General features: G+C 40.6%; 5 protein-coding genes across 14 annotated transcripts; all 5 read right to left on the reverse strand.

The window, feature by feature from the left end:
* Positions 1-9,560: 9,560 nt before the first annotated feature.
* samd12 (sterile alpha motif domain containing 12) lies at positions 9,561-130,565 on the reverse strand. Of its 6 annotated transcripts, XR_011693922.1 has the most exons (6): positions 129,465-129,916; positions 110,163-110,371; positions 101,226-101,355; positions 88,888-89,028; positions 30,734-33,632; positions 29,222-30,643 (listed from the first exon to the last, which is right to left on the reverse strand). XR_011693922.1 is itself a non-coding variant. In XM_071500533.1 (5 exons), the coding sequence occupies exons 1-5, from the start codon at positions 129,523-129,525 to the stop codon at positions 10,754-10,756; spliced, it is 564 nt and encodes a 187-aa protein (XP_071356634.1). In that variant the 5' UTR covers positions 129,526-129,917; the 3' UTR covers positions 9,561-10,753. The 6 variants fall into 6 exon arrangements, 5 of the variants coding, with proteins under 5 accessions (XP_071356634.1, XP_071356633.1, XP_071356632.1 ...); XM_071500533.1 differs by lacking the exons at positions 29,222-30,643; positions 30,734-33,632 and adding an exon at positions 9,561-10,776 and having other exon boundaries at positions 129,465-129,917; XM_071500532.1 differs by having other exon boundaries at positions 29,222-33,632.
* A 3,418-nt stretch (positions 130,566-133,983) lies between these two features.
* On the reverse strand, positions 133,984-135,838 carry LOC139634562 (zymogen granule membrane protein 16-like). Its single transcript, XM_071501092.1, has 5 exons — positions 135,714-135,838; positions 135,384-135,421; positions 135,222-135,274; positions 134,793-134,919; positions 133,984-134,571 (listed from the first exon to the last, which is right to left on the reverse strand). Exons 3-5 carry the CDS (start codon positions 135,271-135,273, stop codon positions 134,247-134,249), a joined length of 504 nt encoding a protein of 167 aa, XP_071357193.1. The 5' UTR covers position 135,274; positions 135,384-135,421; positions 135,714-135,838; the 3' UTR covers positions 133,984-134,246.
* Positions 135,839-137,275: 1,437 nt separating this feature from the next.
* LOC139634382 (zymogen granule membrane protein 16-like) lies at positions 137,276-139,575 on the reverse strand. The gene is made up of 5 exons (XM_071500799.1): positions 139,363-139,575; positions 139,136-139,173; positions 138,974-139,026; positions 138,548-138,674; positions 137,276-137,941 (listed from the first exon to the last, which is right to left on the reverse strand). Exons 3-5 carry the CDS (start codon positions 139,023-139,025, stop codon positions 137,617-137,619), a joined length of 504 nt encoding a protein of 167 aa, XP_071356900.1. The 5' UTR covers position 139,026; positions 139,136-139,173; positions 139,363-139,575; the 3' UTR covers positions 137,276-137,616.
* A 2,302-nt stretch (positions 139,576-141,877) lies between these two features.
* Positions 141,878-148,014, reverse strand: abrab (actin binding Rho activating protein b). 3 transcript variants are annotated; one of them, XR_011693956.1, is made up of 3 exons: positions 147,015-148,012; positions 145,319-145,901; positions 141,878-142,142 (listed from the first exon to the last, which is right to left on the reverse strand). XR_011693956.1 is itself a non-coding variant. In XM_071500798.1 (2 exons), the coding sequence occupies exons 1-2, from the start codon at positions 147,818-147,820 to the stop codon at positions 145,418-145,420; spliced, it is 1,290 nt and encodes a 429-aa protein (XP_071356899.1). In that variant the 5' UTR covers positions 147,821-148,014; the 3' UTR covers positions 141,878-145,417. The 3 variants fall into 3 exon arrangements, 1 of the variants encoding a protein (XP_071356899.1); XR_011693955.1 differs by having other exon boundaries at positions 141,878-144,183; XM_071500798.1 differs by having other exon boundaries at positions 141,878-145,901; positions 147,015-148,014.
* Positions 148,015-160,068: 12,054 nt separating this feature from the next.
* angpt1 (angiopoietin 1) lies at positions 160,069-238,402 on the reverse strand. 3 transcript variants are annotated; one of them, XM_071500001.1, is made up of 10 exons: positions 238,091-238,402; positions 236,371-236,475; positions 191,140-191,295; positions 190,389-190,510; positions 188,908-189,140; positions 182,246-182,370; positions 180,430-180,531; positions 177,382-177,548; positions 165,653-165,783; positions 160,069-162,142 (listed from the first exon to the last, which is right to left on the reverse strand). In XM_071500001.1, the coding sequence occupies exons 3-10, from the start codon at positions 191,269-191,271 to the stop codon at positions 161,979-161,981; spliced, it is 1,176 nt and encodes a 391-aa protein (XP_071356102.1). In that variant the 5' UTR covers positions 191,272-191,295; positions 236,371-236,475; positions 238,091-238,402; the 3' UTR covers positions 160,069-161,978. The 3 variants fall into 3 exon arrangements, with proteins under 3 accessions (XP_071356102.1, XP_071356100.1, XP_071356101.1); XM_071499999.1 differs by lacking the exons at positions 236,371-236,475; positions 238,091-238,402 and adding an exon at positions 210,945-211,883; XM_071500000.1 differs by lacking the exons at positions 236,371-236,475; positions 238,091-238,402 and adding an exon at positions 203,301-203,475.
* Positions 238,403-258,593: the final 20,191 nt, after the last annotated feature.

Below are 258,593 nucleotides of genomic sequence, written 5' to 3' on the forward strand. Positions count from 1 at the left end.
GCACAATCACACAGTGTTTGCTCTCATACTATCTGGATTAAACAGTCCACGCTTCAGTGGTGGAGAAAGTACTGAGATTTCCTTTACTTAAGTAAAAGTGCGACAGCGATGACATACTCTGTTGCAGGTATAAGTCCCGCATTCACCTCAGCCTTAAAGCAGGATTTCAGTGTGGTCAAAATAGACAGAATTTTATGTACAACTTTGCATATTGCTGAATAGTTCGATCTCTAACTGTGCACAATTCATAAACCGATTAACTGTTTTACATAGAAAATCTTAAATACTCAATCAAAGTACAAGTACCTGGCTTGTACATACAGCTGAGTAAGCTATAAGTACTTGACCAAATGTAGGCGACTTAGTTACATGCAAAATTTTCCCTCTTGACTCCTGACATGTTTCATAGTCACTTTTTATGTATTACACAAACCCACTTCTTTATTTATTTGTTTATTTTGATTTTTAATTTCTCTGTGAAGCACCTTGGTCATGATTTCTTTTTACAACCTGCTCTATTAATGGACTTGATCTGACTTTTTAGGTACATTGACTGTTCTTTTAACCTAAATGTTCTTTCTTTCTTTCTTTCTTTCTTTCTTTCTTTCTTTCTTTATACAAGATCTGAATAAATTATGTTAAACTCACAGGTTGCATAGTAGCACACAATATGTGTTTAAATACATTCAAATTTATGTTCTTTCTTTCTTTGACAATTTGAGAAAGTTTTAAACCCAGTTTTTTCCTTTTTTTTAATATCATATTTTTCCTGTTTCTGGCCTTTATTGAACAGCTGTAGAGGCAGACAGGAAATGAGGAGAGAGAGGAGGGGAGGTATGACATGCAACAAAGGTCCGCGGCTGGTATCAAAATCAAATCAAGGATGTCGCGGTCTCATGGTGTTTTGTTGTGTCTCAACCACCAGACCACAAGGTCGCCCCATCCAAGTGTTTTTTCTTTTCTCTTCTCCAAACATTGTCCCCCTCTAATTTGATCCAGGGTCTGTTGTTAAACAGGTTTTCATGGAAACCCAGATTCACTAACCCGCAGTCCTGACAGAGCAAAGACAATCAAAAGCCACTAAAGTAAGATAAGCCCCGTGTGATTTGCCTGTAACTTGCTGACATGTTTATATCGCCTACAGGATTCAGCATCTGTTCAAACGAATGATTTCATTGTCCATTTTGTACCAAAAATGAACACAGCGAAATAGTCAGGATATGAAAGCATTTAATGAGAATAAGTTGTTGGAGGTCAACCCCCAGTTAAAGCTTTCCTGTATCCACTAACAAACCAACGCGGCACAGGAGAGGCGATATGCACGACAAGGAAATTAATAGCAGAGGAGTGGTTCTCGCTGAGTGTCACCATGCCTCATAAGCCCGCATAATCCTCCCCACTGCCATTTGGTGGCACAACACTCAGGCTGGGTGAAGAGGCCATCCTAATTTTTTATCGGCCAATTAGCTCAGAAGAGGGGGACTAATTAGCAGGGCTGGCTGGGAGACCAGCCAGGATCCTGTGGTTGGCCAGCGCTCATCGTCGGAATATGCTGGTGATGAAGAGGCCTGGGTGCCGTTCCAGAGGGCTGATCCTGTCTTCGTGGTCGTCCTGCTTAATCCAATGTTAAGCAATCCATATAGGAGAGAGCTGTGGGCTGAGTAAAGCAACATGCAAATCCTGACTCATCTTTCTATGGCGGTGTTGTGGCATGTTGCACCGCCATAACAGGTTCTCATAGCCTTACATTTACACACAGAGCTTCTTCTAACACAAATCTAAACTCTGCACTCCTATACAAAAGTCACACAACTGGCACACTTAGCACCACTGCCTCTCTTTTGAGAGCCTTGCTTTTGTTTATGCCCGAGGGACTTTTCTCTTAATTGCTTGCAACTCTAACAGGAATAATGTCGGGTTCCTTAATGACACTTGAAACCATGATTGTGTTAACCAGAGAAGATGGTGTAATCTGAATAGACTTGTTCTCTTGAAAAGTGCTTGTGTCTCCTTAATGTATTGCAGGTTGTCCACATCATTAAACATGTCTCTTAATTGAAGGTGAGATGAAGAGACGCAGAAGCTTGAGCACAGGCTGCAAGTGTTCACTGCTGCACCATCAAAAGGCACCGTATACCCCAGGTTTATCCCCTGTATCCCAACTGTTTTGGAACATTTTGTAGCTGTGTGGTCTCCGCATCACAGTGGTGAGAACTGGGAGTCATTCCAGTGAGCTTTGCCTCACTCCCCTCCTTCATCCTTCCTTGTGTACACTTCTAAAGTTTCCAGCCCAGAAAAATTCCCCTCTTCAATCACACTTTGGTCTCTCTCCTTCACAGGGCTGTAGCAGGTCGGGGATATGAGAGGATGAGTAAACCTGGCTGGACTAAGGAAGATTGTAAAGTAAAACACCCCCTTTTTTTTAATAGATTCTCCCAATTTGCCCAAATGAAATCACGCTGTCAGAATGTAGGAGCAGGAGATTGCTCCACTAATGGTGGAAGAAAGATACAGGAAGTGGCAAATTCTACATACAGGGGAAAAAAACAGCAAGTGCTCTGTCGAAGAGCAACACTCACAAGTGTGAGATCATTAGTTTCCTTTGATATGAAGCGACACACTGGCTGGGATGGAGAACACCATGTTGGAGTTGAAAAATTTTTGAACAAATATCTCCCAGCGTCAGTTCGTAGAGAGTTAGCAAGTGGATCTAAATCAGTGTCTTACTTATTGCCTCACTCTGTGTATCTGAAGCATTAGCGTTGCATTTGTTGCAAAGTTGCAATGAAAATAAACTAAAATAAAACATTTTCTGAAACATTTGTTTCCAGTATTATGTTTTCATACAAAGTAACGCACTCATATTTATGGTTAAAGTCTTTTTTTGTGTGCAACCAATAAGAAACTTTGTCATCCATATGGTTGGAAGAGCTGTTAAAAGATCTTCTCCGTTTCTCAAAGATCACCAGGTATTTATTCTTTGGGAAATCTGATGCTGAGCTCTCTGCCTCGAATGTGGTGGTAATACATTTGAGGCACGATGCACATGTAATACAACCTTCTTACATTTTAATGTCTCACTTCTTTTTGTTTACATTTGTTTTTTGAATCAGATAATCTTTTTCGTCTCTGACCTTAATATGAACTCAAGTCAAACGTATTCCCTTTCTTTCATATTTTGTGCCCTGGTTTTCAATGAAGAACAGGCCTTGTTTTATGTTACTTATTATTGATGAAGCAGTTTTGGCAGGGAACCCAAAAAATAAAAAGATATTGCTGTGAGGCAGTGATCATGATATTCAAAGAGACATGTAATTGCAGTGTTTGCCAAATGAATTAAATAGGTTGAACTGGACAATAATTTTCCATATAGGTTAAAGTGATAGTGACACTTTTAAAAGATGCCCACCGAAACAATCCGGCATCCATTTAAATGTACGTTTTATTTAGAATATTTTCAGTGCTTTATTTATTTATAACTTTCTGATTCACTCAGCTGTACAGTATGCACTGTAGGTGTGCTTGTGTGTAGGAAAACGCAGGTTAAGTGGTTGAAAAACATGTAGCACCAAAGGAAAGTGCTGAAGATAAAGCACTGAAAATATTCTAAATGAAGTGTACATTTAAATGGATATAGGATTATTTCTGCTGCTTTTTTCTGCTGGCCCCTGTGCACAGCAGCACTGCTCTGCTAGTGTGCCAGTGCTCTTTGCTGCCTCTCCAAACTGGCAGCGCACTGATCTGAATCTACTGCAGGTAACACACTGACTATGCATGACTACCTCACACAACCCCATGCCAAATAACCCAAACTATCCCTTTTAATTACAAGAAAAGAACCAGTATCGCATAATGCAATGATTTTAACGTTCCTACGCCCTGACTGAATGAAGAGTCAGTTCATGCTGTGACTCTCCCGGCGCTGCGTGTAAAGCACTTGCCCTCAGTGACGGCAGGCAGCCATGATAAAGACTTGCAAATTCAGGCCGTGGTAAACAAATACCCACGGCTGGAAGGTAATCTGTGGGTTGAGGGAGTTTCAGGCAAGAGGAAGACAAAACAGCCTTTGAGAGTCTTCAGGCTGCTGCTGATCAGTCACTGATAAACTCCCCTCTGGATGATGTAACAAGCTGGGCTCCTGCAACGACAAAGGGCATGTGTGTGCACATGCACTTGTGCCCAAAAAATATTGTATCTCAGGGGTGCGGTGTGTGTGTTTGGATGTACCTGGCTTGTGTTTGCACTTGAGACTATATTTTGTTGTGTGTGTGTGTGTGTATGGGGTGTGAAAAACAAAGAGCAAATCCAGTTGAGTTTACTGTTTAAAGGTGCTCTAAAAAAGTGGCTCCTCAAACCTGAGAATAGCGTTCCACCGGTGTAGTGTGTAATCTTGTCGACATGGTCTCACAGGGAGTGTGCGCTTCTTTTCCAACAATACAGCTTTTATTTGGAAGATTCAGAAAATAACACAAAGGTTTTCAAGTATTCATGTCCAATCTTTTGTCTTGTCACCTGTGTTGCTATTTCCCTGGTGCTTATTCCTGCAAACTTAGGGAGGGTAAAAAGTTGAGCGAGATAGAAACATAAATATATTGTAATGAAAACTTGAGGCGAACAATTCATACCACATAGTTGTCTCCTCTCATTGCTGACAGCAGCAAACAGTGCAGTGACAAACAGGCCGGAAGTTTAGCTAAAAGAGCATTGTGACTGGTGTAGCCGTGGCAAGTGAGTGGGAGTCAATCTGGACTTGGACTTTCTGTTCTCAGACTGCCAGCCTCATGGATTGCTCCGGGCTACTGAATGCTAAATGGTGTAGCCTTGGCTATCCTTTCAAAGTGCTGCTCACTCCGTGTGTGGGATGCCTAGTGATCTCCCATTCTTTATTTATTTAAAGTGACCTTTCGACTCCCAAGCTGAGATTGCTTTGGGCAAACTGAGCTGGGTTTAAATGTTCGGGGGTGTGGGAGGGAGGCCATCATTTGTTGCCAAGGCCCTGAGCGAACTGAGCTGAAACTCTACAATTTTAACCCCGGAATTCTTCTGGGAAGTACCGGCTGGCAGGCAGCATCAAATGAAGCGTTTCAGGTTAGATGTGGTGATAGGCTTTTGTCCTCATTAAAACAGAAATCCCTGCCACTTCTTTCTCATTTGTATTCCACCGCAATTCATTCAGGGTGGATTTTGATTTGGGGGATTTGGATGGTATAAGGCCACTGAAGCCAGGAGAAAAAATGAATGCATCTTGTAGTTTCGTCTTACGCAAAGCCCTGAAAGAGCAACTTTACATATACACTACCACTTTGTCCTTACTTACTTTTCAACTTTTTTGGCTGAGGACAAAGCCTCCATCTTGGTTTAACAGAATTAAAGCATCCCTGCTTATGAAAAGGTCTAAAGCTCGTCCTATTAAACACCTCTTCTTAAGCACACTTGCGGCTGAATGTGCCAATCACTTGAAACATCGGCCCCACTTCAGGGAACTGAAACATAATGAGTGTCAGTATCATTAAATCTACCGTGCTGATATTAAATCAGTATCATTTTAAAGGAGCTCATTCTGATATCATTACTTCAGAAAGTGCTGATGCTGCTGTGGGACCTGCTGGCTACAGTACAGTCAGTTTTTGCATCCATTCAGAGGTTCTTTAATTCCCGCAGGGACTATACTGCACAGTAATCCACTTAATTTACAATTACCCATGCAGGCCACTCATATGGAATGATTAATGGACTCAAGTAATCCCACTGATGCTGATGAGTGTTGAAACCAGACCATATACACCATATATGGTCTGTTTTCTACGCTTCCGTCTTCATATGCTGACATACATATATGAACTGCTTTCAGTTGAGAAGCGCAAGCATGCACACACACATATGTGCACACACATATTTATAAATATATTCTGCACATACTCTATGCATCCCCTCTGTGCATACTGTATGAACCTCCTCCCTGTCTTTGAGGAGATGCAGGGGTGAAGCTGGCTGTGCAGGGTGAATGTTAATGTTTTAACTCCCCTGCCAAAGATCAGAGCAGTGTCTGCTCTCCTCAGCCCTTTGAACTCTAACCCAGATTTCGCTGTACCAACCTCTGTCTTCCACGTCTGTGCTGTTGGCTGCTGTTGGGTACTCTGGAGGAGTTACTGGCACAAGTGGTGTGAGGTAGTTGGACACTAGTGGTTCTGTACCTGTGACCTAGAGTCCACAGCTACAGATGCTAGAAGCTCCGCGAGGAAGTACATAGACATGGAAGTGCTTAGGGCTAAATGCTAACGTCAATGTGCGGATGTGTTCACAAGGAGAATGCTAACATGCTTTTGTTTTGCGGGTATGATTTGCTAATTAGCACCAAACACAAATGAGATAAAGGCTGATGGGTATATAACAAATTCTGCAGGTATTTGGTGATACATTTTTGACTAAGATAAAACATAGATAAGGAAATCTGGCTATGTTTAGTCCATCTGATTTTACTTCCTAAAACAGCCCCTCTCTGAATTAGGACCTCTGAGGACCACAATTGTCTGTAAAAAATTTCATTGTGATCCATCCGGTACCTTTTGAGATATTTCAGCCTTGACCAAAGCGTGGCAAAAAAAAAAAAAAAAAGGTTCTCTTTTTAATTTAGTCTTTGTGATTCCTTTTTTCCTCTCTTTCATACTTTGTTTTCCCATATTGCAGTTTTCAGTTTGAGGCAAATCAATCTTTCAATCTCATCCTCCATCCCTCTGTTTCTATATGGCTCCCGTCTCTGATTTGACTCTCTCGCTCTTACATTTTTCTCACTTTACTTTCCCTCACACATTTGATTAACCCTTTCTAGTCAAAGATAGGCAAATCAGTCTCCCTCTTTCACTTTTTAATCACTGTCTTTTGCTCTTTTTCTTGTTCCTTCTTTCTCTCTGACTTAGCCTCTCTGACCCTTTGACTCAGTCAATTGCACTCCCAATGCCTCGCCCCTTTCTCAGCTTTGATTCACACATTTTAATTGCTCATTTCCCCATCTCCGGAATTAATGAAATCTTTATTCATACAAGGATTTATTGAGGTTTAGAAAGGACAGAGAGGAATACGGTGAAGGAAGGAGAAAACAATGAAACAATATATTTTGGTTTTTGCTGAGAACAACAGATGCTGATAGCAATGATTACCCCGTAGCCAAATAGCTCAATCACTCCTTACTAACAGGGAATAAATCACAGAAATCACCCTCAACAAAAGCAAATGAGAAACACATTTTTCTCCCTCTGTTCTGAGTAACATTTGCTGTCCAAAGCCTGTGAGAGAGATGCTGAGAAGAAACACAACAGATCAAAGCCTTTTCCCTCGCCCTTTCTCACAGCAGTCCTTATGCAGAGAACGACAGATGTGGGTGATGAGTTGACGGCAGAGAAAGCGATGCAGGGAAAAAGGTTAGAATGACATGTAAGGACATGTTATGACTGCTGCCTTGACTTGACAGCGCAGGGTTAATTATGGATGGCCTCCTCTGTTGGCAAGGGCTCAACATTAAGTCGCAGAGACGACTGAGGCCTGGCTGCCTCCTGGCTATGTGCATTAGGTCCTCTTATGTTTTATTACTGCTGGAGGTTGCGTTGGGGTGCTGGAGTTCCACTTTGGATTTAAAACAAGCTTTCTGACATGGGAAGTTAACAACAGTTTCTGCTGATGTTTTATGGCTGACCCATTTTACTCATGGGTTATTAGTGAAACACACCATCTGAGGACCATGGAGCCGATGTTACAACTTAACCAACCAGACTGAACAGAGGAACCAGAGTCTGATGGAGAAAGACGACAGTTTCCTTCCTTCCCTCGTAGTACGACAGGAATCCGTTCATGTTCTTAAATAAGTTGCCTCTCATTTTGTGAAATATGATTATTTGCCTTGGTGAGATGAGAAGCTAAATATCAACATTGTCTCTGTGCATTAATGACAGAAATTGTGTTGAGCTTAGCTTAGCATAAAGACTGGAAACAGGGGGAACAGCTAGCCGAGCACCATCAAAAGTTCAAAAATAAGCCTACATACAAAATTTGATAAACTTGGACGTAGAAAAAGCTAATTTCCTTCCTGTGCTTTATCTTGTTTCTCTCCACAATTCATTTTGCTGCAGTATGTTCAATCAATCAAGGATGCCAAGCTGACATCGCTGGCACACAAACTGAGTTGCATTGATTTGTTAAAAGATGTCAGGCTTCTGCGGCTGGTAAATGTGCCCCTGAAGGATCTGTTGTGATCTCACATCGTCGCTGAGGCACTGCAGATTCATACACATTTGATTGCCCTGATGCCATAATTAGCTTGGTCAGGCAAACAAGCACTTTGAAGTGGTTCTACTCGAGTGTATCTTTTCAAGAGACCCCTTTTTCTTTTTTCTTTTGGAGAGGTATGGAGTGGAATAAAGTGATGTCAGCACGAAAGAAAAGCTTGAAACATTTAGTCGATTTACTGTCCTGACCTGGCAGGGAGACAGTTGCTTAAGCCAGAAAAGCACTAGATACATCTCTATTGTCTTCAGTGTGGGAAGTTATTTTCCTGCTGCATCTATGTTTGGGGAGATGGGGGGTAGTTTTTGCTTTGTCATGGGGAATGCGATGATTCATGCTAAAAGAAGCCAAACATCTGGCCTCATTAATCATTTCTTTTCAAGTCTGGGTTTTCAGGGAATACTTTTCCTTTTTCATCACATTCTCTCTCTCTCTCTCTCTCTCTCTTTCTCTCACTCCCCCCTTATTCCCCCCCCCCCATCTGTGCTGCTTGTCATCTGTTGACATTTTGGCATGCCTCATCACCCATATTACTCCTCCCTCCTCGTTTGCTCCCTAATTTGTTTAGATGGCAGTGGAAAGAGAGGGATGAGAAAGAAAGGGACCAAGGTGTGGAGGGAGAAAATGAGGGAGAGTGTGGGAAGGGAAAGAAGGACGGGAGAGTTGTAAATCAAGTTTGATGAAATCGGCTTGCATGCCGTTAAACAGTTAGGGAGTTCCTCATTACTCACTGAGCTCTGAGTGAATGCGGTGACACATCCACATTAATGCCACATCCTACTTTGCCTTGGGCTTAACCAACAAAATGATAAGAACAACATTTTCCATTCACTGTGATGTGATGATGCCCCCTCCCCACACACACAGACACCACCCGTCAAAAATTTACAGGGTTCGGAAAATTGTTGCTTCCCTACAAAGCTCCCATGACCGCTGTCATGTCAACTGATATGTTTGTTACTCTTTATTATACTTTATGGCTCAGCTGGTAATCCTACGGGACATGTTGTTCATCGTGCTGACAGAGAGAGATTTACTGAGTATAATATTAGCAATATTAAAAGATGAAACTGTGGATCACATTTAAGACATAAAGCAGGGTGAAGGAACAGATCAAAACATGCCCTGGATCAGATTGTGCCACAGGTTTTGGAATATTAAAGTTCAACTGTAAAGCTTATCCAGCTCTGGGCTACTTGTTTAACTGGAACTGTCCTCCCAGGAAAACAATGTCATCATTCAGCTTGAGCAATCGCCCCAAACTGACACGTTTACTTTCAAGTGATGAAGACCTGACGATGAAGGTCCCCTAACCTTAATGAGGCGGTCATCTTAACCCTACAGCACCATGTTTCCTTATTCCCTGTTGTAAAATCAAGGCACAGATGAATTATGTCGTCCTGCTGATAAGGGCATTAGATGAGAAAACACTGCTGTGTGTTGTTCTAGAGAGTGTAGACAAATGACTGTTTAGCTGTTTAATTTGGAGGATTTGTTGGTTTACTGAAACAAGAAAAAACAGTGACAGAACAACACATAAATAAGTGTTTTGAGCAATATGTGAAGGCTGATTTTTTTTACCTTGGAGACAGAAGTTTTACAAACAGTATGTCTATGATGAGAGCAAACAATGGCCTGGAGAAAAACACTGGTGAGCAGACCTTGAGTTACAGCATTTTAAAGTCAAATAGCCAAATTATGATTACAAAGTCACATCGCAGAGTTTGCTTAAGGTAAAAAAAAAAAAAGCTAGTTTGTTCTATCTTGTCCTTTTTGCAAGTTGCACAACAAAATGAAGCCAGTGAAACCAGTTCCAAAGAAGCAAATTGGCCTGTGCCAAATTTGCAACAAACCCAAAAAGTCCCAGTTTCTCAGTGTGGCATTATTTGGTAATTTTCTTCAGTGAAGGGGAACAGCAGCTGCAAGTAAGAACCTGTGAACATTTACCAAGACATATACGGCAAACACAGCAAAACCAGGGGCTCAGAGTGCCATCAGAGTAAAATCAACATGTCTGTGATGCAGTCTGAAATTACAAAGCAGGTCAATGTAACACAATTTAGAACATAGTTTCAACGCCCCATCCTGCATCAGGTTTATGTCTGGAAAAAGCCCTTAAACCAAAATCTTCTCTGAGATGTTTGCCAGATGGCAGCACGGTAGATCTGTAATAGCATCAGCATCCGTCCACAGGGAGCCACAGACCCGATGATCACTTTGTTTGCTTGCAGAGCAGCCAGAGAATATGCACAAGGTTATTTTAGAGAACCAGAGGCAGCAGAGGCAGTGCAAAGAATGACATGTTCGTGCTTTGTATTCGCTGTGGAAGGTAAGATGCACTATGATTTGATGCACCAATCTGTTAACTTATAAAACTGCTTCGCAATGTTTGAGAAAACATTATCCCTGCCACACCCAATAGCTGTTCTGGGGCTTTCAATCATATCACATGGTCTTCATCAACAGATGCATTTTTCTAGTTGTCACAGAACTTGTTGGCTAAAAAACAAAACAAAAACAAAGGTTAATTTTTGATGTGTGACCCATGTGACACAGTCAAAAGCTCAGGTCTCCATTCATTCATTTTCTTAGCCACTTTGTCTTGTGCATTGCCTTCAGACCTGATGTCAATAAATTGATTTCTATGGAGCAAACTTCAAAATATTAAATGTTATGTAATCCTCAAAAAGCTGAACTGCATCCTTTGTAAGTTGCAGTCTATTATTTGCCAGACAGCTCAAGACTTTGATTACAGCAATTCATACTGGCCTGTGAATGTTCAAAGGAAAAGGAAAAGTTGATTAGATACTTTACATTCGCATACTGTAAGATATTGCCATCATTTGTTTTCACATTTGACAAAGCCATATGTTTGAAAAAAAAAAACAAAAAACAAAAAAAAACTATCGAGAAGCTAAAGAAGAATGCATGGGTTATTCTCAGACACAATCACTGATGCATGTGAAGATGATACAGTCAGTCTGCTGTGTGATGTCGTGGAGGAGGAGGGGGGACTGTTTCTGTTTTCCATTGTGTGACAAATTCAGAAGTCTGCTTTAAAAAAAAACTGTCTATATTTTGTTTATTTGTTTTGGTTACATGAGTATGAAAGATTTCATAGGGGGGTAGATTCTACACTTTCAAAAAAATGGCCACAATACAGTAAAATTGATTCAAAGCAGAGAGGCAGGCACAAACATACAAACTCATATTCACACTTACAGGCACAAGCACAAGGATAAGGAGTCATCCAATTAATTGAATTTAATGCAATGTGCTGAACGGTGGTTTACATCACAGACAAAATGCACACGTTGAAACCATTAGCACTTATGTAACTGTGGCGCGTTTGCCAAATAGGCCAAGTTGAGACAAACCCTGTTTGATGCTGCAGTGCAGCGCATCAACTTCTATTCAAAGGAGTAACATGCCACATGTACATGACAATGAGAGATATCATCAAGCGCTCACACGCTAATGGCCTCTGCTCCTGAAATGATGAATTATGAGTTTGTACACTTAGATCTGTAGCTTGTCTCTTTGATCAAAACAGCAATGCAATTGAACATTCGTTTTAAAACTGTGTTGGAGTAGGTGCAGCAGTGTGACTGAAAACAAGCCTTCAAATCAAAGACGACTGGGCCTTGACATGTAACATAGCGTGTTGGAAGGATTGTAGACATGTTTGTTTCTAGTACAAATGACTGATTACCTGCTTGAAATGTGTAAAACCTCTCCTCTGAACAGCGTTTGACCAATCAGTGCTTAGCCAACCGTTACTGGGCACAGCAGAGCTATCAGGCTCTGGATTTCTCCACATGTTGGAGTTGTATGGATGGTGCTGTTGTAAGAGATAGATGGCATTTACAGAATTTGTAGGGTGGTGTCGTTCTCTTTTAGCTTTTTGAAAACCAAAAACACAAGAGCAAACATGTCAGGAGTGGATTAAAGGGGATTATTTGTAAGTTTTCTCTGCCACTGAATATGGTTTCCTGCTGGGAGCGAGTGGTGGTGATTGTTGCTTGACAAGAGCTTTGGCCATCATTGCATTCACAAGACAAGAGGTTATAAAACGCCCTCTGAGCAGCGCTACGTCTTCAGGTCAGACTGGAGGCTACAGTGAGTTGCTATTGAAAAGTGGCGAGACGCGCCGGGCCTAGCTGGTTAGCTGCTAACTTCAGTAGAGGAGAAGACATTATAGAGACAAGAGTTAACATTGTCATTGCTTTCCACTGCTGGAGACAGCTCTTGGCGAGTAAAGGAATGAAGTTTGATGCTGAACTCACAACATTTCTGCTAGACTGGTAAGTAAACAGCTGTTAATGGTAACACTGGCTATGTAGCAATAGGATAACTTACAAATAGCTACTTTAAACAGTATGTTTATCTATTCTAGCAAATCTGCAATCACTAGCATGTCTGGCTAACTAGCTTTCTCCCCTCACTGATAACCTGTAGTAACCTAGCATTACTTCCAAGGCCAAAGAGCACATAATTAACGCTTGCTTAGTAACTACATTTAGTATTTAGTTTTCATCAATAAAATAAAAGTCCAGTTTGTGCGTAACAGTATTTTCCACTGTGCAGGAACTGTGTGGATGTTGTATAAAGTTTAAAGCAATTTTAGCAGCTCCTTCCTGCTGTTTATTTCTGTTTCCTCTGTATGGATCATTAACTGCCTCAGGCAGATGCTGATGCTTCTGACCTGGGGCATGTATTAGCCTCATTGTTTTAGTATGATGTCATCATGTATGCAGCCATTCTCAAACATTAGAAAGTCAGCCAGAGGCCGCATTTTCAGCCAATGCATGGAGCTAATGTTAGCTGATAAAATCGGAAAAAAAGGAGGCAAAGAGCAGGGGCGAAAATGGAGCACGTGAAATAGGTGAAATCACACACTTTTCCTCTACCAATTCAACAGCTACTGATAAGAGATGACTTGGGTCAGTGGTGCTAGACACACTCACAAAAAGTACCCTCCAGAAGCACAAGAATGGCCGACTGCCTCCCAACATCTGACTGTTAGCTTGCTGTATCAGAGCCCAGAGAAACAGACACATAGATAAAAACCCTCTCACACCGATTTCCTGTGAATCTTTGTCCAATATCAGCACTGCTAAGACTAAACATCCTGATATTCAACCTCCAGCTGTTTCTTCTTCTGTGACAGAATAAAGGGAGGGGAAGAGTGTGCATGTGTGTGTGTGTGGGGGGGTCTTCCCACTGTAAATCACCCTGCCAAGGTCCACCATAAACCTCTGTAAAATTGGGACTCATCCCAACCTGAACTCTTGGTTGCTTTTTATCAAAATGCCAGATGAAAGTAGAGGGGAGAGGAGGGCGAGGGAGAAAAACCAACAGTGGGAGAAAGAGCAGCAGTTAAGTTGGAGAAAATGTATCTCCCACTGGCCCGGTCTGAACATCTGGGCTGAGATCGGTGTAGACAGAAGAACAGATGACACAGGCGAGAGAGAGACTCTAGCACAGGTTATCTGAGTGTGAGGTCATAGGAGGAGTAAACAACACTTGATTAATAGAGCTGAGTATCTTGTCAGTATACAGTATCTCTAACATATCTCTCACATATTCTGTGTGGTCTGGGGTGTGTTTGGTCTCTATACTCCAAAAACATCACATTGAGAGAAAAGTGTTCACAGTCAGGTCTGTGGATAACAGACCTGACTGATAATTATTTTTGTCTGAAAATAGATTATGCTTTGATTTTTATCGCATAACCTGGGCAAGTAAAACCCAACATGTCTACATATCTAGATACCACTGGTTGAGGAAAACAATATAAATTAGGTGAACTGACCCTTAAAAGTGCCAAGTAAATGATTAACATGAAGCACCAACGTCCCTTTACTGATCACCAGAGGGGAAGTTCGCTCTAGTCGTTCATGTTCAATGACAGGTCACAGCAGATGACACATGAAAGACAAGCTGCCACAACAGTAGTAACACTTACACACACACAAACATATATTTCAAGAAGACATTCGTGTTGCTCAGGAGCCCACCACGCCACTAAATAAAAAAAGGCATCAATTAATAAATGAAAGGCTGACTATAAATGATGCATCTGAAAGAAAGACCGATGAAACAAGCAGCAAGGAGTGAAACACAATAGGTTTACAACTGTAAAGACAATACACATGACATGAAACCTTACAAATTAAATGAAAAACTCAACCCGTATCTCAGGGAAAAAGTAGAACCATCACGTCATTTAAAAGCTGTGGGCAAGAACATCCGTTATGTGTGCAACCGCTGCTACTACCTCTACTATAACTAATACCACAGCTTTTACTAAAAAGACCAGTGAGGAGGTGGCCTTCAAACTGAAGTATGGTTTGAATTCTCCTCCTGCTTCTTTCCCACAAAACCTTTTCTAATGAGTCGGGAGTCGGAGCTATTACAGGGACCGGCCTTTTCAATAAACTTGTCATTCCTGTTCCTGTCATTGGCACTAATGCGTACAACAAAACAAGGCATTAAAACAAGTTGTGCAAACCGTTTATCGGAAAAGTACTCTTGCTATGAACAGGAGAGACATGTCCAAGCCAAGAAAACAAGATGTTAGGAGTCTTAAAATGATGTTAGGAGGAGAGATTTGGAGTTTATACGCAAGACGATTGGGTTTGGTTTTCAAATAGTGTGTAGAGAGCAGATTGTGTGGAAATAGAGGACTGAGTGGGTCAGTGTTTGCCTGTTTGACAGACAAGGAAGATGAGCAAAGGTGAGAGAAATAGAAGAGGTAGAGAGCATTTTGGGGACAGCTGGTTTGTGCTGGGTAAACTGGCAAATTATGAGAAAACCAAAGTGTAACAGCCTTTTCTTAGAAAGACGTGCATTCAATTCTCTCTCTCTCTCTCTCCCTCTCTGTGTCTCTGCTTATCTACCTTTATTATTAGACTTGTAACTTTGTCTGCAGTACATTTGCCAGTACAAGTCTGCAGTAATTTCTCCGTCTCTGTCTTTTTCTATTTCCTCTCACTGACCCCCACCTCCCCTTACTCGCCTCGCTCCGCTCTGAGTTCGAGCTTGCCTGAACAGCTTGGCAAGAATTGCTGTAATACATTCCATCTACCAACAGCCCTGAAAACTCACATTTCAAGGAAACGTCCAAATTGATTAATCCTTGACAAATTGTCAAATCTGAAGTAATGTGAAGAGGACATGGCTTTAACCCAAATCTTGTCAGTTCATGCAGCAGATTCAAATTAAGGTTATTGAGGCTGTTACACATCTTGTAGCACACACCCCAGTGTCAGGGAATTCCAGTGTGTGAAATTTGGGACAAATTCTTTCACCTCCACTGAAAGTAAATTGGAAAAAAAAGGTGTGTAAAGTATAGCATCTGCAGGTGAAAGAGGAGAAATCAGGGTTACTGGCTCCCATTGTAAAATCTTGCTTTTCACAACTGCGTGCAGGAACAGAAAGAACTAGAGAGGAATAGAAAGCAAAAGAGAGAGAAAGAAGGAGAAATGGATTATTGTTTGAAAGTTCATAGTGTGTGTGAGTATGTGCGCCTAAGGCAGGAGGGGGGATTCCACTGGGGGAAATGAATTTGAGACTGTGCTTGCACTAAATGAGGAAAAACAAACAAAAACATATTACAGCTGACTGACGGTGGACTAATAAAGTGCAGGGCTGCACTGAAAGGAACAGCTTACTGAGTATTTGTAGCAGTTTAACAACCCTTTACTCTAAATGACGCTCAGTGTCATCCACAGGAAAACAAACAAGAAGCCTATTAGGGTAAAATTGGGGAAATGAAATGTAAACTGAGCTAAAATTATCCAGTAATGGGGTCAATGTCCGGTATTATTAACAATATATTTTTTCTACCGGGGTTAAATAACATGGATTTCAGTTTAAAACAGCAGTGCAGCCATCATCATGCCATTATTTCTGCCAAAGCTAAATTCCACCTCACTGCTGGGACATTTAAAATCCAAAATAGAGTTGATAAGGCATTTTTGTGAAGCTAGTAATGTTTAAATATAAGATTATGGACTTTTTAACAGCCACATTTTTATAGAGATGCTTTATATCTGACATTGCTTATTCTCAACCTAAGTAACCCTAATAAAGACACAGTCTGTAATTTAAAGGCGTAAGAGCAGTTTCCAAAGACATCATGTCACAAAGTGAGGCTCATAACATTCATAGCCATGAATGTTAATGTGAACAGTAACACTAGGTGTCATTTTAATTGTCAACTGTTACAATTTTAAGCATGTTTACCATCTTATTTTAGCATGTTAGAATGGTAACATTTGTTAATTAGCACTAAAGTATACTAGAGGCTGACTGGGTGATGAGTTCTGCTGGTATTTGGTCATAAACCAAACTACTGGATAAATAAAGACTTTGACTTGATGGTGTTTGTTAGCAAAGTTATTACACTTCATACTCTGGGGAAGATGAATGTCTAGTGATTATCTTTCTAATAGTTGTAGATACATTATGATACATTACTCTCAATAGTACCTGTCTTGGGTTCACCAAAGTCAATAAGATTCATCTTTTGGAAACTATGAATGCTTCAACCAAAATTTGAGCCAATCAATTTTGTGGATGTTGAGAATTTTTTTTTTTACAGATTATAAGAAAACTACATGCTACATGAACAGTTCTGAAAATCATTAGGGTTCATTCTCTGGGTACCACGAATGTACCAAATTTCATGGCAGTTCACAGAGTAGTTGTTGGGATACTTCGCTAAATAAAACAAAAATCTCAACCGCAAGTTGGAAGTAGAACAAAGGTAAGGGAGTCACCAATATTAGTACACTTCATCCTCTGGGTAACACAAAAGTATGTACAAAACTAAAGTGTTGACTACCCAAGCGAAACTGCCAACCCCAGAGTGGCGCTGCTTGGATGGTTTAAACAGACTAAACTCTTACAGCAGCACTCATATCTTTTCAGTTAAAAGGAAAAAAATAAATAAATCACATATCTGCATTTCTGGAGCAAGTAAACATAATTGGACCTGGTCAGGCGCCAGCTGCAACATCACCCGGCTGCTTCTCGCAGTAAGTAAAGTAAAAGTAAACTTCTACATATTTTTGGGCACATCAAGGTTTTGCCACCTAATGGTTAAGCAGGTACAACCTGACCTACATGCAGTAAATAGAGCGGTTCTTTGTATGAGCAATTAATCAAAGTGAGTGCTAACAAAGTGCTGCTGTCCCAGGTAGGTAGATAAGGGAGGGAAAAAGCAGTTATGATAGTTGCTGTATGCATCATGGCAGCCTTATATTCCCACTGAGGATTACTGTGTCTGTGAAGGGTGGGAGGGCCCTCACCTTTCTCTGTGCATTACAGCTGAATGGAAAGGTAAAGAGGATGGTTGGTAAATAATGCTTCTTCTCTAACTGCCTGCCTATCTGTCTTCATATGGTATCTATAAGCTACTTTACTAATCTACTAATCTACTACACCCGTCTGTCAACCGGCTGACCCACCTGGCTCAGTCACGTTCTCCTAGCTCAGTTAAAACAGGATTTACTCTCTTCAGCAGTTCAAATAAATTCATTTCACCCATACTAGACTTATGTGGCTGTACGTTTACTCTGTTCCGGCCTGTTTGTTGTGTTATTGTTTCACTCTGCAATTTTTTTTTGTGAGGCTTGATATGCAATGGTGCATTTGCACAAGTGTTGTCACAATGTATGAGAGTTACTCAAAGAGAATGTGTGGGTGGGTGTGTGAAAAATGAATGCCATTTTGAATGCATGAATGCGTTGAGTGTGAGTATGTATCATCAAGAGGGGAAGGCCTGAAATGTTGATCTAACCTTGTGCCCCAGCTGTTTTCATTCCCTATTCAGAGGAGTTTAATATTGAGGGACTCTGAGCTGTCATAACATATCAGAGTGATAACGCACATTGTGCTACAATGTGCTTGGTTGCCTGGTGAGTCACATTTTTCTATGCTGAGAGACATGTTGGTGGTAATATCTCTCACGCTGGATGGATGGGGAGATGGAGCAGAGGTCCTTTTCTTATCTAACTGCACACATGGTCACTATTTGTTTCCTCCTCTCTTTTTTTGTTGATTTCCCTTCTTTTTCACTCAGTACAGAAACTGTGAGGCAAGCTACTTCATCGCTAAACTTTACAAAGTATGTTAACAATTTGGCATTGAGCATTGAGTATTCCCTATCAAAACCTGGTGACTACACGACCCACAATGCAATTTGACCATCACTAGTTGCTGATGTAGTGTCAAGCAGAGATGAGAAGCAGGGTACAGAGATCTAATGTGCTGATTTCCTTTTAACCCCATACCCCCCAATTTTTTTTTTGCCAAACTCAAGTTGGAAACTAGTTTTAGTCCCAACCAACATTGTTACTCAAATCACCTCTAGATAGATAGATAGATAGATAGACTTTTTATTTGTCATTCAGACTATACACCATACAGTGCCCACAGAATGAGATACCGTTGCAATGGCTCAAAATAATGCAACAAGTATGATACATTAAAAACAAATAAAACAGAGGAAATCACATAAATACATATGTATATATACAAAATATAAAAATGTATTAAAAAAAAAATATTGCACCTTTTCATGAGGAAAAAACAACAAACAAGCCCTAAATGTAAAGTCAACACAGTATGACTAATGAAAAATGGTAAAATAACAGTGGAGTAATAGATGGGAAAACTGTAAGAGATCCTGAGTTGGTTCTTTCTGTTTTGAACCGTTGCTTGGTAGCCAGCTGTTACAGAGTACACTGACAAATGAGGCGAGTCGGACAGTCAGCATAAAAAAAACTCAAAGGTTCCACCTCACCTCTGCTGTTCCCTGATTTACTCCCATTAACCTCCCTCCCTCCCTGAGCGGCTCGCGGCTGCCTTCGACCTCCATGACTTCAGCTTCCTGCTTTCCAAAAGCCATGTCCTCGTTTCTGGCTCCCTGATGTGTGGCACAGCAACCTGTGAAACTGGTGCTTAAAGGCCCTACTTTCCCTTTGTGAGTCTGTGACAATTACTTTGATCAGCAAAACTTTCACATTAAGAAAATAATGTGATTATAGAGTTTTGATTTTGAGAAAGCTATCATTTGGTGATAAATGAACTGAAAATGCAAAGCTTTGTAGCCATGAAATGCAAAAACATTACATTAAACATTAATCTCTGCCTTCCTCTTTAAGCATATTTAATAATGAATACTTTTTCCATGCCTCTAATAAGAAAATTGTCCTTTTACCAAAGCGAATTGCAGCATTAATTTCTCCTCTTATCTGTGTATTTATTCCACCACACACTGACAGAAACTCAACAGCTGGTCAAACTCTGGTATGAAAAATTAGGAATACCAGCTAATGAAAATTTTTAATAGACATGAAATGTCTGATAGTCATGTAAGAGAAGTGCAAACTGAAGAGCTCCAACTGATCCCACTTACAATACGGATCCAGTCATACACAATTTTTGGGTTTAATTTTTCTGTTAAAAAAATGTGTTAAAAACGTTTAAAAAATTCTCACTTTCTTCTATATCTGTGCACAAATACACAATGGTCACAGCAACAGATTTTTGTTGGCAGCAGAAAAAGCTTTTTTTGCATAGTTTCCTATTTAAACATTCAACAGGGACAGACAAACATAGACATTCATTTGTGGACTTTCTGATGAAAGTTTTAGCTCTTTAACTCCAGAGAAAAATATATGGCTAGCATGCTAACTTCATGCCTACAGAATTTAGCTAAGTGCTAGCTGTGTCTGTCTGCTGTTCGGTGTTGGGCAGGTAGCATACAATTTGTTGTTTGGGGCTTTATGTTCTGAGAGCTGTCTGCTGCGGCCGAAACAAATGCAATGGGAGCTGGGAGGGCGAACCAAAACAAAGAGCTTAAAAAAGCTGTAAATCTCTGTAGACCTGAGGGAAAATGTAGAGCTGGATGATCCCTACAAGTGCACTACAAGCACATTTCACATTTTTTGATCCATTATTGTTGTAGCTGCTTTACAATTAGGAAAATAAAACACATGTTTGTAATGTGGGTGAACTGGCCCTTTAAAAAGGCGCAGCTAAGCTACAGCTACTTCCTGCCTAATTTGACAATGCACACAACTACTCAGCTTCCACCCTGTGGCGGGTTCTCTGAAACTACATCCCATGTTTTGTCTTCCAATCCTGTGTGTCCTCCTGCTGTGTGCATGTGCTTGTGTGTGTGTGTGTGTGTGTGTATGCCGTGTGCTGTGTGTTTATGAGTTCTGTCTTGGTTGGCACCCAGGTCCCAGCTGTCGCAGCAGAGAGAATTTGTGCCAAACCGGATACCCACAGGGCACACTGGAGCCAGAGGCTGCCAGCTGGCCCAACAGTCTTTCCCCCCACCCCTCGATGAGACACACACTCACAGAGACACACACACAATCTCCCCTCTATCTCACACCCAAAAACTCCTCTATTGACCTCTCAAACTCGCTTGCCCCCTCCCCCCCTCCACCTCAGTACACACATTTAGACACTCAGGGTGGGCACACGCCCAAATCTTGGCATGTTGGAGCTGTAAAGGCGACAGGAGTGTCAACAGCATCACACTGCTGCTACATAATCCTCCTCAGCCCCCTGTGCAGCCCAGCGCAGACACACAGCACCAATCAATAAATCAGTCCCCTTGCTTGACACGTCTGAAGGAAGAAGAGGCAGGGTGGAGCGTTCAAGTAATTGCTGCTGGGACAGAAAGTGATGTCATCTTTAATTTTGGTGGACTATTTATTATGGTAATGCAAGATCATAATGGCTGAGATTAAGAGGCCGATTTGGAGATAAATGTGAGAGTGTAATGTTCGAGAGAGAATGTAGGCCAACGAGACAATCAAGACACTGAGCTGTGGCAGAGGGATAAGAGCTGAGAGTGACTTTTGTTCCTTGAATTGCTGTTTATTCGTTGTTTTGTTGCCATAGATCTTAAACTGCCCGTTCATATTGAAACGGTTATTGTTCAGCGTTATTTCAGCCCCCACATTATGCAAATCTCATCCAAGCCAATCAGCTGCAAATGCTCCACATTGCTGGTTCTTAGAAATAGAAGAATACTTGTCATCACGGGTTATTGTGCTGGATGGTGCTGAGAAAACTCGATGTGTCTCGCTGTGTTTGTTTGGTGCGAAGTTATCCTCAGAGGTGTGGACAGGATGTCATCTCCTTCGCTGCTTTGACTGTGAGGAACTGATGCCAGCTTGTGCCAGTGTATGACTGGAAGTGGTCACAGGATTATACTGACACACACGCGCGCACGCGCACGCACATGCACACACACACACACACACACACACACACACACGCGCACACAATCATGCACATCTAGTCCCTACCTGTTTCCACACACAATTTCAAGTATGCATACTTGATGGGAAGACAGATACTCCTACCTCACCTACAGACCTGCGTAAAAGCCACACAAGTGAACACACACACACACACACACACACACACACAAACACGGGCTGCAAAACACACCCAGTCAGTCCCTGCACCTCTGCTCCAGTTGAGCTCCAAAGTGACTCACATCCTGAGAGCAACATCAGATCACCAGCTGCAACAGTTATGCTGGGATTTACAGACTTCAGGATAACAAAAAAAAAAAACTCATAAAATATAGATTTAAATGATTGAATAAAAGCATTTGGTATAAACAATATTCTACAGTTTTGTCAATGCATAAAAAATTACTTGCACAGTAATATTTTCAGGGAAGTGTTCAATGTAGCTAAGACTTTCTTGTCAGTGCTTTTAAATGTTGAATTAAACTCAGTTGAGTTATGCTCTGATTTTACACATTTTTCTCATGAGCTGGAGGAAAACTGATTTGGAGAATATACAATTTTTAGTGTCAGCAGAAAATGCCACAGCGTTTTTGTTATCTCCAAAAAGTCTTCCAACCTAAACAACAAAATAGGTCATCTGTTACTGCTTTGGAAAACGGCCCATCTTGGTGGGGGACGTCTTCTGATCTGACAACCGGATCAGAGGGACGTCATCACTTATCAGTGCAAATTCTCCAAAAAAGAAGATGAAGAGTTTACAACCGTGCTAGTGACTCTGTGAGGCGGTACACAAGCAAAGCTAAATGCTAACATCAACATACTGTGCTCAATATGACCATGCTTATATGACGGTGTTAAAACGTATTTTAGCATGATAACATTTGCTAATTAGCACTAAACACAAAGTAGTAGAGCTGAGTGTGATGGAAATGCCATATGTTTTTCAGGTATTCGCTAAAAACCAAAATACAGGACAGATTCAAACTTAAGGAAGTCATTAAAACTAATTCTGTGGAGGACATGTTTATCTGTACCACATTTAATGTCATCCTTGCTGCAAGTTTAAATACCAAGTACTCAATGATACAGAAAGACTGTGATCATTTTAAAAGAATCCAGTGTTGACTGTTGGTAAAAGAGTTTTTTGTCAACACTCAAGCTCGATATGCTCGCAGAGAGATTTTAGTGCTATAACAATGTAATGCTACCTGCCCCTCTGTCTCTGAGAGACAGCAATTATTATTTGCGGGACCACAAGTGTTCACATGTCAGGAAAACGTAACCTTGGTTGTTTTACGTATTTGAACAAATGACCAACTCTGTAGATTTTCAGATGAGGACAGTCTTTCTACCAAAGTTCAAACAAAGTGCTTGGTGACACCAGTCAACATGAACTTGGCAAAAAGACAGAGCCTCCTCCAACTATGATTGGTTGACGTGCAACATGCAACCTACTTTGGATGGAAAAGTCACAGCAGGAGTTTAAGACACCACAATCACACAGATGCCTGACTCGTCAAAACAAACCCAAACTGAAACAACAGCCTGATGGGTAATCAGATTTTCATAATACCATGGACATGTTTGCCTAGAAACTGTGAGATTTTGATCAGATCTATGGTTAACCAGAACCCACATACAAAGTTGCACAACAAGGTAGGAGGAGAGTTTCTGTTTGTTCCAACCACCCATCCATTACCTGCAGCTGGCATGAATTTGGCATAAAGATATTTTGAAAGGGTCCAATTTTCTCTGAGAATAGCGAGCAATGGCAGAGCAGAGAATGGAGGGCACTGAAACTAAATGAAATGTCCGAGGGAGCGCATTAAAATTTTCCTCACGTACTGGTTTATATGGGTCGAGCCTGCTGACCATAAATGTTCCTTTTCTATCGATCATCAACCTGTAAGATAAATATGACCCTGACAAACAAACTGCTTCTGTCTCAATAACAATTCTAGTAAGGGAGCAATTTAGGACACTGATGTTAATCATTCACCGGTGGAAATACCCTGACATCAAATATCTCCTGTCCAGGTGGGGAAAACGGAGAATGAAAAGACTCTAAATGAATAGTGACTCATACACACAGTGGATGAAAGTGAGGAGGCCATCAAACACGGCTGTACTTTAAACCCCTTAGGATACTAGCACCACCACACGTTTCCCTGTCCCAGTTCTGTGCAACAGTGAAAACAAGAATAGACGATTTCTCACCAAAGGCGTCATGTTACATCATTTCTTTTTGTTCTGTGTTTTTGTTCTTTTTTGTTTTGTTTTTCTTTTTTTTCTACATAGTATAATTCCACAGTGAAGCCATGAAGCCAGTCACTCAAACTCGACAAAGGCCCAGCAGTGTGAAATGTGTCGGCCATTTTGGCTCTGAAAGAGCTGGTGGCACGTAGAGCAACTGCTCATTAGAAGGCAAGTGTGACAGAGCCTCTGTCCCCGCCACCAGACGGGTTCGGCTTCCTCACCCAAACAGGAGAGGGAGAGCGGTGAGAGAGAGAGAAAGAGAGAGAGAGGAGGAGAGAGGCAGATGGCGAGTGCAAAAGAGAGGGGAGGGAGGAAGGCCGCAGGGAGAGTGAAAGTGAAAAATAGGTGAGAGGTGGGAGTGAGGAAGAGATAGAGTGTGAGAGAGGTGGAGGGAGAGAGGGCAAGGGAGTGAGGGCTGGAGAGAGAGGGAACGTGCCGGCAGATATCATTAGGGTCGGGAGCAGGGCTTTTTAACGAGCAAGCTCACAGCACCCCTCCATCCTCAGTGGCGCCTGCTGGCTGGAGGCCCCCAGGTCCTGGCTCCCGAGCAGGGGCTCTGGCCTGTTCCATCACCGCTGAACATAGGGGGGAGCTGACGGGTGGAGATTCATTTTTTTTCCCTCCCTACCTGTGGAGCTCATTTACACAGACACACGCACAGGCTTTAAAAAAAAACCCAAGAAACATTAACTCAGGATCGCACTCGCACACACAAACACACACACACACAGCCTCGGGGAGTGAAGTTTTACCGTGTGCGCTCTCTGTTTTTTTCCCCTTCTTCTGTCAGAAGTATAATTGACTCTGCCTGACACATAAACATAGTGGTAATAACCCCGGCTTCCCCTTGATGTCGAACGATAGAGCGCACAGCTGTGCGAGGTGCTGGGAAAAGTCACCGGGCAGCGGGCGTCTGAGGGCTTGTAGCATCCCCGCCGCCGCCTGTTCAACCGTGTGACTGCACTGCCGCCATAGGAGGCTGACCAGAAAACATTTCCCTGCAGACTTCGAAGGAGAGCCATTTCTCATTTGAATACATCAGTTGAAGGAAGGGGAGAGAAATTGGAATCAGAAGGCTGAGAGGTTATGTGAGATAGAGGCTGAGGCAAAAAGCAGATGGAAGAGTAGAGAATTACAGACGGAATAATAGCTGTGAAGATGAATAAAACACCATGTTAGTGCCTCCTCTGGCTATGCACCACAGAAATACATCAAAGATATCAAGCTTTACACAATTGTGACACTTTCTTTAATCGATTGCTCTGATGTGAAAAACATTGCATATTATCATTTTACTAGTTATCAACAAATCACATGAAAAGACGCATTAAAAGATAAATTGATCCGACAGACAAGTTTTGCCTGAGTAACCAGAGCCTGATGTCTTTATTCCTCAGTGTCACAGACCTAAAAAGATTAATGATGAATGCGCCCCACTGTTTTTACATATTGCCTCTTTCTGATAAATATGGGCACATGTCTATATGAGTTGATATGGACAAAAAAGAAACAAACAGTTGCCTGATGACACAACAAGCAAATATGGAGCAACACTGTCCATCATTAGTTGTGCCTCTGGTCACCTTTAGTTCTGTTTTCTTCTCCACCAGCTTCTGAGAAAACCGTCTAGCTTCATAGGAGCTAAATGCTCCACCATGTTTACAAGCCAGTCGCTAACTTTCTCTGCTGTTTGGTACTGGGCAGACACTATGGATTTATCAGAGCTTCTTTGCTCTGAAAAAAAAAAAGAGCAAATACTGAACCAAAACAGCAAAGTTGCAGGTTATAAAACCAAAACAATGGACTAAAAGACACTAAAATGCTCCTTTGAGCTAAGGGAGACTACTGAGTTGGTTTGATGAGTGAATCTTTTCACATTACAAGTAGTCACTTAACCCTAGGCTAATATAAAAGAATAATTCATGCAGCTTTAAGGTACAAGTGCTACTTGGAGCTGCTGCTTGATTACTTCAGGAGGGAGCTGAACTCAATGTAAAGGTTTTCAAGTGGAACCTCCTATCTTTCTGACCAATTATTTCCCCCATCTCCATGTACTGTGGTCGTCCAGTCGGAATAGATTTTGCAGCCTTCTAGTTTGACCTGAAAAAGACCCCCTTAAACTGTGAAAGGTTGCCACAGTAAATCTGTGTAACGGAAGTGCGACTTAGCCTCCGCAGCGCTGACACTGGACGTGACAAAGCTGGCAAGATAAAACCCCATGAAAAGTGGCTGTTGGCGATGAGAGCATAGCCAGGCAGTGGAGAGCGAGGACCGGGGAGTTCACGACCGGATGGATGTCAGCTTGATCTATACTCAATCAACGCACAGCGAAGGTTGATAAGACGGCTTAACCTCCTCGGCCGGCGAGGACAATCTCATGATGCCCGCTTGCATGTGTACGAACACAACAGGCACACTGACGTTTTCCCTAACACATGCAGATGTGATGATAAACAGAGATCAGACGTTCCTCATCAAAATAAGCAACATCAATTGATTTTAAAGGTTTTTCATATTGACAGGTTGAGTGAGAACAGGGTGAGAGGTGGAGGGTTAGGGAGAGAGGGAGAGAAAGAGAGAGAGAGAGAGAGAGAGAGGGGGGGGGGTGGAAACAACAGAAGAACAAAAAGCAAATAGAAAAAGAAAGAAGAAAGAAGTTGAATAAAAGTTGAAAAATGTAAGCAAGTGAATAAAACAAGGATGGGTGGGTGGGGGGGGGGGGGGGGGGGGGGTGGGGGGGGGGTGGGGGGGGGGGGTGGGGGGGGGGTGGGGGGGTGCAAACCACTAGCTGAAAACAACTTGTACTGAGAAGTCAAACAAGATAAGAGGAAAGGGGAGAGGGGAGAGATAAGACACAGGGAGAGACAAGGAAAGCATGAGAAAGAGTGTGAGAAAAAACTTCTTTTTTTTTATGTTGTCAGAGTGGTAAAGCTTTAGTACATAAGAGGCCTTATTGCCCCCTCCTTCCCCCCCTGACAATACAACATGAAGGAAAACAGATGTGATAACCCTTGTTGCTCAGTGTGATACTGTGTCAAGTACCGAGTAACACGCACACAGACTCTGACAAACACTAACGGTGTGTGGCCAGAGCCCCCTATCTGACTACCAGTGCTCATCATGACACTCCAAAGGGGCTCAGCGTGCGCACTGTCTAAGATGTTTAATTCATACAGCCGCCTGCTTGTGCTCGACATGAAATGTGTGACGGAGGAAGATGGGAATGCAGAGCGTTCTGCGCAGGAGCCGGGCTGAGGATGATGCAGAGACACAGGAGAGGGAGACTACATAAATAGAGAGAGAGAGAGAGAGAGAGTGTGTATGCATGTAGAAGGAGAGAGAAATAAAGGAAAGTGATGTAGGAGTATCCACAGCGACATAGAAAACCAGGATATAGAAATAGACACAGCTGAAGTGTGAAGCAATACAATAATACCAGAGAGGGAGAGAAATGAATAGATGATAGAGCACGTGTTTGAGATAGATTCTCAGATTCACACAGAATGAGAAATGGATAGAATTAGAGCAGTGAAACTGAGAGAGAGAAGAGACGGACAGGGTAAAGGGAGAAAACGGGGGAAATTTCACACACACACACACACACACACACACACACACACACACACAAGGACAAAAACTGTGGAGATTTCATCCAGGCAGGTGGTGAGAGCCCAGAGCGCTCAGGGTGTGTGTTGCAGGTCTCGGGAGAGGCAGGCAGGGGACTGAGCGCTAGCGATTTTCTGTCATATCTCTCTTTCTCTTCATCCCTCACGCCTGTTATCTACCTCCTCCTCCTCCTCCCTCACCCCACCCTTGCCACTGCGGTATAGCCCCGCTTAAAAAGTACTACAGCATGTGTGTGTGCAGGGCATCAATTTCAATTCATCCAAAGACTGATACGTTGGTATAATTACATTCTCAAAAATTAAGACCATGTTTTGTATGTCACCTGCTCTTTCCCTTCCCTTCTCCTGTTGCAACTATTAAATCTGAAAGCTGTGGGTCTGTGTTGTGCTGGAAGAACTGTGTATCTTGTACACTCCAAAAATGTATACTTTTGAGTAAATCATTTATTAATGCACTATACATCTGCCATCAGCCATTAATAATATGTTTTTCACTGGCAACATGGGAAAAACACTTTTGAATAGTGTATAACTGCCTTTAGCATCTATAATGAATGGCTGGATTAGTCTGGATGTTCCTATTACTGATCTATAAAGTCCTTAAGTCATTCATTCTAATCTCACTTCACTCCTCACTGCCTTGCACAGCCATTGACAGACATTATGGAAAGCATCAACACATAAAACATATACTAGTAACTATCACGTTACCTACAAAATAACATTAAAAAAAATAAACCACAGACATAGAGGGAGATGATATTTTAAAAGAACTCATTTGCAAGTTTAGATATATGATTTTTTGTGCTTTTAACTATATAAATCTTCATGTAATTCTGAGAGTCTTACTTTGGTGGGTCATTTTGACCATCCAGAGTGCACTTTGAAAGATTGAATTATTAACCATTAGTAATTAATTAATCATCAATAATATTTAAGCTTTTAACCTTAAACCCTCTAAGATGAAAAAAAAATTAAAAATGATCTCTTCTTAGAAAGTGGTACATACAATGTGCTGTAATGTTGTGTTACTTAAAGCTCCTTAAAACATGGCTTCAGGGGGCGGCCCGGTAGTCGAGTGGCTAGGGCACGTACCATGTTGAGCGCAAGACGCTCTTAGCAGGGCAGTCACTGGTCCGACTCCCCTCTCTCTACCCCCTTTCCTGTCAGTCTCCACTAAGCTATAATAAAGGCATAAAAAGCCCAAAATAATAATAATAATAAAAAAACAAAAAAAAAAAAAAAAAAAAAACGTGGCTTCAGTGTTCAGTTTTTCTCAATAATACCAAATGTTATGTTTGTTTAAATATTAGTATTTTCTGTGTTGAGGGTAGAGGAAAATTGATTTGCTGTTGTTGCTGTCTCTCTGAGAAGTGGAAAATGAACAGTGTTTAAGTTTGTATAGATTATTCACACCATTGTGCATATATGTATTGTGCATTGTGCATTAGACGTGGCAGAATATAAAAACTGTGAGAGTACTCAGAGTCATTTGTCGTTGTGATCTACTGGATGCTGCCAGACCTGCCAATGTCAGACCGCTGCAGCCGCTGCAGCCGCTCCAGCCGCAACATCTGTCAGGAAATCTTTTTTGCAAACTCAGTCTACATCTGCTGCGTGTAAGTAGATGTACATACAAGCACAGAACTGAGCAGAGCAGATTTACAAAGATTTGTAACATCCCAATTGGCCAGTCACACCCCCCCCCCCCCCCCCCCACACACACACACACACACACACACACACAATAAACACAGAACACACTGTACATGAAGATTAATCTGTTTATTATATACTCATCGTGATATCAATATCATCATTAATATCCATCATTAGGCACCTTATATGTAGATAGATTGGGAGTAGAGACTTGCTCTGCATGCCTGTTGGTTACAAAAACTAAATTGAAACATGCTGTCAACATGGGGAAAAAAAAAAATCGTAGATTTGTTTGTCTTCCATTTAGTTTGTGTTTGAGGTGTTGCTTATATGTCTGCTTCTACATGTGTTTACGCATAACTTATGTGAAGTGTGTGAGCAGCCGTGACTGTTTACTGCTAATTTGTTGAGTATTCTGTGTGTGTTTAGTTCTTCTGGGTGTGTGTGCTTGTGTGTGTGTATTTTATACACAACCTCTGGGTTTGTGTGCATTTTACTTGCGTGCCAGCTTGTGAAAAAGTTCTTGTGCAATAATGTTGTGTGAGGTTTAGTCTGGCATTCTCTTGTGTAACAGTGCACTGTGTATCAGTGTCTATGAGTACGTGCCAAACCTCTTACAGGTACTGGGAGACTAAGGGCTGAGCCAGTTCAGGCAAGTCCTCGGACACCTTGGCATAGTTGCCAGATGTCAAGCTGGTTATACCTGGATATCTGTGCCAGAAACACTGTGGGAAGTTTCCCTCATGCCTCTGAAGGAAAATGTATTCCCCTGCTTCCCTCCCTGCAAGTATAGAACATACACTCTGGAGAGCAACAACAAAAGAATCAATATTTCTTTACACTCAGGGTTATTACAGTGCTGCAGCCGAGGATATGGATAACTAAACCACACTGCTACTGTACATTTGTTATGTAGTGGAAGAGCCTGCAAGCAACTTTATGTCTTGACCCAAAGTTTAGACTAAATTTGTCCAAATTAATTTCAGACACTTTGACGACAAATGAATGCATTTTGACACAAACACTTCCAATAATCCTTTACAGCCACATTGAAATCAAGAACTGAAAATGAGTTAGAATACAGAGTACTTTCTTTACAGGGCTACCATCAGAAATATGATGAAATTCAATGCAAGTGGTTCATATACTGTTATACTGACACAAGAAGGCAGCCTTGTGTTCTTTTCCCACAAGATTTTGGGAATGCATGGACCTTGGTTTTTGTCAGGCTCTTATGTGCACACTTTAATACTTCTGACTATATCCAAGCAAAATGCAGAATTTAACCTAAAATTCACCTTGGGAAATATTCTTTTTTTGTTTATTGCGGAGAGATAGATGAGAAAAATCAATACCACTCTCATGTGACTGCTAGACATGAAGCTACAGCAGCAGTCAGTTAGCTTAGCCTAGCATAAAAGCAAAGAACGGGGCAGGAGGGTACACAGGTAGTAAATGGCTAACTATTTCAGCCTTGTGGCATCTTTAAAGCTCGTTAATTATTAAGCTAAGCTAAGTGGCTCCTGCCTGAAGCTTCGCGCTTTTTGGACAGAAATGAGAGTGGTATCAATCTTATCATATATCTTTTGGCAAGAAAGCAAATTTAGTGCAGACAGTCTAAACTTTGTGTTTTTTTAAATTGGAACTTTTACTCAGATACAGTCAGACATATTTGAACATAAGAGCCTGGCAAATTCAAGGTAGTTCAAAAAAAAAAAAGAAAAAAAAAAGAAACAAGATTTCATGTGATATTTGGTGAACTTTAGAGGTGATGGTAGGAGGATTTTGTTGCCTTGGGACAGAGCCAGGCTAGCTGTTCCCCCTCAGTCTTTATGCTAAGCTAGGTAGCTGGCTGTAGAATCCATTTAGCAGGCAAATACTAGAGTGGTATCAATCGACTAATTCTTCACAATGAAGTTAATGTGTTTTTCATAATGTTGAGCTACTTGTTTAATGACAACACGCAGCTATATTGACTAAGTTGTTTGAACAATAACATACGTAATTTATTACATTGATGAAAATGGTTAGTCTATATTATGAAGTCCAAAACTCCTGCTCACAGTTGCTTGCACTAATTAAACTGGGCCTCACACTTGGCAGCCTTTTATCACTACAAACCATTTCTTCAAGTTTAGTTGTTGACATTTTCCAATCTGAAATTGAGGAGTGAAGAAATTCCAAACTTAGCAGAAGCTTCAGCCCTCCCCTTCCTCCTGTGGCCTTGACAGACATGGACACGGCATCTCCACCCGACCGTGAAATAGCCACTTGTGTTTTAGCCTGAACAACTCTATTCCTATGTGACTGTCTCACACACACACACACACGCAGACACACACATACACAGACACACACATACACACAGTGCTTGAGGCTTTTGTAATCTGGGAGGACTGACTGTATGTCCCAAAGAACTGATCAATACTATTCAATCTGCTTGCAGGTCCTTTGCCGCATTAGGCGACGGCCGCTATCCAAACAATGAATGGCTGGACACAGAGGGACCCGTGTACAAATGGAATCCCATTACAACGCAATGGCTCTCAGGGGCCGACGCTGACCCCCTTTTTTATTCCCTCTCCACCAACCGCAGCAGCTATTTTATGCTCCTCTGACTGACAGCTCCCTTCCAGGAAAGGAAAGATGTTGTTACCGTGACAACAGCTCATGCTACACCGACGTGGATACGAGCTTTTGATAAATATCACTCCAGTACATGGAAATCAGCAGGTGATATTTAGAGGTCATTATACTGGCTACAGGATTTTATAATGTATTTACACTCATAGACATAGTGTGGAAGATGACAGTGATCTAAGTAACAGCTGTTTTGTTTTATGACAGACACATGTGCTTTTAAGTGCAGCTAATATACCTATAATATCAACAGTGAGTGGCCATTATTCACATTGACAGCAGAGATTTGAGTTTCTCATCAGAGATAAATAGGATACTGTGGTGTCTTCCTAACAGACTGACATACAACACTTCCATGATAAGCTCTTGCACACAGCACATCTCCTTTCTACACATATATTGCATCTAAAAATAGTTTCAAGCAGTGAGATGGAAAGCAGACAAAGCAATAAAGAGTTGGAGATTCGGAGGTGAGGGAATGAAAAAGGCTCCTCTTTTGTTATCAGCGATGTCTTTTCTTCTTTTGCTCTGCTCATTAGCAGTAAAGAATTTCAAGTTATAGCATCTCTTGGTTCACTGAGCCCTTTTCCTTTCCCTTTCAGGCCACCCTCTTCTGGGTTGCCAAATCAGTTTACCTACTAGCACAGTGCTTTTAGGGACACAAAGGGAATTTCCTTCTCGCAGCTCATCCGCCTTTCTTTTCTCTCCAGGTTCTGCTTCATTGCCTTCAGATTGCTTTTCACAACAATGTTGTATATTTTCGGGGAGCCAACTTAACCGTCCCTAATGTGACGCCAGGTTCAAGTGTTTATTCCCCCTACTAACTGTTTTCACAGTGAAGTTCTCCCAGGCTTACTGACTACATCAGGAGAGCGATCCACAAGATGCAGAGGGTTCACCAGGCTTTGTCGAACACTGTTCACGGGATCTATGCACAGAATGGGAGAGAGAAAAAAGCACAAAAACACACACACACACGCATGGTTGTGTAAAATGTGTCACCCTCTTGCTGTTGTTGCAATATAGTCTGTGAGGAGATAAGGGGGAAGAGTGAGGGAAGGAGAGGTGTATAGGAGAAGTCTTGTAGACAGACTTTTTTTTTCTGCCATTACCAAAAGTCCTTAGTCGGGCAGAAGCAGGCTCAGCAGGGCACCACAAGGGTACTCATGGGAGAAAATACACATTAAAGTGCTACAATGAAGGAGCTAACATGCCACTAACAGACTGTGAATAATACTGTAGGTGTCACTCTTTACTGTAAGAGTAGGGGTAATGATTTGGGATCAATTCCCTAAAAGCAAAATAGCACACACATAAAAATATGGTCCCACCACAAGGCAATGGTATCACTGTGTTTAAATGCTTTCAGGAAACCCAGCCAAGCAAACATTGGATTCTGGGTAGATGGCGGTTTGAGGAGGGGGAGGGCTTGGCTATTGGGTGTTGCTCTTGAGGGAGAGGGATTAAAGGGATGTATGAGAGGAGTGTAGGAGTTATAGCGTTAGAAGTCTTGTGAAGGTTTAGCTGCAAAGGTCAGAAATGACTGGAGATGGGACGCCTGTAATGGAAACTATTGGTCAGACTCCAGGAAGCTGTGAGGAATTGTTTGGACTGCGAGGAAACAGCGAGTCAGAACTCGTGGGAGCTGCTTAGGAGTGGCTGGGAAGGAAGGAAGGCAGGGGTATTTTTCCAGATAAGTCTTCGGAGAAGGCGAGGACAGAAACCAAAAGGTGTGAAGCGGAGAGCTGTGATTGGTCCAGGGAGAAGTCTGAGGATCACGTACTGGGAGGATGTTGGCAAGGTGGTGGCCATCTGTGTCCTTTTGTGACTGGGTATCCTGCTCCGTCAGGCTATGGTGAAGATGGAGTGCACTCCAGAGAGGCTGCAAAAAGAAAAAGACAAGACAGAAAAGATTGGAAAAAGTTTGTGTGAAAGTTACAGAAAAGATGGTTGGGGTGTGAGACGGGGAGGAAAGTGGCCTCGTTGGAAAGAGGAAGAGGTTGAGAAAAATCACAAATGGCAAGAAAGAGAAAAATAAGACGAAAACAGAAGAACAAAAAGAGAAATGATGACGACTATCACAGGAAGAGTGGGGAATGGGGGGGGTGTAAAATGAAACCGAGAGGAAATTAAGAAGTTGAGATCAAACAGCAAAAAAAAGAGAAAGGGCCAAGATAACAAGCATGGGCACAGTGAGGCATAAAAATGGATCAGGGGGATGGAATTAGAAAAATAGACGAGAGAGGAGGGAGATAAGAGAGACAGGATAAAAGAGAGAAAGAGGCAGAGAGAGAGGGGGAAGACGAATAAAAAGAGAGGAGACATAATTATAAAATGGCGCAAGAAAATCAATGCAGTGGGCATCATTGTGCTTGCAGGCACCGTACAAAAGGAGGTGGAGAGCAGCAGTGTGTCCATCAAACGCACACGCACCAGCACATGTCAGTGTCACACACAAACACACAAACACACACACAGAAGCATTTCAAATGCAGAGTGAAGACAAGGAGGATGAGTCAGGCAGATGAAGCGGAGAGAGACAAGTGACATTTAGAGCTCAGTCAGAGCATGTGATGACAAGGCACAAAGATACATGCCAGCCCTGACTCTGACAACAGCTTGTGTGTGTGTGTGTGTGTGTGTGTGTGCACTGCAGAGCTCAGTGCAAGGAAACAGATTTGTGATTTTATACATTTTTCCTTTCACCTGTGGGAGCTGAAACTCGGTGCCAACACAGAGCTGAGAATACATGTTAACATTTTAAAACTTCAGGGTATAGTAAAAGAAGTGTAGTAGGAAAAGTCTGCAGATTCACTTCTCTAGTGGTGGAAGTCATATCCCTTGAACTTCAAACTGTTCTCTATATAAAACCATATGAGGCGCTTAAACAGGAAATTGGTGTAATTAATCTTACTTAATCTCTAATCTCTAACTGCTAACATCTCATAGACCTCCGAAATGTGACAAGGCTGCAACAAGTCACTACTTTTTTTTTATGGGGTCACGAGCAAAAAAGAGCAGGAGCCACTGATTTCATCAGTATTTTATAAACCCAAATTACTATCTCGCTAAGGTGAGCAGTTAGCTTCAGCTGTGAGATAAATGTAGTGGAGGTGTCTGTTAAGTATAAAGTAGCAAGAAATGAGAAAACTTCAATAAAGTACTTCAACATTGTACAGTAACTAACTAAGTGTACTGAGTTACATTGCACCCTGGCAGCACTATTATTATACACATACATGAACAGACATGCAAATTCAACCATGTAGTATTCATTATCATTATTGACAAACACTGCATGTAAACACTCTGTCAGCCCACACACACACACACACACACACACACACACACACACACACACACACACACACACACACACACACACACACTTGACGTACACACACACACACCCTCCTTGTTAACTGTATTAGTGCCAGAGCTTATCTGTGCTGTGGGACCACACACCACAAAAGGCTGAAATTCATTACAGTCGTAGGAGGGCCTTGACAAGCTGTCAGCATATTCGAAAGATTCTTCAAATCCTCCCTTCCTCGCCCTCCCCCACCCCCCCAGCCCTCAACCAACCTCTCCTCTCCCTCCTCCAGTCTACATCTTCATTTCAGGGATAGTTTGCATTGTCACATGCAGATGCAAACAGCCAACTTATTTACAAATCATACAAACATGGGAAACGTGCTCTGAATCTTAATTTTACAGGTTACATTGACACACCATTGCAAGCGCGCACACACACGCGCACACACACACATACATGTACACACATTATTCTGAGTTAGTGGAGAATGGGGAGCAGGTCCGGAGGTGCAGTTCAACGACATACTCCACATTTCCAATTTATGTTGGCGTCACTATGCTTCTCTTGGCTGCCAGTATACACACACAAGCCCTTTCTCGCTCTCTCTCTCTCTCTTTCTCTCTCTCACACACACACACACACACACAAACAAACATATAAACACACATAAAACACATCCTCTGCATTTTAATATATGGGATTTTCTGTTGTTCCGGCTGTGGTTACATCGATAGGAAAACATTTTCAGATGATCAAAAAGATTACTGTTGTCATAAAACCATGCAAAACAGTAAAACCCTGGATGTGAATATATTTTCCAATCTGGTTGAACAGTTAAATAGCAGTGTAAGAACAATAAAAAAGGCTAGAAAAGGCTAGTGTGATCCTTCAGCTACTGCTGTTTCAGTCTTCAAGGGCGGAAAAGGGCAAATTACTCTGGAAAATCTTTTCTTTAACATAATTACTATAATCTGCCAAACCTAAATTAAACAGAGCAGCATGTGAATGCCTCCCTGACATGAGTGTGGAGAGCGTGTGCTCCAGCATCTGACAGAGAGTTACAATTTCGACATGTTTCTGTGGTGTGAAATTGCATGTGTGTGTGTGTGTGTGTGTGAATGAGAGACAGAGAACACTCGGTTAGTTTCCAGTTATTAAACCGACCAATTACAAAGCCCACTCATCACGTTTACGTCCCAAACAAAGGGAGAGTTGATCTATTATTAATGTACTGCTCTGCGGTGTAATTCACACGCGGATTCGATCTCACACCCATACGTTCACACATGACTGCTTGCACGCACATCACACATGCACACAGAGAGATTCAGCTACTGCAGCCTGCAGTAGCTCCCTCGCTTGTGCCGCCAGTACAAATGATGAATGAGATATGCTAGTATTAACAGATGAGCAGCTTTTTCAGAGACAGGTAGTCAAATGTCTGGATCATCAAAATCTCTCTCTCTCTCTCCTGGCTTCTCTGTCTGTTTCGTTCTCTTTCCCTATGGCTCTCACCCATTCATTTGTAATGAGACCTGTCTCGCTTGTTTAATCAGAGCACACCTCACTGTGCAGCCTCTCTCTGCCGTGCGCCGCATCTCACACTGAAAACGTGAATGAGGACATATTTGCACTGATTCTGTCCATCTGGTTTTGAAGTATTTGTTCTGTAGGCTGGATCCAGGCTTTACCCGGCGGTGCCTCCCTGTTGTTGGGGAAACTTTGAGATGTGTTTTCAAAGGAAAGGCCGGTGATCTTCTATATTTTTCTTTATGTCAACAAAAGCCATTTAAAAAAAAAAACAACAAAAGAAAAAATACAGCAGTGAATTGATCCCACTAACAAGTCTGTGCAGTGCCACTGACTTATTGACTGACTTATTACCGCACCAATGTGTATTAATCCATGAAAATCAATTAAAATAGTCCAACAAAAGTCCTATTTACTAATTTTTGTAATAACTGTGAAAATATACCGTTGTTTTTTAAGTAATTACTGAGCCTTTTTTAAAAAAACCCTGGTAAAAACACTGAGCTTGGAGCTGAGAGATACAGACAGAGACAGAAAGAAATAATGGTCAAGACATCCTGATGCGATGAGTTATCTAATTAGTATGTGGCTGGAAAATAATGACTGTCTGAGTGTTAGTCCTTTATACAGTCCTACATTATGAAAGAAAAACCCTGTTAAGGATGGGTCTCAGATGGCAGTGCCAAAGCAAGATTTGATGAGCCTCACTACCATTAATCACCAACAACAAGTAAGAAATTTATTAAATAGATGATTAAAGGTTCTGTGAACGATTATCACTACTACAGCAGCTTGTAGGACTCGCCATCTGGGCAAAGCCAGACCAGTACTGGCTCCACGGCCGAACTGGGAAAGAAATTCATTCTTGGATTTATCCACTAGGGCCAGACACGCGAATGACACTGGTGGAGCCAGTAAAAAAGTTTATGGATGTTTTGTCAATCCACTCACTGACCGGGATTGGCGCCGGTAGTCCCCATGTCCGCCTGTGCTCTGGTCTTCACTTATTTTTTTGTTCGAAGCCGTTTTAGTCAAATAAGGTTTTGTCAGTGGAGGAAAATCTGGTAGGGCACTCTTACCTGTGTAGTACTGCGCTCTGCCATCTCACTTGTCAGTGGCCGGGGACGGTTTAACTCATTTCTAATGCAACTCGTTCACACTAACACACATGTGCAGTTGTCCCGGATACCAAAACAAGAAAAAAAGAGGCTTGGATTACATTCAGGGAGTGTGACATCGTTTTCTCAAGATGCCATTTCTCCACTACATCTTTACATAAAAAATAGCTGTTTACTGGTATATTAATGTTTAAAATCTTGTATACAGAACCTTTAAACAAAAAAAAACTCAGCCAACGCTCCTTTAGAGCAGTAGTCTGCAAACCTTTGGGCTTGTGACCCTGTAAAATGAAGCATGTCACCTCTTATCAAAGGTTATGGCCTCGGTGTGGACAGGAGCTGTGAGCAGTTCAAAGAAAGACAGATTTTTTTTACTTTTCAGATTGTTCCATCTGAGGGATTACAGAGGCCTGCAGAGATAAAAGCCATAAAATTTCACAAGACAAAAATGAAGAAAAAATATTATGGTTCATTCCCTTTGACATATTTAATATCCTTGAGGGTGTCACAGTTGTGTTTAACTTACTGCCAAACAAGAATGTTGGTATTGGATGATTCTGCAAAACAACAGACAATGTTCTGTGATGTTTTTTACATTCAATGCCAGGGTTTTAAAAATTCTTGCTTTCCGGTTGCAAAATCTGTGCAAGGCTACAACAGTCTTGTGATAGATCTTGGTTACCACAAATCACCATTTCTTTAAAGATACACTTAAGGGTTAGGGAACTGAAAGATCATGGTTGGTTAGGAATGACCCAATATGGACATCATTCCTAGGAGTACTGGATGTTCACATACAGTACAAAGACAGTCAAAGTCAACATTAGAAACAGCAATGAAATAAATTACAATAGAAAGACAAACCAAAACCTGTAACATTTATGACCTACAAGACACTTTCTGGGAGTCACTGGTTACTGATCAACTTGTCTGCTGAAGGTTAACTGGTAAAAGTCCGACACATCATCACATGTTCCTGCATGGTTCAATAATTCCTCTTCTGTAAACATCACACTCTGACAAAAGTACAGTAAACATAGCTGTGGTCTGGACTACGATGACCTTACCAATGTACCATAAGGAAGAGGGCCACCAGGCAAACTCTTTGCACCTATGGAAGAATGCTTGTTATTGATTTATATATTGATTTATGTTAAGTCTACTGTTTGTCTAACTCAAGGGCTTCCACCAGAAGGTGTAGTTGTTCATTGGTGTAGTTGGTCATTGAGTCCAGCTTCATCACATCTGCCAAAGGCTTAAGATGATGAATCCAAGTGAAAGTTTAGACAAGTGATGAAGAGCCATACAGCACATGCATATATATATTTATATATGTAGAGTTTTGAGCCTCTGTGGTGCTCAGATAAGGTTTAAAGAGCCTCGTCTCCCAGCGTGTGTTCAAAATAGGTCATCTTATTCTGTGACTCTCAGTGAGCATGCCTGCTTCTTTTCCTGCCCTGATTTCAACAACATAAACAACTGATGGGAAGTCCCCCCCACCCGCCTCCTTTCTCAATCTATCTCTTTAAAGTAGAGCTCCTCATCAGCAGAACCCAGTGAGGTTAAGTAAATAAGTCTATTTTATGCAGAGCAAGAGACAGAGGGATGGTAGTTCTCAAAGTGCTTGTATTTTGGCATTCTAACTTGTGTCAAGTTGGATTTGTTTGCCACTGTGCCTTTTCCAGTGCCACCTGCCAACACATACACTGACTCAAACACACACACACACACACACACACACACACACACACACACACACACACACACACACACACACACACACACACACACACACACACACACACACACACACACACACACACACAGATTTTGCCTGCATGCTTCAGCTTCCTTTAGTTGCTCAGCAGGGGACTGTCAAACTGAGCTCAGTCCCATTTCTTTACTGTGCTGCTCTATCATGCAGGATATCTCTGCTGACACAGAGCTGTCATGGCCTGCAGGGCTTAAAGATGGCGATGCTAAGGAGCAAAAAGTGGAACAGTAAAAACAAGCCCTTCGTTTATTTCAGTGCATGTATGCTGATGCTTGCGCCTATCTATATTTATAGATATTTACGTGTGTGAGCACATTTGTGTAGATATGAAACTTGGTGAAAGTTCAGGTATATTTTATTTCCCTTCTTTCTTCCATCTCTTCCCTTTCCCTGCTTCCCAGCTCAACTGAGGGCGGTCCCTCTTTCAGTTTAACCAATCAGACTTCGCTACAGCCTCTGTGACCCAATCATCTTGTTGCTGTCAGAATTCAAAACCGTTCCTCTCTCCGCTGCTGTCGGCTGTCAAGCCGAGATTGACGCAACCCTCCTCCTCCTCCACCACACATTCACCTCCACTTTTCCTCAGAATCAGCGTCCGTGGACCTCTCCACTGACCTCCTCAGAAGCCCCGCTGCACATCTATCACATCCATCCAGATCTTCCGCCATATCTCTTCACCACCAGCCACTGTCTAAACCCCACGGGGGATTTCCCTTTACAGCTCAGCTCCTCTCTCTGTTCATCTCTCTTGATTGATGAAATGCCTTCAGATGAATCATGGTGTTAAACAGGAAAGCACAATCCCTAAGTTCTGCTTTGATGACATTAGTGGTGTGATTAGCCCGAGGCTTACACAGCATCATGGGTGGTTACTGGTTTAAAAACATGACTGTGGTTAGAGTATTGCATCAGGATGAATAACAAGGAATAAATATGATACTGCACTTGATATTCCAGCTCCTGAAATTAGGAGTTTCTTGTGACTGAACGCAGCAGAACTGAACAGTCTGTTACCTGTCGGAGAAATAATAACTGAGATTTGAAAATTAAAGAAACAAGGAAATACGCTTATTTGCTTTTTTTGCTCAGAGCTCGATGAGAAGAAATATGTCACTGCGTCTAGCCAAGGAACTGTCGAGCATATTTTAAAAACCACAGCATGTCATGTTTACACCTCCGGCTTTGTGCTGATTAAGCAAACAAGATATAACATGTTAACAGTGATCTTTAGAGGTTCTGGTATTGGTGGATTGTTGTTCACTTTGGACAGTTTCAAGGCAGCTATGTCCCCCTGTTTCAATTGCAACTGACAATATATTTAGAGAGAAAAATAAGAGTATTTCAGAGATGTTGCCATACCTCCCATACTCTTCAATGTGTCTAGGTGCATTAGGCCATTGAAGGCAATACTGAATGATCAGGACTTCAATGGTTGATGGGATTGCTGCATCATTGTAATGAAACACCTTGATTTGTCAGGTATTTCACTCTAAAGCTTTCCCACCTGGTTATTTTGTAAACTGTGTCTCAGCTGTGGTTCATGGTTCGTTATTGACTTTGGAATAAGTAGTTTGAGAAAAAATAAAAAATCGCTTTCAGTCATATCTTGCTGCCCTCATTAATCTGTTCAATTCGTTACTTAAGTTGTGTGATGACAGCTGAAGCATCTCCTTGACAACTGAGCAAACTTTGCTGCTAAAGCCTATAAGATGTGTTCTTTCTCCGCTGTGTTTCCAGATCATTTACTACATCATAATAAGTATTGATAACGCTAGAGCTTAACCATTTAGTTCATTAATCGATAGGCCAAGTGACAGAAACATCATCAGCACTGATGTTGATGTAGATTAAACGTTTAAGTCACTTTTCTCTTGTTGCAGCTTCTCCAATGTGATTGGCTACTTTTCTGTTTTATGTAACTATTCACTAAATATATTTGAGGTATGTGCTTGTGTCAGACAAAACAAGACATCTTATACATCAAATAATCAATAATCGAGAATACCATCAGCAGATGAATTGTTGACAGAATTCAATGTTAGCTTCAGCCCTTCTATTAAATGGTAAATAGACTCTACTTACTGTATGTGGCACTTTTCTTGTCATATCATCCACTCAAAGTGCTTTCTACTACAAGTCACATTGACCTATTCACTCACACATGCATACAGCTCATTTTCCATGCATACTGTCCTTTTCTATCACACACCAGAGACACATAGGGCTCAATTCAGTATCTTGCCCAAGGACACTTAGACATACCAGGATTAAACCACTGACCTTCTGATTAGTGGACGACCTGCTCGACCTCCTGAGCCAAAGCTGCCCGTATATCATACAGAAGATAGAAGATTTTATCTATACTGCCCACCCCTAGGCCACACTTTTAAAGACCTGGTTTATTTGTCTTCTCATGTGTATTACATATTATACATCCTGTGAGCAAAGGAGTGAGAAAGGGGGGAGGGGTGCAGCAAGACCGAGGTGGAAAGAGGAGAAGGAGAAGAAAAGGTAAAGACGTGTGGACACGGCGAGAGAGAGAACTATGAACTGCCCACAGCTTTCAGGTTCTTGCTGACACTGATAAATACCTTAGGAGTGGGACACAGTTGAGAGCTTGGCTACGCCGTCATTAACCTTGTGAAACCTCAGCCTGTGCTGGTGATTAACGACACCCCATTATGTGCTATTAAACAGCAGCAGAGGAGGGTCTCTTTTCTTGTAGCAAAACAGCACAATGCTGCCAAGGAGCTATGGCTTCTTAGAGAAACTTTCCCTGAGCTTGACAACACTCTCCCGCAGGGACCCGAGTATAGAAAATTCAGGCTTTAACGTTACACATCGGCTAAGACAGATTTGTTTGCAGGTTGCAGAATGACCCACTGCGGCCTAATATCCTCTGACTGCCGCTTCTTTGCGTGCCACTTACATGTTTCCCCTCCCTGTCTTGTTCAAAGGTCTGTTATTGTTTATTACAATAGAACTCAGTGGAGTCCCATAGAGGGCTCAGTGATAAGCAAAATACTTTGACACAGAAAGGAGGCTTTTACCATATGAAAGGCAGGGGAAGAAAAGAAAGAGAGAAACGAAGAGAGAAACGGGAAACGGATAAAGCGAGAAAAGATAGAGGTGCTGGGATGGGGTGGGGATGTGGGGAGTGGAGGGTGTGTGTGTGTGTGTGTGAGAGAGAGAGAGAGAGACAGAGAGAGAGAGAGAGAAAGACAGAGAGAGGAGAGATAGCTGGACGAGCAGGAGGGGAAGATAAAGGCAGAGCTGTATTCCCTGATGTGGCTTCTGTGTGTTGGCTCTTCGCAGCTCCTGCTCCAAGGATTACTGCATTTACACTTCAGCTTAAAAATAGCCCCCGTGATAATTTATTTAGCTGGAGCACGCCATCCGGCATTGTGTTCCCGGAGAATAGTTTTTTTTTTTTTTTTTGAATGTGTCTCCCCCCCCCCCCCATGTCTTAGCTGTGATATTTTCTCCCTCTTCATATCTCTCTCTCGTAATCTCCTATTCCCTGAGAAACTCATGGTCTCTCACAAAAAAAATCACAAATAAACACAGTGTCACAAACCTTGCTACTGGTTATGTTCCTGTTATAATCTCATTTGTTCAGTTACATGAACCTCTGCTACCCTTTGACTCAGTGCTGTGAATTAATCAGTTGTCAAAGAAAAAAAAAGCAAAAATAGTCCAAAAGAAACCTCAGCATTTATAAAAGAAAATATGATCAGATCAGATACTTTGTTGTAAAGTCACTGATATTGATGTCAGTCCATAGTTTGTGAGTTTAAGTTGGGCCAGGCAGCAATTAAAAGCAACCTACAATTCTCTATAGGTTCACTTGTGCAGGCAGGTTGTTCCGAGCATCCTGGAGACTTGCCACAGTTCTTCTGTTGATTTAGGCTCAGTGTCGTCATGGTATCCTAGACTGACTCCATGATGTTGAGATCAGGGCCCTGTGGAGTCCAGACCATCTGTTGCAGGACTCCTTGTCCTTCTTAACACTGAAGATAGTTCTTCATGACGCTGTATGCTTGGGCTCACACTGCTGCAGAATGAGTGTGGGACCAATCACACTCTTTCCTGATGGTATCGCATGATGGATACACATGTGAACATCTCAAGTGTCTTAAACTTAAACTTTTGCATAGCACATAGTATGTACATGCTACGGTGGCCCTAAGAGTTCAAAGCACTACAACTTAAGAAAACAAATGCAAACAGACAAAACAGAAACAAATTCAGAAAACATCCTAATCACTTTGACAATGCCCATGTGTGACTTTTGAAGTTAAAAGCATTGAACAACAAATGCGTTCCAGTCGGGTTCAACACTTCTTTTTTTTTTTCCTTTTTTTAAGTTATTTTTTTGCCTTAATTCTGATAGCGACAGGGAAAGAGAGACAGGATCGCCAGGGAGAGAGAGAGAAAGAGAGAGAGAGAGAAAGAGAGGATAACATGCAGCAAAGGGCCACGGGTTGGACCCGGGCCGCTGCAGTTAGGAATACACCTTCATGGGACGCACTCTACTAGGTGAGCCACTGGGGCACCACCTCCGAGTACTTCCAGCATGATTGTGTATTTGGTTGTGTTGAGAGTATTTTCAGCACGTGTTGTCAAACTGATGATAATGTTTTCTGAATTTGCTTGTGTTTTGTCTATTTGCATGCGTTTTCTTAAGCTGCAGCCTGTTGAGCCCTCAGGGCCACCGTAACATGCACATCCATATGAAATGCACGGTGGAGGACACTGAAATGAATCGTAGATATTCAATAAGTGAATGACGTGTAGGAGTTTTTGTCTTTCAAACTCATCACTTTATTCTCCTACAGATCCTGTCTGAATACAGGTATGCAAAGATCACATTTTGTGTTGAACTCACTGCCACAGTCAGCCATGCGTACCAGTGGGACCATAATAATCTGTTTGCTTATCAATAACTCCTTCTGCTCCACCACTCTTTTAGCCTTGCCAATAAAAAGAAAGGCAGAGAAGAAGCACTGCCTGTATTATATTGGCAGATTCCTCAAACAGTGTCCGAGCGGTCATCATTAAATCGGCTGCGGCTATTTTAGCTCCTGTATTATCATCATTAACTTATCACATGTGCCTGTAAACCATCAGCTGTGATATCTCAGTCAGTATCAGACTTGATAATTGTTTCTTGAACTAAGCTGACTTTACATGTCTCTCAATCAAATACAAAAACACAAGTAAAAAAAAAAAAAAAAGATGCCTCCGATATTAACAAAAACAGAAGCACAATTGATTAAATAAATGTAATTAATTCAATTCAGAAATGCACCTTTAATTGGAATATCTTAGATTCCTGTGTAGACTGCAAAAGTACAACAATTCAGTGATATTTGCTAATATCCCAATATATACGCACATTTAAGTTATATTTTTAAATTATTCAATCCCCCTACGTTATATAAAACTCAGCTCACTGTAGAAATAGCCTGAAGTTTGGATGATGTGTGAGCATGTCTGTTTTTGAGCAAATTTAACGTTTATATGCGCGGCCCCTGGTTTCTCCGTGTAAGAGTGCACGCTTAACTCGCTTATTCCAACCTTGTTATCATATTTAGATATGTTGTTACTTGGAAATTCCCCATGGAAATATAACTGCGGGCAACTCGACATGAGTGAAATTGGCACGACCACAACACTCCCAACTCCAGGACAACCTCCTAAGCCAATGTCATACTGCTAAAGTGAAAAAAAAAGTCTATTACCACAGCACTATCCAATTCGCCCTTGGGATATGCCTGTTGAGTGTTCTTTAAGCGTACTCGAATCTCCCTCAAGTTGCTCAGCTGATACGGCAGCCTATCAAGACTCGAACAGGGCATGTTCAAAGTCAACAGCACTTAAACATAAGATATGAGAAGCCTTCAAAGAGTAGGGGGAGAAATGCTTGGTTGCTATTTTGGATCGGGAAAAGTGCTTCTGTAGCTGAGGTTAAAGGGGATCATCAGTCTTCGTGGCACAGCGAATCTTATTTTCCGCAGAAATGTGATGACTCAACAACAGGGAGGACAGCAGTGATGTAGACCGTGGGATCAGGGAAGTGGGGCTCACAGTTAGGAAAGGATCGCAATGTATTCCACTCAGTGTTTTTGCTTGCCTGTCTGACACTCTGTCTCCCCTCCTGCTACAGAAACCCTGAGAGCTGTAGGTGAATAGCGATGACCTCACATGGCGCCATGGCTCAGAAACACAATTCCCTTTGTTCATGTTGTTATGGCATCGTATTTCTCTCTATCAGATTTCTGCTCATCGGCCAACAGGGAAGTTCTGTGGTGAGAAGGTGGCACTACATGTTGTTCAAACTCTAAAATGATTCATCACAAAGTTTTTTCTGGTTTTGTTTTTGTTTTGTCAGGCCGTATACACATCTGTGATTTTAATATGTTTTAAATACACCGAGCAGATTTCCTTACTGTCGCTACAGATGTCAATGATAACGTGCAAAGATTTCACCACTTATTTTTTAAACAGTGGTTCCTTGATTTCAGACAGAGGGAGACAAAACAGGCTTCTCATTTCATGCAAGCACCTGTCAGTTTTTCCTGTTAAAATGACATCTGTCGCAGTCAAATTTATAAGCTAATTAAGCTAATGTTAGCTCTCTAAGATAGCTGAAAACATGCTCTGTGAGTGATTTTTTTTTCCTGTAGAAAGGGTCTAAAACTGCACTGTGTGGCTACATATATGATACCATGCTTATAATGCTGATAAACCTTGTAGAAGGTATGCACGGTTGAATAAAAGCATTGCTCTTGTACAACTATTTAGTCTTGACATTATCAATAGGATACTGTCAACCTTTTTTATCTTTAAACCCACAAACTGTTTAGAGCCGAAGTCAAACTGGAACATATGGGTTCTGTTCCAGTAAGAATAATAAACATAAATAAATAAATATCCAGTCTTGGAGGAGAGCCACACAGTGTGTCGTGTGGCTCGCTTCATGTGTTAAAATAAGGACAAGTAGTTTTTTTTTTTTTATGACGGGGCCTTTAACAAACACGATTTCCCATAATCCCTAGACATTCAAGAGCTAAATGTCACAGCTCAACTGAGGATGCGTCTCCAAGAGCGAGTTGTGGGTTCACGACCAGTTCAGACATGTCTGTAATGACAGCAGGACAAAGAAAACTGAACGGTGTACAAGCTCCAGACTGCAGAGATTCATTGAAAAGAAAAGACTTCAGCTGTGTTGGCAAATTTTTTGGATGTGAACGAAACCAAGTCATGATGACATATGTACCAGCACTGCTGTGCGCACAGTTTTTTTCATGGGAGTTGTAGTTTTTTCTCTTCTCACAAACTAATTTAACTTGGATACAATCTTGAAGGTTTCAATTTGTTATAGCAAGTGTTAGTGGCTGCTGTTTTGTCCCTCATGTTTTCAAAAAGCTCGATGAAAGAAATGCTAAGTGAGAGACCACACTGAGTGACAGAAGCTAGCTAGTTGCTCGTAGCCTGGATTTGATGTCATGTCTCTGTTGTTGTTAATGATATGTTCCTGGAAGTATCAATTGGTTACTACTGTAGGTGGATAGTTAGCTGAACAGGCGAACCATTGCAGCTTACATTTGAGAGGACAAACATAGTGTGCGTTCCTTACACCTTTGCTCTTCTGTTTCTGGTGTGAAACGCTAAAACGATCCAAACAACCCTCAAAAGTCTTTAGATACAGAATTTCTGTCTTGCTCTAGAGCCCCATGCACACTTTGGTGTGTGTAGAAAGGCAAAGCTTGACAGGGCAAAATAAGCTATTTTATTCATCACAGTGCAGCACACCCTGCCATGAGGTCCGGTCGGACCAGTTCTACAAACCTCAGAAGATCATAGTTTACTTTGAGCCTGAGGAAAATTTTGAGAAAAGTAAAAAATAAAAACGAGGGCGTTGCCTTCTCATAAGCTCTAAAAATAGACAATGGACTGTGGAGTGTGGAGCCGAAGCTGCTTGATTTCAGCTGGACAGGTATCAAAATGAATGGCTCTTTTTAAACCAATGAACCAAATATTTTTAATCACTACACTATTCTGGTAGGTGCTAGTAGAGTCTGCAAACAAACTCGGGTTATTTCGAGGCGAGGCCAAAGAGAAATGTCGAGAAAAACCAATGCCTCTTTAAAATGCATTTTGAAGTGTAATCATTTTTATTTAATGTGACCGCAAACATTTACAGTTGAAAGCATCGTGTCACTTTTATGAAACAATAAAATCACTTGTGTGGCGTTATCATAAGCAAAGCGCTGGAAAACAAAACCCAAGACAGTTTCTTTGTGTTTTTCTCAATTTCCATTTAATCTGACTCATGCACATCCACTCTGTCCCTGAAGGCACCATTGCCACTGATGGCATCATTATCCTCTTTCATACAGTGACAACTTAAAGAAGCAGCTTCCAGCATCTGGATGCTGTTACCAAAGGTACACTGTTAGAAATGTATATTCTCTTCTCAATCTAACCAGTGCAAGAGATGCTTTGAAGAAATGATCAAGCTCTCATAATTCTCTTCGGGAGGACGTTGTGTATACTCAGTAGATAAATCTGGGTGGAAGCAACACAGCCTCCCTCTCAGCGACATAACCAATCACCATGAAGAAAATTTCATTTTCTTCTTTACTACAAACTTTTGAAAACACTCTAATTCCCCTTGAGTGGCTCTTGGATTTCATGTTTAAACTAATTTGCTTGTCTGTTAATTAAATAAGAAATCAATTCTATAAACAATTAGTTCTGCCGGTGCATGCAAGCTAGCAGTGGCTGTTTAAGTGTTTGTGAGTGTGACTGTGTGGAAGTGTGGAAGAGCTCTTAGAGCACAGTATCTGCATGTGTTCAGGCACATTTCCGAGTGTGTTGGCTGCGTGGGCGTAGTGAGAAGGATCACTTTTTTTGAGATTGATTGCAAACTTTTTCTTTTCCTTTTCTGGAAATTTAGAAAGCAGAAAACGTAGGTGCACCCTCACACCACTCGTTGTGGTCCATGTTTATAGCCATCAAAAAGGCACAATTACAAGACATTTCTTACATTAAGAGGGAATAATGAAAGAACATGTGCAAATAATTACCTTAAGCTCCTGAACACCACTCAGTTTAGAAATTCACATAATTCATACTGCTGCTTTTTCCTGCTATGTGGGTACATTTGATAATTTGCCTTGGATAAACCCAATGTCTGTGATGCTCAGTGTTTTGTGTTGGTTATTTTACATCTCATTTATGTCTGCTCTGGCTTTTCCATAGATGTCCAACACTGCATCTGCACAACCCCCACAGAATAGGAGTGAACCTGTTCCAATACAGATAATGATAGCAACAGCATAGTAACTGCAATAGAGCGAGTATCTCCAGGCAAAAAAGGGGAGCATTATTTCCCTTACTCAATAGACATGATGTTTTGTGGCTGAACTGCTACAAGACACGTTGTCTGCTGCAGTGAGGAAACCAGTATCTTTGCTTTCTTGTAGAGCTCTCCCAGCACAAAATGTTGGGTCTACAAAATTGCTCTTAACTCTAAAGCTGCTCATATATTTTTTTAAAGAATATGGGTCATATATGCTATGTGTGGAGTAAAGGGGTTGCTTGCTCAAGGTGATGAACCCATTGACAATGGCACACTTGACTGTAGTTCTAAGGAGAGCTCCAGCATCTTTTGGCTTTACCACCCCTAACTTAACTGTTTCATTAAGAAGGCAGTGGGTTTCAGCAGAAAAGCTCTGAAAACTCACTGTACACCAACATTCAGAGTTAGCAACTAGCTGGTGAACACAGTGAAGCATGTAGCAGCCAAGCAGCTGTGTCCCACCATGTGGCCAAACAGGTGACCCTTAATGATTGCTCTAATGCCGCTGTGTCTGCTGGATGTGTAAACAGCCAGCTGTTTGCGGTCACATTAGCTTATCAACTTGACAAGGGGACAATATGTCAAAGTTGTCCTTTCAGTTTGTTGAACTGTCACCAATCATCCAAATAAGTCACTCAAAGAAAATAAAAATCAAAACTAAACAGAACAGCTGAACTAAACATGAGGTAGAAAAGTAGAAAAGTAGAAAAACAGTGGTAAACAATGACAAAACAGTTGTGTTCAGCAATTTTTTTCCTACAATGTCTGCTGAAAAACTCCTGCAAAATCGGATGCTAACTCTTAACACCTGACAGGTCTTCACTGTTAGCTTTCACATAGTGTAAGGCTGTGCACAGTCTTCATGTGCTGACACTGAAAATCTTCCCACCAGTCCCTCACACCTTCGCTGCTTCAAAGTAAATCACCAGAAGTGATCGTGTATTCTGTGCGTGCCGCCTGCCCCTGCTGACTCGGTAGCATTAAACGTGTATTTACCAGCTGGGGGTCTGAATACACGACGAGGCTCCTGGATTCCCAGCGGGACCGTACCTGCCACCGCTACACCACATCGCCCTTGAGCTAGACACCTTAACCTTAGCACAGCACACAGTCGAGTACGCATCGCATCGAGCCGACTGTGTGTAAATGGATTTAATGTTAGAGTCAGGGTGTGTAGGTCCCGGTGGAAACAGAGGGGGCATCTGCAGGCAATGGAGGAGCCATATGATGAATATTAATCATCATATGTGCGGCAGATCTGGGGAGAAACTGTGGTGAAGTATTACCTAGAGGGAATACACTATATACGTTCATTAGCCATCAATACTCTCATATCTGCTGCTGCTGCAACAGGGTGGCGTGTCCCAGCATGCCCTCCAGTCTCAGCAGTATGTGTGTGTGTGTGTGCATGTGTGTTCAAATTATACGCACATTACACCGTGTGTGACAATAACGCTCCTACTGTGAGGCAGGATAGCGCTGCTCTCTGGTGTACGTCTTTGCACGACACCCTCGTCTCCCAGTAACACACTCTCCAGTGCCTACCTGTAGGCTTATAATACGTCTGGGTCAACAGACATTGGGAACACAGAGGGAGGTTAATGTGAAGCAGATAGTGTATCTGCCTCACTGCTGGCAAGCACCGGCGTTGTTTGCCAGATGCATTAGACACACTGTCGCTGAATGTTGCAAGCTGAAAGAACTGCAGAAACGTATCCATTTGGAGGTTGTTTTCCGACATCTGACACACTTGAGATGTGATCTGTTTGGATTGCCTGATACTTGAAGAGCCTCAATATTGCCTCTTGTAATCAAGCACTCTTCTGTTTTTTTCAGATGGGAGTGCAGTTATTCCTGAATCTTAATTTATCATCCTGCTGCTTTGCTCAGGTTTCAGAGGCATGTGAAGCTGCACAGAGGAGGTGGGTCAGAGAGAAATGTTTTGGATGCTAAAGCACTTCAACATTCTGACTCCAAACCTTTGAATCGCTGCCCACTTTTTAGACCTGGTGCTGCACTCACTGACTGCTGTCGCCCAGTTTAGGAAAACAACCAACCAATCACAGCTTTTCAGTTAATATTGGGGATGTCATCTTTCTGTGCAAGGGCCAAGAAAATGGCAACAGAAAAACTGCAACAAAACACGGTGATAAGTGGATGAGATGACAACTCATATTTTGTCAGTACAGATATGGACTGATAGTGACTCGCTACTGATTTGTGAAAGGCAAAATAAGAGCCCCTCCCAAACAAAAAAAATACAAACATGAACACAAAGTCAAACTGAATAGTGAAATGAAACAAAGCTCTTTGTTTTTAACTATTTTGTGACAAGTTATTGAGCTCATCTCACCAAATAAAAAATGATTTTATTATCAATCAGTGGGTTGATTGTTTTGCCTATAAAATGTCAGAAAGTTGTGATGCCTATCACACTTTCTCAGAGCCCAAAGTGATATCTTCAAATGTCTTTGTCTGCTGCAGGAGCTGTTTAGTAGAGTAGGTTTTTTAGCTTTAGTGAAGAGCTGCGCATGTTCACATATGCTTCATGGTCTGTTGCCCTAAAAAACACATTTGACCTATTAAATGTCGAAAGATTCCCTTTTAAATGGGGTTAGTGGAAGTTGCTCTCTACAGGCGCAAGCAGGGCTCTAATAGGACGGATTACTGTGGTGAACAGTAAGTGTTGCATGAGGACACTACACAGAGACAGAACTGAAGTGCTCCGGCATTATTCTTGCTGCACTTACATTGAAGAACCAGCGAAACAGATTTTATATTCATCTGTCCTCCATGCGACAGGTAGGCTTTTTATGTAAATAGATAACTGCTGTCAAGTTGCATGGTGCAGTCTATTGGTGTGGGAGTGAAACTGACTGCGTTTGCCAAAGCACTTGAATGTAATGTGTGGCGACCGTTTTTATTTTAAACCAAGACCGGTCTCTTTGGGAAGTGAAAGTGAAGAGAGGGAACATTTGCACAAATGATGACTAATCGTCAATGCCTTCTTTGCAAACGCCCTGCAAATAAACGTGTCACCTGTTTTCACCGCCTACTTGACACTGAGCAATCACACAGTGAGGGACATCTGCCATGTTACTGGATGTCAGTGTTGCCTCCTACATGCATCTCAGCCAATTGGGAGGGAGAAGATGAGTGCCACAGGAAGTGCTGAGGGATTAGGACTGACCCCTTTAACACTGCGGGAAGCATCAGATGTTGCAGAAAGCTTTTTGTGCAAACAGTCGAACAAATGATGGAACTGTGTCTCAGCAGCTGATTCTTGAGATATCAGGGAACCATCTCTCTTCATTTCACTGCATTAAGAGGCAAAAGAAGCAACGTTATTACAAATAGTATTCCTTGTCTTGGCTGTGGTTGTTATTGTAGCAAAATGTCAGGTACAAGCCCTTGCAGTCATATAGGAGCTGACCTGCTATGGGCACAGATAATATGCCAACTGTTTGCGAAGTAGGAGGAGGAAGAAAGAGAGAGAGGGGGCTTTGGAGAGAAAAACAACATCAGCACAAAGAAACAGTGCAAAACAGTGCTACAGATGGGGGGTGGGGTGGGGATGTGAAAGAAAGTATGGATGGAACAAAGTATTAGAGGACTGAGGCAAAGTGGGAGGCATACAAAGCATTTAAGGCAAGGCAGCAGACTCAGTATAGCATTTGAAAATTAGTTGAGGAAATGTGTGTGCCAGATGGTTAGGGTAAGATTAAACAACAAACACAAAAAGTAAAGAAAAAAAGTATTGCCGTCTACTTTATGCATGTTTCTGAGTCTCGATGCAGTTAAATCAGCAACCATCTAGTACTCTATGTCAGTTAAAATAAACACTGAATAATTTACAGGTGCTATTTGACCCAGGGTTGCAGGAGAGTGAGCTATATCAATTGGATCGGATGAAATTCAGGTACGCTGGATATGAGCCAGTACTCTAATGAAGGGCTATTATATATCCTTCTGTTAACAGCCCTGGCTTTTCTGCTTCTCCAAGTGTAAGCGTGAGTCTGGGGAAAGCCGACTGAAGTACTGACAGAAATGCAAATCTGTTTTTTCTGAATCACCCAATATATGATTATCGCTCTCTCTGCAAGAGTTGAGATGGTTTCAGGGAACCTGAGGCTGCGTAATTGCTAAACCTGAGGAGATAAATAACTAAATTACAGCGGCCAAGAGTGTAAGAGTATGAAGAAATAGAAATGAAACAGGTTGCAGATGAATTGGTTATTTAATTTCATTAGCATGCACTTTAAATGAACTGATTTTTTGGCCTCTGAAACAAGATTTGTTTCTGGACATCTAAAAAATACTAAACAAGTATAGTGAATACAAATGTTCACTCTACCTTTAGCTCTGTTTTGCTCTCTATCAACTCCTGTGGGAAATATTTAGCTCTTTAGCTGCTAAATGCCTCACCATGTTCTCCGGTTAGTAACTATGTCACCTCTGTATTTCTGTGTGCTGTTTGGTGCTAGACCAGTAGTGTACAGCTTCTGAAAACCATTGCCTGCTGCTGGAAACAAGATTAATGAGAGCTTTGTGACTGGGGAACAACATGAAAGCTGTGTGCTGACCATGAGACCAAAACAATGACCTGAAAGACTCTAAAATACTTTGTAAAACTGACGCAAAAAGGAGAGTTGGTGATAATTCTGTGCAGCTTTATAACTACAAGCAAATTACACAGTTATTTGACTGACAATTAAAATAAAAATTTTGACCAGTGCACCTTTAATTTGTGTTTCTTTCTCTTTTGGGTATTATGTTAAGCTGGAAAAATTTAAATATTTAATACCTTGCTGCAGAGCTTTTCAATTCATGTATCTGAAAAAATGCAAAATTAAGTGAATAAACGTTACTGCCCTCTCAAAAAATTCCACTAGGATGAAGGCAGTGAGTAAACACAATGAGTTAAACAGAATTTTAATTGTTGGTTGAGGAATTATGATTTAATTCAAAAAGCATACATATAATTACACCTTGTGATTTGCAATGCTAATTACCAGGAACCATAAAATTGTGGCATTTTCGTTTAAGTAGGGGCCATATACATTCATACAGCTATCCATGTGCATGTGTGGGAGTTTGTATGTTTAGTGTGTTAACAGACCCTTGAAAACATAAGTGTTCATGTGTGTGTGACTGGGATCCATGAGGCAGTGTATCAAAGGCAGCAAGCTAACAACGTACGCTTGAATGCCTCTTTAAATGAATCATCTGTCTTACTGTGAGAGCACAAGGCACTTAAGCAAAATCTTCTTGACCTGCTCTAAGCACAGACAGAGGTAAAGACAATTGTGTGCTAAACCCGCTGCCGTTAAACAAAAGGATTTCATTCTTCATTACTGGCAGAAGAGAAAATGAGTTTGTCTTCATGGATCAGCGGTCGCGAGGCAAGCAGGTAGCGCACAAACCACCTTGCACCTCAGTCTCTCTGACAGCCAAATAACCAGAACAGAAATCAAACCAAATAACGTACAGATCCTACACGGCGCAAGGGCGTCGCTGGCAAGCTAACTGTGATTCAGTCCGTTAGTCAGTTAGAGGGAGTTGATGGACAAATAAGCATTATAGCCCTCGCCTCCTTATCTCCTTGTTCTGTTGAAGACTGCACTTGTGTGATTGATGGCTGAATGCAGGCCTTAATTTGTAGGAGGTGAAAAGATGGGAGTTACAATGCCTGACAGTGCCTAACAAAGGAAGAGGAGGTAAGACCAGATGGGAAAATGTAGATGTGAAGATCTATTGTTAATCCCCAGAAGAGATAGGCTGACATTTGTTGGTGCAGCAGACACTGACGTGTGGCTGAATACTACTGTACATATTTGGTGTTTGTACAGCTTGGTCAGTGCCAATGCAAAGTTACTCATTTTTTTCCCATTTTACGCTTTGTCAAGAGCAGCTGATATTTAAAATGAATGCAGCTTTACATTCAAAGCTGACTCAAATGCTCAGACGCTTTGAGGGTTCATTCGTTGCCATAGTAATCACTTCCTTTTGTTGTTCAAAATTGTGTCTGAACAGCTAGACATTTTGTCTAGAGTCAAGTATGCGGATATGTTGACCTGGTTTTGGCTGGTGAACAGGGAGCTGATATGGAAGTTCAGGACATGCGTGTGTGTATACACATAAATGGCAATGAAGAAGAATAGTTTGGTTTTGCAAGTTTTGTGTGTATTTTGTGTTCTTTGGGGGCATTTTAGGGCTTTTCCCTGCCATGAATTAAACAAGTGTAACTTCTCTGAGCGATAAAAGTCTTATAATGCTAAAAAAGGAGAAATAAACTTGTCAGGGGAGACTGCTGGTATGCCTTATAACTCCCCGTTCAGTGGCATCATTGCCATTGTCGCTCCTTGTCTACCTCCTCCTCCATCCCCTCTTAATTTCCCTAAATTTCTGTTTGTTCTTCCTCCTTTCCCCTTTCACTAAACACTCCAATTTTAAAAAAGAAATTTCTTCCAATTTCCCCCAGCTCTTGTTTTTACCCACACGCAAGCTGCTTTGTCATCATCTTATTTCCTTTCCCTGTCTCTCTCTGTTGCCTCTTGTTTCCTCCTCAAGCTTCCCCCCTCCTTCCCTGGGGTCCGCAGTGTGTTTAAGACAAGTATCTGGCAGGTAATTACTGTCACAGCTGAAAGATCTTAATCAAGGTGTAGATGTGATGGATTCACAAGCCTAGGTGACTGTTTAAGGATCATTTACAGCACACTTCTCACCACACCACTGCAGAAGTGACTGTCAACACTTTTAAAATAATGCATACACATTTGTGTGTGCTTTTTTTTTTTTTTTTACCTCTGCAGACAAGCACAGTCTTTAACAAACACACACGCAATTGTGCACCATGCTACAACCCGCAATTACTGAAGCAGCCACTTCAGGCACTTTGGAAACAGCCACGATAAACTAAGGTGTTTACATCATCAAAACGATGCTGCACTCGCAGGAGAAAAGAAGAAGAGAGGAAATTAGTGTCGTTCATCACATGTCAAGATTAGGAAGCGCTGACTTGAGTAAACTCTGTCTTTTCATGTGATACTGACGGGGCGCTTCTTCAGGTTTACAGCACTTGCAGCTCACTATCATGTGTAAACAAGTGAAATGGGGGAATATAGTAAGTGTGTGCTGAGAAAAAAGCAATGGGGGTTGACCAACTTCTTCTCTGTGCAGCAGTGTGCAAAAGTAGACCAGATAAACTGTGGATTATTCTAGGTTCAGCTTTACGTCACCTGAAACAACACTGTCACATATCAAGAATGTGCCATAAATCATTTTCTGCTGAATTGCAAAGTGTGAGGCAATTATGAGGCACTCGGCTTGATTGAACATTGCTTTGACTTTTCGTCTCGCGTTTCAGAAAACTGCATTGCTGTCACCACCGCTGTTTTATTTACAGCTGTAATCCCGTGTTTAACTGATAGCAAACTGATGAGCAGATGGCGTCCATGAAACTGCCAAGCGCTCTGAAGCTAAGCTCCTCAATATATATGAAAAGAAAAAAGAAAACTTGAACATCTATAATTGATACGAAAAATGAACAAATTCCATCCAGATATGAAGATGATACAAGATGATCAAAAGCTCAAGAACAGCTACTAAAATAACCCTAAGGTGAGACTGTATTTTAAAGTACGTTGATTTTTCTTCATTCATGCTCTGTAAGCGTTAAGCAATGACTGAGCTTTGGGCACTTGGGGGCAGTGGACACGAGCTGTGTTTCTGTCAAACAGATACGGAGCAACATTAGCTTTCATTTGGACTCGTGTTTCTGGCCACCTAACAAATGTAATTCCAATGTTTGTGCTCTTGTTTCAGCCTCCATTAAGTAGTCATTTCATCCATTATTATTGTAAAAATATTGATTATAGATGCTTTAATGTTAGGTGAAAAAACATGCCCTTTGACCTGCCATACTTGAATTATGGTAACAGTTGCTATAATCATAACATCTCTATTGCTAGTCAATACGAATTCGGACTCAGAAATATGTCTGTAAATTCTATTATTACGTCCATAAATCCTAACAATAACTGATGATTACTTTCCCGTTAAAGAAAACCCCGTAAACCTGGCTCCAAATTGCAGCCCACTGAGACTTATCCCACTTTTGTCTCCGTGCACAGCTGTAAACATTTAGATTTAGTTCATGACCTCAGGAGAGAAATAGACTCAGTGCTGCTGCCATGGAAGAGTCATACAAGCTCTCAGCCTAAGTACATTTATTCCCCGGGCGGTGCTGAGCTGATATTGCGCGACAGTGACATTCTGTACACTCTCTGAGGAATAAGCCCGTAAAAATGAGATGCCACGATGATTAATAACCATAAAAATATGTGCACACATTCGACTTGAGGTGGCAACAATATGGATGCCGTGAAGCGAACAATGACAAAGTTTATCAATTTCTGCTCCGAAGGTGCAGTCATGCACATTGTGTGGCAGCCATTTTCTATGAAATGTAATTTGAGCAGGAGCATGTATAGGTATATACCTAGAATTCCAGTAATCATGTGGACCCTCTTCCAAAATATGAGTGGGTTCAGAAATGTGTGCAAGTGAGTCAGTGTTTTTTGTGTGTGTGCATCTACTTGCAGGCCTATGAGTGTGTGTGTGTGTGTGTTTGTGTTTGTGTTCCAACAGGCTGTGTGCTGTCAGGCAGTGTTGTATAGCATGGAACCATTCGATCTGTCTCAGGGAATAGAGTGTGTGTCTGCAGCATGGCGTATGGCCACCACTCCTCTCCCAGGAGTCAGTTCACTTTAATTGATGCTCCACTGAAACACAAGCCCGGGCAGTACAGTAGCTCACACAACACCGCTATCTCCAGCATCTCTGTCTCCCATAGAAATAGAATTAGACTGACAGCCACATGCCTCTAGAGCTGCAGTATGACAAACACACACAAACACACACACTTATAAACAAATAAATACACACACAAAACAGCATATACACAGTAGCGGAGACAAGAGTGCTAGCAAATACACACACACACACACACACACACACACACAAATGCACACACAAAGACAGTGTGATAGAGTGACTGTGACTCTCCATCAACCAAGAAATCTCATATTGGTCTGCTCTATATTGGCCCGAGCAACTGCGAAGTAGAGAAAAAACAGGGAGGGAGGGAGAGAAGGAGACGATGGAAAATGGGAGGATCAATGGAAGCAGAGTGAGTGATGAGAATCAGAGCGGAGAGCAGAAGTGGAGGAGGAGGAAAAAAAAAACGTTTGGCAGAGGACAAGGAGAGGCACGTCGAGGAAGGTAGAGATGAAGAGAAAAGGAGCAGAGGGCGGGCGTGTGGACGGAAAATTAATAGTTACCCTTCTTTGTGGGTTTCACTCTACTTCCATGTTCAAACTGGGTTAAGGCTGAAGGTTAAGAGCTAATCATCGTTTGAATCTGTTCGCCATGAAAGCATGGCATGATAATTTCCCTTGATCTGATGAAAGGTGGATTTTCATATGCAGTAAATATTTTCCTTTGACAAAGCTGAGCCCACTACATTGTTATCCACTGATATCAACAATATTTAGAAATGTTTCAGGAGGTTTAGCAGTGTGGGCAGTTTTTGGCTCATAGTAGACCAGCTCCAGCTGATTTGTAATGCCTTTTGATTTCACACTACCAAATGCAATACAAAGAAGCATTGAATTATCAATTATTAATTAGCCTCCAAACCCTCTGGCATTTCCCTTGTTGCACACCATGATCTGAGCTTCTGCAAGCCAAGGTCACATGGTACAAAGCAGTAGTAATACTGCGATAGTGTGCTTCTTCATCTCCCTCCTGCCAATTTAAGACTTCACATTGTTTGCTAATGTATTCTCTCCATTAAGGCCGGCATAATGAGCAGCAGGACACTGTTTAGCATGCAGTAAACACCTGCTTGGCCCCCAAATCATATTTCACTCTTTCTCATCGTCAGCAACTCTTATAGTGGATGGTGTAAGAGTTGCAGTGTAGATGACAGGTGGAGCAAAAGGGGCTATTTGTATTCTGCTAATCCTCCGCTACAGTGTTGCAGAGGGTAATGGGGGTTAACAGGACTTTCACTTAGACACACGCTGAGCTCCCCGTTCTCAGCGAGTCTCTCAGAGGCCAAAGGAAGCTGCGCCTCTAGATACAAACCCCTCCATCGACCTGCTCACCTGAGACAGCCTCCGCTGTCTGATGGGGGTTATGAAGGTAGGCGGGTGTGTAGAGGAGTGGGTGGATGGGAGGAGTGAAGATGATGGTGTGTGAAGTTGCAGTGAGAGGGCACATGTGGTCACGGTAAGCCATATAGTATAGTTGTGTTATCACTGTGCATATGACATTTTTGTAAAAGACACAAGAGGACACAGAGCTACAAGAAGATACTGTAACACAAACCACGATATTTCCCCAACTTAACCTCACCAGACTTTATAGCCTTGTCAGATCAGATAGCAGCTATTTGTGTCCCAGTGAAGAGAAATTACAAATCATATTGCCATTTAATTTGGAAGAATTTCTGTGCTTCACTAGACTTCAGAGGTAAACTTGTACAAAACATGGGCAAGTAATGTCCTGTTGTAGATTAACCCACCTGACAGTATGTAAAACTGTTATAATAAGCTGTACATCCACAAGCTACAACATTAATATCAGCATCATCAATAATAATAATAATTATAATAATAATACAGTAATGAATATATTCTGCATTATCAGTATTTACCTCTTTGAAACATGCTCTTTTTTTGCTTCTCCATGAGTAAATTCATAACAAAGTACTCTATATATTTACACAGTGAGGTTTTCATCAATTACTTATCCATCCATCTAACCATCCATCCATACATCCATAATAATAGCCTATTCTTTGCAAATGCCACAGTGGTTTTCATCCTGGACCAAGCAAAACTAATCTGCAAGCCTTTTGTATCCACATGCATTTATTCTGAGGTAATTTAAAACAAAAATAAACTATTTTCTCTAATGTAATTATGCTCATAGTGGAGTCACTTTGTGCTCTGGCAGAGACTAAAACCAAGATATATTCAAATGAAGTAGTTTCCTGCTGCATCAACATTTGTAAATTATTGATTCTGAATGTATAGAACACCCCTGCCTTAAATCATATATTAGTCTTACATTTGCACATTCCATTCACTGATCATGCAGTAGGTTTACATTATGAATTCATTGAATGGGAAAAGAGTGGATCCGAGGCTTGCAGTGCAGCCATAAGGCCCATTAGGTGAATATTATCTCTCGGAGAACATGAAGTTCCAGTGCTGTTGCTCATGCTGTTGCCCTAAAACCCTATATTATTTTTACAGAGAGTGTGTTCACGTTTTCGATTTAGTAGAGATTCTTATTGTGTCTTTAATATGGTTATGATGGGAAGCCTGTAAAATATCATTATAATATCCTGTTAATAAGTGGCTCGGCTCAAATTTTATTGCCTTGTTAAAAATAAATTAAGATAACAGCAAATAAAAATCTCAAGTCACAATTTTTTGTCTCCTATTTTTAATATCATACTGTAAATAATTTTTAACATGTCCTGGCTATTATTCAAAATATTTCTCCCAGAATAAGGCAAATAAATCTTTACATGCTTCTTTAATGGTTATTAGGTAACATAACACTTTTATAGACTGTACCGCAGATAGATTTACAGTATTTCATAGATTTAGATATCAAAGTGACTCTACAGCCTTATTTTCATGCTTTGATTTGCAGTGAGTGGCGGACGGAATAAAGGAAGAATCTGAAGTGAGAAGAGATGTCGCAAATCACTTTGACATCCAAGGTGTCCAGTGCAAGTGGGAGGGAAGGTCGTGCAGTAAGCATGAATACTGCACTTCAATTAGACTGCCAAGGTTCAGGCCCACATGTTTGTAAGTATTCATTCTGCTGAAGTGCCCTTGAGCAAATCAGTGAATTCTAACAGTTGTTATTGTCTATATGACCCTGTTCATTGCAGGAATTAATAAATATCAAACCATTACTATCCACATGGTAACTTCCAGGGATGTTTGGCACTTAATTGCTTTTCACTGTGGTCGCATTTATCTCAGCCCTCTGCTTTCAGAATCAGAATCAGAATCAGTTTTATTGCCAAGTATGTTTTCACATACAAGGAATTTTTTCTGGTGATTGGTGCAATTGAGGATCAGGGGGATCAGCAACAACTTTCTACAGTGAAAGCATTAATCAGGGAATTTATGAAGGTATTATTGTATCATTTACCCTTTCATGCATGAAATCAGTTCAATTCAAAGGAAGAACAGAAATAGCTGTTTATTCTGCTTTGTAAAAGGTGATCATTTGCATGTCCAGCTAATTTGCATGCTACCTTAAGCAGTAACCTACAGTTACTGCCAAGGCCAATGAGCAATTCATTTACTAAGTGGTTAAAAAACAAACAAAAACAACAACAACAACAACAACAACAAAAAACAGGTTAGTGCTTTTAACCAACACATAAAGCTAATGTACCCTTAATTAGCTAGCTGACCACGGCTGGTGATATGTGCTAATGACAGTGAACATTTCAGCTGGCAAAACTGACACTGGCCAGAAGTGAGTGGTCAGTGTTTACCTACTCCTGTTTGAAATTATTGTTTAAAAAATCTGGCTGATATTACTGTAAACTGCGTATGTGCTGCATGGAAAGGCTTAGCAAACAGTGAATCTGCACTATCAACATTCAGCATAGAAAACACAGGAAGACAGAGTGAGAGAAAGAAACAAAAGAAAGAGCAAACAAGGTTGAGGCAGAGAGATGTATATACTATATCCAGTATGTTATAGTGGTAAATATATGAAGGGTTAGCTGTCTCTTTGCAGTGTAGTGAGGCTGTAAAATGTCCTTATACCAGAGCTCCTTAAGGCTGCGGTAGACTGAAATCCACAAACGAATAAAATAAAAAACAAAAACACCCGAATTTGAAAAATCCCCCTCACTGGCATATTCACGTTTCATACCTGCATGCAACACAAGCAACATGACCACAGTGATGAGCCTTTGGCTACGGTTAGCAGAAGGCTACAGTATTAGCGACATTCAACTTAGCCACTCTTCGCCTGCTTTCATGGTAAATCTACCTACACAGCCAAGCACTACAACAAATTTAGATATCACAGGAAAATGAAGCTAGCAGCCTGTTACCTGTCCAGGTGAATAACAAGTTCTCCCCATTTCTGAAATTCTTCACTAATATTGTCACGTGTGCTACTGAGGGGACATGCATATGCGTCAGTATTTGTAGAAAAGCCAATATGAACATGCACTTTCTCTCACTCTCTGAGAGGACCTGTGATTGGCCAAAGTCTCTTGTCACTGGCTACATTTTTGAAAGTCTGAAAATAGATCCAAGAGGAGGTGCAGACGTTCGGTTCGCTCTCAGACTGCCTGAATTATGATATGCTGCATTTCTTTCCCCATTGACGCCAAAAAATTACTACCTACCTGAGCTTTAAACCATTTTCGAACATTAGTGCATTTGATAATTTAAGTGATTCTCATTTGAAAACTGAGTGAGAAGAATAAACCTGTGATGGGGAAAACGATTCACTCTCTGCTGATGTCCACCAGTGCTTGATTGCTATGATTGTAGAAAGGTAAAGTGACAATGATAGTGGACTACACATCCTCAAGGAGCCCTCAGGAGATATGACAGAATAGTAAGAGTCCTTAATTTAACACGGGCTGTGGACATTCATTAAAATGAGAGCAATGTCAAAAGAACAAGGTAATTGATATGACTCGCAGGCAGGAAAAGGTTGTTTTCAAAGCATCAGACTGGCTTCAAAGAGGGATATATTTAGAGAAAGGTTCAGTGAAAAGGTTTAAACCACCAGAAAAGAACAGCCTCACACAAACTGTGGACAGAATGGTCTGCATATAAATGTATCTAAAAGAGCGACTTATATTCTGATCATGCAAGTGTTAGGCCTATGTTGATGCCAACGTTGTCCCCGAAAATATATCTCCCTTCTTCCCATGGTCCCTCTTAAAACCACGGGCTATACGGTAAAAGACAGAGCATCTCAGATGAATGGTATGATATTTCAGAAAGACTGAAGTCCCTGTATGGAACATTTTATTCTTACTTCCTGTCACCAAAAATGCTGACACCTCCTAAATTCTGCAGGTATTGTCCCCAGTGCTTCATGAGCCTGATTCATCTTTCTCACAACCTTAGCACAAAAGTACTCCCACCACCCGTAGATACATCATCTGTAAGAGAAAAACTTCATGATTATGCAGCAGGTAAGATAACATGCTACATTTAACAAAGGTTTTTTGAAATTGCAACTATGTCTCATTGGTTTTTATCATCAGTAAAATGGGGAAACTGAACTACTGCAGTCCTGACATGACTGATACAGGAGAGACACCGCAGGTGAAAATGATTTTGGCTCCATACATCCATACATTCAACTTAATATAGAGCAGAAACTTCACAGTTTAAACTGAGTTTCATCAGGAATTCGAAACAATCAAACACAACTACAGATACTGTTAAAAGATAGTGGCTTTGTTTTCTATTAGTTGATCTTTCTACAAAAAACCTGAAGCTGTAGATACTACATTTTTCATGCTGCTCTCTATAACAAAGAGTTGGTTGTTTTTTTAAACAACAAAACAACACAAAACAAAGTAACAATGTGAGTATAAATCAAATGCATATGAGTGAACTGAAAAGTGCCTCTGTTGTTTTTTGTAACTTTACTCCCATGTGTTGAATATCAATTGATTTCCTGTTTTTTGAATATCTCAAGTTTTGAACTGCAAATTGCAAACTAGTTTTTAATGTGGTAGAAAAAGGGAATTCACAACATTATGAAAACCACAATACCAACAACAAGTCTCCAAACTGATACAACAATATAATAAAAAAAAAATCTTAACCCATTTTTCCTAGAGGTTTCTTGTTTCCTTTGTCAGTGCATTGCGTTGTTTGCCATTTTGTAATGATTTATTATTAAAGGATGAAAATGAAAAAAATCTCCTGAGGTACTTTGGTGTTCAGTCCATGGCTAGTGAGCCAAATTGATAATTTTGTGTATGGGAGTCAGCAGAAAAGAACACTCTCTCTGGGCTCAGGTTTAACAAAATCTTCTGAAACAACATAGTGCAACAACAATATTTCATGCATGTAGGTCATCAGACTTAAACCTGGATCTTTCCCGTTTCTCATTGAAGAACAAAACAACTATTTGTCAGCGTGCTGTCTCTCATTCCTCATCCAGCCCTCATTCCTGTAGGCTATAAAGTAATCTCTCTACCTAAGACTCCACCCTGTATAAAACCTCCACTGAGCCTTTTAGAGATGGTGTGGAGGAAAAGGTCACCTTTACAAAAACACACCCTCCACCTCAGACAAGGTGATGAGCACTTCAGTCACCTTCTATGTTGTCTCTGCTGGACTCAGGAGAGTCAACATATTTGCACTGTGTTTGCCTGCTCTGCTTGGCTGCATGGCCTCTCTTTTCAATAAGACAGTGTTAATGCCATTTTTTGTACTTTTATATAAAATCAGGCTCTAGCTGGGTACACACATCTACAGAAATAGCAAGGGATCTGCGCTCAATATCTTTGTCAGATAGTATTGTAATTGTGTGGGGCTAAGGTGGCAGGAGCAGAGTGACTCGGTTTGGATATTGCCTGGTTAGATTTCCCTCGAGCCTGTTGCAGTGTAAGCAGTGTCTCTAGGTCTCTCTCTCTCTCACATCTGTCTGTCCCCTCCTTGCTCTTCATCTGTCTCTCTGACTCTTTTTTTTTTGCTGTCTCACCTACTGCACAGAGGCAGGAAAACAAGTCCAGTCGCCTTCTTTCTCACATCAGATGGAACATTTCTAACACAAGAAAATGAACGCATTCATGTGCACACGTCTGGAGGATATACAGGAAACACCAATTTGTGCTCTGTCACACAAACACACAAGCATTAGATAACTCCTCATCCCACAACAGAATATGCTGTTTTCCTTACAGAAGACATATCCGTTACAAAAATGAGTCATATGAGTATTTCCAGCTCTCTCAGCTAAGGTATATGGTTAAGGCTTGGTTAATTTTAGGAAATGACAACTAGTAAGTTTTAAGGTTAAGGAAAGATCTTGGTCACGGTTTGAAAAAGAAGTCACTGTATAAACAAACAGTTTGACAAAAAATATTAATTTATCAATCTTAATCTACAAATTCTATATTTAAATCTCTTGTTGGCAACTGAGAAAAAATCATCCACTGAGGAAGACCATGGGGTTCAATTTAAAGCTCTGGAAAATGCTACTAAGAGGCCCATTTTTAATCAAACGAGAATACTTTTAAATTTTGGGGAATATGTTTACTTGCTTTCTTGCCAAGAGCAGGATAAGAGGACTGATTTAACTCTCATGTCTGTACACTTCATTTGAAGCTCGAGATAGCAGCCGGTTATCTTAGCTTAGCATATAGACTGGAAACAGGAGGAACGAGCTAGCCTGGCTCCATCCAAAGCAGGTAGCAGAATCAACTTACCATCACCCCTAAAGCTCTCCAATTAACATGTTATATCTTGTTTATTGAAGTTGCACAAAAACTTTGAGACTGCCTAGCATCCTTACAGTGATGTCAGGACTCAAGGAAGTCACTGCACCCAGCTAAGAAATAGTCTGACACCTAATCCCACCTCTTATTGTTCTTATACGTTTTTTTGTAAAGCTAATGAGATATTTCATGTCAATTAATGAGCTTAGAAGGATTTTGTAACATTTTGACAGGCCCTAGATCACTGTTTCCCCCTGTTTATAGCCATAATGCTAAGATAAGCTAACTGTCTGCTGGCTGTAGCTTCAACCTTACTGCACAGACATGAAAGTGGTATCGTTTTTCCTCATCTCACTATCGGTAAGAAAGTGAATAAGCAAAAGACTGTAGTCTTTGTAAAGCAAACCAACGTTCCTGGTGGGGGAAGGAATGTGGACCACGGTCTCTAATATGAAACACACCTAACCTCGTCATCCTCCTGACCTCCTCCTCAAGAGATTTTGTGGAGCTCTAACAATGTCACTCTACTGTACCCTCTGAGAGAGGAGATTATTCACATCACCATAATAGGTTGCTTCTCACAAAAATGTAAACATTTGAACAAATGATTGATGCTGTTTTTCTTCTGATAAGGACAGTCTGGCATTGCACACAAATGCCCCCACTTACTACAGACCTGTTATCACATAAGAGATTGAACCAGTGCATTAGACCTCATGGCAACATGAGATAGAAAGAGAGGAGAGACAGTAATGGCAGAGATCAACAAACAACAAGGTCAAAGGAAGAAAACGCGAAGATGTTCAATGTGTGAAGGTTATGAAGCAGGCAGTGGTAAATTCAGGGATGATAATGTCAGAACTGTAACCACTTCAATCAGTCTCTTCTCACACCTTCCAATTTCACTTTCTTCATGTGTTTGCCAGTGGTTCTTTTTTCCTTCTTTTTGCCTCCCTTCCAACTTCTCTCCCCTCTCTCCGTCTGCCTGTTCATTTACACTTGGCTGGAACGCAAACGGCTGGGCCTTAATTCTCCTGCTGCAGCCCGGACGAGCTGGCCAGAGACACAGGGCCATTTCGGGAAAAAGGATTAACGGGGAAAAAAGTTCAAGAGTACAAGAGAGGAATAAGACAGTGAGTGACAGAAAGCACAGAAAAAAGGATTATGAAAAAGAGATGGAGTGTGTGGAAAGGAGTCTGACACGTCATCTCATGTTCTTTTGCAGAGGGTGAAAAATGTTGTGCAAAGATGGGAGAGTCAGACAGATTGGCTTTAAGTGCCTTCTCTGTATACAGTCTGGGCTGTAAATATGGAGTTGATGAATAAGTCAGTGTTGTTGGCTGCAAGTCAGAATTAAACTATGTAGCTGCCTACCTCCATTTTGACAGAGGCCAGATATTTGAAAAGGTCAGTTCTTGATGGACCTTGGGTTTCAATTGACAAAGGGCTAATTTACAAAGGGCTGTCAGTAAGGAAAATCTAGGTAGTGCATCTTTACAGCTTCTATAAAAGGTTGTGGATGATGGTTAAAGTTTGAGGTCTTGGCACACAGGGGAGAGTGTGTACATCCACGTATAAATGACGGCCTCATCCTGTCATAAAACGGTCCATTGTGATGAACTTTGAAGCATCTGTCTGACATTTGCCCAGCGTTCCCATGTGATAGCAAACAAGGATGGATAGCATCCAGAACGAAACATAATAACAGCTGATGACTATAATCTTTCTTTGTGTTGTGTGAAAGATGTGTCTTCACGCTGTCTTATTTGTCACACTATTGTGTTCCCTTTCTGGGAGAGAGCACTGAAAACAGTTCAGTATAACTCATCAATAATGAGAAAAAAATCCCCTCTAAACAATGTCTTTTTCTGTAAACTGTCTTCTGCTGACACTGTATCCAAATTGAAAGAGAGGTGATGTCATTAAATGCTGAGAGCTTCATTAAAAATATCCATTCAAGTATAGAAATAATCAAACTGATAGCTACAAATGCAACTGAAACAATTGTATTTCTTTAGTTAACAAATTAGCAATTTACTCATCCCAATGAAAACGAAATCATTAACAGGCATCTTCACTAAAAATGTGGGGTTTTTTGTTAGTTATCAATAAGAGTGTATTCTGTCTGTCAGCGATCACTACAATTCCTCCAATTGATTCTTGTATCTGATATTTATGAGGGCTTCTACTTCCTTTCCTTAATTGCTTTCAGTGACTAATAAGTTGATGGGATGTAACGCAGTCAACTTTTCCTCTGCTTCCTTCCCTCTTTTATTACTCACTGTTTCATATGTATCCTATGTAATTTGCTAGCCAGCTAATGAAAGATTAGCTTAAGTATATCCTTATGCACTTAGCAAAAATAGCTAATCCAGGTAAGTACTATCTGTATTCAGAGGCATGTGTTTGAAATGATTTACTTTAAATCTAAGTGTATTTGGAAGGTTTTAGGATGCTCACCCTGCTCGCCTTGATACAGACTGTTTTACCAGAGATGAGTAAAATAAATAAGTGAATAAGACCAAATTTCAAAAATAACAGTTTTCTTAAACATCAACATCCTTTTCTTATGCAGCTCCATCAGAGGCAGTATCTTAAGAAACCAGCTAGAATGTGTACAGCAGGGATTGATAATACCCCATGCTGCCACCATCATTAGATAAGCAATTGTACTGACACTGCACATTTTAATTTTGAATTACAAAAAACCTGCCTGTAAGTCTCACCTTTTAATAACCTGGCAAATTATGATTGAGAGAATCATAACCAGCTCCTCAGTCCAATACCTTAATTACACCAGCCTAGCTTTTCCATCATCTGTTCGAAACACACTCCCAGAAGACACACACATAAGAGGGAAAATGAAGCCTACGACTAGATGGGACTTAGCTGGCGTGTTTGAAGTGTCTAAGAATAGCAATGGTGATGTAAAATATGGTGGAATGTGGGGCCCTTGTTTATCAGATGTGAATGTCATTAAATCTAAGTATTTTACATAAATTCACAGCCAACTGTCAGGAACATAAAACTCACTCAGAAGAGGAAGATGCACCATCACAGAATCAAACCAGAGGCAACGTGATGATTTAAATCTTCAGACGTTCCCATTTAGCAATGCATGAGAAGGGACACGCACACGCAATATTTCTCTATTGACATGAATAGAACATGACCAAACTTAACATGAAATTAGACAAAAACTGTTCAGTAATCTTTTAAGAGTAGCTTAGGGTCTATCATATTTCCATATCTTTTGAAACTTCTGAGTACTACCTGGTGCACAGACGGTGTATTTTTAAAGATGAAAAACGGGGAACTAACTATGCTAGCTACAAACGGAAGCAGCCATATTTTGGTGAAAATATGATCGCTTGGAACATATCTAGCACACAAAATGTAAAAAAGTAAAGAACATTTAACACGGTGTCAATTTAGACCGCTGCGAATTCAAGAAACTTCAGAGCCACCTTTAAACCTATAAGTGTTTCATGATATGAACATATCATAGTGACGAACATGTTAACATTTTGGTTTTACAGCCTGCTACTTTACTGTATTGGTACTGCCATAGAGCTCATTTTGTGCTAAATGTACGCTACCTGCCTAGCACTAAAGTCAGACATTAACCACAAGCTGGTGAACGTATTGGAGCATTTAGCTGGTAAAGAGTTGAATATTTCCCTGAAACACGTTGTGGAAACTAAAATAGGGCTAAAACAGAGTAAATATTTGAATAAAAGTTGCCAAATGGCCAGAAAAATACTTCAAATGAATGCTAATGTTGCTTCATGTCATCTGAATGCTAACATGTTAGCCATGTAAGGATTTAAGGTAAATATGTCATTGTTGCTTGTTTCTGTTGCCTCCAAGTGGTTTAAATATGGATGATCCACAAAATTAAAACCTGCCACGTGTGAATTATTCTTTTCCATATGAGTGAAATCTATTTAAAAAACAACAACAACAAAACAAATCAAGGACAACAGATCTATCTGCTTAATTATGACTGGTTGAGGCACACAAAATGGGTTTCTCATCCATAAGTAAAGGGCGTCAAATATACACAGAATATCACTGGAATTTATTTAGCCAAAAATACTTAAGGGACCTTTAAACTAAATCTAAATTTAGGCAAAATGTAAATCATTACTCCTCCTCTGAGGAGTAATGATTTACCACTCCACCACATGAATACAATGCTGATGGAAACCAGGCCAGTGATCCAAGATTATCATTCTTATTCTGGGAAACTGAATGCATAGCCCTGTGGGTCCACGGTCCAAATGAGTATGCACGGATCAACAATGTGTTCAACAGAGCAAACAGTGACTCACTCGCTCACTCCCACATGTCAGCTACCTTCGTTCTGACACATTTAATGCAGCTCATGTGTGACAGGGAAGAAAGGTAATGTTGCCGCGGAACAACCTTTCACTCCAGAAGGGTTTGCAAGTGTGATGTAGGTGTAAAAACAGATGAGATGCAGCGGTGAAGTCTGTGTACAACATTTAGCAAACAGTGCATCTGACATCCCGATCGATATGAAACTTTAACAGGTCAAACTGTTGTCAGGAGATATTTATACAGTGAGACCAGCAGAGACACACTCATCCTGTGTTGTTAATCCCCATAAAACATGGCTATGGCATCTCTTGTGGGAAACAGGAAGATTGTGTGTGTGATGTGGAAACTGTTGGATAAAAGCCATAATATCCTTCTGGATGTTCTTTACTGGGATTATAGGTACTTTGAAGATGCTGACGTTGTTCCTGTCTCTATTGGCCTCTAAAGTATTATGGCTGTAGTTAAACACATGAACCAGAATGTTCCATCAGAGATCACATAGTGGTTATATCCTCAAAAGTGCTGCCTATCCTCCACTTGGAAGTGGGTAAGGTTCTCGTAAAATTCTAAAAAGTAACCTTCCAGAAAGGTTCCTGGAACGTTTGTTAAAAGTTATTTTTGTGGAACCATCAGAGAACCTTAAGGGAACGTTCCCTCAAAGTTCTCTAACAGTTCCACAAAAATAACTTTTACCAAACTTTTCAGGAACATTTGCTAAAAGTTGCAGAAACTTGGGTTATATTTAGCTTAGGGTCACATGTTAGCGACTGTAAGAAATTCTACTGTAGAATTTCCTGGTTGACAAAAGCAAATGATTATGCATATGCATATCAATCAAGGGAATGTTCCTTAAGGGAATGTTGCAAAAATTTAACCTTTAGCGAACATTCCTGAAACATTCATTAAGAGTTATTTTTGTGGAACCAAACCCTTCAGGGAATGTTCCCTTAAGTAGCAATCTTTACTGTGCCTGTCAAACAGACAATGTTAGAAAGGCACTCAAAGTGAACTACTTCCATGGCACTGTGATAATGGGCAAATGAAGCTAAAAAACAGGAATTCTTGCGAATGTTTTCAGCTCCAGGGTGGAATCACACTGATGGAAAAAAAGAAAAAAGAGTGAAAAGACTAATATTTCAACTGGTGATTTAATGTGTGCATAATGAAAAATAATACATCCCTCATAAATATCTGCTGGGTAGATTTGCTGTCATGTGCCCCAAGTGTGCAGTGTATCATGATATTGCTGTGCCAGGGTAGTAAATGGCTGGCATAGCGGAGCATAGCCTGCCTGCCTCATTCTACTTCTTATGGTTTCTCTGTGCTCATTTTATAGTGGCAGCACTTAAAACACTGACATGCCATAATTCCACGCTTTCTACGGCCAAAAGCTGTAACATTGATAGTGTAGAAAAGGCGGTGGAGGAGATGGAGCTGAGAAAAGTGGAAGGAGGGGAAGTAAAATGTGTAAAGAATCAAGGAGGGGACAAAAAGGGTGTGTGCGCGTACGTACATGTTTGTCGTACATTTGTTTTACATCCAAATGCCTTTGTTATGAGTCACTGCCTGAGGCGGAACAAATTACTGTGAATGGAATTATTAGTGAAACACAGAGGGTGAAAGGAGGAATTCAAATTAAAGTGTTTACTTTCTATCCATCTGCGTAATTACAGTTAGGACACCAAGCACTCTCTGTGTGTGTGTGTGTGTGAGTGTGTGTTTATGGATCAGGGGGTGTATGTGTACATCCAACTAAATATCAGAGGTCACAGAGGTTCCTTTGATCTGCCAAGGTTATAAACACCAACCTTTGTAATTAGCTTGTGTACATGACAGAAGAGCAAAGGAGGGAAGCTGGTATGTCTACACAGGACGGCCTATACTATTTTAATGCCGTGTTCATTTCACACACACACACACCCATGCAGAGCTACAGAGCTAAAAGCAGTGACCGTATTTAAGTTGGAAATTACAGCTGCACTAAAGCTGTCACAGGTGGCTGTATCATTAGATGGTGGCTCATTAAAGAGTCACTGGGTATGTAAATATGAATGTGCTGCTAGATAGCTGTGTGTGCTCAGGTCTGCATCGTGTTTGTGCACGGCTGTGTTGAGTTAAATCAACATCTTTCTTGTCTTTTGACCTCTAATCTTTCTATCACCTCTCTCCTATAATCCTAGAAGGTTAATACATTGCACTGAGACACTAAGGCTTGATGTTCAAAATAGTGGCTTCTGCAAGATAGCATGAAGCAGAATACAATGCAGGAGAGGATATATATGGTGTAAACCAAGCAGCTACAGCCTTTGAGATCTTTGCATCTGAATCTGAAGAATAATAATACATATGTGCTCTTGTGCTATCAGCGCATCTCATTTTGCTTTCTTCTGTTCTTACACTTGCTATTTTGAGTGCACAAGTGTGTTGACACTGACAATTATGCCGACATGAAGTACACTATAAGAGGCCAGATGGTGCACTCATAATGGTCAAAATGTTGAGAGTGAAGCGCTGGACACTTCTGATCCTCAATGGTCACCATCTTGGCTATGTGGCGGAAGAGGAGGGACCACCAACCTATTTTCGAACTTGTGAAAGCGGTGGCTGAGATAAGCTGCAGCTGTTGCGATGGTTGCCATGATGAATACTAAACCACACAAATTCAAACTATACATGTCTAAACAAAGTGTTTGTTTTACAGTACATAAAGTACAACTGTGCTGTTGGACAGTGGCCATCGGTATGTTTATCTGTGAAGGAGCGCAAATGCTAGCTAGCTAGCTAGCTTGCTAACAGTGGTGATCGTCATTTCCGCTAAGTGCACAATGGCCGTTTTCAATCCGAGACGACACTACCAAATTGAAACTCACATACTATGCAAGTTAAGTGCAAAGTGTACACAGTGTATTACACAGAAGAATACTACAGGCAGTATTTGAAATGAGACAGTGGAGCATATTGGAATGAGTGCAGGCAACCTTTTCTTATTGAATTAAGTTTCAAATATATGCACATATACAGAGTTTACCATGCCTGCCTCCACACGCATATATTCAAGAAAGCTAACATACTCCAACAAACACACACGATTCAGACAAAGCTGCAGCACATAAATGGATCAAACATGAGAGAGGAGGGAAAAGAGGAGTATACTGTATGTCAATACTACTCTACATTGGTAGGAGCATAAATTCTTGCATGCGTCCGCTGCACTGGTTTGACACCTTAAGTCAATCATTCCAATGGAAAGTGCTTTGATTAACATCAATTTATTAGTGCATCAGATTAAGGGATGGCTGACGTCCATATGTAGCTTTTTAGGCAGATAATCCAAACATTTTCTGATATAGGTGCAGAGGACATTTTATGTACAAGAAACCCTCTTAGTGACAGTCCTCAAAGCTACAGTAAGAAAGGGAGTAAATGCAGGGTACTTATGCCCCTCCCAATCTACCACAGCCCTCTGGAGTGTATCTTACCATCTGTGCATCTCATCATTAAGTGTAACTCTGATGTAGTGCAACCATGTAAGGATTTTTATTTTCAGAATGTGCTATATGTCAGGCTTTAATGTCACGTCAGAGTTATGTAGTGTGATGCTGCGGTAAGACCGGTTTCCACATGAGGGATTATACACCTACCACTACATCACTGCTAAATACACACTGCTAATTTGCATCAGCCTGCTTGTCTGCAAAAGACCACAGGATAGCTACATCAGTCGCAGAGTAAACTTCATTATCTAATGTTTCCTAATATACTGGAATGTAGCCGCAGGTATGAACTGAGTGAAACAATAAATCAAGGAGTCAGCCAGCAGCGGGAAACACTAGGCGTCCCTCATTAGCTGCAGCAGTAGTAGCGGCTGGCAGACTGGTCCTGCATCAGGGCCAGGCCATCCTGGGGTCAGTCTGGAGGATAATCAAAAGCTATAATCTTATCAACAGTGTCCCTCAAGCACTGTGACTGGCAGGGGCAAAGGATCACTGACCAGTATCACTGTAGCACTGCACATGGAAGATATAAATAGATAGATACACTGAGGAAGAGAATGAGGGAGAATAAAAGAAAAAAAGATGAAGGGAATGAAGTAAATATGAAACAGAAAAATGGTTTCAAGAAAGCACAGTTCCTTGAGCAGCTGCTGGAGAAAAGCATTGCTCTTGTAATATTGAAACAGCGATGTAGGAGGAACAGAGGGACAAAAGCGGAGAGACAATGAAAGACATGAAACACTGACATGCAAATAGATAAAACAGACAGAAACTGTGTAAAAAAAAAAACAAGCAAGAGAAGGAGAGACAGGGAGACCAGCTTGGCATTCATAGCTGACATATGAAAGAGTGGTGGGGGTGGGGGGTGGGGAGGGTGGAAAAAGATCAATCACGTGGAATAACAAAAAGACCTTTCAACAAACTGGCTTTAATCTTCTGACAAAGCAACAAACTGCTCCTGATGTGAAACTTCTTCCTGAGGAGCAGGGGCCCCTGCCTCTAATAACTCCCCTCTGTGAACAAGCTAAATCTTTAATGGAGGGCAAGTCAGCCTAAAACTCCTCAATTGTAGCGAGCACGAAACACGTAAGAGGCATGGGAAAGTTAAAAGAAAACGCTACCTGTTCTGAAGAGAGCTTGGCAGGAAAATGCTGATAGTATGCAAGTCTGCGTCATTTCAGATATTCTGTAAACACAGCACAAACACATGCATACCTATACATGCACAGCACATACCTGTACACATGCAGGCACTCACAAGAAAAAAATGGGTACGTGCAGAGAATTATATCATGAGCTATTTACAAAAAAAAAGAAAAAGAAAAAAAGCCTCATTTATATTTCATCCCTCCGGCAACCCTTGCCTCTAAATATTTATTAAGTAATTAAAATAAAAGTTAAAAAGCCTCTGAAGCTTGAGGTCCTGTGGTGGAGTTGTGGATAAAAAGCAATGCTCAGTTACAATTAATTCTGTTTTAAACCCGAAGCGTAAACTACTGCCATTTCAAATACATTTGGGTAGTAAAGGTCTCTAAAATGAGCTTACTATCATGGGGTCAGTGAATGCTTCACTAGAAGCTAATGCTGCGACTAGAGGGCACCTTGCATGTATAAATAACCTATAAAATCAAACCAGGGAAGTCAAAACAATTTGTACTCCTATATTTAATTATAGATTTAGCTGCCTGACCTACTGACAGGTAGAGAACCTTTGAAGTCAATTAAAACTTGTATGTCCAAGAGCAACAAGACTAAGGGGGCTTTCACATCATGGACCCGTAGGCCAGCATCCAAGTACACTTGATCCCAACGCCCAGTTTGCTTGATTAGTGTGAACACTGTGTCCCATACACTGGCATGGATCAATAACCCGTGCCTGGTTCCACTTGAAAAGTCAGTCTTGAATGTGGATTAATGTGTACTCTGGTACAGTCCACAATGGAATTGGAATAATTTATAATAATTCAAGAGTATTACTTGTGTGTGGGTACAACAGAACAATGCTGCTTCTCTACACTGGGGCGAGAACATAATCAAATGTTGCGTAGTTGATGATACAAGCGTACTCCTCATCTTCTTTGTGTTTATTTGCAGATTGCAAACTATCTAGGTGCTTACCGCCACCTACTGTATTGGAGTGTGAAGATACGCAGGCGTGCTTGGGTACAGAACAACAGTACTAATGTGAAAGCTGATGGGTGGGGGATGTGAGTCGGGGGGCAATCGTAGTCAGGTGTGGTACGAAGCAACCATACCTATATATGAAAATGACTCCAATATGAAGAGTCTACAGTTATGCTACAAGCTCTGAGGCTGTACTGAGGCACAGTATGCATGTCAGTATGTAAACATACTCACAATGACAACGCTGCTATGCTCCCGTTTAGGTGATTTAATGCTTGCCATGTCTTAGTTTAGTGTATTAACATGCTAACATTTGCTAATTAGCACTATAAACACAAAGTACAGCTAACAATGATGGATGAGATGAATATCAATAGTTCTGCAGGTATTTGGCACTAGATGAATTACAATTCATCCTCTGGAGAACATGAATGTCTGCATGAATTTTCATCCATTAGTTTTCGACCGACTGACATTGCCCTCCCCAGAGCTACGCCACTGGCATGGTTAAAAATGATACAGCCTAGGTGTTATAAACTGTTAGGATAGTGGTCTAGCAGCAGAAGCCTTAGGGCTAGAATGTGTACCATGGCAGCCAAAGTAATCCATTAATACATATTTCTGTTGAGATGCCAGTGTACAAAGACGGTTTATGCCTTACCGTCAATCTTCTAAAGATAGCAGAGAGCCACGCCTTCATATATCAAAAACCCATTGGCCTACGACAACATTGTCTTTACTTATTCAATTATCTGCTCTTTCCATTTGTTAATTTTAATTTGTCACGTATATTGCTTTATATTTTGTTTCAGACCACTCTATGTGCTTTGCTGAGGGGCTAATTTTCCACCAGGGTCAATAAAATGTTGCGCATGAGTCATCCTGGACATAGTGTTATTTCTCTGTCATCTTTAATTGCCCTCATCATAACCTAACACACAGTGGGCAAAGTACTATGCAATGTGCAGAAATGGGTACCTGTGCTTTACAATAGCAAGCTCTGCTTATTTGAAAGTTCACCACCAGTTAAAAACCAATGATTAAAAAAGTGTTTGTGTAAGTTTTATACATTTCGAATTCTCCCATTTGGCACCGAGACAAGTAGACAGTCACTTTTAATTACTGATAGTTCAGGAAAAAAAAAAAAAAAAAAAGAAAGAAAAAAAATGCTGTATGAGGGAAATAGATAGGCTGACATTTTGGCAAGCAATCAAGCATAAAAAGACTAATGGCACCAATTACAACTGATGTGGGGTGGGTTGATCAGTGTCTCTTATGCAAGGCTTGCTTCTGATTTTTTATTTTTTTCCTCCAAATTGTGTTTTACAGTGAGTCACCGCCATGCATGCCGTTCCAGCGATTGTGAGAGATGAGGGTTATTAGACTGTACAAAAATACTATCAGAATAAAAGCACTCCACTGGTGCCAAGGCAATGAGCAGTTTTGCTTATAATTTTGAGGTGAAGTTGAACACAACAATGCATATTTGTTTAAGAAGACACATGGAGTAAGATACAAGTGGAGGACACAAAATAAAGGTTTCTTATTTGCTTACATGTTTCTATTTCCAGCTGGGAAATATTTAATGATAATTTTCCATGACACCTTGATCCATTTTTAACAGTAATCAGTTGACAAATGACTGTGTTCTTTTCAGATGATGCCCAATTTGCAAACACCACCTTTTTAAATACTGCGTGTCACTTCTGTGGTAATAACAATTTCAACCCAAAGTCATTAACAGCTCCCCATCAATCATGTCTGCCCCCAAAGTGAGAGATGTTACAATAATAATGGATGATCAGGTGTGGTGCTGTGCTGCTGCAAAGTACGCCGCCATAAATCCTCAATACACAAACCATGATCCCGGACTGGCGTAATATACATCATTTCCTTTTATGTACCTACTCGTTGCACCCCATTTCCCTCAAAATGTCCTTGGTATCCCTCTTCCTTTTCACTCCTGCACTCCTTTATGCTCGTCTTTATGCATCTATGGTACAGAGAGTTCTGAGGCGATTTTGTGAATAAATATTCTTTTTTACATCTGTCACTCTTGCTCCTGGCTTAGCTGCTTATTTCTGCTCGATGCTCTCATAAACAAACAATAAATAAGCACCTGAATGTTGAACTTTTAACTGTAGGCTGTACACTGTGAATATATTTGTTGAGTCATGTATTGGAAACATTTTCAGTGTAATTACAATGATTCAAATGTAATAAAAATGTCTGAACTGAATCTGATAAAGCAGAACATTGAAGTTGAATGACATTATGTATTTACACTACAGATGAACTAAAACCAGTGTGTGAGATACAGAGGGTCCCAGAGGGTTTTTGACCGATTCACATCTAGTAGCCTGAACAGAGGACCTTAAAATTTAATTTTTTTCTCAAAACAAATTTGAAAGCTAACTGTTTCTATTTTGTCTACTGTAAAGTTTATATGTATGGTGAAATGTGTAGAATAAATATGCAAAATAAAAGTCCTTATTGATCAAGAGGACTTCAGTTAAGAGATAATTTCAGAAAAGGTTTACATTTGTTTTCACATATTTCTTGAAGTTGTATGGAGGTGTTATATAATTGTAATTCAAGGATTTAAACTCTAACTGGCCTGAAACTTTCAACTTTGAGGATTTGGAACATATTAACAGATTATGGTCTCTGTGCTCATAATGCATTAACTGATTGGTGTACCACCATGTTACCTCAAAACTACACAATGATTGACCTGGCAAAGCACAACTTCTTCTCCTCTCCATTAAACGTATGTACAGTAAATCTGGTGCCAGTGCTCGGGCATGTTTATGGGCTAATGGCTAGTCTCAGAGTACAGTAAGTGTCCTATGGCTATTGATCCAGGTTGGTAAGATCGTGAGCGAGTGCTGGGAAGTTGAAGGCGTGCGCTCAGGAGTCTGGTCTTTCTGTGCTGTCTGGGCTCCTGGATGTCCGGAGGTGGTCAGGGAGGATGCAGGGAGCAGCAGACTGACTGGAACCAGCCGTGCTGCCCAGCGACCGATACAATGACTTTTTAATGGCTTCTCATTTCACTATAAACTAATGAATGCGGCTCTGCGCAGTGAAACCTAACCCGCCACTTCTGGTTTAAAAAGGCATAAAAGAGCAAACAACTGAGCGCTTGGGTTTCATCGACCAGCGGGGTCATTTTTGTTATATAGAGTTCAGCTTGTGATTTCACACCAACATACCATTTACAGAGTTCACTTCTGCAAGTATCATGAACTCCATTAAGTTTACATGACTGTCGGCATCCAGACTCTGCTGAGACTTGGCCTTTGTAGAACAAGATCACATCTATACAAATAGTATATTGACGGCTAAGCTCTCTGCCAATTTCCCTTTACAACCGTCACATTATAGGGCACAAGCTACAGTAATGCCTCAAACCCTACTGGACATCTGGTAGCCAAGGACTCTCCGGAGACTCTGGCAAAAGAGCAGAACATCTCATGTGGTGTCAGTGGACCTGTCAAAGCAATCTGTTTTTCCTCTGCCATGGGTCAGAGGCCAGAACACTGAGTGTACATGCACACACACACACAACAATGTGTCACGTATGACAGGAGTGCCTCAGGCTATCCCACCTGTGCACCTTCTCTATTTCTTCCTCTGCCTCTCTGTTCATCTTTCTTGATTATCTCTCTTTATTCCTTTCTATTTTTCTCCCCGTGTTCCGTTTCCTCACATCGTTTCTGAATTCTGCCGGTGCCCTCTTTCCTTCAGCTTCATTAAGAGATCTGCACATGTTGTTCATACTCGGCTGCGTCCTGCTCTCGTGTCCTTGAGAGCCAGAGTTGGAGGTGGGAGTGGGTTTGTTGTATTCGCGCACCCTTTGCTTCTCCCTGGGTAAAAGTAGATGAAATGTGCTTCGCCTAACCTTGACGCTGCTCAACTCCCTCTCTGCTCTTTTTCCCGCAGAAAAAAAGAAAATGGCCGACACTTGCAGTCCAGTGTGAAGCGTTTGGAGTGAGGCAAAAGTCTGTAATTGGGGGCCCTGAGCGGGGAGTCTTCACTCCATGTCAAGGAGAATTATAGCTTGCGGTTATAAAAAAAAGTCTTTTTTTGTTGGGGGATGGAGAGGGAGGGGGCGGCAGTTTCAATTCATTCCTTAATGAAAGGAGCTTTTGCTTTCACAACTGGGGATCTAATTACTCTCTGTATCTCATAACATTATTACCATCTGAGGTACGTAGCTATATTGTGGATGTCTGCGTTTAGGCTTTGAGACCCTCAGAGACCCACGGCGTTAATGAGCAAGGTTAGGGCAAACCATGTCATCTGAGCAGTGAAGCCATTTGCTCCTAAATGACATTTCCTTTGTGGGTATGAGCCCATATTAGTTCCTAATGTGGAGTGTCACCCTAAGCATCCACACTGAAATTCATATTCTAAGAAGAATATAAATGAAACTGAGAGACTTTATTAAGTGTGATATTACCATACACCTTCTATGTCTATACGGATAAGGGAAAAAAACATTATTCAGTTTGTCAGACAGAGGTATTCACTTTGTCTTCACCTTAATCACATCTTTCAGACACTGAGCCATAGATGGAGTCTCTGAGGGAGGAATCTCACTGACAGGAAATTATGAAAAAGAATTAATCTGACCTTTGCTTGCAGCAAGAAAAAGAGAGGGAGAGAAAGAAAGGGAGGAGACAGAGGGGAGGGTGGATAGATGGAGTCAAGGGAGGCTTAAGGAGGAAGTGCCACCACAGAGGGCAGGATCCTGAGGAGAGAACTCGGATAATGAGAGCTCTCAGCTCCCCACACACTGGAGCAAGAGATGTGACTCACTGAAAAGCCCAAAGGAAGGACAGTCGTCACCCCGAGCTCCTTAAGTCTTCAGAGGGAACAGATTCAATAAAGACTTCAGAGTAACGATAGTCAATTCACTCAATATGGCATTCCTTCACTGAAAAACCTTGGCCATGTTGACTCTGCATGGAGAAAGTGAATGAATTCAGTTCTTTTGTTTGATTAAGGGACATCTCAGATACAGTGTGTGTTATAAGTTTTAATTCCCACTTTTTACCAGGCTGACTCACAAACTGATTAGTTTTTCTCATCGTCAGTGAACATTTCAAAAGCTCTGGTCCTATGACCATGAACATGATTGCTTATTTATTCTTTCGTGGTGTAATTAAGTCAGAAATGTTGGCGACATGCTTTGACTTGGGGTAAAACTTCAGTAAGCCACTTAGAGTAAAGGATTTCCTCCCATGTGATTTTGTGTATATGATGTTACTGTAAACTCACCAACAACCCCTCAGATTTCTCCGAGTAGCTACAGTTTTGTTTTGTAATAATATTGATTCTAGGTATTTTCTAGATGAACATACTGTAAATATGAATGAGTTGTCATGAATCTTTACTATTTGTGTCAAACATTTCTTCATTTTTCAATAGCTCTGAAAATGTGCAATACATCTGTATTCTGAATGAGAGACTTTTGAGAGTCAGATATATGCAAGCAGCACAAAATACATAGGTTTTTGCTCTGGAAGTTTAAGCATTAACTGCAAATGGGTTCTGATGGGAAAGGTTTTCACTTCTATTAAAGGCCACATGCAGAAATGCAAATAAAGTGGATAAATTGGATACAAACCAGGTACCTGCCAATACTGCTGCCCTTGCCAATAGTCTGGCTTAAAACCAGATCTCCAAGCCCTTATTCCAAATCTAACTTTCAAATGATGTTTGTGTGTTTGGCTTAAATCTAACCTCTAAGCAGTTCTTGAGTACAAACACAAAAACTGGATGTAAGTCACGTCTACAGAGCAACTTAACAGAAGCTGAAAATCTTGTTTTTGAGGACCTCCCATGGTCTAACTGTTGGTTGTTGCAGTGATGAGGAAATTTTTGTGTTTAGTCCGGCTTTAAGACCTGGAGCCATAGTGTTGTTAGCTCGCCAAAGTATAAGTATAGTTTGAGTTTAGTTTGGGAATAAAAAAAGGGTTAAAAGTTGGGCTAAAAGGGCAAGCCTAACCCTTTTAGCATACCTGGTGAGATGCTTCAACAAATCCTGCACATGCTCACAGGGTGTCTTCCTACTTCTGAGGCAAGCTAACAGTGTACTCTCTCCAAGCCTGTTAGCATTTAAAGCTATTGATTTGGCTGCTTGTTATCCCACAATCATTGGACTGTAAAATGAAGTGTTAATCTCCTACCTGGGGAAAACGTGGAAACCATGAGTGTGCAATTCTGGTCTTTATATGTGCTTAGCTCAGTAAAGTTTCCCCAGTCAGTCAAGATCTTCACGTCAGCAAACTTTACATGTTGAACTAGTTAAAAGCCACAGAGGACATCCTGCTCAGTGAAGATCTCTGACTGAAAGAGATTTCCTCCATGAAGCAATGAAGCAGGGAGAGATAATTCATTAAGGTGCCTGGAGCAAGGGAACCAAGGTCTACTAAAGCGCAACGGGAAAGCTTCCCTCATTTACTGCCCTGGGGCCACAAGTTGTCTACAAAAGCTGTCACTGAACTTTTTCACTCTGGGACTATAAGAAATTAAGACTATTGCGTCTGAGATTTAGGCTCAGAGAAGTGGCAGCAGATCTTGTTATCTAGAAGGACATTTTAAATTCAGAATCACACCTACACAAATCGTTGATTGAATTTCAAATCTCCCTTCATATATTGAGTGGCCACAGGCTGCATAAATCTACGTGAAAAGGACCTCTTTAATGCAAACATAGTACCACACGATGTAGAAAGCAAATAAACTTCTCACCAACTTATAACAAATGTTCTAATTCTGGTGGACAATAACATGCACAAATGGACAAATTGAAGTGAAGTGAAACTGTGAAGCATCTATGTCTAATTTCTTTCAAAGTTGTCTTCATCTTCTCTTTTAAATGAGACTCTGTTACAGCAAATGAAGCATAAACAGCGAGCGTGTGTCTACATCCACAGATTAGCACTATGTACTCAGAAAACCACTTTCATACAGCTCTGTCAGCTGTGTAATTCAAGTTTCTTTTAAGAGTGATGATTTCACAAGCCAGTAATAGCATATTTACTGGCATAGGGGCTGTTATTGAAAATTCTGAAATGGTTATAAGCATGAAATTGAATACAGAAGAAGAGTTTTTTTTTTTGTTTTTTTTTTTTGAGGAGGGGGTAATCGTGACGGCTTAAAGGCTTCCAATCTTTGTATTGGAGTTAATTCAGAGAGATCCAGTGCAGTCACTAGAGGCTTTTACACACAACTATCTGAAAGGTTAAATGCCATTATCAAGAAAACAACCTGCTTAATCACAACAATCTCATTCCCAGTTTTCCATTGTGTTGGGCTATGACTTTTTAAGATGTCAGAGGGGTTAATATGAAGCCATTACTCACTTTAATTTGCTGGATGAGAGATAGATGTTTTTCTTTTTCACCCTGCCGTCCACATTTTGTCTCAGGTGCAGACAGAGCTTGGTTTGTTTCTATGGATACAATTATTAAGACTAAATATAAACTGTACAACAAGCTTCTCTGTCTGCCTTAAAGACAAAGACATTTACAAGAAAAACACTGAATTGAGGAGCTGTCAGTCCAACTAAATCTCTACCATGCTTTAAATCACCTCATGAAACTCTGCTTTATTGGTTTTCTTTTATGTACTTTTCATATTTTACTTTTTTTAATGTGTTGACATTTTATAAAAGCTTTTGTTCTCTGTTGATTTTATCTTTTGTTTTCATTTCCTCTCGGCTGAAGCAGTCAGTCAGAACTGTACTTGACAAATGCTCTCCAACAGACAAAAAAACAAGGTTTCATTTTTTTAATCATATGATGTATAGAGATTTTCCATACTGGTGTCAAATGAGAACCGTACAATTCCAATTTTGCTGAATGTCATATTTTAAGAAGGTGTAGGAGGAAATCTGACTTCTTCGATGTCAGTTAGATATATGCATGGTAATGAAGCAGAATGCAAAGGTACTTTTTTTGCATTTCATCGGAAATTGGAAAGTTGAGGATGTAAAGACACATTTCACCACTGCAGAGAGAACAGATTTATATTTGACTCCATTTAGGAGAAAAAGTGTTTGCACCTGACAGCAATGACATTTATATATGTATGAATCCAATGGAGTGAATAAAAAAAAGCCTCAAATCAATGTATGTGTGCATGAAAATGAAGTATGAATATATTGCAGCTGTAGTTCAGATAATGAATAGTAATATGCATCTAACCAACCTGGCCTTAGGGATACTTTCAGTTTATTTTCATTAGACCAAAGCTTATTCTTCTTCTTCTTTTTCGCCATGTCAAGCCTCTTAACCTTTGTCAACCTATGTTCTTGTAAATCCTTAATAATTAAAGAAATTTGTAATTTGCCTTTATTGCGTCATGTGCAATTACTGTCCACACATATGTAATCACATACAATTCTGCCCTTAAAGGGTCAAAATGCCTCACACAAGTGGTGGTCAGATTGTCAAGCAGCATCTGAAACATCCTTCTCCCACAGCTTCCCGACTTTACAACTAGGTGGAGCCGTGTCCGACAGTTGTTGTAATTCCCTACAACCGACAATCCAAAAAAGAACTCCCACTTTATCCGGAGCTGAGAAAGTATACAGGATTTATGTCGTGTAATCTAAACCCGGCATTAGACCATACTTGCTCCTGAGGAGTCCAAAGAGCTTCTATCAGGCTGCACACTTGACACTCTGAGGCCGTTGTTGGGTATCACTTTCTATTTGGAGTGCCTCATTCTGTCTCTGTTGACTGTAAGCAACGAGTCTCCACTCTCCACCGTCCCCGTGGCAAAGAGAGAGAGAGGGGGGAAATCTAATTATTTCCCTCCCATAGCCCAGCAAGCCTTAAAGGTTAATCACTGTCCGTCTAGCTAATTCTGTCTGGGTGCACTGCAGTAATTACAACACCTCGCTCTCTCTCGCCTTTTTCTCTATTGTGTACCTTACTCGCTCCAGTGCTCTCCTCTGCGACCTCTCTCTTTATAGATAGTGGATGTCTCTCTCTCTCTCTCCCTCTCTCTCCCTCCCTCCCTCCCTCTATCTTTCTATAAAGATGGTGGTCCTCTCTTGGTGATCTTTTCTATCTAACAGTCCTAATTTTAAAGTAGTGTCGGGGGCCTTTACTTTAACTGCAGGAGGCACCATGTCTTTATTTCAAACAGGCTTACAGAGAGGAAACTGAATTGCCTCTGTGTTCATGTTTGCTGGTTTCTTGTTGGTAGGGTTGTGAAATTTCACTTTGTTTTTCCCTTACAACCACTTTTCTATTCCCCGTCATTTTTCGGTTGCCATTTTCCATGGAGCTAGGTGGCTACCCAGCTTTGAAGGAGGACAACATCACCGTTCTTTATCCCGTCTTTGAAGCTGTGAACTGATCCGATCGACTGTTTCTATCAACTGGTGCTGTCAGCGAGCACCACGTCAGACCTGTATTAATCCTCAGACGAACCGGACACGTGCAGTAATTCAGAGGGGTGTTTATCTGCTGTCATGCTAAATATAAGATAGTCTACACTTCCATATCACTTAAATATCATATCAGTGAAACAGCACAGTCATGTCACATTCGCCATTTTGCTGCTCTGAGTTTGACATTCGAACAGAAATACTCCTGTAACTCACCACCACTCAATGCTTTTCACTTGGCCTTTTTTATTTAAGATATTGATAAATACACATATATAGATAATCTACATATAGATACTTCATAGACATAGAGTTGTATTTGTCTTCCATCAGATCTCAGAGGGAGGGTTTTCATTTTCTCACCTCCTCTCTTTCTCACACCCCTCACTCTCCCTTTTCTCTATCTTATCACCACCTCTCTCTCCTTCCTTTTCTTTCCCGTCCTACCTTCTTGTCACCTAATGTCTCCCTCTCTCCATACTCTTCTCACCATTCCTCCTCCACCTTTCTTTTTTCTCTCTCTTCATCATCTCATCACCACTCACCGCCACCTTCTCACTTCATTTATCTCTCTCTCTTTCTCTCTCTCTCTCTCGACATGCTACTGGTTACAGCTGTATTCACCTATAGCAGCAGCTCGAGGAAGTGCGCCCTGGGCCTAGAAATACTCCACTACGTCTTCACCTTCCAATGTTTTCTCTTCCTGCCAAAAGCATCTCCAGAAGCGACAGCTTAGGAGACTTAAAATACTTCTGTTTCCTTCTCCTCCCTATCTAATTATACCACCTCTCACCATTCACATGCATTCATTTCAGAAATACTGTAGCTGGCAAATACAAGAAATTATAAACAATGGTTGTGATGATGCATAAAACCAATATCAAATAGAAATTATATATTTCTATCAGTGTATGTTAATTATTCCAAGAACCTCACTTATCTCAATTTGATATTTACTTCCTGTGGTGATTCTTATCAGTTTATACATAATTCATCAGATGCAAAATATGTGCACCAAACTTTTCTCAATATAGACAAAAAGATGTCTACATTTCTTCTCATCTACTTCTTTCTCTAAACTCTCTTCTTTTTCTTACATCCACTATATTTAAGTGGTTTCCGTCCCTCTGTCCTTCCTCCCTGAGGCCCAGAGAGGCTCCACTAACAGGCTGTGTCCTGCTGAGGCTGGTGGGCTGTCGCTTCCCATATCATCAATACGGAGAGGAGAGGAGAGGAGAGGAGAGGAGAGGAGAGGAGAGGAGAGGAGAGGAGAAAAGGAGAGGAGAGGACAGGAGAGAACGAGAGGAGAGGAAAGGAAAGGAGAGAAGTGGAGAGGAGCTGAGAGGAGAAATGTGGAAGATGTGACAAAAGCATGAGGAAGAAAGGGGATGGGAGGCTAAGAGTAGCCCTTAGCGAAGTGTCATCCCTCAGCTAAACTCTCTGCCTTGCACTCTCTCTTTTACACTTACTAGGAGACCAAAACAGCAGTGGGTGATAGAAGCTGCTTTATTACACTCCAAACGTTTTCCAAGAATTTCAAGGAGTGACAACAAGTCCTAGACTTTAGTTCCTCGCCCCTTGCGGCAAAGCCCTGTTTGAGAGTCTGTGGACAGACGGGTGCTGCTGGTGGTGGTGATGGAGGAGGGCAGCTGCTGGAATAGATGAGAAAGAGAAAAGGAAAGCTGGGAATGACGGTGTGAGGTGAAAGCCATGCAGGCAGAAGATGGAAAATAACAGCGCCCTGTTGGTGTTATGAAACAAGATGATGCATTGTGCAAAAGTGAGAAGTGCATTGTGTAGAAAGCAAAGAAATGAGGTTAAAGTGAGAAACTGCAGAGTGCCAGAGTACATGGGAAAAGCTAATAAAGTGTGTGTGTGTGTGTGTGTGTGTGTGTGTGTGTGTGTGTGTGTGTGTGTGTGTGTGTGTGTGTGTGTGTGTGTGAAATCTAAATTCTGTAAATTACATAGAGCATTGTGAATAGTGGAAAGCTGAATGTACCTGGAGCACATTCATACACACGTGTCTTTGGTCAAAGGTCAAATTAAATAAACAGTAGGTTCAGTTTTCTATTATTATGGTTTGAATTTATACTTAGCTACTGCACTTGACTGTAATAAGCACATTTATTTTTAGATGCCACTGAAAATGATAAATGTATAAATTAAGTCAAATTGGCACAAGTTGCATTATGGTTCAGAATCATTCTGTACATTCTTCATATTCTTGAAATATTATACTTATACTTTGTTTGTAAGAAATCATATTTATTAGGTGTAACAGATCTTTATCGATTACCGTCTACCCACCTATTACTTACATCTAGAGTACGTGAACCTGAGTGAATTATGAAGACTGTGTTGAAAATCCACTCTCGTTATTGGACAGATGTTATTAGTACAATAGATGGTGGTTTCAACAGGTAGCCTAATACTTTCTAAGCTCATTAGCTGGAGAGACATATCTTAATGATGAATCGTGAATTCAGAGAACTTGACAGTATTTCAGTGCAGATCCTTCTCCCAAGCATGGTAAACTATTAAGGTATTTGTTCTTCTGTCAGTGCATGATTATCCTCATGCATGCGTTAGATGAATTAACACATATGGTTGAGCTAAGTGCCTTGCATACAGTAGGTTGATTCTATGGACTCTACAGTTGTCCGAAAATATGAAGTGAAACTTCACCTGCAGCTTATCGCTGCCCAACCTGTGCAGGTAAGCAAAGCTGTCAATCTTAAAAGTAGCCTCGGGAGTCTTTTTGGCTAGTAGTTACAGTATGGTGAAATGTTTTGCATGAGGATGCACGCGCGCGCACACACACACACACACACACACACACACACACACACACACACACACACACGACACCACAGGCTACACAGTGCTGGTTTCACACTATTCCACTGTTATTACAAGCATTGTTGCAATGAACCAGCAAAGGCGAGGATGAAAAATACATATGTGAATAATGTTCTGTGAAAGAAAAATATATTCAGCATGCATATTAGAGCTCCCACAATGCATTCTTGTAGCCTCAATAACAGTGCATATAAACATAACTTTAAAATAAATAGATAAATACATAACAGCTTCCCTTTATGCAGCAGTCACACAAAAATGGCATTTGCTCATTCACACAAGGTACATGAGGCTGGATGTTTGGTGACCGCTGGTAGAGCTAGCTGGTGAAATGCTGTAGCCAGTGAGCTAACCATCAACTTGCTAGGCAAGCTGGCGCTAATCAGTCACAATAGCTCCTGAAGAATCTCTCTGTTTTCTCTCCATAGTACTGTTTACTTCTACCTGGCATTTTGTTTACTCTGGCACACCATGTCATTCAATAAAAGGTTATCAGTGAAGAAAAGCTAACAAGCTTGTTAATGCTCTGTTAGCACGCTCATCAGCTTTATAGCATAGCTCAGTTCACAAGTTCAAAATTTTTTTTTTCAAAAGAAACCATTGCTCTTTTGTGGGACAGCATTTACTCCAACAGAGGAGCTTAAATAAAAGTTCATGCAGGTGCAACACAGTGACTAAGCCACGATAGCTCCCTCTATTTTGAACTCTCCAACTTTCTGTCCCCTCACTGTGAAAACGGTGGCGTAACAGTCAATGGCGCAAATTTACGTGTCATAGTTCACCAGTCAGACACTACGTGTAACATTCACACGTATTCTTTTCTTGAGTGAACCCATAAGAATAAATAAATTTACCAGGACTTAAAACTGCATCAATTAATTATGGAATCTAACATGATAGCTCTATATGACATTGAGAAGAAAATGTGGCCTTCGGCATCGAGAAGTCATCATGTTTACCAGGCTGAGGGCTTTAAAACATGCAGTGATGGCCATGACTACAGATGGCATGTGCATAAATACTTGACAGTAAATGATTTGAATATTTATCAGAATGTGAGATGTCAGTCTCCTTGTGAATAATCTTTACCCGGGAGAGACACAGATACAGTATGTGCTCTGAAAACCTGGACTGTTGTGAAACTTGTTTGAGCAAATTATATGCTAGACGTGATTCACAGTATTAGGGTGAAATGTGAACAGAATGTGTGTGTATATATACAGTATATATGTATTTCATGCTGGCCGAAGCTTCAGAGTTGAAAAGTCTACCTTGTGTGAGAAGCTGAAGGGTCCTGACTTCCTCCCGGACACGAAGCTGCAGGACCTGCTGCAGGATGTGCTGCCTCTGGGCTTCCTGCATGATGCCCATTCTTTCCAGCTTTCTGTCTGTCAATCTCATCAGAGCCCGCCCTGCATGGAAAAAAAGCAAAATAAAAAAATAAAAAACAGGGTTGAAGGTTAGAGGACAGACAGAGCTTGAAACCAGTGGGATTTCAGCATGCACTGTTGGGCACACACTAAAAGGGTACAGATGAAGCATTTATGTCAGTGGAAGAGCAGAGTGAGGAAACACACATCCAAACAAAAAGTCAGAAGATTAAAGTTGGATAAGTTGTGCATTGCATGTTGGTAACAAAGAGTGAAATCCTGAAGCTTTTCCAGGCTGCAGCATTGTTTCTGACATAAAATCAAACTGTTTTACGTCAGTCCCTCTTATGTGATCACCATTTACTCTGAAGCTTCTATTAAACTAAGCACAGCTCAATGTGAAGCATACCATCCTAAAAACACAGCATGTTTCACAGGAATATCAGTGCTCTACATTCCTTGAGGAAATTCCCTCACAGTTCTTTCCTTAATTGCAAATCCTTGTGTAAAATCCATAATTTAATCATTCAATCAGTTTCTATGAAGGGGATTTGGGCTGCTGATAAAACACGAGTAGAGTATGGTGTAATTATTAACGCTTGTTATGAGTGCCTTTGTAACGTGGGATGTAAGCAGATAGGATGATAATTCAGGGTAATTACAAGGCATTTGGTTGAACCCCAGCAGCTCCTTTTGCTCCTTTGCCCTGATGGCTGCCTGGGCAGAATCAGGCTCTGATTGGCCGACAGCCGCGGCAGCCTGTCACATTCTTCTCCCTCCATTTTTCCTCCTTTTTAAATCTCATCTGTGTCTGTTTACTGTTGTATCATTAAAATGAACAAATATGAATCTTCATTCATTACTGATGCGAGACTGAAATTGGATTTACATACATTAAATGGGAGTTCTTATTTAATGCCTCTTTTAAAAACAACAACAGAGAGAGAGGCAGACTAGATAATTTCATGTCTCTTCACTTGTTTGGATGATCTATTTTAAATTGTTAGGAAATGCAGAGCTCCACACTACCACTTTGCTACCACAGCACAAAAGGGAGTAGTTGGGGAAGCTAAGTACCCTTAAGTGCTAGTGTTATAACGTTGACTGTGTTAGGCCAGTTTTCTCCTGCCTTAACAAAAGAAGCTCTTTGCTTGGTGATATGGCCAGATGGGGGTAAAATGCCAAACATAGTTAAGATGCTTCAATGCAAAATGGCGCTCAAAGTACGCATGAACACTTGGGAGCTAAGTAGGTTCATAAAGCCTCAGAAGTGAGGGGGGCATATTAAATGGGAAGAAGGAAAGGAAAAAGATCAGTGAGGTGGAAAGAGAAAGTGGACTGATGAATCAAAGGCAGGCCAGAGGGCGGAAAGTTGGGAAGAAGAGGGGGGACATACAGAATTGACAGAAGAAAACCGACGTGCACATAAAGCATGCTGTCATGAGTCTATTAATATTGACCAACCATCACTTGGCACCTCAGTGTGCAACCAAAGATAGATCGGCATGGAAACAGAGGTTCACTCTTTCTCTGCTTTAGTGATGTCTATCTTAAATACCAGCAGATACAAGAGATAGAACACAGCTTTCTAACCAGGAGATACAAAGATGACTCACACAGCATCCTTCCTAACGTATCACAAACAACAACAACAACAAAACTTTTGGGATTATTTATTGAGATGTTCACATGTTGACAGAGAGAGATTGTTTCTTTCAATCCTTATCTTTTGTTGACACTGGCTTTAATGATAATTGAAAGGACAACCAATCTGTTTTCCTTCAGATATTTGTTTTCCTCTTCTTTTTTTTCTTCTGACCTTATTAAAACCCAGTATGTGGTAAAATCTCCCTGAACAGTGCACTGATGAGGTGATAAAGTGGTGATGTTAGTGGTGTTAAGGCCATCTCCGTCACCTTTAGTTTTTACCGTGCGCTTACATAAATTAACCTCACTCTCTCTACCAAACGCTTGACGGCCTCTTTTCACCCTCTAACACGCGGCAGTAAAGGACACTGCTCTTTGTAGAAAAGCTGTAAATACAATATTAAAGTATCATATGATTGTATATAAATATGATGTGTGTCTCTCTTAATTGGAATTAGTGTATTAATAATATTTAATACTTAACACTTTCATTTAATGTGTTATTTCTGAAACTGTGAATGACTTTATAGCCAACAAAGGGATGACTGACAAATAAATGAACAGTATATTCGAATCTAAATCAACTTATTTACATATTACTTGGGATTTGGAAGGGGCAGTGCTTTGTATAAAGTACTGTCAACACCAATGACACATGTAAAGCATATGAAAATCTTTGTTAATTTAACCATGATTTACAGCTGGTGTCTCTGAGACACCAGAAAAATAAATAATGTGTCATTTTCTGTACAAACTGAAACATGTCATTAGCTCGGTGTAAAAATCCTGTGTTTGTTTTGACTCATGTACTCTCTGACTTCACAAGTTAGTCACTCCATGACACAAAATCAACTCAAATCAAATCATGGACTAATGTGTTGCTGTGAGGAACACAACACTGAATGTGCAGGAGCTGCTGATGGCACATTTTGAAAAAATGAACCAAAAATAATTTCCAGTGGGAACGGCTACTAACACTGGCAAGTTCAGCTAACTATCGTCCACTTTCCAAGTTGAAGCCAGCTAGCCCAGCTTCCAGACTTCCACTTTCTGAGAGGAACACAACCTCACAACACAAAAGGTCCTTCTGAATGTTGAATGTTGTAACAGAAGACTTAAATAACTAAACATAAATAATATAATAACCAAAGCTATGTGGGCTAGTCTATCAACATTTCTAGGCTATGCAGGGCTAAAACATACAACAGTGGGTTGACAACCAGTGTGTCTCCAAACAATCCTCCCTAAACTGTCAGTCAAACACCCAACACCCCGCCAGAGGCCTAAAGCTTAGCTGTTCCCACAAACACATCCAAAGGCAGCTGTATCCTGATTTTAAAAAAATGGAGAATTCAAATGTGAAATGGACTTTTAAAGGGGCCATTTGTAAGTTTTTCTCTGCCGCTTTCCACTGCTAGTGGTGAGTAAAGGGATGAAGTTTGATCCTAACTTGCAACCTTTCTTCTGGTTTTTTAAACTGGTAAGTAAACAGCTGTTAATGCTAACATTAACTATGTAGCAATAGCAAAATTGCAAGTAGCTCTTTTAAATATATAAAAGTATAAAATAGTATAAAAGAACATTCAACTATAATAAAAGTAAAGTGTAAAGGTGATAAAACAGTGTTAGGTATTTAAAGAGTCTCCAGGACCCCTAACAGAGCATTAGGGTTTATAAAACCTTCCAGTAGTGATTAAGAATTGGTCATGAACAGCATTTAGCATGAATGTTTAATTCACTAAAGTTGCCATTGAGATTTTAATAAATCAGGCCTGATATCTGACTCCAAACAAACTGCCAGTTCTCGGCGGTGGGTGCCTACGTGCCGCTCCTTCCGCTCGGTGAGGCAGTATCAGCAGGGTGGAACAGCTTCTGTAAGGAGTCCAAGCTCTCACTCTCTTGCCCTGCAGTTCTGAGTCATTGGCATCGACAGTCCCACCAAGCCTCAGCTGGGAATTTTTCAAACCACAATTAATACACCGAGCAGTGTAGCATGGCCATGAGGAGAGGAGGAGGAGGAGGAGGAGGAGGAGGAGGAAGGGTACAGGACAGAAGAAAATTGACCAAGAGGAAATAAATGAGGTAAGCGAGAGAGAGATGCTTGCAGAAAAGTCTGAAAGTGTGAAAATTAGCGAATCGGCTGGAAAAAGGCGCCACAGACGATGTCAGCTTGGTGTTTTGCTGCATGGATAATTCTACACAGTTACAGTACTACGACAGACCACGGCCTCATTTGGCAGGCCAATGTAAAATGACACAAAGAAGACACAGCAGAAAATCATTAACTCCTGACCCAAAACATATACTGCACACGCTCATAGTGACTGTGCCGTCACCTCCTCACTTAGCAACAGGGAATTTAATGTGGGCATCGAGTCCTGAGCATGTGTATAATCACTGGCTTTTTTACACTTTATCCACTTCCTCTATCTGTGGTTCTGCCATAACAGCTTCTTTTATCAGAGCAGTGATTGGATTCACCCTCTCCTCTCCTCTCACTAGACACATTTAAGCAAATTTATGATAACGGGGCAAAATAAAATGTGAATCAGTATGTGTTTTCATCAACAACCTATGTGTGAACAGTTCACCAAGGCGTGACAAGAGTACATAATTCTCTTGCTCCTACAGTCATTTAAAAGGAGCTTGTGACTGCAGTCCAGCAGTATAAATATTTGGGAACCATCGTGGACGATAAGCTTAGTGCTGATGCCAACATCGATTTTATTTATACAGAAGCAAAACAAGATTGAAGAACGAGATTGTTCTCCTTCAGGAAGTTTAAGCTCTCAATGGTGAACCTCTGTACATACATGCGAGAGCCGTGCACTCGTCCGTGTGGGAGTTGCCATTGCTGTGCGACACTGTAGTGGGTGCTGTGGACAAATCTACAGCATGCACACATGAGAAGAAAAAAGCATGATAAGATGAAATTGTGACAATTCTTTCCTGTGGCTATTTATTTATTTGCCTTTGCACAGGATGTGTGTTACTTCCTATTCTTCTTGTCTTTATAACTATGTTGACTTTGCTGTGCTTTGGCAGGAGGTGGAAGAGAAGGAGTCTCACAGACCAACAAGCCAATCACCAGCAGGGATGTTGGTGTCAGTACAGGGATGTCTCAGATTTTTAAGAGGTGTGTGCTGCGGTTTGTGTATTTGTTGAGCACTGAGTGAGAAGCATGCAACAGCCTCAGAAGCTGAAATTTAAGGGCAAGTCTACTTCCTATTATTAACAATGACTGTGACATTATAGGCCTGGACAATAAAATCACAATATTATTGAAATTGCAATATGGCCAAGTCCAATACTCAAATTGCAGGAGCTACAATTTTGTGATAAAGATAAAATGTGTCAAAACGCACCATAAATGAAGCATTGTGGCGCTACAAAGACACCTCGGCCTACAAATCATATTCTCCACATGTAAGGGGAACAAGCTGGTTTGATATAGAACCCAGCAAAACTCACTTTATCACCATCTTCACAGATTTATATTTACATATATTTTTGGGACTCGTACCATAATTGCAATATCTGTTAAAATAACTGCAATGTGATTTATTTTTGCATATCGTTCAGCCCTAAACTATGGTGAGAGAGGACAGAGAGGACTCTTTGTACAGTTTTGTACACCCCTGACTTCTGCTCTTTTTATACATTATTCTTATTTTCAAGCCTTCCCTGTTTCCTTCTCTCTCTCCTATCTCACTGCTTCTCCACTCAGCTTGTTGACTACCATACTTATCTGCCCTCCTGGAGTAAGGTAAATAATTTCCTTCCCTCTTTCTGTAAGGGGGTGAGTGGATCCAAAATCCCAGGAAGATGAGCTGCTCCTGTTTTCGCCGTTCACTGAATATTTCTCAACTTCACATACAGTATGAGTTTCCTCCATCTCTGCAATTCATATCCAGGAGTCTGTATTTTAGTAGAGTTCCATTGTAGCTATACTAAATAATGAATGATAAGCTATATTGTACTGAGTGCATTTTTACACACAAACCAAATATGGGCACATGTGTTATACACACATACTTTTACAGAAACACACTGATGTGCACACAAACACATTGTCCCTGGGAATTAGATTAATGAGTGGTGGGTGAGCAGCAGTGTTGGGTTGAAGCAGATTAATCTCCAGCCATAGCCTGGCACAGGCAACCACAGCTTTGATGAATGGGAGCTTAAAGTGCATTTGTACACACACAAACACACCAAAAAAACACACACATACACTATGTAGACCAATCATGGACACAGATCCTGCAGGAGTCCACTTCATTTTGCAGGTGGAGCTACAGCGCCATGCTAATTTTCACTGCGTGTGGGGCAGCCGTGGGTAAAAGCAGGAGTACAAAGGCAGAGAATTAACCCTCCACTCCCTCCAACTTCTAAAATGGTTCTTTTCAGCCCTAACATGTTTTGGCAGCCGTGCTGGAAGCCGACGATACGGTGCAGGAATGTATTCTATGACTACTCCTCAGGTAAATCTTCCATACAAGTCACACATATTTCTCAAATCTCCTGCACAGCTGTGTGCCCATATGTGTGTCTTCTGGGGATAAATGTCACTGAGCTGCATCTGGCAAACTGCACTCCAAACCTGCACTACACTCTGTCAAGCACAGAATAACAACTGAAGCGAGTGTGGAGCGCTGGATTGTGAGTGTACTTCTTGCTGCCATTTGTAATAGGATCCCCTTCAAGAAGGAACGTGGGATAACTGCATTGGATTCAACCAGCTGACACCAACAAAACACAGCAAATAGCAGCTCCGGGCATATCCCTCACTGGTATTTACTGTGATATAGCACAGCTTGAAGTCCTCAAAGTAAACGTGACCGGTTGCTCGCGGCCATGCAGCTAAATGGCTACTGCACCTACTGGGCACCTGTGATCCAATGCTAATGCTATTCCAGACTGTGGCAGAGGAGGCCAGTTATAATCCCATAGAGAACAGGGTTCAGTCTAAGTAATGAAGCTAGTTCAGGCAGCTATAGAGGGAGAGAGAGAGAGACACACACACACACAAATACACACCCCCACAGATAATAAGCTGCCTCGATCCTCCACTTGTCACAGCAGCAGTAGCCTCACGCTGATTTCACCACTACTGATCTATTTCAGTTTGCTGATCATTATACCACACCTCTGTTGGTTAGCTAGGGCTAACAACCTGTAGACAGCTCACTGGGACTCTAACTCTGTTGTGTCAGTGCACACTACTGAAATAACTGGAAGGTTTACTGTGGAGCGGTAGCTAACTAGCCGTCCTGAGTTAAATGACTATGGATTTCCAAGGTTATTATGGAACTATAACTGCAGATATCTTGTCAAAGGTGGAAGAAATCACAATGATCTCTCACACACACACACGCACACACAGACACACACACTGAGGCTGACCCGCACTAGTAAACACGTGAGATCTTTTGGGACCTTTCAGCAGAATCATATTGGATGATGTGACCATAGTACGTTATTGTTCATCTTATCTTGAAGAACTGCTGCTCTCCTGTGCCTCTGTTTGACAGATTTTTAATTTTACTATATTTTAGTTCAGTTGTTTTCATTTTCTTTACCTTACGAAAAAAAACCACTTTGAATTGCCTCTGTGCTGGAAATGAAGTTGCCTTGCTTTACAAATTTATGCGCAAGTTGCAATTGAGAACTAACAAGTTTTTGCTGGTACACATATGCAGACTTCAATCACAATAGATGGAACACAATTGATTCATCAGTTTGACTATTTATGATTTTGTATACATTTGGCATATTGTGATACATATGATTATTAGAACATATTCACTAGTGCAGGTTTATCCACCTCCTTAAAATGGCCCCTGTCAACCAAAGTCCACATCTCCAGCTTGTAAGGAAAGACTTCGGTTAGAAATTTGTAGTCCCTGAGCCTGTGCTGATATTATCAACTGATGTAACTTGAATTATTTTCACATGCATGACATTGATTTCAAACATATTGCCTAGCCCCATTAATAAGTCATCACATAATCCAATACACAAGCCCTTGCATAGGCTTAATAAACACACAGCTAAAGCTCTGAATCTGCAATTGGGACAGATTAACCTAATGCAGGTAGTCATACTAGGTTTTGAAAGATACACAAACAGCAACAGCACCAGAATGATAAAACTGCAAAAAGTTAACTTCACACATGCCTGAAGGCTTCACTGAGGCAGTGCCTGGTTGTAGTCAGTCTTAGCTGGTGGCCACTGGTGAATCATACTGGTAAAAGACTGAAGTGGCAGAAGAGTACTGAGACTCAGAGAGTAATCACGTGACTTTGGCTAAAGCTCTAATTTCCATGCACTCATCATTATAACTGGCTCACGGGGGACATGGCCTGTAATGACTTGAATATCAAGACTCATTTTTCTCTTCTCGGCAGGTCCAGGCTTTTCTCCTGTCTTCATGTGATTACAAAGGCAGACAGTAATTGAATAATAATAGTAATAAGATAAGAATACACTATCTTTATTTGTTTGTAAACATTATCATTATGGATGTATACTATATAAGAGTACATGTCTTCATGTAACTGCTCTGCTGCATGTCATTACAATCTCTGTAGATGAATTCCCAAACTCTCCATAAGAAGAAACAAGGACGACACTTTGAAAACATCCAATTGGATTAACAGTAATTCATTTTATATTACACATTGCTATATAATCACCTTGCCAGTGGCATCATTAACTACAATTCTCTCTGTTTGTGGATCAAATTGTCCCCCAAACAAGTCATCAGCACTGAGCTGTTTAAATTTCCCCTTTTGGAAATTACACAAAACAATGGCCACCAGTGGAGCCGTTATGTGGCTCGAGAGTTGATGTGGAGCAGTGTTAGTCCCTTGGACTCGTTTACTATATGCCTGTTCCTCTATTACACAGCAGCACTTTTATGACAGCAGTCTGGCGCCCACAGAATTCATTGTCTCATCACTCAAGTGCTGTTTACGCCTGTTGCTGGGCGTCCTCGTTTGGTTTTTAAAATAGCATTTGTCACCTTTCATCCTTTTGTGTGGCTCATCAAATATACATTTTGGACCCAGTGTGAGACCTTCCAGTGGATGAGGAGATCACGGCCGGAGCTACTCAGGCTGCCGTTACTTTCAAAGTGGAGAGATGATGGATCAGGCAACCATCAACTGGCGAGGGGGGCGGTGGTGGGGTGGTGGATAGGGTGGGGGGATGCAAACAGACCTTTACAAGAACTGAGGTGGTATAGAGTGAGCTGCTGGAGACAGGCCACCCTTCATTAAACCACTAATATTACAGGCTATTAATTATTCAGAATAAGGCCTTATGACACCATACATCAGTGGGTATTATGAGGCTGGTTATTCATTTATCAGAGTATTCAAAGCAGTCTTTCCAGTGCATGGTGGGAGTAGTTTCTATGCCTTTTCAGGTCCCAATTCACACTGCACAGCTGTCTCTGTTTTTATCAAACCCACACTATTTCCAAATTAGGCAGCTGGCTGGCTGGATGACTGGGTACCTAGCAGGGGTGGGGCTGAGGGGTGGCCAGGGGTGGCACAGGACCCCCTGCATGAGCTGACTGTTGATATATCTTGTTGGGGAGTCAATCAAACAACCACAAAGTGACACAAAACGACTACAGAGAGACGCAAATGATATTTTGTGTCTCTTCATTCAAGGTGTCTCGTTCCAATGTGGAAGAGGTGGAGAACCTCCTATCTACAGTATGTGTCTGTGGGTCAATGGCTGTGGGATATTTGACAACTAGTGACAATAAGCAGTGTGAGTCTTCACACATTTTTATTCATTTACGAATATTCCCCACTTCTTTAATACCCCCCCCACCCCCACCCCCCCCACACACATTCAAAAGTTCCTAAACTCATCCCTGCAGCTGACCTCTACAGCTGCATCTAATTCTGCCGTTGTACGCCTTCGGAGAGGCTCTGAATTTCCACCGTGTGATGTAATGGTCTTCTCTGAATCTCTAAAATAAAACTTAACAGTGACTCACCCTTTTTCCTCTTTTTTTCAACCCTCCTGCTTTTGATTACCTTTGTAATCACACCTTTTGTGCTGATTACATCTAAGGTATCGGAAATTGTGTGTTTAACTCATTTATCGTGCCAAGTTATTCTCTTACCAAAAGAGCTTTGTCCTTGTAATTACAACGGATTAGGGACTAATATCTAATTATGCCTTAATATGCTTTAATGCATTTTTAATGACAACTGGGTGTTAAAGTCAAACTCGGCGTTGTCTCTGTTGGGGGTGGGAGGTGAAGATTGAGAGGAGGAAAGGGTTTCTTGGCAGTAGACGCTGGAGGGAGGATGGGAAACATTGATTTCTTTGGCTGAGGTTACAGGAGCCCTAGCAGGGAGGCAGCTGCTGCATACTGAAGTCACTCAACGTTAAAATGTTGCACCAGCCCCGATACGCAGTGAAAATGCATTTCCCTCACCACTGTTTTATGTCAAAGGAGGGAGGACACAAATGCCTGTTTGAATTATGATCTGGAATAGAGACCGTTTATTGATTTGCTACTTTATGAAGGGATGACTACATTGCCAAGGCAAGTAAAATTGAGCACCGCTGGCAGCCGAAAAGAGGGTTGAATATTCTGTTATGGACAGTCTGGAGAAGAAACCAAAAATCAGACCCATTCATGCAAACACACACACACACACACACACACACACACACACAAACATACACATACATCTCCAGTTTTCAAGTGTTGCAGCTTGTGTCTGAACAAATGGATATTCTCAGATGCATGTTTGCATGCGTGTGTAAATGTATTCATTCTCACTGTTTGTTTGTCTACGCTTGATTGTGTTCCACAACAATATTCCATTCATCATTTGTTTCCCCCTTGTTTATTCTAACACGGTGTAGGAACAGAAAAAAAATATCCGCATAATATTTCAAAGATTGATTGGGATGCAAATTGCCTTGTGAGCTCAATTGGTGTGGCTTGGCCCGTTTTAATTGGGTTCTGTTAATTAATGCTCGATGTGAAGACAAACTGAATTACTTGCAGGTTTTGTGCATGTCATTATCTCCTAATTGTGCCAGTAGGAAAGCATGTGTGCGAGTACTGTACGTGCATGAGTGTGCATGCCTCTCTTGGTTAACCCTTTCCTCTCCTGTATGATTCTGTAAAAAAAAAACCATTACACCTTAATAACAAACACAGGTCATTAAGTTAATACACCATTAGGAAGCTGAGTTCTAATGTTTTAATCACTGACAGACTAATAAGAGAAAATATAATTTATTTACAGACTATAACTGAATGCATTAGGCTTGTCAGGAACACTCAGGCGTTTAATCTTAAAGTTAGATTAGTTTTCCTTAATTAGATATGGACCTCAAGAGAAATTTCTACCACATGAATGACTGGATGACCGCACTTGACTTGATTTCTCTTTTATGCGATAACAAACACTGCACAGATATAAGAGGAGTGTCTTTAGTGGTAGCCTCTCAGAGTCCTTTTTCATTTTGCACATAAAACTCAATTGAATAAAAAAGCTATAAAAAAAAAAAAAAAGCTACAACTGGTGTTTCAGTCAGCAGTGCTTGTCCCGTACCTTGAGTGAAAAGAAAACAAAATAAAATCTTCCAAAGTGGTTTGACTTGAAAATAGATCCACAATGTAGCAGGGGTTCAGCGAGCATGCAATGAACTGTGGATTATCTCCTGGACCTCTGGGCCACTGATGAGATATGTGTGCAACTTAAACTGCAGAGCAGCAAGATTCATATTTTCAGACCATTAAACAGAGGATGCTAAATCTCAAAACTCACCATGCAAACATCAGTCAAAATGTATCAAAGGGTAAAATGGGAGCATGAGTCATTATCATCATTCACTCATCATGACCGCCGAGCGATTTATCCTGCCAGCCAGTCACTGAGTCGAGGAGGTCCTCGACAGCGACAAATAAACATATTAATGTGATCAGTCGCACTCCGAGAGGAAGAGTGCATGGCAATTAATGGTCGTCTGTTGCTATGCGGACCGGAGTGTCATTAGCGCCGAGGTGACCTTGAGGAGCCTCGTTAGAGGAGTGATTGACGTGGCAACTGTTGTCAGTGGTAATGCTGACAGTGGGAAGGGAAGGGACGGACAGACGGGTGGGCCGGGTGGCAGGACTGCAGGGGGCAGATAGTGGGTGCAGGGTGCACCTGGGATGTTATGAATGAGACAAGAAATAGCAAATGCAGCAGAGTTCTAAGAAAGAGACAAATTGTGCTCCCCCAAATGTTGACTGCTCACTCAATCTGAAAAAAGTTGTGGATGGTACTGCACCAATCCACTGTCACCAATATGAATTCTTCTAGACAAACTCATGACAAAGCAAATTACTGGACCTGATAACAGAGAGATACTTTATCATGAATACAAACTTGGAAAGTAATTTCCAAAAAATAATGCAACTGCAAGCATCAACCCCTAATCACCTTGTAGCAGCCACAGTACAAAAACCAGGTCTGCTAGGCTTTAACCATACAGATCTGGTTCTCTCGGCTGCAGAATGCATGACAGCCACTGCACAGGTAAGTGCAGGTGCCAAAAAGTACCTGTGATATCGTGCTGTTTGAAGGAGTCGCTGTAGATCTGGTGCTGATTAGGACAGTGTTTCTTCAACCACTTGCACACGTCCTGTTGGGTCCACAGGGCCACTGGCTTGGACAGCTTCACATACCCCGGCTGTTAAACAGACAAACGACAGAAACATTGAGAAACCATTCTTTTACAAACCTGCTGCACGGTTCCACCACTGCTGTTTCTATTTGGAGAGCCCTTAAGTACAACTATTAAAATATGAATACCTTCTGGATGGACTTCTACTTTCACATTTTGATTTAGAATCTGCAATAACAACCTAATATAATACTGTTGCCTTGTTGTTTTCCACTGATTGGCCTTCGTGCAATCAGCGACACCTTTATGGAGATGGCCTTCCATCTGATTGTGTCATTAAATATTTACTTGCTGCTGTGTGACATTTTCCTCAAGGATCAATAAAGTATTAATCTTTTAAAGTAAAAAGAAGACACATAACTCTGGGATAGTCAATAAAGAGACACTGTGTTGTAGGACAAGGATTAATCTTGTATATTCAGTTAAGACCAAGCTTGCATTTCACAGTTCTGGTCACAATCTTTCATATTAAATGTTAGCACTGAACCCCTGACACACATTCTCATTCTCATTCTCTCTTTGACAAAAAAGAGAGAGGCAGTTACTTTCTATAATTCTACTTTGATTGAAAAGCAAAAAAGACAAAAGAAGAATATGGACCCGACCAGATGGCTGGGAAGATGTGGACAATATGTGGAAATTTGGCCCAGCTCTAAAATTTGTTGGGACGAGCAATTTTGGTTTATAATCGGGCAAATCTGCACAGTATCTGCCCAGAATTAAAGTATCCTGGGAAGCCTTAAGTATGAATAAATCAGATTTTGTTTACATTTAGTTTATCTCCCAAAACTGCACTGTAAATATCCTTAAGGCCTGACACATGTATCAGCAATGTCCTTTTAGCAATGTAGTCTTATTGGCAAATTGTTTATGAGCTCATTACTACCACTAAATGTGCTGTTGTTTTGCACACCTTTTTTTTTTTTTTAAACTAGTACGAAACAATATAACATAAGAATGGAAAAACGTGAAATGGTGACTTTGCAAAAACAAAACAAAACATAATTAAAGAGGAAAACATGAGCCTACAGCTATCTGTAGCAAATTTCATGGCAAGCCATTGAGTTGTTGAGACAAAACCACAAATGTCAGCCTCATGATGGCGCTAGAAAAAGAAAAGTCAGGGAATCACTAAAGTCATTTGGGGTTAATCCTCTGGGCACCACGAATATCTGGTCCAGATTTACATATCTCAGCAACTATTGTATAGATTATATAGAAAGTTTTACCACAGTGACCATCCAACCTATCAACAGGCCACAGCTCTAGTGTCACTAAAAACACCTCCAAATGTCTGTTTGTATGCATTACTGCCCTCTGCAGATGGCAGCAGGGGAAGAGATACAACAATAATAACAATACAACAATACACAGGAAGGATGATCCAAGCATTGATCTGTGATGGGTTAAAAACTCCACTAATGTAGTTGTAACAGTGTGGAGAGAGTGAAGCTTACATGCAACTGCACAAACATATGAGATTTAACAAGCAGGTTATATTACAGGTTAATAGTACATACCTACACTCACATACATGTCTGTATTGCACTGTACTCTGGTTGCAAGATGCTATTCTAGTTTAAATACTTCAACAGCGGGCAGGGCAGTGGGCTGCCAAAGGAACGCTCTTGAAAGTGTTGGCAGTGCTTTTTGATTTGATTGAGGGTCTACTAAAATTACAAACAGAGAGAGGTGATTAAAATTTCACATCCACTCCCCTCCACTTCAGCCTGTTCTCCGGCTGCGGTGTGGTGTGGCATAGCAATGGAAGCCCTTCTCTTCCCAACCCAAAGAAAGCAGAATAACAGGTACTGGCAGCATTTCGTCTGCTTTGTCTTCTCGTCGCACCCCCTCCCACCACCCCCCACCTCTCATCTCTCCCCCATATTCAATCTCGCTCTGTTCCTGTCAGATCTATCACATTGTCTTTCTCACTTCCTCTCCCCACATATTGTGGCTCTCATCTCTCCCATCTCCCTCTGTCTTTCCCTCTCTCACCTGTTTCTTATTATATGGTCCAACCTCACTCTCTCCTTCTCGGTGCCTCTCCGCTGCTCCTTCCCACTCACTCTATATCTAGCATCCTAGAGAGACAGAGAAATTGGGGAGGGGGCCTAGATCCCTTGCAGGTAGGCGAAGTGACTGACAGCCAAAGCAAGCAGGTAGGCAGGTAGGTGAGGCCACTGGTCTTAATGCAGTTGCTTGGCAGCCTGCGTGGATAGATGCTAAATCTGCAGGGAGGGGAGGGAGTGGTATAGCAGGAGGAAATCACATTAACCATTAAACACAGCTCAACTCAATGCTAATTAACCCCGACTAGGAGCCTGAGGCGACAAAAGAGAGAGGGAGGCCAGGATGGAGAAATAGTGAGGGACAGAGTGAAAAGAAGAGGGAGAGGAATGTGTGTACTCAGAGCGCGTGAGAAAGGAGAGTCTGGGAGAGTGGAGCTAGGAGGGGAGAAAGGAGAGGATGCTGGGAGTGTGGTGGATGGCTGGACTGACAGATGAGACAGAGGAATAAAAAAGGAGATTAGAAAAAAAAAAGCTACTGCTCCAGAGTGGACTCAGCAGAGTTTGACACAGGAGACTCCCTCATTTTCCATGAACCCATTTGTGAGTCAATGGCCATCTGTGTTTTACATTCTGCACTGATTTAGCCCATAGCTGTGTTTCTGGGGCCGGTACAATAGGTGAGCTGGTGCCTTCCAGCCTGCCAGCCAAGCCGGCAGAGCCAAAGGGTGGAGTGGAAACAGCAGAGAGAAGAAAACAGGAGTACAATCATGCTCAAAGAGCTGCGTTCAAGAGACTGTGGGCCAATTAGAGATTTGAGTGACAGCACAGGGGTGAGAGGAGAAGTCTGCTTTATTTCTAAGTGGAATACATCTGGGAACAGGCAAAGGCACACACACACACGCATATCCACATGTGCAGCCCAGGCACGCAAACACCTACACTGGAAAAATCTTTTTTTTTTTAATGTATACACACATGCAGCCCAACCACACACACACACACACACAAAACATCCATTTGCCATATGTGCCAACATTCGTTCAGGGCTGCACTGCCCTTGGCTTTAATTGATATCTGAAAGCCCAGTACAGCTCCCAGTATTCTTCACGTTACCTTAGCAACAGAGCAAGGACAACCTCAAAAATTAAAGACAAAGAATAAAGCCTTTGGGGAAAACACACGACCCGAACATGAACCAGAGTCTGAAATAAACATGCACACATTAAGGGCCACAGTGGAAAACTATTACATACATAATGAAGCATGTAATTGCACCAACACTGATAAGCATTTAAAGATCCAATATGAATGTGCTTGGCTAAATTAATCAAGAGGCAATAACATGGCCCCTTTGTGAAGACAGTGTTGGAATGGAGAATGGAAAGCACTGAAAAGCATTCCAGAGACAAACACCATGTGTCCGAGAGTGTGAATTTGGCAGTGGCATTGTGTACAGCATGTAGTCGTTTCTAAGCAGAACTGCAACCCCCTTGTGCCATCATTTTCATTCTGTTAGGCTGATTGTGGGGTCAAGTGGCTCACACTCAATTAAAAATGTTAACTACAGCAGCAATTAGCACATATAACGACATTGTTTTGTCAATAATTGGCTGCATTTGGAATTAAACAGTCCACAAAGACCTCATAATGTCGAATAGACTTCAGAGTTTTGTTTTCTTCCCAGAAATAACTAAAACTGAACCTCAGCCCTGGATATTTCTCAAGACAACAGAAGTGGGCAGAGTTCATTTATTGTGCAAATGTGAACAAGGGCAAAATATTCAATTGCTATTTGAGAGCACAAGAGCTGTAGCTTCTGTGCAGAACCATCACAGCTGTCGAGCAGCCTTCATTAGGAGCAATATTGTTTCCTGGATAAAACGCTGCTGTATTCAAAGCAAAACAATCCTGTTTCATTGTACAACCAGCTTAAGAGTAAAAACACAACAATAGAAGATGTCACACTGCATCAGGAAAAAGGGGGCAAGCTCAGTTTCTACATATATAACAAAGTTAACCCCATATCAAAGAGACTTGAGGTGTAATGTATCCTTTATGAGACCATCAAGTTTAGAAGCAGATTTTTTTTTAACTCTGCTTTTCAGATTTCTTCAAAGACAAGAGAGCGCGTGATAAAGCCTGGTATTTTCTCTCTTTCTTTTTTTTTTAAGAAAGTCACTTAAAGCATTCTGGTGTTTTTCTATTTTCTATTACTTCATGAGGAATAAATAAATGAATTCTTGTGGTTTTCATTAAAAGTATTACGGTGAAGTTTTAATTAGCTGATTCTATACACAATTTCCCTGTTAGTCATGTAATGACCACCTCAGCCAAAAAGAAATGTTATTTTTCAGGAAATCGTAGAAAAAAGCTGAAAAACGAGAACGTTTCCAAGATAATAAACTCCTGCAAAACACATGCATCAAAAAAGAGTCAAACCGGGAGCACAGGAAAACGCAACAAGACCTCCAACCTGAACGACCATGTAGTTTGTCCTTACGACACTCAATCGGTTTCAAACGGGGAATGAGCAGCAACCTCCTGAGACAAAGTCAAAACTTCCATCAAAGTTTAACCATAAATCCCATCACTGTGAGGCTGCTGACGTCATGTACACAGAGAGATGTGTAATAAACTGTGTAGCACACAGAGCTAACGCCTTACTTTAACCTCTGCCAAAATAAATCGTTCACATTACATCATCAACATTGTGATAATGTAGTTATCAGCGGATATGAGGAAGTCTGTATGATTTTCTTCAGCACAGTATTTTCAACAATTACAAATTTTCCTATGATGGTATATCTTATACAACTGTTATATTGGCATTCATTAATTGACATTATCCAGCATCCAGTTATAGATGCTTCATAGGAGGAGTTGTTGACAACTACACCAATAAAACATGCTGTAAGACCTTATATCTGTTTACAGCGATATTATAGTGTGTAAAAAAAAGAAAAACCTTTAATTAGATGCTTATACACTCATCAGTTTATTAGGTCCACTGAGCTAAAACTAACGCAGTCTAATACAACAGGAATTGTATTGTGTTACACTGACAGGTTTATATCAGTGAGGGTAGGTTGAACAGCAGAAACACCTCTGCGTGTAAGGCTATACAGTTCAACAGCAGCATGAACTGCAGCCTTTCAAATGACAGTGATAGAGTTGAACCAACATCTGTCTAAAATAGTAAAAACAGAACTTGATGACTGGGACCGTATTAAACTGCAGTTTTTAACCAGGTGTACCTAATAAACTGGCAGCTGAGTGTGTACTGCTTGTGACTGCTAGACTTTAAGAGCTCCAGAAAAACTGTGAGATTGCATTAGCCTGTGATTCCTCCCTTACATGTTTAACTTGTTTACGTGACGCCAGTAAGATTCCCTGTTACATGCCGCCCTCTAGTGTCACACCTAAACACTGCCGCCACTTTTGAATGTGACTGAGCAGAGAAGTGCTGAGAGGAGGAGGGCCACTGCCATTAGTGTCATATTGACTGAGTGAATGGCTGTTGGAGACACGGAGCCCTGTGTCGTCTGCCCTATCTCCACTGCACAGCTAATTAACAGCTCTGGCATGCTCTCCCTCACTTTCCTTTCTCTCTGCCTCGCTCCATTTCTCTCGGCCAGAGCTGGCAGGAGATGAAAATTCCCTGTATTAATTAATCTGTTACATACAGGAGTGGGGATGAAACCGAGATGTCTATGTGTGTGTGTGTGTGTCTGTGTGTGTGTGTGTGTGTGTGTGTGTGTGTGTGTGTGTGTGTGTGTGGACGGGCTAGAGTGGAGTCCAGAGAGCTGTGGATGGCTGACAGAGAATAACACACTATGCTGGATAAATTAATAAGCCTTCATAAGGAGCCTCTGTTTGAAATTGGATTTACAGACAGTGCCAACTTTACTCAGGCACATCAAAGAAAGTAGACGAGACCTCTGCACAGTCCCTGACCTTGGGATTCGGCAGGGTCCATAAAGCATTGCAGGGCGTGTTAACACCAAACAAAATATATTCACCTTGGACTTGATATTGATGACGACAGAGATGAGCTGATTTGCTATGGACGTTATAGTCATCCACTGAGTCTAAACGGCTGTTTTATGCCTCATGTTTAATCTATGGCTAAGCCTTGGCTCAATTACAAATCCAACCAGGCGCAGGAGTCAGCTTTAATCCAATATTTAAAAATTAACACTAACTGCTGACGTGATGAACTGAAATGACCCACAGTAAGCCTTCCCACAGCTTGGCACTGAGGACCGGATTTTTATTGAATCTTCAAATTTATTAAGAGCTAATTGAGAGATCTTAAAAGTAGGTGCTGACACTCCACACAAAAACCAGATCTTTGTCTCAGTCAGCAATCCCGACTGAATGTTGAAAGTTTCCCACCAGGAAGCTGAGGAACTGTTCTGAATTATACAGGGATGTGTATCGGTGTCAAGTACCAAAAGATGGCATCAGATATGTGTTGAAACATCACAGACTTCATCAAATAATTCCTCATTTGATTCCAAATTTTACAAATGTTTGCATTTTATTTCTACTGTTTTGGAGAATAACATATTTCTCAAAGTAATGTGTCAAATTACAGATATCGTACAGGCACAAACCTGACACTCAGCCTTCATTACGTCTGCAAGATTTGTCATTTTACAGACACTGGTTCATCTCAGATCAACCGGTGAAATATCATTTAATATGAGTCTCTCTGTGCAAGATAAATAAATCTCTTCTTCTGCCTTTGTAAAGTCTTTGAACCCCTTTACCCTTCGGCATGTGCAATAAACAGCACGACAAGATGCACCGAAATTTAGAATGGGTGTGTTGTGAAAATCCCAGAGGTAAAAACAATGTTCACAGACAGTGAAATAAAGTAGGATGCTATTTCCTAGTTTTAATCATGTATCCATGTGTTGTTCCAATTTTTTGTCTAGATATATGCCAAATGTTTGTTTGAAAAAACTATTTAAAATCCCTCTCTTTTGTCTTCCCGTAAGATATTATACTATTTCTCATGATTCCTCTTGAACTCGGGCACTCATTAATACACATCGGTTTTTCCAATCAAATGTAGCGGGGTCTGAGTCAGCCTTACAAAGGCAGAAAGAAGAACAATATGACTGGAGGTGATGTGTGCTTGGATTCGAGTTGGCAAAGCGATCCAACCAAATCTGAATTACTTGATTTTAAGTCTTCTCAAAATTATACCCTCCCTCCACTCAGAAACGACGTCTCATTACTGAAGCTATAGACGCTCTAACTGCTGTGTCACTGTGACTTTCATATCTAACAGTAAAGTTAATATGTTCTATGCAGCAAAACCTCTCTTTAAGTACTTAATTAAGCTCAGATCCTCATATCATTAATAAATATTATCTGGCCCGTGGCTGTATTGCATGAGAGAATAGTTAGTAATTATAGTCTTTATGTGCTTGATCTATTGAATTTCTCTCAAAGAGAAAATCTGACTCTGAGACACACAACACTGAGCCTGAAAGCTAATACACTACTTCCTCCAGTTCTCTAATGCAATTCAGACGTAGCCTCTGCTTCAAACAGAATAATGCTCAGATACTGAGTTACATGACGATGCCCACATAAACCACGCAGCTCTGATAGTAATGTTACAGATACCGTGTTTTCTCTGCCACCTCAGACTCACCACATACTAACTTACAGGTTCAACACGATCCAGGAAGAACAGAGCATCTCCACTATCTTTAAGTGTGTGTTCATGCGTATTGTACATGTGTGTGTCTGCACTAATTGAACCCAGGCCTGGTTCCCTGTCTTCAAAGGCTCAGGATCCAGGGTTTTCTGACTCAAAGTACTTACACTTGCACTGACTGACAGCTGATTACCACTGATTTTACACAGAGGAAAGAGAATATGAGAGTGTGTGCATCAGGAGCTATCACTCCTGTCTCCTCCCACTGTCCCAACCACGGTCTATTTCTGGAGAGGAAGTGAGGAATTTATTCGGCGTCGCTGATGATGGGTCCTTTGATCTATTATCAGAAACACTGAGGATGAGTTGAGTCAGAGTCTGAAACAGCAGCTCGTCTTTCCTTGTTTATTCCCTGTTAAACTCTTTGTTTGAACTGGAGAGGTAGATGTGTGGAACATGGGAGATTATTGTATTTAAGTGGGTGGTTGATTTGTTTTGTGCGTAGAAAGCAGTACAAGGATATTATTGTAGACATATTGTAATTTGACCACAAACACAACCAAATTAGAACTAATTAAGATTGTTATGAAAACAATGAAACCACCACTGCAAAACAAGGCCCTCAAAATGATTTTGTCTGGATGAGATCAATTTGGAAACATGATTAAGAGTCCGTGGTCATGCCAGTGGCTCTGTGAGGCTGTGCTAAATGCTAAGTTCAACATGCTAACATTCCCACAATGACAAATACTCCACACATGTCGATGTTTAGCGGGTATAAGGTTTAACATAACCATCCTGGTGGAACATGTTAGCACTAAACACAAAGTACAATGGAGGATGACAGGATTAGTTAAGCAGGTATTAGTCATAAACCAAAGTATTTCAACTGAAATGTTGGCCTGATGGTATTTAATGTCTTTCAGCTGATTTGGGTTCATAGCCAGTAGCTCACCAGCATTAGCAGCTCACCAGAAATACCAATAAACACATTGGATGCTACCTAACCAACACCAAACAGAAGGCAAAGTACATACATAGATGATGGGCGCAAAACGTGCAGGCATAAAGTTGATCTCCATGCCAACCTCTTCTACTGTGCATGGTGCTTTTGGATCGGCTCTTACCCGTGTCAGCTCAGACTCAGAGACAGAGCGTTGTGGCGGGGTGCGGCGCTGGTACATGGGGGGGCTGACATCCTGGTAGCTCGGGCTGTCGTCGTCCAGCAGCACAGCCCCGGCGTCCACAGACTCCTCCTCTTCCTCCAGCTGTGATGTCACGTCCTCCGGGCACATCTGGTGGTCGATGCCATTCTGGCTCAGGTTGCAGTGAACAGCTTGTGTGGACAAGAAAGCAAAGATGAGTAATAAATATATATTTGGTACGTATAAATTAAAGATTTTGATTTAATTCTAACCACTTAGGTTGTAGTTAATGTATTAAAGTTGTATTTTATTGTAGAAATGCTTAAATATAAATGCTTCTCAGTACATTTGACTTCCAAAATGGCTTCATGTGATCTGATGAATGGTATCCCATATCAACTTTTAAAGGATCTCTTGTTTAAGGTGCTTTCCAACTGCTTTAAATTTTCATGTTACTTGTTCTATTGATGAAATTTCCATTTTTAAGCAACCCATGTTGAATCACCCCCTAGTTCTCCACACTGAATCCTATACTGCAAAGATTCCACCAGGTGGCAGCAAATAATGATATATAGTGTGTGAGTTGCCATCAAAGCTGTGCTTCAATTCAACACTCGTATACGTTTTTGTAGATAATATGTAAGAACTCAATACATTAAACCACCAAATGAAGCCAAAAGATAATAATAAAATAAACTCATTTAAACAACACATCATTGCTCAGTTCAACACACTCAGGGGTTTTGCAGCTTTCCTCTTATCTAGTGTTGTTTGACCACAAGCTGGTGTTGGTTACTGTTAGATATTATTGTGTAACGGACATTACTGAAGTCAGCTTGATCTTTTTTTTTTACACTGGTAAGAAGTTTCTCCACTTCTGCTGTGTATCCCCATGTAAGACAACTGTGTCCCTTAACATCTCACACCAAAATCAAGTGAATTATGGATGCACACACTTAAGTATTTTGTCACTTTTCTTGCGTCAACACATTATTTATTAAAAACTCGGATTTAGCATGCAGTATGGAAGTGAGGCGTGTTGTATCAGATGTGCAACCAATCCATATCAAATACAGTTTGTGTACATTTTGCTGACGTTTCACTTGCATAAAGTTATTCAGTGTAATCTTTCACAACACAATAGACAGAGTTACTGTATCTTATTCTACACTTTTCAAATTGTCCCGGCACGTTAATGGAGCTTTTGACCCGGTGCCATCATAACCTAAGAATGATAGCTGAGCACTACAGCAGCAGGTGACAACTTCAGCCTGTAAAAAAAGAGAGACCTATTTGGTGAGTTTGATTAATGTGTTAAGCAAAAATCTGGGCCTTGATGAGATCAACATTTTTACATCTATAAATCCATGTAATACTCAGGCAGACAATTTAATGACGACAGGCTCTCAAATCTACTGCACCAATTCATACTGTACACAATTTAGTGGGAATGTAAGGAAGAAAGAAGTATTACTTATAAACTTGTATCGTACTACTGAGCCATTTCCTCCACGAAGTGATTATTTTTAGTTTTGTTTTTCCAAGGAAGTGTCAGGCTCAGGCACTATTTTAGTCTCATCAGGCAGTGATGCAGGCACAGAAGTGACAGCTAGCAATGAGTTGTGAGGTGTCACTGAATTGGGCCATTTGTCATCATGCAATCTGCCCACTTGTTCAAAAAACACTGTGGGCTCATTTATGTGGAACAACAAACCAAAGGCTGTTTTTCATCACACCTGGAGGCTGCTTTGGTTTCTGCTGCAGCTGCTGGTTCCGGGTCAAAGCGATATCATTTTAAAAGGCTGCAAATTCTGCTTTGCTTAAGAAACTTTGAAACTTGAAAACACAACAGAGACAATTTGCTTTAAAAAAAAAAAGCACATCAACGCACGCACCGATGAGCTGAACACGTCAGAAACACAGGCTAATGCAGGCAGTGACTCATTTAAGCGTGTATGATAAATACACGCTTGAATGTCACTGATCTCAGTCTCTTTGCTGGCAGAGCAGCATGCCCAGGAAAACAGCCAATTAGAGGCTTATTTCAGGCCACTGTCACCAAGCAATTACAACAACTCTGACGCAGCTCAGAACGAATTGAAGCAAGACAATAACAACAGGTACAACATCTGTGCCGTCAATCCATATAACGGGAGCAGGGGTGTGAAAGCTACTGTAGGTGGTCCTGTCCTCCTCCTCCGACATGCTGTACACCTGGGAAACAGAGTGGGAACTCAATATGATTCAGTGAACAAACGCGCTGTTTGTCATGAAAACCTCTCAGAGAAACATCCTCCCCCATCACCTTAAATCACACCTTCTTCTCAGAAATTGCATTGCAAAGGTTTCAGCCCCAGTTTTACCAAGACAAGGTCATAATCTGTTATATGGCTGGACCACATTATAGGCTATTTGCATTCCGCCTATTCAGCCAGTTTCAGCCATTTATCTGTTTGCCTCTCACCAACTGTCTGTGCTCACATATACAGTATTTTAATACAGCCGGATTCCCAATGAAACCTACATGCTTTTCTGTTTCTGTTGTCAGAAGATGGAACAATTATGAAAGAGTGACTGAACCACAGCCCATTAAGACAACATATTAACATAACTGCTGCTCTGCTGCTAAAATCCTGATTTTATAACCACAACATTGTCTGATAAAATCACCCGACACATAAAGACAAAGACTGGGCTGTGATTTCAGCTGGTTTTACTTGTAAAAAGGTGTCTAGCGACAAAGGTACTACGTTGGCAACACTGCTCGTTCACACAAAATCATGGACAGCTGACCAATGGTATAAATTCATCACTCAGTCAGTCAGTGACATGCATTTACAGGGCTGGCCCTGCTGTTGCGATTCAGTGAAAAACTACTTCTCTTTGCTTTCATTGATTATTGTGGAGACACAGGAGTATTTATTATACACACTGTCATAGAGCACTGAACCCTGCACTGGTTCCTGTTGGATGAATCAAATTGGAGATGTAGGAGTTTATGCTTCTGAATTAACTGCTGAATTAAGCTGTCAGAAGGCCAGAAAGAAATCCTGCACTCAAGTACAATTTTGAGGTACTTGTACTTTACTTGAGTATTTCTAATTTGCATTACTGTATACTTTTACTCCTGTACATTTCAATCGAAAACACCGCAATTTTATATTGCGCTGTATTTATTTGACAGATAGTTACTTGTTAGTTTTCAGATCAAGATTGTAATAATAAGCTGATAAAATACAACAGACTGTTCAAGATTAAACCAGTGGTTTTCTTTCAGTCTTTTTGCCTTGTGACCTCTTATGAAAAAGCAGTGGCTACTGGGCCAGAGTTGTTAGCAGTTCCATCAAAAAAAGATTTCCCCTTTGATCTTCTCACATGGTTTTAATTCTATTTAAGGATCAAAGAGGTAAAACTCTTCAATAAAAAAAAAAAGAAAAAAATCTGAGAAAAATGTTGGCGTGAATACAATGTGTTTCCTCTTTCATCTCATAACCACTTAACAAATGGGTTGGGATCCACTACCTAACTAGATGAAGTAGGTACTGGAAAACTAAAAGCTTTTTATTCACTGATTAATCATTATAAACAATCTAATAATGTAATATCTAATAACATCCATCACATGGGGACAATATTCTGCGTAATGAGTACTCTTACTTCAATGCTCTAAGTACATTTTGTCGCTAATACTTCTGCACTTGAGCAGAATACCTAAATTCTTCCTTCACCACAGAACAACAGTTTACTTACTTATGCACTTTTAATGGACTGTTGGAAAGCAGAATGATGCTGACTAACAAGACTTAACTGTAGACAGGTGGACCACCCTTTGCAATCATAAATAAACTAATATCACAAAAATGGCACAGCTGCAGACCTGCTCTGTTTTGATCCCCGATAAGATATAGAGGCCCTGATATGTCCCATTTAAACCACACAGAGAATATACATGAGCGGTCCATGTTTTAAACAAAGCCAACTTGAGATGCGTAGCACGAAGCATTGCTCCCTCTCAGTCCCTCTTTATGCCTCTCTCCTCTCCTCCTCGCCCCGACTCAATTCATGACTGGTGTGCAACCACTCTGGAGGAGAAATGAATTATATATCCTTTGCTAAGAGCATTTCAACAAAGGTACAAACAGACTAAAGGGATAGAGGGATAGACAGATGACAAGATGGTGAGAGGGGTAAGGGAAGTGGTGGGAAAACAAGCACAGAGAGGAAGGACAATTGCATTGCTCTCCATTCTTTAAAGGGAAGAAGGGTGGGTCGATGGGGGGCTTGGAGATAGAGATTTCTTTTTTTTTTTTTTAAACGGCAACAGTTACTATAAATAGCACCATTACATTCATCCCTCCCTCCTCTCTGACATGCGCTGTGCAAGCATCGTGAGGGAGGAGAGATAGATGAGGGAGGATGTCTACTTCATTTCACCACTCCTTGTTTTTTCTCAATGAGAACAGGGGGAAATGAGGGGAGACAATGAATGGAGCACACACGGAGATGTTAAAGAATAGCGCTATCCCTGCACAGCCAAATGCATTCCTATTATTGAGATGAAGATTGGTTAAGAATTGGATTAGTCTGACATAACTCTGTCTCTCTTAATTACTGTGCGCGGTTTCAAACAAGAAACCATTACCGACCAATTGAATTTGAAAAATACCAGCTGACGGGAACACTCTGTACGTCTTAATGTGGAGGAGCAGGTCATCAGGATATACAGCTTAATCATTTGTGTCTTTTATCATTACACTGACTGCTAAAGAAGAAAAAAAATTAAATAAAAAAACCAGACAGGATTAGAACATGTAGCGTCTCTGTTACCAAGTCTGCATCTTAACCAACGATCAGGACTTTCTGAGCTCCCACCCAGAGAACACTGAATATGTAGCTGTTGTTTCTTTGTTTTTTTTTTTGTTTTTTTTTTTACTATTTAATTACTCTTTTTTTTTTTAAGAGGGTCCTGTTCATGTTTACACTCACGTCTGCAAGCTGCCCAAAATGTATCCTTCTACCTTCTGCTTCTTTTACCTTTAAGCTACCACTGCCCCAGCTTTTATTACTTAGCTACACCAGCTCTCACCCAGAGACAGTGAATATGGTGTTCACATTAGAGCATTAGTTGTATCTATAATGCACATCAGAATCCTGATAAGAAAAAGACAGTCCATGCAATCCACATTACTTTAGTATGGATGAAGCATCAAGCAAATCACAGATTACTGATTCAGTGTAAATTAGAGAAAATGCTGAAGACAATATCACAATGTCACAGGTTCACATAACAGTTTAAGGTCTCATTTTGTCACACTGGAATTTAAGGACCCACTGATTTTATGCTACACTCTATTGGAAGTGTAAGTCAGTGGCAGCTTTACATACGTTTGCTCTGTTAACAATAAACTCTGAAGTTTCAGTCAGTCAGATGACTGAATGGCCAAGTGAATTTATTTATGCACGTATTGGGGCTGACATAGCAATAGCAGACACTAAGTTGAAAGAAAATGCATGTTTCAAACTGGGGCAATGGGAGAAGCTGTGTTTTTCTGTGCTAACTCTGGAGCCAGTGCTTCACAGCACAAGCTGGTTCAAAGTGAAACCAGCAGTGGGTCCATAATCAAAAGTGAAGTTTGCTCTGTGTGGGCGCTCAGGCTCATAGTGATCTCCTTCTCTTTGGCTGATTCTCAAAGTGGAGCAGAATGAATTGTTTGTGAGTAGAATCAACTGTATGACCCAGAAACAAAGCCTGGAGAGAGAGAGAGAGAGGGCAGAGAAAGCCAGGCCAGAAGACTGTGAAGGATACAAACTCTGCCACTGCAGCTATGAGACCTTTGGTCTTTTACCTGCGTCCAGGACAAGCTGAGGTGAATCACCATCCACTAAGAGTCATGTACACAGGGCAAGAAGAACGTGGGCGCATTCATTCCCGCACCAAACCAGCGGTGCCAACAGAAGCTCTTGGGAATTTGAAGAGGTGGTCTGGCACCAAAGCTGGCAGGATCTTAGCATAATGACATTTCAGTCATCCACGCAGCTGTTACTTTTTTTTATATGTTAACAGTGGCTTGGAGCTGAATCAGAAATCAGTTCCTGTCACATGGCAGAGAAATAAATAAATAAAACACTTCAACACTGAAAATAACCAAGAGGTGCAGGAATGAATATGCAGCTTGGTACACGTTTTTCACAGAGCTGGTCAGCTCCCTCCATCTGTCACGCACGCACAGGCATAGACACATGCACAAATCTGTATGCATCCACAATGATGCATGTACCCAGCATGTGCACACACAGATAAAAGATGCCATACAAACTGAAAAAATACTTTCCTAACACTGAATGCATTGGTGATTCTCACCCAGTCTGCTCTGAGAAAGCAGCAAACTTAGCAAATCAACTGAGTCCATCCACTGCTCTCCAAATTAGAACAAATGTGAGAAGAGTGTGTGAATATGTGAGGAGATTGCGCCTGCTCAGCTGTCTACCCTGAGGACCTTGGAAAGAGTATCTCCATCAGTGGGGGACAGAAGACACAGTCAGATCCTTGTTACACGCTTACTAAAGTACTAATTAGAATATCTTTGAAGGGTAGAAAGAGACAGCGAGAGAAGCACATCGCCTGGAGTATAGGATGTTTTGGACAGGAGCCTGTAGGAAGCTTCCTGCTCAGTGAGATTAAATTCAAGAGACAGAGGAGATGCGCATGTATGGTTGATCTCTTCTTTCTCGTTTATTCTTTTTCAGAACAAAAGTCTCTCATGGGGTCTTAGTTTGAATGATGATTCTAATGATGAATTTACTAAAGAGCACAATCTTTGGATATGACCATCAGCAAGGTATAATTATAATTATTTTGTAAAATAATATAAAATGTCTAAAGATAACTAGACCCATGTTACATATTTTGTTGAGCTGTGCCCTTGCCTCATCACAATTTTTTCCAACAAAACTAGAGAAATCTGTGATTTCACGCATAGTGGTCACTACAGTCGACAGTCCTTGAAAGTGCAGTTAAAAGCTCTAACATTCAAGATGGCCAACAAAACATCTGGCATGAGTATCTATCATGATTTTTATAATTCATGCATGAAAGGATAAATCAAGGTAACGGCCCATTTCATTTGATCGCTTATCAATGGCGTCATCGCCCCTCCAACATGTCCTGTGTCCGTCAAACAGTAACAGAAAAACTCTGATTTTGAAGGTTAGGAATCCTAACTGGGAGAAGCTGACTGCACTGATGGCAATGGTGTTGAAGACAACAACTCCCATGAAGCCATGTTACTTCACAATGCCACCAAACTCCGTCTTTTGTTGTTGCTTTGACTGAGAGACCCCCTAGCGGCAGAAAATGACATATTGTGTCTTTAACAGCAGAACCCTCTCATTATTACTACTGAGTATCACATCTCAATGAGCAGTATTGAAAACTATCCCTAACCCTAAGCCTAAGTGCCTGAAGCTGGGATCGAATGTGTGTTAATCTTAATTAGTGATTCTTTAATCAGACAGTTAGTGATTTAAATAAAAAAATGTTCAATGTTCAATCAATTTTGTGCTGTTTTATAATCTATAACCCTTGAAAGCTGCTTGTGTTTAGAGACCACATTAGAGACATTTGGCTTCTTTTGCTAAATGAAAAGGGATTTTGTAGAAAGACCTTTTTCATTCCTCAAAGAATGTATTATTAATAAGAAATGTTTGTGTCACAAATGCCAACTGAAGTTACTTGATTTGCTGAGCAGATGCATGTCTTTCTAAGTCTAATTTAGTTTTTCATTGCTGCTTTAAAGCTGATCCCTTTATTTACAGCTTTTTTGTATCGGCCAATGAGCAGCTCCATTGGAGCAATGAAGAGGTAATCATGTTGCTTAAGGGCGCCTCAGCAAAAGTCTTTGAGGTAGAAAAAGCCTTCGAGTTTAAGTGGAGCTGCTGAAACAAAGGGTAGAATTAAACAGGTTATGTTATGTTCTGCTCAGCGAGAAAGGTTATGTGAAATGTAACTGTCATTATTTTAACAACATGTTATAAGGAAGCTTACTTAGACTTGTTTTTTTTGGGTTTTTTTTACAGCAGGTGTCAGAATGGATGCTGCTTCTTTCAGAGGCATGAGAGCACACGGTTATGTAAGCCAACTAGGTATTCGCACATGGTTTAGGTGTTTCTGCTTCAAACACTGAGATAAGTAGGGCATCACTCTGTTACCCTGACTGATCCATGAGTCATTAATAGAGCTGCCGCTTATGGCTTCTCCTGCAACGATTAAAATTCATGAGCTGCCTCTGCAATCTGATTGAAGAGGCTCAGGTGATCTCGGGTAACACTCACTGAGCAGAACATTCAGTGGGTCAACTCTGTTACTGTCACTGGATTTAAAAAGGGTAAAGCTGAATGAATTTGTTGCCACTGTGTGCGTTATTAGTGGGATGGGTTCAAAGAGATTATTAGCGCTTTAGCTTACTTTCTGTCAATTTAATTTTTCAATTTAAGCTTACCCCACTGTGTCTTGTTTGCAGGCTTAGCAGTTGCTGCAACAAGGGTTAAATTCAAACCTGTTGCATAAGCTTAGCCTGGTAATGACCCATTACTAACAAGACATGACATCTGGAGGAATTCTTGTCAAGGTCCTCTTAGGCTTAGTGGCCTTAGTACATTCATAAATGCATATAATGTTAACATAAGACTGTTGCAAGTCTGAACTGAGATTCAGGGATGCAAGGGCAATTATTGGTCAAGTACAGGTACACTGAAACATTGGGGGCAGCATATAATTAACATGAGACACGCAAGCAAGTGTTCACTTAAAAGCCCTCTTTATTTGACATAATTGCATATTTCATTTTTCCTCATATACACTCATTAAGTCTGCTTGTGTTCATATGTCTGCTGTTGAGACAATGAGGACTGACTGCATGGCTAACTATCAAAGTGAAGTCGTGTAACGAGTTAGCCAGCCAGCTAGACTCTCTGTGGGGCTCTTAATTCACCCTGACATCCTATCAGAAGTTAACTGTGCTCAAACTTCACAGACTGCCCTCTACAAGCCTGGGGCTCGATCAGCTATGATTGGCTGGTCCTGTGTCAAGCAGGCGCAGATGTGCTCAGCTCTGAACGTTTCTCAGCTGCAGAGAGCGCGAGGGAGGATAAAAAAAAAAAAAAAAGAAAAAAAGGGGGTCGAGAGAGACGAAGTGAGAGGGGATTAAAAAAAAAAAAAAGTTGTAGAAAGAGATAGAAAGTGAGAATAAGGAAGACAGACAAAATGAGCCAGTGAGACAGAGCTGGAAAGAAAAAGACAGAGCGAAATGACCCACTTTTACAGCACAAACACGTACGAGCTATAAATATAACTGCTGCTCACTTTGGCTGGCCGTGAAGCATGTATCCCTGGAATAAAGTTGTTAACGTGCACTGCTTCAAAGGCACACAGTGAAAGGGTGACAGAAATAGACGCTCTTAATTTAGACCAACATCTATTAATATTTGATAAGAGACACAAACTTCCTCTATTTGGCCACCACAACAGGAACTATAGCAGATGAAGGGGGAAAGTTTCTGATTTCACAGGGTATCATTAGTAAGACAGTATGCTGTATATATTTAACCTTTTTCCTGCTGCAAAGTTTGCAGCCACAAGAGCAACTCCAGACCTGAAGTATTTCCATACCAACAACTGGAATAAACAAACACTTTTCACAGTCTATTTTTAGCTTAGATACATTTATGGTGCTTACAATGCAGAGTCATGATTGGACCAAAGAATGTCAATGTCAGCCGCAATGAAAAACAATTACAGTGTCAGCATGAAGGCCTGGTGTGAATACTATTGCAAAAAGTGTTCATGTTCTCCTGTGTACAGACGCCGTGGGGCTGGTAGCACCTTATTAAGCAGCCTGATGTGACCAAGCCATGTTGTAAGCTTTGCTATGACTACACAGCCAACGTTAGCATTGAGACACAGCAAACCTTTGCTTTTACCTTGACTTTTTGTTTCTGAGTCATGCATTTAAGGTTCTCAATGTCTGAGTATCACAGATAATATACTCTGTATACGGTAAATACAGCACAGGCTGCAGTGACTGCTGCACTTGCCTTATACATCAACAACTGTTAATACGTACCCTAAAATGAGTGAATATTGTTGTTTTGATATCAAAGTGCCAATCTCACATGAACGAAGCATCCCGCTAATGCTTGCTGTGTGGGTGAAGCTTTTATCCGAGCTGCTCTGAGCTTGTTGTAACATTTACAAGTGCCTGATGAGGTGTTGTAAATGGCTCTGCTGCCACCAGCCCTTAAAAACACTTGCATTATAAGAATTACACTGAACTCATTTTCCTTCTCCTTCTGCTATCCAGCTGCTTTCAGATCACAGTGCTGTAAGTTGAGGATGACACTTATTAGTATCTGATTTATATCAGAATCAGAATCAGAATCAGAATCAGAATCAGAATCAGTTTTATTGCCAAGTATGTTTTCACATACAAGGAATTTTTTCTGGTGATTGGTGCAAATGATCAGCAACAGTGGGGCTCTCTAGCCTTGTTGATGAGGCTAATAGCAGATGGGAAGAAGCTATTTTTGTGGCGAGAGGTTTTGGTCCTGAAGGACCGCAGCCTCCTGCCAGAGGGGAGTGTCTCAAAGAGTTTGTGTCCAGGGTGGGAGGAGTCAGCTACAATCTTCCCTGCACGCCTCAGAGTCCTTGAGGCGTACAGGTCCTGGAGGGACGGAAGATTGCAGCCAATCACCTTCTCAGCGGAGTGGATGATACGCTGCAGTCTGTTATTGTCCCTCTCCGTGGCAGCAGCGTACCAGATGGTGATGGAGGAGGTGAGGATGGACTCGATGATGGAGGTGTAGAAGTTCACCATCATAGTCCTTGGCAGGTTGAACTTCTTCAATTGCCTCAGGAAATACATCCTCTGCTGAGCTTTTTTGATGAGGGAGCTGATGTTTAGCTCCCATTTGAGATCCTGTGTGATGGTGGTTCCCAAGAAGCGAAAATGCTCCACGGTAGCCACGGGGGAGTCACACAGGGTGATGGGGGTGGGTGGGGCTGGGCTCTTCCTGAAGTCCACTATCATTTCCACTGTCTTCAGAGCGTTTAGCTCTAGGTTGTTCTGCCTGCACCAGGTCACCAGACGCTCAGTCTCCCACCTGTAGGCAGACTCATCGCCATCAGAGATGAGTCCAATGAGAGTGGTGTCGTCTGCAAACTTCAGGAGCTTGACAGACTGATGGCTGGAGGTGCAGGTGTTGGTGTACAGGGAGAAGAGCAGAGGAGAAAGAACGCAGCCTTGCGGGGATCCAGTGCTGATGGTCTGGGAGTCAGACACGTGCTTTCCTAGCTTCACGTGCTGCCTCCTGTCAGACAGGAAGTCGGTGATCCACCTGCAGGTGGAGTCAGGCACGCTCAGCTGGGAGAGCTTGTCCTGCAGCAGAGCCGGGATGATGGTGTTGAAGGCAGAGCTGAAGTCCACAAACAGGATCCTGGCATAGGTCCCTGAGGAGTCCAGGTGCTGGAGGATGAAGTGGAGAGCCATGTTGACGGCGTCATCTACAGACCTGTTGGCTCTGTAGGCGAACTGCAGGGGGTCCAGGAGTGGGTCAGTGATGGATTTGAGGTGGGACAGGACAAGACGCTCAAATGATTTCATGACCACAGAGGTCAGGGCAATGGGTCTGTAGTCATTTAGTCCTGTGGGCCTTGGTTTTTTGGGGACAGGGATGATGGTGGAGGATTTGAAGCAGGCTGGCACGTGGCAGGTCTCCAGTGAGGTGTTGAAGATGTCTGTGAACACTGGAGACAGCTGATCAGCACAGTGCTTCAGGGATGATGGAGAGACAGAGTCAGGACCGGCTGCTTTGCGGGGGTTCTGCTTCTTAAAAAGCCTGTTGACATCTCTCTCCAGGATAGAGAGAGACGTTCCTTTGGTAGGGGAGGAGGAGGGGGGTTCTGATGTGGCTCTGATGTGGAGGTTAGTGTCAGGCTTGTCCCACTGTCTTTCAAAGCGGCAGTAGAACTCATTCAGATCGTTGGCCAGACGGAAGTCATTAATGGAGTGGGGGGGTTTAGGTTTGTAGTTAGTGATCTGTCTGAGCCCTTTCCAGACAGAAGCAGAGTCATTGGCTGAGAACTGGAGCTGAAGTTTCTCAGAGTACAGTCGTTTAGCTTCTCTCACCGCTTTGCTAAACCTGTACTTGGACTCTTTAAACTTGTCCCTGTCCCCACTAGATTCAGATCAGATTATTACATCATGACTCAACCTAGCAAGTCGAGCAAGACTACTAGAAAAGTTGCTATTTGAATACACCCTTTAATACAATTTTACAATACAAAAAAAAATGCAATTTTCTATTAAAACCAATCTCCAATTCCACCTTTAAAGATGTCAAAGAATCACCTCTGCAGCACTGCTACACCATAATGACAGGCTTCACCTGACACCTCCGTCTGTGCCCGCTGTAACACAAACTGTCTCAGATCTGCAGCTTCAATCAGTCAGCAGAATGGAGCCCAGAGAACTTCATGGTCATCAGGGACTGGAGCTGACACACTGCCAAGTTTCTGCACTCAACACAACGGGGTGCCAAATGTTGCAGAGTATTCACAAAAAGCACAAAGGTTGACATTTGAGAGAGAGAAGAGAGGCGCACAAAAGAGTGGAAGTGCTTTGTGGCGGAAAGAGCGACGAAAGACTGGAACATTCAGCAATATATACATCTCTTCCCTGGGGTTTAATTCGTCTAATGTTCATACTTCATGAAGGTCGATGAAGCTATTGTGTACAGTAGGTTTTGTTCTGCCCTGTTTGGTGACACAGACAAGAACCAACGATGTCAGCCAGGTTAATGTTTGCAATGCATTTAAAAAAAAACTCCAACATGGAGGCCAGATGCTGCTGTGAATTTGCCAAGACAACACGAAGCTGCACTCCTCTAACCATTATGCATTTCTTCAACCGCATATTCATCACATCTGAATGTGGAAATCTACACCTATTCCAACTTTCATCACCGTGAATCTGACACAGTGTGTCAAGCGCAAAACTGGCATACAGCATGCCAGTGACTGAATGATTCAAGTGGATTGAGCACAAGCGTCCCGAGGCTACAGGCGACACCTTAACACAGTGAGGTAGAAGTCTCAGTGCAGGGGTGACATGAATAGGGAAATAACTACAACTGACAAGACAGGTGCTTTGAAAAGTTAGTTTGACTCTTTCCTAGGCTGTATTCAGTATTCAGACATCTTCAGAATATAGTTCTGCATTAAATTAAAGGAGGTTTACTCTTTGGTAAGTTTAGGTACAATATGAGCATTACTATTATTCTCTGTTGAAGAACGAGGGCACATTTTTAGAAGAGGTGGGAAATATGTCTACGATACAGCCAACAGCCAGTTAGCAAAATAAGAAACAGGGAAACGGCTAGCTTGGCTCTGTCCAAAGGTAACCAAATACACCAAACAATACATGTTTTATCTAGTTTGTTAAATCTAAAATTAATAGAAAATACAATATACAGAACTAGTCAAAAGTTAGTACTTTATGTTTTATAGGGGCTAGCGATTTCCCCCTGTTTCTAGTCTTTGTGCTAAGTTAGGCTAACTGGCTGCTAACTGTAGCTCCATATTTAATGGACAGTGGTAGATCTTCCATTCTAGCTTTGAGAGAGAAAGACAACACCCATAATACTCTGAAATGTCAACACCCTACATCACACAAGTGTTGTCTTGATGTCAGAATTTTGTTTATGCCAAAAACAGCTTTGTATGGCTACAACTTTCTGTTTTTATTCTTCATTAATCTGCAGATCATTTTCTCAATTATTGCTTTGGTGTAAAATGTCAGAAAACTGTGAAAAACACCCATCGCAAGACTAATACACATACTGTGTAACATAGAAGAATATGAAAACCAGCAAATATCCACATTTGAGAAGCTGAGAACCAGAGAATTTTGGCAATATTTGCACATAAAAGACAAACAATTAATTGATTATCAAAACTGTTGCCTATTAATTTCTTATCAGTTCAGTAGTCATTTAATGGATTAATAGGTTTTTTTAATAGCAATAGTCCAGGCACAAAGAAATAAATGAAGACTGAATTCCATTTAGCTGCACTGATTGAAACATTTGAATAGAACAGAGCCTTTATTAGCAACACCTGTGTTCTTTCTACTGACAAGTCAAAATGTCTGCTGTGGAAAAGACATTGTTTCAGTTTTACTTCCTTGACACAGCACCATAGCAAACAAGATAAAGTAGGCTGCACAATAGAATTGATAGAAGCTCAATCAGGTTTTATGTTCAACATTAAATTTATTTATTTTTTGTTGTTGGTTTTGATTTGTTGCCTTGGTGTCAACTTTTTGGTATTTCACTTGGGGCAAGTGGGACTATAAGAGTCCACTCCCACAACTTTGGGTGAAACCAAGAGAAAAAAAAAGCAACTGTTGCATGAAAACAAAGTTACTGTCAGGTGTTTCCACCAGAGCACCAGACCCCACTGGATTACCTTCTCTTGGATGCTTTTCTCTTAAGCTGACAGTCAGACAGTGTGATGCAAGCTGCACGAGCTGAAAGCACTCAGTCCAGAGAGCCAACAGAATTGTAATGAGTAAACCCCTGCCATTTGTTCAACAGATTCATCCAGGTCCTTGCAGTTTACTGTATATCAATCCTGCAAGAGAGTCTCTGCAAGTCCGTTGATGCGGAGGGGTGTGTCCCATAGGTGAATGTGGACATAGCTAGAGGACAAGTCTGTGCCCACTACTTCTATTTTTATTTTCTGCTTAGCTCTCATTCTAAATTCCAGTAAGCAGCACTTCAGTATGGTACATCAAAGATGGCTGTAGGTCCAACCCAAGGGATGATTACACAACACCGCTCTCCTGTGACATTTGCAACATCTTCTGTCACCTCGATCCCATTCCTGCTGAGTAAGGTTGGGAAGATGCTCCTTCACCGCAACAACTCCTAATTAACTTGACAAAGATGTAATCCTACTCCACCGACTGAAATAAACATGTTTATTCTACTAATTCTATTCCTGGGCTGGATTCCGGGGATGGATGTGAAATGAGTTTTCTGAATGGATGCACAGGCAGACAGGGCAGGGCAGGACATATCAAGGAGGCTTGATGCACAGAGGGAAGAAAGTGAAGAGTGAATGAACAACTTCAGCCAAAGGGGTAAACACTGCTGTGGCTGGACAGGAGGTCCAGTTCTGGGCTCTTTTCTAAGTGTATGTGTATGTACACTCAGTACATGCTTCTGTCACATGTTTTTTTGTGCCTGTATTCAAACCACAGCTGTTCACGCTGGTCATGTAGGCGTCTCCATAGCCTGCCTGCGCTGACATAAAAATGACACACGAACAAGTGTTACCCCTGCGTTGCCAATGTGGTACTCTCATTGAAAACAATGAGGAGGCTGCATTTTTCAAACATAGCTAATGTTGGTCTTCATCACAGCTGTTGTCAGATTATCGAATAGTTGCTGAAACACCTCTCTCCACACATTTCTAGCATCGGATTAGAGGTCTGCATCTCCGACAATTCCTGTAATTTACCAAAACCGACAATCTGGCATTGACATCCACTTCACACAGTGATGGGCCAGCTGTGTGGAGGTGATAAAGGGTTTGAAATTCTCTCTCAAGTTCTCCTTTCGTTCCTTACACCACTTATCCCATGTGCAACACCATGAATAATTTCCATTAGAGAAAATGTTTGCAGTCACCCCCATATTTATACAATACTGTATCTCCCCTCTCTCTGTGATTGCCAGCTTTTCACTACGGCTTCAAGTGAGAATTTTGGAACAACAATAAACACACACAAACCAGTGCTTTTCCTGCATGATACAACCCTTGGTCAATATGGTAAGGGCTAAATATATCATCAGTCATCAAGCCATGGCTTTGTCCATATCCGCTGTTATGAGGCAACAGTGGTTGTGACAACGATGTCCCCAGCCGTGCTGAGGACTCGCGGCAGAATGATCTAAGTCTTCGTCATCAGGAGCCTTTGTCACTGATGAAGTGTGACTGCAGTGTCTAATCAGTACAATCAAAAGTGAATCTGTATTAGTATCTGCGATAAGTTGTGTTTTTGCGACCGCATGTGAACAACTCATGTCCATGCACATGAATGTGTAGGGGCTTCTATTGAAGGCGCACAACTTCACTAACTCTGATGATGTGATGCGTCTCAAAGAGGGTATCAGTGTCCCTGTCCAACATGCTCATGATGTAACTATCCTCAAGACTCCTGTCTCTTGTCGTACATCTCTAACAGGTAGAACAGTTGCATCAGGGAAAGCCACACAAATGTCCGACACACAAATACAACAACCTCTTCCACAGGGGAGGAATGCTGCTTAAACAGATTATGTTGTAGAATTTGAACTAAAAGCAGCTATTGTAAATTTTCACACCATTACAGCCCCTGATTAAACCTCGCTTCAGAGTCTTTGCCAGTTATAAGTATCTCCAGTAGAGAGTACTGCAGAAATTTGTGCAGTTTTTTTTTTTTTGAGAGACTCAATTTGACGAACAGATAAAACTTAGTAAGTAACAATGTCTTCTAAAATAAAGCTCATATTGGGTGGGAGACGCTCTCCAAAGTACTGGGTTTTCAAAGAGCTTATTGTCTTCTCATGTGTTATAAAATATTTAGCAGCTGACCTATATTCGCTCTTATAGGGGTTGGTGGAGCACTGGAACAGAAAAACAGTGACACTGCAGAGTTGTGATTTCTCTCAAACGTCACACCTTTCTGTAATTAAAAGAGATGGTGCTGCGGCGAGCTTTGCCCATCTGCAGGGACAGCTTCGCTTTTTCCACAGGGAACACTTCCAATTAGATCACAGAACTTTTTAGCTAACTGTAGCAAATTTAGAAATGGAGATCAGTGTCTTGCTGGAGTGTCCGGCTGCAGCTTTGTCTCCAGTAAGGAAGTATCATCTTAGAAGGAAGAGAACAGAAATAAAACAAAGGATGACATTGTTTCTCATGCTTGACATAAAAGATTATTCGATTGTCCACATAGTCACTGATTAAGATCCTTTACTTATGTATAAAATAAAGTAATAATACTCCATTATAAGTAATATTTTCATTTAAAATCCTACTTCAGTAAAAATACATGGCAAAATATACTTCAAGTATTAAAAGTAAAAGTACTCATTCTGCATAAGAATGGCCTCTGTCAGTGACATATTATCAAAATGTACATTATTAGATTGTTAATCATCATTGTGTGAGTATTGTGACGTTGTAGCTGGTGGAGATGAGCTACAGTTAGGTGATGTAACCCAGTGGTTCCTAACCAGGGGGTCGGGCCCCCTCACAAAGGGTCACAAGATAAATCTGGGAGGTTGTGAGATGATTGATGGGGAAGGAAGGATATCTCTTCTTATATATCTGAAACGTGACAGGGAGCCCAGACTGGACAGCGCATTTTTTAAAAGGTGCTCATATATGTTTGTTTTTTCTGACAAGCAACCAGAAACTAGAGCTGTCAAAGAAAAGGAGAGTACAGAGGAGTAAATAATATAATATTTCCCTCTTAATTGTATTAAAGTGAAAGCATAAAGCAGCAGAAAAAGGAAATGCTTAAGTACAGTACAAGTGGGTTAATTCTACTGTTCTCACTGAGGCATTATCATCACTTTCTGCAAGGAGAAAGTATTTCAAAGTATTATATTTAAGCCACACTGTATTACAGGGCTGTATAGGATGTTTTAGCCGTGCTAGCAAAATCTGACCTTGTGTGTTTAGAGGTGCAGCCTTTTTTTTTTGTTTAAAGTTTTTTTTCCCCTCATTCTGGCAAACGTATTGGTTATTGCAGCCTCAGTGGACAAGGACGTGACTCATAATTCATCTCTCTCAGTGACACAAGTCAGTGAATCACGACTGAGTTCACCGAGTTGCCCTATAGATGCTCGAGCCGCTCAAGTCACAAACTGTATTGACGCCGTGTTTCACACTTTGCGTTTGCATTTATGCAGCAATGACAAAAAGACACATCATTTTCTGCTCTCTGAGATTCCTCCTCTAAGATGGTTTAAGTCCCTTACACTGTGTCTGGCATCTTACAGTAACAGCTGTGAGAGGTGATCATTCTGTAAGCTCTGAAATGGTTAGATGACATTGATAAAGTGGTAGCATAACTTTGGAATTTCATGGTTATAGAGAGGATAAAGTATGTTTCCCCCTGACAATTTCAATTAAAATAAAAGAGATACTGTTCAAATTCTTCCACACTGTTTTTATCCATTGAAGTTAGCCTGGATAAAATCGGACGAGAGAGGCAGGAAGAGACGGATAAAACTGGGTAACAGATAAAGTATTCAGCTCTGGAACAAAGTGTGCATCTGCAGACAGCTTCGCTTTGGAAGATGAATCTCAAGAGATGCATGAATGAAACTCTACGAGAGGATATGCTGGAGGGTCGGCAGAGTTATAGCTGCTGCTGTTCTCACTTTAAATCATTTAAGACACATTTCAAGCTTTGAAACATGTGGTCATTTCTTTACACCTGTGGGTCAGCTGTCAGCACCATAAAGAAGCTACAACATCAGAGCGAGATAGGTGCAACTTGCAAGACATTTCATTATATTCAAAGGCACAAGTCAAGCAGCTGTTTCCAAAGTGGGATGTGGACAGCTCCAGGGTCAGCTTGAGGGGCTTTCAGGTGCTCCACGAGTAAAAGATTTATTTGATCAGAGAAATAAAACTGCTGTGATCAAGGATTTAAAACCTCAGCTTATAAACAGCAAAACACATCAGGGGAGGGCATCTCTGGAAAAATGCCGTTTGCGGCTTCACGCGTGTCTATTTTAGGTCCTCAACATGGGAAAATATGAGAAGCATGCTGCAGAACAACAATAATGCTCTGCATGCAGATTCATCTTTCCTATTAAATGTCGGTGCGTGTAAATATTTGACTGGCAAACACAACATCCACACACAGACACACAAGCCCACTTCTATGCATCTCAGAGGAGGAACAGGAGAGGCAGGTCCAGGTCAAGCAGCACAACGTGCGGACAGTGGTGTTTGCATAAAATGAGCTGTAATGGCTGTCAGAGATGAATAACCTGATCCGGGTTAGGAATGTAGGAGTGCCACAGCCTCATACCAATCACACCTGCATGGGCAAACACACAGGGGGGAAAAAACAAAACGGACTGGAAAAGCCTTTGGGGGAGACAGCCAGCACTGCATGCATGTGCCCCCCCCTCCTACTGTTCTTCCCCCTCCTTCCAACATACCTCTCATTGGATTCTGGATCCACAAGATGCCCCCGATAAGGTGAGGAGATTGGCCGAGCATCCCGTGTCACCGACTTGTCCCTTGTCACTTTTTCTCGCCTCTAACGTCCGAAGCGAGCACCTTGACTAACAGTTCAGTGCCGATCACGGGGAGGAGCGGCTGACTTCTTCCCCGGTCCACATGTCACTCCACCTGCTGCCAGATGAGCAGTCTCGACCAGACTGGTCTTGTGGAACAGGATGAGCGCACACACGGCGCTCTGTTGCATCACAACACAGAGCAGAGACCAGAAGACAACAGTAATCTCTCAAAAGGGATTCAGTCCCCTGATCACGAATCTCAGCGCTGCGCGGCTCCTGTATCCTCCAGGGGACACACGGTAGCAGGGCACAGCGGGGATGGTTACGCAAAAAGAACCGGACGCTCCTCGGTCGCAGACCTGTTAACCAGTGTTGTCTCCAGTCGCAGAGCTCACGACCAGGCACGCGCGCACACACGCACGCACGCACGCGCGCACACACACACACACACACACACACACACACACACACACACACACACACACACACACAGTGACAATATAGATAGAGAAAGAGGCTGCGCGTAATTTCACGACTCTTTATGGTTTGTGACCATGAACCAGCGCAGAGAATACCAGCGGGTTACCATTTCACATGTACAGTGGGATGACAGGAGGGGGGGGGGGGGGGACCAGGACAGTGCACGTAATGCAGCTGCAACATCCCCCGGTCACACGCTTTCACAGTTGACCCGACTCGTGTCTGGGTTGAGCCGGGATCACCGCACAGCTCCAGTCATCACGGTCACTGAAACTATCGGGGGCTGCCTTGCATCTTTCTACCAAAGCGAAACAAAGAAAACGGAAATGCCACCGTGGGCAGCACAGGGTGAAGCGTCTTACCTTCAACAGCCATTGTGCTGCTCCACAGATTTGGGCATCACTCGCAAAGGGAGCAGGCGAAATGTAAAACTCAACGCTCTCTCATTGTGCCTTGTTTGGCGTGTTATCATCACTTTGCTGCGGGCAGGCAGGAGCGCACAGCTGCTGCCGCGCCTCAAAGGATCCTGGGAAGTGTAGGCTCGGAGGCAGTTTGGAAGATGAACCCCTTTTTCTTAAATCTCACTGTTTATGTTTCTGCATTTACATGCTGCAGTGGAAAATTACCACAATAAAGCCCACAAATATTCCTACAGGTAATGCAAGGCGTGGGCGCATTCCTCAAAGTGCTAACGATTAAATACATAGCCTACAGCGGCAAGTATAGGCTGCAGAGGAATGTGATAAATAAATGACAAGACAATGGCCATGTTCATGAGAAAATAAAAAAGTTTTCAATTTACAATTTCAATTTCTTCCCTACGAGCACCCTCACATGACTACATAGAAGGAATAGTTGGGCATTCAGGTAAAATACACTCATTTGCTTTCTTGATGAAAGTTTGATGAGAAAATTGTCACCACTCTTGTATCTGTGCAGTAGATATGTCAGCTTAATCTTAGCTACTTCTTGAATAGGCTTACTGACTTTCCTGGGGGCTCTGCTGGTTGCATGGCAACCTCATGCTAATGAAAAGAGTACAGGGAGTTATCACAACCTGCCAGCACATAACCCCCTGTAAAAACACCATTTTTTGTTTTTATGCTTTGTTTTTCGTATGGATTAAACAAACCAGATAGAGCACATGTAGTGGGGAGTTTTAGAGGTGCTGTTTAGTGGATTTTGCTCGCTTCAGACAGGGTGAGGGTAGCTGTTTCGCTCCAGCTTCATAATGTACAGACAGAGAGGCCATCGGAGTGATATTCATCCTCTCAACTAATGCTTGGAGAAAAGAAAGCAAATAAGTATATTTCCCAAAAAACGCAGTGTACCTCAAATGCATACAGAACCAGCGACAGACTATAAGCACCTTCACCAGCTCCATCATCATAATCATCATCATCAGTTAGAAAACCACCATCAGGTGACCTCAGGAAAACTTATCATAGTAAGAACTTATACCACCTATACCACATACACAGTATAGGCTGTGAGTTTAAGGTATTGTTTATTCTTCTATCCTGTTTTGCAGGGACCATGCACAACACTGTGGTGTTCCGTGACATTAATCATTTCTTTGTGCATCTGAATTGTCCTCGACATCTGTAGATTCAGCTTTTTAGATGCTCATTCTTTTTTGCACTCAGCTTGTGAAAGCAGTGAAATTTTTATAGTGACTGTGTCTAAATGTGCACACCATAATTATCAGATCTGTTAAGTGACAGCTACAGTAAAGCCTTGTAAATCCTCTTTGATGCACAAATTAAATAGAACAATTTCAGCATGACACACCCTACTGTCTGAAGAAAGAATACAATAGACTGTGCAGCATGTTGTTACTTATTCAATGTGTTAATTGAGCGTGCAGCATTTTTTTCTTCCTTGTGTGATATCTGTCTTTGTGTACTGGAACTGTACCTTGAGACAGCATGAGCCAACGGTGAGACAGGTGTTACAGGTATTGCAGGAGGAATTACAGATACAGATAACCAAGTCTTATACTGAACCCTGTTATCTGTCCCAGTCTGAGTGACGTCATTAGCATGATGAGGGGACAATTTATGTGACAGTATGAGGAAGTTTGTCGGTCTTTTTCAGCACATTTCATGCGTGTGGTGCGAACAGTAACATGCACGCACACAGGTGTGGCTGTCAGTATGTTGGATCGTTTTTCTGACTCCTTCCTGATTTCTTCTTTTGTTTTAAGGTATGATCAGTATGTCTGAGGGGTTTCTCTGAAATACACTCTTGTAAATTAGTTACAGTTGGCAGTCTTTATGGCAAAAACACAATAAGAGAATCACCAGGGTCTAAGTTAGGTTAAGGGTTAGGGCCCTGACACAGTAAGCTTAGCTTATCATAAAGAATGGATGCAGTGTGAAATCTAACACTTGAAGTAATGGAAACATGCCAAGAAATACTTATAATGGATATTGAACAGCTGCAAATAACTCCCCATAAAACCCCAACTTGTTGACAGGCTTTTTATTTCCAGCTTTAATGCAAAGCTAAGCTAATCTTCTCCTGATGCCAGCTTCCTATTTAATGGACAGGTATGAGGTATTAATCATCTCATTTAACCACTAGCAAAAAAACAAAAACAACAACAACAACGAAAAAAAAATCACATAAGCATATTTTCCAAAATGTCACACTATTATTTTAAGTAGTGCAGACATTGGCAGTTAATGCCTCTGAGAAATACCAGGAGTAATTTTAAGTTGTGTTTGATGATGTTTTGATGAGCAAAAGTTACATTTTATTAAATACTTATATATGTATGTATATATTCACAATATGTAAAGGAGCTAGTTACACAAGAAAGACACACTGACATGAGGTTTATATTTGTGAAGGTATTTTCCTCTGTTGACTGTTCTTTTAAAAGGCTCAAAAATCATGAAGGCAAGAATAAGGTCAGCTGATAACAGCAGAATGCACTCAGGTAACTTTGTGTGGTTGCTGAAATGTGTGGTTTAAAATGGTCTTCTCAACTGTACTGATTTTCAGAATATATTTTCAGTGGTTTTGGAGGAATTGCCAGATTCTTCTCATCCTCAGAACCCATGTGAGCTGGTAGGTGCTGGATCAGTATCTAAGTATATTTACAAGAACTGGGTCACAGAGGGATAAGGGGAAAAAAATGCCTCAAAGAATTACTCCGTAGGAACTTTTTTAGATGTAGGTTTTATTAACTGTGTGACACATGGGCACAAGCGTTTTTATTCAGGAACAGGAATTTTGGACAGAGGGATATTCTGGGAAACATTTGAATTAACGCTGTGTCATATTATGTCATGATGTAACCTCTACGAAAAGACTGGAAATACATAAATATTTTGGGGTCAGACCATTTGGGAAGTACTGGAAATGAACTAATAGCCAATATTAAATGCAACAATGTGGAACCCTCCGGTCCAAACCATTATTATTATTTGTGTTGAGGCTAACAGCCAAAACTCAAGGAAAAATGTGCAGTAACAGCAACAAAAAAAACTGCCTGAACAATAATTGTCTCACACAAAATACCATCCCCTGACATTTAATGGTTGTGTTCCTGCAGTGCAGCCTGTGCTTTGAGAGTGTCGCAGTTTTTGTATGATTGCCAGCAAAAGTATGAGTAAGCCAAGGCCTATAAACTTTTGATAATAATGCATGTGCTGCAAGTAGTCGCAACTTACACTTTGTATTTTTTCTTCAAAGAAGAAAATCTCCCAAAAAAGTTCCCTGACTGCTTTAATAAAGAAATGAACTAACAAATGTGAACAATTGGCTAATTTATAAGCTTCACTCACTTTATTAAGAGGTTTTTAACTGCAGCTCAGACCACACAGATCTTCAAACAAAATTAGGGAGCAACTATTTATACATTACTGTGTGAAAATACATTACTGTCCTGCACATTATTCCTCCAGACATTCCTCTTTTTACTTACATAATAAATCAACAAGAAATGATAAAACATTTAATTGTTCTTTATTTAATGATTTGTATGTTTGTCATAGTGGAAATGTTAATGACGGTTAATACAGTTCACTGGACTGAAAAGGAAATAATATGATGACACATTATGACTAAAAATGACAATTTACTAATGGAAGCACAAAGAAAAACAAGAGGCAATATCTGAAATTATTAATTATATGTATGGTGGTGCCATAACTTTGTTTGGCCATGAATGGCCAAATATTGGCGACTATCTCCTAACTCCTGCTCTCCTCCTCAGTGCTCAGCAGTGCTGTTCACAGCTGAATGTACAACACCCCAGTGCGCTCCGATGGAGGTGATGGCTCCATGGACTCGGCCACTTATGAAGCGCAGCTCAGCCTCACTGTGGGTGGGATACATGTTGAAGGAGTGGCCTGAGGGCTGGCCTGCACGCAGCGTGCGGCCCCTGGTAGTGGTGAACACCACTGACTGCACGTAGTGAGCATACTTCCCAGAAATCTGGATGATGGCTTCGTCGTCAAACAACTCCATCTCCAGGGGATTGCCAGATTTGGAGCCAACAACAGAGGACCAGATTAATCCGTAGCGGAACTGGAAGCTGAGGGAGAGAAATAGGGGAATGGGGAAATTATGTATTCATACTAGTTTCATTCATTCATGTGGTCTTTGTTAACAAAAAAACTACAGTTGTAGTTGTCGACATTACTCTTAAATCCTAATTTTCTAAGTTACTACCCTGTTAGATTTACCTGTACATGTCTCATGGTGTAAAAAAATCTTTGTTTCATAACCATTGTTGTAACATCATTTGTTATTCACCCATAGATGTAGTTGTTGTAGGCCTCCCACACTCGGACAGCTGTGATACGGCCTTCTCCAGTCAGACTGTAAGAGGTGCCACTTCCTGACCCCACGGCTGGGGAGAAGGAGTAGTACTGAGGTTGGACTGCAAACACAAAGACATAAGACAACATAAGTACACAGGAAACTGTCTTTTAGTTCATTTTATCTAATTTTATTGTGTTTCATTTTGTTTGTCTGGTACAAAAATATGTAATTAAATTGAATTACAATGATTTCTTTAGTCTTTTAGTGTTGCTTAGTAAAATTTCTGAGCATCTGCAAAAGAGTATGTGCCTTACACTAAACTAATAAAAAAACAGATGCTTCTTTTTTATGTGCACAATACATATCAAAGGACTGCTAAACTTTAACACATTTAACACACAACTGATAAATAAAATTTACCATCAGCCAGAGCAGAAGCTGCAAGCAGAGTGAAGAGGACAAGGTAGTGCATTCTATGAAACAAATGGGCAGAATTATTTAACCAGGAACTTTTTTTTTAGTCAACAATTATTGTGTTATTATTGAACACAGTGTGGATCTTAAAATGATCATAATTTTTACCTGTCTAATTTATTCCTTGCAAGATGATCAAGAGATACCTGTTGATAATGAAATAAAAAATGACAATTGTAACATTCAGTCTTTGTACCATCAGATATTTTGTTTTGCAAGTTCTCTTTTCATATTATATTATATTTGACAACCAACAAATAGCCTATTAAGTGATAGCAATATCGAATTTCTCCCAAGGATGTATAAAGTATTCTATCTATCTATCTATCTATCTATCTATCTATCTATCTATCTATCTATCTATCTATCTATCTATCTATCTATCTATCTATCTATCTCAGCAGCAGCAGCAGAGGATCAAAATAAGCACATACTTACAAATCAAGTTTCGAAATGTGCTGTAATGAAGTCAGGGCTTCAACATCTGTGTGTGCAGCTTCACCTCCTCTCAGTGTTCTGTGTTTACCTGTGCAGAAACTGCTATATATATACCACTGTGATGCATTCCTTAGCATGGCTTTAATGGTTTAAAAATGCAGATCCACTTCCTGGTTGACATGGATTCAAGGAAACATTGCTTTACAGTAAACATCGCAGTGTGTTTGAGTGATCAGAAAAAATGTGGTATGATGAGTTATTAATGATGAGGTAATGACAGAGGGGATGCGAGCCTCTGTCAACTAAAGCATTTGGCCTTACCGTAACAGGATGTGCACAGGAAAAATAATTATAATTTTAAAAATCTAGAGTGAATTAGGATCAGGAATCAAAAGCCTTTTTAAGGAAAATTACTCTATTTCTACTTTTTTAGAAATAATGTTGCTATAAACTCTCAAGAATGGGAGCTGTAGCAACAAAAACTTACTGACAAATTCCCTCAACAATAATTATCTCACATAAAATACCATCACCTGACATTTAATGGTTATGTTCCTGCAGTGTAGCCTGTGCTTTGAGAGGGTGTTGCATTCTTTGTATGACAGGGCTTAGCCCAGGCTGTTTAGAAACAAATCAAACAGCATCACTATAGAAATCAATGATTCGCAAACTCTTCTCAGTGATACAATGGCTGGAAACTGAGACTCTTTACCTTTGTACTTTGATAACTTATGAACCAGATGTTCAGGATGTACAAACACACCATGTAGCCGCTATTCCACCAGCAGGCAAGTCCCGGCCGGGACTATTTACTGCATGTCACTCCCCTTCTCTCTGTCATTCTTTACTGGTTTTTACTGGCAGCAAATCAGCAGAGGTGTCCTCCTCTCCATGACAAATGGACCAGGGGGCTAAAAGAAACAATGACTAAAGCAGTTTCACTTTAGAAGTCAGTGACTAGCTGACACTCTTCGGCGGACACAGAGCATCTTAGAGTTGACGCATGGACATCCATGAGTGGATGGGACCTGAGCTGCCGAACATTTGCCTGGCTGGTTTCTCTGATTTAAAATCTAGAGGTCTGATGACTAAAATCCTTCATCCGGTTAAAATATCTAGTTGAAAACAACCAAAGTGTATCTTAAAATGTGGCTTAAAATAGGATAAAAGTCAATTTTGAGCTTCTGGCAAGTCACTGCACTACACTTTTTAAGATCTTTATCAAAAAACAGTCCGGGGAACTGCGATGCTGATGCACGCGTAAAGAGGATATGACATATTTGCAGGTGGAGCATTACCATGATTAAAATCACTATTTCTCTAGTTTGGGAATTGATAGAAACATTTGGGATAATGTAAGTACATAACTCAAAATATATATAATATAGGTCTAGTCATTTGTAGACATTTGAATGTGGAAAACTTAGATATTATAACTAACTCCAGTTCAGAGCCCACTATTTAAACATTACTGTATGAAAATACTAATAATGTACCATCCTGTACATTATTCCTCCAGACATTCCTCTTTTACTAACACACAATAAATCAACAAATGGGGGTAATTTAATTTTACATTATTTAATGGTTTGTATATTTGTCATATTGAAAATGTTAATTACAGTTTACTGGCCTGATAAGGACATGAGATAAAGACACATTATAATAAAAATGACTATTAACCAACAGAAGGACAAAGAAAAAACAAGAGACAATATCATGAATTATCAATTATGTGTATGACATGTCTTCATCATTTCAGAGATTTATGGGAGTACTACTACAGAGCATACATTGGTGTATTTGTGAGTCAATCAGATTTTTATGTCTAGACATTTTGGGAACTTTTTTTCACATTAATGGCCAAATATTGGCGACTATCTCCTAACTCCTGCTCTCCTCCTCAGCGCTCAGCAGTGCTGTTCATAGCTGGATATGCAATACCCCAATGCGCTCCGATGGAGGTGATGGCTCCATGGACTCGGCCACTTATGAAGCGCAGCTCAGCCTCACTGTGGGTGGGATACATGTTGAAGGAGTGGCCTGCAGGCTGGCCTGCACGCAGCGTGCGGCCCCTGGTAGTGGTGAACACCACTGACTGCAGGTAGTGAGCATACTTCCCAGAAATCTGGATGATGGCTTCGTCATCAAACAATTCCATATGCTGGACATTTCCTCTACGGTAGCCAGCAATAGGAGACCAGATTGAGCCATACTGAAACTGGAAGCTGAGGAAAGACCAATAGACAAATGTATCACAATGGGGAAGTAATTTATTCTTACTATTTATTTTTACTACTTTAATTCTACTACTACTACTTACCCTTGTTAACAAAAATCTGCAGGTACTTTATAGCATATCAACATTACTGTACAAATATCTTTTAAGTCAATCCCCTTTCTGCCTTTAATGCTCATTATCCCATATAAATCCACAATTGACAATAGTCCCCAACAAATCCACGATTTATTGTTGTTTCAGTAATCTTTACTAAAAATTACAGTGGTCAGCTAAAATTGAAGCCATATATTTGTGACATAGTTTTAAAGTTTTTTGTTTCAGTGGGAAGAAAAGGGCTTGAGGCTGAGAGCGACAGAGAACACAGGGAAGTCTTGAGATATACACACGTTGATTTTGGCCTCTTAATGAGATTCTTGTCAATAAGGAAACTATAGAATAACACCAGCCTTGTCCTTTAGTATATCATTTGCCACACAACAAAAATGCTTTGCAACAGTGAGTCATTACTTTATTAATTAAATCATTATCCAGATCTGTCCAATATGTGTATAATGAAAACTGCAAAACCAGATTAAATATATTTGATATTCACCCATAGATGTAGCTGTTGTAGGAATCCCAGACTCGGATGGCTGTGATACGGCCTTCTCCAGTTAGACTGTAAGAGGAGCCACTTCCTGACCCCACGGCTGGGGAGAAGGAGTAGTACTGTTGTGGGACTGCAAAGATAAAGAGATGCAAACATGACCTGAGAGGAAGTTGTCATTTTATTTATTTATTTTATTCTATTTGATTGTGTTTCATTTTGATGTCTAGTACAAAAATGTATAGTTAAATCTAATTACAATGAATTATTATGTGTAGTGTTTGTTTAGCAAAGTATTTGCAAACATATCTGAACATCTGCACGAGTCTGTGTCTAAAACTGAAATATTGAAAAAATATATGCTAATTCTTATGTGAACATTACTTGATGACAGACTATAAAACTGTGATTAATGTGAGTAATGAAACTTACCACCAGCCAAAACAGAGGCTGTAAGCAGACTGAAGAGGATTACGTAGTGCATTCTGTGAAACAAATTGATAATGGGGCAGAATTATTTACCCAGGAAACATTTTTTTTTACACAGCAATCATTGAGTTATTATGTGGATCTTAAAATAATCATAATTTTTACCTGTCTTATTTATTCCTTGCAAGATGATCAAGAGACACCTGTTGATGATGAAATAAAATATGTAATTGTAGCATTTAGTAATACCATCAGGATCTTTGTTTTGGCAAATTATTTTTCCAAAATTTAGAGTTGACACATTGTCAATAAACAAATTATCCATTAAATGATGGCAAAAAAAAAAAAAAAAAAAAAAAAAAAGGAGAGGGTCAAAATAAGCACATACTTACAGATCAAGTTTGTGCTGTAATGTTGTCAGGGCTTACATCTGTGTGCAGCTTCACCTCTTCTCAGAGTTCTGTGTTTACCTGTGCTGAAGCCATTGTTTTTATAGCATCATGATGCATTCCTGACCATGTTTATTGGTCTTCCCCACATGCAAATGCATTTCCTGGTTGACATGTATCTAAAAGAAATACAGGAATAAACATGATGCTTCCCCGTTGTGTCACCGTAATCATCACAGCGTGGTTAGATGATTAGAAAAACTATGGTATGATCATGATAAGAGAGGGAATGTGACCATGCGCTAACTAAAGCTTTTAGCCTTATCGTAACAGGATGTGTGCCCTACAAAAAAAAAAAAAGTTTTATAGTGATGACTGGCAGTGTGTGGAGTTTTCATCTTCAGTAACTATGGTTCCTCTCTTGTCATTCTCTGAAAAAATAAATACTGTGAGATATATTGCCTTAAACGTGTTGACATTTGTTTTCTTCTTTGTATTAAATAATAATAATTTTATATATATATATATATATATATATATATATATATATATTATACTTATAGTGTATAACAATATTCTTCCTGGGTGAAAAGAAAATATGAGATTTTTTTTTAAAAAGTGTGCTACTACACATAATGTATTATATGGAATTTGTAACTATGATACGTTTTCATTTCTAAATTAAATCTTCCAAGTATAAAAGTATATTCACAAAAACTGGGTCGCAGGAGTAAGAAAAAAATTCTGGAAAATTACCCAGTAAAAACATTTTTAGATGGAGGGTTATTTTTTAACTGTGTGACACATTCAAGTGTCAGGAACAAGAAATCTGCAATCTGGGCATGATTTCTAAGACCAGAGGAGAACTTGTTTCCCAATCCGATCACATGCCTTGTCCTTTCTGAGCATGGACACATTGGGGATGCAATAATAAATAACAAAACACTTTGTAAACTTCAATTTAATGGAAAACAATCTTTAAAAATATCAGTACAACATGCTGTCAACATAAAAATAAATAGGCTATTGTGCAGCATGAGTGCTCACAGTGAAAATAAATTTTATTGTTGGTTGCATTAGTTCCATAGTCGGAGTGGCCATCAGGAGCACTGGGAGAAATCCTGGTGGGCCAGTCAAAAAATCAGACAGCAGGGCTTTCACGGGGCTACAGGGCTTTTAATTTGAAATAGTTAAAGGAGGTGGTCAGTTTGTATTAACTTAATGCAGTAACTTTAATGGGGCAAATGGGAGTGGATCAAAATGAGGCATTATACTTAAATATGTGTATGACTAATTATAGAGAATTAGAAGTGAAGGAATGTTTCAAATAGAAGCCAGGCAAAAATGGAGGGTAATAACTGTCTCACACAAAATACCATCACCTTAATAATGGTATAGTGTTGCTATTGAGTAAGCCATGGCTGCATGTATAGCCAGTACACACATCTTGTATTGCATCTCCACTGAAGCAAATACATTCATATAGTGAATGAATGGTTCCCAAATGCTTTAATACAGAAATGAGCTAACAAATGTGAACAGATGGCTAATGTATTACCCTCATTCACTTTATTATGAGGCTTTTAACTCCAGCTCAGAGCCCACAAATTTATACAAACCAAAGTCACTTTTAGGAAAATGTCACTTTTAGTTCTTTATATGTTACTGTAAGAAAATGCATTACAATCCTGTACATCATTTCTTTATTTAATAGTTTGCATGTTTCATGTTGTCAGTCAGTTTCAGTTAATTACCGTTTACTGGCCTAATAAGGACATGAGATAATGACACTTTTTTTTTTTTTGGTGGGGTGGGTGGGGGTCAGGGGGATTTGTAAGCCTTTATTTATAGTACAGTGGAGAGTGACAGGAAATGGGACTCACCTGCTCAGAGCATCTGCATCCATGTGGTATGCACCCTAACCATCAGGCTGCCTGTGATAATGGCTCATTATAAATTAAAATGACAAGTTACCACTAAAAGATAAAAGGAAAATCACAAGACCATATCAGGAATGAAAATTATGTGTATGGTTGTACATTATCATTTCAGAGATTTATTGAAATACTACTACAGAGTATACACTGGAGTTTCTGTGATTCAACCATATTTTTATGTTTCTCATTAATGGCAAAATGTTGGCAACGAACTCCAGTTTGTTCTCCTCCTCAGTGCCCAGCAGTGCTGTTCACAGCTGGATCAACCACAGCCCAGTGTGCTCCAATGGAGGTGATGGCATTACAGAACTGGCCACTGACGAAACGCAGCTCAGCCTCACTGTGGGTGCGATACATGTTGAAGGAGTACCCTAAGGGATAGCCTGCATGCACTGTGCAGCCCCTGGTAGTGGTGAACACCACTGATTGCAGGTAGCAAGCATACCAGAAATCTGGATGATGGCCTCGCCTTCAATCAACTCCACCTTTTGGAGCTTGCCGTATTTTTTAGCCAGTGACAGGAGACAATGTAGCAGAACTGGTGATGAATGAAGGGGAAAATAGAAAATATGATGTATGAGGGAATTTGTGATGTTTAATGTTAATGACATTGCATTAAATAATTAAGCCACCAGCAGGTGCATTTACAGACCATTGAGTCCAACCAATGCCGATCAACGTATAAAATATCAGTAAATGTGTCTTATTGAAATATACATTTAAGATATTCACCACCTAATGTAGTGGCACACTCTTACAGCTGTGATCCTTCCCTCTCCGGTGCTAGCGTATGACTGCCACTTCCTGAGCCCACCGGTGTGGAGAAGGTGTAGTACTGAGGCAGGGCTGCAAGAAGAAAAGATATATAAATATATATCTAATATATCTTCAACCAGTTAACATGAGTAAAGCTTTTTAACAGCTGTGTCATAAACAGAGAAAATTAACTCTAAAAACTTAAGGAAAATTACTCTGGAAGAACTTTGTTATATGCAGGTTATATTAACTGTACATAACCTGCACATAAGTGTTTTTACCCAGGAACAAGAATTCTGGGGACCAAGTGATATAACATTGTGTTATATATACTGATATATGTAACACAAAAATACTGGAATGCATAAATATTTTGGGTAGGAAGGTCAGGATATACTGGATATTAAAAATCTGCAAATAAAATGAAACCCTCCAAGCCAAACCCTCATTTGTGTTCTAGACAGTGCATATACAATTTTATTTCAAGAAAGGTCATTGGCCATTCTCCAATGTCTCCATTCACATCAAGTATATTGATTGAATAAACATGCCTAAAAGGAGAAATGCTTAAGTTTGCACATGCTCCTCTTCTATTATTCCTCAATAAACCCAAACAAAAAAATGTTTATTGTAAAAGAAAAGTGGATTTTGATGGACTCATTCCTCATACTTGTTTACATTGGTTGCATATGTGCCTACTCAGAATTATAAATTACTAACAAATCACAAACACTGCACAAAACTGTACTACCTCCAGTTTACTGATGAAGTATCTCTGTTGCTTTGTGAATTTTGACACCCATTTGACTTTTAAGAAATAGTGTCTTGAATGGATACTTACAGATGTTTTGTTTCTTTTTTTAATTGACAGTATGTCAAAAAAAATTTCTCCGTCAACATGTCAGCAATCTTTTAATCAGGGAAAATCAGCAGCATGTTTATGTCATCCTACTGTCAGGTTTATCAAACTTTACTTTACTGTACGTCAAACTTTGTGACTATAGTTGCAGATAATAATAACAAATAATGAGTTCTTTCACAAATAGGAAACTGAATACCCCATGTTTTGCATTAAGCAAACAACAAGCTACTTTAGCCTTGATTGGAAGTCCGCAGTGCTAACTTGTGATAACTTCCCTCTTCAGAAAAATTCTAAACATGCTGACATTGCCTGTTCAGTTTGGTATGGGTGTCCAGTAAATGGGAGGATCATACTGGAGTGTCTCATTGCTCAGATTCCACCCCTGCAAAATATCTATCCACAAGGAAGCAAGAGCATCATCACTTCTTGTATGAGTGATTCATATGCTCACCAATCTTGCTTGAAGCCTTTTTACTTTCCCTGCCATGACCTCGACATGTCATAACATTATGTGTGACTAGCAATACTACAGGAGTTCAATCTGCACATGCCACATTTCCATTTACTTCACGCATCAATGTTTCTGTAAGGACACTTCCTGGAAACCAGTTATTGAAAAGAGAATTAATCAAAACTCTTTATCCATGTATCTGTGATAATCAAATAAAACAGACAGTAACTGTACTATCATGTTCTACAATTTTCCATTATACTTATGCAAAAAATAGGTAAAGGGACAACTCTACAATTTAACAGCTGCTAAAGAGAGCCACTTCATCTGTTGTAAGGGTTGTGGGGTTGTGTTGCTGAGGAAAGAATTACTGTTTTCACACATTTGATGCTTTTGACACGCTTTGGTGTCAGGCTCAAGTGGAGATGAGGGTGGGGCAGTTGAACAGGTGGCTATTTAGCTCTCTGCCTCAGTTTCATGCTGATAATCAGCTAAATTAATGTTAGTGGCTGCTGTCGCATTGCTGTCCTCCTCCTCCTCCTCCTCCTGTTCAACGTTAGCATCGTCCTCTCAGGCTCTCTCCTAATGCTAGGAAGCCAACTTTTGAAAAAAAAAGTTGAAATAGATATATGTCTGTTTTTCTAAGATTCGGTTTCTCTGACATCATTTTCTTTACTCACCTTTGTCCTTGCTGTAGTTTTGAAAGTCTCTTTCTCACATGGCCTGCTGGCTAAAATCTCAATCATCACATGACCTTACCTGACTAGTCATCATCATGATGAAGACACAGCCAGCAAACATTTGCAGATGAAGTAACCCTGCATTCATTCGTTCATATTTCAACACACACACACACACAACTTTTTGTTATACATTTAAATTCATTAGTTCTTTATAAAGACCTACTCTACATGATTAGAAAAAGGGAACAGCAGAAAAACTGGTGCAACAAATGTGAGCATGAATTCAGCATATCAACTTAAAAGGTGATGATATGTGAACGTTGTGTTTACAGTTTGATTTTGTTGTTACTGTTGTGTTGTTGTTGTCCTGAAGTGGCCAAAAAAAAAAAAAATGAAAACACTCACACTGTATACTGGTATCTACAGTATATTTACCCTCAACCAAATACTGAAATATATCTTGATAAAACACAAAACACATATAAGGGTATAGGTCTACAGCTTACAATGTGAATTTGACTCTGTTTTGACTTTGTACTATACAACTACACTCTTTAATGCAAGTTAATTCTTGCTGGTGAATACCTAATTGATTGATGATTTTACAAACCCCAATACATTCTTCTAAAATTTAATAACTGACTGCGAAAAGAATAGTTTTCCTTTATCCCAAGACAGCCACAGTCATCCTTTACATAAATTATTACAGCCTCAGTCTAACAGGCCATGAGATGTAAAAGTGCTGTGGTCTGCTCTGTTCCCCTGCATTGTGCCCTTGTGTGGTACAGTGTAATGAATGCTGAGCTGCAGGAATTCAGGCAATGAAACCCAACGCGCATTTGAATTACTGTGCTACAGTACACGGCAAAGCTACTTGTTATGTGGTACATTAACACATCCTTAAATATCTCATTAACATAAGCCATAAATAAAGTGCAAAAGAGGCATGTATAAAAGTCTGTAACCTACTCTGAATGGAAGCATAAGTAGCCAAAAGCTAGGACGTTATCTCTCCGGAGCTTGTGAATTAAAACTTCAAAGTCTCTGCCGATTTCTCAAAACACGTGCATGACAGCTACAACTCACACACCCACAACACTGACAGGAAGAGTTTTCAAGTATCTACAAAAATAGCAGTAGAAAATTCTTTGCATAATCCCCCCATCAACTCATCCACAAAGCTTTGTAATCTCTGTATCCCCATGATATTGTTCTGCAAGCGTCCACTGAATAGACCCAGGCCAAATTGTATTTTAAATCCTCCTCTTACCGCTGTCTGATAATGCCTGAGGTAATTTCCCAAGTTCCACAGTGTCAGCCAATTAGGTGTAAGAGGATTTCCAGTACAACATTGACCCAGGTGTTAATATCACACCAGCAGAGTAATGATCACTCCATCATCCTGGCCTTGCCACAGCATCTCCCCTTCGAACGCCACCTTCCCATGTTTCCTGGCTCTCATCAGAATCCCTACCACCTTATCAGAGATCCGGACATATCTGTCAAACAACTGTCCAAACGTGACGCGGGTCTTTCCGTCTGGGTCTGGATCAGCCATAGTCCTGATCACGTAACACATGTCAGCGATCTCACGGTGGATGTGTTGCTCGGCACGTTTGGCCCTCTCTGCTGTTTTAGTACCATCCTTGGGGCGTCCGTAACCCTCCTGACCCTTTTGGAGGCGGAGAGACATGGAGTAATCATAGTCAAAGTATTCACTGAAGGGGTTTAGTCTCTGGTTAACGGTGTGCTCTGAGGCCCAGTTCTGCCAGCGACTTTTGAGGTTTCCCACAGCACTGTATTTCTTGGAGAGAGCATTGATCTTGTTGGCATCTTCAGCTTCCTTTTTGTACCTGGAGGAGATATGGAATTACATTACAAATAAATGTAAATGTACAATACACTCAGTCTCTTGAAGCTACAGGGAGTAAGGGAAGTTGCAACAGTTGCGCTATGCAACAGTAAGCAAAATTTGAAGAGGAATCCAGCTGGCATTGGACATGACACCCAACTCTAATGACTCAGCGAATATACATTCAAATTTAGTCAGAAAAGTTTACATCAAAACCCAATGTTGGCTAACTGACATTGTGACATTTAGGAGACATTTAGCAGATGCTGGGCTTTGGTCAACATACCTCTCGACTATGTCCAAGTCAAGATAGCATTGGCATGAAATGGTTGGAAGATGTTAGATTGGTGGAACAACACAATTTAAAACCAACAAAATATCATTGCCAGCTGTTATTAGTGTTCTATGGCTAATTGTTGATGTTAGATGTTGTCCCATCATCAAATTTTGGTCACCCGTCATAACCTACATTCAGTATCAATGTTTAACAACATTGTTTATAGCTTTTTAGCCATAAATAGTTGATAAATAGTACTTACTAAAGGTTGTTAGTGAGGTTTTACCTGTACATCCAGCAGTCTAATATTGTTGCCGTAACACAAGGCAAACAACTTTCATGTTTCTGATTTAATATCCAGAGTGAGGAAGGTTCTGTGCTCAAAACTTGACCAGTAGACAATTTCATACATCCGTTACTTTTCTTTGATGCTAATGTTAACATAACGTTGAGATTTTGGACACTTGTCAGAATCATTTTGTGTCATCACTGGCAGCTGTAGAGTCGCACAACTGTAATTATTGGATCTATAAATAGCAACTTATTGCATTGTGTGACTTAGCAGAAAGTAGTGTGTACATACCATGGACACTACTTTTTTGTTGCAAAAGTTTGGAGGGCACTGTATAGTGGATACATATTCATGCACAATTCAGACAAAGATAGTGGACAATAAATAGCACAATACAGTAAATAGGTGGTGATTTCAGACACAGTGTTAGTGTTGTCTGTGTTCATCTGAACTCATGCTCAGTGGATTCATTTCTAACCACTGGACATGTTAATATATAAGCTACCCTCAGCTTTTTCATACAAATGAAGCTCCCTGATACTCACTTTGGGACTGCAGGTCTTTTAATCTTCACTGCTGATTCTGAGTCTCCTTCACAGTCTTTTTGCTCTGCTTCTTTGAAAAAGCTTGCCATTTGTGTTTGAGCATCCTCTATGTCCAGTCTCTCTTTCTCTGCCTCAGGATGTCCACTCTCCTCCTTATGTACACCACTGGTGTGTTCTTCTCCTAGTCCTTCTCCTCCTCCTCCTCCTCCGAGTTTCTGCTCATTCTCCACCTGCTTCCAGCTTTTGGTCAGTGATGATACCATGTTGGAGCACTTCCTGCGGCGCGTGGGTGAGCTTTTCTTCTTCAGCAGCCTGTCAATCTCTTCTCCCGATGGCAGAGCCTCTCTCTTGATCTTCTCGGTCAGGAGCCCGATGCCTGCACTTTTCTCCTGAACCCCGCTGGTCACTGTCTTCACCACCTGCTTTGTCTTGATACGAGACGCCACTGGCGGCTCAGCTGAAGTCATAACCTCCTCCACCTTCTTGTGAGGAGTTGATGTCTTTTCAGATTCTTCAGAAGTTGTTGCATTATTTTGAGGAATTTTCGCAGGCTGGATTTCAGAGGTAGGAGGTCTCTTGGGGACCCATGTCTTCCTGCGTTCCTCTGTTGGTCCTCCCAGTGAGGATGGAGACCAGCCACTGGGTTCACTGGCCTGCTTTTTCTCGTTCTCCGTCACCCACTGCTGCCAGCTGCTCGTCAGGCTGCACACCATCCTAATTGTGCGGAGCTTCTTGATGTTCTTGTTGGTGGATGGTTTCCTCTGGGATGCTTGGCTGCTCTGTTTGTCAGACATAATTATCTGCATCAACGTGTCAATTTAGGCACAACTAAGTGAGCTGTCAGATTTGCTACAATAAATGAATCTCCCTCTGCTTGAATTTCTTCTTATTGTAACTTTTTCTCCCTCTGCTGCTGTGTACTCTCACGCTTGCAGCCAAGCTCTAAACTGGGGAGAGCAAACCCTAACATGACGGTGGAAAGTATTCGAGTCATCCCAGGCTATGGACCTGATCGTCTTTCCCTGACCCATGTCATCCCTGCGCACTCGTGTTTCATTACAGACTGTGGAGCTTGTAACTAGAGGTAAACAGGGCAGTAGATCCATGAGAGTAAGTTTCATCAGCAAGTGCACAGATGCATTCATAAAAAAAAAAAAACACTTGATAATTACTCAGAATGTCCCTTATTAACTTTCTAGCTTTCACAAATTATTTTTCTAAATGTTATAGTGTTATATTATTAAAGTAAAATATAAACAGTAAAAAAAACATATAAACTCTTATTGAGGAGAATGTTTTGATAATGACTCACTTCAACTGTGTTTCTGGACATTATAAAAAGATGCCCACACATAGATAATGAAATGATTTTGTGGTCACATACTTTGTTTGGCAATTTTTTCCCCCAGTGGTGGGGCTAGAATTCACACTCTAAACTTAAAGCGGCTATTTGTAAGTTTTTGTAAGTTTTCGTGGTTTCTTGCAGGAAGCAGGTGGTGATGATAGTCGCTTCCAAAAAACTTCAACAACATCATTGCGTTTGCGATGCAAGAGGTTAGAATATGCCCTCTGAGCAGCACTACTTCTGCAGGGCAAGAAAATGAAATACTCAATACTTAATACTTCAATATTTTAATTCAGTCTAGTACTTGAGTACATGCACTTAGTTACTTCTACCACTGGCAGTTAGTGTGACTGTTGTTCAGCAAAAGTTTTATAGTCTGGCTTTAAGTCAAAAAACAACCACACTGTAAAAATAAAATTGTTGTAAATGTTACTCAAGCTCAATAATATATTGTATTATTAATCACTATAGAAGACACATTTTTGTGTAATTAGCATTTCAAATTTTAACAATTCTTTATCTTTTAGGTAGTTTTATGTATAACAATTCACCATTTTTTATATGCTCGTCATGTCCTTTGTATGTGGAATCTTACTTTGAAAAGTACTACCAGATACTTGATAGATAGACAGTCTTTATTGTGCCTGAGGGGTAATTTGGTTTGCAACAGTAGTGAACACAAACAGTACACATCATAAATAAAATCATACAATAAATAGAAACATAAATAAACAGACAGTAGATTCATCGTAATAAATTACAGTAAGATATGAAACACCAAGAGTCCATTAATATTTGTTAATTGCAGTGACAACTAGGCCAACAGTCTGTTTGAAAACCCAACAGCTGCTGGTACAAATGAGCTCAAATATCTGTTTGATTTGGCCCTCCCAGGGAAAGTATGATGGCAGGAGTCAAAACTCTGCATGGGGAGGGTGATGGGGGGGGGTCTGCCAAAATGACTTTTGCCCTCTGAGTGGCTCTGACTTGGTAAACATGGCCCAGTTCATTCAAGTTAGTGCCAATGATCTTTTGGCAAAGTTTAACAATATTTCCCAGCCTGTTTATATGAACCATGCTGAGGTTCCCAAACCAACAGATCATTGCAAAAGTGAAAATATACTATAGTTGTCAGATAAATGTAGTGGAGAAGAAAAGTACAATATTAAAGTACAAAGTGACATGAAATTAAAATACTAAAGTAAATGCTTCAGTAAAGAGCAAGTTTGTCATGGCTCTAGTGCAGTGCTTAAGTAAGTGTCCTTTAAGTTACATTCCACCACTGGTCATTCCTGTTGCCAGGTTTGACTGCTATGATAACAATGCTTTCATGGGGAGATGTGGCGATGGCGATTAAGCCGACGACAGACATTTGCCCACAACGTTTCAAGGGAAGGAAAAGAGTTGAAAAAAAAAAAAGTTGAAATAAAACTGTGACATCCTTCCTCTGTCACTTGGAGCACCATGTGTGTTTAAAATCCCACTTATAAATCTTTTCAACAGGGTGTAAACACTAAAATAGTTTCACAAATATTGTTTAGAAAAATCCTCCACACAAGATTACAGATCGAGTTGCAAAGGAACCAAACTGAAGCGAAAATCCACAAACACAATCAAAACCAGAATCTGCTGGTGTGTGTGGTTTCATTGTCATTTCCAAAATTTAAATAATGTCAAAAACACAAAACAAAGACCACCAGTGTGAGGCTGAGGCAAGACTTAATGAAGCTTAAAATTATCTACAGACAAGTCAGAAACAGAGGATATCACAGATGCAAGGCAACACTTAATCCAAGGTGAGAAAGGAAACACAACTTCTAACCAAGGAAGAATCTGATACCTGGAGGAGACTTATATCTCCTGCTTACGCATGAAGAGGTTTAGTCTTGCAGGGCAGCTGGTCGTGAGATCACAGGTCACTCACTCACTGAAGAGAGCAGCATGCTGTCATTATCACCACTGTCCATTATCAACGTTACGCTTTGCAGAGTTCAGCTTGGACAGAGGCGTCTAGTGCTGTTTTAAGAGATGCGTTTTATGTGAACATACAGAATGTAATTATATGTGCGTTGATTTTTTTAGTATCCACGTTTGCAGGTGGGTGGTTGTGTAAAAATAGAACTTGGCACACACACACATGCACACAGACATGAAGTTGCAGCTGTTGGCAGTCTGTCACAGAGAGTGGAAGTGACTCATCGAGCATCAGCAGAGGATTTCTTCTCAAGCCAAGTCAGCCTTGATGATATTTACAGCTCCACATTCTGGCCTGAGAGGAGGGTTAGTGCTCCTCCACAAGGACAAACAGGCTCATTACACTTTCAGGTTTGGGGATGAAAACGTATGGAAACTGGTTTTTGCAACTGATGCGGTTTAAGTGTTATCTGTTTACCGACAGTCAACAGCCACTGACGTAAAAAAAAAAAAAAAAATCCTGCCAGCTTCCTTTTGTTGTGTTTTTGATAACGATGAAAATACAAGATACTGCTGCTGACGTGTCTCAACAGTTTGTCCATGTAACCCTGTCAGAAGGCTTCCTTGTTTTAAATCACACAGACTTAAAGAGAGCACCAACTAAGTTACTTTTGGTGCTGACTTTTCCCCATTTCTTTCACCCTTAAGTACTTTAAAGCTGGATATGAAACTTTAGTTGAACGAGTGGAGATGATGAGATGATAGTAAAACAGTAAGATGTAGCACAACTGCACAAATAGAGTCAACAAATCAACTCAGCGATGTGAATACATAAAGTTGCTAACATTGGCCACAAGCAGCTACTGGTCACACCAGAACAGATAAGGCTGTAGCTACTAAACCCTTCAGTGTATTGAGTCGGGCCAGGGTATGTTCTACTGCGCATGAATTCAACATTTTGTTTGTAAGAGGAAGACTGTGTTATTTCTTCTTCCGAAAGTTGCACAGTCCCACTCATTAGACACTCTGCATTCTCTCACAGTTTGTTCCAGCTCGTCAATGAAGCCCCATAACATTTACACTATCTCAAACTGTCAGTAACAAAAAGCGAATCACACATGAAGACAGTTGAAACAAATCAAACAAACACACCAAAAACAAACCAAACGGGCCAATGGAGGCCTTGGAGGAAGACAACACACACATGTTACTGAAGTAGCCACTTTGATTAGGCTCAGGCCCAGTTTACGCAGGTGTTTGACATTTCCTGACGTCCTTCTCCAACTCTGTCCATTGGCTCCTGAGGCAGGAAGCCAAAAACCAACCACACAGGAATCAGGCAGAGAGGGAGGGGCGACACAGCACTGAGTTTTGGGATCTCCTTTGAATTCAAGACTAGCCTTGTACAAAGGCCCAATCCCAGCGTCCCCTTTAGGCCAAAGCCCTGAACCCTTACCTAACTGATGTCAGATGTCACCTGGTAACTGACTGGGTATGAGAGGCTGCTGAAATAGTTGTAGACAACGAAATAGTATGGAATTGAAAATTTTGATTTGACATTTTTAAATCCCCCTTTGCTCCCTGTTTGTAACAAAATAGTTCTGTTGGATCAAATCTGATGATATATTTGGAATACATCGTCATGCCATCGTAGGACAAACAGCTCTTGCTATGAATCACCAGTGAGCTTTGTGTTTACTTACATGTAAACTTTTTTCTTGTGGTGTTAACATTAGGGTTAATTCCTTTCATGCTTGTTTGTTAATCGTAATTTTCTTTCTTTTTTTTTAATGCTTCTGGGCTTCCCCTGGTAACTGTCAATATTTCCTCTCTGTCACATATTTTCAATTTGAATAAAAATAGTCACATCCATGACAACCCTCAAACCCTGTTTCTTTTCTGGTTCAGCACCTGGAGTATGTCCTCAATTTGCCTTTATGAGGAATAGCTGGGCATTACACCGAGGCTGCTCGTATTTTTATGTGACAGCAGATCTGCCGGGACCCGGGACAGTTTGAAGCTGCCGGAGCAGGAGGATCATTCATCCTTCTTTTACACAGTAAAAATTTAATTATTGAATACCTGTACAGCATAACAGCCTGAACTAATAAAAGGCATTTTCATTTTACAGTAAATGCAAGATTAGCAGTCTACCAGTAGAGGTCGCTATGATTTCAGTGTTGGACCAGTATCACTCTCAGCTATATGATGCAAATATGGCCTCAGCAGCTCCTTATGTTTAATATCTTAATTCAGAAACCACCACATAAACATGTTGACCCATCTACTGATGAAGAGGCAACGTCTCACACTGTACATTGGATTTGAGCACAGTAATGTGATGACTATTCCCATTAAAATTGATTTAATCATCCTCTCATTTCAATTAGACTTTGCAAACAGCAGTGGGTGGGAAGTCAGTACATTTCCTCAATTACAGGCTGCTCTGATCATCTGGGCCAAATAAACCGGGAGGTCTAAATCCGGAGAGACTGCACCTGTGTTTCCTGGTGCTTATCAACATCTGCACTGTTACTGCCGCTTTGTTTACTTTTCACTGCTTGTTCTGAGATTGTTGTTTTTGGCCATCCATATCATTGTGCATTAATTGCGCAGGAATGCATCTTGTGAGGATCTCTCAAGCTGTTTCACTGACCCCAGTATGTGTGATGCTGATTCGTGTTGTGCTTCGGGTGATGTTCTTGTACGTAGTTGGAATGTTGTTGCAATGAGAAGATCAAAATCTTCTCAAAAGAGGTGGCCAGAGCTATCATCTACATCGCAGAAGTAAGTTTGGACAGAGTTTATTTGCAGGAATAGTACAAAAGACTAAATAAAACAGCTGTCAAACAGGATTCAGAGGATGTTTTTCTCACTTCTTGTCCGTAGAGTTTGGTTGATTTAATGTGTTTTCTTTTCCAGGCAAATTAACAATAACATCTCTAACTGTCAAACATATTGCTGTTTGTAAATCATCTGAAATAAGTACAATGAACAGCACTTTTGATACATCTGCAGAGGGTTATTGCGCTTCTCCAATGCTGACCTCAAGAAGGAAGCCAGCCGCACAAATCTGTTCTGGCCCATGAAAAGTAAACCACTATGTAATCCACTAATACTTCCTTCCGAAGAGGCTGTATGTTATTGTTTGCCTGTGCCACTTGGCCCTGATAAATAAAGATGGGAAAGACAGTAAATTAAAGTTAGCTCAACACAAGGGTCAGTGAGGGCCGGTCAGGGCGCTGAGAGAAAACCCGGTCCCCTGCAGAGGGAGCGACAGGATGACAGAGAGCGCTGCTGGAGCCAGACGAACTCATCAGAGGCCGAGAGAGGGTTAAAGGTCCCGGGTCTGGATTTATGTGACAGGTTTCCCGACAACGTTTTACACGATGAAGAAGATGGAAGCAGAAGAGGAAGGAATATGATAAAAGATAAAACAGGAGCTCTTTCAAGTGGCAAGTGTTTAGAGTTGTAGAAACTTTAAACTGCACTGTTTAGTGTTAGAGATGTTTCACTGTGTAAGTCACTGATAACTGCTAATGGCTTTAAACAGCAGTAAGAGTCTACAGCCATGCCAGTGGTAGGGTGACCATTTCCATAACACCAAAAAGGAGGACATTATGCGGCATATCAATAAATTACTATGGTGTACATAGGACTCTGGTATACTCTCATTTATAGTACAATTGTGAGTGGTTTAAAGATGATGTTTGTGTAGCTGAATAGGCTACACAAACATACAGCGGCCGGACAGGGCATCGAAAATCCGGACTGTCCGGCCTAAAGCTGGACGCCTGGTCACCCTAGCCAGTGGCTCGGTGCTTGAGCTAAATGCTAACATTAGCATGCTAACATCCTCACGACAACAATGCTCACCATTTCAGTTTGGCATATTAGCATGCTAATTATAGCTAATTAGCATTAAAGGCTGATGGTGATGTCATTCGTTTGGCAGGAATTTCAAAATCATAAATCCGGTGAGGATTTGTGGTGGTGGCCCACAGGTGCTGCTACCTGTGGTAATAAACCAGTTCATTGGTGATTTTTATTTCAGTCAGTTGAGCACAAATTCATATAAAGATCTCTCCTGTGTGAACATGCTAGTGTTGTGACCGAATGAAAATGCTACTTAGAAGAGCGACAGCTGGAAGTAATGCATTTTACTGTGCTGATTTGGTCATACATCATGAAATATTGACTGGCTGTCATGCTAAAATAATTTGTTGATGGTGTGCTGGATCTAAGCCAACCATGGCAACCAATATGCACAGTGAAACCCTTGCAGATGTTCTGGAATCCAGAAGCCTGTCTGGTCTTTCAATTCAATTCAATTCAATTCAATTTTATTTGTATAGCGCCAAATCATAATATACATTATCTCAAGGCACTTTACAGGGTAAGGTCAAGACCTTACTTTGTTACAGAGAAAAACCCAACAGTTCCCACAAGCCCATAAGGCTGCCCGAATCAGATTCAAGTCACTAATGCTTGCCTTCAGAGTCATTTCTGAGTCTGCATCCATATCATACAGCCTTACGCACCTTCTCAGCCACTGCTTTCCTCCAATGTTGTCTTGCATTGCCATCCCTGCACACAAGACAATCGCAGCCCTGACTGTTCAGACAGCGGAACAAGCTAGTGAATGCTATCAGGTCAGGGGCATCCCTCTCTATCTCTAAGAATCTCTTGAAGACTCATCTCCTCTGAGCGCACCTCCTCTCCTCTCCTAACACCTCTAACACCCTAACATGTCTAACTCGTACTTACTTTGTACTTTCAGTGCACTTCTTTACTTGATCTCTGTGCACTTGTTGAATAGATGTTGCACTTAGTACTTTCCTGCTGCACTGAGACTTTAGTGGTGTCCCTTGCTTTGGATAAAAGCGGCTGCCAAATGAGCAAATGTAAACGTAATTTGAGTGTGCTTTCTTTGGGAATTACACGACCATCATCAGGGTAGATGGTCCAGGATTAGCTGGATTCTTTTCCCTTTAAATGTTACTTCATGTTGTTGTAGCTTATCAGCACTTCTGTTCTTAGTCTCAGGTGTGCATGCAAGAAGGAAAATTATTACAAACTTTTGACTTAATTTTTGGTTTCGATCCAAAACTGGAAACATCAAATGAAATATCTACAAGAAATACTACATTAGAAAATCAGGTCAGGTTAATTTTTTAATAAAATATCGGTGATTTACAGGCTGGATCTTCTGTATTTTTATTTTATTTTAAACCTATAGGCTATTTGTTTTTGAGATATGGTCTTGTTACCAGAGATCTTATAAAAACATGTTACTTTTGGCTTGAATCGCATCAGTCAGCAATCACACTTCATTACTTCTGACCGCAGCAGCCTCTGGAGCCATAACTGGCCACACACTTCTCACTTGTAACATTAACTTTTATAATGTTATGGACACTGAGCTCTGAAATCAAAAGCCCAAAATAGGACCTGTGCATTCATTCTTTGTTTCTTTATCCAACATATCATGCTCTCTGACATCCATACTGGGTTCCCATGTTTTTTTGGCTAATTTATAACATAATAAAATGTCAGAGGAAATGACAAATAAAATAACACTTCACTGTATGAATTTAAAATAAAAACAAGAATGCTCGCTTGCTTTAATTTCCCAGGATGTCTAAACTTGATTTATAGTCTCTCTGGGATCCATATCAGCTGATTCAGCCTTTACTAAAATCCAAAAGAGACAAAATTTACAGCTGATACTTTCAAGCGCTTAGGTAATCCATGCAACTAAAAAGCCATCAGGTTATTATCAGTTTGAATGGCTCCTGCCGGGTCTGCAGCCTTTCTTTGCTTCACACCCTCAGTGTGCACCAAGTGTCATTCTAACTCCCACAGACCATCAATCATATCACGCTCCCTTTGAGTTTTTCGAGATGAGGGAGTCCCTCACCTCAACTCACGTTTACATTCTTATCCTACTCCATTTATTTTGCTAAACCACAGGACTTTCTACTCAAAACCAGCATTGTACAATCCAAAATTGCTTTATAATTGCAAGTTAAATAATCTCTGGGTTTTTCTCTCCATAGTTGGACAGAATATCTGTTAATTTGATAACCAATGGCAACCATTTCTATTACAAAAGTCAAGATGATAGATAAAAGTTGGCCTTTGGTAGTCTTAAGATAACTTGATGTAGATTTGGAAATCTCCAAAATACATTAGCAGGACATGGATATTATCTCAGTTTAATAAAATTGCTCAGCTCATTTGAAGAAAAACAGTGATTCTTATAGTGCGCAATCTAAATTCAAGTCTTAATAATTCTGCAGGGACCACATGTCTATTACAGCAAGAAAGAGAACGACTTGGAAGCACATGCACTGATGTCAGCATTTAATATAATGATTTCTGGTCGACTTGCATCTGATTAATTTACGAGTTCATTCCCTGGTGCCCTTTTAGCACCATACTTTATGTGGTGGCAGCTTTTTAAAACACTTTGCCTCATCAGTGGTTGATTCTGTGCCAGTTACGTGGCTTTAGTTGCAGCTCTTGGTGATTGCCCGCAACATGAAAACATTTAAGCCTGAGTCATTAATTTTAACACAGGCAAAATGATGTCACTGTCACAGAAAGCCAAAACATGGGGCTTTTTTCTCTCCTAGCTATGCATGTAATTGTAAAGCTATGCAGCAAGTTAAACACATATTCAATAAAGGATGAAGATAACAGTTGGCCTTTGAAGCCCTTACTGGAGTAAGTTAAAGATAAACAACACATTTAAAGATGATTGCAAATGAAATAAAAAGAAAAGATTTGATACCATGAACAACAGACAAAAGGTCATGTAAAGTACAAGAATACTGCAGTTATGCAAAGGAAAACATCCCATTATTCCCACATCACAAATTGCCTAAATTAGCTACGTTCATTAGCAAGTGAAACCAGATTTAAATGAATGTATAGCACCTGATTTAGTCTATACAAGATTTTATTTACATGTAACTGCCAGTGATTGTGGCGTTGCAGCCATTTTGCTTCAGGTTTGTCGACACTTCTCTAGTTCTTCCAGTTGGGAGACTGATGTGTATGTCAATTCAGTTAAGGTGGGCTAGGTTTTGTTGAAGCCAAAATTATTTCTAGGAAAAGACAATTAATGTGAAGGTGCAATGTTACTGTCATCACGCAAACTAGCCTTTGATCAGCACACCAGACAGGAGCCTTAAATTTATCAACCCTACTCTAACGGCCTGTCCTGGAGGAAAACCACCACAGCAACTATCAAACATCTGACATGACTTTATCCAGCCCACACTAACAAATCAACACAAAGGTAACTTAACACCTGTCAGTAAGCAAAGAACAAATAGCCATCAAAAAAGCACAACAGCTCATTATAGGTCTACACAGTACGAGTGAAAGGATGATAGCACCTGATCACAAAAACACTGCATTTGTAGAATTCGTCATTCATCATTAATGGCACAGTGGCCACATGTTATCACACACAGAAATTATGTAGCTGCGCATTTTTCCAACATAGGAGTGGGAAAAATTACGTTGCTGTGGATCCCACTCCATAAACAGAAACCTGTACCCACGCATTAGGAGTTCATCTGTTGGGCCTGGCGCTCAGCAAAGTCATTGGCAACACTGATATTGAGAGTGTAGCCAGTTCCGCTAACATTAGCCTCCGGCTGCACATCAACGATGCTAACATTCGATGAACTTGAAGCACGTTGAGTAAAAACGTATCTAATGTCGTCAGTTCAGCCATAAACTCCTCCTGTTCTCCTCTATCCTTCGTCTCCTGAGGGCCGCTTGTTTGTCTGGGCTTGTTAACATGCTGCTAAGTGAATCATCCGTTAGCTGAAGAACTCACTTCTTGCTAAAAGGTTGAGGAAAAAAAAAAAAAAAAACCTGATGTCCACTCACAAGTTATCAGAAATGATAGGGAGCAAGAAAATTATGATTTCCCAGCAGGCCTTACTTTGAACTTCAAATTAGATAGTGGAAATAATATTATTTTTCATAAAATATGCAGTTTAGAAAAAATTCAATAAGGGCAATAAAAATATAAAAGACTATGACTCGTTTAAGTCAGCAAACAGAAGTATGTGATTCTCTGAACTTAGGTTTCTGGTCCATAAAACCTAGCCTTCAGTTCAACAAACCAAAGGGGAGCAAGAGGTTACAAATCCGTCAACACCTCTTTTCATGCAGCAGCGGTTGTGTTTTGTTTTGTAAAGCCCGACAAACTTTTTCAGTCTGTGGTGTTGATGAGACTGTTGTTAGCTGAACGTCAGCAAGCTCGTATTTTACATATTCTGTACCCATGCTCCCCGTTTCTTCTCCAGTGATGATCCAGCTGTCCATGTTAAATGAATTTAATCTTCATCACTAAATTAGTGCGCACTTCCAATAATGGATACAGCTACAACAATGCAACTGCTTTTGGAAGTTAATGTCAGAAAACCTGACAGGTGTGAATGAAGAAGTCTCCATGCAAAAGCATATTTGATTTAGTGATTGTTCTGCCAACTTACTGTAAAATCTAAAGGCAACTGCAAAGCATGTCAAAGAAATGGTTTGCTATAAAAGAAGATTATATTGTGAGCTGTTAAAGGTCACTCCATCAGTTTTGATGGTCCTTGTTTTCACTGTCGTCTGCTGGCTTTGATCACCACAGGAGATCCTTCCACCGTCTCTCTGACTTTTCTGCTTACCCCGAGTTCAGTAATCTTAGATATCAAATAATAATGCCTTGTGCTTGGGCAAATTTGTTTGCGCAATTGTATGATTACATCTGATACACGTGAATGAGCATGGGCAAAATATGTGTTCTATTTTTACTTTCACTTCCTTCCTCTTTGTCTCCTCAATAATTTTATTCATTTCCACGTGAGCAGGTGGCCTCTTTGGGGGATTCAAGTGCCCTGAGTGTTCATACTGCAGGTACTGTATTCTCTTATATCTGATTTGGTCGGAGTCCAACACTGTCCGTCTGCATGCAGCTCGGGCCCCCCACCTCCCAGTGGGAGTCTCATCGGCTCAGCAGCCCTCAGCTCTTCCTCAGTGAACAGGAAAGGATCCCTTTTCAGCAGAGCTATGAAGCTGTGGATGTAAGGAGCTCGTGGTGTGCGAGTTGTGTGCAAGTCTAGGAGTGGCTCTCAGTACCTCCTGTCCTGATAACCAACAAAGGACAAAGCTTAAGACCCACATAGGTGTTTGCCAGCTTGTGCAGACCCACTTCACACTCCGCTGCCTCAGATTCTCTATAGAACACATTCCAGCGAAGGTGTCGGGTCAGTGCAGGCGCTGAAGGACACACAGCGGTTTGCAGGCTGCAGTAATTTGTTTAACCTTTGATTAGGCCCAGGAATGTCAACTATGAAGATACACTACAGGTCCCGACAGCATCCTTTGACACTTTGGCAATCTGTCATTGCCACTAGCAAGCAAGCAAGGCGAGTCACCACTCGAGACAATGGCCACTCCACCGACTGGGCAGAGAGGGAGTTCTAATCTTTGCACCATCTGGTTTTGTCGTGAAAAAGACGGAAGAGAGCATGTCTTTTTATCTACGTGATTTATCTCATGTCTTTCTGTGCCAATAAGCTTGCTTTGTGCGACACACAGTACAGTACAGCATCTGTGCAGGAAGATTTAAACTGATGTTGAAGATATTATCATCAAAGGACATTTTTTTGAAGCTATAGTATGTCTGCCTAAAGAAAGATGTAACATATTTTGCAGCCCTGACTTTAAACCCATGTCTATCACCGCATCCATTTGGCTCAAAAAGTGCAGCCTAAATGCAGATTGAAAACATTAGTGCATCACATGCTCTTTTATTTAATCTAGCAACACAACACTGACCACATGTTACAAAAGATGTTTAAATAAATCTGCAAATCTAGAATTGAATGAGGTAAAAGCAGAGTTATCAAAGGCACATTTCTCCAGGGTTATTATCTTAACTCCTATGTTTTATGCTCAACTTCAAAACACCATTGTACTTCTGGCAGAGTATAAACAGAAAAAAAAAAAAAAAGAATAGCCTTCCTCAGGAAAGCTGATTTACGTACGCATGTTAAATTATACAATTTTAGTATGCTAATAAACATGTCAGTTGTAGTTATACAAGTTCCAGATACACTTTATCTTCTTGCCACATGTACCTTTAGTAAATGCTCCACAGTAGATTCTGTTGTCATAAGCTGGAAGTTATGAAATATGTGTTCACACGGATCACTTGGTTGAATCATTAATTTCATGCTTCATATCCAACTCCAGCTCCTTTTTTTTCTCCCTCTCTTCTAAGTTGCATTGATGAGAAACAGAAACTGGCTGGAGCATGATACTGTGTAATGTAATAATATGTCTGTGAAAAATATTTTGGATGTAACTTGTCTTAATGATCTGCTGTTTGTCTTAAGGTCAGAGGTTACAATATGAGGAAACTGACGGCACCAGTGTTGGAGGGGATTTAATTTAATGTCCTCCACAGTTAGAAATGAGATACAGTTAAAAACTTCAACTGCATGGGTTTGTGTGTGTGGGACACCAGCTTAATATAAGCATTTACATGTTTGTGAGTATAGAAGGGTCACGACGTGATACATCATCATTACACTCAGGAATATACTGCATATCTGTGCATTTCTGACAACTCGTATTACTTGTAAATGCAAACGTGCATTTTCTTACCCCCTGTACACACACCGCTGTAATTGTGACATGTCACTAATTAAATTCCTCTGAATTAATGTCCTTGTTTTTCTTGTTTGGCAGAGGTAAGGTGATCACTCACAATCTGAACCTTGGCAGGTATTAGATGTTTCTCAGCCAATAATAAAGGCAGAAGGATCTGTGTCCAGAATCTAATCCAATAATAACCACACATCTTGAACTCTAAAAATAATCACACTCTGTCAAGACAGCAAGTGTGTAACTGCCAGCAAACACTGCAAGTGACCCTTGTAACTATTACCAACTGCACATCATCACTTGAATTCAAGGTCACGTTAAAACTGAATGTGTTTGATATATGATGCAGATAGAAATCCAGTATACACTGTACAGTACAAAAGACACTTTTATCTCACTTTGGATATTGTATACAGTTGGAATAACAAAAAATAGTACTAAAAAACACAAAATATAACACAGTATAACACAGAGCTATATTCTGTGAGCAACATTTTAATAAAAAAAAGGCACATCTCGTCTCCTTAAAGCGTTCTGTTCTGTCCTGCAGGTTGAGAGTCACTGCTGCTCTGTGATAGCTGCTTTACTATCAGAAGAGTTCGAGTCCTCCATATTATTACAACACAGGTCCTCAGGAAAATGGAAGAATTGTGGTTTGACATCATGACTTAATATAGCGCTCATTTGTGCGCAAACTCTATGTGTGAGATAACACACCTGAACACATTTGTCCTTAAAAGTGTGTGAACCTGGTTTGGAACAGAAATCAGTTCAGGTGAACCACATCTTGCTCTGTCTTCCTCCCCACGGCTGCTTTTCAGTTCAATGAGGGGAAAAGTTACAAAGCTACAGTGGCACAGCAGTATCAGCTGCTCTGGGGAAGAACCAGGCGGAACAGAAAATTTACTGGATGACTCCCAGTGGCCAGCAAAATGAGATGAGACAAGAGGATAAAATAGGAAGCGTCCCTCTAATGTGCTACGTAGCCGTTTTGGATGTTGAAGGTTCATGAGTTCAAAAGACTAAGAGAAGTCCAGTGGGCGGATCATCATGGCTGTGGCTCGTAGCGAGTAGCTGGGGCCCTTGAAGTAGTGCCACTTGATACCATTCAACTTCCCTATGTGTTGACCTTGGGTGAAGTACATGCCGTTAAGGTTGGACGGGCCACAGGCGTCAAACCACCAACCTGAAGAGAGAACAAGGACAAGGAAACACACAGAGTGAGGGGATATTGTCTGATTAAACAACTGAGCAGTTCTGTTGTACGTCACCAAAGATAACAAATAACTAAAAGGCATTCAGTAAGTGTTCCTGCTTTGACAAGGTATTGATAGAGTCACCTCGTTCATAAATTCTGTCCTTGGCAAAGGTTGAAAGTTTCCCATGGCCCCTCCCACTGGTTCATGGCAGAGCTTCACTGCTATCTGCTCACTGTGTTACTGTCACCGGGTTCATCGGCATGCCAGTACCTGTTGCTGAACACGTTTTGTACCTCTTTCTATTTAAAGCAAAGAGTGCATGTGTATCGGCTCCAGTGGAACTTCACAGTAGTAGATGGCATGGGAAACTTTTATTCTCCTCCCATTTCATGATTTCCCTGAACTCCATCCGTTATTCAGAGACAGGGTAGGTGTGCTTGGACTAAGAGGACAGTCTTTTTAATACATAACTGAAGCCGCTCATTGGCTTCCTGTCTCCATTTAAATTGATTTTAAAATGTCTCAGCTTGTTTACAAGGGTCTGAAAGGTTTAGCACCTTCATACTTCATTGCCCCGAATGGAGAGGCAGCCATTATATTTCAAATGAACATGCACACATACTGGAAATAAAATCTATCCTATCCTAGTAATCTGTCATTAATCTCTTCTATCTGCTCTGGTAAACACACCGTCACTGATACAGTCAGATATAGAACATATGCGAAGCATGGCATGTGTCAGTCACACAGCGACAAATGGCAGCACCTCTCCTCACTCCTCTGACAGACCTGAATACCACTGTGGACTACAGTATGACATTTCACTAGACCTGTCAGCAATCAGGGTTAATGTTCTGCCCTTGCTGCTGGCATGGATCACACAGATTTAAATTTCACATTTGATTGCTGCTTCATCAAAAAACACAAACGCGGTATAGCACCGAAACTGGTGGACACCTCCTTACATTTCCACAACTGCATATAATGTCAGAATGACGGCGCCAGTGAGAATTGAATATGAAATTGCACTTGCTCCGCTTTAATTTTTACATGAAATTCAATGAGGAATGGTCCTCAGGCTGGGGAGCTGTTTCAGAGGAGACACAGCACCTGGCATCCTTGTAGCAGGACAACAGGTTAAAGCTGCTGTAGTCAATATTTCTAAATTAACAATGGAGTGAAGGATTGTGTGTAATATGTAACAGGTTGCTCAAAGTGATGATATCACCCAACTCTGTAGTTTCCCTCAGCACTAAGGGCTGTTTTAGTGTCTTTTAGTGCATTGTTTTGGTTTTAGGGCTCACAGCTTTATTGTTTATTGTTGGGAATCTGTTTTACAGCAAGTAAATTCCAAATGACAGACAGACAAAGTTAAGCTGGTGAACACAGTGGAGCATTTAGCAGCTACACATATTTCTCTCAGGAGATGGTGGAGAGCAAAGCAGAGCTAAAAGGACAGTGAATATTGGAGCTGTGTTTGCCAGCTAATGGTGTGTAAATAAGCAATAAGTTTGCCATATCAACTTTAAAGGAATTCTTATGCGAGTGCTGTGTTTATAGCTTGTTTCTGCTACACCAAAGTAGGCCAAAAATAACCATTAAAGCAGTTTTACGTTGCAAAAATTGAATGTCAGTGAGCCTCTTAATCATAAAAGAGGCTACGGTTCACACAACATAAGAAACAACACCGATCAGAATTGGAACGAAAAGACATTTATATCATGCTCTTTTTTGTTGTTAACATTTCACAAAGTGTGTGTTGTGGAACTGGCAACCTGCTGTTTCTTTTTATTTTACAGAGACATACAGCTGAATACATAAAAACGTGTCCTACTTGCCACCCCTTGCTTGTTGATAAACCACAGACCAGACAACTGCCGTCATACACATAAATATTTAATGTGCACAGCAGCAATCGTTTGGGATTTATGATCAGTGTCCTCTCTGTTTCCAGGCTAGAGATTTTTAATGACTTGTAACAACAGTGGGGATGTCTTCTCCAAAGAAAAAAAAAAAGAAGAAAAACAGATAAAGGGATCCCCCCTACCTCCTACTGTCAGTGCTTTATGCCTACTGTATGTTCTGGTGCTTGGTAAATATATACATTATGTGTGTGTCCGCGTTATATCCTCCTCCGTATTCTTAACACGGCATGCTGTGGTTGTCCTCATAAATGTAACAGAGAAGTATTTTGCTCTTGTAAATTCCAGACACTTACGTCATTTAATGCCAGCCCTGCTCTTGTAAATGCAGGGAATAAATCAAATGATATACTGTATATATAATAGCTAGCACAATGCTGGGTTCAGACCAGCCTTGACTCAGGCTACATGTTGTCATGCTTCTCCTTTGTGGATGGCCACAGGCAGGCTATGAATCAAGAAGAGCACGGGTGTTGATCAGTGATCAGTTGCCAGTTCCCTTTAACCCGCTGCGTTCACAATGACCTAACACTGATCTTAAATCTGCTCATAGAAATGCTTGATTAGTACTAGGTCAGCAATAGAGCAATAGAGCAGCCATGAGGTGACAGCGAGGGTCACTGGGTTCCACTTACACGGCAGGAGAAGCAGAGTCATTTTAAATCTCTCTGACACTTGGTGCCCCACCCAGGGAATTTATATTACGCTCGTTTCCAACCACAATGCAACTGGGGATGGGGATGCAGAGTGTAGCCTAATGGGTGCAGATAGATGCATGAGTGGCCACTTTAGCCCATTGCAAGAGCAGGATATGATCATAATGACCTGAACTAATGATTGGGCCGTGAACATCGTGGGGGTTGGTCATAAAGCCAATCAGAGAAAATCGTTTTTGGAAAGGCAGCTGGAATGGTCAGGTCTGTTTTCTTAGAAAAGAAAGTGTATTGTCTCCATGGTGATATGGAGACACATGGTTGGACCTTTCTGTAGTTTTAGCCATTTCCTATAGGTTATTATAACATTGTACATAGCAAGTAAATTGCTGAGATCTGGGAATGTGACAACGTTGCTAAAAAGAAGTCCAACAGAGCAAGAAAGATAAAGACGATCGTCCAAGTTTTTCACAAACCTAAACCAGGTCAGCCAAAGTTACTATAAGAAAAAACAATGGTGAGCCCTCGTACAAATATCATCTGATGCAGTGCCACATGACAGCCAATCACAATCATCTTGATTCAATCAGGAACTGAAGCACAGGTTTTTAGTACTACACTCCACTTAGCGAAGGAACTTTAAACACAATGGAGGGAAAGGTGATTGTTGTGGTCTGTGGTTTCACAATTCTCTATGACAAAACAAATCGCCGCCATTGTTGCTGCGACTGGTGGCAGTGGATATGTCCAGTCAGAGTATGTATATTATGAAAATCTCAGCAATTACTTTGGTGATTACAGTGTTATTATAACAAGACAACAAAAATAAGGCTGAAGTTGGAATAAACCATAATAATTCATAAACCAAGAGGTAATGGTAACATAGGTCTTCTTGCTGCAACACGCTGTTTGCTGCACTTACCCCCTGTAAGCATGAGGGCGCACTTGCACAGGCAGTTGTCATTGTCCATGTCCTTGGTGCTGAAGTCTGCTCCGTGGATTACTAGACTGCTCTGTCTGCCTGCGGTCCCACTGTGGCTTTTCAGGAACAGTCTGAAAGACATCAGGAGGAGGAAGAGGAGGGAGTCAGGGCATTGAAACACATCAGGGAAGGGAGGAAAAGGGGGGAGCGGAGTACGTGTGGTGTGAGCAGTGTAAGCAATAAAGACAGCAAGAAGACATAACATGCTGCAAGAAATGTCTCCTGGGAGATATTTATTTTTTGTTGTGATTGAGTACGTACAGAACACCTGGAACAACATTAGCCGGGCAGACAGAATATAAAGAAAAGAACGAAAGAAAGGGAGAGCATATGAAAGAGTTACAGATGGAAAGTGAGAGAGAGACAGAGAGAGGAAGGAACATGTAGCGTAAAGAATGTCTGGGAATCACATTTCCATCTGCCGGGCCACAGAATGTTAATTTACACCATGACAACAGACTAAATCATTAAATCCTGACTTATAACAGCTACACACAATAAGCAGCCTGTTTAACCAATCATCCATCCAGGGCTGTATAGGTAGGACATACTCTCAGCGGGTCTTCGGCATCCAAGTAAGCAATATTTCTCCTTGTCCTCTCTTCATGTGTTTAAGTAAACAGACCCTAATGCTCTTCCTTTTTTCATGATGTTACATTTCCCTCATGAAAACATACACACTACTGCATTCGTCTGCTATGAGAACAGAAATATTTTATGTCAGACCCAGTCAAAAGGATTTTATATTTAAAAAGCATGACTGCATACAGTGCAGAGTCTACAACATGTGAGGCCTCTTAAGGCCCACTCAGCCAAAACTGAACATGCTGAATGTAAATCAACTAAACCAGTAGTGGTAAGACAAAAAATCCCGGAGAGACTGGAGCTGAGTAGGAGGTCATCAGTGTGAAGGCAAGTGGAATGTAAACGGATGAGGTTTGTGTTAGGAAATTAAAGTGCTGTACTAGCAATATTGGTTAACTTACATTTCTAATAAGGTATATAGAAAGAACATTTACTGTATGAAGGAATGATCAGGAGTCGAATTACAATTAAGAGTCACCAAGTTGTTTCTAAATAACCCAGAATCAAATTTTACTGATTTACTGACACTGAAAGTGACTTGACAGATACTATGTGAGTGAACCAGTTTCTAATAATTAAATCCTGGACATCTGTCTGTCTGCATACAGACCGCTTTCTAAATAAATCAAGTATTCATTATTTCCTTAATACTTACTAAATATAAGTTTACTCCATTGTGTCCTCTAGAATGAAGTGGTGCATCTACTTTGAGGGGGCCCATTAATAACTTTTACAAGAAATGGGATTCTGTAATTGTTTTTGTCTTCTTACCTCCCTGAACTTAACTTAATATTCTTATTAGTAAAATAGTCCTCATACTTTCATGCCTTATAATTTCACCGGGTGACACACAATCATTATAAAACTTAACTCAATACATTTGAATTTTTATTTTTTGTATTTATACTTTCTTATTTATTATATTTCATTATTTGCCTTTTCATGATTAGTTTTTTTTTTCATTTTTAGGGTTATCATTACATTGTGAGGAGGGAATCACTGAGCTGAAAGGTTCAATATTATCGTTCAGCAGGTGACTGAATATGTGGGTCCAATTGTTCTGTTGTTTTACATCTGTGGATGAAAAGTTTTAGGGAAACATGTTTTGTCCTATGCTGAACCACTGAAGTATGTCTCCAATAAAAATACATGACACAAGAAAAAAACCTAACTTTTTTTGGACTTTTTGTTAATAAAGTTTGCATTTCTGTAGGTGGCGCTATTGCTATTGTTTGTTCAGCCACAGCAGCTATAGTAGTTCATGCGACTGAGTTCCTCTCCTGCTCCAAAAAAGGTCACTGCTGCACAAATACTAGAAAGTACATCATTTTCTGTGCAGATGAAAACGTTCTCTGTGTAGCTATTGTTGATAAAAATTCATAAACTATTACTTTTAAAATGTATGTCCAGTTGGTACTGCTGATGTACAGGAGTAAATGGACTGATGCTATAATCATGTCAGCAGCTGCTGAGAATCTTCATTTGATAATTAACCATCTGATGTAAATGGCAGTGAGATCTTTCCATTCCACAGATTATTAAAAGACACGGCACGTCTACCCGGCTGATAATGACAAGTCAATCCCGAACTGAATTCCTTCACACATTCAGTGCTCAACACACAAATTGAAAATTAATATGAACTGGGAAGCAGATTTCTCCAGGGTGTGTCCCACTGTGAACTCGTGGTGTGAAAGGGAACTTCTGCATGCACATCTAACAATTCCTACATCCCTGAGACAGCTCTAGCACACCGTCCTCTATTCTGTCAGGTCACATGCTCACTTTTTTGCCTTCTTTTTTTTTTTCTTTGTTTCTCTCACGCTCTCTCACTTTCTCCCAGTAGAAGAGATTGCACATCCAGAAAGCAGGACTGCAGCACCCTGCCAATGAGGTCTCTATTATTAAGTACGGTTCACTCTCAGACAAACTAATATCCTGAGTTCACTCCTCAACAACAGGGGACCATGGGCGTGTAGTGAACCTTGCACCCGGTTCGGGTTTTCCGATGAGAAAGTAACAAATACAAAAACTGTATGTGTTCAGGAGATGTTGTGCACTCCGTGTGCACGTCCAGCCTCCGCACTTTGAGAGGCTTGGAACTGTGAGGCATCAGGTTGAACATCTCAAAGAAAGAGACAGCGGACTCCCCAGGAAAGAGAGTCATTTAATGCGAAGGACTCCTGTATTTGGACAGCTGTGTAAATGGCTGATTTGAACAGCAGAGTAAAAAGTGTGACTGCAGCGTTTTCAGTGGGGAATTCACTAAATCCACTAAACCAGTGAGTGTAACCATACAACGAGAGGGTGAGTCATGCATCTAATCAGTGGCACCAAATGACCAGTGGACATGGCAAGTTTGGATAAGGGCCTGTGTGTATATCATAAACACTTGTGCGTATGTGTGAATGTGCAGGTTCCTGTGAGCAGTACGTCATCTGTGACACATGCTGAGGGATCATCCGGTGTCTACTACACAACGGCTGTCTTTTGAGAGATCTTGTTCAAAGTTAACTCATATGCCAACACACTTCCTCACTTACGGGTAGCATGACTTATTTCAGCTGATCCCCATTTCTGAGGAATAGAGTGTGGGACGTCAAAGATGAGGTCTGCTACTGCTCTGATAAAGACCAGACCTTTCTGCACATTTACTGTCCATTTTCCAAAGCTCTTACGATCACTGTTGAGCTGACAAGCCGCCAAAGCACATCATCAAGAGAGATTTTCAGTATGACACTTTTGACAGGCTGCTTTAAATAGTCCGCGGCTGTGTTTACGGCCTGCGCTGTCTATTTACCAGACCTACAATCCCCGACCCAACTGACATCTGCAGTTTTTCCTGTCAGGGTCCATTATGCACTCAAATGATAAGTGGGGTAAGCCAAAGATGGGCCAAGTAATGAACTCAAGAGGAAGAGATGATCTTCCTGACAACTGTTTCTAAGAATGAGAGAGAAAAAGACAGAGACAGCTTGGCAGAGAGAAGGCACGTAGTAATTCATGTAAATGAAATGTATCAGGGGACAGACATCTGGTCGGACAGATCAGGAACTTAGGAGGCAATGCATGCTAATCTGATTGTGTTGTAGTGATGCGACTGGTCAAGGCTCATTAGTAACCAAAATATTGAGCTGTGAGGGGAATAATTAGGTTTTACTCAATGACACCTCTTGGGGAGGGAGATTGGTGTCATGTCATCTCATTCCTCCAACATCCATCTGGCATATTTGTGATCTTTTAGCATATTAAGAAATTCAAAGTAGTAACAAATGCATGTCATCATTAAAGGCTCACCTCACACAACACATATTTTTCCTTTTAGGGCATTTTGTCATCTGTCACATGTAGATCTTGCTTGTGTCTCTCAGGTGAGTCTTCATCACAAATACCACCCCGGTCAACGTTTAGGTTTACAGGACTAGCTAGTAAACTAGTTAGCTGATAACTTTAGCTGTGTCTAATGTGGGATGAACACAATCATTGGCTTGCAGGGGCCTTACATTGGCACTCATCAGATGCTGCCATAACGTGAGAAATGTCTTGTGAGAAGTTTTAACATTAGCAAGCTAGGCTAACAAGCTTCCACTTTCTGAGCAAAACTTATTAAAATAGGCTCTTGCTTCCGCTTTCTTGCTGAAATATACAATTAATGGGTCCTCCTAAATCTTGAATATTGCAGAATGATTACTGGTTGATAACAAATGCATGGAGAAAAAAAACCCATCTAGTATCAACAGCATGATATAACACAGCTTCTACAAATATGTCCAGAAAAATTTATTTTGTTCTAAAACATGGAAAAATGTGCACAATAGCTCAAAAGTGCTCAAAGTAAGTGGGGCACTGTTTCTAAAAAGAGTAATTATTCAATGTGTCAGGCACCACAGATGATATTCCACTCCCTCTCGCTGTGATGTGGTGGTTGTGAATGTCTCCAGCGGAGATGCAACAAAACTTGGGCAAATAAAACCCCAACTATTTGCATGACTAAATACCACTGGGGGTGAGTGGGAAAATGTTTTTTTGTCATTTGGGTGAACCGACGCCTTAAAGCTTTGATACAGATTCCGTTTCAGTCATAATGAGTCTATGCTCTGGAGCATTACAGCTGCAAACTGTGTACGTGGGAAATGACTTGTAGCAGGGTCAGGTGAGGAATCAGATGACTGGGCCATGTTTATCTGAGACCCTTTCCAAGTAAAACTAGGTTACAGTGACGTTTTATCACCGACTCTTAAAAACATTGTTATCGAACATTATTAAAACATTTAACACTTATATACACCGATCTTACTAGAGCAATGGACGCCTCAGTTTTTTTAGTTAAAAAAATCTTCATTCCAACGGTTAGTTTTTTGAAATATTACAGCTTACACATAAAATATGGACATAACATTACTCAACTATGATAAATGGTTCAAAGATACTTTGGAGTGAAGCTATTTAAATGGGCACATTGTGTTCTCCCATGAAAGCAAACACATGTCAGCCTTAGCAATTTTAAAAGTGCACCTGCACCTTAAGGACAGACACAGAAGCTGCAATGGAAAAGTCAGACAAACATCTTTCTCTCACCACTTTTTCTTGCCCTCAATGGAAAATATCATGAGGTCAAAGAAAGATGTGAAGGAGAATTCATAATGATTTCAGAAAAGACAACCGCGGAGAATCTGGCTGCACTTACACTAGGCTGCGTAATTATGTGGGTGTTACTGACCTGGAACGGTGCATCGCTCTAAATGTTGCTGCTGCAAAAAATTGTGGGACAGCATCATCTCCCTTTTGCTTTTGTAAAAGATGGTCCTGTGTACCCTACACTAAAGGAGATAAGAAAGGAAGCATCAAAGCACCTTTCTTTAGCATTTACCGAATTCGACCAGCTCTTATCATGGCTGCCATTTAGATCCTTCAAAGACTTTTCAACTGCAGCCATAGCTCTCCTTGAAGTTGTTCCTCCCCAGAATGTGTCCCCTTCTGCCCACACAGAGGAGAGGTGTGTCGGATTACAGCTAAGGCATAGGGCCCTAAATCTGCTAACATATTGCTTGTTTTCAGTCTGTCTTTTATCTGTCTGTGCAAAATTCAAGTGATTCTTCAAAGAAAACAGCAAAACGGGTGTGAATGATCCCAATAATGTGCACAAAGTCTTTCTCTAAATTCTAAAATGAGAGTGGTTGTAGCATTTTAAAAGAAACAATGTCACTTTTCATCTTTTGACTGACACTCCAAGCTTAGCCTGCTTGTTTTCTTTCATCTCCCTACATGAAGGCGACAAGCCAGTCAGCTGAGAGTCCAGTGCATGCTTTACACACCTGGCAGTCATTAGTCTCCTGAACTGCAGTCTGATTGGCCCATTGCAGAGGTTAATCACCCTGACCAATGGTTCGTTTCCTACTGCGAGGCCACAGTGGTGTCTGGCTGACTGAGACCTGCTCGGCTGCCCTCTTGCCACTGGGTGTTGTATGCATATAGCTCCACTGAGACATTACACACACTGATGCAAACAGTATGTATAGATGCTCATAGGCCTGGTTAGGCCTGGCTCACTGCTCTCTGCAGTCAAGATATGTGAATAGAGTTTCCAAATACAACCATGAGCACAGTCGCCTTTGTTGAAATTTACAGCGATCAAAGGGAAAAATACAAACCAGAGTAACAGCTGAATATCTCACTGTAACGTTGAAGTGGAAAACTGCAAGTTGCTCTCCATTGAATTGACAAGAGGTCATTGTAGTAACTGCTTCAGTGCCACTTTCCTTAGAAAAAAAGCAGGGAATCTGACGTCTGTGTCCAGGTAAGCATGAAACTTAATTTTTGACCTTGAATATAGGAAAATAACAAAACCCATTTCAACTAAAGGCCTGCTTACTGGCTTTTTCCACAGCAGTTTGTTTAGTTGTCATGGAGATGGATCTGTTGATCTGTGAGTTCAGTAGCTGCTACCATTGCACCCTTTCCATTTTTAGTCAACAGATCTGCCTCTGACAACTGAGCAAACTCCATCCACTGATGAATACGGTGTGATATGGTTGAAAGCTCTGGAAAAAGTTACTAACTGGACCTTGAGTTGGGAATGTTTGTTTGTGTGATCAGAAATGTACTATTATTATGATTATTATTATTTGTTTGTAATTGGAACCTGAAGCTTGCATGGATAGGGTTCAAGTAGACATAACCTAGAGATATCTCAGATTATCTCAGTGTGAGTCTTGGAAAAGAGAGAAGTCACCGTGTTTTGGAACCCAAACCTCTGCCAATTTCTCTCCTAAATCCCCACATGAAAAACATCTAAACTAGATCTATCTGATTCCATGGGGAACTCGGCCCATTACCACACAGTATGGAGAAATCACTGCATTTAAGAACTTGGCTGTCCGAACAAGGAAGGATATTGAATAAATATGTGATGGCTTGTTCAAAAATAAACAAAGACTTTTCTTGCAGCTGGGAGGCTTTGAAGTTAGGTACGAAACATTTTCCTCTGTAAACCTCAGTTTGTGTCTGTGCATATATTCAACTGCATGAATGTTTGCATTCAGGTGCCCAGGATACTTCACTGCATCTTCACGTGTGCATTAGTGTTTTAAGATGTATTAAACACACCCAGACATTCAGTTACCCACATTCCACTCCACTGGGGTAATTGCATGAAACTTGAAATTCTTATTTGTGGAGAAAAGTTAACTACACAGATATGGCCAGGCAACAAAAAGTTGTCCAGTGAACAAAACCTAAAAATCAAAATGCTCATACTTCTCTATAACATCAAGACCATTCTCAAATTTCTACAACCAAATCCAGCTGCCCTTGATTCAACTCTTCTTGGAGTTCAGTTTGTGGATTTGTCTTTTTGTTACATCATTTAGTTTTGTGTAACATGCAATTTTTTGTGATTCTGTACCATAATTTTCCCTCTAACTCAGCACTGTTTTGTCTTTCCTTTGAAAAATGAAGGTGATTAGCTGAATGTGTTGATCTGATGGCTAGTGTAAGAAAAATATTTGCAGGTCATCAAATTATATTTGATTTTATCATTTTCTTTTCTGCAAGCAGTGCTGTACCACAGCAACCAAATTAGCTATGATGATAGGGCACAGCAACCTCTGCAATTATGGTGACCTCAGTCACAATGACAAAAAAAAAGAGCCCATTTCACAACGTTATGAGGTTGTGGTTCAGTGAGAACTGGGTCAACCCACATTTACCCCTCAACATGTTGCCATCAGGGTTCACATATTCACATTTGTGATGGCAGCTTACACTGTGCAGAGAGTGTCAGTGTAGCTTCTTTCTTTAATTTGGCTGCTATTGTATTGATGCAGTTCCTGCTATAAACATCACAATATTACAAAACCCAAGTTGAGATATATAGTCCAAAACTGAACACTATTTAGTTCAGAAGACTAAGGTAGTAAACCAGTAGCCATTCAGATTTGAGAAGCCTGAACCACCCAAACCAATTAATTGATTTTGAGTGATCTTCCATTTATCAACTAAAAACATTAAACATTTTCAGGTACCTTGATAATTTTGTCCCAAGTTGGAGAGAAAGAAATTTTTATTTCTGTATTTAGTAAATACAGAATTAAACAGGTATACCAAATGTTCTGTTTAGATTGATGGATCCCATTCTTAGTAAAACCTTGGAGCTCCAAGCCCTTGAATTTAACAGTGTTGGACTCAGCAGCGTTAACAAGTTATAATCTTTTGTCACCTTCAACCATCACTTATGATTAATGGAGGTAAACTCTCTGAGGACAGGATGGTCTACATGAAAAAGGCCTTCAACACAGGCAAAAACTGGAATAGTCTAATAGTACTGACTGAGAAAAATAATGATTTTTTTCCTAGTACTGTTAAAAATGGGGGAAAACTGCTGTTTACTGATGCTTAAATTGGTTTCCTGGGACACTGAGCACAAACATACCTATAATAACCTCTCTACCCTTAAGTCCCACTACACCATTGCCAGACACTAAAAAAGCTATTTGAGAGTATAAATAGTCTCAAAGGGTTTCCATTCTTACAATTTAAATGAAAAAAATAAACCAAATGGAATCCTAAGGGCAAACACAAATGCCCCCTTATTTTGAAAATATCACTCCAAATATTTTAATCATCCAATTTTAAATTATGTATTGATATAACAGCATTATTATGGTGAACAAAGCCAACAAGAATTAGAGATTAAGAGCTGCTTCAAAGTTTAAGTGTGCTTGTAATATTACGTGTATATAATTTTACTTATAAAGGATTAGGACCCTATATGTCACAGAGGAATAATTGCACACCTCCCTCCCTCTCCGCAAGTTGAGTAATTTCCGTTTTACAGTGTATGTGGATGAAACCAAGAAGCTGGCAGCAATGCAAACATTTCCTAGCTTAACTCAATATTGTTGATGATAAATGGTGAGTCATGTTCAACGTTGGATTATTCAGTTGTTCACTCCGGTGTCTATGTGGTTCTTGCCTGTTCGTGGCTTTGTTTATGTGCTTTTTCTTTTTACGGTGTGTGTGTGTGTGTGTGTGTATGTGTGAAAAAGAGAAAGAGACACACAGAGAGCAGGAGGCCGTTTGACTATACCATATGAGGTCTTTGTAAATGTTTGTCTGACTTGTGCTGACGCAGACTGTATTCCAGTAAACCACCACGAACGACAGAAAACAATCCAAAACTAACTCAAAGACAAGCCATATCACTTAAAACTAGCTCTTGTGTTTCAGGGCAATAAATGCAATCTGCAGGACTTGTCACAGATTGTTTGACATTTAAAAGCCAAGAGGTGCCAAAGCAGAAAGAACAGAGAATGTGGCAGCGTCGGTGTGTTTGGGGCCAGGCCATCTGGTTTGCTTTGGCTTTGGTGTTTCAGAGGAGCAATGTGTGATTATCATACCGCAACTATTTTTCAAGAACAAATCTATTTATAGAGATCAGCATGTCGATTGGACTCCTAAACAGTATAAGCCTGCATCCAAAACAGGCCAGGGTGTCCAGGGATGCCCTTTGCTTGCTTCAGCCAAACAAAAACAATTATTACTTGCCTAATTCAAAAGAACAAAAGGTTATGTGTGGGATGCCGAAAATATTTGTGAAGCACATCGCACGGATGATAGAAAAGCAGATATGAATGTGTGCGTGAAAGTTTCAAAACAGTTTGATACTCAGACTATAAATATACTCTTGTGCTATGTGCCCCACTGAGAAGTCAGTGCAGTCAGAACAGGGCCAGAAATAAAGACTAAAGGTAACAAGAGATGGAGTTAGATGGGGTCCTTCCACTGTGGTCACACAAAACCTCAACTTTGCGTGAAATTCAAAACAAAAAAACATCTCATCTCTTCCGCTTGATTGAAATCGTTTTCTCAAGTCCTCAGAGGAAACCACAGAGCTCACTCCAGGTACAAACTCCTCAAGACGGAAACCTTGTAAAATGAAACCCCTGTCATCGCAAGACAGTTCTTAAAATTAGATATGGCAACAAGCTTGACGGCCTCCCTGCTCTAGGGAAGCACTTGAAACCTGTATTCTTCTGTATTCTCTGGAGCTTGGGTGCAAGGAATGGAAGGGCTGAGGTAAAGGCTTTTAAGCTACAGCATTTGGTTCCTTATTTTGTCACTCCAAACTGAATGCAAGTCATTTCGCAACTAAAGTGACCTCTTATCAGAGCGAACCAACCGTCCACTGAAAATGGCAGAATTGGAGATGTCAGACCTTCTCCTCTGAAGCCAGCAATTGCTTGGAACTGTGTGGAATTTGTAGTAGTTTTCCACATCTGAGAGGGCCAAGCATCTGCCATAGTTTGAGGCCTGTTATCATTAACCCCCTCAAAAGAAAACAGAAACCTTCGCCCCTGCAACATGCAAGGACAAAGCGTCAATCAAAGGAAAGTTTGCAATGAGGAGACGACGACAGGGGATACATTTGGGTTGGAAAGAATTTGCAATGAGAAAAGTCTCACCACAGTTACATAACGGAATCGACATGATTTAAGTGTCTGGAAAGCTCACAGTTACTCGCCATGTTTATAATCTTTTATAAACTTTCAGACATTTTGTCCTTCCATTGTAGTATTATTTCTTCCCTCCTCTCTTCCCTCCATTAGTGTCTTATGCTGACGACCGTTTCACGGTCTTCTGATATGCAGTGATCAAGGTGAGAAAAGGTGAAAACTAGACTAAAAAACAGACACTACACAGGAGGCATTTCAGTAGCTGCAACTCAAAGCACATTTTTTTCCTATGATGTGCATAACTACAGCGATTGTGTTTTGAGCTCTGAGCACTGAATGCATCCTCTGCAGACACCAATGAAGGAGTCACAGTGACAGTGTTAGCTTGCTGATGTTTGGGAAGCATGGTGTTTAAAGTGCTTGTTTAGCATGTTAGGTAATTAGCACTAAACACAAAGTACACTGTGGCCAATTCTTCTTAGTTTTGCAGATATTCAGCCATAAACCAAAGTAGCTACTAAAGGTTTGATCTGACGATAGTGCTAGATTAAAGAGGATCAGCAGTTATTAGAACTCATCTTGCGAGGAGACATGTGTGCTTGTATCAAATGTCATGGAAAATTCATTCAATAGTTGTTCAGTAATCTCTGTCAAATCCACAAATGTTAGTCACATGTTGAGAGGAACTGTCAGGTCATTAGGATTCATCCTCTGGAGACCGTGAATGTCTGTGCTAAATGTTGTTGCAATCCACCCAGCAGTTGTTGAGATATTCAGTCTGGACCAAAGTTGTAGAGCGACATACAGACTCTTAAAAAGAATTAGTTCATTTGCAGAGTCATTATTTTATTCATTTTTCAGTCTGTATCACTTTAACATGTGGTGCAAATATGCTGCTATTGGATTCTGCAAAAACAGATCCAGTCCCCAGGATGTTTTTGATCTCAGCTTAGTTTACCAGCAACAATGACAAGCTGTAATAAAGAAAGACTTTTTTTTTCATTTTGCTGGCTGTGTGTTCCTTGGCTTGAAGAAACAGTGAAAAAAAGCTGAAAATAAAAAAACCTGGGGAAAAAAAAACAAAAAAAACCCAACAACTTTGTCTGCTAGGAACAATATGAGCAGTATTACCTGTAGTTCTGTTTCTCACTGCCGATCTGGAAGCGGTCATATAAGGAGAAGGCTTGGTGTCCGTCCCAGTCTGTCAGCTCTACACGGAGAGCATACTGCCTCTGGCTGGTCAACTGGTAAACATACTCGTTCCCCAGCCAGTGCTCTGCGGACGCGCTCCCAAAACCCTGCAGTGAGAGCAGAGAAACACAATAATCAGCATGGAAATACCTCTGAAAATCCATTTTGTAAATCATAAACTAGATGATTATTCATTGCATCGCCTCTCTTTTCCCAGAATGATAAAATCTCAACACTAGAGGATTGTGGAATGGATGAGAAGGAATTTTCTACTTTATTTATTCATTTATTGTTTTGTCAATCAGAAATAAGATTAGAACAAACGGTTCCGGATAATAAATATTGTGGCTGTTTATCCACCAGCAGAAATGTTTCTGTCCTGTCATCGCTTTCTTTTCTTTTTCTCCAGACCACAATGGAAAAGCCAAACGCATTACTCACATACTCACATTGCACATTAACGTATTTTCTGCAGGTTTTTATACGCATGCTTTTGGCTTTGTCATCCACGTGGATGTAAATTGGTACCAGCTGAAACAGACACACACCTATTTCCATCTCTGTCTTCCCCTCAAGTCACACATGTTAAACTCATTATTACTTAGAGGTTTCCCTCCCAAAATATATACTGCATGCAGGGACACTACTTCAAACAACTGCAAAAGTTTGTATTTGATCAGAGTGGCTGCCGGTCACAGGCAAAGTGCTTCTGACAGCAGCAAGAGAAGCAGATTGGAGAGGGGAATATCACAAGGCAGGATGACATTACAGCTCTGACAGGATGGTCTGGACCGCTCCATTAAAGAATGGGAAAGAGGGAGGGTGAGAGAAGTCTGTGTTTGTGCTGAGCGTGTGTGGTGATGTGGAATGGGAAGGAGGGAAAGTAAATATGGGGCATTCCTCGGGCCTTAGGCATGTCCTGCTGAGTGGGTGGAAGAGAAAGTTACTGGGGCCCATTAAAGCTTTCTCTCTGTTTTTTTTTTCTCTCTCTCTCTCTCTCTCTGCAATTGATCTCACTCACTGATGAGATGTTCCCTTCTGACTGGCTTTCAGCTCAGTCCAATGCCTCCTACTGTGACCACGGTTTATCTCAAGAACTCTGGCTGGAGAAAAGGCTTGGAGTCGAGCTATGTTGACAGTTTTCCCATATATAGTTCCGGTGCTCCGCGATCCTTCACACGCAAACCTGATCTACATCACTCAGCTCAGAAAAGACAAAGAGACAGTTAGTCATATTGTTGGACCGAGCGCTTGGTTTTCAACGTCATTGTAAATCTCAGAAACTGTTGCACAAATACAAAGATAAACTAGAATAACAGTCCGACAGTCTGCGACAGGGGTTCCCAACCTTATACGTCTGACGCACCGCGCCATCTGCACCAGCCGTCATGTTCTTGTTAATGGATTTCAAGATGGATGTTATCTCAACACTACTAATTAAATAAAAGTGGATATTGTTACAGTACTTTTTTTTATACAGTTGAATCATTAATGTTTCATTTAGTCAAGTAGCAAAAGCTGAACATTTCAACCACTTCCCCATTACTTTCATTTAATTACTTGAACAGTTTAGGGAACATTTTCAAATTTTAATAAGATGAAAGATTGAGCTTTTATATCTTTTGCAAGGTCTCCTGTGTTGTCTGGTCTCCTTGTAATGTAATTACAAACATCAGATGGTCTTCAGATCTCATTTTAAAATGTGCATTACATCCCTGTGGCAAAAATTCTCTCTGTGGTCCCACAAAGACACAGCATCTTAGTTTTGACTGAAAGATTTACAAATCCTCCAAGTGCATTACATCTGTGAGCACAAGCCTTTGGAGACCACGAATGAGAAATTTAATAACCCAATAAAACACCAACGATCTCCTCTGGTCTTTTCAAGGAGACCAGCAGTAATGCTAAGCAATTAGACCAGCAGTTTAGTGTCATGGTCAATGTGTCAATTCTTAATGTTGTACACCTGTTCAAAGCTGGAAGGTGTCCTGCCTCATATTATCTTCATTTTCTTCACTTTTATTAATTCCCTGTCTGTTCCTTCTTTCCCTCCAAACCTTAAACCTTGTTTTTACCCGAATAGACCCAGATCAGCTTGATGAACCAGAGCCTTCCCTCCTGTTCCCAAATGCTGATGTGTTGGTCGAGTTGATTTTTATCCAAAAAACTCACCACAAATATTTTCCTTAAAACAGCTTTTTTTCCCATTTAAATAAGTCTGTAATTAATTATGTTAGTCCTGTGCTTTAATTTGGTTAACTGTGGAAGTTTTTTTCGCTTGTAATGTCCCGCAAACATGACATCCATTAGAGTGGAGAGAGGGAAAATAATTAAACTGAAAGCATATTGCAGGGGATAGAATGAACATTGAAGTCCACTGAACAATAAAGTGTGGACGCTAGAGGAAGGTATACACAGGTGACTCACATAGCAAACTCCAGCAATGCAACAGCTACAATAATAAACCCAATTTACCATCTAAACACAGCTTAGTTTGGAAATGTTAACACCCTTAATGCAAATATGCATAGATTTTTCCTTGATGACAAACAGATGAAACACCAGGCACCAGGATATAAAGACTAAACAAATGTGTTGTTTTCAGATTTAGGTAATAATTTCCTGTTGGAAAGGAGGAAGAATAACAGCGTGTCACTGACGCTTCAGTTTGAGGAGCGGAGCAAATATTGTTTCACCGTGGACAATATTGCTCACATAAAAAACAACAGGGGAGCAGTTGCTGCTGGAGGAATGACATCTGGCTGAGGCTTTCCAAATGGTCTTGGATCAGCGGATCCTGCCTCTCTGTTTTCAACATGCTCAAAGGGCAAAAAGTGCACGCTGTTTGTCATAATCCCCTTGCAGAAGTGTATTTTTGAAACAGGATGTTTTGCTCACTGCAAAATTTCATAATTTATGTTTAATGGATGAAGATGACTGTCTGGATGCTGGGAGAGTGTCTGTGTCTGTGTATTTGTCATGTCTCACCGTCTTGTACTCTTTCCATGTTCTCTGGAAGTCAACGCTGCCGTCTTCTCTGCGCTGGATGACCGTCCATCCACCGCCGGCTGTTTCCATGTTGCAATACACCTAGACAATTGAAAAGAGGGAGAAAAGGAGGGTGGGAAAAATACACATGTATGAAGGTAATGGAATAATGATAGAAGCCATGGGTTTTGGTACATTAACCAGAGGTAATATGACCACAAAAGTAGTGATTTCAATATTCAGAGCAATTCTCAGTGGCATTAACAAACAATGAAGGGTCATTTGGACATTTATTTGGTTTCAGACACTCCTTTCCCCAGCTTTCATGATGAATCATCTTTGGGAATGCAATGTATCTGTGTCCTCCTCAAACATAATCAGCGTCTCCTTATCCCTCACCAAGTCCCCAGAGATGTTCCTCATCAGAGAGCCTTGTTTCTGCAGGATCAAAGTGGAGGTCCGAGCTGGACACATACCAGCAGACACCTGGGTATAATGTGGCCCTTAACCTTGGACCTCAGCGTGTGTAAGCTGATAAGGCAGGGCCGGTGCTCTGTCTGCAGTGTTGCTCTTTGTTTTGAGGAGGAGACCCCAGGGTGGAGCGGAGAAGGTCTCTCACCTCAACCAGCCCACACAGCTGAACACACATGAACACAGCCTGGGTATAATTAAGGAAGTACCTCTGACAGAATCATTTAGCCCAAGACTAGCTCATCACTCATGGTAAACATGTACAAAAAAAAGCACACGCGCACACACACACATATGCAAAACTACTGGCCTCTACACCAACATTTTCACCTCAGTCGAGTGTTAACACGTTTTTGTGATACACTTTTTTCCACTTTTTGAAAATTGGAATAAAAAGATGTGGATGGAAACATTTAACACACTCAGCAGGTACTGAAATAACATGAACAAAAAACAACCTGTTGTAGGAATCGGTGTCAACGTTAACAAGTTAGCATTATGTCTACTTTCCAAGTTGACGCTAGTTAGCTAGACTAGCTTCCTTGCTAGCTTCCGCTTCCTGAGTATGGGACCTCCCAAATGCTGGACAGACTACAGCTTCTGGATGCAGGCATGTTGAAGAAGGGGGAAAATCCTTATGAGGAGCTCATATGATGGTGTCCAATCTAGAAATGCTACCAAACATCCACCCGGTGGCTTGAAACTTAGACAATGTTAATGTCCCAAACGGTTATATTCTCTTTGGAAAATTGCAAAAAAAATGCACTGTAGCTTAAGTATCATTATAGTTAAGATTTCCTTATCCAAAAGTGTGGAAAATTCAAGTTTCAGTTTGACTTGAATCTTGTGTGAACAGCCCAGCAACACCATGCAGGAGTTTGAGAGACAAACAAACCGTTTGCCAACCTCTCACCACATTAAATCATCACTCCAAACAATGTAAGTATGTAAGCATAGTGTAGAGGGTATGAACACACACATCCACTATTGTCATCATCCGGATCAACTCAGTGTCCTGTTTCACATCTCCGTTTCAAAAACCTCACCCAGCTGCTAAACGCCTGTACTCTCAAAGCTGCCAAATGTATTTTCAGCTTTCAATATTCCTGGAGCAGCTAGCACCCATCATCCACACTCATCGGTGGCTGATGTCCCACAGTGGCTCAGGGTCTTTAGCTCACATGAAGAAAGTTGATTTCCTCTCCAACTCAAAAAAAAAAAACAACCCAAAAAACCAAGTGAAACCCTGTAAAGCTGCTATGAAAGACCTTCCTATACGTGATGAAGGGACAGATGTTTTCACATCACGTTGGACTGCTGGCTGTGCAATATTGCAGCTTCTCACCTTTTTGGTCTCCTGAGCACTGATCTGGATGGTGTAGATGGCGTTCTTATGGAAACCAGCCTGGTAGAGGTCGGCACAGTCACGGAACTTCTCTTCATCCGCAACTTTTGTACTGTTAGGAACAACTGTGGATACACAAGAAGTAATGGGCACAGTGTTAGACTGTTTTCTCTGTGGAATACTGTATCTCAAAGACAAATTGAACACAGGAAACCTACTTGTGGTAGATATTAAAATGAGCATAATGTGACAACTCATTGGAAACATGCTCATTCTCCAGCACTACATTCCTGGAGAATGCAGTCCTAATGAGACTGAAAAAGATTTTAGGTCTTCACTGTGCAGCAATCTGTAACAGCACTTATTTTAAAGAACTGTTCTCATGCCAAGTTTGGCGCTAGAGTCAGGTGGTTATTAGCTCAGCTTAGCATAAAGAATGGAAGCAGGGGGAAACTGCTAGCCCAGCTCTGTTCAAGGTTAAAAAAAAAAATCTGCCAACCAGTACCTATAAAACTCATCAATTCATACATATCATTTTAGTTTCATCTGTACACACACAGACAGAAAATCTCAAAACAAAAGTTTGTGGTTTTACTGGAAGTTTGTGGTTTTACTGGAACTATTTCTTGGCAAACAGCAGCTGGGTGCAGTGACTTCAAGTGGTTTTCTGGAAAACTGACTAACTCCACCGTCCCTGATGATGGCAGTTCCTGTTCTGTCCCGGTGGAGAACTAATGTGGCACTATGCCGAGGCAGCAGAACTTTTAAGATTAAATATCTGAACACAGCATATTTTTAATAAATGAAATAAATGAAAAGTAGATCATATGGCAAAGTGAGATCATCCACGAGATAAGATCGTCATACCCATTTTTTAAATGATCAGAGCAGCTATATACATTTTTTGTTCGTTGAATCAATGTTATTGAAAATTGGTGCAGTCTCTGCGATTTTGATACTGCAACTGAGGTTACAGATTGAAAATTGGCTTTAAAGTGGCTTCAAATGTTGTAATGTCTGTACACAGTACATTACGTGTATGCCAGCTGTTCATTAGAAAGAAGAGAGGGGCACTTTTGGGCGTGGACTTGACAGGATGCCAAAGCTCAGGTGTTGGTGCTACAGTATTTTGTGATAAAAGAAGGGATCAAATAAACACAATACTGTAAATCAAGTACATGCCATTAAAACCTGTTACCCTTCCTGCAACCTCTTATGTCAGACAAGTGTGGAAATGACAGTTCTATAATGTTTTATGAAATCACAAATTGCAAGCAAACCCTTAACGGGTCAATTTATCACATTTCACATCTGTACATCTCAGAGAAAAAAATATAAAAGGAGTCTGAGGCAGAAGCTGATCAGTGAGGTCTCATTGTGAGTATCTTGTAACGGCCAGATAAAATCTGAGGGCGACTAACGTATTAACAAGAGACAGGCAGTTCATTGACTAGATGATTTCTCACTCCGAGAGAAAGCCTCAGACTTTGACAGACCAGCTGCATTCATTTCCATCTGTAGATAATTATGGCGGCACTATTTTGAAACCAAGCAAGGGGCTAACGACAAAATACTACAAGCTATAAATTTCAAGTTCCTGTTATAACAAGTGGTTTATATTTACCTTCCAAGCCCTTGTTGTATTGGTGGAAATTCCTTCCGTTTTTCCTTTTTTTTCCTCTCTCTCTCTCCTCTTTCTTCCTCCCTTTCTCCTGTCATGTGAAGGGTTCATCTCAGTTTTCACACCCTTGTTTGTATTTTTGGAGTTGTTAAGTCAAAGAAGATGTCAGTGAAAAGTGAAATGTGTCAGCAATCCTTAGCCTTTGCTCGGATCTGTCCTCCTAAGCAAAGAACTTCCCCGTGGAAGCAGGGCGTTTATTTGGGTGTACTATGTGAGCGTTTTGACAAAGTATTGAGTGTCAGCAACAAGAATCTCCTGCTGTGACAGGTTGACAGAGTGGGCCCTTGCACACCAGACTCTAATGCAACAAAGGGTGGCCCTGTCAGGTGGTAATTTACCCCAAGCCGGCATACAGCGGGGGGACATTTTAGGGGCCAGAGAGATCACTGCCAGAGGGAAACTTTCTGGTATTCGATCTGTAACAGTGTGTCCAATTATTTCACAATCGCCTTCGAGATTGGTGGAGGAAGACGGTCTTCCAAGGGGCTGGATGCTCCTCCAGTGAAGGAGCGGCTCCCTTGAACAGCTTGCTGCCCAGCTCTACAAATATTATTTATGTCCCAATATTTATTTACAGAAAAATATTTTGTGGTTCAGTGGGGACTTGTATTCAGTAGGGGGTTCATGTGAAAAGACCAGCAGGGCTTGGGTGTTTGCATAAATCAGTGCCCTTGCCAAATGAGCCAAAATACTGGAGCTAAGGAGAGTGAATAATGGAGCTAAATGGACTGCCATGGACATCACTGTTCCCATGTGACTATAATGAGTCTCTAAATACCTCTGAGAGTTGAAGTGATTCATACAAGGACCAATTAATTTCTCTGGTGTATTCATATACGAAGGATGCAAAGTACTATAAAATAAAACCAGACCATTCCCACACTATATTTCACGACAATTATGTAGCCCTTGTTTAACATGTGAGGAAGATTATGGTTATGTGAAAATTTCTGGCTAAGATTCATGAGTTAGTTGAAGTTATATTTGTTCAATATTGCCTATCCTACTTCCTTTCATATATAGCTTTGTAAAGAACAGACACTGACTGCATGAGCAAATACATTTTGTAGGAATTATAAATGTTAACTGCATCTAAAACCTGTCAATGTATTTTAGTTGTTTCCCCAACAGTAACAGTAAAGGTCCTGTGCTTTGTTCACCCAACCATACATCCCAACCTCCCTCTTATGACCTCTGTGCAGTAAAAAGACGTTAGACTTCCTGAATTGGAGCAAATATGCTTCTTTTAAAGGAGCTTTTTGTATGTTTTGCTATTGCCACATGGCCAGTGTTAGCATTAACAGCTGTTCACTTCCACAGAAGAAATGTTGCAAATTCAGCATCAAACTTCATTCCATTACTCACCAAGAGCTGTCTCCAGTGGGGGAAAGCAACACAAATGTTAAATCTTGTCTCTACAATGTCTTTTCCTCTACTGAAACTAGCATGCTAACTAGCTATCCCCACCCTTGTCACTCTCCGATAGCAACTCATAATAGCCTCCAATCTGCCCTGAGGACATACTGCTGCTCAGAGGGCGTGTTAACCTCTTGTTATAGAGACGACAGTGGCCAAAGCTCTTGAGAAGAAACCATGTTTGCGGCAGAGGAAACTTACAAATAGCCCATTTAAAATGTAATTTGCAAGAATATATACATGATTTTCAGCTTTCTCACTGTTTTGTGTTCATGGATTGATTTAGAATTAAAATAATTGGTATCTATTGCCTTATTAATACATACTGCTCCATTTAAAAGTTTTAACAGAACATGTGTGCAAACTCTACATTTAATTGGATAGTCAAGGTCCCTCTGCGGAAATAAAGGTGAGTACCCACACATTTAGGAGGTGACGAGCAATAACTGCGCACATTTTGCAACAATAGGTGTCAGATCGTTCTCCTGGTCAGTGATGCATGAAAATAATCGTGTGCAGCACTTAAAAATGTAATCTGGATTGTAAATTTATGTTAAATGAAGTGGTTTACCATACTGTCATGCTGAGGCGCTACACACTGCAAATGCCTTGGTTTTTTTTTTTTTTTTTGCATGGACCCTTAAACCCACTCTCTTCGACTGAGAGTGAACAGCTGTAAAAATGATGTATGTCGTTCATTTAGTGGGATAATAGAACACTGTAAAACAAAATCATATTTAGCAGCCAGAAATTTTTACATAGCGTTCCAAAGCTGAGGTCAATTACTGTTAATAACAGTACGTGGCTCATTGCACCCTAATGAGGTTTAGGTAATGATTACAACCTAAACAAGAGCTCCACTGCTGCATCTGGCCACATCAAAAATATCTTCCCAACCCTCGGTTCACTGTGCAATGGTTGAAAACACACTGGAGACCTTAATTGTAGAAAAAGCCATACGTGGAGACACAGAAAACAAGAAGAAAGTTTATAGAGATTTAGTGTTAAAACTCCCTTTTCTAAGTATCTGTCATCTTCCCCAAAGCAAAGTCTAAGATGATTTGAGTCCATGCTTTAAAAGGAAATGCCCAGGCTCAGTTTTCAAAACAAAGCCTAACGCATGCAGACGCCACTCCATGGCATGACATGTTAACCCTTTCCTCAAATGAAAACACTAATCCGTTTCTCAAACAAACAAAACCTCTCCCCTGAACGCAGAAAAAAAAGAGAGCTTTTCTGCTCCTGTGTCGAAAAACAGGGGCAGTGCGTCTGATGATCACTGAGATCTACCTACTCCTTCACTTCCTTTGGACAAGGCTTCCCCCAGGAGCTATTACAGTTTGACTTATTCGGGCTCGGGTGAGGAAAGGTGAGACCTCTGACCTGCACACCCGCCTCAACCTTCAACACAACTGTGGAAAAGGAAAGGACCAACCACAGAGCAGCAGTGGTCACGTTCCATTTCTATCACTTCTCGTTAAGGCAGCCACCAATTACCGAAAGGGGTGTGGGGCTGAGCTACCTCGCTCTACTTACCTTTTTAGACAGACAGGGTGGCAAATTCAAAGGCTAATTTACAGTGACGATGCATAAAAGACCAGTCAGGCCAAGATGTCTCAAAAGATGTCTGGTAATTAACACAACTCCAGACTAAACAGATGGAGTGTGAGTGAAGGCCACCCGTGACATCTATTGCATGGGACATTAAAATTACAAAAGGCAGTAGAATGATAAATACAAAGCATGTGTAAATCATGTGCAGCAGTTATCCTCTTGTGACTTCTACATCCCTCCATGCCCTTGTTGTTTCCTGTCTGATGGGAAACCTCAAGAAGCACTGTGGGGTCTAAAGGCGTCTCTACACGAAATCCACAAATGGAAAAGAGGTTGCAACCAATCCCCTCAACATAGATGTTCATGTCAAATCTCCTGTGACCACTGGGATTTAAGGATCAAGTGGGTTTCTTGTTTAAACGGCTGAGATAGGGGTAAATGAGTTCAATGCATTTGACCGAACAAGAGAGGTTGCATTGCTGCCGGGTCAAACATTGAGCCAAAAGGGAAACCCGTGGTCTCTTGTTAACAGAGGGGAGAGACTCAATGGAATAAAAATAAGCCTATTACTTCATAACCAGAGCCCTGCTTGACATTTTCGTGAAGCTGTGTGCACGGATTTTATAGAATTATAGCGTGAAAAGCGATTGCTGCAAGAATAGAGCACCATGCTGGTTTATGAGAGGCACCAAACCTCTTTAACAGGGGCTCACCGTGTTACGATAAGAACTATGTTTCTTTCTTCATGCTGCTCTCAGTGATGCAGAATTTAATAGCCAGTGCATCCCTGCCTCTCCCAGTATGGGGGAAGGTTTATAGAACTGGTGTCATCATAATTTCACGACGATCATAAAATCAAAGATGTTGTAGCTGTAACATCTGACCAGAGGAAGTAAGTAATCCAAAACAAGTTGAGTGCTGCCTCATGGGTCAAGGCTCGCACAGCCAATCCACAAACTTTCCTTTGCACATTTATGGTCTGGCAAGGGTCAACAAGGCATTTTTCTTGGATCGGAGTTATCGCTAGTGGGGTTGAACAAAATTGGGATCAGTCTATAAGCAACCAACAGATGACTGACAAGTGCTCTCCTCCACTGAAACAGAAACATAAACCTTGCCTCTCCCGGATGGATCAAGCCAGTGCATGTTGGACATCTGCTTGAGGGAAAATCACAAGAATTACAGCCATACTCGCAGCTCTCTGAGGCTGTGCTTGGGAACAATGCTAACATGCCCAAAGTGACAATGCTAACATGCTAATGTTTGGTAGGTATAATGTTTAACATGTTCACCATCTCAGTTTAGTGTGTTTGAATGCTGATATTATCTAATCAACACTTAACAGTTAAGTCATTGGTCATAAAGTTGGAAGTGTTGGAAATATTAAAACTTTTTTTTTTCTTTTTTTTTTACAAAGTTTTTATAATTCATCATCTGGGGAGCATGGATATCTACACCAATTTCATAACAATTCACACAATAATATTTGAGAGGATCATGAATGTCTGTACAAAATTTAATGGCAGTCTGTCCAGTAGTTGTTTGACCGATGGACAGACTGACAGACCAACAGACCATCCCTAGGCCAAAAACATATCTGCGATTTTGCCAATGTCAAATTACACCAAAACTACCAACTGTAATTGAACACGGAATAAGTTGGCCTTCCAGGAGCCGAATCATGCGTATTGTTGTCCATGATTTCTTGGCTCTTTGCAAAACTTCAAAACACAGGCTTGCTTGTTGTTGTCAACATCTAAACCTCTCTTGGTGTTTCACTGATTGGTCCAGCTTTGAGCTGCTGGAGCCATTCTCAGTGGCTTTGCGGGGCTATCAGACTTCTCCACTGGCTTAAACATTTACTTACATTTCTAGTATGTTATGACGTTCTTCATCTCCGTCCTTTTCACCATACAAATGCCAAAATTGAATAAGACCATAGTTGCATTCTGGACTTCTGAAAATGTTCCAGACCTCTTGACATGTAAGAGCTGGATTCCAGTTAACTTACCTCCATCTTTGGAGCAGAGGTTGAGCAGGTTGTGGACGGTATCCATCATCTCCTGCTGCTGTCTCTGCAGGGCTGTGCTGTTTCCTGTGGCCCGGCTCAGCTGGGCTTCCAGCTCCCTGATAACTCCGCTTTGCCTCCCCACCAGGACCTGGAGGCTTCCCTTCTCTTGCTTCAGCGTCTCGAGCTCTTCACGGTGTCGCATCTCCATCTCTAACATTTTCTGCTCCAGGAGGCTGGGGAATGACGGAAAAAAAGGTCAAGAAAAGTTTCTCATGGGAGACGGAGAAGTTGTTAATTATTATGATCCCTCAGGGCATCCAAATCCACCGGAATGAGATTTGTTTTCACAGGATTTAAATAGATTGAATATTGTTTTGCAATATTTGTGATGATAAATGATTTTCCAATTATGTAACATGTATCTGTTTCATTTTTGATGTAGCCATCGTGAGTGCAGGTCAAGCGACTGAAGCTGAATTAATACAATTCATCCACCTTTGAGATTTACTGTAGCTCCTGCTGCTTCTTTCTGATTGACACTGTGAGTAATGACAGTCACATTTCAGGAACTTTCCATGAGACAGAAACACAAATACTGATGTCTGTAGGTTTGGTTGCCATGTATTCAGAGAATAAACATACCCTTCATCATGCACTTAACAGACTCATCTGGGGTAAAAGAATAAGCCCTTATAGCATCTGAGCTTTACCATTATACAGTCTAATGCCTGAAAGATGATATGTGCTGACATCAAATTCATTTACTAATCATATCTTTCCCTCGATTATAGATTCGGTAAAGGAAAAAGAAACGATGACATGCACAAGATGGAATAATGCCATAATTGCTCAAGCTTAGGGAAATTGCCCTCAGAAATCTATCTCCATCAACCTCAAGTAAAAACGAAAAAGTCAGAGTCACCAGAGACTCTGCTTTCAAAGGCTGTTCCTTTTCATTTTTTATTTTTTTCAAAGTGATTGCAGGGAGTCTCTATGGATACTGCAATGAGAAATGTGGACCAAACCTTTTTAAACACTAGATCATCTACAACAACCCCACAGGACCAATCACTGTAAAGAACAAGCTTTGGAGACATGAAAATGTATCCAAAAGCCACATTTAAACTCCATTGATTTTGCAACAACTGCAAGGCAGTCCAATGTGGAAAGCATAGCCTCATGGATTTTGAGGGTGATTTACTGAACATCATAGAGAATACAAGCCTCTATCATGCAGTTGTTTATACCACTGAAAATTGTTTTGGAAAATGGACAAACTGTGTGGTAGTCAATGAGAGCTGGCAAGCTTTTGATTTTGTTTACGCAACTCTGCAGAGCACAGTTCTAGTTCTTGTGCAGAAATAAAGATGATACAGCGTCGTCATCTTTATTTCCTCCAGAATATCTTTGTCGAATTTGCTGCAGTATGGATGGTAGCCAGCGTCTGTGGGTTTTGTTTGCGTGAAGTGTGGTCTGTTTACCTGTTCTTGTCATGCAGTTTGCTGATCTCATTGGTCTGGACCATTAACTGTTTCTCCAGCTTGTTAGTAGAGAGAGAATTTTCCAGCAGCTGGATCTCGAGCCTCGACGTCTGATTCAGGACCTACCATGACAGGAAATACACAGATGTAAGGAATACAAAAATAACAAACATGATATTATGCCTCTATACGTACAGTATGTTAGCCACAGCTAATATCATGCACATCTGCACCAAACCCTGAGGAAAAACCAAACGCACGGGGAGGAAAAAACACACGGCACATTCGAGGCGCGTATAAACCATCAACTGTGTTTTCATTTTGTCAAGTGTTCATCCAACACATGGTAATACTTAGGAGATATTAATCTCTGTTATGATTATCTTTTTTTAACTAAGCAAACAGTTATCTTCTCAGCGCTTTAGCAAAATTTACTGACCACTAACTTTACAACTTTCCATCACCTCCTCCACACACTCCTCCATATAAACACGAAAAGGAGCCTGAGCCAAATAACTCAGAAAGGGGATTGGCATTTATATGGCATCACTATTGACTGCAGCCAGTTCTCTGTAACCTTCTTGGGGCAGTTGAGTGTGGAATGGCTGGGTTAATGGAGCAGAGGATGGATGGCTCTCTAAGTGTTCTCTCGTTGTGCGCATGAGAAAAGAACGTCAGGAGAGAATAGAGTGGGACAAGTGCGTTCAGGAGCGTTATCTTGAGTGTGTGGATGCGTTTATTAAGATGTTACCTGCGTCTCAACATCAGTTAGCTTTCGTGTCTGTTCAGCTGTCTGAGAGAGGAGGTTAGTGCCCATTTCCAACATGGCTGCCGTGTGGTTGTGGACGGCACTCTGCTGCAGTTGAGCCATCTCCGTCTTCATGCTCTCTTTAATGTAGTTTTCAATCTGTGAAAACAAAAAAAAAGAACAAGATGCTTTAACTAGTTTGAAAAAGTTTCTTATGTACATCAGGGGAAAAAAGCACAAACAAAAATTTGAGTGTAACGCTAGTAAAGAATGGATTTAGTCAGTACATGCAGAGCCAGATGTAGGTGGTTGGCTTGGATGGAAGAGGCAGAGATGCACAGATATTCACTGAAGCTCGTCTGGAAGGAGCTCTTTCATCCTTATCTCCATACGCAAACAAATGACAAGATGGAGACCGAGGTTGAGGTTGGACAAGATTCTTCATATGGATTAACTACATTAATTACATGGACCATCTGTGCAGTGTGTTTTGATTATTCATTGTCCTCTCAGTGAAATGACAATTAAGGCGCGTTCATTTACTCTGCCTGGAGTGATTACTCTATTAGGTACAGAAGGGCATGTCTGTATATGGTTGTTTTGCAAATACAGTAAACATGACTTGATTAGATTTTAAGTATCCACTTGTTCATCTGGTGGCTCGCAGTCTGAACACACACTGAGATGATTTAATAATCAGCCAGTGGGGAGATTCTCAAACACTTGATCTGTAAAAGATGTTTTTTCGAGTTTTGCTTTGGCCCATCATTGGGCTGTAACAGCCATTTCTTGAGAACGTATCAGCCAAGACAAATCAGTGTCAAACAGAACAACATCACATGTGTTGGTGTCCTTAGCAACGGCAGCTGTGGGCTTTACACAATGAGAAACTGAGCTACACTGACTCACTAGTCTGTGTTAGTGAGAAGACACTACAGAAATGCTTGAGATTACAGCGTGCAGCGTAAATCTCCCCAATTTACAGTAGGATTATGGTTAAATAACTTAATACAGTGTATCAGTACCATGTGTTCACAGGGACAAGATGTGAAATTCTCTCTATAAAGTCTATGATACCTGTTAGTTAAACATTTGTACCGCAGAAGTTCCTTTTAGCAGATATTATCTTATTCCCTCAATTCACAGTTGATGTCCTTCTACTTGCTTGTATTGCATCAGTTTGTACTGTACTGGCACACTGTTAGTATAAAAACGACCCTGTAAATTGGAAAGAATTTCACTGCACGTTGCAGGCCAGAGCAGAGCGGCTGGTGACAGCACAAGTCCAAACTTGTCATCTATCATCTTCCCATCACTCTGAAGGTACAAACTGAAACCATTATCAAGTCAGTCCTGATGTCTGGTAATATACACTTCTCGCCAGCCCAGTCAAAGGGATATTGAACTCTTATCTGGTTTGCAGATGGATGGAATAAATGTGCATTAAGAAAAATGGACAAATATCACACAAAATACAGAACATCACAGACAGAAGACTAGCTTTTATGCTTGCCATACTTTGGGCTGAAGTCAGCAAAGGGGTTGGTAAGATTATCGGTTTTTCAGGGCTTTCCACTATTTCCCAATCTTAACAGATGTCTGCTGGAATGTCTCCAGTTCACTTTTGATCAGTGACAAAATTCCACAGCACAAAGATGAACAATTTATATGCTACAGTGTATATAGTAAATATATATGTATTGATTTTGGACCCATGTTTTCTAACTGAAAAACATTTCTATCTGTATGTTCTGTATTTGCAGAAAAAAAGAGCCTTTTTTCTGCAAATGAATAATGGATGAATTTAATCCAGTCAAATCAATCAATCCAAGACTGACAGAATGAAAGAGCACAGAGATGGAGCTCTCTGCTCTTCAGTTCTCAGCCATTCGCACAGGTCTGCCAAGTCGAATTAACTTTTCGATGTAATATCCTTTCTTGGCAATAGTACTAAAGTAAAATGTAACATTTTTTCAGGCTGGATTTCAGACATAATACAGCTTCCCCTAACTGTGAACTACATAAGGCTGATATAAGTGTCACTTTCCACATAACCTCCAATGGTCTGGCCCCAGGAATTGCAAAGAAAACAAGGAGGCTGGAATCCGCAAAACTCAAGCAATGATGGATTACTTTGCCTGATAATGAACCATAGAATATGAGTGTGTTTGGAAATGGTTTTCAGTCAATCCAGAAATGTAAAATCTCTGAAATCTGTGGATAGCGTGTGTTGTTTTTACATCCTTTTAGGCTTAAGCTCAAAACCGCAATGTAAACCTTACTGCTTTGTACATCTTACATCAGCAGCTTTGCTCTGTAGTTTGCTCATCTGCTGAGGTTATTGTGTCCACTGTTTGAGGACGCCGATAGGCTTTGCACAGTGGAAGTCACCTTGGGAGAAAAGGCACTGAAGGGACAGATGGCTGCAGGAAACTTAAGCCCAGTGATCACTTCATTTACTTTGTCTCTAAGGGAATGTGGCTGACTCATGGCTGGATCTGGTGGGGGTCATAAATGGAAAGTACCAAGGAGAAACAAGATTACACAAACACGCCCAATCATGTAAAATCACCACTTAGGAAGTCATAAAATAGGTCTATGTGGGTTATTTCGATGGTTTCTAACTTTGACTCCAGTTAAACGCTGTGCTTTTCCATTCAGTGAGTACCAGTAGAAACTATTATCAGCGATGAAAGCATATATTTGCTTCCATTGCCAGAGCCATACAAATTTGTGTCATTTGGCAAAGGGACGGTGAAATAAATATGGGTGCATAGTGAGAATGCAAAGGTTGACATGAGGTTCTTATGCCAGCAATTGATTCTCTCCGGAATATATTGTAATTTAACCATTTCTAGTTAACCTGAAACTGGAACCAATTAATTAAAGTTAATCATTAAAAGCCAATGAAATGACAAGTGATGATGGGACTTTGACAAGAACCAGGTATCAGGCCAGTAAACTTAAAGGCTTTAAGGAGTTAAAGTTCTGCGTTGAGCCCAACAACTCAGGGTAGAACTAACAGCCACAACTGTACATTCAGGTGTAACCATCAAAGTATCTACAGCTAAATTGAAACAATATGTTTCAAACATGAATGGGTCATGTTATCTTTCAACTGCATTTTTAAAGCAAAACAATGACACTTTTGCTGAACAGCAGCCCTAAGTGAAAATTATAATATGATGCTAGATGCTACGACTGTGATAGTAGCAGAGGTGGAAATGAGTCATAAAGTCAGGAAACTGACTCAGTAATGTCCCTTATATAGCAGTGTTTAACTACCATAAGCCATGGTCAAACCAGACCAAGTACAGCTTTAGCTGCAAAACTACAGAGTGTACTGAAGATAAGGTGTTTTATTGTTTCTCAACTGAACTTGAAAAGTGTGTTTTTTTTTTTTTGTTTTTTTTTTACAAAAGTGACATATTCTAATTTTAAAGTTTCAAGTTAAAAACTAAAACTCTGTCAGTTCCTCTTTGTGTGTGGACATTTCAGGTTCAAAACAGGAAGGAATTCAAATGAAACTTTCATCAAAATAAAAATAAATCGGGTTTGAAGTGATTTATAAGAGACATTCCAGACAGTCAAATAAAAGTTGGTTTCTGCTTTTGGAAACTGCTACATCTAGCCCTTGGTTTCACAAAATCACTGTTTGCTAAGTGAGAGTCACGTAAACACAAGTTTATGTTTCCCTCAGTTCTACTTTATACTGAGGTATAAAGGTTTTAAAGGTGCTGTGTTTGGCACAGGCTGGCTTCATTTGGACTGCCTGTGACTTTACTGATGATGCTGTCTCACATCCCAGCTATGGAGAGAGTACTTTCACTGCACCTCTACATGTACAGACTGGTCCATTTAGACAGTTTATGAGGTACAATTGACTGTTAATCACTAAACAAACTGCTTCGGGCTGTCTAGGACATAAAATGCAAGCTGTACAACATTAAGTATGTCGCAGAACACAAATTTTCAAGAGCAAATGGACTGTTCATCATATAGAGGGACAAGTGTTTAGGTTACTGAATGAACTGCACTGGATGTGCACATTTTCATGGAAAGCATCACAGGCAGAAAGGCACAGAATCCCCACCATACATATTCCGTAAATTATCATGGTGTAGCTGCTAAATTGCCACTGCTTGAGAGCCAAGAACAGGATAATCCCTCAAGATGGTACTCCCTGCTATCATTGTTACAGATTAGTGCAAATGTTTACCACTTTTCTGACATTTCCCATTTAGTGTAACTTCCATTCCAAAAGGGGGTCTTGATCTTTTCCTAAACAGCAGCCGTGACAGTCCTGAGAGACACTGTGAGAGTTAGAAAACGGAGGGCCTGGACTGCATAAAGCACTTACTGCATGAGCTCTGTCACATCTCTGCTTATCTCTGGCTCTGTGTGTGTGTGTGTGTGTGTGTGTGGGGAGGTGATGGTGATGGTGTTACTCGGGAGGTCTGGCTTCTGGGATGCATCCCTTACGCTCATGCCTGGATCCATGTCAGACTACTTTAATGGACAAGAGCATGGGGGCTGTTACCCACCCCGCAAATCAGCACCTCCTGGTGTATCACATGCCATCTTTGGACCAACGCCAGCAAAATACACTTACACCCTCTTATCACCCACTGTCAATTAAAGGTGAATCTGACACCCGTCTTTGAAACCCGAGCCTATAATTCACTCTAGCAGGGCTTTCGGAGGTGTTAGCCTGATTCACTGCACTGTCACACTCCAGCATTATATACTATAGACAGAGGCACCGTCTGTAAGTATCTTAAAAAGCGTGTCAGCAAAAAACAAACAAGCCAATGCCTCACATTGTTTGTTTTTAAATCCACCTTTGTCCTCTACTCTGTCAAGATTAGGTGAGTAACAACTCAGGGTGAACTCACAGTTGACCTCTGTGACCTTTCACAATGTGGCCAACATCCATGTGTTAATTCAATTGCTGCCACATTTTTTTTTTCCTCTCATAGAATGTCCGCTGGCCAACAGGGCAGACAAAAAATAGAAATATAAGAAAACAGACAACCCCCGTCCTTTGGTGGGAAAAATAGCATCTAAAACTTGACTCTGAAATGAATCAGTTGACAAATCACCAAACACCTCCCCTGAGCTATAGCTTCTTGACGTGTCAAAGCAGTGTGTGTGGAAATATTTGATATTATATAATAAGCTTACTACCTACAGCAAAAGAGCATTACGTCAAAGGTGGAGGTGCCAAGGTGTTCATCCTCAACTAACTAGGTAACTAGATTAATGTGTTTGTGAGGTTACAGTTGTGTAAAAAAATAAATAAAATACTGCACATCAACAGTGCAGTATTTCCCTGTGTAGATGCTGTGAAAGCTTAAGCTAACTTTAATTAAGTAACTCCAATCACCATTCCCTGAAATGTTTGCCAAACTCAGTGGTTAGTCCTCATCCTCAAAACCTGTCCACTTCTTATATTCGCCTTTATCATTCATTCATAACTAATTGTAAACTGCAATGCATTATTTCCATGTTTTCCATGTTGACCTTTTACCTGGGACATGCATCTTTAGCCTCTGGCCTTTTAGCATCGTTGTAGCCATGAAGTTCTTCTTTAAAAAAAAAACTCAACTTGAAATATCAAAAGGTCAGACAGTCATGGTTTTCATCCAGGCCATGTAGTCTACATTAGTTAGCGTCCATTTTTGTATGATTTGGAAAAATCAGTGGCTGCCAGCTAGAAATGAGAAACCAGCTTTTGTCTACCTCCTGTCTGAAATGAAGGAGCCATTGTTTCAAAAATTACATCTAAAAAATTTGAGTGATAAATCTGCCAGCGTCATCGTTGTAGACAGTTTATGTGCCATGCAAATATGGAGAGCTTAACTTTCCGATATGTCTTGTTAGTGATCAATTCCCATCATATTTGGTAGATCAGGGCTGTGCAGTGAGGTGGGTGGTCCAGCCCCTGCCTCATCTCTGTTTCTCTGTCCGAACTGTTGATTCCAGGGCTCCCTGAAGCCAGAAACACTGACTGCCATCCGAAAAAACAACCCTGCTACTGCCAGAACCCGCCGTTCTAAGGCTCTTTTTTATTTTTTTGCTTTTGTTTGCATCTTTCTCTCCCCTTTTTTCTCCCTTTGTCTTTCTGTCAAGATGCTATTGTGTGGATGTCAATTGCGTTTTGGTTGCACATTTCCAAGGATGTAACAAGGATTGTGTACACAACCTGAAAACAAACCAACCGATCTTCTATATAAATCACTGAGTTAAACATGGTGCTTGGTTTGAGGTGCCCAAAATCGTTTGGCAGGTTAAAAAGCAAATCATTTTCCACCCTTCAAAGGTTTTTCATCACAATGGTTTGTCAACAGGGCAGAAAATAAAATAACGTGAGAATATCTGGCTCATGGTAGAGCTTTCAAGGCTGGTTGATTGTTTCTTTGGAAAAACAAATCGTAATTTCTAACGTGATGGCAAATGTTTTAGGCCAAATTGATTTTCCAGTCATTCAGTCAACTATGTGCCAACTATATGACCTTCTAAATCATTATTCAGTTTTAAGAATTCAAATAAACCACAAACTGTAAAAACTGAGTGGAAAATGTGATGTTAAAATTTTGACGTGTTGAATCTTTCATGTGACTAATGACCTCTGTATATGGCTAATTTACTTCAAGTTACAACAATAGAGACCCACAGAGGTTTGCATCCGAGAAAGACTGAGTAAATTATTCAGAATTTGATGCTAATTCCTGTTTTTGAATCATAAATTGGCAGAAATGTGGCTTCAGTTGAGTCAAATTTGAAATATAAAAAATTATTTATGAGGTCAAATATCTGAAACGAAGAGACTGCATGTGCTGTTGTGGTTTTTAGTTCCCTTTGGGAAAATAAATGACGTTTTAAAACATTGTTATGGTAATCTGCTTTTACTGTTATTACCGTCACTTTTTCCCCCCAGACACAAACTTCACACTTGTGATGTACTTTTAGTCTTCTCTCACATGAAGACCAATGCACCATCACTACCAGAAACCGCACAATGTGAATGTAGCTTCCAGCTTGAAAGGACTTTTTAAATCAAGAGCTCTGACAGTGTTATGTCTACAAGACATGCCTCACATGATTAACTACGAGGCCCAGTAGAAGATGAATCGGAGAAAGTCCTCCTGTCTGTAACATATAAGATAAAAGCCAACGGGGTGGATACAAGTTGATTTTTTGACAACCGTGTTATGAAAAGCATGAACTTTCTCTCTGCATCAAAAAAATAAATAGATAAGATTTAAAAAACCGAGACGGACAAAATATTTTTCCTTGAACTTGAGTTCTTTAGCACTGTTGAGCGGGTGTGAGCACATCCAACAGAAATGTTTACTTTTCAGTCTGTTGATATTGGTACAGTGGTGTGGACAGTTGCTTGTTTTTATGATAAAAAAATTCATTCCGGAAATGAATTCTCTGAGTTGGTCTAGACAAGGAAGATTTGGCTCTCCTGTGTGACTATATTGCAGCCGTAGCACATATAACTCAAGTCACTGTTCGCATGTGGGGAAACGGTTTCTATAGAGAAGTTATTCAATAAATAAATAAATAAAAGCATGAAAATCTATTATAAAGAGTTTGAGCCAGAGCGCTCCACTGCGACAGTGACTCCTGTCAAACAAACCTCCACACAACCTCCTGCAGCCAATGAAACCAGAGCTGTTAGCAGCCTTCTCATTTTAAGATCTGCTGTATCAACAGATATTTTGTGAGCTTGCCAAATAAAAAAATGAAACTATTGAGTCATGATGGTACTTACCAACGGCTAATGCTAACAATCAGTAAACCATAGTCAGAATCCTTCACGGTTACACCAAAACTATTCCTATTATCTTGGCTAATGTGACATTAGCTTAGCAGCTAGCATAGACTGAGCTGTCAACAGGATCAGTTTGGATGAAAGCTGATATTTTGACTTTAAATTGTCAGTGGTAAACTTATAAGAAAAAAAAATACATAGAAGTCATCAAATGCCACTTTTGAGTGTCATGCTTAGAATATTAAAAGTAATGTGATATAATGTAGTATTATTACTAAATGTAAGCAACAGTAAATTTTGTTCTCTAGATACAGATGAGGTTGGGTTCAAGAAAAATACTGATAAATGCTAATCACAGTACAGCTAAGTCCTGATAAAGGGGGGTACTTAATTTATCAAAATTCTCCTTTCTTCAGTGTATTTGAAAAGATATATATTAGATATATGTAAGTAAAATCTGACAATTCTTATATTATTTTAATATCATTTTGTAGCCGCCATACGTTTTTATTGCATCCCTTGGATAGAGCAGTGATGCCCCATTAAAGTACTAAAGGGCCCATTTGACCCCTGCCCAGACAATCTTGGCTCAAACACTGTACCTAGTTATATATTTCTTTCATGTCTCTCATAGCTCAAGCCAAAGCAATGATCACTATCAGATATGTCACATGGTTTCTTTCCATGTTAAATGAAAACAAATACAGTGAAGTGGAGCTTACGCATAAATGTATATTTTCACAAATCCTCCAGTTTCAGTCCTGCTCTCTAATGTCAAAATGGCCCCCAAAATTACCCCAATTAATTATGCGTATCTGGACGTATGGGAGAGGAAGTACTTGCATTCACCCAAGACATGGGAATGCGTAACGAAAACCAAACAACCAAACAAACTCAGACCTGGTCATTCATCCAGAGGTCTTAAACAGTGAGTAACAGCAGAGGGGCGCTCTGCAGATATTGTGCAGCATTAGACTCTTTCCTCAGGGACACATCCAGACAGGAATGTGTGTGTGTGATGATGGCTTTTTTTTTTTTGTGTCAGTCCTACACGCCGTGTCAGTGTGCCCCTTTTACCAAAGCACACAGAGAGTCCACAAACCCACCATCCCACAGAGGAGGCGTTTACATTCAAATATTTGAGATAGGGTTCCAGCGTACCCTCACAGTGGGGGATCCCTCTGCCAAAAAGCTGTGGAAATAGATGCAAAACGACATGTTTTGCTTTACGCACAGCCATGAGAGAGATATTACTATGCACACTGTTGTATGTTAAACCTCCTGGCCAGGCAAAACTTCAGGGAAAAAATAATGCAGTGTTCTAGTTTGAGCGCCAGCACCTTTATCTATCAGGCCGAGTGCCTCTTCTAATTAAAATGAATGGGCATTTAATGACAGAGGTTGTTTCCTTCAACGTCATGTTCGTGTTTATCTTTCACCCTAACATCCCACATATCACATTAAGCAAGGACTCCTTAGTTTACAAATTATCTCTGTAGTCGTCCAGGGTTACAACCACAGCCTTACAGTTTTTCTCACTTTCTCTTTCAGCCTCTCCCTCCATATCTCTCTATCTCCCTCTGCTTTGCCCCCTCCCCAACTTCTCTCTTACGATCTCTGCTTTCCTTTGCTTCAATCACCAAAGATGGACTGACACTACCGCATCACATCCAGATTATGTTACTCATGACTCATTTTCTTCTCCCCCGCTGTTGCAACTTTTAAGTACTAATGGTGGTACTTTAAGGCAGTACGGAGTGTGTGTGTTTGCGTGTGTGCCTGAATTTCTCTTAAGTGATGCTGAACCGATATTCAATCTAAACAAAAGAGAGATGAGCAGGAAGACGAGGTGCAGTAGCTCGACTAACATCTCCACATGGAATCGCTTCGGTCTGACCTGACCTCATCATGGCTGTTGAAGAGGAGGTAAAATGATGCTGCTGTTAAAGATAATGTGCAGTTCCTCCGTAGCCACTATTGTATCACTGCCATGCTGCAACAGTAGAAACATTTGCCGCTCTCTGACCAGCTGATGATGGATGAAAATGCTGATAACATTCATGTTTCTGGGTCTTCATTGTGTGTTTCTTGCTCTGATAAAGCTCTTTCTAGAAAAGCTGCAGGATAAATATACTTGTGAGTCATGAATCTATAATTAGTTGAAACAAACATGGCAATCTGTCAGCACAGTTAATCAGGAAAAACTTATTTTGGATCATTTCTTTTGGGAAAAAATGCTAAATAAGTCCAAGGGAAAGATGATTAAAAATAGCTTGGAAGACACACAGTGTACCGTATGTGTAATTCCTTCATCCACTCTTAAACCATCAACCATACTCATGAGCTTGGATCACTAGTCTTGCCACATCTACGCCATATGCAAACAACCTTATAATCTCATCCTGTAGTCCATCCTGTAATTCTTGGCCAACCTGACAGTTCTGGGTACTAAATGGACCTTGAGGTGAGATTTTTTTTTTTTTTTTTTGTCAACTGCTATTTCCAAGATTGACAATGAACTTTAAAACTCAACTTCTGAGCCAACATGACTCATAAAAAATGGAAATCTACACTTTCATGACAACTTAGGAAACTCCATCTGCTGATGAAGATCATCTGATATGATAGAAAGGCATAAAGGTGACATTGTTTTGTCAGTAAAGTTAAATAAAGTTATCTAATCTGACGAAAACAAATCAAACAGAAAGACGACCTGTATATTATTATACAGGAAAGTTGCTTGAAATGCCAACTATCTAAAAGCTTCCTTAGTTAAAGCAATAATGCCAGCTGGCCACACTAAGCCATAGGGCAGGTAGACTCACTATTAGATGACAACGTAGCCGAAGACAGGGATTCCCTGTTCCTAATTCAAATAAAAATGCCTTGACATTGATGTAAGTGCATCATTGTAAACAGCAGACAAGTGCTGCCACATCTGCACACTTTTGTTCAGGAAGGATTTCCCAGTTTGAAGAAGAAGACAGGATAGACATCATGCATCACTAGGATGTATTCATCTACGCTCAGGATGGAAGTGCTGTTTGACAAACTGTGACAAGCACTTTTCTGTCTGAGCTTCAACTCGTGACTGTACGGGTCCAGAGAAGGAACCTCGCATTTGATCCTCCAGGCCATCAGTTAAGCTGAAGGTCGTTTCATCCAAACACAGGCAAACACAGACTCATGTGCGCGTCAAACAATGTCACGCACGAACACATATGAGGCATTGGACATTAGTGCAACACAGATTCATCTGTACGCTCACACAGAAATATACACACATGGGTCTCTGGAGGATTAACCTCTCCATCTCAGGACTGCTGCAAACATGTCAATTTAAATAAACATCAAGAACCATTTGTAACCATTTGTGTTTTAGTTGCAAACCCAGAGCAAAAAGCACGTCCATCTGGTTGATCAATGACAGATTTATGGGGCAGTTCCTGTTAGGTCGCCGTACAGCAGCACATTTTAGGGCTAATCTGCCTGTTACTGTGATACGCTCTTACTCTTGGAAGAAATACCTGCACTTAGGACATGTTTTTTTATCCTTTAAACGGCAGACAAAACCGAAAGTCACATTTAACAGCCACCTTTGATTATTTACTCACATAAAAGTAGTTTGAGCTGAGAATTGCTTCCATGACTTCTTGGAAGATGCATACTCGAGTGGCTCTTTGTTTGTTTGTCTGATTTGCGTGGTAGTCAAGGTCACATAGATTACAACTGATTACATGATCTCCAGTCATGTTTAACTGGTCTTTTAGAGTGTGCAGTGTGCCCCTGGCATGAACAGGCATGACACCCAAACACAACAGTAGCAACATTAACTGCTTTAACAGGTTCTAGCTTTTAGGTAAATGCAGCAGTGTTAAAAAATCTGAAGCTAAGTTCACACACCACTCCAAGTGAATATACGTGTTGCTAAATGTCTGCTTGATATGTAAATAAGCCAGCACATTTGCTAATTAGATGATGTGTCAACATTGTGTTTACAGTTTGTTTCGCTGCTCCAAAGTGGCCTGAGATTGGGCACTGGTCAGTTTTGTCTAATCCACAATAAATAACATTTCTTTTATAACTGTCAGTATAATAAAATGCAAAAGAGAGATTTTATAAATAATCTAAAACACTAACATAGCCCCTATGTGTAGATCTATATGGGATTGTGGCCTCTTTCAAACTATTCTGGTGTTGCCTGTTCAGTTGAATCCTGATTTGTTTCATTATGCATTTGTATCTATCACAGGTTCTGTTGTTACACTGCAACTCGCTGTGAACAAAATTATTTGCAAATGGGGGCTTTGAATTTCACACTTGAATCTGCCTAAAAAGAAGCCTCGTAAAGATATGATATGTAGCTACAGCCTCATGTTACCGTACACACTGAAGAATGATCCCAGTTTCCACACGATGACGTACTCATTTTCAAGCAAGATTTTTTTCATTTTAAAGTGAAAAAGAAAATACATCACTGGTATTGGCCAAGACCACAAGTTTAGGTATAGAGATCAGTATTAGGAGAGAAAAAGTGGCATTGGAGGATCCTTGGATGAAATATCCATCAAAGTGTGCTCCACAGACGGCGTCCAGCAGGTGTTTTCCATCAGATGATCACCTGCTCTGACATCACTGACTGAGGCGTCAGCATAAGTGCAACAAGCTACAGAAGAAAAAGGGAAAAGAAATGTGGTGAAAGTTCAACAACGTGACTGATTTTATGAGGACTTTTGACCGGTACTGTACTATGTTTTGAGGGTTATTTTTAAACAGAACAGAAATGTCAGGGGGCTAACCCACTCCTGCAGTCTCTGTGCCAACTCCAGCCCTGGTATTGTGGGGAATGTGAGAAGCCTGGCTCGGGTCCCAGACAAGGCAAACACTGCTCTTGACAGGGTTACGAGCATGTTTCTGTTTTCAAAACACAGGCTATATGCAGATTTGTGGCTGTATATATGTGCATGAGCGGCTGTATCTTTTTGTGTGTCTGTGAGCAGGCCGAGGAAGGTGTCGCACCGACCACAGCTCTTAACGAATAAACCGAGACCTTACACGCCTAAGTGTCCAAACCACCCGCAGAAAACAGGCCCAGACTATCATCAGCCTGCCGCTCTGCATAGCTCCACACTGTCTGCCATCAAGTTGTGTGGGTCTGAAATTGTAAGTTAATGCATGACACGGTATTCACCCAGCAACTCCCCTCTTTCACCCACACCAAGGGACAAAAAGATTAAATAAATAAGTGAGGTAATTCCTGGATGTGATGAAGGCTTTAAGAACAAGTGGCTCCTATCCCAGCGCCACAGGAACAAAACAAAAACAGTGGAGCCAACCATTAGTCATTTGAAGATCTATCTAGCCCACACTGTGAGGGAGTGAAACTGTTTATCTTTCACCCAGTATCATGCACTCTGTCCTTATCTCCTTCCTTTCTCTCTTTTCACGTTTACTTGCTTCCTGTCATCCACAGTTCTGACAGATTATGCAGCTCATTCTCCTTAGAGTCAAGCATCTGATTGTGATTCTTTTGTTTCTTAGATCTGAAGTCATAGCAGCGCTCAATCCGCAGGCCAAAAAAAGGTTGTGTCCTCTGGAACCTCTGGAAGGCTCCCCCAGCCCTGACAGACAAAGACATCCACTTAGAATGCAACATCTGTAGGGGGGAGTCAAAGAGATGCTGTGGGGAGAATCGGCCTCAGAGACAGCATGTGGGGAGGCTTCAGGAATTTTTCTCCACGCCTCAAAGATTTAATAAAAATATCTGTGGAATTAACAATTCACTTGAAAAAGGAATTTGCAGTAAACTTCAAAATTGGAAGAACATAAAATGAAGCATTTAGTGAGAGCATTTAAACTTAGAGTCTATTTTGATTTCTTACTCTACTGCTCGCTGCCAGAATCAGCAAAACAAAACATGAATGTTTATCAGTGTTATCTTTTCCTGGAAGTAAAGCAGCTGAAAAAAAAAAAAATGAAAAAAAAAGACAGTACTGAAACATTGTTGTAAATTCACACTCTGTGGACGTCCTGCGGTATTCACTGCGAACAGCTCAAATTCTCAAATGTGGTTTTGTTTTTTTTCACACCGATTCACTTCCCTTGACCTTCATCAAACCTTGATTTACAGCTCACAACCTAAATGAACCTGAAGTCTGCAGGAAAATAAATAGCAACAGATACGAGTGAGTAATATTATCATCTGCTCTGTTTATCAAGAGTCATTATAAAACAAAAATATAACAAAGATAACAGCCTGCTCTGCGACTGAAGTAAGTTCAAACACAGTCGTGATTTGCTGCAGGCTGTGATAACACCACATTACTTGCCCACTAATTGTACACTCAGATTGACTACAATGTCTAATGTTTTGTTCTATCTAAGCTATTACTATCTCATATTTGGCTCATAATCACTCAACCTTAGCAGTGGCAAAGATACAGCCTTGAACCTTGTGCTTTTGGCAACTCTTCTGACCATAACTTACACACTCAGTACTAATGGCTTCCATTTGCCTGCCCAAAATAATATTATTATACTAATTCTTTCTTCTTGTTTCAGACATTTAATAAGAAAATATTTAAATGTGGAATAAAGTATCTGAATAGCGCTCCATACCTTAATAGCACACTGCAGAACTCCTTAAAGCTGCTACTGTCAATATTTTTATATTAGCAATGGATCAAATGACCATGTGGGTGTGAAAGGGGGTCACCTGTAATGATAAGCTCACAAATAATTATCAGTCAACTCTGCAGTTTCCCTCTGCTCTACTGAGCATTGTAGTGTCTTTTAGCTTGTTGTTTTGGTTTGATAGGAAAGCTTGGTTTTAAACCTCACTCTTCCCATCAGTGTCGTTTTAATCTCTGCAGGCGGCTGAGCTCTGATGAACCATGACCAAACGAGACAGACACAGTTAGCAACTAGCTGGTGAACATAGTGGAGGATTTAGTAACTGAAGAGGCAGATATTTCCCTCTGGAGCTGGTGGAGTTAGAAGGAGAAAATACTGGACTGGACAGGTTAGCCAGAGACTTTAAATGAATGCTAATGTCGCTCTGCACCTGTTGGATTTATTGCCTGTCTCATGTCTTGAAGTGGCACAAAAAATAAGTGTAGGTTTAAACAGATGCCTTTCATACCTGAGTATCGCGCTGCAGAGCACTGCCATTCATGATACCTCCAGCGACCAAATGAAGAAAAATTAGCACCATTACTGGAGTGAATATACTGAGTATATGGAAACACAAATCTATCAGAGGAAACTCTCAATTTATTCCACAGATGCATCAATGGGTGCCAAGCTACAAGCTAGCAACAATGTTTTAAGCAGAGATGTCATAAATTTGCCAAATGTATAACCTGTAATTAAAACAAAATAAATCCCAGATGAAGTACCCACCAGAGAGTGATCCACTAAAATGAGTGATGGAAAAGGAACCATATGCCTTCTTTATAGCTGCTATAAGGTAAACTGGACAGATTCAAGACAAGTAGCGAAATTACCATGAAATTTACTGCTTCATTCATTGACCTTTATAGAGGCATATAGAAGCATACCATACCTGTCTGTCCAATATCAAAACTTCTAGCACGTTTGGGGCCACCAGCTGCACTGAAATATAGCAAAGGGGTCTCAAAACAAAGTGGCTTGCCATGTTGAGTGTGACAAAACTACTAAATGTTCCTTTACCTGAAAATCACCATCATTAACAACGCTGGGCTCCATTTTCACGTCCGTGTGGAAATACTGTGGTATGGCCGTAATGTTTTTCCCTATTCCCATGACACGCTATGCCGAAAGCTCTATTTCCTTTTTTGATTTCAGTCATAGCGCAAGTGCAACCAACAATTACAACTTTTCTGGAAGCTGTTATTGTAACGTCCTTAAGCAATTTCCATGGTTTCCTTTTTACAAGTTTTGGGGTCAGGAAGGAAGAGCGTTTTATTCCTCAGAGCATCTCCTAGTTTCTCTGCATCATCCGATTGTTAGTCTTGGCCCACATTATCAGTGAAAATAAACTCTCATAGAGGAAGTCACCCCTAAAATAGATAGGTTTCTCCTTGGATCCCCAGGCATGCTGTGTGGCCCTCTCATAGCATTAAGTTGAGGAACATATTCACCCTTTCTCGTATGAACTCCCTGTATGCAGCATAGTAATGTTCATCGAGAGGCAGAATGATGGGAATTTCACAGGGGTAAGACGCTGACGAAAGTTTTTTCCCGCTCCCTTTGTGCAACAGCTTAGCTTGGCACAGGCTGTCCTTCTCAAAAAACACTGCTCTCAACCGCTTTCTACTGTCTCCACCAGGAGGAAAATAAGAGGATCTATTACTTTCACTCCCGAGAACAGAAACAAAATTTGGCATGCTGAACTCCTGTCTGTGCCAAATTTTCATTGTCCTTGAAATATTAGAAAAGTAGAAAGGATGTTCTCAGGACATGCAGCGAGATGTGTGCTCCGTTTACGTCTCATTCAGTGCAACATTTCCTTTTTCAAATAAAACCCATCACCTCTCTCCTATTTCCAATAAGAGAGGCAGCCCACCAAAAGCCCCGCAGCTAACTGGCACTAAAAACAATGACATGCTACACCAACCTGTGACACAAGCTTTGTCTCAAAACTCAGTGCTTTTTTGGAACTGACCAAAATGTGTTGAAAACTGTCTAATACCAAAAGCTGATTTTTAATTCTTACTTGATCTTTACTCAATTTTTCTAATCTTAGACTTAAATCTTTTTTAGCTCTCTCACAGTACAATCTAAGACTATTGATTTATCTCACAGTGTGAGCACCATTTTTAAAGGTGCTGCAAAAATACAGTTTTTTGAAATTATTTTGTTATGTGTGAAGTGCTTGTTTCCTGCTGCATTTTCTCTCAGATCAGAGCCAAAGTTTGTCTGAGGTCCCGCGCCTTGCAGGCAGGCCAAGGAAGTAATCCTTGGACAAACACAAGCAACCTTTGACTGGTCAGGAATGTTATCAGGGTCCATATACTCTACCCTGGGTTGAGGAAGGAAAGATCTCAGACTTGAAATGCTTCCCCAACAGCTGTTTGCTGCATCACTTTTAACTGTCCACCCCCAACACTGGACCGGGCACCCAGACATAGGGTGTGCTATCTGGAACGGTCTCCTTCGTCCTTCTCTTTCATCAGGGCTGGCTGGAGCAACATCAGGGCAAGCTTTCTCTTAGACAAGCAGTAAAAATGCTGGCGTGATTAAGATAGATAGACTGGCCAGAACACTTAATCTTCTGTCCAATGAAAAATGTTAACTGCATCCTGATGTCCCCCCCATGCAGCGTAATTAGCCTGAATTACCACTGTGTGTTTAAGCGTCCCCTGAAATGCCTGCGCCAATTTCTCTCTTTTGCTGATCTTCCTTTTCACTTTGAGATTACCTACAATGTGTTTTTACACTTTTACTCTTTTAAAATCTTTTGTAAATTCAACTGAATCCTATTCATCACACATTTTAAAATATGATCCTATAATTTATTATATAATATTATCTTGGATTTTCCCCTGCTAAATGAAAAATACCTGTGGTCCCACTGTGTCAGGAAAGAAGCATGATAGTATTAGTGGTGATGGCAGACGTTTTAATGTGCTCCCATTTTTGCAGAGGTCTCATTAGTCAAACCTTCAGTCTACAAATGCTGCCGTTGTGTTTTCATAGTATCACACTACTATCACAGACAGATGAGGTCCGCTGAGCAAAGATAAAGATGGTGTTATTTCACCCCCTGGCCTTTCCTGACACATGGATCGCTTTTGGAAGCCGTACAGAAACACACAGGTTTTTCAGATTTGGAACCCAAACTGTGAAAAAAGTACAAAGGCACTTATAAAAAGTGTTTTTCTTTTTAAATCAGGTGAATGCCTATCACTGTTCCGCCCTATGTAATGAAAGTCTTATTTTTCTTATCGCTGCCATACAAAAATGCATTCACACACACCTAGGTAAAATTTGCAGTGCACGTCTTAAAACCGTGATATACACCATGTACACTAAATTCCTCAGCTTAACTGAGATAAAGGCAGTGATATACAAGCCAATGATAAGCTGATGTTACACAGATTCTGTTCTGTAATCTCAAGATCTCTCTCGAACGGTATTTCATTTGGATTTGCAAATGTATGGTTTAGGAAGAAAACCTGAATTTGCCGGAGGAGGGTGAGGTAGCCTCCGACGCTACACCTCCCTAATTACAAACTCAGTCAACGTCTCATTTTAACATCACTCTAACATGACCAGTCCTGGGTTAATTGATGAGGAATGACTATTTCCTCCAACCTGAGGAGTGAAAAATTGGCTTTCTGAGAGTAAATGAAAAACAGGCACATAGCGGAGCGGTCCAGACAGACTTAGGAGGACACACTTATTGCTAATGAATAGACTCAGGGCATTGATGAAGTTCAGGTTGATTTAATTCTCCTCCCCCAGTTCCACTGTAATTCATCAAATCCATCAGGTGTTATCAGTGCATGCAGTTGCTTTGTGTTACGCCACCTTGTAGTGTAGACGGAAAATAAACCATTAGCTTTAAGCAATTCATCACAGATTGGACCTGCTAATCTTATTTGAGAACAACAATATTGTGGAAAGTCAAGGAGCAGGAGAGCCGGTTCTGCCGAATTTGGAAGTTTGTTTATTTGATTCATGTATTCATTTCAGGGAGATCGTCTTGCTCTCTTTGGAGACACTAAGTCTCAAAGCTTAAAAAAGCAGGTTGGCTGCCAAACCATATCATCGATGGCCTCACAATTCGCAACTCATTAACATTACAGCAGGACCATATTTGAACATAGTAAACATCGTGGCTCTATAAATAAACTGCATTGCCATTCAGTAATAATTAAATAACATCATATCAGTGCAGATATAATGAGGATTGTGTTTATTGAGAAATCAAACAGGTTATGGATTTTTTTCTTTTGTGTGAGTCTGGATTTTGCTGGATTTTTTTTTTTTTTTTTGGTTATACTCACACATCCTTGTCTTGAATAAATAAAGGGAGCTTTCTCTTTCTCTGTCTTTTCCTTCTCCGGGTGTCTCTGGGGGCTCTTTCTGACTTCCTGCCATTAAAGAGACAGCCCACTGGAGAACAGGGGGTGACTGACATGTAACTACCTCTGCTCTATGACCGACGCTCCGTGCAACTCAACTGGACATCTGTGGAATTTACTCAAAGGGTAATTTGCTCAGGAAAACAAAGAGAGAAAGTAGGAAAAAATAGCCTCATTTGGTGGACGGGGACAGAGACACGATGTGCTCCATGTCTGTGGAGACAGGCAGGGAAATCAGACAGCTGTGTGACATCCAGAACAAAAAGTTCAGCTCAGTTAATGTACACAGTTACATAACAACATAGCAGAGTTAATATAAATTGTGATGATGGCTGGCTTCTAGATTATCAACTGAATATTTTGTCGCGGCCTGATAAAGCCATTTAGTCAGAATGAACTCCATGTGTTTTTGAGTTTATACAGTTTTCTTTTTTGTTTTTTGTTTTTTTCTTTTTTGTCTGTGTCGTTATGCGTGAAAATGTCCCTGATATTTTATTTTGAAAAATCAGTCACACAGCATGATACAGAATGCTCAGCTCCTAAAGCACAGACACTCTCCTACTGACAGACACTTTGGCAAACGACGCGTTGAGTACGAGAAAACAGCAAACACTGCTCGGTGTTGGTCTGAGAGCCTCATCCAGAAACCAAAACAAGTTATCTATGAAGCCACAAACAGACGCTCTGCGGAGACCACACACCCACAGAAACATAAATATCTCAATAAACTATGTACTACAGTGCAACCACTTCAAAAGAACTGGATACAGTGTAATGCAGGGATGTTACAGAGGCAATTCAGTGACCACCTCTTTCAACATGGATCTAATTAAAACAGGAAAATTCCGATATCGATGTTCCACTTAGGAAACAGCAAACCAACGACCGATTCTCCTTACCTAAGTCATCAAAGTTTTTGCACGAGACTTCATACCACCTGAGCCGCTCCTTACCTTCTGTAGCCACTGGGTATAATTCTCCATAATGTGCTCGAGCTGCTGGATCTTCTGGCTGGGAAACTCTGGCTCAGGTGGCGGAGCGTCCCTCTGGAGAGAGTTGGCGTTGTACTGCGGGCTACCGGCTTTCGCCTCCCTGCAGGAGCCTCCTCCGGCTCCATCTCCCTCAGGTAGGATGAACGTGTAGGTGCACTGGCCATGCTGGATCTTATGAAAACGCCTGTTGCTGTAGTTACTACTACTACTACCACCACCACTTCCTCCGCTGCTGCTGCTGCTGCTACTGCTACTGCTGCTGCTGCCACCTGTGCTGCTGGTGCTGCTATCCGTCCCTCTCCTTTGCTCTCCTCCTCCACAGTTCACAATCACCAGAAGGGCCGCCAGCGAGAGCAAGTGGTGGCCAAAGTTGTACCACAGCATCATTTCAAAAAGTGGTGCAGGTGAATAAAGTTCTTACGTCTTTAGATGCTCCTTTTTCGTCTGGCTCTGGATGCTCCCTTGGAAGCTGGATCAGAAAACGGTGAAGAACACCGTTAGCCTGGAACATGTGTCATCCATCCTTTACACTGGACCTCCAACATTGAAAGCTACTGTCGACTCTTCTGCCATGGACACTTACACGTGCTATGTTTCCAAAGCTTCTTTAAGTTTTTGTCCTGGCACACATCTCTCGCAGAATGACAGCTTGGTTTTAAATCTTGATGTTCCTCCTGTAAAATCAAAGCCAGATGTGACCAGGCTGTGTGCTTGCATTTATCAGTCTATGCATTTAAAATAGGTGCCGGGGGTAAGCTGGGGTGGTGTCGTCAGACCTCCCTCGGTCTCTCTGCCTTCCCTTCCTCCTCTGCTCTCTGACTTCACGACTGGGGAGAGTGAGAGAGACGCTCACTCTGAAGAGCAGTTCCAAGCTTCCAGCACGCTCTGCGCCTGCCCCTTGCAGAGCCTGCAGAGGAATGCATGTGCACGAATGTGTGTGCTTGTGTGTGTGAGCGCATGTGTGTGTGTGATCCTGGCAGAAAGGGGACCCCAGCGCAGAGGATGTGCTTAGACTGTGAGGATCGGTTTACAGGCTCTCTGACTGCAGGCTCATGTGGTTGACCTGCCTTCTTGCCTGTGTGTTGCTGAGACAGAAAACTTGTCTGAACGTATGCGTTTAATTTATCTGCTCCGGAGACACTGCTCTGCTCCCTCTCACACTATACAATGACAGGTGCTTTATTAGATGTAAGCATGAGGGAGATATATTTTTAGGTGATTTTACAGTTTAATTCTCAGCCTCTTTTTGTCTCTGTCTCTGACAATAGAGACCCATCATTTTGGGAAGTGAGATCTTTTAGAGGCAATCTCCTTTTCTTCATTTTCTTTTTGACAGCTTTCCAAGCAACAAAAAGTATTAATCCTAACATTTTCAGCATATCAACCCCGGTATTTGAGATCATTTAAGACTGGCATTTATTATATTAAAGGCTTTAAATGTATTTACATTCATTACGTCTCTAGTCTGCATCGTCAAAGGTTGAGTCTGTCCATTCCTATGCTGGATTACAGTACGTTTGATTTGCAGGTACTAAAAAAAATTTGTAAGACAAGGCTTAATATGTGTGCATGTAAATACGTCACGTATAATGACGTAATCCATAAGAGAAGAACAGTTTGAAGAAAAGGTAAGATTTAGATTTTTTTTTTGTCAGTGAAGGAGAAGTGACAGCAATGTATGAAACAGACACTAAATGTTTATTGAAGTCTAAACACGTCATTTCAAACTGAACTCAGGGGCTTGTATTAAGTTGTTTTTAGCGTTACCAGTGTTTCTTGTTCTGAGCCTTTTAACTTTAGTATTGGCTGAGACTGAATGACATTAATAGTTATTTTCCATCCATGTAGCCCAGAAATAGCAGAACCAGTTTGAGTGTGTGACTCCAAAAAACTCTGCCTGCAAGATTTATTTTCCGTCTTTCATCCAACCACTACATCTACATTACATGCACTGTCGCTATCTCCATTCATTTTATATACAGTACGTCTGTATCATACTCACCCTCGGCTGTTATGTTTTCGAGAAAACAAAAGTGAAATCCAAGAATGAGCACTGGAAGATGGAATGTCTCTTCATCATCAGGCCAGAGGAAGGAGCAGAGTGAGGAAACACAGCGCTGAAAGGCCCAGGGTCAAAGGTCAAGTCCTTGTTATGGACAGTCTATTAAAATCTCTGATTCAGGGAGAGACAGCTGCCTGAATTCTGGCCGGACTTCAACATTCCTCTTCAGTCCAAAACATCCAACTCCGTGCGACAGTGCACATGCATGTTTGTACTTTTATTTGTGTGTGATGTATATGTGCGCATGCATTTACTGCCTCCATCTGCCTGCTCATGCTTATATATATATATATATATATATATATATATATATATATATATATATATATTTATGCTGGATAAATGTCTCCGTGATCCTGCATGTGTGTGTATGTTTGATAGAGGGAGTGTATATTCAGTGATAGCAGAAGGCTACAAAAAGTTGGGCCCTGTGAGGGAGAATGCGAGAAAGAGACCCAAGATAACAAATCCCTTGAATAACCCAGACTGGCCAAGACACAAAGCATGTGCAAATATCTGCTGGAGGGCTTGTCTTTAGTGTCCTGAAATCTGGGCGCCAGTTAGTGTGTCCAAGGGAAACTAAGTTGGAGATAATTGCTACCTCTGGGCAACCTTGAGTGTGCAAAATTAAAACTGCACATCACTTCTATGAACAGCTACACGAGAAAAACAGTTACGTAGAAGTTGAAGAGAAATCAGACAGGGAGGTGCTATGTTTACAATGAGTTAGCTGGACACATTAAAAGGTTTTCAAACCAACGCTAATTATTGCTAGCTAGCTTCGACTGACAAAATCTGCCTGTTACAGTTGTCGCTGCAGTCATCGGCGACCTCAGTGTGAACTGAGAGTCCGAAAACAACATGGATCTCGAGTCGTAAATCTGCCACTATCACTGTTAACCGCAGTATTACTGTATCTGCTTCTTTTGCTGTGCCGGGCACAATACGGTTAGTGTGTGTTACCAAATTGTGTACATATGCTTTCCACTGATATGTGATTAAACCCCCGTTTTGCAACATCCAAATAATCAACACTCTCATATTTTGCTGTATTTCAGCCAGCATTGGAACAAGCAGCAGAACTCGTGGGGGAACACAAGCTCTAATATCAGATCTGAATTCTCACTGGAATGTAAACTAATTTCCAAAGCTACAAGAGTACGATCATTTATTCACCCCTTGGGGGAGGGGGGCTGTGCTGCTCTGTGCTGTCTGTCACACATACATATCCAATACACACCCACTTTAGTAAAATGCAATAATCGTTTTGCTGGTGACAGTCAAGCTCAGAGTGGGTCACGTCAGTTGTGAGAGGCCTCAAGGCAGCGGGGCTTCATGGGAATCTGGCTTATGTTTTGCTTGTGAAAAGTTTGGGAGGACATTTTGTATAACTCGACATCAATCTGACTGACAATGCCTTCCGCATGTAATGTAAAATTCACTGTATGATGTGGGAACATGGAGGATCTCAGTTTTTACAGCTTTTTCAGTCCTTCCTGCTGTGACCAGTGTCATCCCTTCAGTTCTAAGGGCTGCTCATATGCTAAATAAAGAATATAGCGTAATTTAAAAAGTTTGTAAAGAAGATTTTTTTGACCAGCATTTGGCCTGATGAGTGGAGCTTGTTAGGCCGTGCACAGCAGAAGATTTGCAGACATGACTCAGAGCTGAAGAAAAATATTGCATGTTTTTCTTGGAAAGAAATAATTTAATCTTTATTTTCATTGACGAGACATTGTTCTTGTTAGTGAAGTTGCAAATGCGACATTATTTATCGTTGGGTTTTATCAGTGAATGTAGATGTGATTTTAAGTAGAAATTTATATGGGATTTGAAATTCCATTATTATGGAGAGCATGATAATTTTAATGACCAAATATCCCGGAACTCAAGGGGAAACGTTCAAACGTATTGTTTTGTTCAGCCAACAGAATCCTCATGTGAGAGAGTCAGGAGAAAGCAAATGTTTGCCAATTTTACTTTAAAAATTCAAACAATGAGTTGATAATTAAAATAGTTGCTGATAAATTTTCTGACAGTTGATCAATGAATCAACTATTGGTTCTACCTTTAGAGAGCATGACAACCAATTTATTCATAATATATATGGCTGTCTTATTGTTTGGTTGAAAGACCCCTGATTTAATTGTCTCCTTGAATTCTGAAAGCAAACCTATACTCTTGATTTTTTTTTTTTTTTTTTTTGATAAAGAAGAATATTCATTATTCAGTGTTTGAAATCTCAAAAATGTTTTTACACTTAACCATTAATGCATTTAGCTCTTTGATCTTTTATTCCAGCTCAGACAACAAAAAACAAAGCGAGTTAATAAATGCAGTTGTCACTGGATGTGAAAGGCAAACGCGTTCCGTTTGACTCCAAAGACAAACCTCAGCAACTCATTCAGACGTGCTTGAATAGCTTCGGCACTCTCTGTGTTTACCACTTTCTTTCAACCAGGAAAATTTGAATTTGATTAGATGGTTGCATAACCCAGCCAGAACTGTGATGGCACCGTTTCTTTCGCCCTTAAGATTCATTGTTTGTCATGGTGATGGTGATTAGACACACACACACACACACGCTCAAACACAGTGTCATGGTAATGCTGAACCACTGCCAGCATCCACACCAGCAGAGAGACTTATTTGAAAGAGCTAATACAGGTCACTCTGGTGTATTATTCTCCTGTTTTGAGTTTCGGGGTGGACCTGTCATATTCTGAGCTCCATCTGAAAGATCCACAGTCCGGTCTGAGGGGATGTTAATCTCAAGCACAATAGCCTCGTTAGCATTTGGCTGAGTGATGACTTCACTTTTCACACACAGCGGTTCAGAGGTGACAGTGAAGGAATCATACACTTGTGTGTGCTTTGAGTGGATTTGGGTTTTGTGAAGGATTCTGAGTGGATGTTCTGAGGTGCATGTGTAAGGAGTTAAGAGTTACACCGGTGGCTTACTCTCTGAAGCCGCTTCAACAACTTTGCAGTAAGCCTACAGAGTCATACCCTCAAGTTTTTAAGTCTGCTTACAGAAATCCTTTTGGAAAATAATACCGAGGTTCAACCTCCCCACGGTTTCCCCCATAGAGACAAACATAAAAGGATTAAGAGGAAAAGTAGGTACTCAGCTGGGTATAGAGTTAAGCAGAGGCCCAGAAAGAACACAAGTTTCGCTTTGCTACTCTCTCTGGTGAATGGAATTAAAAGTTAAATCCTTAATTCCTCAAACCAGTCCCCAATGAAGAAAAAAGAATATCTTAGTGAAATAGGATTCTTTCGTGTGGTGTTTTTTTTTACCATGGCTTTAGGGATGGCAATGTCGGCCTGTTGGGCTGTTGGTTGCTCAGTTCTTTAGTCAGTCCACCACTTATATAATATCACAAGAACCACTGGATGGATTACCAAGAAATTTACTGCAGATATTCCTGGTGCCCAGAGGACTTTGGTGATCCTCTGACTTTTCCTGTAGTGCAACCAGTGGGTCAAAGTTTTCACTTTTGCTGTGAAATGTCAACACTTACTGGACGGATAGGATTACCCGACCTTTCCTCCAGGGCCACCAATGAATCAAAATCTTATTTTGTCCAGTACTGTGGCTAAACTCAATTCAGCCTCAGTTGTACTTTGTGTTTAGTACCAATTAGCTAATTTTGTGCTAAACCAAGATGGCAAACCTTACATCTGCTAAACATTAGCATGTTAGCATTGGCATTGTGGCAATATTAGCAAGTTGACATTCGTATTTAGCGCAAGTACAGCTGCGATAGCAAGGCTGTAGACATTTAGTCTTGTTATTCTCCCAATGTATGAAAAAAAATATTGCATACTGAATTACAAAAGACTGTTTCCCAAGTAGTTTTTTCATCCAGATATTTACAAGAGTCTTTGAGGCTTCTGAAATAAATGCAGTGTTTGAGATATTATGTGTTTCATTGTCATCAATGCTGGGTCAGACTAATTTCTGTTGCAGAAGCAGATGATTTGATGGATTTCCAAAACAACCCATTGTGACACGTGCCTGCCTGGAGCAATGATGTCATCAGGGTGAGACCGCTGGAAGAGTGACACCGCGGAGCCATTAGCACAAGGTGGCTGTCATTCTTCGTTTCTCCCCCCGGGCTCCCAGTCTTTGCTCACCACAGGCATGGCCTCCATCTGCTGTCAAAGCAGCCATGCCCAATCCCTGTCCCACCTCAATCCCTCCAATCCTCGACGCACGAGGCAAAGTTCAGAGCGAGGTGAACGGAAACGAAGGAGGTTTCTGTCTGTCATTATGATGTTAAATCTTTTATTTCAGTTCTTAACCCGAGGGGCATTTTTCTCACACTCACTTCTTTCTCTTAACAGAAAAGGAACAACAACTTGTGAAAAAGGGGGCATCCACGGTCAAGGTAACCACTCTCCTTTTGGTCCAACAGTTGAGGGTACGGCACGATGGAAGCGCTACAAAACAATAAATGACGAAACATCAGCAAACAATAGAAAAAGAAAAATGAGTGTTTTGGGTCCATTTACAAAAGCATTTGTGGTTTAGACCCCATATCTGTTTTCCCTCTGTGCTTCACCAATTTATCATTATAGCAAAATCAATTTCAAGTTCGAGTTGTTGTGTGTATTTCTTAAGACGTTCTGTATACTATTGTGTACTGCATGTTACTGGTCCCATCTGATGAGCCCTTTTCCAACTTCTCACCCTCATTCGTCCAAAGTCCAAAATACAAGTCACTTGACAATACAAAGTCCAAAATACACATTGCCATCCATTGTGTATTTTAGTTTAGTTTGTGTCTCTATTGTGTACAAAGCTATAATTTTCTGAACATACAGCCCAAACTTGACACAATCAAGTTCAGATGATGTCACTTGAGCTATGTTTTCAATTCGCAATCATAAGGTTGACCAACCCCATGTGAAAATAAAGACTGACCTTTGCTGCTGCAGTGCTTGGTTGTTGCAAAGGTCAGAGGAGGGTCTGGCTAGACTCTGGGTATCTGCAGTGGTACTCTGGGTATGCTACTCTCTGTTCTTCCACTAATCTAGGGAGCTGAGTGAACACTGAACAATGTAGGGTCTGCAGCAGGACACAAAAGCACTGAGACATGCAAAAATAGCATACAGTCAAAGGACACACAGACTTACAAAAACAATGCATACACATACATTGTTGCTCACTAAACCCTCGAAATCAAAGCACCAGAGGTTTCTTTCATTGATCAATATCTCAGAATGACAACCTAGGGAGATCAGATTCATGCAACTTAAGAGAAAGACTGTGGTTTGCTATTCACGTGCACAAACCAAGCCCGTCCACACATTAGAAAGCATAAGAATCAAGTCTGGGACAGTAGAAACATAAATCTACAATATATTTTATGACTGTTGAGGCAATGGCAGTTAGGATAAGGGTGTCACGGACCTGATCAAAACAAGTTGGACCAAGTCCTTCTGAGGCTATTGTAGCTGTGTGTGTGTGTGTGTGTGTGTGTGTGTGTCTTTATGTTCAATCTTTAATGATTTTAAAATTTGCCTTCTAATCCAAATCCTCTGATCCAGACATTTAAGATTAAGATTATTTTAAAGGTCTTCTACTGTTACAACTGGAGTCAGGGGTCAGGACCATCTAAATCACAGTCTGGATGATGAAATTATTCTAAAAAAAAAACCAAAAAAAAAAAAACCCACAACATCAGAAAAAGGAGAGCAAAGGGTAAACCAGTGTTGAGTGCAGAGCCACAATCTTAAAAACTTCCCTTGCATCTCTCTTTGTTGCCCACTCTCTCATTCAAAATAGCATTTTTACTCCATTTGTTACTCCATTTCACACACGTGATACAGTGTTTTGATGATTGGTGTTTTGGTACACAAACACAGAGGTGTTCGGGGGGGTTGCCTTGAAATATGACTTTAATCATCATTGCGCCTTATCGTGCATCTCCGCTGGAAACAGACCTTGAGAAAGACTGGAAACCCCAATACAAAGCAACTAATTCCACTAATTCTGCATCTCTGCATGACAAGGTGTGACAGTCTTCCTTAACAAAAAGAAGGAAGCACCACTGTATGTTGCTTATTTATGAGGCTCTACTGCAAAAACTGCCTGGTTACCTCTGCTCTCTGGTTACATTTAAATACAGTACTTACAAGGTCAGGTCACAGGACATTTTAACTTTAGCTTTACCCCTTGTTCACACTTGGAAGAAGTGGGTTAAAATTATGTTACAAAGTTAGAAATGGACTGGAATATTTAAAAATGTTTTGTGTATTTAGAATCACACTTGCACATGCTTTTCTTACATGTGAAAATGCATAATGTATGTCTGTGAATTATCTATGTATGAACTGTATAAACTGTACATGTTTATTTTTGTACACAGGTCTCTCTTTATATTTACAACATTGTAAATATAAAGGACAGCACAAAGGACAGCACAGAGAGTTTTTATTTTAGTTTAAATCCTTTATCTAAACTGGTGGTGTCACTGAGATCAGGTCTCTCTTTGAGACATGTCTCTTTGACAGACCTGATCTCAATGACACTACCAGTTTAGTTTCTGCACTGTCCTTTGTGCTGTCCTTTGTATTTACAATGTTGTGGAATTAGTTGCTTTGTATTGGGATTTCCAGTCTTTCTCAAGGTCTGTTTCCAGCATTAGTCACTATAGGACCCTCACCCGTCACATTCCTCTGCCTTTAGCTAATATTCTCTCTGTGCATTCTCCATCCTCTTCTGCCACATCAGATAAGGTGAAGTTTAGCATTTTGGACAACAGCAAGCTGACACCTGATACAAGCTGATGACTGCTGATATCACCATGTTCCCGTCACAATATGAGTAAAGTTACAAAATCAGATATTGGTCATAAACAGAAACATGCTTTGCTGTCGGTCTGAGCAAAACACTTCCACTGGTTGCTGCGGCTATTTTGCGGCCTTGGTTATTGTCAGCGCTCCATCACGTTATGAAACAATGCAACCTGATCTGCTGTGAGTATGAGGCAGAAACGTAGCTTTAATTAGCGATAACCAATTTAGCCTGGCTACTTGGACCACTGTTTGACATCAATCACAAAGACGCTGATGGAGATGCCTTTTGTTGGCTTCGGATAGGCTATATTGTCCAGTGTCATACATCAGAGGAGACGCGGTAAGCCGAGCTATATCTTCTTACTTACTCTGCTAATTTCACTGCTGGCAAGCCTTGTTTGCTCTCTTCATCTTAATACGCAGCCAGCTTGCTGCCATTTGTCATGTTGTATTTTCTTCTGTGGTAATGGGGCCAGTCAGCCCTCCTAACATGGGAAAAGAGCATGACATCAGCGCATGGTTATTTTCTTGACTTAACCTGCCTGTGGAATCAACAACACATATTGAGTCAGTGTGTAGGTGTGTGTTGCACTCGAGTGAGATCATACATGTGAGAGCAATAAATACAGACCCGCCGCCTTTGGTCTATTCAGTTGCACGTCGCCGATCACATTCACTGACATCACACATATAGGCAGTAAAGCAGCGCTGAAAATTGATGTCACACACAATTTGCCACGCCTGCATTTCCTGTGTTTCACGGTCCTCCGTGTCTTTGTCTCTCTCCCTTTCTTCTGGGATGATGCATGGGAGTCTATCAGGCAGAGATGAATGGGGAAGGCACTGCGTAAACCTCCAGCTTCAGCTCAGAGCCCACTCCCTGAGCTGACTCCTAACATACTGTATGAAGGACGGAGGCTGAGGGCTCTGATAAGAGGTCTGGCGAACAAGGGTTGCTCTGTGTGTTTCCCCTCCCCACCCCACCGACACCTTCTTACAGCTCTGTTTGTGAATATTATGAAGTATGACCCAGCACCAGACAGGGCAGAGTTTTTCCAATTCTGTCACAATGGTAATCCTTTAATGGACTGAAGGTTAGTTTGCAAAGAGCCAAAGAATGTCAGCATAGTCTTTGCAGTGTCAGGAGGTGTGTAATATGAAAACTGTTGTGAGAAGATGGATTGTTACGATACTGTTCTTGATGCAACATCCATCTTCAAACTTGTGTTATCTACGAGTGATGACGTGAAAAAAACTTACTGCAGCTTACTTGCAGCAAACACAGCGGAGAATACTGCTTTGATTTATTCAATTTCAGAAAAACAGGTTAAGGTTCCCTTAAACTGTGATTAAATGCTGCTGAAGGTCTGTGAAATCAATCACCAACTGTTTAAATAATGCTCAAGAAAAAACATACATGGTTGGAAATGTATGTTAGCTATCGTGCTACAGTAAGTGACAAAGGCAAAGCAAACCTCCAGCTCACAGAAAAGCACAAACACTATGGATAGTGAAGTAATGAAGACACATACAGCATCAAAAACGTATTTTGTTATGTTTTTAATGAATCAGTCTGTATAGCTTGACGATAAGAAACAATAACTATCATGAGAAAAAGTTGTACATAAACACTAGAACTGGCAGTTGCCATGTTTCGTGTTGTGAAGAGGTTGATATTTGCTTTAAAAAAACAAAAAAGAAATGAACTGCACATGGCCACAGAGACCCTTGGGACCAATCATGTTAAATTTAATCTGTGCTTCATGCTCTCAGACACAAACAGAAGCCAACCCATCTCCACTCATCTGTTTTTGGTGATGCAACACTAAGATAAGTTAGTCCCTATAACATGCGGAGTGCCTCAGGGCTCAGTTCTGGGACCTATTATATTTTCTTTACATATGGTTCCCCTCTGTTACGTTATACATAGGAATGGCACTGAATTCTGTTACTATTAACATGACACTGATATATTCTCCAGTGAAGCCCAGCAACTGTGTGCTACATATTTATGCTTTACCAGATATGAAAAATTGAATGCTGACAAATTTCTACGAAAGAATTCTTCATTCTTATCATTGGTTAAATGTATCTGCATTTTTTTTTTTTAATAGCACCTGTTGTGTTATTTTTGCTTCTGGCAAAAATTTTTAAAGCTATATTAACCAACTCTTCCAATCGTGATTCCCAGATTGCAGTTGATTTGTTTTGATTTTCAATAATTATATATGCCTTAATTCCTATGCGACTGATCTACTGCAAGCAGCATTGTCTAATGTAATGTACCTATACAGGTGTGTGGGGAAATGAAATGATGCAAGAGAAGTAAAATTTTATCACAAAATTGTTTTGCATCAGACATTTTTTTTCCAGTTTGCTTCTCAATAGTTCTACATCTTTAATTTTCATATCTCATAATGTTTTATACTCTTAGATTTTATTTTATGACTGTTTTACTTACACTCTATTATGTTGATTATGCTTTTATATTTTTATTTGTTTTTCCCAGTCTGTATGTAAAGTAAAGCACAGTGAAAATGCCATACAAATGAACTTTTTCAGTTTGAAGTTTTCGTGTGTGTGTGCAGGATTTAGCCAGTGTTTGAAGAGCTGGGTGATTTATAAAGAACAGAGCAGCTAGTTTGAAAAAAAAACATCCCTTTGAACTGATCTTTTTCTGTCTCGCTCAGTTTCTCCCACCCTCTCTCTTTCTCTTTCACACACCCACAAAACAGTCTGTTTTCAATTTCATCCTCTACATTTGAATCACCTGATGACAACACAAAGTGACTCCTTTAGTTTCCATCTGTGCAGCCCTGACATTAATCAGCAGCTTGTTGATGGTCAATGGTGATACCACTCAGGGTTGGGTTGCCAATCCAGCAGGTTCATCAGTTAACTTGATCAATTATGCAGCAGCTGTCATCAAGTTTATACATTTAAATTAATTGATGCTCATTGCTGCCAACAAATATAAAGAAGTTTTGTTAACTTATACCTTTGTGAAAGGTGATAGTAATATAACCTGCATTTTTTAGGTTTTTGCTAATTTGCTTATTTCGTTTTAAAAATCTAACATCAATTTTAAGCCTTTGAGATCACAAGACTAAGGTCGTTGAGAAGTAATTTTTCATCAAAGGTGAATCATATTTGTCATCACCTAACCAGGTAACCTGCTGCACAATGTGCTGTCATCACCCCAGGCTCATTGCCATAGGTTAAGTTACACTAAGGTTGATGAATGCAATGCAATACGAAAATATTTTTATATGAAATATATATTTCCATATTTTCCTTTGTGAAAATCACATTTCTGTGTTTGTGTTGGTTCACATCGTGATGAAATGTCACCACACGAAAGGAGACTGGAGCAAAAAAAAGATCTGGGTTAAAAAACAGTTTGTTGTCAGTGGAATAATTCCATGTTTTGACCTCTTCTCTCATTTTCACATCAGGCCATGCATTCCCACAGTAATTTGAACAAATTAGGCTATTTTGTTTTTGTTTTCTCATTGCCTTTCACCACACTGATGACCCCTAAATCTAACACAAAGGTTTTCCTTTTTTCTGTTTTTGTCTCCAGACTGTGTTGTGACTATGACACAAGTTCACTGCAGCGAAACTAAAGGAAAAAAAAATAGATAAGTGATCCATATCTTCTGGCGTATCTTAACTGAGCCTGGTGACTGTCATTATGAAAACTGTATTAAAATGTCTTTCATTAAGACTGTTTTAGACGCATGAGTCGATATCCACCAGCCGATCTGCCTCTAAAATGACATTTGGCGTAGCTCTTGATTGAAGTTCAACACCCAAAACATTAAACTAAAAAGATAGCGGGATATTACATGCTTTTACCATTTAGGGTGGTTATCTTCTTTTTGCAAAACTATCTGATGGTGACCACCCATTTAAGCTGTGATAGTGCTGTAGTGATTTTCTGCTGACTGGTGCCAAACCTGCTACTGTGCCAAAATTTGATTTATAACACTCTGAAAGGATATGTTTTGAGCTTATAAGATCATGTTTTTATGACAACCATATGGAAAACAGCACCCAACAGATATGACCACATCCCTATGCGCACTCATAAAGTTAAATGTCACTGAGCCAAAGCAATAAATTGTTGTCTCTTGCCACACAGTTGATCTTATGCAGTACTTCTCGGAGATTTAGCAAGTGCGTGGGATCGTGTGTAACGTCTAAGTGATACGAATAAATAAATAACACATATCTCTATTGTTGATAGCACCTCTTGGTGTGCCTGACAAGACCCGCTGATAACGGGAGACATTTATAGATTTAAATTATAAAGACAAGGAGAGGGGAGTGGGTGGGTGGGGGCATGTAACCTACATGTAAAATGAGAATTTCCACCTAGAGAAGTGGGGATGCTTTTCTAGTTTCTCTGAATATGGAAATGGCCTGTGAGGCATCATTGCGTCAGTGTCTGGCGACGCTTGCCTCAACCATTAAAAACACAATGAGGTCAGGGGAGTGAGTGACAGAGTGTACCATGGACCTTAAACACCTCACAGAGAGCAGGGCTATTAGCCGCCTATTAAAACTCAAACAGCAAAAGAGCGTGTCTAACATGTCTCGCAGCAGACTGGCAGTTATTCACCTGGTGATTTGGGCCGGTATGTTTCAGCAATCTGTCAGAAACATTGACTGTGCTACAAACCAGATCTTCAAGCCCCCCCCCCCTTCCAATCCACTCTTTGTGGAGAAACACTTGAGTTATTTCTTGGAGGTGAATTCCTTGGCTGCTCATCAAAAAACAAACATCTCATTAAACTGTCATGATTGATGAATTGATTCCCCTTAAATCAGAGTCACTTGCGCTCACACGACTGATAATTTGAATTTATCGATTTCATGCCAGGAAATTAGTTGGAAGGTGGAGCAGTAGTATAAACGTGGCTGAGCTTTGTATATGTTTACCAGAGGTCTGTCACATCAAATAAAGCCAGAAGTGCACCAATGGTTTACATCACGTCACTTTGTTGTATGGGCCAGGGGGCCAACACTAAACATAATCAATGACTGGCCCTCTTGACTCGCCTCCAGGACACACCAGTGAGGGCCCTTAGCGCCATTTTGACTATGTGTCTATGAACTTGTCACACACTAAAGCCGCTATTACCAAGTAAAAATAAATGGAAACTAATTTAGTAAATGGGGAGCAAAAGCACCACCACATGGTACATGACCTTTGTGACACCGGGGTTTGACCAGCTCGCTGATCTCTCTGGTTCTGTTTGTTGCTCCTAGTAGTCTAACAGTTGACAGAACGGGGGCCTGGAGGTGCACAGTGCTTCCTACTTTTCACAGATGGGCAGACAGCTGTGGCACATTCCCTGATATCCCCACTGTGTCCCACTGAGAGCCACCCAGTGCTCTGCACTGAGAAAAGCACAAGTTATAAAAATAGCTGACAGCACCAAAGCCTGTGGGGCCCATCACTTGAGACATACTTAACTTATTAAAGATTTTCTGAGCTTATCATTCCTTTATGACATGCAACATATTTTGCATCATTTACATGTATTCAAACTGCACCATTCTGTAGTTATATTGCATAAAATATCACTGATGTGCTAAAGGAATAGTAGAAAGTTACATAAGAAGAGGATTAAATTAATCTATCACTAGTTTAGGTTAGCACAGCACAAAGACTGGAAACAGGTGAAAGCTGAAAATACATCTACCAGTACCTCTAGTGTTCAGTAATCAACATGGGACAAAAGCTGAAGAGTAATGATGACAAGAAACTCGTGGCAAGAGAACAAATTGGCAAATTTGAACCTTTTTTTAATATATGAAGCATTGGAACAGCTGAATTCATGTGGAATTTTTGTTTTTACGGTACAAATGAATACTGGGATAGAGGGAAATTTCAAATGTTTAAATCAAATACCACAGTAAAGCCAGTAAAGTGTCAGTGAGTGAAGTGAAATTCTATAGCATCTATAAATTTGTGATAAGTAGTGTGGTTTGATGAAGTCTCACTGTCACAGCCTGATCTGACTTCAGATCATTCTTATCTGGACAACATTTTCAGAACTGTTGGATGGAGGCCAACAGTTTGATGTAAGGCATGTTAGCTGGTTTCCACAGAAAGACTGAGGCCACATAGGATTTAATAAGCAGCACTTAAAATATGGTTATAAAGATGTTTAGTTTGAAGCATCTGACCTACCACACCCCAGGTTGCTGGGTGTAGATGGGAAAAATGATTCTTGAGCGTTGCTGCTCTCAAAGTGAATTCCACAGTTGTCTTTTTTTATGATGTAGAGTTGCCTCCATGGCAGAAGTCAGTAATGATTCAGTTTTTTTTAATTAATCAACAAACTAGATTCCTATTCTCAGAGAAAAAAAAAAAGAGTGTCCTGACATTGATGCTATGCAATGCAAATTGTACTGTAATTTGTTGTCCAACTGAATTGCTGCCTGCAGGGGCGAAAGTCCAATGAGCTTCCTTCCAAAAAATTAATACTGATAAAATGCTCAAAAGCTCATTGTGTTCTTTTTTTCCTTTCAACCATTTACATTTGGCAGCACAAAGTTTGATTTGATGCAAAAGTAAAGTTCAGTTCTGCCTTTGCATGTCAAAAATGCATCTGTCAAAGTCCATGGCTGCAAATGGTTCTTTTTTTAAAACCAAAGCCTCAGATAACCTTTTATGAAAACTTTTTTGATTGTACTTTCTATACTTTGCTGTCATCATGTTTGGTCAGAACACAGGGGACTGGAAAGTCTATCACTAACTATGATGACACCCTTTTTTGACAGAATATAATGAATATTCTTACGTTTCAAACAATCAGGTTATTTGGCCATACAACATTTGTCATAAGTCTTCTTAATGATGCCATATTTCACGATGTCTGTGGTCTATCTGAGAACATAGGAGACATATGCATCCATTCGGACCCTCAGCACAGATAATCAACAACGAATGTGTGGGGCAGAACCTTTTATATCATCCATGGCTTGTCTATCACACGACACCACACAGGACACTGGAAACTAGCCAGCCTTTCAACACTACACCCTCTCCTGCTGTTTTTAACATACTAGCTCTTCTTTTTATTTTTTTCCTTTCTTCCTCCCCGCTGCTTCCCCTGCCATAGTGAGGGAGACTTTTTGTGCTAAACACCTTCATATGCTGCGTTTGGGTTGCCAGAAAAGCTCTCCACATATGGAGAGAGAGAGCTCTCTATGGCTTATTAAAAAGTTGGCCTGTCAATGTCATTTTTCAGGTCCGGCAAGCACCTTTCTCTGCTGGATGGCCAAACAGAAGAGGAGGAAGAGGATAGGTGTAAATCCCCAAGTTACTGGTGATAACTATGGTTAGGGCAGGGTGATAAATCAAATTACTTTGATTAATTCGAGTTTATCACCCTGCCCTAAAATTGAGATTAATGCTTCCTCTGTCACTTATGAGCCAGCGTGAGTAATTCTCTGGAGTCACCACAGCGCGGTGGTTGGCGCAATTTCCCAGACACACCTTTATGTCTGAGGTCCTCTGGGAAAACGAACAAGAAGCGTGAGCCATGGCAGCTGCAAAAGACAACGAAATAATACCGAAAGAAGGTAGTCATGTTACTTCAGTCATATGGACATGGTTTGGTTTTGCAAGGTCTGACCTGGAACAGACCACCGTGCTGTGCAGTTTGTAAAAGCGCTGTTAAAAAAAAAAGTGGCAGCACAACGAACCTATTTAAACACCTGAGACAAAAGCATCCGGTGGAATGGGAGCAATGTTTTCTCTTCAGTTCATGTAGGCAGAACAAAATCAATTTAAAATCGTGAATCGTCCAACAAATCAAGATTTTATTTTTTAACCATATTGCCCAGCCCTAACTACAGTTCTCTTCATTTGCTGGAACGGGGTGGGCCAACTTGAGAAGGTGATGACCCAGTTCTTTGGAAACATCACACCGGGGACATCTCATAATATCATAAATCAGCTGTCCTTCTTACCTTTGATACAGAACATGCTCTTGACCTCAGTAATATGATGTTCATCTGGAGACTTCAACATGAAATAATAATAATTTAATTGCTGAGCAAGCTGTCAACAGGATCTTAAAATACAATTTTATTGAATGACTCATTATATTGTCAGAGTGTGCCTTTGTCGGATAAATATCCAGCCCAGAGGGAACCCCGGGCAGCGATATGGTTGTAGTAGACCTCTTGACGTCTGAAGAATTATGTGGTCATCACTGTGATTTAAGAAGAGCAAAACCGAATACAAGAAAAAAAAAGACAACGGTCTGACAAATCCTTGCTCTCTGGAAATGCAGCTTTTCACTAAAAAAGTTAAGTTATTTTGTGGGAAATTGGCTCGCTTCAGCTAGAATTGTGCAAGTTACAAAAACATCTAAAATGACTAAAGGCTAAACATTCATTTCACAGAAAGAGGTGAAAAGCTCTTTCTGGAAAGGATTGTGTAAAGCTATGTTAGATCACGCTTGGAATTTGTATTTCTGACTTCCAGTATATGCCATGGAAATTCTGTGCAGAGGGGGTTTTCTGTGCAAATGTAGAGCTGCTCATTTTAATTCTTGTTAGATTTTACAACTGTAGCAATAACCAACAATGACTGTTCACCTTTCCCTGTGACTGCTGCTTGGGTCCAACTTTCAACTGTTTGATCATATTGACATATTTTATTCTTTCTGTTCAGTGACATTTCACATTTTGCCCATTATCCTTTTTTGGGTTTTATAGTATTTCACTCATTAGATACAAAGAGTTAGTCTATGGTCTTACAAAATGGTTTTCCTTTAATGGGAAATCATCTGTCCATGCTTCAAATATATACTATGGAGAAAAATGCTAAGAAATACATAATGTTTCCCTCCCGCTATTCCTATTAGCTCTTCATAGAACATTATACCGTAGTTGAGTAATATGAGCAGAAAATTCCCTTTTATATAGGAGACGTGTATAAAATTGGTCTAATTTACACCAGGTTGGACCCATTAAAATAAGACTGCAGACTGATAACTGTATGACATAATTCCCTGATTTAAGGTAATTTTAGTTTTATTTCAAATTCCTTTTCCTGATTCACCCAATAGGTCTAGAGGAGGGTTGTGAAGCATGTGTCACCCCATTCAGAGTGTCCACGATCACAGATTTAAACCACGCCACTGTGTTGGCCTCAACTGACAGACAATAGACAAGACAAGACAGCATATATGTTTATCGGATCATGTCCTGGATTCAAAGCCGCAACACTAAAGCCTTAATCATATAATCTGAGAGCGACGGATGCCACAGACTCATAGATGTTCTTATTAAACTTCTTTCTAGTCCGCCTGGAGGAACGCATGCACAGTTGGACACGACAGATTGGAGGTTACACGAACATCCACACAAAATTCTGAAATGTTTGTATGCAAATAGCCAAATATGTAAAGAAAAGTAGATAATTTGATTCACTTAAAAACAAACAGCTCCCTCTCTGAAGGTGAAGGGCAAACAGATTCAGAGCATGTAGGGAGCACGGTGCTGGAAAAAGCAACCAGTGTCCAATCCATAATAAAGGGTAGCCAAAGGTCACAGGCCTATAAATCATACCAGAAGAGCTTTGGCTAGGTGTGTGTGTGTGTGTGTGTGTGTGTGTGTGTGTGTGTGTGTGTGTGAGAGAGAGACAGAGAGAGAGAGAGAGAGAGACAGAGACAGAGACAGAGAGAGAGTGCATGTGTGTTTGTGTGTTCCCCATTAAGTAAAGGACAAAGCACATATATATTAGTATTAGTATTTCTATAGTGTTCTTGTATCTTTTACTTAAGTAAATGTAATAGTTGTGGCTAAACTGTATATCTGCAGGTTAGTACCACTTACTGAATTAACAATTGAAAGTGCATTTCCATCCATCTGTTTTTATTGTGCATGTTCAATTTGCTAACAAAAAGAAAAAAAGGAAAAGTGAAACTGCTGTAAATTAAGGTGGAAATTGCAGAGTATCAATAAAAGTGAAGTCACGATGTCACCATTGTTTTCATTCATTTAAAATTTGACTCGTTGCTCCCTCTGCTTCTGCAGGGATTTAATGGGACCTGACTGGAGAATTACTGCCACCAATGGATGGAAACAAGCGTTACTTTGCATTTTCTTTTGCAGGTTTTTTTTTGCACTATTTGCACTATTTAAGAGCGCAGATAATCAGTATGTAGCTCATTCATTCTGTTTTGAGAAGTCATTATGGTGAGAGATGGCACTAAGCCTGCTGAATACAGCCAGAGCTGGTGGTCTCTCAAGTAGTTAAAACAAAGTTTATGCCATAGACCCAGCCATCCCACATTACATTACATAACCTTGTTTTGTCCTCTTTCACAGTTATTATGTCTACTGTAACCATCAGTGTTGATACACATCAGCCTCTAAACAAGCAAAGTAACAATAGAATTTCGTAAGGACTCTCTTACGATTGAAATTCCTCCTGGTTTACAAATGCCCAAGCAAATGCAAACAAGACTTTCCATGAGGTCATAAGTGTTTCTCCAAGACCCCCAAAGATTCAGAAGATATAAATACTAGGATGAGGAACATGTTGGGTACCAGTTGAGTCTCAGAAGCCCTGCCACAAGGCAAATATTTGCAGGGTGGAAGAAGAGCAAAGCATTAATGTGTGTTAGTTTTGATATCCGTCCCTCTCACCCATGCTGCACAAAAAACACGTATACATTTGGCGCTGCAGGAGGCTGCTGACGTGAGGATGAGCTCTCATGCTGGGGCCTCACATGAAACGCCAAGATTTGGCCCCCATGGTGATGCGAGAGAGAAAAATACATTTAAAAAGAAAGCTGTGAAATCCAATCCACCAGTGGACCTGCATGTGTTTAAAAAAAAATGCTTATACACTTCAAGTTTCTGATGATAACTTTATCTGAAAGTTGTATAAAGACTGAATATTAATATCATTTTTTTGATCTTTGTGCTGTCTTGAGTAAGAAAGTGTGACTAATTCACAGCAAATTCAGTAGGTCAAAGCCCTCAAGTTATTCAGAAGAATTTGGCATCACGCTCTTGCAGATGTTAAACACAGATGGTTCCTGCCAAGGACAAAGTCTAAAGTAAGCTAATGTTGACTCACATTAAGAAGCGGGAGTAAATCTTAATCTTTGTTAAATGAGTCTGCTATACTCTAACTGGCTTGGATTTCAGCAGAGGAAAGTGATTAATAAAAGCAAGGACACAGCTCACTTATTCATCATGTCACAGACAGTTTAACGTTGCATCAATGCTGAAAAGTGTTATTCACAAAAGTGGATCACAGAATTAGTTTAAGATGATCCTGTAATTTGTCGAGAAAAGTTCAAAATGATCCAAAGTCCAAGACGTCCAAGTCTGAAGTCAAATTAACTTGTAAAAGGATGGGGTTTTTTTTGCATTTTTGCCATTTACTGTGCCGACAGAAGAATAAAGGTAAGTCTCCCACAGCCAGCTTTGTGGTAAAAGGGTCCAGAAACCAGTAAAATAAAGAAAGATTTAGTCAACGGCTCGATAGCAAGTATACATACACCACATCTTTTAAAGCTACGCCAGACATGAAAACAAACAAGCTAACAGTTAGCTGAGTCACAGATACAGCAGAGTGCTCCACAACTTAGTCACAACCAATTCCAGAGACATTTGCAGCAAGCGGAAGTCCTTTCTAATCACGCCACCAGCATAAATCACATTTTTACCAACAAAAACAAAACTATAAAAATATGAACAATATTAACAGGATTATTCGTTAGCCTGTAGCATGTGTGTAACTAAAATAAATAGAAATCAAAGAGTAAATGACATAATGATAAAATGAAATGCAGCAGATAAAATACAACAGTGTCTAATCATAAATTACTGTTGTTACTTTTTTTTATCTTTAAAATAAATAATAATATGAAAAAATAATGTATGAAATGTAAATTAGATGTAGTTTGCAATACATTTTGGGTGTGAATTGACATTGAAATTGTCACTGAAATCTACAGTTCTTCAGGCAAATATCCATCATCATCACCTTTGCGTTTGAATGGGTATCTGTGAGTGCAGCTGTAACTTAGTGCCCTAAAAGTGCAGGCAGCGTTATGCTCATGTGGTGACTGGCACCCTCTTGTGAAATCACCACAGTCTTCCTGTCACCTTGGAGCCGGATAAACGGCCAGATGCAGTCCAGCGCCTGCCTGGAAACTGAGAGCCGTGATACAACGCTGGCACTGCCGCCAAACTATTTGGTCTTTGCTGTGGTGATAATGTGCAGCCTAAACGGCGCTGTGGACAAACTCTGTGATTATATAGCGAACAAACTTTATCTCAAAAACAAAATGTCTCAGATAAGAGACTTTTCAGCTTGATTTGCTGTTTCTGTTTTATTCTGTGGTGGTTGGTAAAGGTATTCAGATCATTTAAAAGTAGCAATAACACACTGAGGAATGTTCCATTCCAAGTGCAGGCACAAGACGTATTGAAAAAAATGTACTGCAAGTATCATAAGTCAAATTGCTCATTATGCAGAATGGCCTCTGTGAGTGACATATGTTGGATTATTATCACGGATGCAATAGGGTGTAAGCAGCATTTTAATGTTTAAAACTAAATCTACATTTATAATATGAGGTTTTGAGCATAAAATTTTGAGTTGAAAAGTAACCAGTGCCTTTTTCAGAAAAAATGGAAGTACAGCACAAACAACACAACACAACCTCCAGTGTTCCTCCTGTGTGTTAATTACTCAAAAGCAAAAGCAGTTAGTTACATTAGCCTGCGCGTTACCAGTAAACGAGATGTTGGGTTTAACAAGCAGCAACAGTTTGGAGGGATTTACTGACCATCAAGAGATGATTCAACATCAGCCCCTAGTCCCATCCTCACAATGACACTGCAGCTCTGATAAAAGCCAGGTAATTCCTCAGCATAACCATACCAGTGGGTGATGTTAGCAACCCTGCTAAGAAGACGCAACCTCCTTTTTCACATCCCGAGCCCCAGCACCAAGCTAGCATTTACTGGAACAGTCTGTCGACTGAATGCACGACAACCAAGCTGATTAACCTTCTGTTAAACTACCAGCAAGACAGCCAACAAGTTGACCCCCATATTGTTCAAACAACAGAGCATTGCTGGGACTAGTAACAGTTCAAACTGCAACTCCTTACACTATTTCTTACTTTAAAAAAAAAAAAAACAGTTACATCACCCTAACATGTTCCAAATTAATTGATTACAGTAAGATCACTTCCCATTAGTCTATTCTCCAGTGTGTAGGGTGAGGCTTTGTGTGTCCATCCATGCATTTGTGCATGTCTACATGCTCGCTTAGCTGTTCGATGAGATAAATCAAACCTTGATGTATGGGAAAGGAGTTTGGTCTGTACAGCTCTGTCCACAAGGCCTGGTGTCACTGAGGTGTCAGGAGATTAAACCCACACACTTCTAAGTGTATGGAAGAACTGCTCAATTAATTGAGTTTCATATCTGCTGAAAGGTGTCAGGACAAAGGGGCATGAGGGTCTTTTCATTCTCTTACACCCTCTATTTTTACCAACCACTGACAGCTGTTCAGTGCAGCACATGGAACCTTTTCCAGCAGGTCAGGGAACAACCAGATGCCTGACGCCTATCCACTCAGATCCAACCACTGCAGATAAATTGGATTCTCAAATATTGATATAGTCCCGCTTTTATGCCTCATGTAAAACTGAGACAAGCTGACCTCCTCTGCAACATCCTCATCAGTTTAAACTGCACCTTCGGGACGTAGGAGCTCATTTCTCAGTGGTTACAATGAAAACAAAGCAAATAAAAAACACTATCAGCCATCATGTTTCATTAAGACGGGCTTCCTTTTTATTTCCCAAATAACAGACTTCAATGACCAATTAATCCTAACCTATCTAGGAAGTCACGTTGTGTCAACGGACCACCCTTCAGTGTGCGTTGTTGAGAGTGTCAGAGTGTGAGACGTCTCTGTTTATCTGCAATTATACAATCACTTTCACAGCTGCTCGGTATTATGGTCAATTTGTTGCACAAGTCTTGATAGGAGCCCGCTGCACCGTGCCACACTCCACCTATGATACGATGTATTTGATTTGGCATCAGGATGCACACAACTGTCTACTTGACATCTCTAATGTGACAGGAATCGCTGAGCGCGTGCCAATAAGCTCAGTCGGTGTCAGCGTGATCGATGAAAAGAGGTTTAGCTAAAGATTTCCACTCTAATCACAGACCGGTCGCTCAATTCTGCCAACGTGGTCTGCGCATGTAACCATGAGTAAATGTGATTAATCTGAAAACCGATGCCTTCCCTTGAGTGGCCCTTAATAAATCTGACCTCAATTTAGCGGTTTAGTCCAGAGAGCTGCTTCATTTCACTCCAGTGTTTTGTTTTATTCCCTCTTCTCTTGACCACACATACCTGAGCTATGTCTGGCTGTGAGCTGCCAAAAAGTTTCCAAGCTTATTAAAGCCACGTCTCTCTTGAGTGTCCTACACCGGGCTGGAGAGATGGCATCTGCGTTGAAAGGATATTTCTGCCCTGGTAGTTGAATGGACTCTTTGTGTGACCGGCTTAAACCTGCGTTCTGCAGAGTGTCACGAAAAGTGCTACCCGTGTCCTTATCTGAAAACGGACAGAAATGAGTTCCAGACATTTCGAGGGAAAAGAGGAAAAAGTGTGCTATCTTAGATCTTGTAGGTGATTTGTCACCCCTTTGAAGGCCATTTTTAAATTCTGGCATCGTGTTTTAAAATATTGTCATTGTGACTCACACTGTTAGCACTGAGGACAGCTGCAAATTACGTTTTCATTAGAGTTGGTTTTCTTTTGAATCAGATGGCTTGCAATGATAGAACTTTAAGTAGTGTTTTCCGTAATTCAAAGCCGGTGGAGCGAGCGACTTTAAGGGCCTCTTGAGTACACATAACATTCAGCAGAATAATTCACTGTCTTTTTTTTTTTTTTTTGCATTGGAAATTCAGCTTTTTATTAGCCTGAAAAATTCTGCTTTCATCAAAGCATAAACCTTTCTAATCCCTTCTCTCAGCATTGGCAGCCAATCTGAAGCAACAGCAATTTCACCTCTGTTTGCCCCTCTGAACTTGAATTCAGGCCTCCACACAATGAACACATAGAGTGTGCTGAGAAATACTTGGAATTCATTGCACAACTGTAAATGAGTGTACAGGTAAATCTTGACACGGCAATGATCATCAAAGGGTTTCATTCCTATCAGAGTTCTTTTCTCAGAACTTTCATTTAGTTTCTATTTGGGTTATTTTACAGGGTGTTTTGCATCCACCTCAGCTGAACTGATGAGGAGATTGCCTGAGAATGAATAAACTCATAACACATTCATCACAGATCTTGTTCTTTCCAGCTGGAGGGTGATTGATTTTGTCCTATTACGCCTTGAGAAGTAGTTTATATTATTTCACCTGTTGTCTTGCACTGGTCCATCTTTTTGGTTACACAGATTTACAGCTGATTATATTGCCTTCTAGTATAATAGAAATGTGCAATAAATCTTAAAAAAGTTTAGCCACATTCTGAACCAGCATCACTCCACTGCAGTCATTTTAAGTAAAGAAACATTTGCTCCCCATGGGATAATTAAATATAGTGTCTCTAACTACTGTTGAGGACGTGTCCTCTGTATGCCCCTGGATCTTGCATCCCTGTTCACAGTTATATAATAAAAGATAAAAGACTGAACAAGAGAGGATGTCAGTCACATGGTGGTCAGCACCAGGACGTATACTTTGCCGGGAGTCCTGCTGTTTGTCTCCCATCACCCTCTGTTTAGTGAGGTTGTTCCTAATGAGGACATATTCACACACACGCAATGTGCATGTACTGTACACCATCTGTCCTCTGGCTTCACTTTGTGAGAATTTGCACAGTTACATAGCAAACTAAACGCATGTCCAGTGCAGGTTAAGGGCAGAAGCTGGCCTTTAAAATTTTTACTGGAGGCAGTGAAAACAATACTGGATGAAACAGAACAAATTCAGGGATAGTGAGACAAATCACAAAAAAATGAGATACCATGAATATAAGTTAGACCACAGGTAAAACTGAATTGGCCCGGTAATAAGAAAAAAGGTGAGAGGTCTGATATAATGGTGGATGTCACGATGTCAGTTAAACTGCGATGGGAAAGTGACAGCTAGTGGTTGTCATAGCATAATGTTCAACTTCGAGTTCAAGTGCTAGTGGCAGAATGAAGAACATGAGCTATTTTATTGGCTCTTTTTTGATGATACAGCTGGTTTTTATTTGCCAGCCTTCAGTACTCTTAGAAAAAAGTTTTTTTTTTTTAATCTAGCTTAACAGAATTTATTATTTTTTTGATCATAAGAATAGTGTTGAGACAGAAAATAAAAGTGAAGCGAATTCTTGCAGGGTGTTATTTGCATAAACATGACCGTTGGATGGTTTGCCCACTTTGTACAGCCCATGTAACGACTGTACAGACATTAGCTGTATGTCAGCTAGCAACGTACCTGTATTTGTGTGGCAGCTCAGCCTCTGACTGATCCCAGAAATCACTGGGCCAACTTCAGATCTTTCTGGTATATTCCCCCAGTCTCTCCTTTTTCCTCTCGTCTCTGTACATTAAAGAAATAACAATAGCTCAATAAAGCACCTGCATGAGAGCATTTTTTTGCTAAAGCTGAAACATTGTTGATTTATGAGGCTGCGTATTCTCTTCTGTTCAGGCAGCCACAGGCAAAGTTACGTCTATTTTGGCCACCTCGTTTCTCCATTGGCTCCTATTCTGTCTGGACGCGCAAAATAACACTGTATTATTTCTGGTCCTCAATAAACATTCCTTCTTGACCTAACCTGAACTAAAAACAGTGGGAACAAACACATGCTGACAGAAATACAACACACACAAAAAAACTCTCTGTTTACGCCTTAGCAGACAATCACATTCAACCTCACTTTCAGCCGCGTGACAGGAATGCCGAGGCAGATAGAGAGATCAGAAGTGTATTTTACAGGCGCTCTACCACCACTTGACATTGTAAGTGCTCCATCTACATAGCAGCACCTGTAGAAAATGCAGCCCAGTGTCCCGATAAGGACCGGAAGGACGAGGTAACATTTCTGTCATCTACATCGTCCTCTGGAAAAGGAAAACTTTTCTACAGAGCAGCATAACTTAATATGGCCAAGAGAATTTCCTGAATTGTCTATGATTTAAGATTCTCTGAACAATGTTTAAGTGCCTTGGAATGTATTACTGAATTATTTCAACAGCTCATAATCAGCTGGTAATGATTTGCGATGTGCAGTGTTAAGTATATGTGTTTGTGCGCAGCAAGTTTTTTGCTCTTAATAAGTGTTGATTTTTAGGGACAATTACTTCAAGTGCTGATTGGAGGGTTGTTTGTCCACTTACAGAGTTGATGTGGGTCTAAGGCAGCAGCCCAAAACTAGCAACCACGTTAAGTCAACTCCAATGGGTGCGAACCAACAGAAAAACTGGCATATTGCTGATTTTTAACACTCGTGTCAAATTAACATTGACAATTTTGTTGTGTGTCTGTGTGCACTTGAGAGAAAGAGGTGAAACTCAAGGTTTCGTGCTCATTCAATCATTGACTCCATATCTGTCAGCACCAATGGAAACATAGCAGCTATAAAACACACCATCCAAAAATACCACTGAACCACACCAACCTCAACTCTTGAGATTGAGTCTACATGTTAAATATATAGAGCTGATAAATCCATTATAAAGGAATGGAAAATACATACTGCTGCATTGTTTTTAGGGGTAAAGACCTGCGGCAGACACTGAAACTGCAGACTTTTACTTTTAACTTGTATTTACTTGTTGATAGCTTTCTAAAGAAAATCCTGAAACAGTAAAATACGAGGCCTTGACAGTGACAAAACATTTAATTGCTTTCCTGTCGAGAGTTAGCTGAGAAGATTGATACCACTTTCGCTCTGGTGTGCTAAACATGATTGCTTAGCTCCAGCTTCATTGAGCAAACATAGAGTAGTATCAATATTCCCGCATTACTCCTGGCAAGGAAGTCCCAAACTATAAGCTGTGTAACATTCCATATAAAATACCACTACTTAATAAGCTAAATTATCCTCCAACAGAACAGGAAAAATCAATTGTCAATATTTGGAAAGCAAGTAAAGAATAAGCTTAAAACAAGTGAAATGCTGGGTATTTTATCTGACCTAGATTTAACTTACATCTGCACACAGGCTCTTCCTCTGTCATCTCCATCACCGTCTCTCTTCCTGTCTTTCTGTCCCCTCCTCTTGTCCTGCTCCTCCACAAAGCCAGGCTTTGACTCATGCAGTCTTTTCATTTTCATTTGCGTCAGTGAAGAAAGTAAAAACAGGGTCAATTGACATTTATATGTAAATGTTACCGGCCTCCACTAAAATCATCTTGCAATGAAAAATAAATATAGAAGAACAGCGTTTGAACTTTCATTTAAAGTTTGTCAGTCTGACACTGAATGGATGGAATTAGCTAGTTAGCTAGCTATTCAGTTTACTCAGGTGAAATTAATTAGCGTAGTGACGGTTTGTTGACAACCAAAGAATCACTGTGCCACCGACTCAAGCTCTGTGCAACATGTTATCCTCTCTCTCTCTCTCTCTCTCTGTTACTATCCCTGTAGAAATAAAGTTGCCAGTAAAGGTTTTGTAGGAACAAGATCATTCACTCCACTCACGGCTTGGCATTGTAGAATATCTTTGCAGCACCAACACATTCTCATAATACATTAATGCCCCAACAAAGTTATTGTTTAGCAATTATTTCATTATTTCACAAAAAAACAGAGGTCCAGTCCTCCGTAACCTCAATAGTGGGTAACAACCATGACCTTAACATCCTGCTGCTCAAATCTGCATATGATTAGCAACTCAAGGCTACATTAGCACCTGTTAGCATAGACTGAATTGACAACTATCCTTTATTTTAAAATTGTCCATTGTGAGTCTGAGGGTGTACAGGAGTTCAGTGGTGGACCCTTTTAATCAGAGTTTTTTTTTTAAATTTTTATTTCATTACAATCATTTTACCAGTTAACCTCTCAAGTGGAACGACAATGAGTTAATTGACGCAATTTGTTCACACATCACTTTACAACAGCCAGTGGTTTTCAAGTCACGCAGTGTGCCTCGAGGAGGACAGTACCAGCTACAGTAGGTCACATCCATATGTTGTATGATCATGAACCCGAGCCTGATTAGAAACACTCTTCCCTCCCTCCACAGATTACCCATTGGAGAATTAGAGAAACAGAGAAAAGGAGGAATTCTTGTTTCACATGATGTAATGGATGCAGGGCCAGGCTATCATACTTCATCTTCACTGCCTTGTGTGTGTATATGTGAGTGTATGGGTGCGGCTGTGAGTGAGCAATGGTCGCGGTGAATGTAGGCATCACAACAAGAGTAAACGTAAGAGGTAACTGAAGCCTGCTGTGTCCAGAACCTGTAATTCATCAGTTTCCAGGCACGCGACTGAGAGGAGGTCACAGGGTCATTTGTGTGCGTGTGTGTGTGTGTGTGTGTGTGTGTGTGTATATCAGAGGGGATGTTGTAGGAAGCAGACCAGACAACTGATAATAGGGTGCTCAGGGCAACAGACTGGACAGAGGCTGCTTTGAGTCAGAACCATGGTTTACATGAGTGATACTTGAGCGCAGAGCCACTTGGCCTCAGACAAACTCCCTAAAAATCATCCATGTGTTGAGTCAGGGTGGACAGAGACACATGGGTTTGATCATTACTGCGCCTTTAACAATTCATCATGAAATTAAGACTCAAGGTAGCTTTACTTCAGTGTTGAAAATGACTGTTTTCTTAGTAGCTTTCCTTCCATTTTAATATAGTTCAACATTTTGTGACAATTGCTTATTTGCTTTTAGAGAAGAGAAAAGTACTAGGGCTGCTTTCCTCTGCTTCCAGTCTGAACCGAGGCTCTTTTCCCGCCCAGTTGCCATTTGCTCAGCATAGAAAACTGCCTCCACCACACTGTCAAATTGCCTGAAGTATAATTCATCATACTTCTTCGCACATCAACGATCAAGGGGTTTCATTCTTCCTCTCTTGACCGTTACATGTCAATTACTGGTGACAGCTGCGGGAAGAAATGGAGGTCATTATGAGGAAATAAAAACACAGCAACACAGTTTGGAGGGAAACATGAAAACAAGGAAACATAAAAAAACTAATTACAAACAGCATGAGTTACGTTTCTAAATGACACCAGGGCCGTCCTTCGTGCATTTTAAATAATCCCGCAGTTACTGTGCAGCCCGGCATCTACTTTACCCAGTACAGTCACTGTCTGTTCTGCAAATGACTAAAGGAGGCATTATGCAAATTGGAGGGAATCTAATCTGAAGTTACCAGCGTCTGAGTGCTGTGTGGCAGTGATCAAAGGAGCGTGTGTATTCCAGCTATGGTCCAGCAAACCCTGGGGGCAGATGGGTCATGAAGGCCTCCGATAGCCACTGCCCTGAGATGGGACTGAGAAGGATGGAAAGTATTTATTAGACCCACTTTATCTACAAAGAGAAAAGAAAGAGAGTGCTGCTGATAGCTGGGGAAATAACCTTTGAGGGGGATCTAAGTGAAAATCAGAATAACAGAAAGCGGATCTCTTTCAGTTATTGCGGGAACTGGGTTATGATCTTCATTCTTCAGCTGACCCACCAACGCTACACGAGCCCGTAAAAGTGGTCAAGTCAATGAATCTTCAATCCGCATGCCTTATCTTTTTTCCCTTCTTTCTCTCTGTTTCTATTGTCTATTTGGGAATTCCACATATATCGTAAAAGAAGGACCAGAGAAATGAAATGTAAATTGTTGCAGTGGGAATAGTGTCGGTACAAATGCAACATTCAGAGACAAGGCAGTGAGTTACTGATTTATCTGAGCTGTGGAAGAGATTACAGATAGGATATGGGCTGTTGCAGGGGGATATTTAACATTAGTTATTAGGATATTTTTTAGTAGTTGTTCAACTCTGCATCTGCATAACTTTGCGTTTTACAGAGTTGTGTGTAAATGGTTTAACACATAAGCTCTTGGTGCTGTAAGAGTGAGTTTGAAACCATGAATGAATGTGTGGCCGCCAAGAAGGATACAAAAACAGAATTAGAAATATAACACAAAACTAGAATAACATTTAGTTTTTTAATATGATATATATCTTTGATGGTTTTATCTGCGTGCTGCCATTTTAATCACATTCCTCACATGACAAATTGCTGTAAATGTAGGTCAAGTGTTTCATGGAGTCTTATCAAAAAGGCTATAAGGCACAGTGAAGCATGAGTGCCACCTGTTGGACTGTAAAAAAGCATACAGTAAAAAAAGTTTGAAAGCACTGTAAAATAGTTCTATACAGTTTTGTTTGCTTTTTCAACAAACACACCCCACGTCCCTCCATGAATCTTGTCAACCTGACATAAGTAAATGGACAACATAATCAATTTTTCATCTCGCTAACTTCAGTAAAATCTGTTAAAATCACAATATTTTGAAGGGCTGTATATTGGTTGGGTGGGCTCTGTGTGTTTGAGTGATAAAGTGGGTTTATGATCACACACTAACACACACACACACACACACACAGTTCTGAACTATGTCATAGCTTAGGGAGTTAAATCCCAGACACACTGTCTGGAAGAGGGCTCATCACTCAGCAGCCTAGGGGGCTAAGCTGCTGGGTGTGTGTTGTAAATGTGGGGCTATTCAGGGGTTTAACGTTTTGTGCAAGTGAGTGTGTTTGTGTGTGTGTGTGTGTGTGTGTGTGTGTGTAGGAAGTGTATATATACTGTATGTGGTCTTACGTCTCTATGTGTTGGGTATTATGGGAAATTGCTGCATTGTTGAGGGATGATTTATGTGTCTTTATGCTTTCAGTTCTTTTGCCCAGATGCATCCATATACTGTACAAAAGCCTTGTATCACATGAAATATGTGTGTGTAAACTTGTATTTATGTTCAGTATATGACCATTGTCAGCTACTGTGAAGGGCAGGAAACTAACTCCTAATCTACTTCCAGTTCATGTTGTTTATTAGAGGAAGCATCTGCATTATTGAAGGATTTACCGTTGCTTCATGAATAGCCTATCTACTAACACTGCAGCCCATAAGTATTAGGACAGTTTATTTTGGCCTCTTTCTCCAGCAAATTGGATTTGAGGTTGAAAAACTACTGAGTTTAAAGTGCTGACTCTCAGGTCTAATTTCAGGGTATATACATCCACATCTGATGAAATGACAGCTGTTTTTATACATCTCCAAATCCCACATGGTTTACTCAATATGGGTATGAACACTTAGAAGCATTTACTAATTTTAAGAAAACTCATGGGGATGCTTCTCTATGTTCACCAGCCAGTTGCTCGAGAGTGAACCAAAACAGTAAATCTGCAGGCCCGAAAAACTAAAGCAATGGGCTTGAAGTCAGAAGGGGAACTGCAAAATTGGGTGATAATAACTTTTGATGCCATCACTATGAGCAACCCCTTTCACATACAAGTAGTCATTTGATTTGTTGTTAATGTAAAAATATTGATTATAGCTGCCTTGAAGACTGCACTTTAATTGCAACCTTTATTGCTTTACTTGAAATCCAGTACATTGGAGTCCAGAGCCTAAACAAGGAAAAATGTGTATAACAATTCAGACCTGCACTAAAACTACACACTGTAGTAATCACTGTTTCTTAAGTAGGTCAGTTTGATTGTTTTCAATTCCTGTTGTCGATTGAAATTTTTCTGTCCATCAACAAATAACCGTGTGAGATGTTGAGAAAAACCAGCCTCCTTTTCTAATGAAGGTGCACATAATTTTGAAATAGTGGGGGTTTGTTTCAAGGTTTTTAGGCTCTCTGTGTTTTGAACAGAGAGACAAAATTAACCCAAGGTCAGCTCTAACAGACTCTTAAATGCGGTGTCTGTGTCTAAAGAGAATCTGCTGTGCCAGGGTCAGAGTAGAGACAGAGGATTAGGTTGTCTCTGTTAAGTCCAATAATGATTTATTTTGTAGGTCTTGGCAGTACAAGTTGAAATACATTCCCTCCCACTCTCTCTCTGTCACACACACACACACACACACACACACACACACACACACACACAAACGGTGCCAATTTCCCCCTCATGTCCCAGCAGAATTGAAGGAAACTGCTTTTTACTTCGGCGCAAAGAGATTTGTTTATGTCCCTGAGTCATGTGGGGCTGCACCACAAAGAGGTAGGTTTGGTGTTTGGGCTGCCTGTGTCCTGTCTATTCTCCCTTAAGAGGGAAACCAAGGTCCAAAAATGTCCCAAAATCTCCCTTGGTGGATTGTTGGACACAAACCAGACTGTATAAGTAGGATAAGTAGGAATAAATGGGGATGTGTGAGGACAGAGGTCTTTCTACTGTCAGTGTACATGTGTATAAATCTGTGTGTGTGTGTGTGTGTGTGTGTGTGTGTGTGTGTGTGTGCGCATGTTCGTGTATACATGCATGTCTCGAGGACATTTAATCAATTATAGCTCTTATCCACTAGATGGCACTAGAGTATTATACATAAAAACATGCCCTGCCCGTACTCACATGCTGTTGATAACAACATATGTACACAATGACACGATGACATATAAAGCAGCAACCTCAAGATGTTGACAACATATGGAAAAACTGCTGTTTAAGCCTAGTGTCATATAAAATATGGTGTTTATCAAATGTTTTTGAATTTGCATTCAGGTTTAGAGAAGGACAAACATACATCACATTAAAATGCAGAATAATAGTGAAAAGCATCTGCATATGAAAAGCTTTTTCTGTGTGTTTGATGTTCCCAAAGGAGCATCGAGCAAGGTGAGTGGGTGAAAAGGCTGTGGTGATGCTTGGAGGAGAGTTGCATTTTCCTTACCTGTTTTTGTGTCACAACGGGAGAGAGAATAAATCTATACCCACCCTCCAGCAATGTGACTGTAAATAAAACGGGCTATTTTACTATTTTAGAGGAGAGGGAACACAATAGTCTAATGTTACACTCTGCTGTACTGAGGCCTTGGCCTCTTCTGTTATGGCTTTCATAAATGCCAAACCTGAAACTTGATATCTGAATAGGTGAGTGAAAGTTAGTGCGAACTTTTCAGCATACACTCACCCTATGGGCCCAATATTTCAGTATGAGACATAAAGTATTCACGACCAGCTCAGTGAGGTGACAGTAGTGAATTTGATTTACAGTATGTTTTTGGAGTTGTTGCTGGAGCCTGGAGAAATTGCAGAGCACCTGTTAAAAAAAGCACCATTTCATATCTTAACAGATATGTTGAGGGTTTAAAGTTTTTAGGCTGCCTGGCAAACTGCTGACACTTTGGTTGTAATGCCATCATTTTGTGCCTTTTTAAGCTTTTTTTAAAATCCCAAATATTATCACCAAATAACCAATAATAATCAAATCAATATGATGAATGAATTTAAAGTTTTAGTACATTTCACTGTGTGATTTAGAGGTAGCCTAAACTGTACAAATTCCACTAAAGTCAAAAGCTGAGCTACTGCTACTGCTCCTCTTGCTAAGCTATTTAGCTTTAGCATTTGTTTTTCACCATCATATTTGGATTTAGTTATGTTCTCATTTACTTATGTGAAATAACAAATGGAATTAGTTTAAAAACTTACTTGTTAAAGAGTATTTAACAGGTAAATTTAGTTTAAGTCTTAGCTAAGGCCAGCTGTTGCCACCAGCTGCCACCACGAGTTTTTGCTTGAAACAGCTCTCTTGCTGTAGCTGTTTGGAAAACTTAGCTGTTAGAAATTATACTTTCCTATGGCCTAATAATTTTTATATAGTGAAATATTTGTTAAAAAGTCAGATTAAGGTCTGACTTCAGTTACTGAGTTTTGCCTTTGTAGGGCAGTATAATACATGAAGATGGGTTTAACTGGGTGAAAACTGTTATGAAAAAAAACTCTTTGTCACAACCATCTAAACTGACCTTTCAATCAAAAACTATAATTTAACCTAAAGAGTATATACAGCCTGTCCAAAATTTTATCAAATCCATTTAATAATTTTGGAGTAGGAAGAAGGGAGACTGAAGACCTGCGTGAAAACATTTCTTGTGCACATTCCCAACTCTGAGTCCCCCTCTCCACCCAGTTCTCCACCCTTCTACTCTGCTCCTAACATTTTACTTTTGGACGTATGATCCTGTGATGCTCTGCCAGTGGCACTGAGCACTGTTCAAATATTTGAGCTCGGATGCAGCCAAGTTGACTTAGCTTGGAGCACGGCGTTCCTCGAGCTTTGATAGGATGCCTGTGCCGAGCATGAGCTTTCAGACAGGCCGCACTGAGTGCCTCTTGTACCTCGCTCTGTCTTGTGTCTGGTGGGTTTTTAAGACAGACAGGCTGGGCTGAGAGGCAGACAGCCACATGAGAGAGGGGTGAGCTATTCCCACCATCAGAGACACACGCTGGCGCAGGGCTTCTGCTAACTTGTTGACTGGGAGAGATCAAAGTCTTCTGGTTCACAGATTGGGTGGATAGCAGAGAAGGTGGGTTTCTTCAAGGTTTCTGGGAAATAGTCTAGACTCTGTTTTGTAAATTATAACCCAATACAGTGGCCTAGTTTCTTTCAGCCTTTCCCCATATACGGTGACCAATGCTGATGAATACCTTGACCTGCAGAACTCCTTGTCTAACCCTGCTAGATTAGACTATGACACCATTTCTTTACTTTACAGGCTGTTCTGTGCAGTATGCTGATTAATGTGGTGTAGGACATTGTTGAAATTTAGAATTGTAGTGCATTTCAGTTTAGTTGAGTTGTTTCAATACAATTTAGATCATTTAAAAAGAAGGAAGACACACATTTGAGTTGAATTTAATTTACTTTGAGTTCAATACTGCAGAGTAGTTAAACAGTCCATTTAGCATGGTTCCCTTAAAGACAATTATTTGATGGGTTTAAAGCAGTTGAACAGACTGAAAACACTCTTGTATTTGATATAAGCAGGGAGGCATGCAGTAGATGTTAAACATGTGATGCTGTAACTAGTAAAAACTCTGCTTGAGGTAAAACTACAGCTTGTAGTTCCTTGTTGTAGCCTGTCAATTAGTTTTCTTGTCAAAAGATTTTTTGCTGAGTTTGTTTTCGTCCCTGAAGTGGATCTTTTTGTTGTTTGCATCTTATACAGTGCATCAAAGATTTTAGCTTCATTACGGATATGATGCATGCTGATGTGACAGGACCCCATGCTGCGATAACACTTGGATGAATAATTTCGAGATAAGAGACAAATCGGGGTTTAATAAATGAATGTTTGAAATACAAAGATGAAAATTTTCTTGTGCTTGGCTTTTAGATACCAGAGGCATGAGAAGTGAAAATCAGGCAAACACATTTTGACAGTGTGGATCTGAAAACCCTGAAATGAAACGACACAGAATAGCGATGATTGTAAACCGCATACACGCTGGCAAAATCTCCTGAACAATAACAAGACAGAGAGGCTAAGCGGGAATAGCTGAGAGAATGAAATTCCACAAATACCTATGAAAGGGTTTGATTTTCTCAGAAAATGAAATCCATCTCACACACAGTGTAGGTTAAATAGGAGATGTTTGCAGTCCAAGGAAATTCCCCTGGTAGACTAGAACCCTGTTGTTTCCATGAGAAAGAGGAAACTGGGCCTACGCAGATAGAGCAGAGAGCTGCAGCCCACGGGCCTGTGTGAGTTGGAGGTCGTCCAACTGAGACAAGTTCTGACAGTGAGAGATCAGCACACATATGAGTATCCTCATATGAGTTCTTTTCTTCTTCTCTTTCATTTCACTCATCTCAAAGTGAAGTGTCAGTCTCTAAAGGTCACTTACACGCTTGTGCGCCCAGTCGTTTTCTTACAAGTACGGAAACACATGGACAGCTGAGTCTTGGACAAAGCCGTCCTTTTCACCATGTACCTTTTCTGTTTCATTCCTTGCGTCACTTATTTTTCCAGTAACAGCTGTTGAGCCTGTCATGTTTGATTTGAAGGAAAGGTGGTGAAGTCTGGCTGTGGGGTGAGTTAAAGGTTCCACATGTCCACCTCCAAATCAATTTTAACCGCCAGATGAACTCCCATGCCTTCCTTTATTATTTTCCTATGTTTTATGTAAAAACATTCATCCCAATTCTCCTCTCCTCTTGTTTCCTTTCCTTTCTTCTCCTCTCGTCCTTCATTTTCTATTTTTGCTCACACAGTTTTCTCCTTTGTCCTTCTATTTATTTCACTAAAAGTAATATTAAGCCAGAGTAAACAATGATGAGGTCGATTTGGCAGCACAGACATCTCTCACAACAACTGGCTGTGCTGAGTTTGATGAGCTTCCACAAGCCTTGACTTTCTGTTGAAGTCATTTCCATATAAATAAGCAGCAGATAGACTGCATGTTTTAAATTCCAGTGCTCTGTGTATCGCTACATCTGTAGAGTTGTCTATCGCTTATATTTTGCTATATGTCGCATGCCATTTCATCCACTGAGGAGGCTTTTTTCTCCCAAAAAGCAGTAAAATTACTTTACTCATTACTGGACTTTCATTACGCCTCCCCAGCTTTATCAAGGGTGCCTTTCTTCTTTATGTTCTTTAACCACACCTCATATTTAATGTAAAAATATAGAGACCTTGTGGTTTAAACATAGACTAAAAATAAAGATGGATGCAGCCTCAGGTCTCCCACAGGTTCCTGAAGAGCGGTTCTGAACAGCGGGCTGCTCCACCGTCGCCATCTTGGCAGTGCCTGACTCCGCCCCTAACTCCCAGCTAATCCAAAAGAGCATACACTGCCTCACCTGTCCCACTCAAAGCAGCACGTGATAAATTTTGTATAAATTTAAGCCTTGATGAAATTTAAATGGGTGAGTAATATAAAATTTTACCCCTGTATAGTTGCCATGAAGGGGGAAATTAGAGCTATTAGCTATAGAGACCAAACCGTTTTTTATACCAAGCTGTAAAATGTTTATTTCTGTCAATCTATGGGGAATGACTTGCTTTTGGAGCCAGCCTCAAGTGGTCATTCGAGGGAACTGTACTTTTTGGCACTTCAGTATTGGCTTAATTTTTCAGCCCTGGAAGTTGCCACTTTGATTTAACTTGGAGCCAGCTGGTATATGTGAAGATGAAGATATGGAGCCATTTCTGTGTTGTTCAGACGTTTCTCAGTGGGCAGAGAAACAAACAATGTAGTGTAAAGATAGTCTCAGTAAGCCATTAACCTACTGCCTAATACTGATTTTCAAATGGTTCTAAAAACCTCAGTAGATATTTATAAGACAATCCAGCAACACACAAGGGTTACAGCATTTGTAAAACTCACCTCCAGTATGTAGTGTTCTGATGAAGGATGCATTTCAGGGCTTACTGACCGACTTATTAGATCCTTTTAGGACAATTTCCCTCAAGACATATAACAGTGGATGGACTGCCTCCACAGAATAGTAAGCACTTGATATATCAGATGCTGACAGACTCAGTGCAGGGATTAATTTCACCCTTTAAAGTTTGACTGGCATTAACAAAGTTTCATTAATTGTCCTTCATTGCAATTTAATTTTCATAAAACCTCACAACTCACCACTCAAACCATTAGTTAGATTACTCACCTTCCTATAATACAGCCCACATGCACACCCACGCATAGACACAAACACACACACATCCATGCGTGAGCACACACAATGCTTTGTCCAGTTCCATGTCAGTTAATGTGTAATTAGAGGGACCTTAATTTGCATTTTTAATTAAGCAGTGCATAATGAGGATACAAGGATCCAGATATTGGTGTGGTATTTAATGGTGTGGAGGCAATTGGAGAGATGACTGGTAATTACGGATACACAGTCTGATTGCTTTCTGCTATCTAATGAATTGTCTGCCAGAATAAATGGCTTTGATATAATGGACGTGGTCCCGATGAACCCAGTGGACCACCACCTTTAATGGCAGCAAAAAGTTGAAGTCTCCTCTATTAGTGAAACCATTTGCAGATATTTAGATATTTACAGAAAGACAGTATGTTTTCATGCTTATAATATGACACTGTTTATTATGCAGGGATTAGCGTTTAATAAAAACTGATGCTTGTTGTGTTCAGACTCAGCAATCGGTGCACATAGATTAATAAGGTGTAGAGCAGCTGCCAAGCAAACAATGGTGCTGCAAAGGATTACACTGGCTCGATCAACCATGTCTCAGTCTAAACATAATCAAGACAAAAGGATGTTTTCCGCTAAAACCATGGTACAACCTCCTAACATTGATATATTCATTGAAGGTAAAAGGACTGAATACAAGTACAATTTAGCAAATTTGAGACATTTTAGAAAATGTCTCTCTCTGGTGGCAACCAAGATATTTATGCATGCAATGATGTGTTGCCATTTGTCCTGCAAGTTTAGATTATTGTCCAATTTGTGCCTGGTTTATAAAATTTTAAATGGTTTGCCCCCTCCTCCACTGCATAACTTTGTAACTTTGTACACTCGCTCAGTAAATTCTATTAGATCTGTACCACACCATTTGACTACACTGCATTTCAGGCAATCAGCTTTCTGTGTAACAGCCACAAATCAATGGAACAGCCTGCACGGCGACGCGAGGGGCTGCAGCTCTATCAGCACTTTCAAAACCAACTTTTAAAAAAAGTCTTCTAAAAGCTCAGCTCTGCACACACTGACTTTGATATTCTATCTTATGGTCTTCGTGACTCACCTTTATTTGACAAGCAGACATTTGTGATGTGCTATTGTGTGTAGTTTTGTATTATATTGTTTCTGTATATTTTTTGTGTTGTTTATACTCTGTACTGTTTGTTATTGTGTTGTTTCTTTGTTCTGACCTGTTTGAGCTGTACACTGAGTTGTACAAAGAAAGAAAGAAAGAAAGACACACAAAGAAAGAAAAGAAAAGAAAAGAAAAGAAAAGAAAAGGTCTGAATAATGGCCTCTATAAGTAGGCTAAGTTGTCATCCGACCATGCCTAAAGGCAAAGATGTTTACACCTGTACCAAAGGGCCACACACGAAGGTGGTTGGAAAGCCTGCCATCATAGCCTCCTCCTGACTGCATCCCACTGTCTCCCTCCACTCTTTCCAACAATTTTGCATGTCTTTCTAGTGTTTACACCACGAATTGTACAAATAGATATAATGGTACACTTTGAAGCTGCCTCTACTCAAAGGGATTCAAGGTGTTCACACAACGCACGCACACACACACACACACACACACACATGCACACAGAGATGGAAGCTGTGTGAAGAATGAGGAAAGAGCTGAAGAGAGAAGTTTAAACCCTGCTTACTTTCACACCTTTGCATCCAACCACTGGGTTGTGTAAAGTGAGCAAAACTGTTGGACTGTTTATCGAGAAAAGTTACAAAATTTCTTCAACATTAAGACCCAGACAGTGCCATACAAGGACCTTAAAGGTCCCATATTGTATAAAGGGAGATTTCCATGTCTCTTTGATTATAAAACAGGTCTAGGTGCTATATTGATACTGTGAAAGTTTCAAGCACTAAGTCCACAGAGAAATGCACACAGCCTCTATTCAGAAACTGAGCCTTAAAACAAGCCATCAGGACTCCCATAACTTTGTGATGTCACAACAGTCATCGCTCTGAGCCGTGCTCCAAGCCAGCCCATCTGCACCCACCATTCAGCCTTGCAGGATTTGGTTTCTCTGAAATCTGTTATATTTTTATTTAATAACTCAGAAAACAGTCAGCCAGTCAGAAGAGAGGCTCTGAGCACTTGCTTCTGATTGGCTCACCAACCTTTTGTTACTAGAGCAGGAGAAGCTTTTTGAGGCAGAACTTATATATTACAATATATATATATAACAATCACAGAAGAATTGTACAAGGGCTAACATGCTAACATTTCCAGTAACATAAGTGCATACAGGACATTATTATATTTTATGACATCAGTTATTGGTCTGGTTTGGAAATCTCATACTTTATTATATCTAATTCCAAATGCCAGATATGCATATTCTGGAAATTCAAAATTACACACATGGTTTCGCAAGCCACCCTCATTTATATTGTTTCTGCATCTACATTTTATTTTTTCCATATGACCTTAGGGAGCTCTGTAGAAATTTGAATAACAGAGAGAAAGTGGTTTTAAAATAACAATATACAGTAATGGCTTCATCCCATCCTTTCACATTTAATCTATACAGGTGTGTTGCATTGGTAGTTGTCAGTGTTTATACTTTACCAACATCAAACGTAACATTTCCCACATTCAACTGTAAAAGCCTCAGCTGTCATCCTGAAATTTCCCATAACCACTTTGGGCTGCCGTTCCCAAGATGCAGCTCAGCTCCCCTGAGCTTTTGTGGGTGATGATGACACTGAAGGCAGAATAAAGAGATCAATTTTTTTTTTGGACATCTGCAGGTTTCTTCTCTACTTCTGTGAGATGGGACGGGTTTTCTGCACTAAAAGCGCAACCTTTTTTCTCCATTTCCAGTACACAGTGATTTGCTCCGTGATGATTCAGGAGATGATGACATAAGGCAGGATGACCTTACAAGCACACAAAATCAAGTGTATTTCTGTTACACACACACACATACACACATTTAATCACAGTGGTGAGGGCAGGTTGATCTGACACACGGGATGTCAAGAGAGGCCTATTCCATGCTCAACATTTGTGTGCAAACACATTCTCATGCACAGTATATAGAGAGCAGCAAGGTAACATTACCGTCCGAAGAGTCCAAAATAGCCGGCATTCAGCTGAGCTGATACCTCTCTGTGGCCGTTTTCATCAGCGTTTCTCCTTTTACTAACAAATATGAGCAGCACTCATGCACAAGAAGAAATTCCAACAAGCATGTCCCCATGCTCTTGTTAAAAATGCATGAGTACTGGGATCCCATTTGGATGGTGGAAAGAGAGTGGTAAGGCAGTGGAGGGTGGGAAGGAGCAAAGTGAAGTACAAGAAAACATGTTGGTCTCAAAAGTCTTCCTAAATAGCTCAGAGGGGGATAAAAAGAAATTAGGATCATGGTGAAAAGAAAGCCTTAGTGGCTTATTTAACGGAGGAGAAAAGAAAAGGAGATGCAATTATCATTAACGAACGTGACAGGTGAAAATGCATCGTTAGGGAGTGCTAAAGAAAGACAGCCAATCATGATGGAAGGTTGATTTCTGGGACAGAGACGGATCAGGGAATTATAAATTAAAGCTGGTGGAGATTTCATGCTGAGCGTCTGAGCAGCTGTTATTGGCACAAAAAGGAACCTGAAAGGAAATGTGTGTTTAATGTTCAGTGATGTGATTATAGATTTCACAGACTGTGCAGCCCTTTGGTTGACTCAGTTGTTGTGCAACAACAAAACATGGTGGTGTCATTTCACCCCTCTGCGTTGAGGAATTTATCTCAATAGACTATAAAAAACCTCAGTGAAAGACTTCTCAAGTGCCTTGTTTAGAAGCAATAAATGCCAATATCTTCTCATTACACAGCAGAAAATTGATCAGATAGTGGTCATGCTAGACGAGGATCAGTGGTGATAAATATTGTACTTAAAGGATAAGGCTGGTGATATTCTGTATTTTTATTATCACCAGCAAATCGGATGAAAAGACTAAAACAAACCTTGAGTTCACCCTATACGTATAAAGCTTATTCTACTGTGCCTCAGTCCTTATTGGCTCAAATATAAGACAATATTTTTCCTATATTTTACATTTAGAGAGACGAGAGACTACAAATGTGGCACTGGCTCCGACAAAATGTGTTGCAAAATGGGTTCTTTTGTAGCCTGAAAGTTGACAAGTTTCTTCCTATTCACGGCTGTTTTTGAGTTAGGTTGTGAACAGACTGATTTTAGCCCTGTGTGAAAAAACATGGCTGATAAGTCTTTAAATGCATTAAGGTCTTCTGTAAACATGAATGCCATAGAGAGGGTATGGAAGTGGGAAACCACTGAGAGAGTAACTAATACATTGTTGGTTTGACATCGTGTGGGATGGGAGTTAGGAAGTTAGGAAGACTGATCTTATTTTATCTTTGAAGGCCTTTGAAGTGCCCTATTATAAAAGCACTAAATGCTACACAAACTACTACACTTACTACTACCTTAGTGACATCATCACACAACAAGTTGATCAGAAAGCGTCTTTGCTTGTGTATTCTGTAGACTAACGACAACCTGGGCAGATGTTTCACTTTCTTAAAACGCAGTGCTGGTGGGAAAGTCATGACTTAATATTGCTGTCATGATCTGTTTTCATTTATTCTCTTTGGCTTTGAATGGAAGTCAAATAACATCAGAATTGTTAAGCCACGGGGGCGTAAGGATTTGTCATAGTGTATGGACAGCTGGGTCCTCTTGAGAGATGATGCTTCATATTAACTTTCTCTATAGCTGCACCTACTGACAGTCCGTCTGAGGACCTGTGCAGTGGCAGGTCTCATATTGAAAGCTCTTACTGAAAAGACGCATTGGCTGGTGCCCATGAATCCTGACATGTGGCTGCCTGGCTGGCTGGCTGACTGTCTGGCTGGCTCATTGATGGACCCTGCAGCTTGTAAAAAAACATGACTCGGCCTACGCCTCAGTTTGCACAGCCTCCGAGCACGTTTTCCTTCTGCTGGGTTGCCAAGGTAACCCCAGGGCTGGAGGAAAAACATCCCACTTACTGTCTACACAGCAGAGAGAGAGGAAAGAGAGAGAAAAACTGACAGCAAGAGCGAAAACAGACCAGTCTAAGTATGTTGTGATTTAGGTACAGTAAGTGGTATGTTGCGCTGTTTATTCCCATTCCAGCACTGCGATGGTTTTTATTGTCCCACTTCCAGTTCTATAAAACGTGTTCTCATAAACTGACAAAGTTTGTACTCTTGACAGCGCACCTGTAGGGCAGCGTGTGAATGTTCTCTTTCTTAACATGAAAAGCCACACATGCTGAAAGTGGCTAACATGACGTAATGCAGAACAAACTGCAAGACTGCAAGAGAAATTTGCCACTGAAATAACATCCTTTTTGTATGGAAAGCAGAGGGAGACTTTGTGTGTATACATGAATGGAAGACAGACTGTGCAGAATTCAAAATCCTACACAGACATTAATTGTGTTTAATTGTGTTTCTCTTCTCTTCTCTTCTCTTCTCTTCTCTTCTCTTCTCTTCTCTTCTCTTCTCTTCTCTTCTCTTCTTCTCTCCTCATCTATATATAATCTCCTTTATACCTGTTAGCCTACATGGTTTACTGGTAAAGAAGGAAAGTCATCAGTTACTACATTTTAATGAATGTTATGTGATTTCTCCCTGCAATCTACCAATTCCACAGCAAGTTGGAAGTATGGCATTAAATCTTCCAAATATTCATATATTGACATGCCAAACCCTAGAGGAATTAAAAGGGTGCTGACACTGTGAGTTAACGTTTCCTATGAATTCCAAATGAGAGAGTGGCTCATATGATCATTCCTGTCTCATATCTCACCACATAGATTTCCTGAAATTCATATTACCACCACCATGTCACAGGAGGTGCAAAATCAATGGAAATTGAATTCCTGTTAGAACGTTACAGTACTGTAAGCAGAGAGAGACCAGATAAGATTTATTTCCAGGGGGAATAAATGGTGGATGAAGGGGTTGTCACCAAAGAAAGGTTCTGTGTCATTATACCACTGCCTCCAAGGCTGTGCTACTCTTGCAACCCAAGATAATATATGTATGTATTTCACAGATATATTCCATCAACGAGATCTGCTGTAATGTTGAAAGAGGAAACAGCTTTTCAGTCTTGAACCCTCCTCGCCTATTCAACTGCAAATGAATAAAAACTTTGACACACTTGAATTCACAGGCTGCTGTCCTTTTGTCAGCGATAAGTAAAACATAAACATGTTTCTCACTTCAGCAAAACATATGGCATCGTGACAAAGGAAAGCATTAATATTTTCAGAGGTTCATGAATTTAATGATGCATTTTAAGGCAGGAAATGGTCTTTTGTATTCATTTGCCATTTTCAAGCATTGAAATTGTAACAGGCTCTTACTTGACAGCTCGGGTTATGGTACTAAAAGTGTATATTTATTGTCACAAAAGTCAAAATTGACACCTTGATGTTTTTCATTATTTAAGCTTAACTGTTCTGTTCTTTTTGACTTTTTCTCACCTTTGAATCCAGTTATCTCAATAAATGTCATGATGTTGGACTTTTATGTCCAATATAGTTGCTGAACTTTCTGTTCTAGCACATATGCCATTTATAATAATAGAAGCAGATTTACCACCTGAAAACGAGTAATGAAAAAAAATGAGACCTTGATTTCAGAAAGTTATTTCGAGCCACATTTAATTTTCCATCTAAAATGACAGCTGTCGCTAGCTAGCCAGTTCAGCTAATGTTAGCTGGAGTTAAACTAAACTAGCTACATCTTAAAAGCTGCCTCCAGCTGACTGTTCAATTTAGTTTTTATTTGCTTCTGCTAACAACCCAGCTGTTATAGAAAACCAACTAAAAGGGTCTTAAACGTGTACTTGACGCCTACATAATAACCTGAAAAGACTGATGCTAAAGCTTCATGTCTTAGGCTAATTAAGTCACAAGGAGATGATTCACAGAGAAGACATATGAACAAAGAGGAAGCACTGTTCTTGTACTGCAGTGTAGACTTACAGTAGTACTCAATAAAATGTGTGTTATTTCTTTCTAACAAATCCATGTTTGGCTACTTAGCTTAAAACTCTTAACGTTACAGGAGAAAAGGCTAATAGGATGAGGACTAATTGAAGTGTTTCACAAATGTAACACTACCTCAAGGGAGTGTTGGCTGGATGTGTAAACATCCCCGAATCCAATAAAGAGCCCTGTGCAGAGCTGCTAATGTTAGCTTAAACTCGTAGCATCCATGAGCCGCTTGTACATATTGAAGGAACACAACACAGTGGGCGTATGAGTCACAGTCAGGGCCTTTTTTTTTCCACAGTAACCTGTAACCACACCGATGTACTTAGTTAATGATGTGCTCCTTGGTCATGAAAGTAATGTTTTTTAACTACTGCTACACAGTTTACAGCTTACGTTAGAGCTGACCAGCCCTTACACTTTTGTTTGTGTTTTCAAGCAATGTAATTAACAGGATATTAAATACTGAATCTGTTGTGTTAGAGATATGACAAAGAGGCAGTTGTGTCTGTTGTGATGGATGGAGAGAGGCACAGCGATCAGTGTTGGCACCAAGAATCACAGATGTCTCCAAAGAAGGATTTTATACCGTGGATCAAGCTTTGAAGAAAGATCCATCCTTAATGTCACTTTCACCTGGAGCAGATAAAATCGTTTTTGGAAATACACGCTTGTTATGCCTTACCCATACTGTGAGTCATAACAATATTGCAACATGGCACAGAAACACTCCACATTTTCAAGTTTGAATATTCAGTGGCACATACTTGTTCTCAGACTCGCCTGGTGAGACAGAAGTGTCAGTTGGTAGGATTATTTTCCTCCAGATTGGACTCAGAAAAAAGAAAATTTAGATTGTGGAGACTCAGGCAGATAACAGTCTGCAAATGCCACAAATGCCTTCAAAGACCTTATTTGCCCAGAGACAGATGGACTCAAGTCATCTTGTTAACTCTATGCAGTTTGGATTACACAGCCAACTCAAACGGTATTTGACCTGTGATTTTGGGATCCACAAATGTGGTTTTGAATAGGTCTGTAGAAGAGATGTTGATTGTATTGGCACTGGGGCTGATCCAAGCATATTTCAAAGGCATTGGCTAAAATAAAGCAGCTCAAAATCAGATACTTTCAATACTGTACTCTTCTGTGTTTTGTCCAACCCAACCTGATCGTGTTGCAGCCAGTGCAAATTAGCGTTTGAAAGTGAAATAGTAATTGGGCGCAGCTGTAATTGACTCTGAGTTCAGACGCTGAGGTCGGAAAAATACACAGGTTTACTGAGATCCAACACTTATAATTATTATCAAAGCAGTGTAGGAAACATTCAGCTGCAGCTTCTCTTTTTAGCTGAGCATCACGGTTAGTGGTTAAGATGACAAACATCGCCACTGATACATCATATCAGTAATTAATGTCAGTTCTGTCAGTAACTTGATGACAGGCCTAAATCAAACTTGGCTGTTGTTGGTTTGTGTACTCTCTGCATGCTGCTGTCAGTACTTGTCAAAGGTACTGACTGAAGAACCTCTTCAACACCACTGTCAAACCACAAATCGACTGTGTGTTTCTTTAGAACCAACGAATCCAACAGAGTGAGACGTCTTCTTTCCAATGCTCTCCTAACTGAGGTTTCATTCATCTTCTATCAATAATTTAAGCTTATGTTTGAAAGATGACCTTTAGTATTTGGATCAAGAAGCTCATAAAATAACAAGCTGTGAGAGATATTTCAATGTGTCAGATGCACAGGTTAGTTACGTTCAAGTAACACAAACAGTGCTGTAATGATGACGAATCTTTGACGTGAAAGCTCTGTGACCAACAAAAGTTTATTGTATGTTGTTCAGCAAGATAATCTTTACAAATGGGCCCCACTTTTATGATTTTTGAAGTCTAAATACAGTCACCAGAAGTAAAAAGCTAATGTTAGGCTATAAACAAATTACACATACTTAGATTTAGTGGGCTTACCTCTTCTACCAAAGCCTCTCCTCTTACAAAGTAAGTAATAGTTTGCAAGTATAAACACAACAAGGCTATCAAAGATGAGTTGATCTGTTTTTGTTAATGTCCCTAACAACGTCTGTAATCTCATTTAACCACCTATTAGCAACCAACCTTTGAGAGATGTAAATACTCAAAGAAATCATGACAGTGTTTACTGACATATTTTATGTGGTGGGATAAAATGTGAAAATGTATTTATTTTTTCTTATTTCAGTCATCTATCCAAAAAACCCATTCAAAAAACCAATAGACTTTGGGATGACGGAACCAGAAGTGCTAAAATGCTAACCAATTTCTGGGTTTCAGGATACCTGGAGCACTCGATTAAGTATGGTGTCTGACTCAGTATCAGTAGATTTACAACATTAAAGAGAGATCTGGGGTAGGCTACAAAAAGATTCTACTGCATTGAAGGTTCCCAAGAGTGTAGTGGCCTCCATAGTTCTTAATTGGAATATGTTTGGAAGAACCACGACTCCTCCTAGAGCTGGCTAACTGGCCAAACTGAGCAGTCAGGGGAGAAAGCCCTTGGTAGGTGACCAAGAATCTGATGGTAACTCTGGCTGAGCGCCAAAGATCTTGTGTGGAGATAGGAGAAACTTCCAAAAGGATAAACAAACATGATGCTTAGAATTGAGGCCAAACAGTTCAGTCTTGATTTCATCAGATGAGTCTTGTTTCTCAGAGTCTGAGATAATTTAGATTGTGAAAGTTTACTTTTTTGCAATCTTTCACTGAGGAGATGCCTCCATCTGGCCACTCGCCATAAAGTCCAGATTGAAGGAGTAGCTACCGCTGTGATGGTTGTCCTTCTCCCCCGACTGCTAAGTTTGGCTCGGCGGCCAGCTCTAAGAAGAGCGCTGGTTGTTCCAAACTTCATCCATTTAAAAATTATGGAGGCCACTGTGCTCTTGGGAACCTTCAGTGCAGCAGAAATATTTTTGTATCCTTCTCCAGATCTGTGCCTCGACACAACCCTGTGTCTGAGCTCTG

Source organism: Trachinotus anak, unplaced genomic scaffold, assembly GCF_046630095.1.
Source record: "Trachinotus anak isolate AG129_WGS33_773 ecotype Australia unplaced genomic scaffold, CSIRO_AGI_Tana_v1 ptg000016l, whole genome shotgun sequence".
NCBI lineage: Eukaryota > Metazoa > Chordata > Actinopteri > Carangiformes > Carangidae > Trachinotus > Trachinotus anak.

Bases quoted from the DNA above. Each gene is read 5' to 3' on its own strand.
- samd12 (XM_071500529.1), bottom strand. From the start codon at position 129,525: ATGCTCGGCCAATCTCCTCACCTTATCGGGGGCATCTTGTGGATCCAG. The intron at 101,356-110,162 runs GTAAGAGCCGAT...TCTGTTTAACAG, and splicing joins CTGAGTCTGAGCTGACACGG to CCGGGGTATGTGAAGCTGTC. The intron at 89,029-101,225 runs GTACTTTTTGGC...TTTTCCATGCAG, and splicing joins CAAACAGCACGATATCACAG to GGCGGGCTCTGATGAGATTG.
- LOC139634562 (XM_071501092.1), bottom strand. From the start codon at position 135,273: ATGCACTACCTTGTCCTCTTCACTCTGCTTGCAGCTTCTGCTCTGGCT. The intron at 134,920-135,221 runs GTAAATTTTATT...TTGTGTTTGCAG, and splicing joins AGCTTCTGCTCTGGCTGATG to TCCAACCTCAGTACTACTCC. The intron at 134,572-134,792 runs GTGAATAACAAA...TCTCTCCCTCAG, and splicing joins TACAACAACTACATCTATGG to CTTCCAGTTCCGCTACGGAT.
- LOC139634382 (XM_071500799.1), bottom strand. From the start codon at position 139,025: ATGCACTACGTAATCCTCTTCAGTCTGCTTACAGCCTCTGTTTTGGCT. The intron at 138,675-138,973 runs GTAAGTTTCATT...TTATCTTTGCAG, and splicing joins AGCCTCTGTTTTGGCTGGTG to TCCCACAACAGTACTACTCC. The intron at 137,942-138,547 runs GTGAATATCAAA...GTCTTTCCTCAG, and splicing joins TACAACAGCTACATCTATGG to CTTCCAGTTTCAGTATGGCT.
- abrab (XM_071500798.1), bottom strand. From the start codon at position 147,820: ATGCAGATAATTATGTCTGACAAACAGAGCAGCCAAGCATCCCAGAGG. The intron at 145,902-147,014 runs GTGAGTATCAGG...TATCTCCTCCAG, and splicing joins AAAAGACCTGCAGTCCCAAA to GTACAAAAAGGAAGCTGAAG.
- angpt1 (XM_071499999.1), bottom strand. From the start codon at position 211,370: ATGATGCTGTGGTACAACTTTGGCCACCACTTGCTCTCGCTGGCGGCC. The intron at 165,784-177,381 runs GTAATACTGCTC...GATGTCTTTCAG, and splicing joins AGTGAGAAACAGAACTACAG to ACTGTTCCTGAAAAGCCACA. The intron at 162,143-165,652 runs GTAAGTGCAGCA...TTCTCTCTTCAG, and splicing joins CGCCCTCATGCTTACAGGGG to GTTGGTGGTTTGACGCCTGT.